This window comes from Homalodisca vitripennis, chromosome X (genome assembly GCF_021130785.1).
Source record: "Homalodisca vitripennis isolate AUS2020 chromosome X, UT_GWSS_2.1, whole genome shotgun sequence".
Lineage (NCBI taxonomy): Eukaryota > Metazoa > Arthropoda > Insecta > Hemiptera > Cicadellidae > Homalodisca > Homalodisca vitripennis.
In genome coordinates, this window is record NC_060215.1 from 82,910,527 (window position 1) to 83,154,319 (window position 243,793).

Below are 243,793 nucleotides of genomic sequence, written 5' to 3' on the forward strand. Positions count from 1 at the left end.
AAGCGGAAGGTGAAATAGAGGTTAACTCAATATTCGCATTGAATCAACTCTTCTCATCATAGCTAAGCTATGTATATAAGTTTGTTTGTAAAAACTGAGGACTTGGTTTAGTTACAGTAATAAGAAATAATGTGTGTAAACTTATTCACTATAAAATATCAGTTAAGGAAACAGGATTTTCCGGACATTTGCATTGTTTAAATTTCATGATTTTTTGTTTCACTGAACGATGGCAAATGTCCGGAAAATCCTGTTTCCTTCACAATCCTTCCATCGTCCAAAATAAACTTTGGACAAAGAACAATTCAGTTTTATTGCATGCTTCTAAAACTTTTTTTTAATGCTGTTATCGTGTATCCTTGGAAAACGCATAAGAAACCACGTACATACACTGTTAAAATGAGTATTCTAAAACTTGTTCGTTTTGGGCTATAATACGCAATAACTTAAATATATTCATTTTTGAGATATTGAATATGCACGATCTTGAAACTTAAAGAGTTATAAACGATTCTGTCCTTGCATTTTTGCAATAGCTAGTTCTTGAAGTCAACACGTCGTGTACCATCTTTACGTACGAAAAAACTATTCTTAAATTTGCTTAAAATGCCTGGAATTAAATTATTTATTTTTCAACTAACAATAAAATTACTGAGATTACTAACAATAAAGTCATCTCAGTTATGCTCCTTGGAAACTACCGATTCGCTAGTAACAGGCAAAATAGCAACTGACTAGATTATGCCATTATATAATAATGAACTACTTATATTCTTAATTTATAAGGAGAATCGTCATCAGCATTTATTGCTGGATCGACCTAAGTAAAATTTCTTAGACTGTGTAGATGTCTGTTGGACTAAATATGGGCAAGGTGGGTATTTTCTTTCAAGAAGGTCGTGACGTCCAGGACATACATACTAAGGAAACCAAAATAACTTCTCTAGAACTGAGACATACTATATCTACAAAATTTATGCCTTTTACATGTATGTACATACATTCCAATCAAAGACTGTGCATACCCTAAAGAGCTTTGATGTGGTTAATATTACTAGTTGGTTTATTATTGTCTTGCATCGTATTTAAAACGAAACTATATACAAAAATATGGGACATACAACTTATTTTTATGTCATAAACGGCTCTTCATATCCATAAGAACAATAAATGTAAAATCATCGAAAATAACAGATTAAAACTGACTTTAGTCTTCGTAGATATCAAGTTGACAATGTTTGCCACCGTTAAATAGTAAGAGACGTCCGAACATTTTGGTTTACACTTATTAACTTTTATATCATTTTTATCGAATGCTTTAGCAATAGTGTGTGTGTTAGAGGTAGTAGTATTTATGTATTGTATCAGGTTAAGAAGTTATAATGTTCGAAAACAGGCTTGTAAAAAATGTTTTTTTTTTTAAGAATTGATCATGTTCCCTTTCGGAAACAATATGATTGATGTGTATGTATATGAGTTTGTTATATATTCGTGGCACCAAATCCCAACTGCGTAGGTTACAAATGTAGAGTTAACTACCACAAACAAACGCAGCTAAAAGTTTTAGTCCCAAAATTCTAATCCTTAGCCTTTTACAATCTCCGTCAATATGAATAACTTTTAAATAAGAAATTGTTACGGATATATTCATTCTCTTCTTTGGAATCGCGTAGCAATACAAGCAAGAATTTCGTGATTGGCAAGTAAAAAGGTAACATCATTCTGTAAGGTAGATCCCTCTTCGTTCGTTTTTAAATCAATTTAGGGCGTTTCCGTTAATTACAGCCAAGTGATTTTGACAACCCCATTGCTCCATTAAAGTACGTGTTTCTTCTAATGTTACTACCTCGATCGAGTTCAGATAATTGTTTGCAGTTTTCGTTTATTTAACTTTAATATAGGTTGTTGATGAATAGTAAGAAAAAAAATTGGATTGAGAACTGATCCCTGTGAACCATGTTACAAGTTAAATGATCAAAAGATTATAAGGCGTCTCGAAACTTTTTGTTATGATATTTATTTATGAAATAATAAATGTTAGAAAAGTAAAACTTTATAGCGCTGAAAATAGTTTTCGCGCTACTATAAAAAACTTCTTCGCACTAGCAACAGGAAAGTATGTCAGCTATCACTCACTGCTTCAGTCCCTTTGTGTTTGAATGTGCCCCAGCCCAAATTCTTCGAACTCAACCGCGAGGGCCTGTCCCGTCCCGTCCCAGCTACCGCTGATGTTTACAGCCCTCATAACTTCTCTGTCTCGACAATGACAACTTGATTCTCAACCCACTTTTTGCCCTCATACATTTATTACATTCCTTTACTTAGTCCCTGTTCCAAATAACAGTTGCTCCACCCAAAGGTAAAAGCTACAACAGATGACATAATTTGTTCCTACCGATTGATCATCTGAAGGTAGAGCAGGATTTTAGACGTGTGCCATCGTCTTATGGAATAAAATTGCAGCAATGTGTAACAGTTTCAGGATATGTGAAGGAGAAGCATTGGCATCTATCCTATCCTTCAAGTATCAAAATTTAAGTCATATGGATTAGGGATTATATTAGATAACAATGCATCAGGAAAAATGGTTTAATAATGAGCATTCCCCCGGTCAAACCAAATGACTGAGTGTTTACGGGCAGACTCCATATTTTATCAAAAGGTAAAACCTTGGAAACATTTTTACAATTGGTTTAGATAGATATTTATACAATTCTTACCTGGGATGGTATGCTGGTAACTGTTTCATATGTTTCTAGGCAGACACGTCGCAGGTAGTTCTATTAGTTTTTGCCTAATCTATTCCAAACTTATATAATAATGTGAGCTTGATCAAACTTGCATCAGGAACCATATAGAACTCAGATGGGTCCCATGCCATTATAGGGTCCTCAGATATGAATTGGCATGAGTATCAGTCAGAAAGGGAGCTCATGGCAATAACTGACCAGAACCATTCTGTGTCGTCAATCGTTTGGCGATAAGAACCACAGACGAACACCGGGCAAGGGCTCACTGCAAACTATGTCGTCTATATGTCCCCTGTACATCTCTGTCAGAACTCTTGTCAGAGGTGTTACATATTCGAAATCATCCTTCATTCATTAAGCAAGGAGGAACTCAAGAGAACCGTTGGATTAGTCGCAGGTCATGCACATTCCAAAAAGAATTTGCGTAGAATGGCCTTGTCAGTACAGGTTCCTTTTACTGCCTATGCGGCTAAACAGAAGAAACAGCAAAGTATACGACTATGCAAATACAAAATTAATATCGACAGGTGGTTGGTCCTGAACTTGTGAAGGCAACCAAGATCGGTCTTTCAGTATCGATACGAGTTGTCAAACTCAGCAATCGCAACAGCCTACTGTAAGTGCAAAATTATTTACTCCCGAGTTTGAAAACTAATATGTATTTGTCCAAAACAATAGACGTATAAAAATCTGTTCAAGCCACTGTCTTATAATCTCAGTCAACGTTAGTTTATATAAGATTCAAACCATTTTCATTTCCGCTATTAATAGTTTTTATCACAGTTGGAATGGAAAAAGTACATATTTGTTTTGTTTGTTTTTGACATCAGTTTGAAACTTATTCCTCAAAAAACCGTAGTAGAATCGCATTCCAATTTTAATGTTAGAGCTGCACTTTAGACCGTGTTAAGATTTCTGATAGAGCTGTTCCGACGTATCTGTCTATATGTACGAGACCCTGACGGAATGGGTGTAAAATATCGTATCTGCAGTGTTCCATAAATACATGGAAATACGTGTCTAAGCAACGAATGTGACTAGAAGATTATTCGACCTACTGAGGTTACAAGCATCAGTTAATGGAGTTACTACAGGAATGTTTTGTGGATATACTATAATGTTTTTGGTGAGGTTGAATGGTTCTGCAAACCAGTTATGATAGAGAAAAGCATTATGAGTTATTATTTACAACGCAAATTTCAATCAATTCCTAATACATGTTAATCATACATAATCATATGCGTATCTAAGATACCGGGGGGAGGTACCACAACCGGAAGATTTGAGAATAATTGTCCATACCTCCTAGTCAACCTGCGATCACTACCCGTAATTCGTAATGCTATAATATTAAAATTGCTACTTTGAGAGGCTTTTGAGAGCGCATATATTCTTATTTTAGGCTCCTAAAACTGTTTCATCTTAAGTTAAAATTGATGGAGACCACCTGAGAACACCATGAATAAAAAACACATTATTTTAAAGGGATTTACAGAGGTTCTGACAAATGGCTGTATATTAAGGACTATGTATAAGTTACATCTTCTATTTTTACGTTGATTTTATAAAATGTGCATTATTGTAGTACATTACACTAAATTAGTTCATTACTGTACTGTATTTCTTTCTTGAAACAAATAGTATAGTAGGTTCATCTCAATTTGGGTTTCATCATAATCTCTCCACAATTTCCGCTGTTTCTTTATTCTTCCGCAAATCTGAGGCTTTGATTAAGTCAAAACTTTGGTTCTAGACAATTTAACTCTGTCTCATGAAATATAAACAGTTTTAAGTTTCATAATTTTAGGACAAAATTTGGGCTTTATCGGTCGGAATGATATATATTTACAGTTTTGGTAGAAACTTACCGAGAAGTTAACATCAACAGCAAATGAAATAACAAATGTTAAGTAGTATTATCTGCAAACTAAAGGTGCTGTTTAATTGTTTCGTTAACAATAACAGTGTCGGCACTTATTATTAACGAAAGTCACTAATACACAACGACCGCCAAGAAAAATAGGGATAAACATGATGTTAAGACTATTGTAAATTAGTAGTTCAAAGTGACGATCATTTGGCGTTCATAGCCATTACTCGCCGTCTCTCACTGTCGAAGTGCGACTGAGGCTGGTCTTTATTGTATTTCTCAAACCCTAAGGACTCTTCATTCCGAATAAAATACTAAATGCAGATATTACTATTTGTATTGTTGTACTGTCTGTCAGCTGTTACAAATAAAATATAAAAATCGAAAATTAACTATGAGGTATGGTACGACAACAAATATAATTTAAGACATATTGCCCATAAATTTTGCTAGAAATGACGTAGAGATGTTTTGTTCATGCCATTGTGTTTCTTTTGATAGCAATTTGAACATTTAAAGTTACTCCCTTCTACCCCCTTTGAAAAGGGGGATGAAATATTTTACGCTCAAACAATCCAAAAAAGTAATTTAATAAATATGGTAAAGGTTGTACATTGATATCTTAATCCGCTTAGAATATAGCCAGGCATATCAGGGCTTTTTATACGCTTACATGTTAGACATTGTTTGCCCATAACTTTTGCTAGGATCGTCGTAGAATTATATTGTTCATGTAATTTTGTTTCTTTTGAATTTACCTTTCAAATAACATGTCACATGATAGGAGTTGCAACTTGAAAATTTAAAGTGACGGTTACAACCCCTAAACCCCCTCCTTGGATACGCCTATGCACAAAATGCACATAATTGCTACGTAGCTATTAATACGTATCCAACTTATTGTGTTTTCAACGGACGATTTTGATCGTCGAGAAGGATTTTGTGAAATACTGATGCGGAACATTGATAATAATAAAATTAGAATTTCTCATATGAAGCAAGTTTATAGGCACAATGCTCGTTATTGGGCTGATGTTAACACATTGGATGAGAGTGCAACATACCCAGCTCACTGAAAAAATAAACGGATGTCCTGGCATTGTGAGTGATCAGTTTGTTGGGCCGTATTTATTGAAGGAAACCTTAAGGCCAAGGTATACCAGGAAATGTTACAAAATCAGGTTAGTCTACCTATCCAAGTAGCAACCAACATCGACAATGAAGTTTGGTTCCAGCTGGATGGAGCACCCCCACACTATAGCCTGCATGTCCCCGAGTATTTAAATAATATGTTTCAAAATAGCTGGACTTGCAGAAGAGGAAGTGTTGAGTGGCCAACAAGAGCGCCAGATCTATCTCCAATTGACTACTTTGTGCGGGGTCATACTAAAAACAACGTCTATAAAACGAAACCCAGGTGCATTAATGACCATTAGGGACAGAATATTAGCGGAAATTAAAAGAAATCTCACGTGAATCCGTACAGGTGCTGTTTCAAGTTTCTACAACAGGCTTGGACACTGTAAAACTATCTGTGATAGCAGCCTGATCATCTGCTATATAAAACCCAGATTAGTAAATTTTAGCCGTTTATTGCTTAACGTAATTGTAATTACTAATGCTACTGTAACTATACTTTTAAAAATCTTAAAGTACCTCCCAAAACGCACATTTTGGGGAAGCTTCTGTTTCCTAAAGAGGGTATTGAATTTCATTTTTTTTATCTTTGTCCATTGAAGGCTGTACAGGAATCATTCATGCTTTTAACTTAATTAAATTCAATGAGCTGCCATTTTTTACTGGGTTAAGATAGAAAGCTCTAGTTTCTACCGTTCTTCTTCTTTAATCAAGGCCTTTAAAATAAGGTCTTTAATGGGTCTTTAAATTTGAAAATTATGTGCTGTCCCTTCCCCAAAATACCATTTTGGGGAAGTGGGCAAAGTTGTGGTTTATGTGACATTGTCAGTCTCCAGAGAGGGGACATATTTTCATATATTTCCCTGATATTTTCAAAACATTCCAAATACTGTACGTAACTTATTTACAAACTAAAAACTGCACATCCATATTGTGATATGTTATTTAAGAAATTATGTGTTAAATTTCTAATATGTTTATTTTGTAACGACCCTTATTCGTCCCCGTCCTTAATGCTCGTCCCTTTCTATAGAAACCCTGTTAACCAGTTTGCCCTTGACTTTTTTTTATTTTCCGCCTTCCGCTATTACCGACGTCCCGTTGTTCCTAACCTATCTTATCTTAGCGTTCCCTCCCACGCTCCTACATCTAGCTTCATACCCTTCATTTTCTTTCCGCCAAGAAATCCTTATTTTCGCTTCACCTAATACATCTCCTCTACTCCCCTCCTATCCGTAATCAACCAGTGTCGTCCTAATTACTCCTGCGTAGTGTCCTAGTTCCACGTACCTCTTTTACCCTGACCTTTGCCCGTACCCTAGGGGTTATCCATGTTTCCGCTTACCATTATTATTTTACTCTCCTAGCGTCCAAGTCATCCACTTTGGACATCGCCTTCAGGTAGTCAGCGTCGTCCTATACACACGTCATCTTACAATTCCTTTGTCCTTCGCTTTCCGACATTACAATAAGTTATGTGCTATTTTCCCACGATCACTCCGACACCTCCGTCACTTGACCCGACCCTGAGCCACCAATGAAACTTCCCGTTACCCTACCGACTTCCGTTTCTTTCCCCTTAAACCCAACTTTTTCCTAAACACCCCTACACACCAACCTAATTACTATATCCCATACGTCATGCAGCGCCGTTTTACACGAGTCGGCACTTGTTTCCTTATGCTTACGGACCCCTAACGCCCCCACCCCCGCAATAGAGAATACGGTCGAGTCTCCGCTGCAGCGCCGCTGAAAGGTTTGTGACAGGTTTGAACAGGTAGACGACATAGCCCTACGGAGGCGTGTTGCCTGCACCGCAGCTAGAAGCAGACTGGCAATATTGGGGGTTCTGCGCATGCGCCAACCCGGCTCCTATATAAGGGAGACCATCACAGGTACAGCTCTCATTCGTTCCTAGGAGACCACCACAGGTAGAGCTCTCCTTCGTTCTTCAGAGACCGACCACGCTTCGCGACAATAAGGTAAGAAAATCACCCTGCGCAAGAGATATCCGAGCGCCTCTTTCTCTTTCTCCGCTAGAGGAGTCCAAGCGGAACCTTTCGTCCTGCACTGGAGAAATCCGAGCGCCACTTTCTCTTTCCCCGCTAGAGGAATCCAAGCGGAACCTTTCGCTCTGCGCTACAGCAATCCGAGCTTCTCTATCCCCTTGCCCGCTAGAGGAATCCAAGCGGAACCTTTCGCTCTGCGCTACAGCAATTCGAGCTTCTCTATCCCCTTGCCCGCTAGAGCAATCCAAGCGGAACGTTAGTTCTTTTCGCGAGACTAATTCCCAACGCTATTGTCTCCTCATTCCCCTTGTCTATACTCCTCCTCATACCCTACTTCTGGGCTGTGACGATACCGAGTGCTTGTATTGAGTCAACTTAGGTTGACTCTTCAATCTGAGCCTTTGGTTTATCCATTCCAACTACCTTCTCCCGACTCCTGGAATACGTTACCCCATTTCATGACTGACACTTTCTGGGTCTGTGAAACGACAAGTTCCGATACACCGTAAAAAGGTCGTTACATTCTGGCGCCCGAACAAAGATTTTGTTTTGTGAGTTAAAATAGATTTGGCTTATTTACTGTAGTGTATACTTATCATAAAATTATGGGAAAATATCAGTTTTAGAAATAGTCTTCCCTCCCAAAAGCACCGAACCCCTTATTATCCGCTCCCCGGCCATCGACGGAGACATTAACAATAATGGCTCGCTATGAGGATACATCAGATGAGGCCAGAACTACGACAACAAACAGCATCGCAGCTCCGGTGGTGACTTCAGTGATGGATTCTAATTTACCTACTACTTTGAACGTCACACTACCAGAGTTTACTCGATAATTTGTAGCTTCTCATCACTCTACCGCCTTCTCCTCCAGACCCGCCGTAGCTCCTGTAAGTTGGGTCTACAAGCTATCTAAATCAGAACTACAGGCAGAACTGGATCGTCGCAACCTAGACAGCTCTATCGGCATGCGTTAACTTCGACTTAGATTGGTGGAAAATATTTGCACTCCAATGTCACCTTCTGCCGAAGCAGGTGGAACCTAGACCAATGTGACACCGGACTTGGATATAAGTGGCTCACGGAAAACTTATGTAATTCCTATAACCTACCAACAGCCTACTACTAATGACTTACTTGAGAACGTTATGTAGATTATTGGTCTGCCTCCTAACTCTGATGTGAGTTCCTTAAGACAAATACTATTGGACCTTACGTTGGAAGAAAAACGTGTATATAGGGAACTAACCGCACAACAAAGAGTGTATATCGGTCCCGAGAACACGAATGGTTTTGATGGACGTACGCAGGACCAACAAACAGACACTCCTTTCTTAACAAACCCCAGAGGACATTCATTAGATACAGCAAATTTATGTAATTCGGTACACAAATGGAATATCCGATTTGATGGAAGAAGTGATCTCGTATCGTTCCTGGAACGGTTACATAAACTGATTGCAGCATATATAGTTACTACAAACCAAAGTTTTTAAAGAGTACACTCTGCTTTGGTGGAGGAATAATCGCGATTTATGGCAAACATTTGATGATTTTTGTCATAGTTTTTAACTCCAGGTCTTATCTCCAGGCTATTATAAAAACTTAGACAAAGAAATTCAAGACAGGACACAAGGACAGAAAGAAAGGTTTGTAGTTGCTATATCGTCTCTTCTGCGACGTCGTGGAGGCTTTCAGGATCAAACTCGTTTAGATCGAATTTATAATAATTTGAGACCTGATTAGATACGAAGAAAATACATTCGAAGTCTATCGGACCTACTTAGACGAGTCGAGGACCTAGATTTCGTCATCCTTTACCACCATCACAATCGCTTACGCCCGAAACTGCTTACTTAAAGAAAAAAGGAGGCTGGAATTTGTTGAACCAGTGCACCTGGAGACGTTACATCCTTTTCAGAAGAAAGATATACAGGATCCACAAAGATCACGTGCCAATTACGGAATGAGGCGAAAGAAAGACGCCTTAGTCCAGAGAGAACCCCTAGGAACAACACTTTGCCGAAAGCACAGCTCCTTCATCATCTCATCGGTCCGAGACCTTGTCAGCGTACGGATCAACGAAGAAAAGACCCTCTACCTCAAGATTGGTTTCTTAGAAAAGAATCGTCAATAGGAGAACGAGTTCTTTGCTATCTCCAAGATGGGCGAATCTTAAATTTGGCATCCGAGGTAACGGCTCCTAATTCTATATTCTCACTTTACAATGAAAGGAAGCCGATTTGTTGGAATTGTGAAGAAGAAGAAGGATATGTATTTCGTGAATGTCTAACACCTAAATATATACGTTGCTACTATTGCAAGAAGGAAAAACAGCTTACAACGACTCACCGGCTCTACGGACAGGAAGCCGTTTAGGTCGGTAAAAAGGAAGCCCATCACTTCCCAAGAATGGAACGATTGGATTCGTAGGGTTACAAATTTTCCATTGAATCCGGGGACCTCTTTAACAATTTCGGATCTGAGACCTTTCGTCAACATATCAATATTTGTAAAATACTTAGTGACATATTTGTAAAAGGCCCTTATAGACACGGGGGCTATGTTGACCTTTATATCATCCGAGGTAGCTAAATACCTTGATAACATAACATCCACTAAGACTTTGAAAATCCATTTGGACGATAACCGGGAAGTTGGGGTCAGAAAAAACGTATACATTTCCTTGTACTCTGCATAATAAAAAGACCGTCATAGAAGCGGTACACGTGACCAAGTTGTCAACTCTGGTGATCCTAGGAATGGATTATATTTCCAAGCTAAATTTAATAACAATGAACTTTGCGAGTTATGTAAATGAAGGATCACCTGTTGAAATCAAACCACAAGTTTCTGCTATTAAACCTTTTACACCAGATGAAGAACACAGATGAAGAAACTGCTCTTGTTTCTTAGACGAAGAATCGTCTCTTCTGGCTGAATCATCTGGGCGTACAACGTTTGTTGAACATCAGATTTGTCTGAAAACTTCCCATCAATCAAACAACACTACTATCCACGAAATCCAGCTATGCAAGACATCATGAATAAAGAAGTAGACGATATGCTCAAAGACGACGTTATAGAACCTTCCTCTAGTCCTTGGTCTTCACCTGTGGTCCTGATCAAGAAACCGTCAGGAAAATATAGATTTTGTATTGATTTTCGTCGTGCAAATGAAGTTTCTGCTAAGGGTGCTTACCCCCTGCTATGTATCAGTGGCATTCTCGATAAGTTACGAGAAGTGAACTATATCACAACCCTGGACTTAAAGAATGGATACTGGCAAGTACCTTTACACATAGAAAGCCGTCCCATAACGGCTTTTACAGTTTCAGGGCGTGGTATTTTCAGTTTAAGGTATTAACTTATGGTTTACACAGTGCACCAGCTATCTTTCAACGACTACTATATACTCTCATAGGACCCGAACTAGAACCGAAATAGTTTGCATATTTGGACGATATAATAGTACTAGGAAAGACCTTTGATGAACGCCTAGAAATTCTGAGAGAGGTATTTCTTCATCTCGTATATAAAGCTGGTCTCAAACTTAATCCAAAGAAGTGTCAGTTTGGGAAAACGGAATTACTTTACCTGGGACATCTTGTGAACCGATATCGAATTCAAACCGATCCAAATAAAGTACAAGCTATGTTGTTTCCCGTACCCACGAACGCTAGATCCGTACATAGTTTTATAGGATTAATGTCGTGGTATAGACACTTTATTCCAAATATCGCCCGCCTTAGTGCTCCTCTTACGGCACTACTAAAGAAATCATCTCGATGGGAATGGAAAGAGAAACAGCAAGAAGCTGTCGAGTCCCTTAAAGGAAAAATTGAAGTCTGCACCGATCTTGGCATGTCCTGATTTCACTCATGAATTTAGTCTACAAGTCGATGCTTAAGACTTCGGGTTGGGTGCTGCTCTCACCCAAAAGCAGGAAGGTCAAGAAACAGCAATAGCATTTGCCAGCCAACTTTTGTCTAATCAAAACAAAAGTACGACGGAGTAGGAATGTCTGACGTTAGTCTGGGCAATAAAAACATTCCGTCCCTATCTAGAGGTCTACCATGTTAAAGCCTTCACGGATCATCAGGCGCTACGTTGGTAACTCAAGGCACGAAGTACGTTCTAATCGCTCAAGACACTTTCACAAAGTGGGTTGAGATTATTTCCGTCAGAAATGCAACCGCCAGGGAAATCAAAGAAAAATTTCGAGAAAATATACTACTGAGATAATATGGCTCCCTTAACGTCATTCTTACCAATAACGGATCGCAATTTACATCACAACTCTTCAAGTCTCTTGCACGAGTGGAATATTTCTCATTCTTTTACAGCCCCCTATTCACCACAGTCTAATCCGACCGAAAGAAGTAACTGAACGCTAAAAACCGTGATTCGCCAATTCGTAAAGATAATCTTAAGCACTGGGATAAATACCTTAGTGAACTTCGTCTGGCCATGAATACTGCAGCCCATACAGGTTTGTGGGGCCTTATACGATAATCAGCAAGGAAGGGGAAAATATATTCCAACTTAAGTCGGATAGTGGACGACTAGTAAGATCTCACGTAAAAGACCGTCATCCTTACCTCTCATAGTCCTCTATTCCTTTGTTGCTTAGCTTCGACTTTAGTAAAATAAATAAGTAGTAGCATATATGCTGTTTTTAGGATTACCATTAAAATACTAATGTGTGTTAAGATTTAGTTCCTTTTTTTGATAACCCAAGTAAAGTTTTAATTTCATTTATGTGTTTCTTTTTAGTTATCAAACCAAGCTTAAATTTAAGTTCTTTGTGTATGTTAAAGTTACCATTTGATATTTAATAAGGTTCTGTTTTAGTTTTAATTAAAGCTACCTGTCTTTTTCTTTCGCTTTTCTTTTTTCTGAAAGAAAGAGGGGGATTTACATTGCTCGATTTGTCCTACCGGTATTTGATCTGAGTTTAATTTTTCTTTATCTTTGCCTTTGGCCAGCTGAGGTCCACTGACTCAAAATCAACCTCATTCTGTAAAGTCTCCTTGTAAAAAAGTGTAAATGGGTTTTCTCTGACAAACCGTATCTGCTGGGTTCTTAGCCAGTTGAATTTGCGTTTTTATTGACTGATCCTTTCGTCACAACAGCTACAAGCTCTGTAGCACAGTAGAAATCTCCAGGCTCCATTTTATTTAGGTGGAACGGGTTTTTTATTCTGCATTTTAAAATTGCCTCGTTCCATTCGTTAGGTGAAAATATAACCTGCAGCTTGTGCTTGGCGTATGATTCTATAGCTGCAAAATCTGTATCATTAGGTAAAAAGAGTGACCACTCACAATATATTTCAAGTCAATTATGTCAATAGAAGAATAAATCTGTGCCAGTTTTTGCATGGACTCCAAAATTTTGCATTCCAATTTATATTTTGGCCAGTGCACGTGTCACTGTACATGACGATATGCTTGTGATTTCTTGCTCTTGTGAGTAAGTGCTTAGTTACGCAATAACTTATTTCTTGCGAACCACGTGATGCTGTGGTTTCATCCCACGTGTATATAAAACCTAACCCATTTTGCAACTCATGACAACCTAAATAATTGTAAAGGTACATATTCCTTTTATAATAAGCCAAGCTTGTTAGCAATCTGGGAAAAGGCAAAGCTTTTTCCAAGTCAAACGTAAAGGCATAAAAGTTGGGGTCAACTTTCGATTTAGATATAGGCTATCTTCTTTTTTTGCAGACCTAGCAGCTTCGGCCTTCCTTAGATGCAATTCGTGCATTGATTTTAACTGCCGTTTCTCATCTTCATTTTGAAGGACGTTCAATTTGTTTTTGGCAGCATCACATTTTGAGCATGTATCCTTCAAAAGCGAATGGAAATGTAGGTTAAACTCATAGTTAAATGTACGGCGATATACTGCTTCACTTACAGGAGCACTTTTACCATTGCAGTATTCTAAATACGCCTTGTACATTGCAGTAATAGTCAACTCTGACGGTAAGTACTTTCTGTTAAAGTTGTGTGATCTAGTTTAGTGGGATTGATATGCTGGGAAACAAGATATATGTTCTCGAACAACGTTCATTCTATCATCAGGAATGTTGTTCACGGGAACATGACAGCCACGCTCATCGATTCCTGCAGGTTTTCCCTCTTTCATCTTTTTCAAAGCACTAGTTAAGCGTCCATGGCTTATCTGAAAGGTATCAACAAAAAACTGTCTCTTGAACCATCTCTTGACCGACGAAACCTAGGAAGTTCTTGCTTTACCAATCCACAAAGATAGACATTTTGAAGTTTGAAGGAACCGAATTTCCAAAATACAGAAAAAGCAAGTTTCCTCGTTTCTGCATCTATTTTTGTGCTACATCCTTTTTTGCATGAACTAGGGTTATTTGCGAATGTTTTTTGCAACACAGTTTTACAGTTTTTAGTTTTATTTTTTTAATTAGTCATTTAGTTAATAGAAATAAAATGAATTGAACATCACCATGAAATAGCTACCTTGAAAGAGTCAAAAATAGGCCTACTCCCGCTGTTGTCCGTTTAAAAGAGGAGTATTTTTCTGGTGTTTTCCATAAAGACACACCTTTATAATACTTTTCAAACTGTTTACAAATTTAAAAAAGGAATTTACCCCGCAGTTACAGTAAATTCTAGGCGTACATTAAGCCTCTGCTGTAGGCTGGTTTGATGTTATGTCTAATTTTGTTGCTATGTTCGTGTTAAAATAGCCCAAAAGGTATGGATGATAGTTTACATTGCAAACAACATTGTGATATAACTAGTTTGAACTATTCAAATTGTTAGTTTTACAAGTAGCAAGTTTGCTATTGAAAAAAATGTATAGGTTAGGAACAACCAATAGTTTTTTATCATTCTTACCTGAATTAAAATCATTCGAAGGTTCGTAGTCATCCGGATCCAGAATATTGCAGAATACTTGGTTCACTACTAGTATCAGATTCTTCCATTGTACCGTATACAATGATAAAAGCATAAAAACACAGCACCCACTTGGTTGTTGTTAAGATGCAAGATAGCCTGACAGGCTTGTAAACAAATCAGATTCAGGGAGAGTGGTCAAAGTCAGACTTAGACCACACTGCCGGCTGAATTAACAGCTGACTTCAGTTAGGAACATTAAGCATCTGCGATCTAGCGGATTTTGTAGGAAATACGACTTAGCTGTCTTTACCATAAAATGAAATAAGCTATTGGCAAAGTGAATATGGACTTAACTCAATTCCGGAAAACAATTGACTTAGACCACTTTGCCTTTCAGCGGCCCAAATGGTGTAACCAACCCGACTTTGTTTTATGTATTTAGATTTTGTTTAGTTATTTCTGTAGCGATCTTCTTCTGTAGTCTACTCAACAATGTTTAGCAGATATAGAGTATAGATCTGGAACATCCGTTTAAGAGCTACAGTGTGAGTACGATGATCCCTTGTCAACCCCTCGTCAAAAGAAACCCACAGGTCGGACAGTGGGTCCCGGACCCACTGTCCACCCCTTAAGAAGTAGGTAAGAAATGGTCCCGACATTTACGATGCGGACCTACAGTCCATTTACCCTCAAGTAGATCCCTACACATGTAGTAGGGGGACTGAAGAATATACAGCATCTGCTTAAGGTTTGCATCCAGCTTACGGCTATAACCCTACTGGTGGTGGCAGCCCTAGTCCAACAGTAAATATGAAATTTGGCACAGAGTTATAAATCGATAACCAAGAAACCTACTAGAAATCTGAACAACTAACGATGGTCGTACGTATGTACAGACGAAATAATTAGTCTAGGCGCGCGGCTCTGGCACTACTAGCCGTTCAACTAAGGTTCGGCTCGCTCGAGGTTCTATTTCGCTGTCACGCGCAACGTTTCACAAAACTCATTCCATTCAACACATGAAATGAGCATTTTGCCATTACTTTATCGTAATAAAAGTTATATCAAATTAAAGAACACATTCTTGTCTTTCCAACCAATACGTATAAAAAATGTCAATTCTAAAATAATGTCTAAATTAGTAAAAACCAAGTACAGTTTTAGTTTGGTTAATTTTATGACATGAAATTTTCGCTCTGCGAGGAAGTTTTTTATTATCCGGTCAGTATCAAACTTCCCGTGGAAAAGTTTTATAAAATCGATTAAACTGCATTTTTTTCTAAAAACCTTTTTTCTACGACCCCTCATTCCGGGGGAAATTAAGCGTTATCTTAATATTTATAAACACTCGGCGCGCGAGCTTCTCCCAGTCTCAGTACGGTCTTCAGTTCTTTTAGCGTGAAAGCAATGACATTTTGGCTTACCTATAAACCTCACCTAATATATTTTCTAGGATAAAATACGGATAAAAGTTCAGTTTTAACATTTTAAATCTTAAACTGTCTTTAAATGGCTTAAATATAAAGCTAGATCCTTACATAATAGAATAGAACAGAACAGTGTTGTATTCAACATTCTCCACAGTTTTTTAATGACAGAAGTAATTTAAAACATGTTAATAAATAATAATAAAATATGTACAAAGTTAATACATACGCTTCAATCCAAATCAAATGTCGCTTCAATGCCGCTCAAATCACCCAAGTCTTCAATGCCGCTCAAGTCATCTGGCTCGTTTTCACTGCTTTCACTGTCACTGCTGCCGAGTGAAATGATCATTGATTCCACGAGATTGTCGATTTGGGGCTCAGCTGAAGCATAATAATTTTCAATTTTTTTCAGGTGTTCGCACTTTCTGGCCCATTCCTCTGCACCTATAAGTGAAAACTTTTCTTCCGCTAAAGACTTAATACTTGAAAAACTGCACTGAATATTTCTACTGGCTACGTAGTTTTTCACTTCAGCCCAAATAAGTTCAATAGGGTTTAAGTCCGGGTGGTATGGTGGGAGCCGAAGCACAACATGTCCTCCACTGCTTTGCTGGTCACTAGTTCATCAAGCTCATACCTAACAAATCTCGGTTTATTTAGGAGAATAACCCTCTACAGCTCCGGGACTAGCAAATCATCCGAAAAAGGTATTTGATGTTTAGAAAGCCAATCTTTCATCAATTGTTTCTTACTTTTTGAAGTAGGTGCTTTGTCTTTTTGTGCATTGTGATAAAGGGCGTTATCAACAACAATAACTGATCTTGGTGGTATGTTAGGCAGAAGTTTTTCTCTCTTCCATTTCATCATTGATTCCGTATTCACGTTATCGTGGTAATCACCCGAATGACTCGATGCCTTCCACATTGTCAATGCATTGTGAACAAAACCAGCTTCACTTCCTGCGTGTATCATGATCAACCCCTTTCGAAATGGGAACACGCATTCCTTTAGTTGATTCGTCAGACCACGATGAACTTGACATATGACTTGTCAGTATATAAGACTCGTCTAAGTATATAATTGGACGTCCTTCATCTCTGTAACGTTTGAGTGCTCTTAAATACGAAATTCTTTTTTCTATTATTTCATTAATCTCGATCAAAAGCTTGCGGTTATTTTGTGTCCTTCTCCATCGAAAACCAAGTTCTTTAAGAATGTTGTTGAGGCTTGATTTTGATCCTTTAAAGTCGATCCGCTGTTTCAATTCTTCATGTAACAAAGATACAGTTGGTAGCTTGTTTTTTAGAAGATGGAACTCGTACACAACTCGCCTTATCAGAGCTTTGTCAAAGTCATCCAATCCTGTAGTAGGATTCCTTTTCAATTTGTTTGGGGTGAGAAAGCTACTTTCACCATTGTCATTATTAACGGTTAAATTTTTAAGCTCTTTATTAATTCTTGAGATTTCACGTTCTGAGACGCCTGTAGCTACTGCTGTTCGGACACGGGCCTTTGCCAAGGGAATACTTAAAGTTTTTTCATCAGCCTCCTTTTTCATGAATATATACATTACTGACAATTTCACGACTTTGACTGTGCAAAACTCTACCCTTCAGTTTTGATTTCACGCGGTCACACCATAGATTACAATAAAGGTCTTATTGTAATCTATGGGTCACACATATTGCTTATGAAATAAGCTTCTTACTAAAACAAAATAACACAATACAAAAACACTGAACGTAATAATTATTCACAGTTAACTGCACACAGTAAATACACACAGCTTAGAACAGCTCACTGTTAATATTGAAGTTTAACGATGCTCACTCTATGACAACAGATGTCACACTGGTATTATATTGTTTGGAGGGAAGGTTTGCTGGAGGGAAAGATGAGTCACAACTCACAAGTCAGCCAAGCCCTTCCGGCTGGCCCGACCTTGAAGTCCGCCACCGTGGCGCGGGCGTGATGTTTTCAGGAATGAGCGATTCACACACCCCTCTTCCCCCCGCGCAATTGCCTACCACCGACCGGCCGCGCGCCCAGACATATTATTCTATCTGTAGCCTGCGCAATTTTATTAGCCCGTACTAGTTAAGTGGCCAGTGACTCGCTGCGATGGTATATAGGAATACTTACGTTACTTACCAGACTGTCTGGAGATAATCCTAATAAATCTGACCAAGTAAATATTATAACCCTATAATGTATTACCACCAATGAAAAGACCGAGACTATAGTAAATAGTGTTATAGTAGTGCCGGGGTTAGCCGGCACTAGAATAGCCTAATCTGAAAACGTTTCTACAGCCAATATGCTAGTTCTAATTTGTATCTTCAATTACAAAAAAACAGGCTTACGCCTGCTACAGCATACTAAATAAACTATGGAGAACTAATTATTATCAGTCTACGAAATAGTAGCAATGAAAACTACTACAAAAGTTGGTCACAATTACTTGGTATGATCACTGTCCATGCTGCATTGATGGTCTACCTCGCTCTGTTTAAGTTGATTTCGGAATAAATAACATATTGACATTATACTATTACAGAAATTCAGTTTTTTTAGAGAAAGGGACAAAACGTTGCTTTGCATTTTGGAAACCCAGCAACTAGTGAAATCACCATAATGGTTTCTCGACCGCATGCTTGAAGGAAAATTAAATGAAGGGTGTGGTGTATACTCATCACATACTTAGAAATTGTTTCGGTACCTAATTACTTGCACAGTATCCGGATTTGACATATTGAGAGATTTCTTAGGTACCCATACTATACTGGAACAAAATGATACATAATGAAATTTTTCAGTGCGATTTCACAAGGAATATTTTACTTATAGTATGTCAGTTGGAAGAATGAGCGGCAAAAACTGAATTTTTATATGATAGAAACTAGTCAAAATACATTCGTAGCGGTTATGGGTGTCTTAGATTTGGGTACTGTTTACTTATAATAATCGAAGCAGCGGACTGACCTACAACTTTCTGGACATGACTATTTGCATCATGCCGTTGGCTTAGACTGCAATTTGTGGTTAGAAATAAGAAAATATTTCATAGTATGAAATGAACTGAAATGGTTGATGGTGTACATTCTTTTATAGTTATTTTTTATTTTACCATCATGTCTCGAAGTGGTGATAACGAACAAGATGCATTTTAGAATACTCCATAACATCGAGTTAAAAAATAAAACGTATAATATATAACCAGACTATTATGTATTCCATTTTTATCAAAATTTAGGCTGTTTGTTTTTATGAGAATCGTTAGAGGAATTTGACTTATGCCATATTGACGCTAATTTAAAATAAAACTGAAAGTTTCAAAAACATTATTAGTATCTCTGTTCAGACATTTATCGTGTGTTATATTTAAATCTGTAGTTTGCTGTGTATTCTCTAATTGCAACGCATTCTAGGTAAACAACTATCATTTCGTTTGGTAGCAGAATACATATATGTAACACTTTTAGATCAATATTTTCGTGAACGTTTTGGATTTACAGACATCAGATATCCAAAATCAAATTTTAATTTTTGGAAAGTCATTATTCTGTATTATCCCGTGTAAAGTAAAACTATTGCAGTGGTAATTACAAAATCCTCGAGCTTGTGTACGAGTAATTTTTATTGCAAGTAACAAATTGCTCTTAGGCTGTTATCTATCTAAAACGGTTAGTAGAGTTTTATTTTGTTGAAAATGATTAGTCTTTCGTCATGAGGCTTTCCCTCAATGAGTGATCTGCTTAAAGTAGTATATATTGATTATTTTTGGCAGATAATATGGTATATGCAGTATTAATTTAAACAGTTTTAACAATTGGGTATGTATATTAGTACGTTATTGAATTAACCAAGTGAAATAGTGTTTTACAACAAAATATAAAATACTCTCGTATATATAATATGTAACAACTTGTAATTCTTGATGTCTAGAGATCAAGCAATTACATTTTCGGATTATTTATACGTCAAAGTAATTTGCACTTACTTTTACTTATATGGCGTTATTTATTACTCACTATTTTAAAACAACCCTTCGTTGTGCTTAGAGATATTTCGTTGGAAAAAACACATAATACTAATGATTCTCGTGGAAATTTGTGTTTGTCTTTTTTATTCGCGTTTTAGGTTCACAAAGATTTTAAATTAATTTGAACCCATTTAATTAAGTAAAAAATATGAGTGCACAGTGCAGTGTTCAGCGTTAGAGGTACAAGTAACCGCAGAGGAAATACTTTATAACGCCTAAAAAGCAATGGAGCTAACAAAGTTTAAATTCCAACATTTTTCTTCTAATTTTCCAATGCTATCAATACCTAAAAATGACGCGGTCATCTTTTTAAATACGAAATAATACTTTTATATTTAATAGGTTAGTAATCCTTGACACACATAGTCTACTTATATCAAATGTTCAGCTAGTATTAAGAACTAGTGTTTTACTTCATACAATTTAACCGTTCATCTTAATCGTATATAAAAAATGAACAGATATATACTTACAGTAATATGTTCTCTGGGATCATTAGAAAGGATATTTTTCCAAATTTAGAATTACGCTAAAAGTATGTATTTGCTCAACACTTTCTCAGTTTGTGAATTTGGACTCAGTGTGCAGTCACCATGAACACGCTAACTAAAGTTAGAAAATCAACTTTTGTAATAAACGCAACAAGCATTTTATGTGTAAAAATGTGATAAGTAGTTAAACCAAGGATTATGTGTGTGTATTGGCAAAAAAATTATTCAAGTTTATAAGAGCAGTGTCTTGTATCAGTTACACAAGAGACCAATCACATACACGGACGAGGTATGCTGAGAGCCGAGGAATAATTTTAGTTTATTCTGGAGTACCTTGATAGAACTACGCCACGTAACTTTGATTTTTCAAATATTTGCTACCTGACCATCATCATTCCACAGATGACTTTACTAATGCAATTAATGGTTTTGTATGGGGGTGTTTAATGGTGTAGGGCAATATATATTGTATAACAAGGAACACAATCTGGTAGTTGCTGTCTTCTTATTTCGTAAGACAGGTTTTCGTATTGTTTAAAGGCTAGCTTAGAATAATTTTTCATCAGCTTTCTTTTCTTCATTTATTTATCTTTACCTTTAACAAGTTTTTACCTCAAGAACTGTGATTTGTGGTAGTACAATAAAACACAATCTAAAATTATCAACATTTTTATTGTGACTTAAAAATAAAAGACACGTTTTTTGACACAATATAAAGTCGATACCCATTCACTATAGGAAACACAAACATTTCTCAGTGAAGTCGAACTTATATTGCACCATAATTTGATTACAGTAATATAATTTACATTCCTTTCACATCACTATAATACAACAATAAAAGTCCACGGGTTATACAATGCAACTCACTTAAATTACACTGTACACTTTCTACAGCTTACCCATTCACAATGTAATGTGTAGAGTATATATTAGTACAAAATATCACACTCACAAGCGGAATTTTTAAATAGCTATATCGGGTCTGGGGAACTTAGTGAATTAATATAAATTACGAACTAAAACTCTTTAAATAATTACTCTATATCTGTTTATAAAGCTAGAAGAGACACAGTCACTTCGCTGGCTGTTTCAAGCAATGGATATTCTCAGTTTGAAAGTTGGTGTATGTTGCAGTTTTTAGTTTACATAACAGTAAAGATTTTCTGTTGTGCGATTGTTTTCAGACATAGAAGCATCGTTATTTTAAGGTCATTTCTTTGGAGACAAAACATCAAAAATTGTTATAACAACCAATATTATTTTTTATGCTTCTCTTCTTGTGTTGGGATGTGTACATTAAAAATATTTAAATGTTCTCAAAATCTTACTTTAGGTTTATTCGAGACAGGGGGGCGTTGAAAATACGATCTTGGCTACAATAGCTTGGATATTAAAAAATAGCAACAAAAGTTGAAACTGGAGATACGTACGTCAGAGAAGTTGACAACTAATTCGTAAATACACCTAAAAAATTGCCTTTAAATTTTAGTAAAAATGCCCAAATTTACTGTGCTCAACAAAACAACAACAAACAAACATGTGAATGGTAAACCTTGGTAAAACTGCCGCCATGTCAAATATGAATTCTGTCTATATTTACAGTTCGAGGACTTCAGCTGCGCGCGTGACCTTGAGTGCGTGGTGATAGGCGGGAGGGGTGGCGGGGTAGCATTAAGCGCTGCGTCCCGAAAACATTTCCTGTGACTCATGGGTAAAAACCCTCCTTTCAGGAATCGTATTGGCCCAAATAACTCATCACACTCGCTAAAATCATTCTGTTTTGTGACAGTGCTGATTGTGGTGGAATTAAATAATAAGATAATACCAAATAATAGCAATAATAGGACCAATCCTTGTTTTTCAGCTGTTATAGTGTTGTTTAACGTGTTTTTGAAAATAACGTATTAGTCAATACTAATCTGCAAATCAAAATCGTAAATTTAAAGTCGTTAGAGAGATTGTTGCGCCTTCATCTCAGCGGCTAGCACGTTAACGCAACCTGTCACACAGATAGCGTTTATTTGTTTAAAGGGTAGTATCTGGGCCCTACGAGCACAGCTAAATTCCTCCAACTGTACTCCGGAGCCTCAAGAGGTCCGGCCTCAAGAGGTCCGGAGTCATCGAACAGTGACGGCAGTTCCACGCGCTGCGCGTGTGACTGTGTGTACGCGTCGGCGTGAGAGGGTTGCCAAAATCCTATGGGGATATTGAGACTCAGGATAAACTATAATAAAAATAACGTAAGTTTGTTCACAACACAAAACTAATCACCGTAGACTGTTACTTAACTAAAAAGACATTGTATGAAAGTATAACTACGCTAAAAACATAACAGTTTCAACATAAAATATATACAAAACAAAAACTACTCTTACAATCTATTTAAAGAAATCTCATTTAAACTATTTTTATGTATTTACAAATATTACACAGGGTATCTATTCTGCACAATCCTAAGCACAGTTTAAATAACAAAATTTGAGCTTACGAGTAATACCAATAACAAAAGTAAATGTTGTTTTTAAATACCGTCAAAACTATTACAACAAAACAAAATAACATAACAAAATATAAATATGTGTGGCCATATGACTGATTTTAATAGTTTTACTATTTTCGAGCAGTAGAATATGTTTCTTAATAAAAGTGAAGACAGAATTTGAAGAGTACAGTAATGTCAAACATAGCTACTATGTTTGAACTAAAATTAAATAAACCTGCATACAAAAGAGTATACCTAAGAGGAATCAAATTAATCAGTAAAGAGTAATGAATGGTCTTACCAAGCGTCTTTTTATGTGAGATATGCTACAATACAGCGTTTACTTGTAGCATGATACTTTCAAGTGTGATGTGATGTTTAAAGCTGTCCGGTAAAGCTGAATAAATAAAATTCTGTTTGGGATTCTCTGTTCTATTTTTGAAATTGAACAAATAAACGATCTTCAATTTTTTTTAAATCAAACAGTAAAACTGTATTTTAGCAAATTAGATTTGAACTAAAATTAGTACAATCCAATAACGAGGTCGTGTGACCTCACGATCTTATATCACGTAAGATAGTATATTGTATCCAGACGAGGTCTCTGGACTAGCATTGAGGCCTAGCTCAAACCCTTTCGCTGATATCGGTCTTGTACGGTTGGAACAGCTTCTTTGGTTGTTCGGACAGGGGCTTCGAAGAAGGTAAGGGATCCGAGGTGACTAGAAGGGGGGCAGGAGGCCTTGGGGCGGGGTGTAACAACGACACGGGCGGTGCGAACTGTGCGGCCCCGGGGGCAGGAGTGACAGAATTGCCGGTGACGCAATTTATTATACCACAACGGCAGCTAGCCGAACCGTCACAGTCGTCTGGGGAGTTTTCGCGGTCCCTCTCGCGCCGCTCTGGGCTGAGCGTGCCACTGGTCTCGGAAGGGGTCGGGCTCAGGTGGCAGAATTGAGGGGAACTCTGGGGAAAAGGTGGTATCAGAGGTGTCTCCATGTCCAGCGGGAACCCCGGACCCGGTCTCGGCAGCGGGTATGGGGTGTACCGCGGCGGGTAATAGGCGGGCGGATAGGGATAGTTGGCCGCCACAGCCGCAAGCCCTCCGGCACTCGCCGCAGCAGCCTGCAGGATGCTGGCAGCGAACGCCGGGTCGGTGTACACCGCATAGGGCCACGCCATCGCCATCCGCTGACGCTTATCCTTCATCCGTCTGTTCTGGAACCATACCTGCAACATCACGCTCAGATAAGTCTGTGGTATTCATGAAAAGGGCACTTTAAACGCTCAAGAATTAATTACCAACATCATTCGTTCCCCAAATTTAAGCTCACTTTTGCTTCAATTTGTAATACGCATATTATAATATTATCAATAAAATACTGTAGTTAAATATTTATCAGAAACATTAATTAAAATTTCAAATACATAAATCACTACATTGCTGTCCACTTATTAGATATTTATACAGTTAACTGGCAAGAATTATTTGATAAATAACAATAAAATAGAAGAAAAATTGTACACAGTGTAGATTACTAAGTTAGCAGTTTGTTTTTTATATTATATTAGGACATACATTGTATGAATTTTAGGAGACTACTATTGTTACAATCCGTGCAAGTGTAACTGGGACACGTGTGAAGATTTAACTACTGAAGAGTTAGTCCCCCTCCCCACATCTTCCCATGTCCACTAGCATAGTGACACTGACACCATCCATACTTTGCAACGTAATTTAAAACGTGACGATTTGGGGTGTTCATGAAAATGGAGGGGCAATACACACTACGTGCTGTATAACATATTATCATGAAGAGGGTTTGTCCTCACAATCGTATATAGTTGAGGTTGTAGTGAGATGTATGTCTTACAGGAGTGTATAAGGACAAATTTCGCTCACATCCTTGGCTGCTTTCCTCTCCCTCAAATTGTTATTACTGGCAATTAAACAAAGAATTTGATACACGTTTTGCGGACAGCTCCATTAGTTGTCTATTTCTAATAATGGAACAAAAGAACGCGAACAAGAACAATTTTGCTTCACATGGACTATTTTGAAATGGATTTACTTTCCAAGTTTTTTGTTCTGTACATTTCGGAACAGCTCAGTAACACGTACGGCCGAGACACGGCATACGAGGACGGGCGATCTGAGCTTTGAACCACGTGCGGTTTACAGCTCAATCATCTTTTACGACACGCGGCGAATCACACACATTCTATTATCACATGCTACCGATCCCGACAGATAATGGAGCTCTATTAGCACATGCTTCTGTGGGCGCAGCGGCAGTAGCCAGGGCCGCGGCGGTGAGTGACTGTGCTGTCGGCACTTCTCTTTCCTTATCTCCGTCACCGCGCCACGTCTTATAAGCACGATTAAAAGGTTTGTTAAGATTTTTAAGAGTGTGAAAATAAAATTAAAAAGTACAAAAAATTAAAATTGTGAGCTTTGAATTGTGTACTTAAATATTTCCTATTGGTTTAAACCACTGTAATAAAGTAAAGTAAAATGTATTTCTCTCAGTAACATGGAATAAACTGATTGTACTAAAGATGTTTATAAAACCTAATATGATCACGATAGTATAATTTTGTAAAAATGGTGCTTGGCTTATGCATTGCATTAATATAGCCATGAGATTTTAATTTATTTACCTAGCAGTGAAATATATATATATATATATTTAGATTTTTCCTCAAATATATATACTGTATATATATATATATATATATATATATATATATATATAAGGAAAAATATGTATGTTATATATACATATATATGTGTGTGTGTGTGTGTTTAATTCTGACACAGTTAGGTAACCTATATCAACACACTGGCGTTACTTTCAGCGACAATTATAAGTCTTGGCACTTGTGTTTTATTTTTGAGGGGTTTAGTAGTTAATAAAAACGAAATTTCACACACTTTCAGTTTTTAACACATAATTATTCACTGAAGTTTATTTGATCGATAATTGTAAATGTTGGAACTTTTGTTGTAAATTTTAGAGGCGTTTGATAATTAAGTTAATGTTAAAGTTAAAGATGTTATATCACGCACATAAATGTTATAAATAATATAAATGGTCTGAAAAATAAATAAATAAAGTTTATTTCAAAGGATACAGTAGGCTTTACGCATTTTTCTTTATAAAACGCTGGTTTATTTAAAAAAATACACTACAAGTAGTTGTGCATTCTACCGGAAGATAACATCGGCCAAGCCCGCGAATTTCACAACACAAGCCCACAATTTGTTTGTCAAAACTCGTGCTAAAACGTTTTGTCCCGCGTCAAAAACAACCTGGACGTGGCTGCCCGTGTGGGACCTGCTAATAGGCTATCAGTGCTATCACATTATAGTAGTAATAAACATGGCACCACGCTACTCGACCTCTGAGTCACATCCCCGTCGCGGCGGAGCCGTGGGCCGGCGGCAAAAAGTATCCGGCTCGTATTTTACATCCCAATCGCAATATTTAGTCATCACATAACATCACCGAGGCGTCTGGTTCATCTCAAACTGGTCGCAGAGCTCCGGGAGTACTTCCTCCATTACCCTGCTCTCAGGCGTCCCCGTTTGTAGCTAAGTGTCTTCCACTAAGTGTCTCTGTTAGCGCTCTTCAGTACATCCTCATTCATTCCTATCTGTCTAGCCTTGTATGAGAAAATCATTCCTTATTTTTAGAAACACGTGATATCACGCTGTGATACTCACTGGTTAGAACTATGTTTCAACTCGCCATTATCATATCAGACTACTTACAAGATATGTTTTGCCAACTAACAACTGTGGTATGCACTGCAGCATGATTTCACCATACATTCATACATGGTTTAATCTAATAGTTTCATACCATAAATGAAGAAACCCATTATTATTTAGGACCCATTACCATTTCTAATGTCCCAAATGCAAGCTGGCGGATTAAAATAAAATTTACAAGCCCCACAATTCAACGAGAATCCTGCAAATATTTCCTAATTTCGTTCAAGAGTATTCATGCATAATACCTATAAAACGAGTAGTTTCGATTTCAATTATACACATTAATATTTCTGCTAAAGCGCCGTAGCTTATTTATTAAAAATCATTTACATCATCGTTGGTAAATATGTGGACGTATTTTAAAAGAAGTTCTGTAAATAAAAATTAGACCTGATGTGAGTCTCAAATTATATTTGAGACGTTAAATTACGTTTTTATCGTTAGCCTTCCTAGAAAAAATGCAATTAGAAAATGTCAATAGGATCCACTCATAATGAAGTATTCAAATGTTTGAAATAATTATGCACCATAAATCAGCAATTTTACTCACCATTTACTTTCTTAGAAATATTTAACGTTTTCATGCCGACTACAACATGCTCAAACACGTTTAACCACTAAATTATTTTTAAAATACGCTAAATATAAAATAATTACTAAACAAAACTTTTTTACATTTAAAGTGAATACATATGTTTATTCTTATAAGTTTAAATTATTGTATCAAGAAATTAACAAAGACAGTTTAACAATACGTTTATTTATTTACCTTTATGGTAGATTCCGGTAGGCTTAGTTGGACAGCCAGCTCACATCTCCTTGGTCGCGACACATAGTTCTCTTTGGTAAACTCTACCTCTAACCTCGCCAATTGTTCCCTTGTGAACGCGGTTCGATATCTGCGGATATTCTGTTCATTGTTGTTGGCACTGTTCACCTCTGGAACACGAACATTTATTGTTTAGTTCCTAGTTTAATTTACCTTTAGTTTAAACCTTTACCTTAACGTTTAGATTAATGACTAATGTTTGGACTCTAAATGTTAACTCTATTAAACCTCTACAGTCGTTCATTTGTGAATTTGGTACGTTATTTCCAGCTGCTCATTGCTACAATATTCATTCACAATATTTTAACTCTAAAACTGACTATCTACTTTACAGTCAGAGTTTAACTCGTAAACTCTATTACTAACATAAGGGCGTGCATTCTACGTAAAAATTGGGGAAATAACTTCATAAATTACATACGATACTTTATTCGAGTTGTTAAAATAAAAATAGCATATTTGGAGTTTTTACACTAATCATAAGATTAAATGTGCAATCTATTAAAACGTTGTCACTAACAAATATAATAATTTTAAAAATTAATTTTTATGCTATTATTTTTGCTAAACATTTTCTAAACTAATATTATTTTGTTCCTGTAGCAGTTATGGAAACTATAGGTAGCAATATAATATATGAATATATGTACTCGTATACTATGTATACACTGATAGAAAATAATCTATGATAAGTAAATATCTCAAATATATTAAATTCAATTGTTCTGATTCATTATACCATATCATTAATAAATAGAAAACTGTATAAACGTAGGGTACAAAGTGTTTCGCCTGTTGTATAAGGGAGATGAAAATGTAGGAATCGTGCTATACAATTTATTTAAATAACAGTAACAATTGACATTTTGTCAGTTTCATCTAATAATGGCCTGAATACTTAAAAAAACCTGTTGAATTCTTATTATGATAATTAAATCAACTGGAAATACTGGAAGTTTTAATTCGTAGCACGTGTAAGGGGCTTAGTTAGCATTGTAAAGAAAGGGCTATTATTAATTAGAAACACATATTTAGAACTGAGCCCTTTCAACTGTTTTTATATCAATCAACGACAACGAAAAATAATTTATCCAGTCAAAATTACAAGCTATTAAGGAGTGTAATACAGAATAGTGATTCTTTTTCTCTTTGCTAAATATATTTTGGTTATACAACCATGGAACAACAATAGTACATTCTTAACTTGCTAAACGCTCGGCTACCTTCAACATCTTCTATATTATGACGACAGCACAGCCATTATGTCGAGTATGAGTACATTTCTGTAGCATATCATCCTGACAGCTAAAAGAGAATATGCTTTTGGGATTTTAATAATTTAAACTTTTTTAGTACACCCAATTTGGAATACGTAAATATATAGAACGCGAGTATTACTATCGAAGAGCATGTAGTATTACTCCTTAATTCTGCCTACGAGTAAATGCAATGATTAAGCTACAGAATTAGGAAAATAAGATGTAGACTATAGCCACGTGTAGCCCCTCCCTTTGTTTACAAGATCGGAACCTGCGATTAAAACTCGAAACTGTTACGAAGAGAAACTAAGTGGCTATCGATCGTGGTGGGTTGTTCATAAGATACAAAATATTCGTTTGGGCCAGCACAAAGTAAACTGATAAAAAGGTTTCGGACCACAGCTCATTGACTTTATAAGGTATTTAGCAAGTATTGCGATAGCCTTTCCATGTTAGATTTCCTTGCAGAAACTGTTATTGTACCGAAGAATAGAGGAATCATGACAGTGTGACTTGTAACGAAAGTGAGTCAGGGGCAGACGAGTGTGAACCACTCATGAATGGGCGACAAGCCTTGAAAAATAGAGTAGTTTTGGCGAATTCGAATGAATGGGAAGAAAAACAATCCGTAAAAAACATGTGCTACTACAGCAGAACAGCAAAAGACATTAATGGACAAGAGGGTGTATCCGGGCGCCTGTCTGGTTGTTGCGCCGTCTGAAAGCACAGGAGACGGTCGAGCCCTTGTCCTAACCCAAACACGGACATATACCAAGACTACCTACTTCCGTCCACTTCCTCTTCACCTTACAGGTCGACTTGGGGGGCACTGAGGACACGTCTCCTGGGACTTTCACACGCTTGCCGCCTACGCCTAGTCCCCCAGAGACATTTCCATCCTTAGCCTACAGTCTCTCCTATACTCGTGTAATAGGGATCAAATCGTAACCCCTAGTCGGCTCTTTTTATCGCATAAATTGTATCCGTTTATTTTCAATGTAAACAAGAAAACCACAATAGAGTATCGAAACCGCTATTACGATTTCAAACTTAATACAATATTTGTTCTTATATACTAATCGTAACTTATTTCATCGATTCTGTAAATTCCAGAGGCCTTTATTAGTGAAAGGATTAGCTACTTAGCATTAATTTAATTAATACTCTTAAATTTGTACAGTTAAATTATAAAAACAAAATCAACTGAGGGCACAGTTTGGAATCAGTTGAGTGAACGTGTGCAAGACGTTTACCAGAAAATGCACAATATATATCCATATATATTGAACAATCCTATGAACAATTTAAGGAATTGTACTTTTGGTTGGATACGTCAAAGTCAAATAGGTACAAGAGCAGAAGAATATACGCCAAGAAGTGTGTTACGTACATAAAATGGTACCTGTAGTATACAGTGTTGCTTTGATATAATCTTCTATGATATGATACGCTGATGATATGCAAACAAGTTGTCTGTGTTCAGAAATGCTCTTAGAAAATTTTCTTTTATTATTCCTTCACATCAAACTTCATGTTAAGAAAACCCTTAATAAAAATATGTGTACATTCAATTGTTTATGATAGGGACACATTAAAGTACCCGTTCTCAAATTAATCAAATTTCTTTATGTTGTTTAATTTTAAATATAATGTTTACAATCAAAGATAAATGTTTTGCTATGGTACCGTTAGTTTTTAGTCAAACATAAGTACTGATTATTACAAGGAGCATTCTTTTAAATCTGATTAATTTACTCATATACATCTACTCTCCAATATTAATATTTCTTACAACCCACTTACTAACATATATTCGGGTGATCGGTGTTATGCCTTTGTCTAGAACCCAACTCCACATACCTTGCAAACTGCTGTATCCCTAACAATTGCAATACCCCTCGCCAATTACTCTGAAAGCGTCCTTATGACCCGCTATTAAAATGTTATAAATTATATAAACATATTTAACATAAAATTGTCTATATTGTAGTACTTTCACCCATGTTTCTTAGATTAAAAATACGGAATCAATATAAATTGTTGATGTTTTACTTATCTTTCAGAATTTAACTACAGTTTCGAATAAACTTACCGTAAAATCTCAATGGTTTAATAAATATGTATTTCCCGTAATAGGTGTACGTGGCAATTTATTAAAATATGACGAGGATATTTAATGTTTCAACTCAAACTAAATATAATTTTCTATTAATACTCTACTAATTATGTACTAGGTTCAGATAATATTGATTCTCCCAAATTTAGGAAACCTGCTCAGGAATCACAGTTAGGTTTTACACTGTATGTATCCTCTATCCATGAATTGGAAGTGCAAGACTCGGCTGAGCAAATAAACAGTTATTGCGTTATTTAATATTAAGTGATATTTCAGTTAATATTACAGTTGTAATAGAATTAAATTTAGAAAAATTCATAAACTAACAGAATCCATTTAGACAGGAAATATGTCATCAGATATTACGTTGGTTAATAAATCCTAAGTAATAGAAAGATGGTCTTTGAACCTAGACTCCTTCATAAATAAAACTTAGTCAAATCATAAAAAGCAATCGTGTTAGATTGAATAAGCGGTATCTCCCAAGCGTTAATATAACACATTAAGTATGACAAAATCAAGAAGAGATGAAAGCTTCTAATGCACCAAGCGTGTATCAGAAGGGAATGGATGTTGATGTTTCAGAGAACTTGATGGATCCCTCTTTGACACTTCACTCTTAATAATATGACCATTATAAGAATATATATATATATAACACTATTAATACAACAGTCAATAGATATTTTTTACGTCAGTTAAATTCTTGTAACTGAAAAAGTAATAAGAACTTATATTTCCTGTTTTTATAACCAAACAAGATTTAAAAGATTGTTTGGATTTCGTTTAAAAGTCCATATCAGAAACTATATCTTATTCAAAATTCTGTATACTGATTCTAATTTTTAATGGAGTAAAGAATATTATCTGAATTTAATTATACCTATTTAAATATGTGAAATGGAATGTTAAATATTCATAAATATTTTTCTTATTTTCAGAAATCTTCCGATTATTTAACTTGAGGACCACTAGGGGTAGTTTGCCAGTCCGCGAGCTCCAAGTATTAATCTTGTATACTTGAATTAGGTGAAGATAATTTTCGTATATTAAAAATATATGTTTACACATATATTTTTCTCCATGAAATACATATCAAGTACTTGATCAGCCTTAAAGAGGAAGTTTTAAACAAATAGAATTTAGTAGCCTGTTATTTAAAACCAAAATATAAGAAACAGATCATTTTATTGTATTTTATTATAACAGATATATACTTTTCTATGAAATTGTCGAAGAAAAAAGTAAATCCTTGAGTTACTTTAGTTGATTGCTTAAAGCACTCTAAACTACCCCCCCCCCCCTAACTAAACTAAACTAACTCCCCTTCACTTCTTGTAAACTTATATGCGATGTGAAGATTGATCACAATTTATCTTTGGCCAATTCGTAGATTCATGTACACGTTATCCAAAGCGACATACAGTAGAAACTGGTAGAGACATAGCTTCATGCCCGCTACTGCATAATACTTTGTTTGAGATTTTTAAAAAAAGATCGCCGAGAACAACATAAAAAGACAGATAAAAGCTTTTGACATCAAATCCGTATAAACATTTCTTTAGGACATATAGTTTTCCAAGTACCTTGAATCTTTAGTACATAACATTACAAAAATACGAAGTTAATCTGAATCCAGTTAATTTGAGATGATGGATTGGACCCCCCTAACTTTAATCCTGAACAAAAACCTTGATTACCCAAATCGCGAGGAAAAATACAATTGTAGTCGTTTAGATGTGAAACATACCTCACACAAAAGATGGATTAACACTTCCATTTAAATTATAGTATACGTTGTAAACATATTCTAAATTCAAACTAAGGAATAAAACCCCACAAAAAAACTGATAAAAATACAATTGTGTGACTGAAATAGCAGTTAAACATGTGCACATATTAAAAATTTAATATGTATATACGTATTTATTAGTTTATTTACTTATTTGTTAAGACGTTACTTATGTTGAACAGTATAAATAAGCCAAAACTAGGGTCACGTTTGAATTAAAATGTTCATAGCCAAGGATGACAGTTAACTTCTATAATAATTGTATAAGTAAACAACGCCACAAATTCTAAGTAGCTTAGTTTGATGGATGGGGTGTTAAATCAAGGTATCTGTGTCAAAAGATTACCTTTCTTCCAAGATTCTCCACTAAAGTTGACAATTTGAAAGGTGGAGACAACGAGCCGTGGGAATTTCTCTAAATCATCGGACTAGTCAGGCAGGTACAGGTATTAGGGTATACCTGCCCATTGTTACCCTTGCCTTTAGACCTGTTTCAAGTTCCGGGAAATCATAAAATACGAATATCGCGACAATGACATCTGTGACTGTTGGTTTGTTAGTATGACAGGAGGAGACACTGTCGGCTCCTTTGATGTTTCTGAGCTCTGACATTCTTTGTTAAGCTGACATAAATGAACAGTACGAGTTCTGGAAACATATAATTAACGGTATTAATTATATATATATATATATATATATATATATATATATATATATATACAGATTGTTACCAAGAAAACTAATTAATGCCTGGATTGTTTTATTCTTCAAATTTGTTGTATAAACTCAATTTTAAAAATTGTTATTGGCCATTAAAGCAAAAACCTGCTTTATATTCCAAATAAATGCTGGGTTCGGGTATAAAAATATGATTAATCTTTTTCAGTTGTACAATTCTGCAAGGTCAACCAACTTTTATATTTTACACTTCATATTTGCTACTAGGTTGGGACAAAATCACATTTTCCAACCGTTCACACACCGCCTTCTCTCACTTTTGTTTAAAGGCTTTTAATCGCATAATTTGAAAATTGTACTATTTTAGTCGTAACAATTAGTCCACCATGTCATTGTTGATCTATAGTATGAGTCATGTGAGTGTGCTATAGCATGGGTATTGTAATGAGAAATACAAACATGATATAAGCCGCAATCAGTGATTTATAAAAAATAACTTCTCATGAGCACCGAACCACAATATCCTACATCAGTGTTATTTAAGTTATATTAAGTCACGTTGTTTACTATGGTGCACATATTATACACTATGATCCAAATAATGTAAATAGAGTTTCTCACAGCCATGTTTCCATTTCAACTTAACGCAGAATACCCTTGTTATTAAAGGAAATGTGAGTCGTGTAAAGGTGTGAGGATAGTAAACCACAATTTAAAAATCTATGGGTTACGTTTCTAATTTAAATTAGTGAGAGTCTAAGTATACTATAGCCAGTATTCTATGAATGTATGGGATGGAAATGCGTTTCTTATAAGGAGCACTTTATCCAATATTCATTATTGTTCAAACAGAATGTATTTTATATTACATCGTCTACCACATACAACACTGTTATACAAGTTTAAAATATATGCATTTTCGGAAGACAGCTAATGCCAATAGATAGAAACAAATTATTGTACAACTACAATATTATAATATATATAACTACTAATATATATATAAAACTACAAAATTATTGTACACTATCATTATACATACAAGAACATTTTTAATTCAACCAGTTTTAAAATTAAATTAAAATTAATTAATACAGTAATTTTTGTAAACACTCGTACAATAATAAATACGATATTTATATTATAAAATTGAACTTTCGTTGCCGCACCTATGACATATTTAAATCCTCTCCACAACATACGTCAACACCCCTGAACTGAACTTTTAACAGAGAATAGCTTTGAGTTGAACGAGACCTGGACGCACTAAAGCAGAACCACAACTAATGCTATTTTGACTGGACAGAGGACTGACGTAGCGAGGGTTGACGTATCGTTGTGGTTCCATCGTCACGATTCACAATGTGGTGCTCCACCACCCGCCGTCAACTCGCCCTCTCCTTTCCTACATTACCACAATTAGCCACACTCCCACAGTGAGGACAACATAGGCTTTGAGAACAAACAAGAAATAGACGTTTGTGATGCGTATCGCCTCTACTACTTCACTGCCCGGACATTCCCATCACTATTTTTGTTTCCCACTGAAATGGACAGGTCAGCTTTCAAGACTATCTATTTCAGGTGCAACCAACCCCCTTAGATCAAATGGAACAAATAAGACAATCGTAAATCGATCACACTTTATACTTTTAACTTGATCGCTCATTTATAATTAACAGCGCATACGATTACTGTCATCTGTATTTAAAATTTGTAATGTGTTTTTTTTTAATGTGGTAGATTTTTTTAATGTGCCGTCACAAAGTTATTACAGGTGAGAAGTCACAAAACCCGCATGCCTGATGTGAATTGTGAATTTACAAAGAGTAATTTGTTGCCCCTTTAGCAGAAGTTTGTTTCTAGCGGCGGCATAGCGGCGACCGTCTCGTGAGCACAATAAGCCCTTCGAGCCCTTTCTCGTGACTGCAGCCCTGCCCGCCAGCCGCCGACTGGGGGTCATTCGTCAAGCTGTCCCTAGGTTTTGGGCATGACGGAATTATGGCCCTTTAGTCACATTTTAGAAGTGCATTCTGACTGTGTTTATAACGTATGGTTGGGGAAGAACGGAGCCTCCTAGTTACAAAGAACTACACAAATATTTAATGTTTTTAAGAATTACAGTAAATAATTGTTTCCTTGACGATAGAGTGATGAAAAATCCCAACGACACAATTAAGATTACAAATCACTACTAAGGATAATGAAGTATTATGTGAATATGTGTAATTACTGAAACTATATTTATTACTGTATAATCGTTTTTGTCGTGAACGACTGATTGATTCAGAAACTGTCACACTTAGGCTAAACTGTATGTAGCCGGGTTTACGTCTGGACCCTAGTCTTATCAGTAAAAAATGTATACGCAAATTGAAAGTATATAAGAAAATACGATTGTATAACAAATTCTGAACATTTTCTAAATATGATGTTTAACATCGATCAATTTTTTTAGATTAGAGTAAAATTTAATTATTTAGAATGAAATGAACAGTGTGTTTTAGTGGGTATCGTAAATGACACTTTCCAAACATTAAATGGAAATCTGACAAAACGTTTAACATTTTAAAAGGCCCTGAGTTTGTGCTAACGTACGTGAATAATTGCGACAGTGTAATAACTGTTGACGACGATTGCCTTCTTTTTGTAAAACGTCAAAAACCGTTTAGACGGGAATGTTTAAAAATATATTATAATTGTATACCTTATGGGAGGTTGTTGATACTTTAATATTACAGATTGTTATTCTTATACATAAATAATTATTTTATAGTTGTTTAGTTTGTATATAAAGTTGAAATTAATTAAATAATATACAGTATTCTCCTGGTCGTCTTCGTCGAAACGCTCATTTATAGTATATAAATGTAATTAATTGCTATAACATTGTATGTAAGCCATGAAATTTTAAATTATTCTACTGTGTTTTTGGAAACCTACATAAAAGTAAAACTGTTTCAATAGTTCGAGTCTAAGACTTAGTCATGTATTTAAGAGTTCACTGGTTTTGCCTTGACAGTTCTGGGCACAATGAGGCAGCCTGACGGGCTTGAACAACTAACTTTGCGCGAAAATCTCGTACGCGAAACCACTGGAAGCATTGACAGTAATATATGGTTACTTCCTAAACAAGTTTATAATATTTATATTGAATTTATTTAGAGCAAAGTATATAATAAGAGGAGAAGCTATAATACAAACTAGGCATATGCTTAGCAAATGGATAACACGCTTCGTGGTCTATTACTAAGGATATAAACATACTGAGTATAAAGTACAACTTAAACTATAATCATAGATACACTGTGACCGACCTTTAGGAGGCTCCTGAGGAGGACTCTTCCGTAAGAAAACCGCGTGTTCGGAGTCCGTAGGTGGAGGTGGAGGTTTGTGTTGGTAAGAAGGTGGTAGCAGATCCACGACCACGGATCCTGAGTGTTGAAGAGGGGCTTTACCCTGCTGTAGCATGTGTCTGGGTCCCTGATCCTGAGAGGACACTACCCGGTATGACTGCATATTCGCTCCACACTACTCGTTCTCGCCCGTCCGCAAAATGTCACTATAATCTTCTGACACCGTCAAATAATTTCTCAATAAAGACGGGTCCCCCGTCGACGACGCTCGGGGCTCGAGTCTGCGGTGGGAGGAGAGCTGCTATTGGCTCCCCTGGCCCGGCCACTCTTCCATTGGCCGCCGCCGCCGCCGCTCCGGGTCATCGATTTTTTTCTGGGCGGAGCCAAGGAGGCGCCGGGGGAGTTTTAAACGTCTTTTTCACCCCTCGTTCAGTACGCCTTTCATTGGACTTTGTCACTGGCTCGCCGACCCCCGGTCCCGACCCCTACCCCTAATCCGATAATATACGGAATAATTAATATCGTTGCCACGGCCAACCCGGTTTAATGTCCTAATAGAGGAACTGTTTATACTTTCTGCCGGATTACGACTAGCTCATCACGGCTTTATTCCTCCCTACATAATAGTGCTGGAGTGCGAGGAGAGCCAGCCCCGCGGCCGCTTCACTTCACTTACAACTAAGTTACTGTAGACCACTCTCCCAGTGTCTGCTCGCCTTTATGTGCTTCTGTTTACTGCTACACTGCCTGTGATCAACCCGAGTTTTATAATGAAAAAAAAACAGTTTTACATCTATATATAATCTATATTTAATCTTCCATAAATATTTTATAAATCAAGCATTGAAAATCGTAAGATTTCACTGTTATAATTATATCATTAATGGTATACTATTGCAAACCCTAAACATTATACCACTCACTTTATAGCCATTACTTTAAATTTAAAGCAAATTTTGACTTCGATCAGCATAGATGCAAACAGAGATGTTTTTCATCTCTATCAACTAGCTTGTTATTCCATTAGCTCGTGTCGTCCAGAAACTCAGAACCTAGACAGTTTAATGGAAAATAATAGTCTCAGACGCCGTATGTATATAGCAATAAAACTTGTAATTTGTTTAGAAATATATAATCTACCTTCATTGAATATCAGTGTTCTAATTCAAAATATATTGTGTTTTATCATAGTCTAAGATTAGGAAGATGGATATAGCTAACACATAAATCGTACTTTATAAAGCCTTTCAGAATAATGATTACATGCGGTACATTATACATCACAAGACTCATACACTACAGTACAGCATATTTTTAGAGGGGATTGAGATTTATTTGACAACATGCATTAATTATTATTATTTATCATTTCCAACGACAATGGCATTATAAACATGATCTGATTGTGACGTTCAAGTAAATATTGTATAAGATATAAATATAAATACTTAAAACAGCAATAAATAACATTAACATTAGGTACAGATAAATTAAATCAATTCCAAGAATCTTTACAATGAAACTAAAATATTGACGTATATCTCATAGACAAAACAATCAACGAATTATTACGGCTATAATTAAATAGTACATTTCTAACATTAACACGATATGGTATACATCTATGCACAAGTAGTAGAGTATCTAACAACTTAAATATAAAAACTTGTAAAAAACTGAAACATAAAGAGAAAAATAACTTAAAATAATCTAACGAATAGTTAACATTTCATAAACAATTAACAATAACACAACATAACGACTTTTAACAATTAAATGAATATTAATTTGAATATATCGTTTGTGCAACGGACTAAAACTATATAATATATATACTTCTTTGTTTGAGTAAAGCGAATAGTTTAGTAATATTAGGTGGTAGTTTGGAAAAAGGAGTTTAGGTGTTCCAAACATCAACATTTTATCGCATTTATAATAGTGCTAATCCAAAACACTTTCAAACAGCTTGACAACGAGTGAAATTTTAATAAGAATGGCTAACTCTAGAAGAGCTAATAATGTATGGAAATGAGATAATATGCCTCTTTTGTTAGATCTGTTTATCAGGTTACCAGACTAAACAAACAACAAAATAAAGAAAATTGTGCTATTCATACAGAAAAACACACTGGATATCTTTTGTTTGCTATTTTAGTGCCTTGTTCATTACATGACAGCGTCAGTCTTAAAATTGACTAAGTATCAAGATATTGTCTATAAACGTAAACTCGAATATATTTTATGTTCGCTCTTAACTATTCATCTCTAATTCTTGCGTCTCTAAGTGACAGAGAACCAATATTTCACAAATTAACTAATGTAAAGCAAAAATTTATGACATTGGTTCAGATAATTAATTTAAACTCGTTCCAAAACCTTATGCTTGGGATTTATTGGACGTTATTTTCAAACTTTCCACAATATAACTGGAATAGTGATTGCTATATTAAGGTGGAATATTTATAATTTATACAAAATTCAATCAACCTTTTGCATTGTTAGCAAGGCAACTAAAAAAAACGAAGAATATAAGATGACTTGTTTTATAATATAAATTTCATTAGCGTTTCAGTTATTTTTGACGAATCCAAAACTAATTTAAAGTATAGTATCATAATGCGATTTTCACCAACGATCGATCTCACACAACTGTTATAACTGGATATTAATGTTCAATATCATTTGCTCGTAGATTTTACAGCTCGTATTTTAAGGGGATACTTGGACCACAAAAGAATAATGGACAATTATGAACCTACCGCAGTTTTACAGCGCGTTATATCAAATTGGGGATAACATGTAAGCTATTTCTCATTTTATACCAAACTTGCTTGCAAAGATTATTCTCCTAATGAAATGTGATTTTAATGTTCAAGCAACTAGATATTATTATATATTCATCATAATAGATTATATAAAGATTCAAAGCTTTAAAAATGCTTTAATATCGTGAAACTAGCGTTGTATTTTTCTAAATTATTGGTGTGAGATTATTAATGAATGTAGACTGTTACTGATTTATATATCCTTTCTTTTTGAATATCCCCTTGAAAAACAATGACAGACTTTACAACCTGTATAAAGTATTACCTGTGCCAACTGGAACGCCTGGAGCAGAGAAGAACCATCTGTACACGTATGTCCAGCCACATACGGACTACATAGCTGTCTCAACGGATGAACAGAGGTATATCCCCATGACTCGATGCCAAGTTAATGATTGTAAAGGTAAAACCGTTAAAATGTGTGTAGGACCAAACGTAGTAAACAACTTTGCCAGTGGTCAAGACTGTTATTAGTGATCAGTGAATTTTGTCAATTTTACACGATTCTCTCATGTGGGGGTAAGAGTATTAATTCAGTGTTAGCTCCACTCTTCAATCTATTTTTATTCCCAAAACAAATCGTGGAGGTTATCATTGTAACAACATCTTCAGGGGGCACGTCTGTACCCAATATAGAGTCCGGTAAGACGCGGAGAACATTTCAGTACTTTTTTGGGCGGGTGAGATAGTGAGATCCGTCTATTTTAGGCACGCTGAAATAGTCCAACAGTTCCAACTGTTTTAGATATGAATTTGTTAGTGAAGCACCAAATGGACGAGCAGACGGTAAAGGAAGTTTGATGTAACTTGTGTTTACTGAAACCTTTAAGTGATTATAGTTTTGTAACGATTTACGATGACAAATAAATGCAAATTTGCGTTTCCTATAAACCATCCCTCAATAATTAGCATAAAAAGTAGACACTTCTATGCACTTATTTTAATTTCACGTGTCGCCTCTTAATTTTTATTATATTAATTACAGGAAACTACGTATCTAGCGTATCTGTTTATAAAGTCAGTCACCAAGCACATTATTGCATTACTTGGTACATCTGTCGCAGTATTAGGTAAAGAATCAAAAGCTTGACAAGTTGAGTGCATTGTTTAAATGCTAAAAATAGTTTATAGCTTGATTTTTAGTAAACGAATGTTTGTAACTAAATTTTATTTTCTGAATACCCAGAACCAAAATTACTAAATTTTAGTATGAAACATTGTGATAACTGGTTGAAAAGTTACGTACTTCAGTGATGATGCTTTTATATCGTTCTACCAATTTCTCAGACAAGCACAAAAATCAATGAAAAATAGTTTTACACAAACGAGTAAACATTAACTTTACTTTAAACTAAAAATTAATATAACAATACTTAATTCGAGTTAAAAAAATAAAAATTGCGATGTTTGACGACGAAATTCAGGAAGGAGCTTGAATATCAACAAATATCCATCGGTCAGTTCCTGGTATCTCCGTCCATATTGAGGTTGCTACGTAAGATAGACGAGTGTCGCACAACTCTTTGGGCGGTGTAATCTGCCTGAAGTACGCAGATTCACAGGAGTCTTGACCACTGGCAAAGTTGTTTACTACGTTTGGTCCTACACACATTTTAACGGTTTTACCTTTACAATCATTAACTTGGCATCGAGTCATGGGGATATACCTCTGTTCATCCGTTGAGACAGCTATGTAGTCCGTATGTGGCTGGACATACGTGTACAGATGGTTCTTCTCTGCTCCAGGCGTTCCAGTTGGCACAGGTAATACTTTATACAGGTTGTAAAGTCTGTCATTGTTTTTCAAGGGGATATTCAAAAAGAATCTTAACACGTGGTTATCGACTAACCATGCACTCACTCTAATTAAACTATAGTACTCATGAATGGTGTGCTCAGTGACAACAAGTGGAAGTGTGGAACCAGTTTTCAATTGCGAGTTAATATCTTTCAAGTACTTAATCAATTCATCAGGTGTAACTAAAAGTGAACTCAATTGATTGTTTCTCATTCCATCTATACCTAAGTATAAATCAGTAACTACACTGTCAATATCTTTACATATCAAATCTATTATTTGTAAAGCTCCGAGAATTCTGAAATGCAATTTCATCCGTTCGTCTATTACTTTACGCTTGGTAAGCTCCTGCAACTGTTCTAGATAGTTTTGAGTCTTAATTATTGTATCTTGATTTGTTCTAAAGCCCTTAAAAGTATGTGTTATGTCTGAAATAGCATGTCTAACTACTGTAAGCTGGTCTCTTTCTAGCTGGTAAACCCTGTGCTGATTTAAGTCCATTGTGGCAATTTTTTCATTGTAATACTCTGCGTCGTCGTTGTCCATGGTTCCAAACAAAGTCTTCATTCCAATTCCTATTGTGTTAAACAGTCCTCGTTTTCGTCTGTTTGTCGTCACAGGTTCAGTGCCTATGACTTCGTACAGTCTCTTGATATTCAGTCCGATATTCTTCATATTGTCTCTGATCTGCTGAAAATGTGCTTCCGTCCATGTAGATCCCAAGGAAGCATTCTTTAACGCCATAGTTTCATTCCATATCGCTTCCAGTTTTGTCAGTTTTTCTTCTAAGTGCTCTAAATTTGTGTCAATTGCAATGGTCCAAAATTCTGTGGCTAACAAAAAGGAAAATTCCTTCGAGAAATACAATCCTGGTCGGTCATCTAGTCCTTCAATTCGGTAGCGTTTGGTGCTCCCTCCAGGTAAGGTCAAGAGGAACACTCCCACCACCTGCAATAATAAAACTTGTTTTAGTTCCTGTCTCTGAAGTGTTTTATTCTGTTTATGTGAACTTTATATTCCTGCCTCCCTTTCTTGATAGTTACATTCACATCGCTATTTATCTCTATAATTTTGTAAGGTCCTATCCATGGCATACTTAATTTTTTGCTTCTTCCTCTCTTCACTTGTGGTGAGTGTAACAACACCAAATCATTGACTTCAAAATTCTGTTCTTTCGCCTTCTTATCGTACTGAGTCTTACTATTTACTTTAGACTTCTCTATGTGCTGGTTAGCATTGTGATAAGCTATTTGTAGTCTTCTCTTTATTTCGTTTGCGAAGTCATCTTCAGATAGATCAGGTTGAAGTTCCTCTCTCATCCAATCAGTGGGTAATCTCATTTCCCTACCGTGTTGTAAGTAATACGGAGAGTACCTTGTAGTACCATGAGGTGTGCTCCTGTATACCATCATGACATACGGTAGCCAAGTATCCCAATCCTTTTGATCCTTTTCTACAAAACATTTTAGATGTGACATAATTGATTGGTGACTTCTCTCTAATATTCCATTAGACTGTGGATGGTAAGCAGTTGTTTGGATTTTTTCTATTTTTAATAGTTTACACGTTTCCTTTAAAACTTCACTTGCGAAATTTGATCCTAAATCTGTTAAGAGTTTTTCTGGTGTACCGTGCCTGCAAATTACTTCTTCTACGAATACTCTAGCAATGGTTTCGGCTTTCTGATCTGGAATAGCAAATGCTTCTGGATATTTAGTAAAATGATCCTGAAATGTAAGTATGTACTGATTCCCTGCCTGTGTGTTTTCATTTTACATGTTGTGAACAGAGTTGTGCCAAGTGACTATTTTCAATAAACTTATTTAACCCGATGTACAGAGTCATCTCTTGAGTTCCTACTCTTCAAAGTGAACATTGTTACGGGTTATCTTGCCACTCGGGTAGCCCGCTAACCGTCGCCGCAACAAGAGCACAAGATGGTATCATCTGAAATATAGTAGATCGTATTCCAGCTAAACATTTATTTATTTCATGTTTAGTGTTTCGTCTATCAATGTTCCATCCTTTCCGTCCACTAATTTCATTTAACAAATTTAACTCAACTTTTAAATGTAGGAAATGTAGCAACAAAATTTGTTTTAGCACTTCTTTATTAAACAATTTAATATACTTCTTGAGTGTTTGTAGAAAATGTTATATTACACTAGAGTTGTTTTTCAAAATATTGCTTTTATAGTTTGTTGTATTGTTTAGTAAGATCTATGGTTCTTTACTGATCGTAAAAGCTTTCTTCTCTTAAACTCAATGGGCGTATGTCCATAATATGCCAATTTAATTTAGTGGTTATCACTCTTTCTGTAAAATCTACTTCATTGAACCTTTCAAAATCCCTCCAGTACATTTTTGCTCCATCAAACAATATATTTATATCAAACGGTGGAGGGTGACATCTAAAATTTTAAAATGCAATATACAAGCATAAAATCACTATTCTGTAAGAACTGTAATTAATGAATCCTTATGGAAGACCCTTAATGATTTTGTATGTGATTAAGAGTTGTATTGGAAAAGATGAATATTAGTGCCGCAAAAGTAGATCCATACCAATAAATAGAAAGTTAAAAGAGGTTTGTGTATTTAAAAAAATGTTAGTAACACAATTGCGCATCTACTTCTTTCTAATATCACTATGATATGATATCAATAGACGGCTCGCGGATATACAGCCGGTACGGATATAAAGTAAATGTAAATTAATCGTAAGTAAGTAATCGCTTTAAACTTGATTTTATAACATCTGGGAGTGTCATTATATTACCGTATCAAACAGTAACTAAACTTATTTTAAAGTAAAACGAACAATATACTGGAAAATAAGTTTATCAGCGAAATTTGAACGCAAACCACCGTATTGCGTGTAAAAATAGAAGACAATCAGTATTCATCTTCTTTCAAATCCAAAATCATTTAGTTTCCTCATCTGTAAAAGCCGTATGAATCTTCAAAACTGAATATGTGGAGCCCAATAATTAGATTTAGTTTTAGATTATTTATAACATTGCTAAATAGGTGTTTACACAGTAAATTCCGTCATTGCTTAAAATACCTCCACACTATAGGCGCATTCGTAATCAGAGGGAGGGTGATTTGTGGAACACTGCCCCAATTGCAATGAAACATAAAAAATGCTGTTTTGTCTATTCCAGACAAAGGTGCTGTATTCAACATGGCTTTGAATCAAGGATCTTCAAATGATTATTAATAATATTTTTCGTTAAAATATTGGACGACCCAAATGAGAAAACCAATTTCTTCTGGCATTCAACTATGTACTGTTTACGTTTTCAGAGAAAATCAACTTTAATCGACGAGAACACTAAGATTCTGCACATTAAAATTTCTATCCAATGCCTAATCTAATCGGCTGAACGTCAGCGAAGCATATTACTCGAGAGGCTGGGAAAATTTCATTTCTGTCTATATGTCTGCACGATACTAGAAAACGAAATGACCTACAGACTTTAAATGTTGCATAAAGCATAATTTATATTTGTAGGCAATATTTATGTTCGATGATGAATGTTTTTCCATGGGATTTGGCTGAGCGTTGGTGAATATTTTTCCATTTGTCTTATGGGTAATCATAATGGCAACAACAAAGCACATAAATACATTTTTAAACAAAATGAGCACAATCATATGACATTTTGACAAGTGAAATAATAACACATGGAGCTATAAGTTGAAGTTTTGTTTGCAGCCTCAGCGAAGCCTGTTACGCGACACGTGGTGTGACTTACCTACATATAAAAGATCGAAAGATTGATTATGAAGAAGCACTTGATCCAATTTCAGGATTAACAAAACGATCTAACCTGTCTCTCCTACATAAGCTATATAGCCATTGTAATATCATTAGAGTAAAATTCAGGTTTGTATATTATCTTCGATATTCAACAAAAAGGGCTAGTCATTCCTAAAGGATACTTTTATAATAGACTGCATTAAATAGTGTTCTAAACATTTTGATGCCAGATAGCATTTGATCCAGATAAGTAAATTTGAAGAAAATTAGTGTAACAATACTGGAGCTAGTACACCTTGGTTATTATAGAACATACCTTTAAACGGTCACATAAAACGTGCTCGAAAAAATGTTTCTCAACCTTCTAGAAGCCACTTTCAGCTACAATCAAGTACACATAACTTTATCTGCTTACTATTGGTTAAGCTTTTACACACAAACTTCTTTGACTATTATCAAAAGATTTCTTCCAGATAGAATTTCTTCAGTGAATTAGGTATAAATCTAATGATGGACAGGATCTTTTCTGTTTTCAATGGCATTGCGCTCTTACTTGTCCCTCAACTCATTGCCATAATGTAGGCGCTCCGAACGTTCAATCGTAGCTTTTTAGGTCATCTTTGATCTTTTATTGGCAGGTTACGACACTGGTAAACAATTGTTGTGAGTATTGATGATGCTATTTTACAATATTTGTGTTGGTTTGGTGTGTAAGTTCTGATTCTATAATTATTTAATTTACATCCATTTGTATAGTGCGTATTAAGGTAACACAAGTTATTTACATTTTTAATAAGCCAATTTATAACGAATTAGTAATAATTTATTGGTTATTTTGTTGGGCAGCTGCCAAAATCGTACCGTGTCCAAAGACTGTTTCATTTATTACCTCTACAGCCAATTTTCCGAACTTACTAAAACTCTTTTATGTTCTAAGACTGTTGTCTCAGTGCCGTGACGTCTCGACTTTAGACCCTACCTAGGCAGGGAATTCCCGGGTGCGGCGCGGGCCCATCAAAGTGCCGCCCGTCGTATATCTGACCGGCTCTGACACGGGTCGACAGCTCCTTTCTCCTTGTCCAGCCATCAACACGACTAATGCTGTTTAATTTGTTCATTGTCCACCTCCAGTTGGACTGCCTCCTGGAACACAAACAAATAGCGCCCAGAACGGCTTCTAGCCTCCGATTCAACTACCTCAGTATACCGTAACTGATACGATACTATTGAACTGTTCTTGCGTCTATTCCGCGGAGACGCAACCTTTGGAAACCACTGGTTTCCAAACATTATAGGCTTCCCATATCTTTTCTTCCTGTTTTGTAGTTACCAGGAAAACATTCAATCCGATATTTATATCATAAAACACAAAGTGGGATATTAATAATTTACTTAATACATAATTTCTGGTTTTATGAATAACCTGTTTTGATTAATTTCACGTTTATTTCAACTGTTAATCTTTAAAATATAGTTTTTTGAGGAGTGTACACGTGTTGTAATGTTGATACTTTTTAAATATTAGTATATTTAAACCTAAGACTTATAAATATTTTAATGCTAATATTGCAATAACAATTTAAACAGTTTGACATAAAGTATAATAATCATATTATTTTTACAAAAGGCTTTGTAGCGGTTGACCACATATATTTAAAATAAAATCATTATAATAGAATAACATATGAAATCACCATGTTAAGATCCAATTATAAATACGTATACCAGGCAGGCCTGTGTGTAAAGGGTGCTAACTCTGATTTGAGACATAAATTAGAGAATGTCGTATTTGTGTCATACTAGTGTCAGTACAAAATATTCTGAGTTTAGAACTGACAGATTTTATCACTCAGGTCTCAACAACTTACTTGATGATCAGAAGTGGCACATATCTATATCTATCTATATCTACTTAACTATATTCAGAGAACCAGATAGAACTAGGAACCCCTCTATCACCATTGGTCCCAGTGAGGCTAGGTGACGTCAGAGGCATGGTGCTTCAACGCGTAAGGCTATATTTATATTTATATAGAAATGATAGTAGTACCGTATATAATTCAAATGATTATGTATTTCAAGAAATTCCGGATTTTAGAAGCTTCCGGAAATCGAGATGTTTGAGAGGCTGAAGTTCCAGCAAGAAGCTGGAGGAATCCAGAGACTTATAAATGTAGATTTCCACATTTCCAAAAACAAATGGCTCTCAGACACAACGATCAACCAAGAACACAATGTTTAGAGTCACCCATATGCTCGGTGGTTTCAAGTGCGAGCCTTCACGTGGCTCTCGTACTTTCAAAAGCAACCTTTCAAATTTTGGTGGATTAAGAGAATGAATGAATAATCGCCCAATCCGCTTTCTAGAAATGTGACTCTACCAGAAGCATGAAGGTTCGAGTGTATGGTGTAGTCCTCTGGCTGTAAAAACTGCAGATTATTGTAGAAGTGATGATTCCAGTGCCTGGAAGCTTTAGGCCTTTTGGTCCGAGATGGGAGTAATTTACCTGTAGAGTGTTCCTGGAAACTATGGGGTCCCAAAATATGGGACTACCTACCTCCATGGTACCCAGGCTTCCAAAGGTCAAGTGGCAAGACCCTAATGATCATAGGACAGAGATTTCAAGTGGAGGTCTCATAGTTTTAAATGCTCTTGGTTCCTAATGGACAAGCAGTTTGAAGAATTACATACTTTCATGCTCCCGGATTCAAAAGACACCTCCTAATTTTTGTTAGGAATTCTTGACATCAAATGTTAGGTCTGCAGCAATTTTTCTCTTATATCTTTCTCTAAACGTTCTGTGGACGCTCAGAGTACGTTTGTAAAATTTGTAAATGAAGGCAAACTAATACTGGATCAGAATACCACTTCTGTCATAATTTGTAGATCATTATTGGGAGGAAATTATTTAATAAGTCCGTATAGATATATTCCTAGAGAACTCGGCCCCTAGGGACAGATGAATCTAAGGGTAGAAACTTCAAATTAAGATGAATGAAAGTGTAGTGAAAAAGCAGGACTGACAAGATGAGGAAGTTAGCTCATAGGCTGAAGGAACTTATTGTATGGGAGGAAACTCTAGGAGACCTAAGATACGAAATTAAGAAGGAGATAAAATTATTCAATTTGCAGATCGTTAAAACACAACAAAAGATAAGGTGTTACAGTAAGGGTAATGTACCCTGAAACCCGGATCTATGGGTGGGGTAACCCAGAGGTCTGGGAGACTTGTCACCGAGATAACGTAGAGGAGGAAATATTTAGAGAATGGATCGTTGGTATGCAACAATCCAGAAGGTAGGAGGCAGCACGAGGCTAAGCAAGTCACAAACACAATGGTCTAAAGGATAGAAACCCGGACATAAAGAGCACCAAACCCTATGACGTAAAGATGTAGTATGGGCCCAAAGGATTGTGAATTAGGAGCTGTAAGGTCAAAATATACATTTTTAGTTACGTCCAAGAAAGTCTCGTCTATATACAAACGTAACGCTTCATGGCGTAGAAAATTATATTCTTATTTGCTAGGCAACATGACGCACAGTGTTACAAAAGACATAAATATCTGGCTGGAATTAATTTAAGGATTAAGTATAATGCATTATACCTTTCGTAATTTGAAACACTTTCCATTCCTAACTTTATTACTCAATGAAATAATATTCATAAGTACAAAGAAAACATATCTGTATGTAACAGAAAATTGAAAATGCTAATTTACAAATCGTAATTTTTAAATCGTCTTAGACACTATTATTTGATGTTACACTCGTACTTCCAGAACTGGAAACACTACTCCTTCCTCTCGTTGACGTTTCGCTGCCAATAGTTCTTGGATTTCAATCGGTAGATCTGCCACTATTAGCATTCTTACCATAGCTTATCACAATTAGGTTAGAACATAAAGAACTAAATTACAAATATTCCGATTGATTTTCCCTCAAATAAATTGTCATGAATAAAACTATCTGCAATTAAAACAATCTGTATTTCTTGCTTTTTGGGATTCTTAGGTTAACTGACGAACTAGAAACAAAACACAAGATATAATTTCAGAAGACGTAACAACATTGACGTATTACACAAACTTATTGGGTACCTTTCAACAAAAAATCGGGAAGCCTCCAGACAGTAGCGTCTGCATTTTTGCACTAGGCAATTTCATGGGCACTAGTCACAAACAAAATTCACGAACCATCGTTATCTTTGTTATTTCTTGCGATATGCCATATTATGGCCAATAGAATCTCCAAAGAATGGCTTGGATGTATACAAAATCAGATTCCGTTTTTTACGGAATTATTTATAGCTACTAACTTTGATACCAACACACAATTCCATAACATCTATGCATTTTACTATTGGCTACTTACAAATACGAAATCTCTCTATTCTCATAAACAATTTACATCATAGTGAGTTAGAACTAATTAATTAGAATATAAAAATTTCTGGTTTTAAAATTCTAGCCAGTGTCATTTAGTTTCAAAACATCCTATTGCATCTATTTTCGTGAAGTGAGTAAAAAACATTAATAAAAATGCCTCGAATTTATATTTCAAAGCATGTTTCTTGGTATAGTCCCTAACTGCTGCCAGATAGTTGTTACATATTTTCAGGCCTTAAGAGTTGATGAGCTAGTATGATGGTACTGTGTCGACTCTCCCCCTTATTCTGTTTGATAAGATCCTCGCACAGGCCAGTGGCCCATGAGGACGGACAGAATAAGGCTTAAAACGGGATAGGTCACTCCTTTACAATAAAAAAAGAAGATTATCCCACTCACAAGATACTTAGCCATATTCTCGGTGGACATATACGGAATTGACGGAGACACCTAACCAAAGTTAATAACTACTAAATATGCACATCTGATACGTACTGGAATATACTGTTCAGATATTCTCGGTAGGCAAATACCTGAATTATAGGAGACACTGAGCCAAAGTTAATAACTATTATATATGCACGTCTGATACGTACTGGAATATACTGTTCAGATATTCTCAGTAGACAAATGTCTGAATTAACGGAGACACTTAACCAAAGTTAATAACTATTATATATGCACATCTGATACGTACTGGAATATACTGTTCAGATATTCTCAGTAGACAAGTGCCTGAATTAACGGAGATACGTAACCAAAGTTAATAACTATCATATATGCATATCTGAGAAGTACTGTGATAATATAGTGTTCAGATATTCTTGTGGGGATTTTTTTTAGAATATAATAGAGTAAATGATCCACTTCATAAATAATAATCGTCATAAAATACTATGTTTCTAGCTCTTTGCTGTTTTCTAGATTGGCGAAATTCAGATCTAAAAAATCTTTCTAAATCCTAAATTCTCCGAAGAAATTACTCTTCTAATGAAGAGACGTGTATGTTCTGTTATACTTCAGCGTCAAACTCTCCCCTCGGCCCAGATAGGCTTGGGAGTAAGTGGACGTCTCAACCTCGTTAAACTTTTCAGAAAGCTCGACTTCCGTATAATCCAAGAAACATTCAGTTGCGAATATAAAAATTGATCACCTATAAAGGCTGATCCTCTGTCAGTGCGTCTTGATATTCTTTGCTAGAAACGCTATTCGCTGAAGTATCTTTAAACGTATAGTTTATTTCAGAAACAAACTTTACAATAAGACCCTTCTCATGGGCGAACTCTCATGTTCGCTAGTGAACCATGGTTCTCATGTTCTGAGTAGAGATAATGACAGTTCCTGTGAAAATGTATCATCTGCACGCAAGAAAACAAGTTAAAATCTATTTGGAATTGTGTTTTTGTATGGTAACAAATGCTGTTCGCTTAAAAGCTGTTATAGACTACATTTCTGAAGCCGAGACACGAAACATCTTAGAGATATTGTAAAATTAACAGCAATCCTGCCTAAATTTCTGAAATTAAGAAAGCGAGATGAACTAAATTATATTTAAAGTATACCATTTATTAAATTACTTTAAAATCAACCAATGAGAAGCAGACACCAGACTTTTTGCTCGTGCAAAGGACTACTTCTTTAGTAGGTCTAATTGTGCATAGCCAAATCACGGATGTTTTTATATTAATAGTATGACATTGGAACGACTTTAAGGATATTGGATGTCATGATACACGGCAGTTACTGGTATAGGTGATGGGGTAGTGCCGTTTGGTGAGTTACTGTGAGAGTATGTTTGAGAACCACTGGGTGTTGATATCACAAAAAGTTTGCCAGCACTTTGTGTATACGCAGGATGTAGTTTGGTGCGTGTGCACTTTTGATAAGAAGTAAGGAACACGCTTTAAAAGTTATAGTAAAGCTGGAATAAGTTTTAAATATACTGCAGATACTAAACCTACATGGTATTCTATAATTAGCCCCAACTACTGTGAGTGTTTTATTTCAAAATTTTAATGAAATTAATGATAGTAGATTTAAATTCAATTCTTTCATTCCCATCAAAATTAAATCTCAATTAATTTAAAACGTATAGAAAAACTGCCATATTTATCTGTTCCTGCGTTGCGCTTGGTCGGGTCGCTTGAACATTTTGCGGGTACATCAACTTCTTGGAACACTTTGATCAATGTTCCCATAAGCGAACATGTCACAAGAAAGGTAATTGCTAATTTTAATAAAATGCCCAAACTAATTTAAATTATATTTCAGATATATTTTTCGATTTTTAGTGTTTGCAAAAAGTATTCAACCTTAATTTTTACTACGAAGTACATACGATTTTTGTAACACACTTATTGATAGTAAATATTTTTCCTATTAGAACGCTTTGATTACAATGTTTTACCTGTCGTTATAGAAAGCATAGCAGATCGCACACCACGCCACAGTTTCCTACCTATCTCAAGAGTTGTCCACTACATTGAAAGGTGCCGCCTTCGTGTTTCATGATCACTATAGTGTGCTCAATAGTAATGAAGACTAAAATTGTATCAGGTTTTCAGCACATGCTCAGTCCCTACTGGGCTCTGGACTACTTGTAGATTTCAAGTTATATTATTTATCTTGATTAATGAACCACTGAGCTTGAAAACGGGGGAAAGTATTTGTATCGGTTAAATGCTAAATCAACACTGGACTCGTTTGATTTAATCTAGCATTATAGCTTTCAAAGGTAAAAAAACCACTTTTTGCGATGGTACTATACTTCTTTCTTTTACCTGCAACTACCTGATGTAAACCTGCGGTAATTAAGTGATTTGACTATTTAAGAGTAACTCCAAGTTTTATCACGAAAGTTACGAGTTCAATATATACTCTATACGCGGCAAAATAATCACTCTAAACTACAATTATCCCATCATGACCAAACAAAGTCTAAAAATACGAATTTAATCAATAGAGAGTCACTACATAAATTAATATTTCCTATTATTAATTTAGTTGTTTAAATATTGTTTTAGTCTGTTTTATATTCTGAAGTGAAGGCTTTTTTTAGTATTCCTTCGTTAGTCTTTACTTAAATATTTAAACTACCGCTTTACAAAATGCAAGTTTTGTGTCCTATTGCTTAGTAAACAACAATTCTCTCAATAAAGTAATATTATTATCGGGGTAACTTACGGCGCTCGGTCGGACTTAGAATCCGAGTTTGAGAAAGCGCAGGTTCAAATCCTGTCTGTGACCGTTGACCTTTTCTTAGTACCATCAACCTTGTACTGCATCGACTCTTTCCCTTATTTTGTTTGATAAAATCCTCGTACAGGCAAGATGCCTATGAAGACTTAGTGCAAAATAAGGCTTAAAAGAGGATCGGTAACTCCTTAAAAAGCACTATTTTGTACAGTTGTGCAGGTCGGTTCCAACAATCTTCGCCCCGCCAACCTCGATTCTCAAATCATCCAAGTTAAATCCTCTGACCTCCGTCAGGAATCAAACTTTCACTTCAGGAGAGGAGACAGTTTTGCTATCAAGAGGGAATCAATTTTGAGCCATCGGTCAAGAAAAGCTTTCTCTTCTGGGTGGAGATAACATTAGCCTCCAGTTGAAGAACATAAAAAAATTACATTCAAGAAAGAGACTATATCCTCAACGTACTGTACCCTTTATTTCGTAACCATATTTCCCTCAGCTGAGTACTTATAGACCTAGCTAAAATTTCTTTCCGGTTGTTAATTAAATCGACCAATCTCAAAAATATTTTTGTTTAAATATAATCAACCCACTTCCATCCCCCCCATCACCTCTCCACCTCCTCACCCCCCCTCTTTATGTCCCTCATCCCCTTTATGCCCCTCACCCCTTGTTGCTTATGGTATCGTCGCACATTATTGAAAATATAATAACAATTACAATAAAGGATGACATTTGAATTCATACTGAGAATATATCGTCACTTGATATCATCTTTAAAGTTATAGAAACACTTATTATCGTTAAATATATAGGCTACCTATATATAACTTTATTTTTATTCTTATAAAAGTGCGTTAACGTATTTTACAGATTGGATGATTTTCAAAACTACTATCTATCGATAGATTTCTCATTCGATGGGTAGAAATGGATAGAACTATCCAAAATCTTGAATTGTTATAAGTCGTTGGTCCTTTTGATAATAGGACAGAGCAGTATTCTTCATTAGTCCAAAATTGTGCAAATCAGTTGTTTCTTTACCGTTAGTTTTGGAGAGTAAAGAATTTGTTTAATTTTTAATATATGAACTAAATTTTTTATAGTTATTTATAAGATTAAAATTATATTTTATGTATAGTATATATTGTCTTATTAAAGGTATTACAGTGCCACAGAGAAATTGAAGATTTAAGATGTATTGAACTAAGATCTATATTTTGAACATATTTAGGCGTGCGAAGCACGAGCGTTGGTGGGATAGGTTAACAAAAAGTGTTTTGTGTACTAATACTCCAACTCACTCTCCGCTTGTTCAGCGGCTAACAACCGACACTGTCGCAGACTTGACTCCTGAAATTCGGAGTCGGCATCTGTCTGAAGAGATCCAATAAGATCGAAAGAGTGGCACGACTCTTTTTCATCGCCTGCATATTCCTGTACCTATGAACGCATTACACTTAAAGTACATGTATTTAGGGGTGAAACCTAACCACACACTCAGCGAGTTGGTAGCCAGTTGGCGAACCAAATCGTTCAGAAACCGTAACATTCGCAACACAACGACCACTTCCGGTGTCTGTTCTGTGCAATGTTCACACTATTGGTGCACGACATTGTCTGTGACAGTGTCAGTTGTAGGCGCTGAACAAGCGGAGAGTGAATTGGAGTATTACTACAGAAAACATTTGGAGTTCGTTGTTCTCCACTTTGATTACGATGAATAATATGCTGCTAATTTATTGATAGTGTTGTGAATTAGAAATTGACTATTCATATAGTACCCATAACTTCCAAACAAACACTGATGGAATCGGTAGTAAAGTAATTATGTATTACCGTGAGTAACATTTACAATACTACTATTGCCATCGTAGGTGTTACCGCTCACTATAATATTCTGTACCTCGGAGTCTGTTTCAATGTTTTCAAGTGAGTGTAACAGGTCCTTAATCCTGACTAGTGATTCCTTTTAGTTGCGTCTCTCATGTATTAATTGATCTGTTCAATTTTAATTACCATTGTCACATTTGTAGGAAAACATTATAAAATCTTAGCCATAATTTATTTAAGGACTTTTACAATTAACTTAAAAATTTAGTTTAAGACCATAAATTTTATTTTTACTGAAAAAACAAAATTGTAAAATATTTTTGGAACCTTATGAATGAATTATTTTGCTTATTTCGAACTACTTTTGCGGGGACAAGCTAAATATTCATATCTTGACATAACTGAGTTTAAAAAACTGTACTGCTTCTAGACAATGTATTAGTGCACTGAACAGATACTTTTAGTTTGTTAAAGAGTTGGACAATATAACCCCAAGTTAAAAATGGTCGTAATTTACATACTGTATAGATCAATAAATAGAATAAAATGTGTTGTAAATGTTGCCTTCACCAGAGCAACGTCTGTTAATTATGTAATAATAAGGTGCCGATTGTTCCGCTGCCGATTCTTCACACAGATAATGAAGAATGGGCTAAATAAGGGTTATAAAATAAGATAAACTGTCAATTTGTATTATAATATGTTACAAACACACAAACACAGTGGGTCAAGAATTCAGAATTACACGCACTACTTATACCTTGATAGTGATTTGTTCGTCTTGTTTCCAGTATATGCCTTCACTGTGATATCTGCACGAGAGATGAAATTTCGAAACGCGGTACTCCCTTATTCCGCTTCTCTGTAGAGCCGTAATAAGAGGATCTTGCCTTATTGGATTACTGAGGCCGAAGTGAGCGGCTGATCTCGTCGGCCAGTGTGGCGATAAAGTCACAGAGGTTGGGTATTATTCACCTCTTCCACATCCATTTTTCAATCGACTCCCCCATAAAACGAGCGGAGTGGACCTCAAGGGACAGGGCTATGAAGGGTTCAGGGCAAGGGGCGCAGTGACGCGGCGTGGCTCCATGTAGAAACCTCGCTCAGCGCAGAAAACGATCACACAGTATCTAACTTGGAATATACTTTGTAGTCAAACAAAATATGTTTTTTGTAACAAATTTTAATACAAATAAGTAGTTCATTTACAGAATATTGCAATCCTAAGTGAATGTCTTAATTTTTCTCAGGAACTCAATATATACTTTGAGTTGAGACAGTACAGTGTACAACATCCAAGTATGGCTTCAAATTGTATTTTTTCTACTTACACCCCAATCCGATCGGGGATGAACTATTAAAAGAGTTTGAGGATCACATGTACAGCTTATTGTCTAGGTCTAGAACTTTCGAAATACTCGGTGAGGAATAGTGCACAAGTAGCGAGTAAACTTTATTGTTCGTTGATAAAATAAATTTGCAGGCATGTGTCAAAACTAAATGAGATATTTTCTTTTTCGAAGACGTATAAATAAAAAGAATAAAATAATATTTCAATTTTTAAGACGAAGATGGTTTCAATTTTAATATTCAAGACAAATTTATTTTTTAACTAAGGGTTAAGCAGTACATGATTTACATATTAACTAGCTCTGTACAACTTGCGTAGATTTTCGATAGTTATCATGTCACAAAATTGACTTAAAAGTGGTTACAAAATGAAGTATTAAAATTAGCTTAAATATTGTTCGTTATATTCAATATCAACTCCTTCTGTTTAATTAATGAAAAGTACAAAATTGGTTATATCGACATTTTAGTACATATTTGATTAATAAGTGAACAATAAATTATATTGAATGTACGATCAAACATAATTGAAAAAATATAACTTATACTAAGTACATTGAAGTGAATTTTGATAATAAATATTCAGTCAATTTTAATTTGAAGTTGATTTGTTTTAATTAATAAACATATATAACCAAACGAGTTTCATAGTTTTATGCGTGAGGATGTGGATTAAACAGTTTAATAAGTAGTAAATAATTTATATTAATTAAAGTGTTAATACATTTTGCAAACGCATTGTGTATCACGTGCAAGAAAAATAATCTATTTTTTATTTTGTATGGTTCATAATTATTATTGAATTGTCAATTTTGTGTCAAATTTCATTTAATGTCATCACTAGTTTGGTTATAAGATACAATGTTATGTATCAACACTACTCTGGTTATAGTAGACAATTTTAATACTTAGGCTCCCAATCGGCACAATGTCCAATCTTAAACTGAGCAATATTGTCAGCTTCTGTAAGTTCTGAGAGCGAATGTTTTATATATCACCACTACACTAGTTATAGTATAAAATGTTATACATCACCACTACACTGATTGTAGTATACAATGATATATATCACCACTACTCTATTATAGTATACAATGTTAACACTTTGACTCTCAAGCGGCACAGTGTCCAATGTTAAACATTGTCAGCTAACGTAAGCGAATAATTTATTAGACTTCGATTCGGTAGTGAAATTTAATTAAATCGACTGGTTACATTAAAGCTAAAATTAAAATTACAGTTATCAATAATTAGTGTTTAGATATTGATACCGTACATAACATACTGATGGATTTCCATCGTACTTCAACGATACCAAGTTTAGAAAATTATTTGCTATTATAAATGAAGGAAATAATTTCCTGTTATAAAAGCCGAATGCAATGGCAATTTCAAGTGTCAATATGTAAAATCACTAGTCACAACAATCAACTGTTTTAATATTAGCTGCTTCATTTAAACAAGTCAATAAGATCTTACGACAACTAAATTCTGAAAGAGTACTGACTTAGTATCTACTAAAGTTAATTGATTTAGCCGTTTCAGCGTCCAACAATATTATTAGTAGTGCTACTCTAAAATACGTTCACATTAATGAAATTTTAAACTGATTAAAACTGATATATTTTGATACGAAACACATTTTTAAAATCCTTCCATTCCTAAATGGCTTTATATCCCATATCCATCACCGCCTCTCCCTCTCCACCTCCGCAATACGAATCCTAATTATATGTTTTGTTTTCTCAATCAACAATCTTTACAACAGTATAAATCTATTCTAGATTGCTAGAATGCTATTTTAGTTTCTTTGACCGATTAAGAAGCATCATATGTGTTATTAAATTTTTATCGCAATATTAATTTAAATTTAAATGTGATTAAATGTTTAGAATAGTATAAAACTAATCAGGTTAATAAAATAAACATATTTTGTTCAAGCAATGAATGACGTTAATTTATAAAACTATTGTTTGCACTAACCAACGGATAGTGTTGAAGTTTAATGACAAATAGACTCAATCTTGTGTTTGTTTGTCTGCGATCCCAAGGTGAAATTTTGTTATTTTACGGAATAAAGTTGATGAAGCCATTATATTTTAATGTCCTAAATGATATTAATAAAAATTAGAAAAAAGTGCTGTGTAAAATTCAGAACGTGTAAAATTTCAAACAAATCAACTTACGTTAATTTTAGTTTATAAAGAATATAGAAAAATTACAAATATTGCTTTTTTACAAAATATGACTACTCCAAGACTTTCTACGATGTTATAACAAAAATTCATGGTTACTTCTAATTTTCCAAAAATTTTAATTTTTCACGCGTGGAATTGCTCAGATGTCCACGAGTTTGCTCATTCACGTAGTCGAGAGTTTAGTAGAGACAGATGAGAGAAGGTGGGCTGAACGTCCCGAGAGAATATAGACATTTTTAATGCGTCAAAAACAGGTCCCAATCGATCAAATTACAATTATAAACTTTAAGTTTAAAAGAAAACTTTAATGTTAAGTTTGTTTGCACATTTAAAAATGTTAAAAATGTATTTAGGAAACGGAGCTTATTGAAAACCTTGCTTACAAAACCTTATTTTATAGCTGATCAACCTTGAAATATATTTGACCATATCAGTGTTTGAAAGACACTCATTTTACAGTATCGTAACAATATACTGTAGTGTACTGTAATTATTGTAAAATGTATTGGTGTTTCATTGGCCGTAGGTGCAATATTTACTGTTAATAGTGAAAGGCAATTAATCCCTTACTTGGTAAACTAGCTAAATATTTACAGACATTCCATTTTTTTTAATTTAAAGTCGTATTATAATAATGTGTAAAACTTGATTATTTTACGATACCGATAGCATCGTATATAAATCAATTAGAATTTAAGGATTCTCCAATTCCATGAATCCAACATAAATGATTATGGACAATGCAATGCGGTTCGTCCGCTATTTGAATCATATTACTTTGTAATTAATTTATATTAAGTACCAGTAAAGATAGTTGCTCATATACAACAGTTGCATATTGTCGTACAATTGTATTTTATCATTAAAGCAACAGAAAATGTTTTGATTCAGGATTGAGTTTTTTAACAGTTGAATGACGAATGGCGAAGGTTAGCAAAGAACTATAAAACTCATATCAGAGATTTCCTCCCATGAAAAGCTCTCACGGAGACGATTCCAGAGAAGCATTAGGAGCAGATAAGAGAGACAATACGCTAAAATCTGGGACAATTATTGGGGGTAAAAGTGGTGGGTGGGGAGCGTAGTGAGGCGCGGCGGCATCGACCATCTTGGACCCCAAGGAATGATAAGCTCTCGGCGTTGGCATGGTTACACCGTTTATTGCGTTGCCATGGTTACCAAGTGATAACTCGGCCCCAACGAGGGATAATGTAATATACAAGAACCCCGCTCGCCCCGGCCCAGACCCACGGTTACAGTTGACTGCAGTCTTGTACCCGTATACGAGTAGAGTGCTGGCGTCGTACCAGATCTGCACCTGTACCTCATTATTGCAGGGCACCGATTTGCGTATTGGGCTTCAAAAAATCTCATATAACTTTATAGACCTATGATCATTGATCATCATATAATTGAATCAAATGGCCTTCAATAAACTTAAAAATCATCCATCGGCCCATTTCTTTTCAGTGTTACTACAAAAATGATTACAAAGTTGACATTTACCCCATAACAACACAATTTTACGCCCTTTGGTTGTAGAAGTATTGGAAATTTCTCGTATTGTAAGAATTAATACTCACTTAAAAAACTTGTTTGTAACATTTTGTTAATATTTACACGATACGTTTTGGGAGAGCCGGCCAAGCGGTCTGAGTTAGAGGTAGCAAAGGTTTAAATCCTGTCTGTATCCGCTCCACTTTTTATCAGTACTGTCGACCTTGGCGGTACCGAATCTTCTCCTTGTTCTATTTTTTAAGACTCGCATGACCCAGTGGCCCTAAGTACGGACAGAATAAGGCTGAAAAGGGGATCAGCCTCTTCTTAAAAAGTTAAAATTTATATTTTATTAATAACGATATAAAAATCTTTTCAAAAGGTTTGGATTCATGTTAGTAATATTAAAAATAATAAAACAAGCCCTATAATTGCACGACTAATATGGCAAAAATAGGAGTGTATTTACACTGTTCTCATGGGTTAAAATTAAAATGGCCACCGGTGCAGTTGTGTCTTAATTTGGTCTGTAATACATCGACTGTCAGGACATGGATACATCCACAACACCAGTCCATCTTTTTGGAGTTCTGTGGTATATTTATTACTGTTTTTACAGATGAAATCTTAACACTGGAACAGCATGACTCATTAATTTATTTTGCATGTATTGCTCCCCTTTTTAGCCTAATTATGCTCATCCCCATGAGTCACTGGCCTGAACGTAGTTTTATCAAAGTAGGTTAAACTATAAACTGTATCAGTCGACAGTATTTATACAAAGTTATACAGGCACAAACAGGAGTTGCACGTGCGGTAAAATTAACTTTAGTCTAATATATGATACCTTGGAAAGTGCAATCACCGGTTTTTCACCTTCTACATCCAATTGCTGAAATTGGCAGCATAGTAAAGTATGCGCAAAAAAGCTCTTTCCAATTACAGTTTTAAGTAACTAACACACAGTTACAGTTATTATTATCATAATTGTTTTATTGTTCTGTTTCTCTTTGCTAGTTGCTCCTGCATTATTTGGTATGGTTGCTATGTATTGTTATAAATTATTGCATAATGCCTTCCTTGTGTTATCTGTTATCATTATTAGTTTTGTTATGTTATTGGATTGTTGTTATCACAGTTATTAGTCATTGTATGCCATCTTGATTAGTTTATCCTTAGTTAAGTCAACTCAAATGGCGGAACCGTTGGAAATAAATAAATAAATAAATAAAACTATAAAACTAACATTGTCGGTGATGATATTTAAGTTCACCATACAAGGTGTAATAGTTCAAGTTTAATAAATACAGAGACAAGTCTGTTCATTCACAATGGTTACTGAATAAGGAAAAAAGCAAAACTACTGTATGTGTTTAATTATTTGAGCTTGTTATTGGATTTTGGTTCTGAAAAAACATAGCATTTTCCTAAAGGAATACAATTTTGAGTTAAAGTTAAGTAACTAAACATATAATATTATATTGCCGCGTCAACTGTTACAACTATTTGTGGCAGCTTCCAGAGTTGCCGTAATAAAGGAATTTGCCCGTGACACAATTTTAACATATTTGAAATAATACACATTAGAGAGCAGATCTAATATTCAGTACATACCAGATTAAAATACAACACTAGTTGAAATAAAAATCGAACGGTGGCAGGTGTTGAAAAATTATACATATAGTTACTACAAATATATAAAGTTACTTATCCCATAAATTCTTTTGGCCAATTGTGGACAGTCACTTTTTCGTCTTGTTCGAGTATAAGTAGCAGAATGTATTCATATACAGAAAAAGCTTAATCACATAGCTTATTTATTTTTCCGTGTCAACAAGTTAACTGAAAAATATTTGAGGGATAGTATCATATCTATTGCTAAATAATCGCAAGTTTAAAATTCATAATTTATGTGTTTTATGATGTTAATTATATTTTATTGCTGATAACCTGCACTTCGTAATGTTAGTCTTCGCGGATGCATCATGTGGAGTCGTAAGATGTTTTAGTTATATGAACGAACCAAAATGTCAATACTTCTCCTTGTTTATTATACTGTTTCCAACACTCAAGAAAAAATTACATAACAGATATTACGATAAATAATTACAAACACACAGTTGGAAACCCTTAGAATCTCATTATCTCAATTCTTCGAGATGTAAATAGTTTAAGTTTTCGTCATACTTAACATATTTTATTTGAATATTTTGTTTTATATCATGGCATTCTTGTGAAATAGTTGTATCTGAAAAAGTAAAATAACATAAATAAACTGAGGCTTTATGGCATTTGCCATAGTTAATGTTACAAAAATACGAGTAGATCATTACATTTTGAGGATTGGATTCTATCCTCTACTTCAGGTACCAAAATTCCTTTAGGCATAAGATTAGGAAACACAAACCTTATGCCTTAAAATTGTTTGATACGTGAAGAAGAGGAGGGACTGTAACTCTCGAAAATTAGTGTTCTATTTTTGTAACGGTAACGATGGTAAATGTCCAAAAACCTGTTAACGTATAAAATCATCCATCGTCAATGCTAAAGTTTAGACAAAGAAGTGAAATGCGTAACGAAATAGGTTCTTTATAAATACCTCACTATCAGCAATATACCTTGCCAAATATCTTTTGGCAAACATTTCAGACACATACAATTTTTTACTATGACGAAAGTCAGCGTTTATGGCGTGTGCACCACATGAACAAGAGGAAGTTAAGAAATGAATCTTTGCTTTCAAACTAAGATAAATCTGTGCGTAGTGAAGGGAAAGAAATATTGATAATGAATGTGTTTACGTCTTAAGCCATATTGGAAACATCAGTTACCTACCACAAATTTACGTAGGCCTACTCGTAAAATTCTCTTCACCTTATGTTTTTCTTTCATCCAAACAGTTTAAACAGACCAAGCTGAGACTACTCAAGGATGCGAATATGATGTTTTTTGATAATAATGTATAGACATTTGTATATTTATATTATAAACATTCTATATTATATTGGGGTTAGAGTCTCGTATTAATATATACTTGGTATTTCAAAAACAAGTTGGGTTGCTGTTATAAGAATATGTTGTTTTTAGAGCTCTAAATATGATAATTATCTTTAAAATCACATGAGTTTACTAACAAAATCTACCCCTTATGTACAAAATATATCCTCTTTACTGGGATATCATTTGAAATGTTCACATTATTTATACTCATAAAGTACGTAGGCTATTTACAACATGTTTCTTCGAAATGGAGTCAAAATTACAAGGAACTTAAGTGCCCTGGCTTTTCCATAAACATGTCGACAGACATAGTTCGGTGAGAAGTTATCAAAGTAGCATTGTATACGCGCTTTTGTTTACAGTGTTAAGCTCAGTTTTTTTTATTGAATCGGAGAAAGAGTATCTACCTGCAAATTACGAATCAGAGCTCCAATACAGGTGTTTAGTACTAAACTCATTCCATACAGGTGGTGCAACCAGTTATGGTTGGCCTCACTTTCTTCACTTTAAAGTAACACGTACGTAGTAACGAGTTAAGACACGTACCTGAACACAGGAAAAATAAACGTATGTGTTGATATCTGCACGAGGAATTATAGGGATTTAAAACAGAAACTTTGAGCAGTTTTGTAATCAAGTCTAATAAACATTGACTGACGCAAGGATGGGATTTTTAAAATATTTATATTTTACGAAAATTACACGTTTTTAATTATTAATTACTTCATATAACAACATATTGTTATTAAGTATTATTTAATTAAAATGAAAAAATTTAATAAAATTATTTAAATCGAATTAAATATTACGTAAGGACATCTCATATTTTTAAAATTTTAATTTCCTTCAGTCTCCAATGTTATAAATACTGCCATACATTTGTATCGTTATCTCAGCTGTTTTCCTGTAAACATGGCTTCAATATATCCTGCATACTATTTTAAATTGCCTAAAAATTCTGGTGAAATTATTCAAAGAATTCTTTATATTTGTTATCTTCGGAAAAGGCATTTTCTAAGACATTGATTAAAAGCTTTTTTAATGTAACCTAACTGAAATTTAATTGCATTATTTTAAAATATGTCATTATTTTTCTGCAGATATGATACGGTTCTACTCGAGGAAACCATAGTTACCAAAACCGATTGTTATATTCCAAGATAGTTGAAACAGGCTATTACGACAACTCATAAGAACAAACAACCATTAGGAACCCGTATTACTATTTTACTCATTGTTCAAAATTGTTACATAACGCTAGAACTATATTGTGTTTTAAAAACATTCTTAAACACGTTTCCCAAGATTTCTTTTAGATAAAACCCATGCTAAAACACAAATATAATGTATAAGTGTAAAACAGTTAATCATATGTTCAGTAAAACGCAATTATTACACTACTGATGTTGGCATACTTGCATTATGAGGTACGGCGCTATGACAGAAGTATAAGGGTTTGCCAAATCTGACAACGAATATTGCATTGCCAACATACTCAAGCCTATGGCACTTTAATGTATGTGTAAGAATCTAAAATGAAATTATGAGAAACAGGCGAGAATATAGGAAGAGGTTAATTAATTAATTACAGAAATCACATACGTGAAAACAACTTAATTGAGCAGGCTCATTATAGTCAGCTGGTTTATACGAGTAGCTGATTTTCAATTGTGGAGTTGAACCAGCAATATGGAATTATCCTGTTGAAGACGTTTGAATAGAACATTAATTGGTACTTGTTACATTCGTCACCGGCCGATCCCATAACTTGAGGTTAGTAATAAATCATAAACTATTTGTTTACATGTTGCTTTTGCACTCTTGTATTTAATACTCATAACATTTCATATTTAAGTTTACTAAAAAGTGACTATAATAAAAAAATATTGTTCATAAAACATTAAAAATGTTACGTTTCAGGATGATCCTACTACTTTTACACAAATTATAATGATACGATGATGTTATGGAAAGGATACTGTTAGAAAACAATTGTACTGATATAATGGTTATAAACAATTTTATACAGTGCTTGTGCACGTTTGAGCCGTATTCAGGCTACAGTTCTCATAGGCTATTTAATTACGATTTTCCTTATTAACCTATTTTAAACAAGACTTGATCGAAAAGATAATTATACTCACATATTGTGTTTCCCCTAATTCTGCCTTAAAGTTTCGTTATTTTAATAACTGCTTGGACCAACACGTTTTGGTATTTAATAATGATTGAATCCCAATAAATTCCTAAAAAAATTACTAAAACGTGCAAGAACATATTATTTAAGTAGGATATGTTGTTTCATTTATTAACCGATTATGCAAAATGCTATTCTAGGAAGGGAATACAATAATGATAACGATATGAGTTTTCCCGAAATGAACCCTTTCTCAACGTGTTTAGCTCTCTGCGATCAGCTCAAGAGTTGTTCGGCAGCCAAAACAGTTTTAAGCTCTTTGATTTAATATTGAATTTCTATTTCATGGAATTCAAATACTTCATATAGGCACAGCAGTATGTTACGCTACAGAAATTACTTTCTGCTTAATTTACGAACATAGGTCGAAGTTATTCACTTATTTAAGTTAAATTTCTCATGTTCACAAAAATATGTTACATAATTAAAATATAAATTTAAAATGTCACAAAATAAAAAAAAGAATGTTATTCTTCATGTCAATTTTACAATTTATAATATAATGAAGATAAGTAATAATTTGAGGGGAAGCTTTAGCGAAATATACATAAGAGATTAATTTATACTTTAGATTGCATGTTACGCATATTTATTGTTAGAGATAAAGAGGTCAGGAAACCCACATTAGCGGCCTGTGTTCATACACAGGCTGCCATGAACGTTAGGTCAAATATAGAATGCTTAAATGTCTATTTATAGGAATGCTGTAAAAGTTTTTTAGGAAATCTTTTCGAAAATTCGCTTGGTAACTAAATCTGTCTTTTAATTAGTGTTATGAAATAACTTGTATATTTAATGTGTTAAAATATGATTAAAACGATTAAATTTTAATGTACTATTGAAGACTAAACAATTCGACCTATCTGACTCAGTTACTGGCATCAGCTGGTGATTCCTATTTCAAATAAAAGTTCCCAAAATCAATAATAAATAGACAGGAGAACAACTTAGCACTAAGTAATGTTCTGATCACTTAAACATTACTTATTACTAAACTTGTAATGGCCCATACACGCATTACATTTCAGGGATTGCTTTCAAAACTATTATCTAAATATTATAGCACATAAAAAAAAAGTTAACCAAAATGCCAAAACCACAGGCATTTTGGAGAGCCTATGCTTTGTTTATTGTTCAAGTAAAATAAAACCACATGATTTTCAAATAAATGCAATGTTTTAAAATTAAACATCTGTTAAAAATATTATTATTGCCATCATTACAACCACAAGTTTCTTTGTTTCTAATATAATTAAATTTAAAAAAAAAATTGAAATAAATAATGGAGATAAATAAATAATTCTCCATATGCAAAGTCACGTAATTTATTACTCCCCCTACCATACTACTAATGTTACTAAACCTTAGATTGACTAACAAGTAAATTAATTTAATTCTGACAATTTAGTCGTAAATGAAAACGACTTAACGTTTTGACCCCTGACTGTTATGTACGACTATTTGCAGCATTTATTTGTATCAATATTACATATCTACATATATGAAGGCGTTCTCCAGCACGAGATTTCTACTAGTAATTTCATAATACGATTAGTGCTCTTCCAGTAATAAAATAATTTAAACTAGCAGATAACCACGACTGTGCGCTCAGTTTCCTTCCTGAATAACTGAGACACTATTCTAATTCAAATTTTCTTTATTGCAGTAGACCATTTTTTACAATGTATTGTATTGCAGCCTCTAACTTATTCTAATACAATTATTCTACAAATTGAAGTTTAAAACATAAATTTTGACCAATGTTACATTAATTAAAACTTTTTTTACAATCGACAACACAAAATTTCATTCATTTCGTCAACAGAGTTTAAAAAAATAGTTTCATCGTTCCATGCGATTTGTAATGAACTCATTAAGGGAATAAAATGCATTTGACACTAAAAGGTCTCTTAATCGAGCTTTAAAACGTTTCTTTGTTATATGGCATACCTTTTTAAACGGCACACCAAACACTCATGAGATAGGCGATGGTTACTGGAAGACACTCCAATCTCCTAATTCTTTTAACAATACTTGGACTTTAATTTTAAAAGACAGAGTTCCGGGGCCCTGAAGTCAGAGAGAGAAACTGTCTTTATCAAAACCAATGATTTAATTTTAATTTCTGTGCAACACTTCACAATATTTTATTGAATAGCTCAAATGACTTTATTAATACTTGAATATATATTTATATATATATATATATATATATATAGTATATATATATATATATATATATATATATATATATATATATATATATATATATTATATATATATGAGTAATAGTAATGAATTATATATATATATATATATATATATATATATATATATATATATATATAAATGTTTTATAAATTAAATCATTGTATAAAAATTTAAAACATTCTTGTAATAACATAGATGCTTTTGTAATAAATTATGAATGTAATTGAATTTCAATGAAATCCACATTGACTGAAGTAATACAAAGCCACAAAGTAAATTTTAACAGACTGCAAAGTTTTTCTAAATAAAGGTAAAGTGATAGGAAAGAAAGATAGGAAAAGCCTGGAAAAAGAATAATTAGGTGGATGGACTACCTAACCCCACACAGTTCTGGTATTATTAGTCTTCTTCCCTCTCTAAGCAGCTGATACATAAGGCTCGGCCTTGTGAAATCATTCACTCTGAAACGACCAGATTTTGCCAGGTCTTACGACATTAGCAATGAAAGGGTTGAGCCAATATTACTTAAACTCAACCTGAGTTCAAAACCATCAGTAGAACTGTAAAGTGCTTCAGACCACTACTTCTCTCACAGTTGTTTGTTACTCTCTACTAAATATTAATTGTTTTATACTGTCACAACTAAATGCAATTGCCCAACAAGTGGTTTACATTATATGAGTTCTTGAGAGGTCTGCCCAGAAAAAAAATAAAAATTTTAATCTTTAAATAAGCATTGTCATTGATATTTTATATAATTGATCAAGAAAATTGCTAATAATAAGACGTTTGTCATGATGAACAATTTTCCTAGTTACTTATAAACTATAAGTATATGTTTTATATGTATATGTTATATGTTATCAGTTTGTTGCCATGTGATGTTGTATGATAAAATCTGTGAAAACAGCAACAAAAATGTAAATTGGAAATTCATTATTATTCCTTCTAAAATTGTAAATAAATCTGACAACCAAATTTCACATAGGTTTTATCAATTAAAATTTGAAAAGAAATACAATAGATATCTTTGAAGTCTCTAATTCAATTATTTATATCCATGAAATAAATATTTCATGCAATAATTGAATTAATTAAATGCATTTATTAAAGCAGTAATACATTAATTACAACATACCGTAGCGTAGCCAGAAATTTCGTTCGGGGGGGGGGGGTCCGAAACCGGGGATCCGGGGGACGTTTTGTGTGTTATTTGCCATTGAGTTCACTTATAAAAGGTAAATACCAAAAATATGGAGCTTTAGTAACTACGCCATGTAGAAAGTGGAAAGATGTAATAGGTAAATTCAACTCTCACATCAACTCTAGTACCACAAATTTTCTTGTATAGCTACAGAAACCTTACGAGGTTCGATTCTGACCGAGTAGAAGACACCAAAGTGATGTTGGATTCACTGGATAAGAAAGAAAAAGAACAAAACAGAGCTTCACTCAAGCGTATAATTGACACAACTATATTCTGTGGAGAAAATGAAACACCCCTTCGGAGACATTGGGCCACTCACGGCCGAAAACCCTTTAGAAAAGGAGGGCAATTTTCGAGCGTTGCTTGGGTACAGATCAAACTAACGGTCGGAATATGCACCGGAAAAACTGTACTGATTAGAAGTTCGGCTACTTTGGATTTCACTGATTGAGGTATTTATGAATGAGTTATAATGACGATTGTTTGTATCATTACACTGTAGACGAGTATATAATTATCGGAAAAAAATCACTTTCGGTCAGAAATAAAATACACCTGAAAAACTCGAATGTTTAGAAATTCAACTACTTCGGACTTCAGTTATTGAGGTAAACGTGGTATTTTTGATTGAGTTAGGACGACGGTTTTTTGTTATCATTAAACTGTACTTGACTACCTACATAATTATCGAGAAAAAATCACTTCCGGTCGGTAAATACCGAAGAAAAGCTCTCTACAGATTCAAGTTTTGACAATTTTGGATTTCACTGGTTGAGTGGTTGAGGTAAACGTGGTACTTATAAATATGTTAGGACATTGATTTTAGGTATTAATTCAACGCCGACTACTAAATATATAATTATCGAGAAAAAAAAACAAAAATAATCACTTCCGATCGGAATATACTAAGGAAAATGAAATAATACCTCAGTCAGTGAAATCCAAAGCAGTCGGAACTTCTTATCAGTAGAGGTTTTTCCGGTGTATTATCCGACCGGAAGTGATTTTTTCAATTTTTCTTCGATAATTATATAGGTATTAGTCGACGTTCAATTGATACCTAAAATCAATGTTCTAACATAATTCTAAGTACCACTTTTATCTCAACGACTCAACCAGTGAAATCCAAAATCGTCAAAATCTGAATCAGTAGAGCTTTTCCTCGGTATTTTCCGACCGGAAGTGATTTTATTGTTTTGTTTCTCCATAATTATATATTTATTAGTCGGTGTTGAATTAATACTTAAATTCAACGTCCTAACATAATTCTAAGTACCACTTGTACCTCAACCACTCAACCGGTGAAATCCAAAATCGTCAAAACTTGAATCTGTAGAGAGCTTTTCTTTGGTATTTACCGCCCGGAAGTGATTTTTTTCACGATAATTATATAGGTACAGTGTACAGTTTAATGATAACAAAAATCGTCGTCCTAACTCAATCGAAAACACCACGTTTACCTCAATCACTGAAGTCCAAATTAGTTGAAGTTCTAATCAGTAGAGTTTTTCAAGTGTATTTTCCGACCGAAAGTGATTTTTTATATTTTTTTTTTCGATAATTATATACAAGTCTACAGTTTAATGACACCTAAAATCAACGTCGTAACTTAATTCTAAGCAGTCATTTTACGTCCCCAAGACGAATTTGAACGAAGTGGTCGCTAATTTAAACTGTTCGCCGTGTTACGGTTCGGGTTACTTTGCGACGTCACGTGACCGCGCCCTATAGAAATACCGTGATTACACCACACTATCCGAAAAGCCGAGCCCAAACGTATCGTTTGATACTTTATGGTTTAAACGAAAGGACAGTTATATTTTTAACAACGGTCACTTTAATCAATTAAATAAATCAATTTAATGTTTGTAGACAAGAGTAATGATAACTCTCCTTTTTTTCTCCTGCTCCATGCTTTATTTTTTAATATGTCTTAAAATTTCGGGGGGGGGGTCTAGACCCCCTGGATCTCCCATTCGCTACGCCACTGACAACATAGCATGAATCAAAATCAGAAATTTATTGTCACATAACGTTACATAAATGTAGTAGATAAAATCTACAATGAACAGGTGACTCGTCAATATAGTTTAAAATATACTAAACCTAATTAAAAAAAAGTTATAAACATAATTAACAATTCATTGATAAATAATCAATATTAATCGCACAAACAGTGATCCAGTATATAAAACAGTAAACTCTAATGATACAGGTACAGATTATAATTCATATTAAAATTAAATAAAGATAGATGTAGCTATTATTACACTAAAATAAAATAATTTACAAAACATAAAACACATTTAAAAATAATTAGTGATAAAATAAATACAGTGGAATTAATATATATATATATATACATCAAAATGTTTTGATACGGTTGGGGGGTAATTTAATTAATGAAGGTTGCATCATTTAGAACTTTTCTGGAGGCAAAGAGGATAGAGATATTGGAATTTTATTGTAAAATTTTAGTCCTTTGTAATAAGGGGACATTTCAAATAATTTAGTTCTATGGATTGGGTATGTAAGTCTGTCTCTCTGTCTTGTATTATAATCATGATCTTTTGTGGTGATATTATTGAGTAAGTTTTTATGGGTATACATTAAGACCTCATATATATAAAGTGACGGAATGGTCAATAAATTTAACTGTTTAAATATAGACCTACAGGATGATCTAAAATTTAATTTTGTTATGATTCTCAAAGCTCTTTTTTGCAATATAAAAATAGAAATTGCTTTGGGGGAAGAACCCCATGCCAATATACCGTATTTCATGTGAGGAAAAAAATAACCATAATACACTGTCATCATCACTTGAAAACTCACAATATTTTGTAAAACTTTTAAGGCAAAACACGCAGAGCTCAGCTTATTTTCCAATTTTTCAATATGATGTTTCCAATTAATGTTTTTGTCAATGTATAATCCTAAAAACTTTACTGTATTAGAAACACCTACACCAAAATTCATCATTGAAATTCACGGTCTGAAGAATAGATTTATTTTGGTGTGTTTTAAAATGAACAATTTCTGATTTTTTGCTGTTTAAAAATAAACCATTTAGATTGAACCAATTATTTAATTTTAAGATAAGTGATGAGATTTTACAATGCAAACTTACAGTGTTTAGATCTTTTACTATTGCTGTTTGTATCGTCAGCATACAATATTAAACCTTCATCTGTTACTTCCTGTAGGTCATTTATATAAATTAAAAATAATGTTGGGCCTAAAATGGATCCCTGAGGCACCCCCTTACTTACAGACTGCCATTCAGATTCATATTTTATGCTTCCAATTTTAATCAAAGTTTTTTGTTTCCTAGATTGGAAATAAGACCTAAACCAGTTTAATTCTCTCACACCATAAAATTCCAATTTTTTAATAAGATTGTTATGTATAACGCAATCAAAAGCGCTAGATAAATCGCAGAACACACCAGCAGTGGCCCGCGACTCATCCAAGGCTTGAGAAACCTCATTTACCAAATGAGCCAGGGCCCCTTCAGTGCCATGACCTCTCCTAAAGCCAAATTGATTTTTATGAAATAAGTCATATTGTTCCAAATATCCAGTCAACTGAGAATTTACAAACACTTTCAAAAATTTTTGAAAAAACTATGGGAACTGAAATTGGGCGATAGTTTTCAATGTGAGCTCTGTTTCCTTTTTTAAAGATAGGTGTTATCACCGAATATTTCAGTCTGTCAGGAAATTCGCTCTTCATAAAAGAGAAATTAATTAATGTACATAGTTGGGTGCAGATGTAGGGATTCACTTTTTTTATAAGGAAGGTAGGAACATCATCCCATCCTGTGGAATTTGTATTTTTTAATTTCATTATGGCTTTTGATACATCTTTGTTTTTTACAGTTAAAAATTTGAATTCATGAGGCGTTTGTTTCATATTATGAAAAAATCATATGCTTGTTATAGGGTATACTTTTGGAAGTTTGTTTAAGTTTCTCTGCAGCTAAAGCAAAATTTTCATTGAATTCTTGAACAATTCTATTTGGATCAGATATTGTATCATTGTCAATAATTAATTGTCCAAGACTTTTTTCCTTTTGACCGAATCCTAATTCAGATTTAACGACTGACCAGACAGCCTTAGATTTATTTCTTGACTTGGAAATTAGTTCGTCATTAAACATTCGTTTAGCATTGTTAACAACTTTTCTAAATATTCCTCTGTATGTTCTATAATATTTTAAAAGAAATGGTGATTTGTTTGTTTTGACTAAGCTGTGTAACTCTCTTTTTTTTATACTTGAAATTTTTATCCCCGTAGTACACCAGGAGTTTTTAGTAATTCTCGTCTTCCCACTAATGGTTTTCATTGGAAAACATTCATTAAATATTAACAAGAATTCTGACAAAAAAGCATTAAAGTTATTGTTTACATTATCAGATGGGTCCAAAGTCCAATTTAGTTTTTTTATTCTTGATTCAAAATTGAAGACATTGATTGCAGAAAAAAATCTTTTACTTATTAAAATTGATTCTCTTTTAGTTTTCTCAGGTAACTGGATAGAAACAAACAAAGAATTATGATCTGACCACCCCATGTCAAAATTTATTTTATCATTTACCATACAGTTCATACTTGAGAAAATGTTGTCTATGCATGACATTGTGAAATCAGTAATTCTGGTTGGTACCAAAAAATTAAATAAAAACCCATTTTGTGTCAGAATGTTTTTAAAAGTTTTAACATTGTTACAATTTTCATTCAACAAGTTGATATTAAAATCAGAAGCCACCAATACTCTGTTATTTTTGTGTTTGCTAACCAAATCTAACCAATTCAGTATTTTATTTAAAAAGATTTCTGTGGAGTTTGATGAACAATATATAGCTGGTGGTGGAGTTCTATAAATAGATGCTATTGTAACATTATAATCAATTAGATTTATAAAGCAACCTTCAAAATGAAAGTCACCATTAAAACATCTAAGGTTAATGTTTTCTTCAAACTTAATACCAGATTTGACTAAGATACACGATCCACCTCTAAGAGCTGTTTTTCTTACAAAGTAAGATGCAAGTTTAAACCCCTTTAATTTTTTCAAAATTTCAATATTTGATTCATTTAGCCAATGTTCATTAAAACAAATAATAGATATGTCTTTGCCTTCATGTTCAAGAAAAATTTCAATGTCATTTATTTTACACAAAAAACCTTGAGTATTATTGGTTTATACTAGAGCATGTATTCACAACATTATTTAATATAAAATATAATTTTTGCAATGCACCTAATATATAAACTGTTAATATAACAGTTACTTGTTATATATAAATAAACATAAACTTGGTTGTATACGAAAAATGTATACAGGAATAGTCATAAATGTAGTTTAAGTATACTGTAAAGAATGCATTAGAGTCAAATAAAAATGTTAAAATGGTAGCAGTTGTAATTATTAAATTTAAATATAAATAAGTTTTATACAAGAGTTTGTTTTGTGGATTGTATATCTTCTTCTTTGCGGTTCTCTGGTTTGACAAAGTAAGTTAGTTGAGTGTTGTAAAACAAGCTTTGAGTTATCAATTAATGCTTGTTTATTTGACATGGAGATAAAGGTGTGGAGTGGAAATCCGGTGGTTGGGGCACCAGAAGCGGCAGTGATAGTGCCACTGCCACTAGTAAGCCAACATTATCTTGTATAATGAGACATGACTCCATTATCTGTTGGCTTGTGAGACATGCTACTGATACACTTACTACCAGTTACTAACTTTTTAATCACGTTTCAAACATATTTTCAACAACCTTTTTATCTTGTTGTAAAAGCGTGCATAATAAACACACTTTTCGTTATTCTAAAAATAATAGCAAAAACATACAATTTTTGGACAGTCACAGTCACATAACCAGGAACACTATGCTCTCGGATTGTATGATAAAGATTAAAATCTTTTCACTTTAAGCCAAAATGTTTAGAAATGGTTAAAAACGTTTAATCACGGATATCAGTGCACACGTACAAAAATTTTTTAATTAGTTCACAGATACAAACTGCACTTTTTAAAGATTTAATAAATTGAAATATTACCTTAATATTATTGATAATTCCATAATGGTGGGTATGTGGTCAATGTTGTAGTTTTCCTATTCATGGTACAAAGTTCTTTGTTTATATAAGTTAATATATATATATATATATGGATACTATAAATACTTTGTATTTTATAAGCATTAATGCTACATTGGTAAACACAGGTGAGAGGAATACATAGAGTTAATAATTTTCAGTGAGATAAACAATAAGGTTAAATTATAAAATATTTCTAAATAAAATAATTGAATATATGTTCTGTTTAAAACAATTATCTTAATAAAAGTTATTTGAAGAAAAATTAGAACACGAGATGCAAATAAAGCTAACCATATTGAATTTTTTCACTTAAGTAAAACATGTTAGAAAAACAATGTTTAAGAAAATACTTGTAAGTAAATCTACTTACTATTATTTAAACCTACTTTAACCATCCTCCTGACATCTGAAAAGTTGCCTTAGACAAATGAGTTAAATTTATGTTTTCAGAAAGAAGCCTTGTCTTCTCATCTTGCCTAATCCAAAGCTCACTCAGTTAGCTAACTGTATGCATACCTACTTATCTTTTTAAAGGACTTCACGAGATATGAGCAATAATATGAGAAAATGAATCTGAGAGATTCTGACAAAATTCCAGCAAAATCCTATCTGGTTTTTATTGTTTGGGTATAATTACAAGGTGTAGCTTAAAAAAGTAGGGACTTCTCAGGACGTTGCCCCATACAAATCGTATGGCGAAAACTAGTTCTTTAGTACTAAATCAAAGTGTATTCTTAATTCTTATTGAGTTTTGTAAACTATACATAAACAATGGTATTCATTTATTAGACATCAGTTAAATCCACCTAATCATAAAATTGGGACAAAAATCCCTTAGATGGTTGCAATCAGTTTCACAGTAGCCCTTGTGTCAAAATCATGATTGTTATGTAAGCAATATAAAGAAGGACTAATTATGGCTCATATATTTGATTATTTGGTCAGAACCATTTTTCTTTGTATTATAAATACTGCAATAGGTGATACAAATGAAATATAAATCTGTAGATATTAAACTAGAAGATAGTTTGGGTTTGGTAGTAGTCATTTTCTTCATACTTAGTATGTCTTGCATTAGTTTCTAAATGTTATTACTTCTGGAACTTGATTTAGAGATGTTTCTAGATAGGACTGGGAAGTTTTCGTCTCAATATAGTATTATTACTATATAGTTATTGTTCATCACCTTAATCTGTGTTACTCCTTAGATAACAAAGCTAACACTTGTCGGTAAAAAATGTGTTTTTGTTTTTAAATTCCTTTAACCATTTTTGAAGTTTTAGTCTAATTTTTATCATACTTTACCTCCAATATGTAATACTAAAATATTAGAGTCTATAGTTAATCTAACTCGCTCTTATAAAATATGGGATGATAGGTTTGGGAACCTCCCAAAGAAAATATAAAATTTTAACAATCGGGCCTTCCTAAGTGCTAAGTTTGGAGTTGTATTTGTATGAGAAATTCTTAATATTTTGAGAAGGAATAGGATAGCTCAGTTGAGTTATTATTATAAATATTTTTAATAATTTTAAAAAAACTTTGAACTAATTAGATTTAAATTGTGAGCATAATATTATTAGGTGATATAAATAAATGGCCAGTCAAAATTACTGATGAAGTATGTCAAATATTTGTTAAAAGAGTTCCTTTAAAAATCACATATAGTAACTTTCCAGTTGACAAAAGATTTTAAAAGAAAGTTACAGAATGGTGAGGAAGTAAATATGAAATAAATCATCTACTTCGATTCACAGAATGTAATATTTTGCTTTTGCTACAGGCTTTTTTCTCATGAAACCATCTTTGTGTGGAACTGTGGGTTTAATGACAGTAAGGTATGCATGAAAAGTCGCCTTCTCATGTAAAGTGTTTACTAGTTGAACAAAGTTTTGAAGAGGTGTTTTTGGTTTGGTTATCTTACGATAACCATTGTATCCACTACATTACACTATGCCATTGGCAAAAATAAAATTAGTGACACTATATACAATTTCATCCTTCACACTTTACACTCAAGGTGTTCACTACCATAACATAGACAACGTCTCTGTCAAACAACCCCACCACCTTAGTCTGTACAGCAAAAAGCCACTACATCTTGGATGAAAGATGTTCCATGTTTCCAGAAGGACTGACGAACACCCCTATACAACACTGAAGAAGCAACTGAACGATGGGCTAACTACTGAAGAGAGATCCCTCTACACTGCACTTACTATCACAAAAATTTATTTACAGGGATGCTTGTTGCTATAAATATGATTATAGTACAACGATTTTTCATTTTAAATCAAGTTTGGCAGAATTTTTAGGAATTTTCTGTTTATCCAGGGGAAATGAAGAATATAAGTTAGATTTTATTTTAGAAATCCATAAAAAGGAGAAAGTTAAGAAAGAAAAAGAAATTAATTCATAAATGAAGGTGGGTGAGCAGTTCTATTATTCTTGTGCACCATTTGCTGTTACCACTGGTCATGTCATGAATTTCCAACTCAACTTTTTTGGAAATAGTGTCTCTTAGCAATTTTTGAAAGAGACCAATTAAAGAAATGTATCTTAAGTATGAGTGTTTAAAAAGAAATCTGACTCTCCTCTGCATCTAAAGCCTTTTCTTAAACTCAGAAAATCCATAAAAAAACCTTATTTAAATTTCTTATATCACTACAATCAAGTCTTCCAAAAAAAAAAAACTTTGGATAGCAAATTTTCTAATAAGAATGTTCATTTAAACGTATTGAGAAGTATATTTTTTAACTGTGGTGGGAGGACTGTAACTAACAGGGAAAGAACACGTGTTCTTACCTTCCAGTTTGTTTAGACCCATCAATTTTGAACATCCGCTACAACACTAGGATTTTTATTATTAATAACCGAAACATAAGTGTACATAGAACAGTGTGTAGCTTATCAGGAGTGGCCAAACTTGTTGCAGTGTCCATGGCTGGAGTGATATATTGTGTGAGCAATGACCCGGTGACCATGTCACCGTCAGTGATATGTGATAGGCTAATGTGTGTACTGGACTATATAACCACCTACCCTACATGCTACATACTAGACACTAACAATGGCTTCACATCACTTCTTCTACTCTTTGGCTCTGCTATGTACAGGTAACTCATCTAGATTCTGTACTATTCAAGAATGAGTGTGTACATATATAGTAATAATGACGTTTTGTATATTTGAAAGGAAAAACTTTAAGAAAAAAAATACTTAAAGATATAGAATTGGCTCAATTAATAATAATATAGTAATCAAATAAAAATATTTACTTTAAAAATTTGTAATCTTGTTACCATTAATGTAAAACAATGAACTCTTATTTCTTGACTTTTGAACTTTGTACATTATCCCTTTCAAATGAAGAGAATAAGAAATACTTTTTATCTTTCTGACAAGGTAAGAGTTTGGTAAATAGCATCAAGAGCCTATTTTCTTACAATAAAATTGCTCAACAGTCAGTGTAGTAAACTTGCTTGGCATCACAAAACATAGCATATTGATATATTTATGCTAGAGACTGTATTTTCTATTACCTTGATAAGTTAAAATACTTTCCAGTTAGTTCTTTTTTATTCAAAAGTGATTTTTCGCTTCATAATAAACAGTTGGATTTTTTTGTTGACCCATTATTTATAAAGAATTTTCAGGATATAACTATTATATGAATTTATTGTATGAATGTATGTGTACTAAATTCTTAAAGATACCTTTATTATATAATTTTGTTTTATTTTAAATGTAGTAGTTTTATTTTACTTAAATTCTATTTATTATATTAGGGTTAATTGTAAGACAGGGCCTTATAGCCCTAAATTCACCCTTTTGTATATATAATACAAATAAAGTCATTTGAATTTGAATTATATGTTTTATGTCAGTTATGAAATATATCAGAACATATATATTGGGAAAACTAAATAAAATGATAACAGTCATATTTTATATTTAAAAATTTAACTTAATTATTACAAATAAAAATTAAATAGGGTCTCTAGCCCCCTTCTCTGCACACACCAGCTCTTCTCATTGTAATATTCTTAAAACAAAAATCTACACCAGTCTCTGGTCTTGATTTCAAATAGCATATTTATTAATAAACTTATGCTATATACATGATTTTAAAAGGTAAGCTTAAAATGTAATGTGCTATAGGAAAACTTTCAAATAGATGTAATATGAAATAAAAATCATACACGTTTATTTTTAATAATAGTTAGTACAAAATAATACATTAATTAATGTATTAAAATATTAATGTAAATTTGGTTGTTTTGGAATTTATAAAAAGTATATTAAAATTTATAATGTACATTCTACATACATGAAGAAAAGAAAATAATACCCTTTTAACATCTTATTGCATATGCTCAAAACCCGTGGAGGATATTTGTTAGTTCCTTAAAGATTTTTTTTTTCATCTCTCAAAATATGGAGGGAAAGAGGAGAAAAGAGGTCCTTGACATCTCCCACCATTACAGTGGAGAGGAAGTGTTTAATTATTTCATTCTTTTAAGGAGAATAACCAAATGTTTTCAATTGCCCTTTGACACGTATAATGATTAAAAATAACTAAAACTAAATCCAGTGATGTTGTATATATTATCTATGTAAAAAAAAACCACTAGTTGCTTTAAATGTACGTATTTTACAAAAGTATTTTTTTCATATTTAACGGTTAAATTAAGAAAAATAAAACAAAAAAGCTTTGTAGTACGTTCATTATATAAATGATAGTTTGTTTTGGGTTATTTTATATTTTAACTTTTGAAATGGCAACCCTAACATGTTTATCCTTTAATCTGAAGGGCATCCAAAACTGTATTCAAAGCTGATTACAAAATATTTTATCTTGTTGTAAGAAAAAATGTCGTGTTTAAAACTGCTATGTTCTGTATTTCTTCTTATTTTTTGTTTAAAATATTAACTGCAACAACATTTTTAAATTAAATTATAAGATTTCATATGTCAAATGTTGACCATATTGTTAGACTAAATAACAGTATCTTTAAACAGGACCAAATAGTATTTTTGGGTTTTTCGTTTTATATGTTACAAGACTCTAATTGGAATTTGAACGTTTTGAGTTTGCCCATTTCCCACTTTAAGAACATACATAAATCAAATATTGCAATGCATACCATTTTTTCGGAGTTGTGTAACTGTTTTTTGGGTAGTATACAGAGGCAGTACTAGAGGAAGTTGAAGAAACATAAAAATATGATAGTAAGAGACAATACTTGAAAATATACTGTTACATTATAAATACGCCCTTTTTGTTACTATGAATATTTTATAACATACAAATAATCATAAAAACACTTTCAGTTGCCTAAGAAGTCTAATTTACATTGATGCTGTGCTGATTTGAACTGTTGAAATGCCAAAAATTGCATCAATTATACAATAAAAATAACTCGATTGAGATGGATCAAGAGTGCTAGCTTCTAAATCCCTGCCAAGTAATACAGTACAAGCAACATGCACACAAGTAAGGTTGCTATATTTCCAATGATTTAACTAAGCACAGCAGATATGCTCTGATATGTGATTAGTAGGAAATTATACTCTGCATTAATAGTAAAAAAGTATGTACAGAACTACTTGTATGTAAATAGTCTAAACACACTGAATTTGTGTTGCAGGGGTGTTGATGCAGACTCTGGCACAGGTAAATATCTTTCCTGGATCACTGCCTCAAATTAATGTGAACTTTCAAAGTTGATGATTTATTGTAGTGCTATAATTTTGCTGTTAAACTATTGACCTAGTTGATTTTTCTGGTGGTACATCGATTGAAATTGCTGATTAATTTGGAGGAAAATGTAGAGCATTCCTATTAGTGTAATGACAAGTGAACTGACTAAGTTATTACTATAGGGTTTTTACTATTATTTCAAAGAAACCAACCTGCAGTTTATTTTTAAATTAAATTTTGTTTTATCTTAATCTTAATGTTTATTGAATATTTATGCTAATTATATAGTTTTTGTTTGGGTTTTTATTATACTTCTTGCTTTTAAGACAATTTTTAATAGCAAAATTATTTTCAAACAAACAACTGTTTATATAGTCTTGTTCAGCAACTGTTGTTAATAAAAATTAACTATTAGATATTTTTATTTTAATAAAATAAAAATATAATACTAATTTAACGTACGACTCACCAAGTGTAGTTTTTCACTCACTAGCAAGGGACACAGATTTTGTTGCAACTATCCTCAATTCTGTCAGGCACAAACACACACAACTAAATATTTTACCTCAATGTTTACCTGTGAAATAATATTATAATGTAAAACAAAGTATATGCACTCATAATTTCACAAAGTAGTAAATTCACTTTCTCAACAATTTACAGCCTAGCCTTTAGCCTTATTTTGTTCACTTAAAGCAAGATGCTGAGAAACTTATCATTGCATTTAATCCTAAAAGGACTTTTATGCTTGCTTCCTGAGTGACAGAATATTCAGCATGGGCAAGTTTGGGGTAGGGACCAACTTCTGTCAAGATCCCATAAGGAAAGATAGCGGAAACTATTCTCAGTCATTTCACCTTGGTAGAAGGGAAGGCCAACTCTGTTCCAACCTCTTCACTCAAAGCGGGTAGGGGACAGTGCTCCCTCATGTTTAGGCTAGCTACAGCCTTTAACACCGAGGGGGCTCCATCCACTCCAACAGTTATTCCCCTCAGTAGACTAAACTTATCAATCCAAATTTTTGCCCCAATGTATTTATAGAAGGTGACGCATGATTGTTTGCTGTACCCAGTGTAGGTAGTTGCAAATGTGCAAAAGTTGCAACTCAGCCAGAAGTGTACCTTTTATGGGACAAGCTTTTAGTCTTACAGCCTGTTCAATAGAACAAAGTAAATAGATGCAAATAAACACTACATGAGTATTTTTAAAACTGGCATTAAAACATTGCAGTAATCTTGTAAGCAGATCAGACTGTGATTTTAGGCATAACAAAACAAAATGTTGAGAATCAGTTACGGCTAATTACAAATTTAGTATTTTTTACTTACACTGTGTACAGAGCCACAACATAAAAGGCCTGCAGAAAATGTATTGGAACAATCTACCAGTATAAATTGAAACTACTGTACTGCCAAACAATACGTCACAAATCCGAAATCAAGCTGAAATTGTGTGTCTAGACCAATGATTTAATAGGAGTAGGTGACAATTAATTCTAGACATTTGGTATGGTTCTATGAAGTAAAGCAGGCATGATACTTAAGAAAATTCTGACTAGACGGGTAACGATTGCGGATATTTTAGTGGCTGAGAGATGCTATTGAAAGCAGTATGTAGGTCTCTCTCTCTTTCTTATTATAAGTTTATGGTTCGCTAAAAGTAAGTATAAATAAGAGGTAAAAGCAGGTACGTAATCAGACAGGTTTTTTTGGACAATTTTACCGGGGCCTGGGCCTTTAGGGGACCTAGCCGGGCTGTGCCACACGTCTATTTGAAGGGACAGTGTCGATGGACAGCCCAGTGGCAGGACATGACGGAACCCAACCAAATATTTTTTCTAGGGCCTGAAGCTGAGTATGGCCCTGGGTAAATGTACAATCATGAATTTATGAAATATGTTCAAGTGACAATATTATTTACAATATAACACGATTACATATATGTAATGAAAGATTAGTTTACTTTTATGAACTGTTGTTTAGTTGTTTTTTACTGAGGTGGTTCTTATTTGATACAAAATCATGCAACATTTTTAAGTTTGTATTTTTCCCACCATGTTTTCCTCACAACTCCAGTTTTAAAAGATGCCCCTCTATGCACTGTCTGTTGGGACAGCTAATACGATTTCGTCTAGTGGATGGTTAAAATAAAGAATAAAATACAAAAACTAAAAATGATGTACTGGAGAAATATTTATTGTTACATACAAAAGTGATAATTTCATTTACCTTCTTTTTTTATTTCTATAATAACACTTGCCTCTTGATATCTTTAGATCTATTCTTATCTTTATAAAATACGAGTCCATCAAAAAACAACTATGAGTTTGAAACAAAATAAGTTACAAATGACAATGATTTACTGTCAGAATTGTCAGATTTTTACATATAGTTTGCCTTCTAGATGATTGAAATACGAACGATCATTACAGTAACTTTTTTGCATATAAAATATTAAAATTTTTCAAGATATTTAAACATAACCCTTAAAAATTAATATGGCTGTACTCCAAATATGTTTTCTCGACTTCACTGGCAATTATATACTAAACCATTTGCATGTACTCTTAGAACTATTCATTAACCCAATCATTTATATAATAGCTTTTATGCCAATAATATGTATTTCAGATAAAATGTAATGCATTGTAACACATTTATATTGCAATACTATTGAATTATTACAGGAAAATAAATATTGAAAGTAATTCAATAAAATAGTTATTTATTAATGAATTGTCTTGATTAAAAACTATTGAAAGGACTGCAACATCACTTAATATTTTCTTTGAAAACTAAAACAATGATGTATATTACTAAATAAATTATCACATTATGTAACATTACCAAGACTAATGTATTAATATGTATTATTATTATGTATTACTAAACATTTCATTGAATATCCCTAATTCAAATTAATATAATATACCGATTTAGTAAATCAAGAAAATAGGCCCATCAATAATAAATTACTTCAAAGATGAAAATAACAAAAATAATTTAAATGAAAAAAAGTCTTCAAGAACCACAAATAAATCCAAAACTTCTTTACAAATACTCATGACTCATCTCAGATCCAAATATTACTTTCATGTGAAAACCACTAAAACTAAATATTATAATTCGTTAAGGTACCGTACCAGAAAATACTCAGCTGGTACAAATATTTTGGGAACTTTTTATACTTTTTTTTTATACTCATTTCTACGAATAAAATCCATATAAGAGATATTGAAGATTATAAATTTGTTATACTAAATGATTTTGTGTAATCATTATCAATGATCAATTAATTGAACATTTTTATTTGGATAACATCTTATATTAGATTGAAAAATTGGTGTCAATATTATATTCTACGAGGAACTTCTTTTACAAGAGCGGATATTGTATTTGGACCACTCTTCTTGAGGATTAGTATGTACCTAACACCAAATTGTTTTGTGGTCTGTTAATTGATCTATAAATAATGTTTCTTATAATACATCTAGCTTTACACAATTCCATGTCATTTCAAAAGTTGATGCTTAAATATATTGTTCAACTTAAAATAGTATAGTTACATTTTGTTTTTCCAGGTCTTGATGGTATTTTTATAAGTACAATTATAAAAATTATCTAATTCTGTGCTGAGGCAAACTTTATTGATGCAAGTACCGCCTCCCCATTTTAACTTTCCCATCATATACAGTACAGGAAAGTATTGTTATGGGTCAAAAAGTTCTATTTTGATTTTTTTTTTATGTTAGTTTAATGAGATAATTTCCATTTATACAATTGTGTTGTACCTACTTTCAATTAGCGTACAGTGTGTGGTATACACATAAGCCAAATATTGAGCAAATAAACGTAACCAATTTGATAAATTTAAAATGCTAGTGAGGTCGGTACGTAGCAGTGACGTGCAGTGGTCGTGTAAGTGGGTGAAGCAGAAATACCGTCAGAGGGGGGGGGGGATCTGGGGGTTTCTCAGAGACAATTTTTCTTACTTTTAGACTAAAAACATACATTTCTACACACATTTCAATGTAATTTAAGTGTAAGAAAAGACAGAAATATCACACGTTTAGTACACCTTATGTTAAATTTATATAAAACAGTAGAATTTAAATAAAAAACTTTTTTATGAATTATTTTACATTTAAGATAACATTGCTTTTCAGTAAAGTGTGAGTTATTATTTCTGCATACTTTTCAATGTAATAAGATAGGTAAGTTGAGAACTTTATAGTGCAACTCATACAAATTTATACAAACAAGCAGCTTTTAAATGAGACTTATTTTTAATCCCATGTGGGAAGCATTTTGGCCCTTCGGCAAAACTCGGATGACACATTCGGCAGTAGTCGGGATCACTCGTATGTCTCCGTCAAGAGAAGCTAGCTTCCCTGGTCACTTGTTAACAACGACTACCGCTCGCTCCCCACAGACCTATAACCATGAACTCTATGCACTGCTATGAAGTGTAGCTTCATTAGCTACATCTCACCACACGCCACTGGTACATAAAAGGCTACTCGATTGTTTTATGAAATTTTCAATTTTGTAAGTGTATATGTTATCAGTAAACAAAATGAAACTTTAAAAACATTTCCAAACAATTGACAAAATTTGTATAACCCGTATTGCTTTGAAAAGTCTTGTTCACTAGTTATATAATATGTTATTTCAAATTATTGTTACTTATACCTTGATATTAAAGACAAAATGGAAGGTACAATATTTATAAATTGATCACGTAGGTCTAACTTTTGAATACACTTAAACCCAAGAAACTACAGCTTTAACATTTTTTCCAACAATTAATTATTTTTTAAAGGGAATCTTAAAATTCTGATACAATGTTTTTTACTTACTTTTTAACCAATGATATGCTTAAAAAACAAACCACATTCACAAGAAAGTTAAGGTTCATCATCTATAAAAGATTAAATTTGCATTTGGTTTAAATGTAATTAAAATCATCAAACACAAGAGCTTAACTGATATAGGTAATGTGATATAGGTATGTACTGGGAGATGGCACCATACATAATCATTATTTCCAAAACATATATTTATAGATGTTAAAACCCTTTGATCATGGTGTGATAAAACTTCACCAAAACCAGTGTATTCTCAATACCATTAAGAGCCAGCTGTACTGGTGGCCATCTTCATTTTCGACCAATAACCTCAAATATTTTTACAGCTCTATTTTTAGCCATACAGTTATAGGAAATGTTTCATTTTAAAGATATAATCACTATGCATCCAAATGGATTTTTCATATTTTTATTAGTTATTCAAAAAAAGAAAATTACACACTTTTTTGCACTTTTATTGTATAAATATTAAAGGTATACACTCTACAAGAAAAATATAATAAAACATTTGGAGCGTATTCCATAGTTCTATTAATAAATAAGGACAGAAAAGTGTTTGTAGTTTAAGATCAGTGTTATGGGAAAAAACAAGACCTTTTCATTACAGCCGGTTCTTTAAAGCTCTTAAGTAAAAATTATCTGTTTCAAATAGATTTATATCTAATTTAAATATAAGGGTGGTTAAGTACAGATTTCTTGCCAAAGGAAGGGGCATTGAAAATTAATTTTGTTGGTTGCAATACAAATGGTCCCAAACTGTCTAGACATATTTACTGCTTTGACTGAAGAAGTGAGAGAATGTGGTGGTTATTACTTAAGAGATGGACATGAAGCTCATAGACATCAACACTTTAAACTATATTTTCAGGCTCTAGTTTTATAAACAAAACTAAGTTTTACTTGTTCATCACTTTCTATTATTTAGCTACTTTTTCACAATTATACACTATTACTTGGAAACAAAGCTGTAGTGTAACACTAGGCCAACAACTATTAGAAAAAGAAATAATACACCGAAACACGCTTTACATTAGACGAGTCTGTTTAAGGTTCCACACAAGAGATCTGCAGAAGAGTCGTCAGCTGCATCTTCTTTCACAGACACAATCAAGGGATTCACTTCTGGAAACGTCCCTAGTTTTGGTAACAATCCCTTCTCCAGTTACATCCCTCTGAACCAAGCTTCAGGTGCCGAAGCACAGAAGACAAAGAGATCAGCAGATGATTCCTCACCTGCATCTTCCTTCACAGACACAATCAAGGGATTCACTTCTGGAAACGTCCCTAGTTTTGGTAACAATCCTTTCTCCAGTTACATCCCTCTGAACCAAGCTTCAGGTGCCGAAGCACAGAAGACAAAGAGATCAGCAGATGAGTCTTCACATGCATCTTCCTTCACAGACACAATTAAGGGATTCACTTCTGGAAACGTCCCTAGTTTTGGTAACAATCCCTTTCTCCAGTTACATCCCTCTGAACCAAGCTTCAGGTGCCGAAGCACAGAAGACAAAGAGATCAGCAGATGAGTCTACACCTGCATCTTCCTTCACAGACACAATCAAGGGATTCACTTCTGGAAACGTTCCTAGTTTTGGTAACAATCCCTTCTCCAGTTACATCCCTCTGAACCAAGCTTCAGGTGCCGAAGCACAGAAGACAAAGAGATCAGCAGATGAGTCTTCACCTGCATCTTCTTTCACAGACACAATCAAGGGATTCACTTCTGGAAACGTTCCTAGTTTTGGTAACAATCCCTTCTCCAGTTACATCCCTCTGAACCAAGCTTCAGGTGCCGAAGCGCAGAAGACAAAGAGATCAGCAGATGAGTCTTCACCTGCATCTTCTTTCACAGACACAATCAAGGGATTCACTTCTGGAAACGTCCCTAGTTTTGGTAACAATCCTTTCTCCAGTTACATCCCTCTGAACCAAGCTTCAGGCGCCGAAGCACAGAAGACAAAGAGATCAGCAGATGAGTCTTCACCTGCATCTTCTTTCACAGACACAATCAAGGGATTCACTTCTGGAAACGTTCCTAGTTTTGGTAACAATCCCTTCTCCAGTTACATCCCTCTGAACCAAGCTTCAGGTGCCGAAGCACAGAAGACAAAGAGATCAGCAGATGAGTCTTCACCTGCATCTTCTTTCACAGACACAATCAAGGGATTCACTTCTGGAAACGTTCCTAGTTTTGGTAACAATCCCTTCTCCAGTTACATCCCTCTGAACCAAGCTTCAGGTGCCGAAGCACAGAAGACAAAGAGATCAGCAGATGAGTCTTCACCTGCATCTTCTTTCACAGACACAATCAAGGGATTCACTTCTGGAAACGTTCCTAGTTTTGGTAACAATCCCTTCTCCAGTTACATCCCTCTGAACCAAGCTTCAGGCGCCGAAGCACAGAAGACAAAGAGATCAGCAGATGAGTCTTCACCTGCATCTTCTTTCACAGACACAATCAAGGGATTCACTTCTGGAAACGTTCCTAGTTTTGGTAACAATCCCTTCTCCAGTTACATCCCTCTGAACCAAGCTTCAGGTGCCGAAGCACAGAAGACAAAGAGATCAGCAGATGAGTCTTCACCTGCATCTTCTTTCACAGACACAATCAAGGGATTCACTTCTGGAAACGTTCCTAGTTTTGGTAACAATCCCTTCTCCAGTTACATCCCTCTGAACCAAGCTTCAGGTGCCGAAGCACAGAAGACAAAGAGATCAGCAGATGAGTCTTCACCTGCATCTTCTTTCACAGACACAATCAAGGGATTCACTTCTGGAAACGTTCCTAGTTTTGGTAACAATCCCTTTCTCCAGTTACATCCCTCTGAACCAAGCTTCAGGTGCCGAAGCACAGAAGACAAAGAGATCAGCAGATGAGTCTTCACCTGCATCTTCTTTCACAGACACAATCAAGGGATTCACTTCTGGAAACGTTCCTAGTTTTGGTAACAATCCCTTCTCCAGTTACATCCCTCTGAACCAAGCTTCAGGTGCCGAAGCACAGAAGACAAAGAGATCAGCAGATGAGTCTTCACCTGCATCTTCTTTCACAGACACAATCAAGGGATTCACTTCTGGAAACGTTCCTAGTTTTGGTAACAATCCCTTCTCCAGTTACATCCCTCTGAACCAAGCTTCAGGTGCCGAAGCACAGAAGACAAAGAGATCAGCAGATGAGTCTTCACCTGCATCTTCTTTCACAGACACAATCAAGGGATTCACTTCTGGAAACGTTCCTAGTTTTGGTAACAATCCTTTCTCCAGTTACATCCCTCTGAACCAAGCTTCAGGTGCCGAAGCACAGAAGACAAAGAGATCAGCAGATGAGTCTTCACCTGCATCTTCTTTCACAGACACAATCAAGGGATTCACTTCTGGAAACGTTCCTAGTTTTGGTAACAATCCCTTCTCTCCAGTTACATCCCTCTGAACCAAGCTTCAGGTGCCGAAGCACAGAAGACAAAGAGATCAGCAGATGAGTCTTCACCTGCATCTTCCTTCACAGACACAATCAAGGGATTCACTTCTGGAAACGTTCCTAGTTTTGGTAACAATCCCTTCTCCAGTTACATCCCTCTGAACCAAGCTTCAGGTGCCGAAGCACAGAAGACAAAGAGATCAGCAGATGAGTCTTCACCTGCATCTTCTTTCACAGACACAATCAAGGGATTCACTTCTGGAAACGTTCCTAGTTTTGGTAACAATCCCTTCTCCAGTTACATCCCTCTGAACCAAGGTTCAGGTGCCGAAGCACAGAAGACAAAGAGATCAGCAGATGAGTCTTCACCTGCATCTTCTTTCACAGACACAATCAAGGGATTCACTTCTGGAAACGTTCCTAGTTTTGGTAACAATCCCTTCTCCAGTTACATCCCTCTGAACCAAGCTTCAGGTGCCGAAGCACAGAAGACAAAGAGATCAGCAGATGAGTCTTCACCTGCATCTTCTTTCACAGACACAATCAAGGGATTCACTTCTGGAAACGTTCCTAGTTTTGGTAACAATCCCTTCTCCAGTTACATCCCTCTGAACCAAGCTTCAGGTGCCGAAGCACAGAAGACAAAGAGATCAGCAGATGAGTCTTCACCTGCATCTTCTTTCACAGACACAATCAAGGGATTCACTTCTGGAAACGTTCCTAGTTTTGGTAACAATCCCTTCTCCAGTTACATCCCTCTGAACCAAGCTTCAGGTGCCGAAGCGCAGAAGACAAAGAGATCAGCAGATGAGTCTTCACCTGCATCTTCCTTCACAGACACAATCAAGGGATTCACTTCTGGAAACGTTCCTAGTTTTGGTAACAATCCCTTCTCCAGTTACATCCCTCTGAACCAAGCTTCAGGTGCCGAAGCGCAGAAGACAAAGAGATCAGCAGATGAGTCTTCTCCTGCATCTTCTTTCACAGACACAATCAAGGGATTCACTTCTGGAAACGTCCCTAGTTTTGGTAACAATCCTTTCTCCAGTTATATCCCTCTGAACCAAGCTTCAGGTGCCGAAGCACAGAAGACAAAGAGATCAGCAGATGAGTCTTCACCTGCATCTTCCTTCACAGACACAATCAAGGGATTCACTTCTGGAAACGTTCCTAGTTTTGGTAACAATCCCTTCTCCAGTTACATCCCTCTGAACCAAGCTTCAGGTGCCGAAGCACAGAAGACAAGGAGATCAGCAGATGAGTCTTCACCTGCATCTTCTTTCACAGACACAATCAAGGGATTCACTTCTGGAAACGTTCCTAGTTTTGGTAACAATCCTTTCTCCAGTTATATCCCTCTGAACCAAGCTTCAGGTGCCGAAGCACAGAAGACAAAGAGATCAGCAGATGAGTCGTCACCTACATCTTCCTTCACAGACAAAATCAAGGGATTCACTTCTGGAAACGTCCCTAGTTTTAGTAACAGTCCTGTCTCCAGTTTAAATCCTCTAAACCAAGCTTCAGGCGCTGAAGCACAGAAAACTAAGAGATCAGCAGATGAGTCTTCGCCTGCATCCTCTTTCACAGATAAAATCAAGGGATTCACTTCTGGAAACGTTGCTAGTTTTGGTAACAGTCCTGTCTCTAGTTTCAACCCTCTGAACCAAGCTTCAGGTGCCGAAGCACAGAAATCTAAAAGAGATTCAAATGAACCACCAACTTCATGGACAGAAAAAATAAAAAATTTCTTTTCTGGTAGTGAAGACAATTAAAGAGGTTTTGATGGGCAAATATCTGAAAAGGATTTAGAAGAAGTACCAGTGGCATGTGCTGATAAAACGAAAATTTCTTTATATATATTGAAAACATTGTAACTACCGATACCTTCTTTTATTGCAGATACTGTGTTTTTCCAATAAAATGTGTTTTGAACATCATTGTTTTAATAAATTTTATCCATAACAATACTGATATAGCTGTGTTTTCATCAAATCTTATAGTTTTGTACGAGCCATAAAATTAAGTACCATTATTCTTTGGTTCAAATTTAAGAATTTCGAGATAAAGGCTGTACGGGAAGGGCTTGGAGATCCCTGAACTTGAACAAATACTTAACCAAAAATAATTGAGTTTCAACCCTCGAAGTACTTAAAATTGTTCCTAAATTTTATTCTTAACACTATAGCCCACTTGAAGTGTACTATGGGTTTGAATGTTTATGAACGCCAGGAATTAACAGTTTTGAACTACCTTCAGTTTGTAGGCAAAATTAAATTTTCCTACATATTGATGTTTTAATCTATCTACAGTAGTTACATTAATTTGACAATTTTTAATAAATTAAAGATCTGAATTCTCCAAATTTAATGGTAAAACAACACAAGACTTCATGGGTAAACAATAAATTAATTATGAATATTCTTAAAGAAATTGCGACCCAAAGCGGCTGGCTAAGAAATTGTCTATCGTAATTTAAAATACAAATCTTTCAAGAGAGTTTTGTTTTTATATTGTAGTGGAACTTGGATCATTCAAAGCTCACAGGATCTATTGGATTATGAACCATCTAAGATTTTAAATTATGCAGACTTTATTACACGTATAGGGATGTCAAGGAACCAAGAACAAAGTTAGACAACGTTTTGAATTAAAAGTTTTTTAACTATCCAAGTTCAACTGTATTATATGAGTAAAAGTCCCAAGGACTACATTTTGTAAATACAAGTTAGAATTCACAAGGGACGAAATTATACAGAATGGGGCTATCCAACAATCAAATAGAATAATCTATTTTTCTTTATTCAGTCGTTATTGCTATTAATTCATTTAAAAACAGAAAGTTACTAAAATAAACTTTGAATGAATTGTTTTATTCAATACTACAGCATGAAATCGTACCATTTGACTAATCAAAATGTATTTAATGAGTATTGTGGTAGTGAACAGTTCGTAAAAGTCTGTTGCTACAAATAGAAGGCAGAGTACGTCGTTGGTCATAGCGAGTTCTTCCGTGCACACGCCAGAATATTGTTGTGTTTTAATAAATTTTCTACATAATAAAAGTGAATTAGTGCTGTTTATACTACTAGATGCTTTCCGTTAAAAAAATTATTTATAACTAGCGCGTAATGCCGCTTTCCAGTTTTTAAACAACAATACAAACCACAAGTAAGTTTATAACATGTGAGCAAGGATACTTTATTCAAAATAAGCATGGTCCATCAACTTCAGATAATCAAATTCCTAATGTACACCAATTTTCATAACAAATTTTTATGCAGCTTGTTTGATCAGCTCAGAATTCCCTGTATTGAATTTCCGCCAAACCTGGGTACGATGTGATTGCAGAATGAAGCAAGTGGTTTAAATTTAAGACATTTGGCTTTGAAGGTTCAAAAATTTAGGAGAATCATGCAGGTGTCATATTTTAAGCTATAGAATCAATATAATCAAAATTAGGTTTCTGACCTTTTTAATTTTACAATTACTATTGCAACGGTACAAAATACAATGACGAAAGTTAATGAGAAGTAGTCAGCACAGTCCATCTAGTTCCTTGAATCACCTTCGCTGCGTTTTTCTTGTGATAAAACCACTTGCCTCCTCTTGCCTTGGCAAAGTCTAGACAAGGTTTTACCTAACTTGACACTCATTAAGTGAATGATACATACGATTAAACATCAATAGTGATTTACATTAAATATTCTATAGGTCTGTTAGTATTGTACTTTTAGATTTTGGGCCATGGGTCACTTAGGGCCAGTATATTTGAAAATAAGGTTAATGTTAAATAATGAACAAAGTTATTTTAGTAACAGTTGTTTTATTTTGTTATTCTTAATTCATTTTTAGGGTGAGAAGCAAATTTGATTTTAGTCTTTAAGTGATTTTCCCTGACATTGCTTCGGCAGACTACTGTTCCCCAACTAGTCTACTGTTTCAGCAGTTCTACAAACCGCCGAAAACAACCGATCAGATCCTCCTGGGGAAATTCACCACCCTTGTGCAAAGTACAAAAAGTCGCGTGTCGCTCCCTTGCTACTGCAGGGCAGACAAAGAGCACGTGTTCAGCAGTTTCCTCCTGATCGACTCACATTCTACAGAGCTGATCCTCCCGAAGGATACTGACTCTGTGAAGACGAGAAGACACCGATCTATTTAGTGAGAGAAGGTCAGACGCCAACTTTGGGGAAGGCAACTGTAAAACCATTCTGCTCATCCTCAGACCCGGATGCACCCTCCACCTTCTCTCATGTTCAGTGCGAACCCATTCCGACTCAGCCCCAAAGGATTCACACCTAGAAATGTTATAAAACTGTTGAGGTCCCATCATATTAGACGCTCAGCCCAAGTTAGCCAGCAAATCAGCTTTCGTTCCCAGAGATACCCTCATGACCAGGAACCCAACACACAGTACCATTGTTGATTCTGGTAAGGAAAGAAACGACTTCATAGCAATCCTAGACAAGTTTGGAATCAAATCCACAAGAATTCAACGCTTTCAATGCTGTCTGGATATCTGTGAAAATGCTAATCGTCTTACTCCTATACCGCAGACAAAGGTTCTCACGAGCACATTCCATAATGGCTGTGACTTCTGCCTAAAAGAATGAGGGATAAGGGCACATAGGGACCACCAGCTCCCTACATGATCTCACCCCCACAATTCCAGCGCCTGTACCACTTTTGGTTCTAGAAACCTTTTGTAAACCATTCGAGCTCCGCTGGTGGAAGATGTCTCTTTCCCTCTGACCAAGCCTCCCTAGAGGGTATTACAATCCTTATGGGTTTGTCGAATGAAAATCTTTGTGGCATCTGATCCGATATCGTGTACATAGCATTTCGCTGAATCCGGATGCTAATTCTGCATTGCCTCCTGCAGCAGCCCGAGGCCGACCAAAGCTCCACCTGCTGAAGGCGGTAGGCACTCATCCTGGCCATAGCCTGAATGACAATGACTAGGGAGGCGAGGTTGAGGTAACAGTCTAGAACTGCGCCCGGCACAGTTAGAAAAGCTCCAGTGATAGCAAGGCAAGCCAACCTTTGGATGCTAGCCAGACCAGCTACCGCCATCTTGGCCTCCGTTTTTGGCCACCAGACAATAGCCCCAAACATCAGTGTAGGTCTAACCACGGAGACATAAAGTACAAAAGCCTCGGCTTAAGTCCCCAAGACCCATCTATCACACGTCTGCATTGAATTAAACACCATTTCCCTCTGGCGATAACCATTTCCAGATGGGGTCCCCAGTTCAGGACCCTACCAAAGATTACACCCAGGTACTTAATCTCGGACTTCAACTCAATGAAAGAGCCTCTCAGTAAGAATGGACCAAAACTCTCCAGCTGACGCCTCCTAGTAAATGCAACCACGACAGCCTTGGTGGGGTTGAAGGTCCATCCCATCACACCAGTTCCCCACCATGTTAAGAGCAGCATTGGTTAGTTTCGTAACTGTTGTGTTGAACTTGCCGCTCAAAAGAATCACAATGTCATCCGAGTACCCCTGTGCAAAGACACATTAGCTAAGAATAACCTTTCCTTCCTTGGCGATGACGATAACCGATAACTAACCACTTCTACGGAATTAGGGTTTATTGATTTCTGGGAAAAATGAAATGAAATATTTCTTTATTTGAGGCGAAATTAGGGCCTCATGGCCCTTTCTTACATTTAACCACATATAGAAGCTAGAAAAAAAATATTCTTATTTTTAAATAATAATAAAACTAAATATTTACTGTAAAAATGTTCAATAAGAACAACAAAAGGTACAACTTTATTTAAGAATTTAAACTTACAAAATGTATAATGATAAAAAGGTATACAAACATATTTATAAACACATACTCACACACATAATAACATGTACTTGTCTACCTTACATGTCTGAACATGTACTGGGACTACCTTCCTTAACCCTGGAAACACCTAATTGAGCAATCCGTAGTTAATCTACAGTAGAACCCATCTGATCCGGCATAAACCGCCTAAAACAACAAAGCTGCCTGTTCGTGCTCTACTGCTTTTGGATAAAGCACCGTCACATCCATATGAGAAAGACTTAGTGAACGGGGCATAAAAGCTCACTTCCTCCCTCCAAATGTGACATCACTCATTCAACCAATAGATTAGGAGGGAGTTATCAAATGGTTAAAAAGGAGATATCGAAGAAATTACATTAGCTCAATCTTAGAATAATCTGAAGACGGTTGTTACATATCCTATGAAATCCCATAACATCGAAAATGCTATCTACACAATCGCTGCGCCATGGAATGAATTGAAACATGACACGCTGTGGAAATCATGGTGTAAGCTTTGGCCGGACGTTGAGAGTGAAAATGGCCAGACCTAAGACGAGCAAAACAACGACACACAGGAAATCGTTAAGATCTACAAACTCTAGAGCCAAACGTTCTTGCCAATGAAGTTTAAAAGTGGATAACCGAATGTGACAAAGGCAGTGAATCCTATGAACAGCTCAATGACAACCGGACTGTTTTCGCTGTTATGGAAAACTATGACAAGGAAACTGTGAGCGAGGACTCGGAAGGTGAAGAAGATGAATCCCCACCCGGATTTCACACACTGATGCCAAGCATGCTTTTGACATCGCCCTTCAGTACATAGAGCACAACCCAACCAACTCCAATGGACATTTTGTGGATCAAGAAAAAGAGGGACCTGCAGCTAAGTCTAGAATTTCATCTGCTAAACAAAAATCTATGGATATAAACTGTTTTAAGTTCACAGTAAAATAGTTTCTTTATATGATAATACTGTATGTGTACAGAGACTGCCTGTTCTGTGCGCGCTGTTTCGTGCATGAGAATACTAGGTGTAGATCAGTTAATCAATAATAAATATAAATAGTACTTGTTCAGCTCAGTATAAATTACTTGTGAATAACACATTTATTAGGCCACATATATCGTCATACAACTGCCTAGACGTTATAATAAATGTTATTGTATTTTTTTAGTTAAATGTATGTTTTATTTCTAAATTGTTTCAAAGTTAATAATTTGAGTTCGGAAATATATAGGTCACAATACACAGGGGTGTTTCAACAATAAGAGGGTCAGTAGTATTTTCTAGCAAATCTAAGTACGATTCTTCATTTAAGATTTCTTCAATAAATACAGGCCCAACAATAGTGTCACAACAGTATTCAGTGAGTAATTTTGTTGTTATTAGCAGTAGTACAATAGTTTGTAGACTAATAATGGTTGTGTAAGAAATTACATTAAAAAAAAGTAAAAAGTAAAGTAAAGAATGTCTTATTTTACCAGGCGAAGTTAGGGCTAAGAAGCCCTCTCTAACACTTAACCTGGGGACCAACGGCTTAAAGGTGACTTCCGAACCACCACCAATGGCCGGGCAGGCGGGCCGCTTGCAAGGACAGGATCGCTCAGCGGTCACCTGTCCAAGCAGCAGCCACGCTCGACGTTGCTTGATCTGGTTATCTTGCGATAACCGCCGTACCCGCTACACTGCGCCATTGGCCATTGGCGGTACACATTATTGACTGCTGCTACCAAACGGCTTGGCTGATTTAAATTTTTGTAAACAAAATACAGCATTTTTTATGAGCTTCAATTTGAGGTGTCACAAGGTATTAGTTGCAATTTAAAAATTTTGGTTTTGTGTACGGGGGGCATGGGTTTGAGCACCCCTATTTTGAAATTTTGTTGTTCCCCCAATTAGCACTATACACTCCTGTTTACATAATTTGATACTTGGGCTTTAAGTCATAATACGAGTTTGAAGTTTTCAAATGAACACCATGTATAGCGAATCGGTAGGAGGTAATGTAAACACAATAAATGAAGACACCTAACTTGGATTATTTTAGCACAGTCGAATGTCAAGAGTTTGAAAATAGTTTTCATTAAAGGTCTTTGTTCTTGGATAATTTAAATAAAGTAAGTTTTAAAATTTTCCATTTTAATATAAGAAGTTATTCCAAAAATAGTGATAATTTATTTGGAATCACTTAAGGGGGTTCGGTAGGTTAAAAATTAAAAAATTATACATTTTTTTTATTTCAATTTATTTTTCTGTGTTGTTTTCTGAACATTTTGACATAAAAATTATTTAATTCTGACAATGGGAAGTATTTAAAAAAAATATACAACATATTGTCTGCACAGCTGCAATTTTTACCAGAATTGTATCTATGGTAACGACAATACTATTATTTATTTGTTATAATAACTAGCATCCAGAAACAGTTGTTTTTCTTTCAATGGTTGGCTAACCTGAAGTATTGTGCCAATAAACAGCAGACAAGAGAAGTAAGAAAACATTGTTTGTTTACATTCATGAGTTTATTCTTTATTGTGAAAACTCAAAAGTAAATACACATTACAATTATTTTTCTAAAGTGTTGTGTCTAGTGTTTTAGAAGAATATATTATTCAAAATGCCTAGGAGTACTAGTGTTTTCAAGAAAAGGAAACGAGTATTTTGTAAGAAGACAGTAGAAACTGAAATTAGGCATAGTCCTAATGCTGATGTTTTGGAAGATATGACTAGTCTAGATGAACCAGTTAGTGCTTCAAAAGCAAAACTAGGAAATATTTCCAATAACTACCAATCTATTGTTGATGGTGAGCCTAGTCTAGCCTATGAAATAGTTGATTTGAATAGTTTGTTGAAAATAATTTCTAATATAGCAGTTTGTAAACATTGCCATGAAGCAATTGATTTCAAAGTCGGTAGGCGTGTTGGACTTTTCTTTTCAGGTGATTTTACATGTTCAGGTTGTAGTACAAAGACATTAGCTTCATATGAAAATTGCTGTACTTTACCTGATAACCCATCACACAATAAAATGTATGACCTAAATGTTAGGTTAGTGTACGGTATGCTTACTATTGGAAGGGGCCAGGTCGCTTGTGAAACTCTTTGCGGCGTGCTAAACTTGCCTAAACCTCCTACAAAGTTTAGTGAATACATTAGAGTTCTAGGGTCTACAGCTGAGGATATATGTTTTTCATTTATGAAAGAGGCTGTAGAAGAAGCAGTGAAAATAAATGATGGAAATAGGGATTTGTGTGTTGCCATCGACGGCACTTGGCAAAAGCGTGGACATACATCTCAAAATGGCGTTGTAACTGCTACAAGTGTTGATACTGGTAAAGTTGTAGATGCCGTCATACTGTCTAAGTACTGTCGTTGTAGAGGCAAGTTTACTGGCCATCATGATGATAATTGCAGTGCTAATTACCAAGGAGTAAGTGGGGGTATGGAAGTGGTAGGAGCCTGTAAAATATTTCAACGGTCCGTTCCAACTTATGATGTTCGCTATATTGAATATCTTGGAGACGGCGACTCTAAAGGGTTTGCTAGTGTATTAGAAAGCATGCCTTATGGTAATGACTGTCCAGTTACAAAATTAGAGTGCATTGGACATGTCCAAAAGCGTATGGGCACACGCCTAAGGGCATTAAAACTAAAAAAAGGTAAGGCAAAACAAGTTGATGGAAAAACCTTAGGCGGTCGCAACCGACTAACAGATGCTGCTATATTATCAATTCAGAAATACTACGGATTAGCCATACGCAGAAATATAGGTAATTTGAATGACATGAAGCAAGCTATATGGGCAGAATACTACCATTTACTATCAAGTAACTCTAATCCTCAACATGGACTTTGCCCGAAAGGAAGTGATAGTTGGTGTAAATATCAAAAATCATTGTTCCAAAATGAAAAATATGATCATGAAAAACATTTTCACCTACCACTTGCCATAATGGAGAGGCTAAAACCTATTTTCAAAGATCTTAGTGCTCCTGACCTTCTAAAAAAGTGCTTACATGGTAAATCACAGAATCCCAATGAGTCTGTGGACCAAATAATTTGGACTCGCCTACCGAAAACCGTGTTTGTAAGCATTCACACACTTCACTTAGGTGTATATGATGCAATCAATACTTTTAATAAAGGAAATATAGCAAGGTGTATGGTATTTAAGAAACTGGGATTGATTGTTGGGCAGAATTTTTGTGATGCTATGAAAAATAAAGATATATCCCGGCTAAAAAAGGCTCAGCGCATGATCTCGGAAGTTGCAAAAAGAAGCAGACAATCCCGTGAAAGTGCTAAAAGGAAGTTGGAAGATGAATGGGAAGATTTGGAGGATCCTGATGATCCCAGTTATGGAGCAGGATGCCATTAACTTCAGTTACATATTACCAAGTAAGACCAAATGTATATTTTAACTTTAACGTTGATTTCCCGGAATTTAATTTTTTTCTTACTTATGTACCTTTATCTCAGGAAGTATTAGATGGATCATTATGAAAAAAAACCACTTGTACATGCCACCAATATACACATTTTAAGCGCGTAACATTGTAAAAAAAAATCTTTAATAATTACGCAAAAAATAAATAACATAAAATTTTTTCAAAAAAAAACATGTATTTAAAAAAAAATTCTTTTTTAATGAAATTTTCTTAAAAACCAAAATGTTTTGCGCTCTATTTCATGATAAGGACCTAAAAAATAACACATAAAAATTTTACTGTAATCGAACCAGTTGTTCCTGAGAAGAAGGTACATAAAATATAGGAATATAGCATTGTAAGGATAGGGCCTACCGAACCCCCTTAACAAAGATATCGATGTTATTGTTTTAACCGAGGCCTGGGTTAGTGATGACATTATCGTGTCGTACCTCTACGGTTCGAGGTTGCAAGGACTATTAGAAAAAGAAATCGTAACGATGGTAGGCCCTAATCTTGTCTATGTGAAGAAGTCCTTGTCGTTTGTGTCCACTATGACTATGTGGACATAGCCAACGACTTTTTTCCACAGTAGGATATAACTTGGCGACTGCAATCGACTCAAGTGGCCCACCAATGTTATGTGACGAGGATTACTCAACCGAATCCACTTTTACTTTAATCACTGTAACTGAGACTGACGTTATTGAACAGGTTAACAACTTACGTGGACTGTCCGCGCCTGGGTGTGATGGTGTATCAGTCTCCCTTCTCAAAAATAACATTGCATTTTTAACCATTATTGTCTATCTTTAATTTAAGCATTATTTTAGGCAAATGTCCATCTGCTTTCAAATTGGCAAAAGTTATTCCTCTCCATAAAAGATTATTTACATAACAAAAGTAATTGCCGTATAATATCATTATTAAGCGTTTTTTTAAATACTCCAAAAAATCAATCAGTTAAGTACTTATATGAGAATGATATTTTAACCTTATGTCAGTATGGATTCAGAAGAGATAAAAACACACCAGATACGTTGTATATTCTAAAGGTATAATCAACGAAGCCATTAGTTTGAATAGGCGTTGCTTCATCAATACCTAATAGTATTTTTAGATTTGGCTAAAGCATTTGACTCCATTTCAAGGAGTAAGCTCTTACAAAAGTTACATTGTATACGTTATCGAGGTAGTATATCGATACCCTTTGAGTGCTACAGCGCCGTTAATTTTGACGGTACGGAAAGTGCATAAGTGCCAGACTCGCCAATTTTGACGTTTCGTATTTCGATAATATTTTATATAGTACAAAATTATTTTAGCCAAATAACCAGACAGCTGTATTCAATAGGTTCCAAACTATCAATAAACACGAGTTTTATGTTGTTTCTCTACTATTTTATCTGTGAAACTTATATTCGGGTACTTATCAAGAAGCCACTATTTTTGGACGAGTTTTCCTTATCGTGGACAAAATAATTTAGATTATTAAAAACAACTGACTTTATTTAATCTATTTTGGAATTTACAAGTTATTACGACAATCAATGAAATCAAAAACTATAAGAACAACGTTTCATTATTTTAAAATGTCAGGTCATTCGTGTGTCTATTTGGAGACGATTTGGAGATAGGAAGTATGACTCATCGAGTATTTTTCGATTCATTATGGAAGAAGGAACGTATAATGAAGTTTATTTTGATATCTGATATGGAAAACTCGTCCAAAAACAGTGGGCTGTGATAATACCGAAGTACCTGTGCGATGATTCTGTCTCCCAGTCACGCGACGTAGCGGACGAGTACCGTGTTGCGTAACGGCCTTTCTTGTTGTTTATGTGCCTTGTTGTTTCTTGTTGGTTATAACCAAGCATTTGAGTAAACACAAAATAAAATAGTAACTTATACAGTATTTTACTGTATTTCTTTACAAAAGTAATGTAGTGAATTTTCAGTGTGATTATTAGGGTTATTATTTAGTAAATGTAAACTTTTATGTAAATATGTTAGCAAGTATTTGTTTCTACATTTACTAATCATATTTATTTATGTTATATTGATGTTTTATTAGATTTATTGGGAAAACTACATCATTACTAAGTAATTTCTAAACTCTGACAAATGAAGTGCAGTTTATAAAATGTCGGTACCGGGCAGCATTTTGTTAATACATATAATGCCATGTTTTTAAAATTCTAGAATAAGATATTACACACGGGGTTTATTTAGAATTATATGGCCTTTATCATGGTATAAAGAAAAAAAAAACTTAAAATATTGTATACACTAAAATTAGGTCGAAACAGCTTTTTATGCAAAAGTAAAAAGCTTTTTGTATAAATACCGTACTGAAATTTTGATATTTTTATAAATCAAATTTTATTTGTAACGATATGTATCATATTCTGCATTTAATAAGAAAAAAAAAAACAACAAAATGATGGAAATCTGTTTAGTAGTTATTTTACAACAGCTTTTTTCTCAAAAGCTTACAAATGTGCGAAAAACAGCGTGGCACTTTATGCATATGCCTTCGGAAAATACCCGTGGCACTCAAAAGGTTAAAATTATCGGATAAATCACCAGTTGAGATACTTAATGTTAATTAGTTAATTAAACGTGTTAACTCAAAGGGATATACTTATGGTATGAGAGCTATCTGTCGGATAGGAAGCAATATGTATCACTCTGTGGAGCAAAGTGTAGCGAACAGCAAATCGACTACGAAGTTATCCAAGGAAGTACACTTGGTCCCATTCTTTTCTTGATTTACATTAACAACCTTGTCAATCTTCATATGCAGGATAAGTAGGCTGTCTTTGTAGATGATTCTGCTATACTATACGAAGGAAACAATTGGGGAGAAGTTAAAACTAAGTCAATACGTGGCTTATTCATTGTTAATAAAAGGGTTTAATCAAAACTTATTATCTTTAAAAGTTTCCAAAACTAAATTCTTGCCAATTTCATTACGAGTTCTTAATGATTTTGAAGACAATAATCTACAACTTTTGGGAGTTTTACGAATGAAACATGTGGTTGTGACAATATATGCCTTGTCGATTCATATAAATATCTAGGAATTATGTTTGATGAACGGATGCGTTGGGCAGTGCATATAGATCACATGAAAAACAAAAGAAGAAAATTTATTAAATTATTATTTAATAAATTTAATAGGGGGGCGCCTATAAATCCATATTAGAACCTATAAATGTTGTCCAACGGCCATTCTTAAGGCTGCCTTATTTAAAGGTAACCGTTATGCATCATCTGCACGTTTTAATCATATGGAAGTTTTGGTTGTTAGGCACCTTTATATAAAAACATTGGTTTTGCTCGTATAAGAACAATAACACAATTTTTAGACGAACTAACCATAGGTACAGAACTCTGAGTTCAGTTTCAGTAAATGTCCTAACAGACAGATTAACAAAAAGCTTCACATTAACTAATTCGTATTATATAATGCAAATTTTGATTAGAAAGGTGCTTAGACCATTAACTGATTTTAATGCGATAAAATTTGGGATGTATAACAAGCTACTGATTAACCGGCTTACGGACTTGGGAGGGGAGGCCACAGAGAACGTTTAAGAACAATTTACTTCTGAATTTAATTAAACTGTTTTCCATTTCAAAAACCATTAATCAAGTTTAATATTGTGACACAAGCAAATTTTAAAATATAACTGTCTTTACCAAGTATAGTTACCATTTAACATTAAGCTGGCATTAGTAACACACGCACGCGCGTGTGGCGTGTGGCAGTCTAGCGGTATTTACCAGTTGCTCCGTGTTCCTAACCTATATCCTTAGTTATAGAAGGATCTATAATCAAGGCATATATCCAGCATGAGTGAGTGTTTGATTTGTGCCGATCCGCTACTGTTACCTAATGAATATGCTAAGTGTATTCCAATTTACATTTTATTTGTGCTGATATTTTGGAAAGTACCTGGAATCGTATGGGACAGTTTAGGTGGTATTCGTGAAAGTGCAAGATTTTTACTGACAGGGAGAAAGTAACCAAGGATATTGGTAAGGATAAGTATAAGTAAAGAACAGATTAGTAAACTGCATGAAGAGTTTCTGACTAAAATGTAAAACGCTATAAAGCAACGGTTTGCTGAGTATGGGAAACAGTTTAATAAACAGTTGGAAGAGGTTCAAAAGTCTTTAGAATATTTTTTATGCAAAATAGATGAGTATGAAGCTACTCAAAAAGCTGTTGACACTCAAATGAAGGACTTACACGAAGTTTGCACTGATTTACAAAGGGAAGACCAACAATTAAAAAGCAACCTAACTTCTTATAAAATTCAGATGGGGAATCTGGAACAATATAACAGGAATAAAAACATTCAAATTGAGGGAATACCAGAAGTATCCGACGAGAAACTAAATGTTGTTATTAACAAACTTGCACAGGTAGCTAGTATGAACATTGACCCAAACACTGATGTGCAGGCTGTACATCGTATACCAACTAGTCGTGAAAAGGGTCCTAGGCCTATTATTTTGCAGTTTGTAAACAGGCAGGTGCGTGACAATCTATTGGCAAAGTGTAAACAACTCCGAATCAAATTGACTGATATTGTTGCGAACGTACCGGATACCAACGTGAATGTTCACTTGACACCTTTCAACAAATGGCTACTTTACCAGACGAAAAAATAAGGGATCATGGATGGAAGTGTATTTGGACTGTTGAAGGAAAAGTTTTAACAAAACAATCGGAGGATGACAGAAGAGTTCACGTTACTTCACTTGACCAAATTGAGAAACTTGTCGCAGGTGGACATAAGTAAGTTGAAGTGTATTTGATGTTTGTATTTTTCCATCAAATAATAGTAATATTAGTCAAAACCTTTGAAGGAAAATTTTGTAGCAGCATGGGTAGACGGTATTCGTTTCTACAGTTGGTATGTTCCGCCAAGTCTCTCTTTCGAGAGATTTACCGATTTCCTCGATCGGCTAACTGAGGATGCAAAGCGACACTTTCCTGTAGCAATAGCAGGTGACTTCAATTCCTGGGCAGTAGACTGGGGTAGCAAGTCCACCAATGCACGGGGAAAAGCATTACTCGAATCAATGGCCACATTAGACGTCGTCCTACACCAACGTTCACGAAGGGAGAGGCAAGCTCAGTAGTGGATCTTACGTTCTTCAGTAGTAGTCTAGCCAGAGGAAATTTTTCTTGGGTAGTTATGTACACCTATACTGCCAGCGATCATAGCGCAATCCTCTGGGAGGCATCGACTAGCCAGAACCCTCGAAGAGCAACCGGGCAAACCAACGCAGTTACACGGACGGTGAAATCCTTTGACCAAGATGTTTTGGTCGAAGCCTTAGAATTCGACTCGACTATCACAGAAAGTGCTAAAGAGCGAGCGAAGAAGCTAATGAAGAGAGTAACCCAGCCCTGCAATGTTTGTACATCCCGGAAACATGGCATGAATCGAAGACCCTCAGTGCACTGGTGGAATGATTACATTGGTACCCTTCGTAAAGTATGTCTCAGACGAAGAAGATTATCACAGCGTAGCTTCCGGCGACCTAACTATGCAAAGCTGGTGGCAGAGTACAAAAAGGCCCACCGGGAATTGAATAGTCACCAAGGATAGCAAAAGACGCTGTTGGAAGGAACTCGTTGAGGGAGAAGAGAAGGATCCATGGGGCAGTCCGTACAAGGTGGTCATGAACCACCTGAAATGCCAGCAAATGCCTTCAGCTATGTGCCCACAGATCCTGAGGAAGATTGTTCCTGCGCTGTTTCCTGGTCAACCAGTATTCACCCACCAGTCAGAGCAGCCCAACCCTGAAGACATCCCGCATATCACACAGGATAAATTGAGGTAGGCATGTAATCGCATTGAGAATACCAAGGCGCCGGGAGTGGCTGGAATCCCAAATATTGCATTAAAAACAGCCATCAAAGCAGCGCCAATTCCTAGAAACATACAATACATGTCTAAAAGAAGGAAAATTGCATAGCAGATGGAAGCAGCAAAGACTTGTACTTCTCCCTAAAGGGAAGAAGCCACCGGACGAACCATCATATTACCGTCCACTCTGCGTTCTAGATACGGCAGGTAAGATACTTAAACGCATAATACACCAACGAATAGAGGCAGTAGTCGAACCGCTACTTGCTGACAACCAGTATGGTTTTCGGAAAGGGCGGTCAACGCTGGATGCCGTCAACCTCGTCGTCAGCACAGCTAGAATGGATGGAAGAATGGTACGAAGGCATACTATCTAGTGGCTACGCTAGACATCAGAAACGCTTTAAAAACTGCCAATTGGGACTGCATTATGCAGGCCCTCGATAGAATGAACGTGCCAGGATACCTGCAAGCTACCTCACGGACAGAGTCCTGAAATACGACACGAAGAATGGTCAAAAGAAGTATGATATTACAGGAGGAGTACCCAGAGTTCTGTTCTTGGTCCGCATTTTTGGAATATCATGTATGACGGATTGCTCAGAATAGAAATACCAAGAAAGGCTAAACTTGTTTCGTATGCGGATTATGTAGCCGTAGTGATCGTTGCCAAGCATCTTGATGGGGTGAAACACCAATCAACGTCACTGTCTAGTAAATTAACTAGTGGATGAATACGGTGAACTTGGAACTAGCCAAGCACAAGACCGAGGCGGTGCTCATCACCAGCAGAACAAAAGTAGAGTCCATTAGTCTGAATAACGGGGATCAAGAAATCACATCGTAACCATTTATCCGATATTTGGGAGTTAATCAAAATGCCCGGCTCAACTTCAAGCAGCAGGTCGAACACATTAGTGCCAAGGCGGCAGTAGTGAGAGCCAGCCTAGCACGACTGATTCCCAATGTCGGAGGTCCAAAGCAAAGCAGGCTACTGATATCATTGGTAGTCACACCAGTGCTCACCTACGGGATACCCATTTGGACAGACGTACTTAAGACCCAAGCATTATGGAGAAAGGCTGGACCAATATACCGACAGAGTGCTATTAGAGTGGCCAGTGCTTACGGCACAGTATCTGAGGAAGCAGTGTGTGTCTTTTTCTGGAATTTTACCTCTCAGAGTCCTAGCTGAGGAAAGAGAAAACCTATACCAACGAAAGAGGTCAACCACACCGAGCCCTGAGGAACTCAGGACAGAAGAACGACAGAGCAGCATCGCACGATGACAAACACAGTGGGATGCCGCAGTAAAGGGAAGATGGACACACCGTCTCATACCAAAGATCGATGTTTGGCTGAACTGAAGTCACGGCGAGGTCAATTACTATCTCACACAGATATTGTCAGGGCACGGCTGCTTCCGACTGTATCTTCACCGCTTCAAGCACGATGATTCCCCGGAGCGTCCGTCCTGCCCAGGAGTCCCAGAAGATGCGGAGCACGTATTCTTTGTGTGCCCTCGCTTCAAATCTCAGCGTGACCAATTGTAGAGTGTCCTCAATCGGAAAGTCCAACCAGAGATAATAGAAGAAGTAATGCCTGGAACGCCACACGCACCTTTACTGTAGAAGTACTCAGAAACCTGTGTTCGATCGAAAGGAAAAGAGCAAAAGCCAGAAACTAGAAGAAAGTAAAAAAGGATGCATTAGAAAGAGCAGTAGCTGTATACTCTCCCCCCCCTGCGAAATAATGCCTAACGGCGGTACCGTGGGGGATCGCAGTCCAGAGAAAGGGGAAACCGGTTTTATTCGGTAGTAACTGTTAACAGTAAAGATCATATGTACTGTAAAAACAGTGATCGTATGTGAGTTGTTAACATGTTAAGTCCAAAATATCCAGGCACTGCACTTTTGAAGACGTATTGTTATGTGACACACACATATTATTATTGTCGGCGATATGAATATTTGTACTTTAAAGGATACCGGTTCTGGGCCACAATTCATATAGATTTAAAAATGATATAGATGTTCCCACAAGAGTCATAAATAATACAAGGTCATGTTTAGATCATGTTTTCATTAGAAACCCAAAGCAGACATGTTTTAAATGTAATGTATAAATATTGGGTATAACTGACCATTACGCCGTGACTGTGGATATTACAATAACTAAATTACGTGAACATGGTCAAGTTGTCAACTAAAATTTGCTGACTGGGAAAATGTGCATAACTGTAATGATGTTGATCAAAAGTGTATCAGAATTTTACAGGATATATAATAATTGTTATGATAAGTCATGTGTGCTAAAGAAAAACTAGAGGAAATTTAAGAAACAAAATCCTTGGATTAATTATGATCTAATTAATTTATTTAACAGAAAAAACTAGTTGTACATAACATGTGCTAGAAACAATCATAACTTACATGTAAAATTGCAGTACAAAACTTTGTCTAAATTAGTAACTAAGGAAATAAAAAAAGCCAAAATTAATTACTTCTCTTCTCTTGTTGAGAGAAATATAGGCAACACAAAACAATATTGGTCTATTGTTAGGAATATTATGAATAAACCAAAAAAAGTCTGTGTCTGTTATACATATGAATGGCATTAACACGGAAGTGACAAACAACATGAAAATAGTGGCAAATTATTTTAATACTTTGTAAATGTTGTGGGTGAACTAAAATACCTTTTATTTTAAGCTTTCGGTGAGGAATTGTTTTTAGACAATAAGTTAGATTTAAAGTTTAATAATGTCTTAAATAATTTGAATGTAAGTCAATCAGATATTAGTACAGTTCTTATTAATGCAAATAACAAGAAAAGTTGTGGTTTGGACAATATTAGTATTGTTAATATTAAGAAAAATAGCAATGTTTTTATTCCTGCTATACAGCATATTCAGTAAGTCGTTGAAACAAGGTAAATTTCTTAAAAGTTTTAAAGTAGGTGTGGTGGTACCGATTTTTAAAGTCAGAGATAGCAAACTTTAATGTTGTATCGTCCCATCACACTAATTAATACAATGGCTAAGCTTTTTGAGGAACCAATATGGATTTTTACAAAACAAAGGAATTGATTTAGCTGTGGAGCGGCATATGTCTATACCATTGTGTCATACATTGAAAAAAAATGTAACTCTAGCTTTATATCTGGATTTGCAGAAGGCTTTTGACGTGGAATTCATTTTCAAACCATTAAGGAGGTGAACTAGAATGTGGCAAAAGTTTTGAAGGCGCTCTCAAAAGATGACTTTCAGCACAGCTTTGGCCAGTGGAAGCAATAACACTAATAATCCCTTTCAACTTGAATATACTCGTAAAAGGCACAAACAGGTCCTGGAAATGGGAGCCTACCTTTACAAATATCAAGCCTCAAAAATCTTTTAAATCAAAGTAATGATCAATAAAATACAACAAGCAGTAACCATTATGATCAAGGAAAAGCTTTTGGAAGCTGCTAAGCTATGTGAGAAGTAGAAGTCCCACCTTCTAGACAGCAATGAGAGGCCAGATGATCGTGACACAAGAACATGGGCGAAATGAATAAGAAGTAGAATCTATTGCTTAGACAGCAATAACTATTTGTAATGTGAATAAACCAGAGTAAATTTGTATGTAGTAATAACTTATACATTATTACTACATAATTATTAATCCCTTAATTGGAAAACAAAATTTTATTTTTGTTATACTGCACTCTATTCATTAGTTTTTATCTGCTTTTAGGGCACAAAACACTATTTTATAGGTTGAGAATAAAAATATTCCCACTGTAGTCAGTAAAATTGTTTTCTGAGCTCAGTTAACCAAAAAAGTTAATACAAAATTACAGAGTTGCATATGTTCTTTTTTCAATTTTTATTTAGTTTAAGTAGTTTATAATTATTTCTTTCAACCATAATGACGTTAAAAAACGTGACATAAAAACATTTTGTCAAACTTTAATTGTTGCATTTTAAAATTCATTACAATGTAACAATACGAGCCATACATCACTCTCTTGGAAAGTTTTCTCTGAGTTTTACATTATTTCCTTGAAATACGCCCTCAGATTAAAACTATGGTTTGTAAAGTGTTATAAGTATAAAAGGTCATAATTTTCTAAGAACGTCAAACATAAACGCTATTGTTAGTTTTTAATTTTTTTGTGGTTGATTAAAATATGTTGTTTATGTTCTGAAACTTTTTCATTTTTGATGAGAACTTAGTTTTCAGCATTTTAACTCTCAACATAATTCATTAAGGTTTTCGGATTATAGTTGCAAAATTAGAAACAATTACCTAATTATATTAACTACAAAGAACAATGTCAATATAAATTATTCACATACCATAAAAGCATTGGTTCAAAATTATTTTACTCTGGCTTTAAATAAAAAAAAACAGCTTTCAGTGCAATAATACTTATTTCATATTGATATAGTATTAAACAGCAATTTCTTCATATACCATTGATTTAGTAAAAAACAGTATATTTTTTATTGTATATAACAAAAAGAAATTCTAAGCCTGGGTCTTTCTCATATAAAGTTGGGTCCTCGTTGTGGTAGTCAAATAGGTTGCATATTTATTGGGTGTAAATTATTAACATCTCAATTATTAAATTGTAACACTACATTCATCTTATTGGAACTTTGTCAAATACTGTAAAAATGTTCAAATCAAAGGCGCATAAACAGACAATCTGGTACAAACTAACTGGTGATAAGAAAGTTAAGTGTGCTCAACTACAGGCTTTAAAATTGTAAGATACAACTAGACCGAACAACTAGCTACTAATTCTTAATTTCTTAGTGAAGTTAAATGGTATCTAGCCTATCTGAAGAAATATAAGCTACAAACAACTAGGGTAGTTACTACAATTATTTTATTAATTCCTAACCTAGTAATAACAATAATTAATTGAAAAAATTGAACATTATAAACAACAACTTTTTATTCATTTCACCACATATTTTGAGCTATTAGCAAGACTATCAGTCAGAGCATTCCATAATTCAATTAATTCCCTTGTGTAAAATCTAACTTATAAAAATGGTTGATAACGCAATAGTTGTGTCACAATTGAAGTTGTTGAGAGTACGATTTAACTAGTTTACAAATTTTGTTTCAATAAATTAATAGTCTGAAAGAAGTTGATGGAGGTAGAAATCATTGGAGTCTTCTAGTACCACTACTTGGAGTTTCTGGACTTTGAGGTTAAATTATATCTCAATAATCCTTGTGAGTCATAATAATGCTTTGACTTTGACAACAAATGTAAACAACATAATTGGATTCAATTTTGGCTTGCAAGAAATAAAATGTTAACCATACAGAATTACTTGGACCGAAATTTTCATGGCTGAGAACTACTACATTCACCAATCACTATAAATGGAGCAAACAACCCTTATCAGTGACAACGAAACAATTAATGAAACAGAAAATAAACCCAAGATTACTTGTGTGGAGTAGTTATAGTACATGTAGTAGTATAGTATGGAGTAGTCTTTCATTGGCAGATAGAAGAATCCCACTAAAATTGGTGGGTACTGGCGAATGAAATAAACCAGAGTGGATCATTCTAGTGAACTGATAAAAAAATGGATGACATTTTGACAAGATCTATAGTCTTCTACAAGCGTCAGCACAAAAGCCATTCTGAGGGTACATATTGCGACTTATATACAATACCCGCTGACTTAAGACGGTCACAGTTGTTTATAGACCTTTTTTAAGATATTTTAAAAACTTATGATTTACAATGAGGTCATAAATTGGAATGTTTTTTACATCTAGTGGTTGAAGACCCTTATAAAATGCTTGAAGTTTCTCAGTTGTTTTTGATCCCATGTATTGACATAACATCTTGTTTTAACTATGTTGCCTTCAATTTCAGGATCATACATATAAAATCCACTTACTGATTTTATACAAAAATAACCGAATAAATCCAAAGAAAAGATCCAAAATCACTAATAATGAGAATCAAATTGGAAGTATGAAGAAACAACATGAAATACATTTGAACTGAACTAGCTAAACATTGTATGATTTTGAGCTAATTTATTAAGCGTTTCATCATAACTCACCAAAAATATCACATTGTTGTTACCTTTATATCTATTTTATCTTGGAAAAGGGAGAGATACTGTTTGAAATTAAATATCCTATTTTATTCCATTAACCATTTCAGTGACAAAATCAAATATTGTGTTTGGAAGTTTTCACCACATTTGTTATATCCCACTGCATGTTTAAAATGCCAGATCTGCTAATGTTAATTGTGTAGGAATTTCATTTCCATTGAAATTTAACATTTTAAACATCGAAATACTTGTTTTTAATTGGGGTCCATACTTCTTAATAAATTTACTCATACAGTGTGTCATACCAAATAATTTTTTTGACAAAAATACAACTTTGTTTTCTTTTTAGAGTTTTATTGCTGTTTTTATTACTTATTTATTTACATTTTATGCCATACGTTTGACCACTTTAGTAAATTTATGATATAAGTCTTTCCTCATCCTTTTAATTCATCAATAGAATTTTATGTATAGAAGCAGAAAACTAATTTTATTTATAATACAAAAATTACTGTACAAAAAGAAAATTTGCAGGTAGACATGTATACTTCATCAATGGAGAAAAGTATACACATCCTTGGAGTATATTAATCCCCTAAAGAGAATGCAAGGGCTGGGGTAAATGTACTGTCCACTATCCTTGACCACATACAAGCACACAATAAACATCTTGTGCTGATAGGAGACATCAACATAGACAGGACGATAACAACTACTGACAACATTTACTTTGAAGATGAACTCTCTACCCAAAGTATCAGAAGACTGCCCTTGCCTGCAACCCACATTACTCACAACATAGCCATTTCGATTGACTGCTTATTCACCAATATCGCCGAGAACAACACTGACAGCCATAATGCAAACAGAACTATCTGATCACACTACCCAAATGTGTAGTATAAGTTGGTACAAAATTAACATTCTGCCACAGATAATCTTCTAAAGATACTTCAATTCAACCAATAATCTAAAATCTATCTTATTATATAAAAACTGAGATGCTTTACGTTCTTCTTCTGACGTAGACACAGCCTACAATATACCAAGGAGTCTTACAAGTACCACTTGACATCTCTATAATGCTAACACTCGGACTACAACAAGAAACTTAAGAGCCTTATGACAAAATGCAAATGCACACTTCATTGAATCTACTAACAAAAGTAAAGTCCTATGGAGTGAAAAAAACGGACGACTAAGTTGCCATCTCAAATCTGTATTCCATCACATAATGAACTAATACAGAATACCCTAGGAAACCAAAATGACAACCTACCTAAAATATACGAGTGCTAAAATTCATTAATTTTAAACCCCAACTAATAATAAAGAAGTAAGAGTTGTCATAAACTCGCTTAAATCAAAACCATCGAGAGGAGTGGGTGAATATTCATATAACTATTTGCTGAAGAACTATTGTACCAGACAATATCAAAAGACTAAAAGGAGATGCTCTGAAGAGGAAACTCTACAACTTCTTTATAAACCAACCACTTTACACCCATCAAGAATTCCTGGAAGCATGCATGGAAGAGTGGACATTTCAAGACGCATTCTGATATTATGTATTGTCAACAATATTAATTTTCATATAATTAGTTATACTTAACAGTTATGTTTTAAACATATTACTATTTTTGAGGAATAAGTAAATAAAGAAATTTGTCTATTGTCTATCTTTAAAACTCATGAGATTAAAATATGTGGAAGAATAAAATTTGTTTAAAATTATCTAGTACTTTTAAAACACTTGATATTTTGGGTCTATACAGTAGACTCTCACTAATTCGGCAGATATCAGACCACGGTGTTGTTGGATTAGTGAAAACACCTCATTATTGGAAGGCCATCAATAATTATGCTTAACCTCTTCATGCATGACGATGTCATTTGACACCACTAAATAAATAAATATATATAAAATGTAAGATTTACTCCAAACTGTCTCTATCTCATGTAGTTCACTCAAGGGTTCATAGGTACTAGCAAAAGCCACCCTACAGCACATTGGAAGCAATACTTCATTTTCCATCCATTTTTATTCAGTCCAGCATTATTGTTATTAGTGAGAGGTTATTTTGGCAGTTTCATAATTTTTTCCTGATTAATGAGGAATTTTTATCAGTTAAGAAAAATTATGTTCTGTTTTTTAGGTATTATATACTAACATATTTACTAAATATATTTTTGAAATTGCTAATATAATAAAAATTAGCCACAAATTATTGATGAGTGGCAAATGACGCCACCATGCAATAAGTGAAACTATCCCGATGCCCATTACTGATTGGTATAGTTTCACTTATTTGATTTTTTCTTCTTCATAGGTGTAAGAAAACAGGGATACTTCTGTCTTGGATGATAGTGATATTGCCGAATACTTGGAATTACATAGTGAGAATATTATTCCATGTGGGTCAGAGGATGAGGAGTGTAGTTTCTCAGGTGATGAACTATTTGAAGTTGATGTTGCCCAACAGAATATTTCAGAAGGTATTGAAATACCAGAAGATCTTCCTGAAATTTGCACAGATTTTCAAAATTTTCAGTCAATACAGGAAAACCCAAGAAGTTATAACAATCACTCGGCCTCATGCTATATCTGAGTACACCTTCATGGGAGGAGTTGACATGGTGGACAGAATGATAGCACATTACCCTCATGGCATCAAGTCTAAGAAGTGGTACCTTAGAGTATTCTTTCACCTCTTAAATGTGTCCCTAGTGTATGCCTGGTTGTGCTACAGGAAATCAGTTGATGGAAAAATGGACTTGTCTTTCAAATCATCTGTAGCCAACACCCTCATTGCGAAAGGGTTATGTGACACGAAGAAGAGAGGAAGGCCCTCATCAATGTCTCCTAACAACACTCCAACTCTAAAAAAAAAGTAACCAGTAAACATAATTCCGGAACTGAGATACGACAAAGTTGACCACTGGCCATCGAAAGTCGAAAACGCCAGGAAGCAGCAATGCCGTTTTGAACACTGCAAGAAAAAAAACCAGATTCCAGTGTAAAACATTTGTGATTTACATGTATGTCCACACTGTATGGAAGCTTTCCATAGTAAATAGGATGTTCTTATATGGATATTTCAATAAATAAATTGATTTTGGTTTTGAAATTTAATTTTTTTTAAATAAACATTTTTTTATTTTACAAAATGTGACAATATTTAATGTTAAGAGATTCAATACATTTTTGTACATTTATAACTTAAACATAGTACTTATTTAATGCACATGTACCAGAAAATATAACAAATTATAAAAAAGGTAACATTCATTTTTAGTTTCCTTATTGCATGGTGGTGTCATATGACGTCAGGTCCGCCATTTTTTAACGAAGACGCAAAAAAATTTGAAAACATTATTTTTGTTATTAAACAAGCCTATTTAACAAGAAAAACAAGTAAACAAATTTCTATTTTTATTATTTAATAATTCATGCATGAAGAGGTTAAAATGTACAAAATTTGTGTTTTATCACACCATACACAATTCAAAATTACTATTACAGTACTCATGTACTACATTTAAATGAATGGCATTAAAACATTTTTTATTTGAAAATTCTTTTTACATATGTAATAATTGGTTTTTATCAGTACTGTACCACACTGAAGTAAACATAACCTTAATTTAAATTGCGGTAGGTCTATTGTATTAGTAAAAAAACTTACCATTTTCCTTTGTTTTTTGGCTTAAAAAGACACTTTCTCTTGAAGGCTCTTTAAAACAAGAATATCACTATCAGACACCTTATTTTCTTCTGCCAAACTAACAGAAGTTGCAAAGACATTCATCACAGCATGGTTGCTGATTTTGTGAAGAATGGACGCTTCCTCTCTCCTGCCGCCATCTTCTTCTTCTTCTCTACTTGTCATCATCTGTCATAATCTACATTATTTTCCTCTGCCAAACTAACAGAAGTTGCAAAGACATTCATCACAGCATGGTTGCTGATTTTGTGAAGACTGGACGCTTCCTCTCTCCTGCCGCCATCTTCTTCTTCTTCTCTACTTGTCATCATCTGTCATAATCTACATTATTTTATTCTGCCAAACTAACAGAAGTTGCAAAGACATTCATCACAGCATGGTTGCTGATTTTGTGAAGACTGGACGCTTCCTCTCTCCTGCCGCCATCTTCTTCTTCTTCTTCTCTACTTGTCATCATCTGTCATAATCTACATGCTTTTTTCTTCCTCACCAATTAGCCACTTGTTTACATCTTCTGTTGTCAGACTTTCGTTTTCATCAACAAGTTTTACAGCGATCGTATCTCGCAGATGGATATAATTATAAATAGTTATTATCGTGTTCACAAACTCACACATATGTAGTGTTTTTCAAATTTTATGCACACTGAAGGGATCTTGGAAAATATAAGAGATAAAGCAAAGATTAAATGGAAAAAGCTTTGTGTAATACCAAGACCAACAAATTAACAGGAATGTAAGAAACAAGGAAAATCAGCAGACTTAACTTGAAAACTTATCTTCTAGGGTCCACTGATTGAAAGAACGCATATTTTATATGTATGATTGCACTGCAATCTTTTTCAACCAGTAGAGAACATTCTAGTTGTCTGTTCACTTTGGGTTGCAGTCAATGTGGGAAACAGTGTTGCCAGCTCACTTTTTTACGGACACTGTTATCACTTTATGCCTGTTGACAATATATTATTATATTAAATATCTATAAAACTGTTAGTCTGCTGAAGGGAGTGGAGGGAGGGACTTATCTCAGGTTTAGGTTTGAAGGATTTCTTGATTGTGTTACCCATCTGTAGGCTACAGAAAAACTCATTTGCCAATTCCAATGCCAACACTGTCCTGCACAATATATAAACCTCACAACCAATAGCCTAAGAACAAGAATGAACTTAGGGCACAGACAAGATGTCAAAGTAGGCTATAAAAACAAATTTTTATTTGCACATTTATATAGAAGTTCTGTAATTTTGTTATTATAAATAAAATCAGTTTTCTGCTTCTATACATCAAATTCTATAATCTTATAATTTAAAACTCTGTGTTCAAAATTAAATTTAATTGAAAATTGATGGGAAAAAACTAAAAAATAATTTTTTCCGTTTTGGTGCTGCTCCGTGGTGGCTTATTTAAGAACTAATCCCAGCACGTTTAGCCTTAATTGATTTATCTATTTTATTTAGCCAAGTTAGTTTTTTGTTCAGTTTATTACACTTCCCCTAAATATTTGATTTTGTCAATCAATTTTAATATCATATTCCTGTTTACACAATAGTTAAAAATATTTTTACATTGCGAAACACTTTCTTTTTGGAAAAAAAGATGGCTAATAGCAAATATGGAAAATTTTAAAGTGTTATGTCTAGAACCAGAGTAAAAAAAACACATTATAAGCCAAAAATATTCAAAAAAATACACAAAGACCACTTAATCTACTTTTAGTGTGTACTCTAAATAAAAACTTATTAAATTTAATCACCATATACTATTCCTGATCAGGGCCGCATTTACAAATTCGGCACCCCTAGGCCTACAGACCAAAGAGCGCCCCCCCCCCCCCCCCCCAGAGGACTATGATTACACTGACGTAGAAATCCAGTAAATTTCTTAATTACGTAATTTTGATGAAAGATAATTACAATAGTATATATATATATATATATAGAGAGAGAGGAGTGTTTTGAATAAATAAAAGCAATGAACCAATGAATGAGTCAACGTCGCACCCCGGACCTAGTTGACCTTGGCCACCTGCCCCGCCGAGCGCCAACACCACCCGCCGCCGCAACTTTTTTCTTTTGTGTACTTTAAAATTTATGCGCCCCCTAAAATTTTGCGCCCTAGGCCTGGGCCTAGTGGGCCTATAGGGAAATGCGGCACTGAACCAAAAAACTAATAATGAAACTACAAAATTATATTAATTTATTTATATACACTATTCATAACGTGTTACTTTACACTTCCACTTGCATTTATGTTTTGGGAAGAAGATGCCACAACAGCCTCTTCAATAGTCGTGTCCAGATCGGGTTTTTTCCAACCACCACAGAATATTAGAGGAAGATTATTGGTTGAAACATAGAAAGACCAAGAAATTAAACAAAGTATGATGATGGCGAAGATTCCTCACCATGGCATTTCTTGCATATATGGCTGGTGGAAACAATTTCAGCTTTAGTTACACTGTCCCTGAGAATAAAAGATTATAAATGTACTGATAGCTGTAAATGTACTGTTATTGAACCATCAATATCTGACAATCACGCAATTGTTTTAAAAATGGATGTTAACCATAAAAAAATTTTAAAAATCAGAAAGACTATTAGGAAGCTTGATCAAAACAATTTATTGGAACTAAAAGGCAGACTAAAAAGGGAAAGTTGGACTGATTTTGACAGGGAGACAGATGTAAACAAAAAGTATGAATCATTTGTTGACACTTTTTTGTATCTCTACTATATCTCCTGTCCAATAAAAGAAGTCATTGATAGAGAAAATAAAAAAAAATAAAGTGGATAAACAATGATATAATAGGATTGAAAAATGAAATGACTGATTGCTATAGCTTGTGGAAAAGCACCAGGTCTGAAGAAAATAAAGTGGGCTACACAGCAGCTCTAAAAAAGTACAGGGAAAAATTGAAGGCAGAAAAAGCTTGGTATTATAACAATAGGATAAATGAATCAGACAACAAACCAAAAGAATCTTGGAATATAGTGAATAACTTTAGAGGAATCACCAGAAAACAATTTGAAAACATGAAAATAAAAAATTACAGTGGAAAAATAAATAATCTTATTCAAATAAGCGAGCACTTCAATACATTTTTTATTAACATTGCAAACAAAATTAAGGATGAACTTAAAATCAGTCAGGTAAATCATGTTTTTACACAAGTTGAAGATAGCATCACACTGGACAGCTTTAAATTGATTGATGAAAAATCAATACGGAAACTCTTTATTAATTTCAGTCCAAAGACTTCTGAGATTGATGGCCTTTGTATGAAGGCCCTCAAATTCTGTCGGGAGGCAATAACTCGACCACTGGTGGATCTTGTCAACAAATCGATTAGTAGATGCACCTTCCCAAATGTCTGCAAAATTGCCAGGGTTAAGCCTCTTTTTAAGAGCGGGGATGTTATGGATGTGTGTAACTATCATCCGATATCACTCCTACCAGTGGTCTCAAAATTCATTGAAAAAAACTATCTGTAACCAACTGATCGACTACCTTGAAGCAAATAAGCTTCTAGTGGAAAGACAGTATGGTTTCAGAAAATCCAAATCAACCAAACTGGCTCCGAGTGATTTTGTGAATGTTTGCATGGAAGCAGCGTAGGCGGGGGAGACTGACTATTATGGCATGTTTGCAGATCTCTCAAAAGCCTTTGACTGCGTCAATGCCAACATTCTTATTGGCAAACTTTCGGCCCTGGGCATTCAAAATTTGGCCATGGACTGGCTTGTTTCATACTTGTCAAACAGGTATCAAACAGTCAAAATTATGCACTAAACCAAATCCAAAATTAAATCTGTCCAGTCAAAGCCAGAATTGATCCTAAATGGAGTTCCACATGGATCAATTCTGGTTCCTCTTCCCTTTTTGATTTATGTTAACAATATCTCAAATCACATCCCAAAAGAAAATCTTTTTATGTTTGCGGATGATACCCAAACAGGGAGATGGTGGTACAACAAAGACTATATATATATAGCCATATAAAATACAGTGTATAACAATTAAATTATAATAACCCTGCACGTGCGAGTGCACATGGGGAATGATAAAATATTAAAAAAATGTTTGTTGAATAAAGTTTTTTTAATTGAATTGAATACTACTCTTGTCACCAAAAGTAGGGACTGTGTAACTCTAGAATTAGAACTATTTCACAAAACCAATGAATTAGTCCAGTTTTTTCCAAAAACAGCCTGAAATTGAACCCTGAGGAAACAAAATGCATTTGCATTCAAACAAAACAAATGAAAATTTTAAAAAACTTTTGGACTCCATCATTGTTCATTGGTGACACGGAAGTGGATATCTCTGATTCGGCTGAGCTGCTGGGGGTGGTATTGGACGATAGCGTGGACTGGGGTAGGCAGTTGAAAAAGTCGCAGGAAAATTGTCTAAGGGCACTTTTGTTCTTAGGTGTCTTTCAAGGCTAAACAATCAAGATCTGGTAAAAAGCGTTTACCACTGCCTTCTTGGGTCACATATTTCTTATTCGATCATCCTCTGGGGAGGGAAAACAAAAAACATTAAACAAATTTTCACTTTGCAAAAAAGGCAATCAGAGCTATGTTGGTGTACCGCCCCAAACTCACTGTAGAAATTTATTTATTGCTTTAAGCATTTTAACTGTTCCATGTATGTACATTTATGAATGTGCAGTGTACATCAAATCACAAAATCTTGAATATTGTACACTCATACAATATTAGGCACAGAAACACTTTTGCTGTATATCATAGGCTTACTCTTTTTGAGGAAAAGACCAAATTTTGCTGGCAGAAAAATTTTTCAAGCTCTGCTTATTCGTTAAAAAAATTTAAACTGTGTAAAGAAATTCAAGACTGAGCTCAAGAACTTTTTGGTTCTAAACTGCTTTTACAGTTTGGAGGATATTTTTACGCAAGCTCCCAACAAAATTAAACCAATCCTGACCCTTCCCTGGGACAGTTTGACATGCAGAAGCCTACAACTGGGCCAACTCCTGTGGAACTACAAGTATCAAGTAAGTAAGTACTAATTCCCAAGGAGTATGATTTGTTGAAGATGAGGCTAAGATTGAATAAGACTTACCTTATTAGGTGCTATGCTTGTCCTTTCTCTAGTCTACTTCCTTAAATCTACTTTTTTCATTAAAAGCATTAGTAGCTTCATATTTCTGTATACTTCTGTCAGTTTCTTTATCTAGTCAAGCCCAGTGACAAACATATCCCAAGATAGGAATTTAAACCAAAAGAAATTGAAACTTTTATATTTTTAAATTTTTATTTTAAGAAAATTTTTTTATAAAACTTAAACAAACTCGAATCAAAATTACAATACCTTGATAAATACAACCAGATTTTAAACTAAGTTTCTAAGTAGGACATAAATTTAATGAAGTTATGAATTGTATCAAGAAACAGAATAAGATAAAATTAATGCAGATGATGAACTGAATACTGAGCAAAAATTGTGTACAGCAACGGGTGAATGACGAACAATTAATCTTAGATTAAATTCATTGGATTTCGAGTAGAACCAAAAGAAATTTTCCAAATTTGTTATCAAACAGAATAATAGTGGTCTGTGAGATTCAAACAAAACCTTTCTCACTTTACAGTCTTAAGCAAATCATTATTCTCTAACGGAATGTACTTATGAGGCTATAAACCAAACATTCTTTAACTCTTGCTGGAGTTTTTAAATGATGAATTCACAATAGGGCTGGGAAAATATTAACATCAATTAACCTACATACCTAAAATTAATTACACATAACACTGGCTCAGGCCTTGAATTTTTAATCCCATTTTCAGTCTCGTTATTACAGAACTGTGTCAGAAAAATGCAACTTAAGTCATCATTTCACTGAGAAGATAAAAACTAACCTCTATTCTATACGTTATATTTCAGTAAAACCATTAATTCAAAAACATAATAACCATTGAAACACATATATCCCCTTAAAAACTAATCATATTTGTATAACTCACTAAAAGACAACTAATTGTGCACAAAGTTTATAATTGTACACAAGTAATTTTCAAGGAAGAAATATAGTTGTTTGTGTGTGTGTTAGGATAGACTCTTAAACACCAATATAAAAATGAGGTAAACAAATTTTCAGTACAAGGTTATCTAAATTCTTTTGTTCGAGATGATAAGAATATCCAGTTGTCTTACACCATTGTACTACCACAGCCTTAGTTTTTAAACGGAGTTCAGGAAAACACAAATCTTACTGCTCATAACCCACCAAATAAAATCTAACATTTATAATATTCTACAACAACAAATCCTATTACACAGTCGGACATATTAAAATCTGTCAAAAATAACACTGCAATATAAGCTACATATTGCACAACACCTAATATAACAAAAATAAAAATCAAACCATCATAAAAATCTCTAATTACAGAATCATACACTTAGTACATAAAAAGTTGAAAAGTGAATTCTGTGATTTATTCCCAGCCCTACATATGGGGATTGTTGTACAGAACCTTAACTTGAAATGTTATTAAACATCATTTAGTAAGAGGTAAAAATAAACCCCTAATTAAATATGCATTGTTCAGTTGCTGCAGCAGCTCTGGCCTAGGTTGGATTGAAGAGGTTAAACTCAGTAGACGTCTTCTCAGTAGAACTTCTTGGCTTGTGCTTCTTTGTTGTCCCTAAAAAATAAATTAATAATTTGTTACAAACAAAAAATAAGTACATTGATGAAGGTCCTGATAGTATTTTTTATAGTTTCATAATGGGTACAAGTTGGCTACGACATGTTTGTAGATCATGATTTATTTTGTGAATGAAGATTCTACTAGTATCACATTCTGTGTCCCATCCAGGATTTACGCTGTGATCGCATTTGTCTCATTTTGCAATGAAAGCGGGAAAAAATGAATAAATGTGAAACGTATATGAAATTTTGGAAATTCAGTTTACAGTGTTAAAGCTATTGTTTTCAATGATTCTAGAAAATAAAATATTAGACACCATGACACACCGCTAGCAGACGAACAGTGTCGTTGGAAAGTGCCTGCTTACTCTCGAATCAAAAAGTATAGATACCAGAGTTTGAACATTAACGGATAACTAACTAATAGAGCTAAAATTATGGGAGTTACAATAAAATTTAGCTTGTTTAATTTCACGTCTAGAAATATAAATTAAATTATTTACAAACAATAATCTAGTTTTGCGTTTAAAAGAATGAAAAAGTACCCATTTTTGACTCTTTACTGAAATTTTTAAAATTAATATAGTTATTCATTGATAAACCTGCTATAGGATGTAAAAAGCCCATTTGAGAAAAGATTATGGGAATTGTCTAATATATTAAAACAATATTTAATTCATTACGGTTTTCTTTTGCAGTTAATTACGCAAGCGGGTTACACACAATGTAGTGTGAAACAAACACCCATGCTTTGTGTCATGACAGCAGTACTGGTGCACCATGGCTGACACCCATAAAAAACGGAACAAAATTTTTACCCTTTATTATGAAACGCTCTGAAGATTTCATAATCAAGGGTATTTTTCGTTCTGACATCTGTAACTAGTACTGATTTTTTGAGGATATTTTATAGTCAGACTCTATGTATATTTTCATTTCTATGTATATTTTAACAATACATTAAACATGTTATTTTGTAATTAAATTGCTTTAATCAAACCTTTTCACAAAAATTTCATCTTTTCATTATTAAAGTTCTAAATATTTCAACAGCAGTATTTTTATTCAAATAAATATTGGTTCTGGAGGCTAAAATATTATAAAACTTCAGACTGATCTTTCAATAAGTATTATTAGAACCTCCGCTGAACACTAATGCTATTATATAAGTGCACAATATTAATAAGTGCTACAGGACAAATATTTTTTCTAAAGAGTCTGAAGAGCTTGTAGCATTTTTGCTAAGAAAATTTTCATCCCAGGTTAAACCCTGGTCCCATATGTCTGACGATCATGAATTCAAAGTAGGTGTGATATTAGCAATACATTACAAATAAAAGTTCTTGTTGACCTCGTAGAAAATCACAATACAATTTATTGTTCTGAAATAAATTTCTTGTCAAACAAGTAAAGTCAAAAAGGACTCCAATATTTAATTCAATTAACTAATAAATCTAATTGTCAGTAAATTGCTTTGAGTATAAGACTTTTTTAACTATTAAATGAGACATCATTGAAACTTCAGTGGAAATACTGTAACAGGTCTTTGAATGTTTATAAAAAAGAAACTATTAAATCTTTAATAGTTGCTGTTTAATGACTTCTTAAACAGGATAAGGTCATATACATTTTAGTCTGATACAAATTTAACTTATATGTTTCACCACAATTTACCTTAATTAGTTGTAAAACATAGTAATAAGGTCAATTTTACTAAATTTTCACACACAACTTAAAAATTTAATTTGTTTGCAGTAGTATAAATAATAATATAACTATAATTTTAGTTTAGTATTTTATTTCTATGCTGTACTAATTTTAGAAACGATAAATATTTGCCAATTATGTAGCTATGTATATTTGGTTTGTTAGTGGTTATATTTGATCATCATGGATGTAGTTTCCAATAATTTCTAATAAAATTTATACGATTATCTTAACAATCCTAAAAATATGGTTATTCTTGAGACCAGTTTTGATTTTTACCCAATCATGTTCACTCAAAAACAAGTTTGTAAAGACTATTTTTAATCACATTTTTTCTGATTGTTTTAAAAAATCTGACAATATTTAACACAAAATACTAAAAGCTTTTAAACTAATTTGTTAAAATACAATAATAACTATGATATATATTTAATAACAATATGTATTGGCAATAGCTAATATTCATAGCATATTAACGTTGTTGGATAGTATTTCAATGTATTTATTATGTTCCAATATCCAAGCCTGAAAGCTGAGGAAATAAACAGACTCAAGATATCACAATTCACTTTCACTAACGCTATGTGATAGTAATTCATTAAATGTCACATTAATATATGTTACAACTAAATTCATGTGCATTTCTGTAGTTTTCTTGTAAAAAGTTATTATATCTACTGTAATCAAGGTAGAAATAGTAGGTATAGAAATAGAGCTATAAGGGCACACCTTCTTTTTGTGCTGATTGCTGCATATACAGATACAATGTTAAATGTATTCAAAAATAATTAAAAATGAAAGTAATAACTTTATGGCTGTTTGGACTAGGCCATACTATATTTAATTCTTTATTGTTACACACATTCTAATGAATAGCATCACTACAGGACAAGTGACATTGTCAGTTTATTCATGTATATTCAACAGCATACCAAAGGCAACTGAATTAGAATTGTTCTACTGCTGTGTGATATTTGAGTCTACACTGCTGTCAAGAAAGCAATTCTTTGACTAAGTAAAATGTAATCGGAAAGAAATGTTGTTTGAAAGATTTTCTAACATTATTTTCTTCTCAAAGAACTCTGACCTTAAATGATGTTTTTTATGTACACGATAACTTTTATTTCTTGTGTAATAACTAGTTGATCTTGGTGTTAATGTTTTGTGTGTTTTTAGATGGAACCAACTTTTTCAGGCATAGCCAAAGGGCTGTTCTTAAGTTGGAAAAACCAAATAGTATTTATAATTAATATGTGAAGATATTGTTAAAATGTAGTTTTTTTTCCTTCAATGAGGTAACATTTTATAGACAAGGCATATTTGGATAATATCCAATGTTCCTTTGAACTGATTAGTCTTTTTATAACCATTAAATCAATATAAAAAACTTAACACTTAAAAGAGTAAAAAAATAGACTTACTTGTAGACTGAATAGCCAACATAACAGAGGAGTTGCACAACTGCAACGAAAATAAATATGGGTAGAGAAACGCAAGTGAGATTGGGACAGCTGCTTGGAGGAGGGGAGACCAGTTTTTGGGCAGTGGCAGCTGCGTCACGTTTCACAGAGTTGATGCCATCTCTCAGCTCGTTGACTAAGGATACCATGTCATACCCCACACTCTGAACCTGGGCGGTAGGAGCTCGTGCCTGATTGCTGATGATGTTATCTGATTTCACCATAACTTCGGACATGGAATCTCTGTTAACATGACCATACACTGATGGTGAAGTTGACTATGACTTAATTAAATTTAACTTTAGCACACAATAGTACTAATTCTGTTTGATCTATAATGTAAACCTCAATTTGAAGTATACTTTATAAAAGCTTTAGTTATAACAACATGGTGATGGAACAGAGTGGCGCAGCCAGAAATCTTCTTTGGGGGTGTCCAGTACACCGTTGATCGGAGTATGGAAACACCCCCAGACCAATAGGGGTCCGGGAGAAACTCCCCCGGGAAATCTTTGAAACATTAGCTCCTAAAATGGCTTATATTTTATAGTATTTTTTAATGAATAAAGGAGGATTGGTGTATATAAAGTTTGCAGTAAAATCACTCTACCACCAATCACCAGTAAGCTTATACTGAAATAGTTAAAGTATTCTGTAACAAATTCAGTTTATATGACGTTTGTTTAAGGGGAATCTGTTGTCTCATTAAACCAAATTAAAATTAATTTAATTAATTAGTTAAATTTTCATATATCGGTACCAGTTATTTAAAAACTACTGTTGCCAGGAAAGCTAAACCTGTTGTTGCTAAACTCTTTTAACTAGCTGTTATACCTCAAATTTAAGTTTTTTACTTTCAAAAGTTTTATATATATATATATATATATAAATTACATTATGACAAAAATTACGTTAACAACTTGAATATTTTTGGAATTAAACATTTTTAATGGTTACTATTGAGTAAATTTAGGTATATCATACAAAGGAGGTTGAAAGAGATATGTGGTGAAATTAAGCACTTTTTGAAAAAACTACCTTGAAGTAAGTGGAAATTTTGAAGTTTTTAGGAAATAAAGCCAAAAGAGGAAATATTGTGTTTATTCAGACAACATCATCAATTCCAAGCCTATAAAGCCCTTATTATACTTTCAGAGTTCCAGCTTCCTCTTCTTAGTTCTTGCTGCTACTCTGGAATTTGTAATCATCTCATCAGCTGTTTGATCGGCTTTTATTTTCCGCATTTGATCAAACGCCCACAGTTTGCACCAGCCTCACCAATGAGTTCTACACCTTTTACCCTACCTAAGTAACCAGAGCTTTAAATTACTATTAGAATCCTGTAGACCTCTGTAGATAGGCTTGATTTTGTTCATAAGTGCCAAAGAGAGTAAAGAGCAGTATATCCATAAAATATGGAGCAAAAACTCAATATTTTTAAAGTTATATTAATATAAGAATCAAAAGTGGAAAAAATCTACTTTTTATCACATAACATTGTAAATTTAATTTAGTGGCTTAGCAAATTAAAATATACTTGTTTTGTACATCAAACTATTCATAAAATAATAAAAATCAAGAAAATTAAAAAATCTATTTTTTAAAAACGCCAGACTCTCCTTAACTAAAATAAAATTTAATCATAACATTAACAAAATATTAAATGAAATAGATAAGTTTAAATCACAAATCAAGACCAAAGCTAAATCTTGATGTCTACTCTCGGATCACAAATTAATAGAGTTCCAGTAACAGGAATTATATTAAAATTTCGCTTGTTTATTTCTGTATTTCTACGTATAAAACTGTTTACTAACAATAACTTCCATGATATATCAGTGACAATGAGAAAAATTCCGTTTTTTTTGGCACTTTTCAACCATCTGCAACTTTGAACGTTCATAACTCGGAAACTTGTGATTCGATAATGATTAAATGTTTATACAAGATATATGCAACAGTAGGCTACTGTAATTTAGTATGTAATGTTTTAGAATCTTAGAATAGTATGGGAACAAAGTTGTTATCAAAATACCATCTTAACTTTTATTCTTGACTGAGTGATCCTCAAAATTCGGCAGTGGTCATATCATGGAGCTCTTAGTCATTGAGCATCTAATTTTGTAAACCACTATTAAAAATATTACAATTTTTAATATGAATTAAATTGAACACGTTCTCTTAATATATTGCAACTGGTAATCTGCTTGTTTTAACATGCAAATTGTCACGCTGCCCAGGGCAGTATTGCCTCGTAGTAAAAACGAATGACAAAGGACCAATACAGTTCAGAAGTGCTCAGAGCTTGGCAACATTCTTATTACTGTGACAACTGATCATATCGGGACTACTCCGAAAGATACTTTGTACCAAGTACTCGTCCTAGGAGTACATGTTATCACAAACCAAAAGTATCCGGTAAAGGTTACTTTTACAATACAGATACTTTACACGTTTACCACCATTCCAGTTACAAAGTACTGAGACTCGTTTAGCAGTAACAGTAACTGGAACATTTTAGGAGTACTCTGTAACATATGATTTTACATCAGTACGAGTAAATTTTACACTCAGTTAATGAAAATACAGAGTACAGGGAGAAGCCCCAAGGAATAGTAAGAACTAACCTCACTTTTGTAGTTGTGAGACATCACATTTTGAACTAAATTGAATTATATGTGTATTTCTTAAATTAAACCGTTTTAAAGTTAGAATTTATATATTAGATTATAATTGATTTCAAAGTTATAAAACAAATGTTATTTTTTAGTCCAAAATAAACTAACATGGGACTGATTTCTGAAATAAAATGCTCTTGGGAGGAACTAAACCCCCCAAGAGGGATTTATACTTAACTTCAAACACTCAAAAGTTTTAACAACACTCATCTTACACAGAAAGACAACACACCCTAATCCTGACATTTTCAAAAAAAAATCCAACCTTCAAGTTTAAGTTGTCCATTCCTAGTTAATATGTTAATGGAATAATATACAACTAAAAAACTTAAACCAACTGTAAAGTTATTGAATTAGCAGACCTGAGTTTTTCTGCCAACAGGATCAGTTTGTTCTGGTTAAGAATGATATGATCGACCTCATGTCGCCGGATTGTCTCACCGATCACTTGCTGCTGACCACCAGGCACTGGAAGAAAATTATGTGTTAAAATGTAAGTATAGATTATTACTATATTACTTAAATTACAATTAATGACAATAATATTAGGTCTATTAATCTGCCCTACTCATTCATTCTACTTTATTCTGATCCAAATATTTCCTTGTGGAAGATGGCCACCACAGATTATTGAGGAATAACATTTTTTATCATTTTAACTACTGGAATCATCAAACCAGGTTAAAAAAAACTGCTTTCTCTTTTACCACTATAACCATTAGAACCAGCCAAACCACCATGTCACTATTATTTACCTTGACTTTTGACTTATACACACTTTCAGAAATTAGCTAATAAATCAAATCAAATCAAATCAAATATTTATTTGTTGTAAACATGTTCACATGTATAACAAAGTCAACTTAAAAAGGTTACTTAACCTAACTTAAAGAGTTAACAACTTTCGTAAAAATTCTGTTACATCGTATAAGCAGGTTTGCAACTAGAAAGTTCTTTAGTTTTTTGTCTAAATCTAGTGAGTGGCAGCTCTTTAATACCTTCCGGCAAAACATTAAACATTTTTATGCCTTGGTATAGAAAACTCTTCTGAGTTGCAGAGTATCTGCATCGTTCACTTATAAGTTTATTTTTGTTTCTAGTTGCATAGTTATGGACCTCAGACATTGCAGGCAAAAGTGCCAAGTTCCTCTTAACAAACAAGAGTGTGCTAAATATATACATAGAAGGCAATGAAAGGGACACCTAACCTAATGAAGAGCTCTTTACAGTGGGCCTGCCAGTGTGCATCACAAATCAGACGGATTGCTTTTTTTTGCAGCACAAAAAAGCTTCTGTACATATCCATGGTTTGCCCAGATTGAAGTTCCATAAGAGAGGTAGATGTAAGTATGTGGCCATAGTAAACACAGAGCAGAACACCAACAGAGACACTGCCTTTAAGTGCTCTGATCATGAAAAATGCCTTTTGAAATTTTGTTCGCAAGACTGTCAATTTGCTGATGCCATTTAAGATTGCTCTGGACTGTGAACCCCAAGAATTTTGAGTGGGTTACTTCCCCCCGATTGCTAAGGCTGAAAGCAAGGTCCTGAGTTTTCCCGTCATTAAGGCTTAACTTATTTGCATTACACCAGTCAAGAATGGTTTTAGTTTTGGTGTCGATTATGTAACCCACATTTTCTGCACTGTTACCCTGGACACACACTGCCAAATCGTCAGCAAATAGAAATGATTTTACTGAATGAGCATTTAGGTTGTACGGCAGGGTCATTAACATAGAGTATGAAAAGCAAGGGTCCCAAAATGGACCCTTGTGGGACACCTTGTTTTACACACTTAACTGTTTTGAGTAAGAGCCATTTAGGAATACGGATTGCCATCGATTGTTCAAATAAAGATCTTAAGAACTGCACTACACTGTTGTCAATAGAATAAAAATACATCTTATCCAGTAAAATATGATGCGACACTGTGTCAAAGGCCTTGGACATATCAAATGATCTGAAAAGAACGTTCAGGTTGTTCTCCAGTCCTTCAAAACAATTCAAGATCAAATCCTGAGTAGCTTCAACAGTGCTATGGTTAGGTCTAAAGCCGTACTGATTCTTGGACAATAACTTATTTGATTCCAAGAAGGAGGAAAAGTTGTTCATGAATGAGACGTTCCAAGACCTTTGACAGCGTCGGAACAATGGATATTGGCCTATAGTTGGCACAATCATCCCTAGGCCCTCTTTTGTGTATTGGAATGACCTTACTTTACTTTTAGTTTGTCAGGATAAATACCCTGCTTAATACACAATTGAAAAAGATATGTTAGTACTTCACAAATAGACCTAGCTGATAACTTCAGTATTGCTGCATTGGTGCCATATATATCAAGACAAGTGCTATTATTCAGTTGGTTTATGGCTAGGTAGACTTCTTCTACTGTAAAAACTTCTAAGAGTGAATAACCCTACTGAATTGTTTCCTGTTGCACAGTTCTCACTATTGTCAAGAAAAAAACACTATGATTAGGCTTATTTACATCAGTTGGTATGCTATTACAAATTTGTTCTACACACTGGGTAAGAAAAAAACTGTTAAAAGCATCAGGCGTTAAATTAGCGTTAATATTGGGAGGCTTACTGTTAACATTTCTAAGCTGATTTATTGACAGACCATGCAGCTTTTGATTTATTGTTTGAACTGTCAATTATGTTGTTATTATGATTAAGTTTGGCTTTTTTAATTTCTGCCTTGTACGTTCTCTTAAGAGCAATATAATTTTCTTTAGACCTGTTACAGTTAGTGTTGCAGAATAAAATAGTAAGCATTGTCAAGTTGGACCTTTAATATTCTTAAAGTCCTCATTGTACCATTTGTTGTTAGATTTACTATTTCTGTTGGTTATCCCAACAGTTTTCATAGGCATTGCGCTGTTTACCGCCCATAACAACAAATCAAAGAACTTATTGAACTTATTGTTTAAGTCATCCTTACTATTATATATAGCTAACCAATTTATACTATTAAGGTAAGTTAGAAATAGCTTAGAGTTCTGAGGATTGATAGGCCTAACAAGTTTTCTTTAACTTAAGATTGTCTGAAGTCACGTTTCAGGGTCATTCCATACCAAATCAACCAATGGTCTGAACCTTGACCTCTCAGATTTGTATGATTTTTTGTTTATGTGTTCTACCCATAAGAAATAGTTAAAATCCAAAATTTCAAATTTTTTGGGCTTTTCGTTTTTGAGTTACAGGCAATTTAAAAAAAGCCAAAAAAAATACAGTTTTCAGTCAATTTACGATTATTTTAAAAATGACCTAGTTCCAAAACTATAGCACCTAGAGAGCTAAAATTTGTAGCATTCCTCTTCCTCTTGAAATTCCCTTCAATTAGATGTATCACATGACTATGTTACATACATTTACAAATTTTCAAAAAATATTCAAAAAACATTTTTTGAAATTCCTAAAATACGTTCCCTTGGATTTGATCAGGAAAAATATATGTATTGCCCATTATCATTGACTACATACATGCAAAGTTTCAGGATGGGGTGTAAATGGGTTCATATTTAAAACAATTTTTCCTACTGGAATACCTGCCGGTTATGTGTGCGTGAGCTGCTTCTGGGCTACACATACTATTCTCGGGACATATGAAACTGATATGAACCTAAATTATTTAAATAGCATACCTTTTTAAGACCCTGTTTAGTTGAACTTGGTTCTGAAAATAATTCCTTTAACAAACTTTTTAACAACATTGTAAAATATAATAAATAGCAAGTACAAAAAATGAAAAATATATAGGCTTGTACATGTAATATATATATAGTTTATAATAATATATATTATTATGAATTTGTGTATAAAACCAGCCACATGCCAAGAATGCATTCATAGAGAAACATGTGGCAACCTGAAATGACAACTTGCTTTGCAGTGCCCCAGTCAGTGGTTTTCATGTCACAACTTGATTTGCTGTGCCCAGTCAATCAGTAGTTTTTCCATGTTACAACTTGCTTTTCAGTGCACCAGACAAGCCAGTTGCCTGAATGTCTTGGTTGTGTAAACAATCTCAGCACATTTTTTAATCTTATATTATTATTTGTTCAGTCTTAGTTATAAAAGTGTACATTAATACTGTTTTAAAACTTATCTTAGTGTATATAGTTACAAAGTGATTTGGGTGTGTGTTTTTTTATTGGTGCCAATAAAATTGCAAATAATAATGTGAAGCAGGTACTTACCTCTACAAATATTTATAAATAATTTATACATACACAGCAAAATAAACACATTTAGCAAAAAACATTTTTTTAACTAAAAATTCTCTAGTTAAAAAAAATAAATTAATATTAACTTGCATTAAAAAAAAGAACTTTTTATAACTAAAATGGCATCTCAAAAGAACTGGGCAGTTATTTCTACAAAATGTTGTAACCCTTTTAAAAACTGATAAACATAAGAAAATGTGTGCAAAATCGCTACGAAATGTAACAGACTGGATGTGTTCTTTAGATTTAGGAATTATTAGTGGCATGAAAATTTGTGATACTTGTCGGAAAAAGATTTATGAATCTTACAAGACAGATGAAGAGGTTTTGCAAACTACTGGGACTTCAAATTTGGATGAATCTTTTACTGATCCACAATCCTCTTTAGATTATTTAAATAAATCACTGGAACTAATCGGCGAGTCACCCCTTAAGAAGAAAAAGTTTAATGTACCTAGCTACACAAAAAAGAAATTGGATAAAATTAAAGTTAGCTTAGAAAAGAACTTATTGCCAGAGTCAAGCCAACAGGAAGTTTGTTGAGCTTATTGAAGAGTCAGAAATAGAGATGTTGCAACAGCTTAAAGAAAAATTTGCCAGTACAAATGAAAGAAGTGAAAAAATAACAATTTTGTCTATTTTACCTAAAAGCTGGAGTTGTCAAAAAAATTGAAGAAGAATTTGAAGTTACAAACTACATGGCTAGAACAGCTAAAAAGTTGGTACAAGAAAAGGGGATTCTTTCAACCCCTAACCCAAAACCTGGAAGAACTCTTAGTGAAGTTACCGCTGAATCTGTAAAAGATTTTTATAATTCTGATGAAGTTAGCAGATTGATGCCAGGGAAAAGAAAAAAGATTACGTAACAATCAGAAATAAAGAAGGAAAAACTCCAGATACAAAAAAGATTGGTTTTGGCCAATTTGCATGAAAAATACCAGTTGTTCAAGGAAAAATTCCCAGAAAACAAAATTGGTTTCTCAAAATTTTGTGACTTAAAGCCCAAAAACTGCATTTTGGCTGGGGGAAAAGTGGGACACACACTGTATATGTGTATGTACCTTGCACCAAAACATTAAGCTGATGATGAATGGAGCAAAAATGCAAGATTTGAAATTTGATGATGAAACTACTCTAAAATCGTATCATTCCTGCCTGGCCAAGATTATGTGCAATCCACCTTCTCAGCATTGTTACATGGATGTGTGTAAAGAATGCCCTGGTATTACTAAATTAAAAGAACTATTGACTACCACATTTAATGATGAAATGATTGATGAAGTCACCTTTAAAAGGTGGGTAACTGTGGATAGGTGTTTGATGGAAACTGTAGTCAAAAGTACGGATGATTTTATTGATGATTTTTTGGAAAAACTTATGAAACTCAAAAACTCATTCATTTATAGCCAACCAACAGAAAAGAATACTACAGTGAAATAAAGGTAAATTTGACTGAAGGTCACGTGGTAGTAAATTGTGATTTTGCTGAAAAATTATTCGTTTGTTGTACAAGATGAAATACAATCCTTCCATTGGACCACATTCCCAAGCAACCTTGCACCCTTTTATCATTTATTACAAATGGGAGGGAAAATTGAAACACTTACAGTATGTTTTTATCTCAGAATGCTTAGAACATAATACAGTAGCCTTCTACGTCTTTTCAGAAAAAACTCTTAGAAATCTTAAAAGAAAGATTGCCTTTTTACGCTCAAGAATGATCACATACTTTTCTGACGGCAGCGCTGCACAGTACAAGAACAAGAAAAACTTCTACAACTTGTGTTTACACAATGCAGATTTCAATGTGGAGGCAGAGTGGCAATTCTTCGCAACATCCCATGGCAAGAGTGCATGCGACGGCCTTGGCGGAACTGTTAAGCGGCTAGCTGCTAAAGCCAGCTTACAAAGACCGTATGACCAACAAATCCCTCACACCTAAACAACTATATGATTTTGCTGTGAAAAAATATAAGAAGCATTGATTTTCAGTACTCCACGATAGAGGACTACCAGAGACCGAAGAATTGTTGCTGCCTCGATATAGTGAAGTAAAAGCAATTACAGGCACACAAAAGTTTCATTCATTTCAACCCCATACAGAAAATCAAATTAATGTCAAGCCTTACTATTTTAGCTTTGATGGATCCCTTGAATGTGTTGACAACCGTAAAGCTAATAACCCCAACTGATTTGGAAAAAATTCATGGCGGATTTGTGACTGTGGCATATGATGACTCTTGGTGGCTTGGGTGCATTGAAAAGAAAACTAATGACATTTACAAAATTAATTTTTTGCACCCAAAAGGTCCAGCATATTCTTTTTTTTATCCACAGCCAAGAGATATACTTGATGTGCCAGGAAATACGCTCTTGCAAACAGTGGACCCAACGACAGCATCCGGAAGAACATATTCTTTGACACCTGAAGAAATGAAGAAGCTCTTCTAAAGCTATGGAAATTTATCTCACAAGATTAAGAAGAATTAATGTAAAGTAGTGTTCCATATCAGTAATAAAGAGTGTAAACCGTGTACTATGTAAATACTTTCATTACATAAATATTTTAAAATTCTAAAAAATACAGGAAGTTAGTAATAACATGAATGTGTGGCCTACATAACTATTATATTGTTATTTTTAAATAAAGAAAAAATTGCAAAAGATATAACCTAGGTATTTCAGTCACAGAATAAATTGGTTCATGTTTGAGCAAAAGAAGACAAACAAACAATAGGTAAGTGGTGTTAGGCATATACATGTTTTCATTATATATATATATTTTTTTATTATTTTTGTTTTAAACCCTTTAAAAAATTTTTTTTAAAGGAATGATTTTAGCAGTTATCAAAATAAACTTTAAAAAAGTTCAACTAAACAGAGTCTTAAAAAGGTATGCTATTTAAATAATTTAGGTTCATATCAGTTTCATATGTCCCGAGAATAGTATGTGTAGCCCAGAAGCAGCTCACGCACACATAACCGACAGGTATTTCAGTAGGAAAAAATTGTTTTAAAATATGAAACCCATTTACACCCCATCCTGAAACTTTGCATGTATGTAGTCAATGATAATGGGCAATACATATATTTTTCCTGATCAAATCCAAGGGAACGTATTTTAGGAATTTCAAAAAATGTTTTTTGAATATTTTTTGAAAATTTGTAAATGTATGTAACATAGTCATGTGATACATCTAATTGAAGGGAATTTCAAGAGGAAGAGGAATGCTACAAATTTTAGCTCTCTAGTGCTATAGTTTTGGAACTAGGTCATTTTTAAATAATCGTAAATTGACTAAAAAACTGTATTTTTTTGGCTTTTTTAAATGCCTGTAACTCAAAAACGAAAAGCCCAAAAAATTTGAAAATTTTGGATTTTAACTATTTCTTGTGGGTAGAAAACATAAACAAAAAATCATACAAATCTGAGAGGTCAAGGTTCAAATCATAGTGTAGAATTGGTTGATTTCGCATGGAATGACCCTTCATTGGTGTACTGAAAATGATGGCGTTGTGATCAGACACACCTGTGTGCAAAACGGAAGCATTCCATCTATCAGGATGTAAGGATGTAACAATATTGTCCAAACAGGAGCCCCTACTTGTCGCATTTGATGATAGATTTGGCCTGGTAACATCCTTAATCGTTATGTGTAAACCAAAAAGTTTTAGTTAAGTTATACAGCTCTAAGGTATCATTATTATCGGCCAACAGATCGATATTCAAATCTCCTGCGCATATAAAGTCAAAGTTCACACCATGCACACACGAGAAAACTGCATGCAGCTTGTCAAACAAAGCGCTGGTCTTACCTGTAGGTGGTCTATAAAAGCAAACGATGATGGTATTAAAATCAACTAACTGTATTGCTGTAAGTTCAAAAATTTGTTTCTTCAACTACCAGTGATAACTTATTATATACTTGGAAACGCACATTCTCCTTCACAAAGATCACTGTACCACCATGAATCGCATTTGATCTAACAAAGTAGCTTGCAGTTTTATAATCTTTGCAGTGTCAAAAAATCAATGTCAGAGTTAAGAACCCAGTGTTCAGAAACACAGATAACATCAGCACTGTGCAGTGATGCTAAATGATTCAGATAGTCCAGCTTGTTTGTTACACCCTGCGCGTTCCAGTACAGTAGCGTTAAGTTAGACAGGGCATTATTTGTTTTTGTTGGTAATGTAGAGCTATTTAAAATGTCTTCATCATTTGATTTGTGTTCATTTAGGTGTACCAGAGAATTTTTAGGTAAGTCAACCAATGTCTACAGAAGCCTTAACCGCTAACTTTTTGTTTTTGAGTTTTGTACATTCCCCAAAAAAGAATCTTGGTCCCCATTTGTACTTATTCTTTTAAAGTTAAAGTAACTGACATAGGCTCCGGTTGGCCAGAATTCGGGAAATAAAAATTTGGTCCCATAGATTTACCCGGTACACCAACCTTAAAAGATCGGTAACCAGGAAAATTTATTCCTCATCTGGCTGACTTTATAGTTACCTTTAAGGCCATCATTAAGATAATTTTTTACTGCGTCACTGTTTACATCGGTTGAAAGTCTTGAGAGAAAGAGGTACCTGTATTTTTCCACAACTTTAAGGTCATTCCCTTTGGTAGCCGTGCCTAGAATACATCTTCCTTTATTAAGATTTTTAGTATTTTTTCTGGGACTAATGCTGTTTTAGTAACCATAGGTTATCACTAGGACCATGTTTACTTTTAGGGTTTATGTTTCAAAATAGGCCTATCATGGTTAGAATGGCTACTGTTTGAATGATCAGTACTAGGCCTAGACCTGCCCGATTGCTTTGGTGATGTTGTAGAATCTTTTTTCAACTGTGTGAAATTCTGAATGTTTTCTACAGCTTGTGGTTTGGCACACACTGGTTCCAACGTTATAGGAGGTACCCATGTACCCATGTAGTATCTGTGTGAGAATGTGATATATTTTGTACTGACCCTTGGAAGCTTTAGTATCTTGGAGGTTGTGTGAATATCACTAAACAGTATCTTAAAAAACTAACCAAAGATGAAATTAACAGTTAGACTAGCAAGAACTGCAGTACTATATGGTGGCAATCTTATCTTATGACAGCCTGCTTATCTCACCTGAAACCCCAGCAGTAAACCTCAACAAGAGATTGGTTATTCTTATAAGTTGCAAGACAAATCAGAAGATATGTACATTACAATTAAACACTTAGAAGACCTTGATGATTCAGAGACATCAATAACTTTAGCTGCTGAAGCTGATAACAGTAGCTCTAACAAGACCTTACTGTCTTTCAAGCTGATACTTGACATGAGCTTGAAAAAAAGTATCACCTGGTCCAGAATATTTATTAAAGAAATTGAAAGCCAAAATATTGCCAAAAATCCTGTGTTTAACACCACACAGACTAATTAGATCACATTTGGAAGATTCAAAAAACATACAACAGGCTTACCAAATCTTAAAAGAGTACAGGCTACCTTCTGGGACTGATACTTGATAATTGTCTTACTTGTAATCATCACTTGAACATTCTCAGGGTCAGCTTTGTTTGCCCTGAAGAGGATCAAAGCTATCACACAGCAACTACTATAAAAAACTAAATTAAATGAAAAATGTCTTTAGTATAAAGAGTAATGTTGTAAAAAAATATAAGTAATCGTGTATTTATTATTACAAGGTAAATTTCTACTACGGATATGAAAATAAAATTCTATTTGTACTGAATTTTATAAAAACTTTAAGGATTACATCCTAGTTATGAGATACTATAGAAAACATGCTTCCATTCAATCAGTTTAGGATAGATGAATAGCCTTTCCTACCTGCTGTCTAAAACCACTCTCACCTGACAAACCTTTAATCCAAGCTGTTCTAGCTAACCAGGCTACGCGAGCAGAGCAGCCTAATATACCAACCGATGTACCATTAAACATTTCCTCTTAAAAGTTTGAGAATAATCAAAGATACTGACCTTGAACGATCTGAGGAGCTGGTATACCACTCTGAATGTTGGACAGCAAGCTGAGGGTACGCTCTTGGCGACCAATCACTTCATCCAACTTTTGGCTTAACACTCGCACCTGCTCAAACACCTGACTCTGTCCTGCGAAGATCTGGCGCAACTCTCGCTGATTATCTGACTCGTACCACTCATCCAGATCCCCATCATCCTTAGCAACCTCTGGATGTTCTTTCCGATAGCTTCAAATAACAAACCAACACATTATAATAATGTAACATTTGATATAAAATAACATAAGATTTATATCTTTGTTACAGAGCTATTTAATTCTGCAACATTTTCTCTAACATGAAATGAAAAATGTCTTTATTGAATACAACAGAAAGCATACTCAATTGGTGAGGTTAGGACTATTAAGTCCTCTCGTACACCTAACCACCTAACCATAACATGTGTTGAACTCTGCAGAAAATGTAGCAGAGCAATTTCCAAGCAAATTAATAGTGAAATGATGACTGATATTTCACTATTATTAAAGGATTCCTCAAATAAGAGATCTGTAGGTATTTTCTATATAGAGGTTTTTATGGAATAATTATACAAAAACTATGCTAAAACATATTGTGTCCTGTAATCTTTAAATTTCTTTCATATTTAATAATAATAATATTTTCTTGTGTTATATTTTCAAAAACAGGAGGAAATGCTTAGTATTCTATAACAGATTTATATAGTTGAAGAAGTAAGTGTTATTGTAAAACATCCAGGTTTTGAAAAATGGTGTTACAGTAAAATAGTATATGATCACACTTTCCAAGACTGACCTGGCTGTATATTAGTATTTATACATCACTCTTCAGTCCAGTGAAGCTTCCACTGCACTTGTATAGTGTATTGTTAAGGTAGTAACCTCCGAACTCAGAACCAAGCACTTTTTTCTGAGAAGAACTTAATATATGAACAACGTGGAATAGACACAAAACTAATGAAGAAATATATTAAGTATTTAGAAGCTCTTAAAACTTTAAAAACATATCAAAGGCAAATTTCATTTCATTCTAAATTTACAATCAATTAATAACATGTCAATTTTAAAAGAACAGGACTACAACATTTAGATCCAAGAATATATTTTAACAACTTACTCCTCCTTTTGTTGGTCCAGTTTGCGCTGATAGTCTGCATATTCCTTGGCCAACTTCTCGTGGTCTTCTGGACTTACTCCCACCTGTCCAGGCACTCCCTGGCTGTGGTGTTGCTCCAGGTGGGAACAGACTGGTGGTTAGGAAATGTAAGACATCATGATCATCTGTAAGCACATCACTTGTACTCAGTTTGTAACCAACAGAAACCAATAACAAGATTGAAACATAAAAATTGTTCTGTATCAAATAATTAATATTTTCATCAGTCTTCCACTATTCTAGTAATCCAGAATAGCCAAAGACACTTAGATAAGCTTAACAAATGGGAATATAAAAAGGATTATTTTCAAACCCTCTAAAATTGTTTATTAGAATGGATATTTGTTTTATTTATAAACCATTAAGAAAATAACTAATTAAAAAACATCAAGGAAGCTATTACCACCTACTAAACAAACTAACAAGTTTGTGATCATTATTTTTTACTGGTTAGGATGTTGGATTCATATTCAAAAGATCGTTCATTTAATTCCGCCACTGATTCAATGTTGGGAAATTCTTAACAGAGTTAATTATTTCTCTGTAAAAATGAGTTATTACAAGTCTCAAAATGTTTGTAAAAAACTTGGGACTATATTGTCCTAAATTATATGTAGTAATAAGTAGTTTTCTATCATCATCATATCACTTTATTCAATATGGTACATAAGATAAACAAATGAATAACATAAAGATCACAATTACCAACATTAAATAAAAATTAGACTTTATTTTCATCTAGATTAATGCCACGATAATGAACTAATCACACTAAAATAATAACTTTTATACCTAAGTGAAGGATTCATTGAAAGAGTATAATGCCTCCTCTTCTACTAACAAATTGTTCAAATTGTTAAAGTTTATAATTTTGTATCTCATTTAGCCTGTTGGTAGATCATTAAAAATTGTAAGCACGTAAATGTTTCCTTCACAAAAAATGAATTTGTGTTTTTCAAAGCCAAGATCATTTTAATTCTGTGTGTTGTATTTGCATCATTACTCTTATGGCCCTACTTTGTATAATTTTTATGCTATCCAAATTTGTAACTGATTAGAAACATGTAATTCTATAAATGCATGATAAATTAGTATTAGCCCTAGATCTGGTGCCATACCAAAAGTTCAAAATCATCACCCTGTCTTAAGCATTGTTTAAGCCCTTTAAAAACAATTGCCAAAAAATATGCCCTGCCAAGTAATGTATAATTACAAATCATGTTTTTTCAGGAACCGTGGATTATAGTTATAATGTGAGAAATACTACACGATAATTGCACAAAAATATGGTCATGAGAAATTCATATTTGTTGGAAGTTGCATAATAAATTTCTAACTTCAACCCCCAAATTCTGTTAACATCCAATTGGATGGATGGTAAAATAAATATTTTTTAAATATCCAAAATGTAAGAAATAAGCACAATTTTATAAAAAACAAACATCTCTATTTAGTTTTGTTGTAGTGAATAGTATATTATTTGTAGGAATAGTTTAACATTAAAGTTCATAACTGAAAGTAAAGGCATATATGTTTTATTGTGATTTTTTATAAACCTGAATAACCCTTCAAACAATTTTATTGTGTAGCTATAAGTTGTTATTTTCAGAAAAATTGTTTTATTCTAATATTAGAAATTTTTATTTGAAGAAACACAATCAAAACATAATAAAAAAGATATTAAATTTCCATATAATATTGTATCAGCACACAGCTGTCAGGCCACTTTTAACTTGGTCACTGACACAGACACTGTGTCATCACTCTTAGTAATGACAACCAGCTAGATGATGTACTGCATATTCAGTTCACACAGTAATTATTCCCAGTTAAACCAATTACAGAGTTTTAATTCATATATTCATTATTTTTAAAATGACTTATAGAGGACACATCTGTGTCTTTCATAGTTTTTTAATCAACAGACTCAAGCGAACAGCCAAACCTTTACTAAAAATATTCCCTCTATTTAGTTGTTTCATTACAAATAGATAGGAAGAAAATATATGCAATAATAACACCTCGTAAACTTGTGTTTTTTACTAATAGACTGAACAGCCTATGTTTATGTTTGTCTTTGATTATGGAAGGATTGTGAAGGAAACAATATTTTTCCAGATATTTGGTATTGTTTAGAGATACAAAAAATCAGTAACAATACTTTTCCAGATCTGCGTCTGATCTCTTCCTCAGGTGGATAACTAACTTAATACATAACTATAATCTAGGTTAAAATAAACAAATCATACCAGAGCATTGTGATGCGCATAAGTCAGGAATAATAACAAACAAGTGGACACACAACCTCCACATGTGTTAGGTTAGTTATCCACCTGAGAAAGAGATCAAATTAAGATCTCAAATCATAGTATTACTGATTTCTTGTATCACTGAAAAATGGCAATGTCCAGAAAATTCAGTTTCCTTCAAATTGAAAGTTTCAGCTAAACCTCTACTAAAAATTATCTCTTTTACACAAACAATAACAGCAAACAGCCACAGCATAGCCCAAAAACTGAATTAACATTTTTTTATTCATCTGATTTACCTCTAAGCATTATTATATTGTTACAACAATATTTGATAATCATAAAACGGAGAGTTATTGCAATCTATGTTGATTAAAAGCTAGACAAACAGATGTTGTGTCCAATTACTCAGTACTGTCAAGAATTTATATGTGAGATAGTATTGGTAAAGGTCATACTTAATAATACCTGCAATTAACAATATGGGCACTTTCAGATAACCCCATCTAAACTTAAATGATACACTTTATAATTTCTCAAGAACCATTGAAGACAACATACTAGAAAAATCAAACCTTTTCCATCATAGAAGACACAATGTACACATTTTAAAACAAATACAGAATATCAACAAAATTAAAAGAGATCTTAGGTTCTCACAATATTTCACGGCTAAATTACCAACAAGAGCAGCTTCTAACACGGTTTCATCAACATGGTGGATATGCACTAAATTAAATGCTACAATAAATATCACTCATTGGTTCATCAGATCACACCGCTTACGTCTGCAAAGTTAAAATATGTAATTGAGAGTTTCAGTAATACAAATCATACAACTGTACTGAAGAAAATCTTGAATTAAAATTAAAAACAAGAAAACTGGGAAGGCATTGACTAATTGAGCTCTAACTGTTAAAGAAGCCAGTACATTGGCTGTACTGTAAAGAACAACAGTGACATTGGCTGAGATACAGCCTGCCCTAGAAAGCTAAAATTAAAAAAAATTACAGTGGAATCCTCAGACACATCACTCTACACTTTTCCCCAGGCAAGTTTTCATCCTGCTCCCCCCGTGCACCCCCAGCAGCCGTGGCGTGACGACCGTTGCCTAGCCTAGGCCATCACCCCAATCTTGTACATCTTGTGAAAGTTATAAACAATCAAAATGTATCGAAAAAGGTACTGTGTATGCGGGAAAACATTACAAGCGGGACTTTTTAAAAGGACTATAAATTAACATTATAGGCAGGAAAATGTATGCAGGGTACGTTACAAGCGGGTTCTACTGTAACTTAAACCATAACACTTTAAGGATAAAGAAGACTGCAGGCTCAAATAGAGTTTCTAACATTTCAGCATCAATATAAAACAACAGACATCCCTAATACCTAACAAAAAGCAACAGCCTTAAAAAAAATACTATGATCAATATCTAAACCTACCGAGACTACAAGCCTCCACTTAATACATGAAAATAGCTTACAACAGGCTTACATTTTGTTAACAAAAAACACTTAACAATACCCACTAACTGCAAAGCTTCTGATATATCAGAAATTTGCCTCTAATACATTTAAAACTAGCCAATTGAGAAAATCAACTGACCTGCAAGTCCCCCAGTCGCTGCAGAGAGCCCAAAATGTCCACTAGTAGGTAGAGTGATGCCTTCCACCCGCAGGCACACTTCCATGTCTGCTTCATTGTTGGTGTTGCCATTGTGAAACATTACCTGTGTGTGGAAGGAAGTTGGGTGTTGTTATTATGACAAACACATCATTATATGCCACATTTCATTGCTTTAGTAGTATTAAAAGATTTTGCCTTAGTCAAAACAGGTTTTTATTAGTTTACACAATATTAATACTTGCCTGCTGGCAAATTAATTTTCAAGTTTACTTGTACAAGGTTGTTCTTCATTTAACAATGTCTTTCATTTTGAAGTAAAATAATTATATTTACCAAAAAATTTTAGATAAAATGAGTACAACCTTTTTTAATTACTCTCTTAAATACTTATATAAACATTAAAACAATCCCTCCCAAGACATATGTAGTCCTTCAAAAAACTTTCTTTTAAATAATTCACACCAACTTTGAGTTGGTCATGAAAAAGTGTGTTTAAATTAAACTCTTTAAATATGTCTACCATTATACGATTTTTTTTGAACATTTACAAACAATTTAGGTAATAGGAAGTCATAATAAAGAGATTGTTCATATAAAATATTTTATTGGGCCATCCAACACCCTTCCACTTACTTGAGTAATAGGTGGTTATTAAAACACAAATAGTGAGATTAACCAACAATTTAAGTTAACGTTATGCTCAACTTTTTACTCATGACTTACTTTTTTAGTTTATGAATTTGCCTGTCTGTTATAAAATTAAGTCAAAATACCACACCTGAAATTCCATGAAGTCAGTCTAATTGGGTACTAAATTGACAATGGTTAATAAAAAGTGTCAATTAAATAATTACAAGAATGTATGTTTTGTAACACATAATAAAGGCATACATTTGTCATGTCAGACCAATTATACCACAAAATAGATAACAAAGCTACTTTGAACTTCAAGAACCATTTTACAGGTTTCATTTGTTTGTATAAGAAGTAATTACTTAACATTAATATTCATAGCTCCAAATACTAATCTGAGCAAATTTATAAAAAAAAGTTTGTTTATCTTTAAAATTTATCTAAGAAATGTCTTGAGTTTTTCTGTGTGTTTTTATGATTCAATAATAGACCAAAAGAAAGAAATAAAAATAACTTTGATGATTATATATCGTAAAAAATAAAGTTTTTATAACTGATTACCAGTGCACAATTTATAAAAAACGCAGCCCAAATACCTAACTATACCAGGTGATATAAATCACTACTCATGAGTATTACTTTAACATGTTCAATGCGGGTGTGGTAGATCTACTGCACGGCGCCATTGTTTAGTAACCCAGTCAGTGTGCTCTCAGCACTCATCGTGTATGGTTGTCAATTTTGCCGCTTGTGGGGACATACTTTTCCCGCGTTTTTGTGGTCGCCGTTCTCAGTTAGCGTTTTGTGGTTAGTTTTTAGACTACTTCAAATTTTACCATTTTTACTGGTGAATTCAATTAGTTGAGGTGGTTTGGAGAGACTAAAACCACTACCAATTGTTCAATACAACCATTTTATGAAAGGCGTGGACCGCAGTGACCAAATGATGTCATATTATCCTTGCGAAAGGAAAACACTGCGGTGGTACAAGAAGATTTTTGTCCACGTAATTCAGATGATGTTCGTGAATGCAAACTATCTCTATAACGAAGTTCGTACATTAAGTGGAGAAAACAAAATGCCATTGTATGAATTCCGTCTGGAGGTTATTGACAAGCTACTCCCTGACGTTCCCGAGCCTCCTCGACCTCAGAAGCGCCGCAGCATCCCCCATGTACCCTCACGGATTACAGAAAAAATGGCTTGTGGAAAGAGAAGTAAACAAAAGAGGTGCAGACTTTGCTATGCTAATGGCAGAAAGAAATACGTGATGTGGCAGTGTTTATAATGTGATGGACAGCCTGGGTTGTGTGTCCCACATCGCTTTGACCAATTCCATGACTAATGAAGCGTACCTTGGGGAGAATGGTTGGGTTTTAAATAGTAGTTTTTAGTGTTTTTTATCAATATATTTTTAGTTATACTAAGTAATTTGTTTCCAGTATTATTATAAACAATCGTTAGTGGTCTGTTTTTTCAAAAACAATAAGGAAAACGGTGCGCGCTTTGAAGATAGACTGGCCCCAGGAGCGTATGCGGTAAGATCTACTGCACGTTTTTAAAATGGCGAAATTCGGCTCTTTTGGTGTTTGATGACCTTTCTGTACCAACCCGTGTCACAACAACTAAATTGGTAAGTGAATACTAATAAAAAAATTAGCCTCTAGTAACATACATTACTTAATTTTTAGCAGCGAACGTGTTAAAAAATGCCCATATATTATAGTATACTTCATTTTGGAAACGATGCTCAAAGATAACAACTGTTATATTATATTTTATTATTATATATTATATAAAATTTTATTTCATTTATTCAACTTTTTAATATTTGAATTTTCATGAGAAGATTGACAAGCTGTAGTCTATCATATTTTCTTAGCCATAGAGTTTAGTCTGCTTGTAGAGTTTTCTTTTTTTAGAAAAATATAGTTTAATGGCTAGGATGGTATTAAAGAGGGAGCAAAGCCCTCAATCTTGTCTATCTGTGTCTGAAGAGACGAAAGAATGTCATAACAGCTTCACTAGATGGAGTTTCAATATGGGATTTTGTTATTAATTGCTTTACATATGTCCAAAATTTTGCATGATGGTACTAAAAGGTTAAATTCTACTTTCTCTTAAAATGTATCTTCCAACACTTATTTACTTTACTATTAACAGTTATTTTATCCCTCCATCTGACGAAGTGTTCATGGTGATTTATAGTCTACTCAGTCCAACTTACACTAACCAGTCCACCCACTATTCATGTTATCAAATTACACATGTATATATATTTTGCAACAAAGCATAAGAGATAAGTGAAAAGATATATCAGTTTAGTGGTATTATTCAGTCTATTTTGAAACAAAAAAGTATTATATCGTTTTATTCCGCATTAATAATTTTTGTAAATTGCATACAGTTTAAATTTAATAAATTACATAAGTACTGGTTTATCAGGCTAACATGTATATCTGACAATATACCAGACTTTTTCTGTATTTGAATTGCTTCTAAATACTACATATAGGCCAGATTACATACTAAAATTGCAAAAAATAAAATAACGATTTTATGTAACTATTCGAAGTTACAATGAAAAATCACATTCTTAGAAACGCAAATTACCCTCATTTTATTAAATCGATGATAAAGTGGCTGTTAAACATACCAATGAATGAGATAATAAAAAAATTAGTAGTTAATAAAATTATTAAAAAGGAAATAAAAAATAATAATAAATGGATTCCAATAATTAAACTCAAACCTACCTCTAAAGAAAATTAGAATATATTTGTGTGTCATTTAACCCTATAAGTTGCAAGTGCCGTCTGAGACGTATGATTCACGCCGCCGTGAAGTGGCAAGCGCCGTCACAGCCGTCGCTTCACATTTAAGGCTGTTGCTCCGCAACCATCCATTATTTTTAGGCCTAGTTTTAACTATCGTATTCTCCATGAAATTTCCTATATATATATCATATAGTATAGTGTGTATTCATGTTACTAATGTTTGCCGGGCCTAAATGAATCCAACAGTTTTCGTTTGACCTGGCGGCAGACGAGAGAACAGCTGTCTACTCGTCTCGTCACTGTTTTGTTTGGCGACTTTGCGTACTGTTATTGTTAGTATATTATTGTTTATCGCGTTGTTTGTGTTACCAGTAAATGTTTAGGTTATTCGTTCGTCATGGAAAATGTTGGGGTACTTTGGGATTATACCGACCACACCAGTATGAGGAACACAAACATATAAATTTATAGAAAAAAACATTATAGAACGAAAAAGCAACTCTTCAATTACAAACTTACAACGATTATTAATTGTTAATGGGTTTCCTGTGACGCCCAGAATGCAGCAATATCAAGGATGAGTGAGTGTAGTGGATTTCCGCCTTCAGCCGCAACTGCCGACCGCCACGAATATTTTAGATTTAGACAACTAGTCATGATCTTGTAAAAAACGAATGGTCCCCTCTTCGCTCCTGGATAAATCCCAAATTCTCATAGTGTCACCCATCACTAATCTATTACACACACAGTAAAACACAAAAGTAAAAGAATGCGGCGCACCAGCTGAACGGGCGGCAAGATTCTGTAATCACATTATCTACTAGAGCGCTCGACTTTGACCTCTGTCTGAGGATGGGGAGGGGTTTGCGATAAGACAATTCCTGTTTTATATTTACAAAATATACTGTGCTATGACAAACTAAGCCACTATTATAGGCCCTACACTACTGGGAGGAAAATACAAGCCCATTCTAGTGACTCAGAGTAAAAAAACAAAAACAAAAACAAAGAAACAGTTTGTACATAGATTTAGTTTTTCCCATCTAACTTTTTTGTTCTTGTAAATAGAAAAAAATGCATAGGAAGTAATTTGTTTAGAATAAAATTGTGTATATTCTGTGAATATGACATTATTTTGTAGCTCCAGTAGTTTCAAAGTGACGGACAGTAGAACTTAAAACTTATTTTTTCTAAAAGAAAATCTTTACACATCTACAATGATATTCATCTGAAAATAAAAATAAGGAACCAAATATCATATTTATTCTTATTCTATAGTTCATAAGGAAAACAAAAATATATAATGTTGCTAGGTTATCACTTAGACAATATTTTCTAAAAATAAGTTTAACGATCACGGCATTTTACCCGAAAACGGCCTGCCACTGAGACCACAAATGACCGCCACTTAAAGGGTTAATACCGAAATATCAAAAATGCACTAAAAGCAACCTTTAAAAATGCAATAATTTCTCTTAAGTCAAAGAACCAACAATAACAAATTTACTAAAACTGAGAAAAGAGTTTTGATGGTTTAAAACATTTTCTTAGGAAACTATAATTTAATATTAAACTAGCTACTAAAAATTGAGTGTTTTAAATTAGATAGCTATATGAGTAATATTACTAATTTGAAATAAATGAATTTTACACATTTGTACAAGGAACGCTGATCAGAAAGCAGCCTTCATGTTCATGTAGTGTGAGAGATAGTGTAGTCACTGTATTTTATACTTGTTATTCTTGTCTTACTTTTCCATTACACATGGAAGAAGAAGGTATACAGCACAGAACCTGACGCTGAAACCTACGATTTCTATTTCCAGAGTCAAAAGAGTAATTAATGCAATGCAGAGATGATACTGCCTCACTAAACAAACCAAAAATAGCTTGTTACTCTGTTATTTGGCACACCAAATGAATTTTGCTTGTGAAGTTATTACAATTTGGAATGACTACTGATTCTTAATTATTTTCATTTGGAGCAAGTCTACAACACAGTGTACTGACCAACAGTATTATGTTTTTGCACAGTTTGTAACAATTGGTGACATTTTACCCGGTAAATATGAAACAAACATGTTTCATGAGTTCAAATGAGACATTGGCCATCACCTATCATACTCATGTATGAAGTTTTTTTTTGATGATGGAAGAATTGTGAAGGAAATAAGATTTTTCCGGACATTTGCCATCGTTCGGTGATACAAAAGAGTAACACCAATAGTTTTCATACTCATGTAAACCGAACTTCTGTAAAATTATTTTAATATGTTTAAGTGCATGAAAACACTTGTAGGCTTTGACTCTGATAAATAACTTCAGGATATTTTCATTCGTTGGCTGGAATCTTGGGTGGCAGATTTTATACTGAGGGAATTTATAAACTAGTTGCAAGATATGAAAAAGGTTTAAATTTGTCAAGCAAATATGTAGAAAAATAACTGAGATTGGTAATTTTAACAACAGTAAAGTTGTTTTATCTATTTCAGCATGTGGTTTTTCCAGGTTATTTAATACATAAAAATAGCGCAAGTCACGAGCAAAGAAGCAGTTACAGAAATTTCAGCCTTTCAAAACATCAAACAAACTAAAACATTAATTTTTCAACTTACGGTCAAGGTACCCATATAATATTCTATTTTAGCTCTGGTAGGAAATGGTTTGTTACGGAAATCCCTCAAACAGCCTCCAACCATCTGAGTGCCTCCATCACTATAACACAAGAAGTTCCAATACATGTACTTTTACCATTATGATAATGAAAGTACTAATTCATCGAATTACAAATAAAACACAAAATAAACTTTATATAAACTGTCCAATTAAAAATTGCAAAGTAAAATAATCAAATAGTGTAATTTTACCTATACTAATTTACTACATGCATATGTAAACTAAGTACTGCACTCAAAGCTTTGTACAAACTAGAATTAGGCAAAACAGGCATTTGCACTTTTAACACTAATGCTCAAGTAAATTAAATTAAAATATTAGTTTACATGCTTTCACAACCAATGGAAAAATTGTGTTTCATATTTTAAAAGTAAAAAGTTTGCAGATTCTTCTTAGAAATATTAATTATAAATATTTACATATTTTAGATTTATAACTTTTAAGATACATATAAGGAAAAAGTTTTAAGAATGTTATACTTCATTAATTGAAAGTAGAATATAAATGAATTAGTATTTTGGGCAGGTACTTATAACATAAGTTTTAATATAATATCAATCTAACAAAAAATTTCATAAGAATAATTGTGAGAATGTCAAAAAAAGAACCTTCATTGCCCTTATTCAGAAAGTTAAAAATATTATCTCTGAAAATCTTTTTATTTATGCATTGAGACTGTATAACAAAAGTAAGAATGTCCTCACCTGTAACTCATAGAGATATAAACTTACAAACATATTTTACATAAAGCTATGATTTTCTTGCACATAGATTCTATAAACAAAACTCCTCATTATATAAAAAATTCAAATAGTAAACATTTTTTTACTTACAGTAAGGAATTGTTAGTATCCCTAGAAAATCTTGAAAGTCTAATGAACATTCAAGCATAAATTACACCTTTTCTTGTTCTTTTAAGAAAACAGTCCATGTTTTTGTAGTTTTATTTAATTTCACCTATGTTAATATAAGAGTACTGATTTTACTATTTTATGCAGTGATGTGTTTCCTTTTTTAATTAGACCTGAGCATAACTCATTTCAGTTACCTAATCATTAATGTTAAAAATGGAACTCCTAATGACTTAGCCTTCTCAGGTTCTAAATTTCTCATCGCTTTTTATCAGTCACTGTAAATTAAAATAGGCAATATTTTTTTGTTAGACAAAAGTCACTCATGGTACTACATATTATTTTATTTTCATTTCTATAAATCAAAATAATTTTGTTAATAATGAGTGCATGTATAAAAATCATGTTTCCATATGTTTGTTTGAAAACATTTATTTTTATTTGGAAGAGAAAATAAATATTTTTATTCTTTAAAGTTTACCTGCACATGTAAAACTTTAACCCATAACAATACCTCAAAAAACAGTAATAAGCAATGACTTTTGACCCAGAATAATATTTATTTTAAAGAAACATTTTGTATAAGGGTTTTTTTTTTCTTTTTCAAATCATCCAACTTATGAAATAATATGTTTATTAGAGTATAACTAACAATGCTTGTGCAGCGAATAACTTCATGTCAAAATTAGAATTATAAGAGTGAATTACTTGGTGTGAAATAAAGATTTAATAAAGATCCTGGGCAAATTAAAAAAATGTCTTGTCTGAAAAAGTACAATTGATTATATATGTATGGTAAGTGTAAAGATTTCAGGGATGAGATGGTGTGATTATATATGGTGTGTGTGTGCACGCGCACACGGGTGCGTGTATGTACGGTTCCACAATAGTGAGCATTGAATGCCCTCAACAGTTCTGCAAAATGTGATTAATTGTTTCTTTATATTACAATTACTTATAATCAAAAAATATTTTTCAAGAAGAGACGAGTTGATTCTGATACTTAGCAGGATCAAGATATTGGCAATTTCCAAAACCGCGGCTCTTTTCAGTTGATTCTGATACCAGTCATCAGCATATTATTACAGACGATAGCTGATCAGCATGGTACTTTGTGTATTAAAAGACGTAGATATATAACCAAATTAACCGAGTATTGTAGTTTTGTAAATAACTTTTTGATGTCAATTCAAATTTTCTATACTTATGTTCATACATTGCCAAAAGTATGGTGTGTCTGTACGTTTACATCTGCAGCTTCAATGGTGAACAGACAGATGATTGCTAATTTTTTTACCTCGTAATCTGTGTAGTTATTATGTTCATATCTAAAATGATTTCATCGTGGAAGTGGTAAAGTGTTTGGCTTGATACTTTTACTGCACATATTTACCTCCACGGTAACAAAACTAAACCATTATTTTATTCTTAGTTAAAAATATCAAGGGAATATCAAACTAGAATCAAGAATTGAGACCACAATTTTGTTATCAGTATCGGAACAGAATTTTGTTGGTATTGGCCCACCCCTAATTTTAAGCACTAGTTTATCATAATTATTATTGATCTTCATTTTAATACATCCATGAACACTTTTTTGAAGAGAGAAAAATCCAAGTTAGTTTCTTTATAGCTAGTCATGACATGATACATGACAGATAATTGGGCATTACCAAGAAAACTTATGTCCTTCAGGTTTGATGTAATAAAGAATGTAATGATCTTAAACTTTTGTAAATGAACATTTTATTCATACTTACTTGGCATGATCAAACTGGCGAGAACCATCATTGACCACGGCCATGATGTAGGGATTGTTGTGCTTGTTGTCATTGTCAAATGAGTCAAAGAAGACTCCAAGCCCTACCCATTTGTCTGAGCTTCCAAAAACTTCACCATCATAGTCCCCCTTTTCTTGGGTGAACCAGAATGCCTGAAACAATTAATTTCACCTTAAAAACTTTAAAAAAATAAAGCTTACTAAATTTTTAGCCCTAAGTATACAATTAATTCCCCAAAAGACAAGAGTAAATTCATAAATGAAAGTGTCTGTATCATAACATCTTCACTGTGTCACAAATAACCACTTACTCCTGTGGCACATGACTCAATACATTTATATACAAAATTAAAAACTCTTCATCCTTATCCTTGTGTATTTTGTATTTCAAATTTATGCTTCAATTAAAATAAAAACTGTTTTTCCAAAAAGCTAAAGTTTGAGAAATGTGTATACTGTCAAAAGTAATGGGTCACTCAAACCCCAATCAGATAGTAAGTTTTTATTTGGGTGGAGCATCCATCTGGATATTTGTTCAATTCTAGAGTGTGACAGTATAAATTGAACAACACTCATTAAGCAACAACAGAGTGGCCACTCAAAATCTCTTTTCAAATTCCCAGTTTTTTCCTGGTTTTTCCGGTCAAAAGTTTCAGATTCTCTAGTCTATTTTCAAGCCAAATTAACAACTGTAATACTGTATTTAACCCTTATGCCAAGCACAACAGTGACGGTTTATTGCAACCAGCTGTTTTTGCAAGAAATGCTGTGCTCTACCAGTTTTCATCGCTAGTGAAATGCGAGAAATTCGGTGACGATTTATCGCTATCACCTATTTTAAGCTCTTTAATTTTTATCTGTGTGTCTTTTGATATGTCGACATAACATCGTGTATACCTAATAACTTTCCTTTCTGTGATGTTTGAAAAATACATGTATCCAATATGAAAAAAAACAAAGATAACAAATAAATACCAACACAGGGCTTTCGTGGGACAGACTGCAGTCCAGCATTGCGGGTCAGAGGTTTGTTTTATTACGTGTTTGTTTTGCGAAAGATAAGTAATGTGATTTGTCTATGGAAGTAAATATTTTTAGAGCTCCATATACAGACAGAAGAAAGCGAAAAGAAACAAGCATAGAAATCTTGTCGCAAAATTTGTAACGTTACAACTCTTTTATTTAAAGATTCAGTTATGAAACCAGCTCAGTCTTGTTCTGATGACACCGCAAAAATTATTGTTCCATGCATCGGTTTGAACACGATTTAGTTGCTGCTGAACCTAAATACCATAATGATTGCTTTATTTCATTTTTAAATCTGACCACTGGAGGCCAAGTCGATCGTTCTCAAGATGAAGCATTGAATCTTGACATGGAGGAAATATTTTCATATATTGAAAGTAGTGATGACTGCCAGTTTACGTTAGATGAATTAAAACATATTTGTACAAATGTAAGTGTTGATAACAGAACAATTAAATTACGATTGAAGTTAAATTATGTTAACTGAGAAACAAGAACAATTAACATTTGTATGTTTTCTTGGTAATTATTATATTATAAATCTAGCTTGGAGTGAAAAGAAAAAACCTAAAGGCAAAGAAGAACGATTGAAGGTCCTAGCAACTGCGGCAGCAATTATTCGAGAGGATATTCAATCGGTTCAATCATATACTGTTTTACATGCTATGACTGGCTGTGATACAACATCAGCAATGTTTCGAAGGGGTTAAAAAATTAATTTTTAAATTGTATTACGTGTGCACAAGCTTTTGAAGATATCAACTCTTCACCAGAAACTCTAATCACCAACGGAATTCGCTTTCTTCTGTCTGTATATATGCAAAACAAGCATAATTCTCTCTGGTTTGATGATAGCTTAAGAAAGTTGAGGAATACATCACTTCTGCTACAAGATCTGTTAAGAATACCTAACTATAAAAATAAAATGTTACTAAAAAACTACTACATAGTTAAAAGAAAATTGTATTGATATACAATTAAAGAAGCAAAGGTCATGTACAATGAAAGCATAATACAAAATTCAAAAAACAATGCTTGGCTGCATGGCATGTAATTAAATCAGAGGCTGGTAACTACTATAAACGAGAAAATTCAATTCCACCCATTACAGCTGAAGAATTTAATAACCATTATATAAGTATTGAGGAAAAGGTAGTTCGTAGTGCTAGGACATTAAATAATAGCAATTAAAATCATATGTCCTTCCTGAGGAAAGTTGAAAGGCCTTCAGAAAACTTTCACTTGAAGTGTGTTAGTGAGTTTGAGGTTCTTAATATTATGAGATCCTTAAAGTCTTCCAGGAGTGAAGATGTTTTTTTGTTTTAGTAACAGAGTGATTAAACACATTGCTAATTGTATTGTTAGGCCCTTAACATTTTTGTATAAACATAATATTTTAAGTATTAGCCAGTTTGGATTCCGCACTGGTTGATCCCCAACAGACGCTTTGAATGAAGTTGTAACTAGTATTTTAAGTAGTTTTAAGAAGTGTGAGTATGCCAATATGACTCTTGTGGATCTAAGCAAGGCCTTTGATAGTATTCCCATCACACTCTTCTCAGTAAGCTGAAATTTTATGGTATTATCGATGAACCATTGCACTTTTTTGAAACTTATTTTTGTAGCAGAATGCACAGTCTTGGTTGCTGGTACACAGCCCACATTTCGAGAGGACCTTGTGGGGTTCCACAGAGATCTGTTCAGGGTCCGCTTTTGTTTATTTTATATATATATAAATGATCTGCCTTTCAATGTTCCATGTAAGACCACTCGTTATGCCGATGACACTTCATTTATAGTTACTGGTGAATTACTTAATGAGTTAAAAACACATAGTGATGAGGTAATGGAGGTTGCTTATTCTTGGTTTAATCGTTAACAATCTAGAAGTCAATACTGATAAAAACAGAATCAATTTGCTTAACATTGAAAAAGTTGAACATAAAAGAACACTGTTAAACCAGTTAAGTTGCTTGGAGTGGTTTTTGACCAAAGGCTTTCTTGGGAGGCTCACACCCAACACATTTATTTCAAAACTGTCTAGGGTCTGTTTTCTACTTAGAAAATTAAAATCTTGTGTTAGTGGAGATATGATGCTTATCTCCTACCTTAGTGAATTTCGCTCTCAATTGCTATATGCTGCAATGCTCTGGGGAAATAGTAAGGGTGCTAGCCAAGTTTTCACTTGGCAAAGAAAGGCAGTGAGAATCTTGGCCAATTTAGCTTATCACAATGATTTATTGTTTTATTGATTTTAATATAATGACAGTCCCTTCCATTTTTATATTTCAAAATTTAATACATGTAAAGAAAAACCAAAATGAATTTGTTTGTTTTAATGAGGTCCATGACTATTATACTCGAAGGGCACAGGATATTATTATACCTCCTTCCAGGCTACAGAAGACTATAGCTAGTCATAGAAATTTGCAAATTAAGTGTTTTAACAAACTACCACAAGTTCAGAAGTTTAGAACTTCAACCATATGCGTGTAAATTGTCACGTTGGCTTATAAGTAAGGTCTTTTATTCACTTGAGAAATTTTTTTACAACTAATATTAATCTACCTTAGAATAGGTGGATTTGTGGCAGTTTTTCACTCTCTGAGGATGGCTTTTTCTGTTTGTGCTGACCTGAATCTATTACTAGCATTCTTTCCATGTTGTATATAAGCACTTCAATGTGTCTGGATGATACAGGCCTTTGGGCAGTGTGGAATCTACCTTAGTCTTACACTTGATCATGTTTAGGCTAATTATATTATTATGTTTATTAAATTAACATAAAATATAGCATGTATGTTTTGTATAGTGTAATGTATTACACATTTATTTCTTGATGATGTCTATAGCTATGTAAAATTGACAAATGACAATAAATAAAAAAATATATAAATAAGAATAGAATCACATCATCACAATAATACAACTAGAAAGTAAATAAACGCAAGTAAAAGACTAGTTTGTCACGTGTTTGTTATATTGTAGTCATGGACTACGAAATGAGGTGACATAAAACTCCTTAAACACGTTAAACTATTTGGTTTGAACAGTTTGAATCATCCGACCAATCGTCACGTATGCGGGGAAGTCATTCAGGTAAATAGTTGATGGGAGAACTGACGGGATTTCCATCCGTCATCCAACCGATCCCGCTCTGACAAAAAAATTGACATGCATGGTTGTTCGGTACAAGTGAGAGAATTTATACAAATACTGTCGTATAATGTGAACAAGATAATCAATTTCACTCACGATAACTGTTGCAAATACTTCTGAGAGTCAATACGAAGTCTGTTCACACACGGCTATGATATCTTGGCAATGTTTATAATTGAAATTTTAATAGCGAACACTCGTTGTAACAGCACTCGCAAGAGCTAATGCGCCCGTTTAGACACGATTTTTACAGCTGGACACAAAACTTGTGCAATTTTCTGCCAGTGTAAACGAAGTTCAGTCGAGGTTTGGATGTGACCCACGATATCATAACATAACATCACTTTCTTTGTTTTAACCTATGTAATCTGAAAACCAATATAAGTGGTAAGCGGTAGGCAGTGAGCACTGGATTGAGCGGAGACTTAAAGTTTAATGTTTGTGTTGTACATATGGGGAACACTCGACACTAGCCTCTACAGACGCGAGTGGTAGGGCGGTACCACACAATGTCAGCCGCTTATCCGCCGCCAATTCTAGACAGTAAATGTTTCTCCTGCCGCTCAACCCTCAGCTCATTCTGTCATCACTGTGCAACATGTGGGACGGAAACACGCTCTTCTTGGTATTACTTTTTGTAGCTTACCAACTAATTTCTTCTCAAAAAGGTATCTTATTAGGCCTGGTAAAAATCCAAATGAAATTCTGGTATACTCAAAAAACCGGGTTGCACCTCTTATCAAACATGTTATATTATTGAACCAACCGAACTATTAACCCTGTTTATAGGGTGAATAGTGTACATTTTAGGCCTATATATCTAATACACGTCTTGTGAAAATACTATTTTCACTCAAGAATAAGATTTGGAAAACATTGTCTGAAGACCCCACTTCAAAAACTGAATAATATTGAAGTACAAAAATCCTGTTTATATTGCGGTCACTACCGCTTTATCATTTAATGCGTACTGCTCATTTAGTGTTAAAGTTCTGAACGATCAGTCGGCCGATTTTAAATTGTCCAATGCATTGTTACATGTTTTTAGGGGAAGGGGGTGGTGGCTTGCCTTGGGACAGGAGTAGAAATAACCAAAATACACCCCACTACACAGTGGAAGCAGCCCTCAAATGAACCTCGCGAACATATATCGATCTTCATTGATAATTTCACAAGCCACGTCGCGTACAATACATTTGAGAATAATCAGTTTTTGATTCAAGGAGCTGCCAAATTATGTATTGGATTTATAAGTTCTTGAAGAAGAAAAACATTTTTTGAAACTTTCCCGGCTTGATATGATTCCCGGCTTATTCCTGGTTTCTCAGTCAGGTGGCCACCCATCATATGCTTACTCATCATATGCTTCATGAGTAAAAAGTTACTCGTTACGCAACCAAATAATGTTAATGAAAATCGAATTAGGTAATCTCAAATGATCAAATGCTGTTGTGCAAGTTCATCTTCTGAGTTACACATTCAAATCAAAATCAAAACACACACATTGTTATTGAGATAAATCACAATCCTATAAAAGGACTAATTTATTTATGAACAACTCTTACCAAACCATCAGCTCCAATCCTGCCTCTTCCAGTTACTCTAAAAAGGATGTCAACTTCCCACCATTGGAAGTTCGTTTTCAATTTTGACCAGATTGCACCTACAAAAGAATACCATGTCACGAAATAGTACATTTAATAGTGTAGTTATCAAAGCACTTCTGAATAACCGGGTTTTATATATTATGCATGTTTAATGGGATTATTGAGATACTTTTGATTTAATTAGCAAATTATCATAGTATCTCGTAGGCAATAAAAAATTAAACTACTGAAACATCTCATCACTGATTCACAAAAATAAAAACCTGCTATAAAACACTTCAAACTTCTTAATTCTATGTGGCACACAAATCCTCCTACTTGGGATCCATCCAATATCAATGCTCTATTTGCAGTGTCCAGATACTGAACATATACATTGAAATAAATATACCTGTTTACCAATGAAGTTAATTTGGGAAAACTCACTACTATTCATAAATATTACTTTCCTTACTTCTATTATAGTTTTTTATGATTATTGAAAACAATTCAAATATGATTATTGTTATTGGTGTGCAAAGCTAGTAGCCTACTCAAAATAAAATAAAATTACTAAACTCAATGCTATTAAAAGTTTGAATAATGTCCACAACTGTTTATTCTTTCTTTAAAAATTGTTTTCACAATGGAAGGATTGTAAATAAAACAGGATTTTTTTGGAAATTTACCCTTGCCCAGGTATGCAAAACAACAAAATCACAATTTAGTGTTACTAATTTTTCTTTTTTTTCACTGAATGATGGCAAATGTCCAGAACAAACTGAATAAAGCTGATCGTACATGACAACAAAATAAGACTTATAGGATGAAAGACACATTAAGATAATTGTATGATATGTAAATGATATGCAGCGGTACAGAACTTGAGTTTAGGTTTACAATATGCCAAAATGGATAAACATTATGCAATTACTCAGTTGACTTGCCTACTATAACAGAATTGGTGAAAAACAAAATGCTTACATAACAAATTGCCCTTGTCATAAATAACAATCAAAAATGTGTATCATCTGCAACACCTGCTTCTCTTCAAATTAAAGCAACCATTACATTGACTAATTACTAGAATGATTGCTACGGACAGCCTCATCTGTCATGGCAAACATAAATATATTTCCTCGTGTACATAAATTGCATACAATTTAAAATTACGGATCCTCATAATTGTAAATATAAGGTATAATATGTTGTAATGTTTTATTATTTGATGTATATTCAATGATGATATATGTGTGCGAAGCAATACAGTAAGAAGATTTCATCGAGTTTATTAATGACTATATATTTGACTTGCACAATACATAAATGACAGGTTTCAAAATAAGTCACAATTTATAGAAAATTAACACTAAAATAAGTGAATATGAAAAATTAATAATAAGTATCTGTATGATTAGTATGTATATCTATAAGTAGTGTTATTATTAAGTGTCTTAATATAAGAATAAAATTCTTCAAATAAACATTGTGGCTACATCCATTTAATATTACAAAACTAGGAACAAATTAAAACAACCAATATTTAATGAAATAAAGTGCTTTTGATTATATGAAATGAATCCAAAATAGATAATTGAAGTTTCAGATTTACAAATTAAATAACCAATTTAAATTCGAGAGTCATTAAAAAAATAATGCTGTTTTAATAAATAAAAATTACACGCAACTCTTACAGATTTTTATCAAATATAATTAAAAGACAGCTCATAAAATATCTTTTAACGTTTATTGAAGCACTATTATACCTAGATGTGAGCTTTTCAATAACTATTAAATAATATTCAATCGCCACGGCACATAACCCATCACAGTAGTTGTCGCGATGGCAAAATTCTCCATTTCAAGAATTGTTTGTTCAACATCAATGTAAGAAACCAATGTTTCATCAGTAATGATTATTTTAACCTTCTTCTTGGTATTAGATAAGAAACTTCAGAGATGATCCCATTCTCTTTGTTTTGAGTTGATCAGTCAAGATTTTGGGTAGCCATTGGGCAACAAATTTGAAATATTCAAGTTTCTCTGGTCACAATGTCTTGTGCTACAGTTCTTGATATCAGTGGGAAATGTTTCAAAATATCTGTGATTATAAACTTTTAATTTTTCCTAAACTTGATTGATTTTTTCAACGTAGTCTTCATTAACCAGATGGTCAGTGAATTTAATTTTTGTCATGAACATTAGTTTGTTCATGAAACAATTGGCACCATTTTTAACTACAGTGCAGCTCATAATGCCTTTTACATTAACAGAACGCAACTAATGATGAATTTCCACTGGTTTCATTTATTTACCAAAAGAGATCTAATGATGCTATGTATATTACCTCGTACCCCATATTATCTTGGTATATATACAAACTGGTGTGTACTTTTTACCTTAGCTCCTCAAAAAATTAAAAAAAAACAACAGTGAGAATTGGAAAATGTGATAATACATCCTTAACAGGTAATTAAATGACAAATAAATTGACACAACAACCTCTAGCTTATGAAAACTGGATGACTAACATTTTAATTACTAAATGTGACTTAATTTAATTTTGTGACGTCTTTCAGTATTAAGGATTCCATCGTCAGCTACACAAATGAAAAAGCTACCAACTTCTTTCAAACAGTAATTTATTTGGCTCCAGATAATTACATAGCATGTGTAGGAATGAAAAATATACCAAATTCTTAATTTGGACGTAAAAAGTTAGAAACTAGTATATTTTTAATAACAGGTACAGTCTTACCATGAAAAACACACTGAGTGTGAGGTATTTGAGTAATACTGTAATAGATCATATTTTTCATTGAGTTCTACAAAAGTAAGTTTTATGTGAAGGCAACATTTTATAGTTAATACAGTGCAACTTGGATAATTTGGATGTTTAAAATTTAAAATCTTGGATAATTAGAGCTTTTCATTAACCCTTCAACGTGGGAATTTCCAACAGAGACATTTTGTTTAGTATTTATTGTAGTGTAAATGCTTTTTACAATTCTTTAAAGCTATCATTATGGTCATGATTCAATAATAAATGCCTTGTAGAATTTTACACAACATAAATAAAGTGGTCTTTTTTTAGTTGTAAAAATAAAAACAGAAAACGAGTGTTTGTATATGGTACACTTGGTTGTATATGGTTTTGTACGCTTATATAAGAAAATCACTTATTCTCCTCACCTTTAATCCAAGCTAACCACTGTTAATTTAAGGTGGGCCCTCCCACTGGCTTTACTACAGACGAGTGACCCTCATAAGTGTACAACAGACCGCAAAAATCGATAATGTCAGATGCAGGAATCGAATGAGAGTAACGTCTTAAACCACACAGCCAGAATTTAAGCTGCGATTGCATTTGTCGCATTTTGTGAAACGAGCCGAGAAAATACTACAAGCGAGAAAGAACTATCCGCAAAAGAGAATATCGCATTTTGAAAATCAGTTTATAGCATTAAAAATATTGTTTTTTAATGATACTATAAGATCATACATCTTTTCATCACATTTAATTTCAAGTATATAAAATATTAGACACTGTGCGGCGCCGCAGTGGTTGGAAGACACTTGCCTATTCTCAGATCAAAAAGTATAGATACCCAAGGTTGAACTTTAACCACAAACTAACTAATACAGCTTAAATTATGGGAGTTACATTAAACTTGAGATTGTTTATTTCTGCATCTAGACATATAAAGCGAATTATTTACAACCAAGTTTTGTACCTGTAAGAATGAAAGAAAAGGTACCGATTTTGGCACTTTACTACTAAACTGCGATTTTGAAAGTTAAATGATTTATTGTTAAACCTGCCATTGGAGGCCTAGAGCTCATATGAAAAAAGCTGATGGGAAATGGTCTGATATATTAAAATAATATTTAATTTATTACGACTCCTTCTTGCACTTAACCCTTTTACTGCTAAGGGGTCTGGTGCATTGCCAACCCAAGAGTGCTAAGCATTTCAGGGCATAAATGCAGAGTTTTAGTAAATTCCTTACTATTTCCTTAATTGAGGTCATATCTTGTTACTTTTTTTTTGTATTGAAGATAAATAACCGATAAACAGAAATAAATACAAAAAAGTACATTTGTACATATTTGGATTGTTATAAAAAAATTTTTCTTTATAATGTAAATAATTATTTTATTTATAATATTTGTTTTCACTTTGGTGTACAATTTTAGTATGTAAACAATTTTATATTATTTTTATGATGCTACCATCGGAAAGAGCAACTAAAACTAAACAAATTCTATATATTTTATTTTATTTTTACACAACAAATAAGAAGTGTGGGTGAAAAATATAATATGTTGTCCACGCCAAATTTTGCCCTACATGTAAGTTAATGTTTGAAAGGCTCAAGAAAAATGTAATACACTTACTATTATTAGCATAAATACTTTATTAACTTTAGTATTATTTATAAAAGAAGAAATTAATCACAGTTAACACTTTCTTTACCTAAATAATGGTTTTATTCAGTAATAAAACTATAAAAAAATGTGAAGTAACTCATCATAACCCGCAATGTTCTTATTAGACATAGTTTGTAACTTAGTAAAATATAATACACACGGAAAACACAAATGAAAAATGAAGTAATGCAATGATTTGGAATACTAATGAAGTAGTATTTCACAATTATAACACAATTTAATGGATAAAATAAGATAAAACAGAGTAAACAAAGCACAGCGTCCGTTTGCTCGCAACGTAAACATCCGAACTGACCTTCTTTTTATTTCACGTCGAAGACATATAAACAGCTGGTCGTCGGCAATCAAATATACAAATATCGTTACTCTATGGCTTTTGGATGAACTAACATCATTTGCAGCCAGTAACTTGCATAAACTGAACCAATACATATAAAAATACGCTGCGTTTACAACGTCTAGCACTTTTAGACATAAACGCACTAAAAGGGTTAAGGGCGCAAATGGACCGTGCATGATCGTCGCAACATCACCTTCGACACCTGGCGGTCCACACGTTACAACGAGCATGCCCCAGCCATGGAAAATTAACAAAATCTATTTAACGAAGTTAAAGTGATGTTAAAAACTATTGTTTTAAATTGTGTTTACAAAAATTAAATTGCCTTTAATACAAAAATAATGACAATAAGCTCAATAACCTGACCAGTGCAGAGTTTTTTTAACCGAACCAGGTTGAGAATGAAAGTTTAAATGGTTTACAAACAACTAGTTCGAAAACTAAATCCATATAATACAAAAATTCTAAAACTAAATACTTTTGTACAAATCTTGTATAAAACTTGGGTCTTAATAGGGTTACAAGTTTTCCTGGTTATGAATGTTCAAAATTGTAATTTGGTTGTAAATCACCAAATGAGGTACTATTTTCCATTCTTACCAACATATAAATTAAAATTTATTGTCTGTAAACAATTTAATTTATGTCGAGACACAAAAATAAATACGCTATATTTTAATTTAACTCCCGTAATTTTCACTGAACTAGTTAGCTTGTGACTGACGTTCAAACTAGGTTATCTATACTTTTTGATGGGAGAGTAGTATCCAACAAACTCCATGACAAACGTCCATGACTGTTGCTATGGCAGCGGTGCTGATTCGCCGTGGCCGACACATACGAACAAAAACAAACGGTGTACGCTTCTAAATGTCTTGTCTTTTCATCTGTAACTAGTACTGGAGATTTATTGAGGTTATGTTATAGTCTGATTTTATTTTGAAATGACAGACATTCGTAAAAGGTTAAGTATAACCAATTTAAACAATTTGTTCATAATCTCTATTGAAGGTAATAATAAAAAACAATCCATTTCAGTGAGGTTGAACACTGGTGTTTACAAAACAAAGAAGACTACAGATTGAATTATGTTGGTAGCGTCTAATTCATTTTTTTAAAGATAAATTGATGTCAAAAGTAATTTTTTTTAATAAAAAAACCATACTATTTAATTTAATTTAGTATTATAAATTAAGAGTAGACTTTTTGTTTTTTGTATATTTTACAAAAAAATTAAATTTTATTTTCTAACTATGCGGTTTTTAATAAAACCTTTAAAAATTGTAATTATTGAGGTTCTAAATATACAACTATATATCTCCTGCAGAATATCATTGCTAATAATAAGTGCTACAAGACAAATATGTTTGCTAAAATGTCTGAAGAGCTTGTAGCATTTGTGCTAAGAAAATTTTCATCCACGCTTAAACCCTACACACAACCATCCTGATTTGATGTCTCGAGTGTGCAATAACTCACTTAGGATACACAATTTTACTGTTCGAGTCGGCACTAAACCTTATGTTCACGTGAAACCACTGCAGTCAGTCTCTGTTGTCTCATGAAACCACATTGAAGGGTTAATGTCACGTAGTTTATTAGCAGTAGTGTCTGTGCCACTCATCTTTCAGTAATTTTCTGAAGTATGGTTTTATATCTGACACTATTAAGTTGTTATGAGAAAAGAATTCCACTGCTTCTCTTGTAGCTCTGTCGGCCAACTCGTTCCCAGTTATTCCTGCATGTCGTAGTACCCACATTAGGACAACCTTGACATTTTTTTTTTCAAATCTGTCAAAAACATTTCTAATGCTACATAAAAGGATGTTTTCGGATAGATGTGTCCGCCATGCAGGTGGAGCACTCTAACAAATAGCATACCACTCCCAGATAGTGTAATTTTGTCCTAGTGTAACCCTTTATTCTTCGTTGACATGGTATGACAAAAGTAATCAAATTACTGCTGTATATTTATAAAGTTTAACCCTCCATCAGGCGCTTAAAATTAGAAACACCATCAGGCGCTCACGGAGGTTTCCTCCAGGTTAGCGAATAATGGATATCATAGTCGTTTAAACTGTTTTTATTTGTTTAAATATTCATACTGATTTAATTACAATGTAATATATTCATTTTTAGAAATTAAATAAAAATTACTCTCTTATATAATGAATTTTCCAAATAAGAAATTCAAAATCTTAAAAAATGTTATTGTATAATAACAACATGATTTATTTTAAGGAATAATGCAATTAATTGTAAAAATGTTTAACCTATTGTAATAATATATGGAAATTAACTTAGTTTTTAACTTCTTACAAAAACAACTTACTTCAATTCTTGAGATATTATACAATTGTAATTTCAATTATTACTCTGAAATCAAAATTTATTGTTTACTAAAATTTTTTTTACACACTACACAAAGTTTCAAAACATTTTCCTTCTGGTTCTTATAACGACAATGTTCACTCCTTAAAGAGTACTGGAATGTTCCCTAGCACACTGGTACTGTACTGACAAGTCTCTCGTCTTCATTCTCCATTTCACAAAATTCAAATAAAATATATATTGTAAAACTTAAAAAGAAACCATCACAGGTCACACATTTAGGCGCACACGGATTATTACTCCATAAAAACTAAACACAATAAGGTGCTCACGGAGATTTCGTTCAAGCACTACAAACACAACATCGGGCGCTCACGGAGGAATCGTCTAGTCTCGCACGGAAGTAGACCTCATACTGATAGATTTTGACAAAGATAAGTGGGAGGCTATTGTTTCGCTTCCCCGAAAGATGCTCATGAAGTACAATGCGGGAAACGACTGCCGACATCAGAAAAGTAGTATTATTTTTAATAATAAAAAATACACGGAGGAAAACTGCGTTTAGCGCCCGATGTAGGGTTAATTCAGTAGATCACACAGGTAATACCATAATACCATGTTCACTTTTGTTTGATTCCATCCTAGATGGGTAAATATGTATTCAAAGCAAGTTAGAACTCTAGGCTCTACTCACTGTTGATGGCAGCGTTCAACATATATCATCTTGTAACACACTGAGGTCGATGAGCAGATTTAAATTTAGAATACAATTTTCACATAGTTATGGATACAATTTCTGTTTTCATATAAAAATGTTCTAAATAAATAAAACCTAAAAAGATGAAAAAAGAGACCTATTATTAAATCTTAGACACTCACCCTTTTGACTTCTAAGAGATGGTGCCACTCGCACATTCTGAGAACTAGCAATGGCATCTGGAAAACATCAATAAAGTATTATTGATATTGTACAAATAGAAACAATAATACCATAACCAGTTTATAACCTCATGGTTCATGTTCGGAATCCATGTATAGCTTTAAAAGAATGTTGTTCTGAAATATAATTGTGAACTCTGTAGAAAAATAAGCAATTAATTTAAATATAAATATGGAAAATAAAGACACAATATTTACACTTGACTATCATTTATAATAATATGATTCATTTTAAGAAATGCTCCTTAGATATTGAATATAGAGAAAGTTGTGTCAGGAGTAGGATACTACTATCAAATCAAAAGTGTAGATGTTTTAGGAGCATTTTCATTTGAGATTGAAAACAACAACTAGACAAATATTTATTGTTTGTAGTTTAAGATTTTTATAATTATAGCTATTTATTTGTCTAATTAATTAAGTTTTAATTTAAATATCAACAGTTTGATATAAATATCAATGCCAATAAATAGCAAAGGTAGAAGCATATGCTATCAATGAATTTATTACAGGATCAATTTTGCAAATGTACAGTATTATGTCTTTTAACAAACACATATAATTTAAATAAATATAGACATAGAAACTATTAAATATTGCAGTACAGAAAATTAAATTAAGATGCTTTATATAAATGAACAAATTTTTAATTCTCAAACAAATTTTTATCTTTCACTCTTGTACTTTTTAAAAATTACAAAGTATATTCCTGAAGTGAGAACCATCAACTTATATTTTAACATTTCCCGGTATTAACACATTTTCACATATGCAGAACCACTGGAATTATTATTTTGATTCATTAATCGTTAGCCAGCCATTGAATACAGATTGCAATGTTTACAATTATAAAGTTTTCCATGCTTACTATAAAGAATGTGCTATGATTACATTTTTCTGAGTAAAAGGATCTTTAGCAGTTGAAATTCATCACGAGTTGTGCTTAGTACATGAATTACAAAAGAAAGAAAGATCAACAAAGTGTTAAGACTTTAAATTTGGATGTATCTTGATGTATTAAGAAATTCTATCCAGTACCACCTAGAATTACAAGCTCAGAATCACAACCCCTCAGTCAAGCACATACGGGGTTAACCTTAGGAAATGACTTACTGGAATCTAAATATAAAGTTATGCCATATGGAATCAGTAAACGCTAACGTAAGTAATTTTTGAAAAATAAGATGATTAGGGACTGATAAGCAACGCTAAAGAAATTAGTTCTGCTCAAAGGAGGTGAAAGTTCTCACCCCCAAAAACAATAGAATCTTAAAAAATAATATAATAGATTTCATAAAGAAGGCATGCTAAACGATTTTGTCTACATGTTTTTACATTATTTCTACAAGCCAGTTATTGGCTGAGTGTTAGCGAAGCCCTAGGCCTATGACTCGTGGGGCTGGAAAATTCATATCTATCTTTGTCAGTTTGTCTATTTACACAATATCTTGAAAACAAACTGGTCCACAGACTTAAAACTGTGCATGAAGCTTCATTTCTATATGGCTTTCACATGTGACATATTCACAAGTCACATGTAGCCTAACTAATCCAGCACATGCAACACAATCCTTTGGTGACTTGGTATGTAGCTTAAAGTAAAACAAAACATTTTTACTTATATTATTTAAACACTAATAAGAAACCAAATTTAATGAAACAAAATTTGACTGCATCATGTGGCAAGATATCTCAAGAATGATTTCATAAGTAGAAATTTTACATACAACTTCTACATAGATAAAAATGAGTTCCTCTAACCATGGAATTCAGCATTGTAGAAGCCTATCACTCAATATGCTGACATAATTTATTTATTATTTGCTGGGGGATGTACAAATTTATTTGCCATATGATTGCCACTTGATATTTTGCATTGAGACCTAGCAAAGCCTATTACACAAGACATAGTGTTGCCTTGTAGGCCTAGGATTCATATAGCTTTGTTTCATAACAAAAGGAAAGACTAATACTAGTTGCTTTGAGTAAATGTATGAATAATACTACTTAAGCATGGTAAAATTCCTGAATTGTGTATGGAAGGTAAGATATACCACAGACAACTTGGATAATTATACAACACAAAACAAATGGTTAAGCTATCAAATGAATGATGATCATAGGCCAAATCTTAACCTCAAACACATTTGCACCACTTAATTTGTTATTAAATACTTACTTCCACCATACTCCCAAAAAGGTACTTTGCCATCTTTTTGAGCGAGGTAAGGAGGTTTAAAACTATACTTGTACTCGAATCTTTGAAATGCGGTATTACTTAAAAATCCACGTACTAGAAAACATAAAACTATACTGTACAGCCACCTTACTTCTGCAGCCATCTTAGATAAATACTACGAGTTCTTCGTTGAAATTAAATTTAATGTACGATATATTAATTCACAGTCAAAATAAGTTTAAGTTATGCTCACACTTCCACATGGATTACGTTTCCATATCAATTCAAAGCAAAGTAATATGCAACGACTGAAGTCTAAGCTGTGCTATCATGCGTATACGTAAACGTAGAGGCCTAGATGATGTTGACAGTGCCAACTAAACAACTTGGTTTGCTCTGATTGGTAAAACAAAAAAACTGTGTACAAATTCTGCTGTCAGCGATAAAGAGAAACCAACAGGTTTGTTAAAGTGTGTTAATTATTGTGATATGACGTGTATATTAGAATAATGACAATTCATAAATCAGATGACAAAATTGACCAATAGCTACAAGATTCTAAATTTTTGAAATTAAAAGAATTAAGACAATCACAGGACTGTTGGACAGAAGTGACTACTTCTTATAACGGGCTGTGAATGAATATCTTAAAATGTACGTTTGCTAATTATTAAATAGTTATTTTATTTAGTTTTAAAATAATTTAATACTTTAAAAATATTAAAATGTAAAAGTTTTATATTTTCTATTAACTATAGGTATACATATTTTGTACATTTCGAATGTTACAATGATCCCTGACTTCTAAATATTAAAGTAATAAATATTAATACATTTTCATTATTATCGTTTATGTTAGTTTCAATATCCGTTTTCAGACCAGATGTTTATAAAACGATTTATTTACATTTCATTAAGGTACCATTCTACTTAGAAAGGATGTGGAAGATACAATTACACATTTAAAATTATACAATATACAGGTTGAACCTGTTAAGTGTTAATTTGTTTTTTTATAAAACATTATCTTGTTGTTCATACAGTTACCAGATGTCATAAGGCACATTTGTGTGTACTAATAAGCCTGGTGAATGTAAAGCTACAAATTTGCTGTTGTGTTACATCTCGACCAGCATCAAAGTAAAAAAAAATGCTCATATAATACCAGGTAGCTCACAGGGCGCTTTGGACGACGCGACGATTAGATTTTTTAGTGTAGGTCGGTGGGGTAAACTTTATTATCACATACAAATATACAAATCCGTGCGACACCATTGCAGTGTGTTCCCAAGCTGATTCTCACATGAGTGATCCAGGTTAGACACAAAGTACGATTTTATGTGGAATTTACATATAGGTATAAAGTGTTGGAATGGTGTTAAAGCTAACACTGCTCGTTTTTATGGACCTACACTGTTTCGTTAATGCAGGTACATTCGTACTATTGAACAAATGAGAGTCGAATAAATGCTATGCATGATTTAGTTCAAAACTTGTAGACAGGTTACCAAAGAGGTGTTTAAAACCAATGTGAAATATTTTAAAGCCTCTTCTGAATTAAAACCACAAAACGATAAGATATAAATAAGTGGTTTAGAAGCTAAAACATGTATTTAAAATCAAAAGCTTGATTGGTCCATAGTTGTGAATACTCTTTGTTTGAGAAACGGGTCATCATAAGATGACCAAAGTGGTAATATTTTTTCATTATTCTGTATGGTAATTAGCTACGTTCCAACACAGCTGAGATCTCCGGAAGTCATTGTTTCCCTTGTAGTGAAGTCAACTTATGTTTTCTCTCACAGACATTACTTTCCTTAAGTAAACTATTCGTTTCCGAAGTAAACATCTTTTTCCATGTATAAATAATTGAAATTCTCAGTTTAGCCACCAACAGCACTAATGATTTTTTTTTGTAAAATGATGAGAGAAAGCAGCAAATTTTGTTAATTTAAAATTTTAATTAACTAATTGTGTGATGATTTTTTTAAACATAGTTGTTGCTGGATTATGTTAGATAATATTTTAAAAGATTTCTTGTGATCTTTTGTAACGTAATGAAAAGCATCGGCCAATACTCGTATGGAACGTTTTATTGCGGGGCTCGATAGCATCTCCCACGAGAGGTAACTTTTGAGACTAGTATTGAAATGTACTATATTTTCAGCCTATAAAAGTGGTGAAGTATGTTCAGCCTATGTTCTTTAAAAGTAGATGTAATAACTATTGAATAAAGCGTAATATTAAGGAAGGAAATTTAATTTTCTAACAAAGGGAATAAACAAGAGTTAGTAGTGGAAAAGCAAAGATTTATTTTAATTTAGTTTTGAGCTATTGGTAAATCTGATATTTGAAAAAAAAAAAAAAAAAAATTCGTTGTATCTCAACCTTAAAATGTAACTTTCACGTAGATTGTTCTCTAGTAGAAGTAACTACTTAGTAGATTCTACTTTTGTCCCGGGCTGACTTGAAACTAGCTCTTGTTTATTTACTTGACAAATAGTTATTTCTAAGCCTAAACACTAGATTTTACTGAGCAGAATCTACTTTTTATTCAATTCACCCAATATGACAAAAAAGTAAATTTTTAACTCCAAGATTCCTAAAAATGTGTATTTGATGTATATTTTCTAAGCGAGAGCCTCTAGATTCTTGATTACCCGCAGGATGAGTAATCAATACCCCCTAGTCTCCCCGGTAGTAACATAAATAATAGTGATGGTGAATCCACTCTTGAATTAAATATTATACATAATTGGCTGGTACTTTACCCTTATATGCTTGATTTGAATACTTAATACTGTTGAATCATTTCAACGCACTACATTTAAAAGCCGAACTCAGGAAGTTCTTTGGGATGGAATGTAAAGTAAACTTTAAACTGGAAAACCCTTTCCTTTTAACATATAACCTTAAAGAAAATTATATAAGTATTTTGAGAGAGTTAGTACTATACGTTAAACACATTAACTTATACAACATCCTTGAGAAAATATAAAACACACACACACACAAACACAATTTCAATAAACATTGAATCACAAAAAGTACTTGCTCCGCCGGGACTTTTTGAATAGCAAGTACTTTTTTGGTGATTCAATGTTTATTGAAATTAAATTAGGCTACTGCCATTTATACCAATTTCATGAAACTTATATATATATATATATATATATATATATATATATATATATATATATATATATATATATATATATATATATATATATATATATACACACACACACACACACAATTAGTTCCAGTCTTAGCACTTAAAAACAAGCAACACTATAGGTAGGAACACCTGAACTGACACGAATCAAATATTTTAGTTAATGTATTTATTACTTACAAAATATATACAACCTAATTGATAGGGCCTGTTTAATATTTTTTTAAATCATTTCATTGTTTTAATTGATCATTAACTACAATGTGCACTAACAGTCTATTGTATCATTCAAATAGCCTGTTGAAGGAATTTATGATTGTTAAAAGTTCCAAAGTGCCCTCTAAGCAAGAAGACAGTAAAGTAAGTTAAGTATTAACTTTATTAGTAAGTAAAGTAAAGACAGTAAAGTACATGAATTTACCAACAATTGTTTAATTCCCTACAAAATTTGTGTAAATTTTTCATGCGTGACTTCGTCTCAGAACATACAGAAATTCACTAAAGTTTAAATTTAAAGATATTTAATACCATATGATTTTGAATTGTAGTACCATCACTTAACCATCCAAATACCGGTTTATTTCCCAGACATTTCCGCCCGCTCTGTAACGGTTATAATTTGTGATTACCAATGAGAAGCGTTCCCGCTATTTCACTTTTGTGGACCATTCAGGCAATCACTTCTTGACCATTATCATTCTGTAGTTCAGTTCGTGGATGTGTAGGGTTTCCTTTTCTTTTCTTTCTGATTGTATCCGTTGTTCCTTAAATTAACTACAATTGTGGCGATTAAGTAATTGTATAATTTGTAATTTCATAAACGTTTTACAATTGACTTAAATTACCTTAATTACTTTAATTTCTACTAAACCTTTATAAAATGAGTGATTTAGAGCCGGAGGTTTGTGAATATGAACTCCTACGGCTAAAAAATGTCGAAGAAAATTTGAAGAAGGTAAGTAATCTCTATCTAAGATATTGTCTATAACTTGTCCTTAATTTTCAACTTTGACATACTATATCACACACGCACAACCTGTTGAGTGCTATAACACATTGGCTATGTAATAAAAAGTTAAATAATTAGACTATGAAATTTGATGTAATGTACAATTTTAAACGAAATTGAAGTAAGCTAGGCTAAATTAATTAAATATTACCTAGAAAAATGTTGCTTTCCATACTTTCAGCTCTATGGTAGGAATGACAATAACAGCTGAAGCGGCAATCATCTTTTGACTATCCTTATCAAAAGTATTTGCATAAAATGAAATGGTAACAATCTGCTGCTACTAGAAGTTTGCATAAGAAACCACAATCTCTTCACCATGTATTTTGGGGATTATAACATTCATTATAGTTATTTTTTCTTTGTCATGAAATCAGTGATTTGTCCATCATTGTTGTAAAGGCTTTTTACATTGGTGTCCGTGAACAAGAAAGGAAAAACATCGAGTAGAATTTATTGTAATAAAGTAATTCGGTATTTTTGAGTTAAAGGCCGACCTGACAAATGACGAATTTGACATTATTAACGTATTCTGCTCATCCTCTTGAAGCAAAATATATATGGTCTTAGGTGGTGCAAATGAAAAATTAGATGATTATAGGAGGTATATTCATAAATAGTAAAGTTTTTAATGTACTGTTTGTGTGCTGTGTCTGGATATCTGTTTACTTACTATTTCCGGCTGGGACTGATAGCTTATCTTTTATCTGGGTGCCCTGGGGCTGAAGTCAGTGCTTCACAAGATATTTATGTGATAAATCTTAAGATCAGCGACTACCGCTCCGATCGCCGTAATTTTTTTCATATTAACACAGGTTAACGTAATTTCACCGAAAAAAAAAATAGTCCTGATTGTCGCCGTGGCCGTTTATCCCCCGCTGATGGCCGGAGGCACTCGTCTCAACTCGATAACAAGTAATTAATTTGTAGCTTGTCTTCGTTGGAAGCGCGTTGTGTGCACAAAACACGTTAATAACACGCTTTTCATCAAACAAACATGCTTCGAAGAATAGCGTGTGACAAAAACCATCGCACGCCATGTCAACAACTTCACTAATTATTCCTTGTCCATGTGGGTATGTTTGTTGATGTCTGGCGGTCAATCGAAGCCGTCCTATAGGTCACGTGATCTGCCCGGCCAATCGGAAACTTTCCTGTTTGTCACGTGACTACTGTTAACTCATCAAAACGACCATGGTCGGCCATTGTTTTTAGTTTGATAGTCAAAAATCTTGTTATATGTGTTTTGTATTGCCAACATTGTACTGCTGAAAAACGGGTTTTTATATGTTGAGCGACAATCAGGACTATTTTTTTTTTTTTTTCAGTGAAATTACGTTAACCTGTGTTAGTATGCAAAAAATTACAGCGATCAGAGCGGTAGTCGCTGATCTTAATATTTACCTATTATGTACTGTAGTGCAGATCGAGTAAGTCGATCATGGATCAACCATTAGTTTGACGAATCATAGTGAATTGTATGTGTCTGAGTGTTTTGTCGGACACAAATGTTAAGAGTTTACGTTTTGACTGAAACAAGATTATTTCCTTTTTAATATAACATGAAATTTTTAATAATGAGTGTATTTGTTTGTTATTCGGTTACGTATTGTTTTAAACCAGGAGACTTTCGTAAAAGTGGTAAAAATAAAATTTTAAAAATCTGTTTGGGCAGGTTCCTTTTTTGGAAAGAACACGCTAAGACATATTTTGGTTTGGTGACCACTTGTTGCATTTGAAGCCACCAAGACAACGCTATATTTCGTTGGAGTTTGGTGTTTCTGCACATTCTGTGGTGGACTGGTATTCTTTCTGACACGATGTATATTTCCATCACATTTCAACAACGTCAAAGAAAATTAGTGTGGTCCTCTGACAGTCGTTGAAATTGATGAGTCCAAATTTGGAAGGAGAAAACACAATCGCAGCAGAAGAATTCAGGGACAGTGGGTTTTTGGGGGAATCGAAAAGCAAAGCAGTGATTCCTTCCTTGTTCATGTTGAACAGCGTGACAGGGACACCCTCCTTGACATAATTAAAGAATGGGTTCTGCCAGGTACAACAATTATTAGCGACTGTTGGAAGACCTACAACTGTCTTGGTGACGAGGGATTCAGGCACTTCTCTGTCAATCATTCAATTAATTTTATTGATCTTGATACTGGTGCACATACAAACACCATTGAAAGACACTGGCAAACATCCATTGTTATGGTGTCCGGGGTGAGCATTTTGTCGGGTACCTGGCAGAATACCTTTTCAAGGCCAAATACCCTTACCCACATACCAGGCTCCAGAACTTTTTTGTTGCTGCCGCTCAACTCTATGCGCCAACATACTAATGGTAAGTGTTCTCTATTAGCGTACATTTGTATTAGGGTTTTTCATGATTTATTAAGTATTTTACATAATTGCCTTTGCATTACGTTTCAATTTATATTTATGATCAGCCCCTCTAGAATTTGATGTTTTACTAATAAGTACTGTCTTGAGGGATGTTTTTCTTTCGTTGACATCAGTGCGGGCTGCGGCAGCACCTTTGATTGTCAGTGAAGGCAGCGGAGAGGACGAAGAGCAAGTAAATACAGCTGGGCCCTCTCATAATTATATAATATATGGTCAAAAAGAAGGATTTGAGTAAAAAGTTAAATGTTATCTTATCAGGGTACATAAATTGGAGTGGGAATTATTGGAAGATTTTTAAGTTTACCGTTTTCTGAATTCATTCCTTGTGTATTGTATGGTTTCCTTAGTTCTGAGAGTTGCTGATATTTATTGACAAACGAAATTCAAAATTGTGGTAAAATATTAATTTGTCGAGTGAGTGGGAAAGTTCAATTGTTTTAGTTTGGAGAACATAAAGTAGATAATCAGATCATGTATAGGCAATATATCAACTATTACTGTCTCAAGTATTGTGGGGTTGTATGATCTGATTAAAATTACGGGATGTTAATTAATAATATGAAAGTTGGGTTGTGAAGTTCTTGCTTGGTGATGGTTAGTGTAGTTGTTTGTGTGTATTAATTGCATGGGTTTTTCATTTCAGGATTAGTGATTAGGAGTCTAGACATGGAGCATATGATGAGTTTTGAGAAGACTTTTATTGGTTATTGTATGGCGGTACTATTTGTTAAAGAACGGGAAATAACAAAGTTAAAATCATTTAACATTTCGTTGTCATATTTGATTTATACTCGAACCAAATTAATTGCGACAAAATATTGCTATCTCTTCACAAGAGCTAAATAGATCAAAACAAGCCCTTTCTCTTTTACGAGGAATGCTGAATCAAATTGCTTTATTAATGGTTCAAGATGAAAGAGATAGTTTGGCAGTTGAAAGGAGTACAAAAGGAGGGAGTTAGTTGATTCAGTTGGGTCAGGTCTAAAATACCTACTTATTTGAAAATTTTTATGATGAAGACTTTATTTTGTTGACTCGGAAAATTAGTATATTGGCAAAATAGAGGAAGATACGGTTAATTTAAATGGGGAATTGCTGACTTATGATGAGATATGTAAAATAGTATAAGAATATCACAACATGATGAACATTTCATTTCATTGTGCTTGAACAAAATTATCAACAGTATTACTAGTGCACAAGACGATGTTATTGGACTAAATCATACAATTATTTTTCAAAATGAATTTGACTCTGTAATCAAGATAATGTAAAATTTGTTATCCCAAATTATACTTGGAATTAATTAAATCCAAGGGAATTAGATGAGAATCGATATAAATTCACTAAATTATTATTGGATGTAGAGGGTTATATCAAAATGGTAAATCTGTTTTATGCCCTTTGCAAGGGATTTGTCATTTCATGTAGGGATGGCATGAGAATGTGCCGTGTTTACGGTGTAAACAGTGTGAGTGATACTTTTGTGCATGAATTGTGTCAGAAGTTTAAAGATGGGCAATTGTCAAATTCGAGAAATGTCTAAGCTGAAGCTATATGACGATTTTTGTGGGTGTCAGTCAACATTATTAGCTTTCTACACTACTCATTACCAACATCATTTATTATTTCTCCGTAAACATGGCACTTTCTTTGATGGATTTCTGCTGCATGAAACAAATACAACTCCTTAATTTAATTTACACTTAGTGGGAGAATCAATAGAGGCAGCCATGTTTATGTGACTGTAGCTCAACCCAAGCGGACTATTTGAACTGGACAGTGACAAATGTTGTAGCGGGGAAAATGTGCGATCGACTACTGCAGAACTGCCACATGTCTGGCTGTCATGGTGTGAAATCAAAGGTTGTGAAAAAAAAAAACTGAGCTTGTACAAAACTGTTTAGTATCTCTTCTGAGCAGATATTAGATCCCCTATTGAACACACACAAATTTGAGTCTTGTGTCATACTCATACTTTCCACTTGTCCATAATTTATCTTTAAAGCTAAGCACCAGGATGGGGACTATGTATTAAAATCTTTCTTTTGCATCCTTGCTGATACTTAATGTTCTATTGCTTTTATTTGTACTTCGATCAATAATAAAATGATATAAGTCTATATAATGTAATACAATATAAATACACCATTATTATACAATTTTGTACAAAGCAATGCAAAATATTACACTTCTTTTAAATCTATATTACTTGTCTTCTAAGGTGGTTTTGGTCAGGCTATTACTGGCCGGCTCAATAAATTTGCTTGTACTGGTTGCCTCGACTCAGCCAAATGAGCAGATCGTGGCTATCACGCAGTGGGCCATTGGATCCATTGTTTTACCTATATTCTTAGAGATTAAATTTTTTCTTATACATTGGGGACATTGTTTTCCCTTGTTAGTAAAATACCCTATAAGGGTATGAGTACGGGGATAATATAAATATTGAAATATTAATTCATTGAAGAATTGAAAAATTATTTAATATTATGAATCATTATTTTTATAAAATGGCATTAAATTATAGTATTGATGACAAAAATATATACAATCAAGAAATAAGGGAGGTTAAAGTAGTATTTAAAACCGGATAACCAATAGGAAATTGTTGTATTATATAAATTACTGTTTCAAGAGGATTTAGTTATACAAATAAAGGAGTTTGAAGTTTTTAAAATTGCCTTAAATTGAATTTGAAGTTGGATCTAAGAGATGAATAAGTGGAGACGATGCATTATCTCCCAATGCTGTATGGCGAATGGTCAGATGTACGCTCATTACTGTGGTATACTTCGCAGTAGAATCCCATATAACGTAATTTATATGAAATACTGTCTCCGGGTATAAGACGAAAACGTGGCCGACTACTACACCAAAGCATCAATTCGCACAGCACAAACCCGTGGTAGTGCAGTTGCAGAATCGCAGTGAGAATAGTCAGGTGAAATAACATGTAGTTAAGAGAGCAAAACCGTGTGGAAGTGCTAACAGAAAACTAGATAAGAGTAATGGCATGATAAATTGCTCCTGCTAGAGGCAACTTACGTACATAGAGCACAGCTCAATGTATTTAATAATAACAGATTTAAATTATGCCTAGAAAATTAAGCCACAAAACAAAACAAATTTTAATCAATTATTGAATATAAAAAAATTTTACATCAATTTAATTTTACTTTAAATGCATATGCATGTTAATTGATTTTATTCCTTTATAAATTCCTTTTAGTAAATTAATAAAACCTCGTGTGTAATGATTGCAATTAGCATTAAGTAATGAAATATGAGATGCTGTATATATAGGTCCTTAAAATAGATTTAAGATAGGAAAAATGTAAATGTAAAATTTCATGCAGTATGACACCATTTGAGCAAACAAAATTGTGGTTGATAACATTAATAGAGGCCATGTTAGGTCTTTAAGAAGTATTTCTTTGGAAACCGGCTGCAGCCTAAGGTGACAGCAGACTTCCAATACCAGACATGACGGCTGAGATCCTGCCTAGTTACTGGTTATTATTTGTTCTAACCCTATATAGGAACGAGTGTTGTATGTTGAAGAGCTAAATACTTTCACTGTCAGAAATATTCCCACGATGACGAGTTGGCAAAATTATTCCAAACATGGTTGGCCTTAAAATTTGCAAAGCATTACCAATCATCCCTCATGATGGATCAGTAGAATATTTTACTAGATAGATTAATTGCTCATTTGTTTGTATTAATGTAACAAGATCTGTATTTAAAGCAAATGTAATTTCTGTTAACTGGTAAAAAGAGATATGTATCATCCACACTAATTGCTCATGTATCATCCACACTAATTGCTCATTGCTTACCTTATTGCCATCCTGACACTAGGTAGTATATGTGTCTGAGCAAGGCCAAATTAGATCCCAGATGGTAGTGTAGCCCGGCCGCTCGACATGGTTTGTCACAAAGCCAGGCAGGTGGTCCAGACACAGCTCAGCTGACTGGTGATGCAACCTGCACCCTTAAATATAAATACAATATGTAAAGATAAAGTAGTTAGTTACATACATAAAGTCATTTGTTTTTAAAATAATTTTGTATGTTATTTTATTCACATTCTTTATTATATATATATATATATATATATATATATATATATATATATATATAAAACAGAGCATAAGTTTAGCAATAAGCCTATAACAAACGTTCATTGTTTCATGTTAAAAATTAACCCAATTAAGTGGCCAATAATCGTGATAACAATAGTGTTAACGAGATGGAACCAAGTGAGAGGCAGGATTTAAAATACCCTGCTGTAGTCTGAGCGTTGTTGCTACCGGCCTTCGCTGTGGTGTCACAGATTGAGCAGCACAGTCTGAGAATCTAGAGGCTCCACGTTTAATTGTTTGATATATAACTAACTATTTCAGCTCTAGTCACAACACAGTGAAAATAGAGAAGGGCACTGTAAAGCAACACTGTCTGTAGCGGTCGGTCTATGGTTGCGACTGGCTAGTTGACCTGAACAGAGGCATATACTTATCACTTGCTACCCCAATAATAGAATGAGTGACAGAGACGATAGTACTGTACTGTACTTCTTTACTGGGTAGTACCCCTTGCTCCACAGAAGCGGTCGAAGTGCTCATGTTTGCTTAACCTCTATTTATAGCATTGGATAGGTTATCTCTTGTATAACTAATTTAATTAATGGTTTAAAACCTTCTGGTATCAAATTAAGGATACATGACGTAAGGATTGTAAACCCCAGAACGTTATCTATCTTACATCCTATTATCCACCAACCTTATCCAATATCAATTATTGAAAACTTGTAACACTGTGACTTGATATTTTTGGACCCCTCAAGGAAGTAAGTGAAGGCCAACATTTTGACAACATTTGTTGAATGGTTAAAAGAAAAGGTTATCCACATGGCAGAGTAATACACAAGATGCTGGTGGCAAGGGTAGTCGATAGGTCTTGTCTAACTAACGATAGCTCAAGGATGACTGTTGGATTTGGTGGGGCTTTGTAAGTTTTTAAGGCAGTTGTTAGCTTAGCCATAAGGGTATGTTAATCCTGCCTGCTTTGACTGGAGAGGCTGGTACAGAGCTAGCCTCCCCTTCCTAGATGATACGGCAGATATAATACTCATTATCCTTCCTTATGGATCTCGATAGGAAGCGGCCCCTACCCTCAACGTAATCTTTGTTTAACTATTATTGATCTTAAATGAAAAACTTATTTAGAAATCAGAAATCAGAAACCATTTATTAGTCATATTCCTTGAGAACAGATTCAAAGTCAAAAAATAGTGTTTGTGTTATAATGGTGTAAGTGTTGTGTTTGTGATACTTAGTTTCTGGCATGATTTTAGTCAGTCCACGGTTGAGGGTCCCTCCTCCAGTTTTTGAATTCTTTCACTGTGTAGTAGGGACGGTCGAGGAGCCAGCGTGAGATCATTTTCAGCGTCTTTCCTTTCTTCACTTCTTCAGGTAGGATGTTCCAGAAATTAGAGCCTACATATGTGGGTTGCTTTTCAAACATTGCTAGTCGATGTATTGGCAAGGTAAAGTTATTTGCTGTTCTTGTGTTGTGATTGTGAGTTTCATTACCTCTTGTTGGGTTTTGCCGCACAGCAAAGAATATTGTTTCCAGTATACTTATATAAGTCTATTACAGTGAGGATTTTCTGTTCCTTGAAGGCCTCTCGGCAGGAGTCTCTGGGTCCCAGACCAGTGAGGATGCGAACAGCTCTTTTCTGGAGCACTAGGACTCTCTGGAGGTTTGCCTTGGAGGTTCCTCCCCAAACCACAAGCCCATACCTGAGGTGCGACTCGAAGATGGCATAATAAGCAGTCTTCGCCATGTCTTGATTGCAGACGTGAGTGAGTCTCCTCAGTACATATAGGGCAGAGCTAAGTTTGCTGCATAGGTTTTTTATATGGTCAGTCCATGTTAATTTGTCGTCAATTGTGACCCCAAGGTACTTAACTTTTCCAATTTGTTCTAGGTCTGGTAGCACGCATACCTCTTCTTTTGCTCTTCCAATGATTAGCTGCTGGCTCTTTTTTTTCATTTAATATTAGGTCATTTCTCTCACAGTATTGTTGTGCCATATTGACAGCAATGTATGACCCAATCTCAATGTGTGCAGGTGTTCTGTTTTTCAGTAAAAGCACTGTATCATCCGCATACATTAGTGTTGAGCAGAGATTATTTAGGTAGTCTCGGAGGTCATTGACAAAGATGATGTAGAGAACAGGTCCCAGGACTGATCCTTGTGGGACTCCTCTCTGTATGGGCAATGGTTTTGACTTGATTTTCTTTTTTACACCATCTGCAGTTCTAGTTATTTCAACTGTTTGGTTCCTTCCTTGTAGGTAGCTTTTGAACCATTTGGCAGTTAGGCCTCTGACTCCCAGTTTATTCAGTTTACTTAGTAACATCTCATGGTTGATACAGTCAAAAGCCTTACTGTAGTCTAGGAAAATTGCTGATGTTGAGTTTCCTTCTTCAGTAGCTTGGATAATGAATTCAACGAGGCTGGCAATCGCGGAGGTTGTGGAGTGCCCCGCTGTAAAACCATGTTGTCCCTTCATGTGAATGTTGTTTATGGTGAAGTGATGTAGAAGTCTGGTCAATACAATTTTCTCTAAGATCTTAGAGAAAGTAGATAGTAAGGATATTGGTCTGTAGTTCCCCTGATCGGTAGGATCTCCATTTTTGAGTTTCGGGTACACTCTGGCTAGCTTGAGTTTTGCGGGGAAAATACCTTGCTCTAGCGATTTGTTCATTATGTTAACTAGTGGCTGTACCAATTCTTCCTCACATGTTTTCACTATTGCTGGAGATATCTCGTCTGGACCAGCGGAGTGTTTTGTTTTCATTGTCTTTATTATCTTGCTCACTTCCTGGTTGTCAGTTGGCCAGAAGAAGAGGCTACCAAGTATTGAGTCATCTAGTGTGTGTGGTACTTCTACGTCAGGTCTTTCAATATTTGCCAAGGTATCGTTGGCTATATTCACAAAGAATGAGTTCAAATGGTCAGTGATCGTAGCTGGGTTTTCTATTGTTCTCCCATTAACATGTAGTTTGTACAGTTCATTTCCACAGCTGTTATTTGACCTTTCTTTATTGATTAATTTCCACATAGCTTTAGATTTGTTGTCTGAGTCTTTAATAAAATCTGCTGCTCTTTGTTTTCTTACATTTTTTAGGTGGAGATCGTATTCTTTTTTCCTTGTATTAGCGTCGGTCTTATTTTGCTCGCTCCCCGTAAGAGTATAGGTTTCTTTGGCTTTGAGGAAGCTGTCTCTCTTCTGCTTTAGTTCATAGTCATGTATCTGAGGCTTTAGTTTTTGTGAGATTTGTTTTCTGATATTGGGGCATGCTATATTTAAGTTATATGTGAGGGTTTCTATGAAACAGTCGTAAGAGGATTCAACAGACTCTTGTCCGTTTACATCTTCCCAGGTTTCCTTTTGTAGGAGGTGTTTCAGCAGCAGTATATTCCTGTTACTGAATTGTCTTCCCTCTATTACTGTTGTGGGTGGTTGAGACTTATCTTTATCATAGATGCTGCATAGCTGGCCTGTGTGATCTGAGACATAAGCTTGTATTACTGTAGCTCTTATTTTTAATTTGGTATTGTCCGGAGGCCACTCTGTCTTTATGTACTATTTGATAATAGGTTATAAGTAGGTATATACATGCTTACGCATTATAAATAGAGAAAGTTTATGCTAACATTTACAAATGCTCACATGATTTGAGCCTGAATTTTGGTACAATAATAAAAAAAATTCATCTTTTGAGATATCGAGAGGTATGCTAGAAGTACGTTGCCTCCAAAGCCCATACTTCAGGCAAAAGAAGAAAAACTTCCTTCAAGATAGTACCCGATTTCAAGATCATCACATGAACGCTCGTAAAGGTTAACTTTAACTTTGGTATTACTAATAACATATTTACGATAACCTATTCTAAACCTACTTATATCATGTAATAAGAAGTAGTAGATAGAGACAGAGTGGCCACCAGATAATACCAAAGTACTATTCTTTTTGTATGATAGATTATGAAAACTTAATTTTAAGTTTAGATTTGCCGATCAGACCATGAAAAAACTGCTGGAAAGTAATTGATCCCGAAACCCGACTGTGCGCCTGCCTCCGACCACATGCTCAGAAAGCAAAGTTTTATCACTGTAAGATATTTCATATATACATGAGTGGCTACACGCAGCTTGTCTTTTTCCGCAGGCTTGAAAAAAAATAATCACATGTGTCAGACAAATGCAAATGGCTCATTGTATTGTCAGCAGTTTTCCAATATCATTCCTGAATCTTTGGACATAGAAAAAGGTTTAAATTGGGTAACAATGAATAGTACGAGTAAGCTGATTCTTATGAAATACGGGTTTGTATCGGTCAAAAATATGCCTGAATGAAAGTCAGTTTACAAAAGTTTATGTTTTTGTAAATTCTACAGTGCTGATGATATCTTTCAAAATTCACAGTTGTTTTATTTCATAGCTAAAGCACATAACATATAATTTAGCCTTACCCATGCCATGGTCCAATATATCTGATCGTAGCAGACTAATGTAAGTGGCCACTGTGTAATATTTAAGACAGCTTGCTATATTATTCTTCTTTGATTAATTGATTAGATGATTTATTTGATGATGCTATGCATGTAAAAATGTTAAAATAAATTAAAAATTTGTTTAACATTTTATTTCTCACCATCCAAATGGTCTGAAATGAAATGAAACAACTCAGTGCTAATTATGTGACACGGAAAAAAATGCTTTTGTGGTCTTTACATTTTGTATAAACTTTATTGGTATCATACAAACCTGTATGTATAAGTCTGAACAATAAGCCTAAATGTCCTCTACATACTTCAAGGTATTTGCATGCAGATTAAAAAACTTCATATTGACATTTTAAACAAAGGCCATCTGTGTTTTTCTTACACATATATGAATAAGAAACTTTTAGATGTATAAATGTATAATGCCTCATATGTTCTATTGTTATTGTTGGAAGGTCTAATAAATTTCCTGTGAAATGTTCATTAAGAACTCTTTGACTCACATATTATAATTTATGTGAGACTAGGTTTCATAAAAATTCTTATATAAAATTGTTTGTTTTACAATTTTAGTGCTCATATTATAATTGCTAGTCATGAAACATTTATTTTTTCGCCAATTTAAATGGCTACTATACTATTTTAAATGTTTTGTAAATGGTACGCAAAAAACCTGCAAAGCAGTAAAATTAACAGCTGTGTATGCTTTTTGCCAATAGAAGAGAATTCACAGAGAGAATGATCTACCATCTCGAATTAGAAGTTTGTAAAGCACTATGTAGATAGTCCATTTAAAGCACCTCTTTTGTACTGTGGACCTTTCTTGGATATTGTTTGTATTTATAGAATACAATCAAATCTGCAAATCTGACTGCCCATTTTGAATGTTGTGTGCTAGAACGTTCTGCTCAATTCACTCTTCTGATAACTTTTATTAAATACACCCAATTAAATAGGTATACAATCTGCCAGAGAATCTAGGAGGGAAGGGGGAGGGGAGTGGAACAACTGTCTACTACCAAGCCAATGATACAGTGTTAAAAAATACAGCAATGTGTATAGTCAGTATTCCTTCCATATCACAGTAGTTGTACAGACACACCCAACCTCACACAATAACTTCTTTATTCTGTGATATAACCATAACCTGTACAGTACAGTGTTCATTTTGGTAAGTGAAAATAAACTTAATATTTTTCATATGTAGTGCAAGAGATTGTGGTTTCACTCCAGAAGATGAGATATATCACAAACATATTGTATATTCTGCATGATATTTGTAAATGGATTGGTTTTGGTTGGTTTTAATATTTTTCATACTTTATATAAGGGTTTGTTTTTTCACTCCAAAGATTGATAAATGTTACATTATTGTATATTGTGCATGCTATTTGGAAATTAGTTGGTTAGGTTTAATATTTTTCATACTTCAATATTTTTCATATTTTGTACAAGAATTTGTGGTTTCACTCTATAAGTTGATAGATGTCACAATGTTTTGTATACAGGGTGAATAAAAAGTCAGGACACCCTACCTCTATTCTGTTGTTTTGTAGTTTGTCTAAGTTTATACACGGAGACATCCTTTGGGTATTGGTACAATGTGGAAAGGAAGTTTGATGATTTTGAACATTTTTTGTAACAATAAATGCTCTCCTATTATTTGGCAGTGAGAAAACACAGAGTGAGCTTCTCTTTCATGTTTTGAAAAGCCTGATGTAGTATTTGATTGCAGGCTTCAACAATCATGTTTCTTAAATCTTCAACATTTTCTACTGGTGTTTTGTATATCTAGGTTTAAAGACTTCATTAAAATTTAGATGACACTATTATTTTGCGTGGGAAAGAATTACCGATCTCTGGTTTTCACCATTCTTAAAGTTTGTTTATGCTCTTCAAAATGAGAGATCACTTGAGAGGGGTTTAAAATTGAAATTATTTAGTTGCCTCCAAAATCCCGCATTTTTTGGAAGCACAAAACTAATAAAATAAAATGGAATAATAGGTTTTAGTTTTTATTTTCTATAGCTAATGACAAAAATGTTTTCGACAGAGTATGAGTCTTTTGTACTATTTTATTTTCGATTACAGTACAGCTTTAAACAGTACATTACATTATTGTTCGGTAAAGTTCACATATAATAAAATATTTATCATGACAAATAAAACTTTAAGAATATTTGTGTGTGTGGACTTTGACAAAGAATCTCTCACTAATAGACATGAATTATAAATGTATTTAATTTTACTTATTTATGTAGATCACAATTAATAATTTGTTAATTTTATGATAGCCTACATAAATATATAAAATAAGATAGATACAAATAATGAGTACTTACTGGTGAAAAGACATTTTGCTGCCTTTTGTGCATTTTGAAGTTCAATTATAAGCTGCATGACCATTAACGATTTGCCATAAAATAAATCAGTATTACAAAGAGAGCTTGTGTTGCTCAGATCATAGGTCCAGTCCAACTGATAAGTGAGAAGGAATAATGATTTTATTTAGCATTTAACTTTGTATGTCAAAATGTAAATAGAAGAACACTGTATCTTCACATTATGCCGCAGAGTTCTTGTCTTTTCTTGCTTGCTGGTTCCGGATACAGCCCTGCCTTCCATAGCTATGTGTGACTGGGAAATTATAAACAGACTTTATGGGCATGTGTGCTCCAGTAGTGTATATTAATGAAAGATACATACTGTTTTAAATATATAACAAAATAATAATAAGAATATGAATATACATCATTGGGTATATAAAACAGATAGTAGGAAAGGGGTAGCTTAGAGTTGTTCACACACACACCATTTATAGAGAAACATTAAACTTGTCAATATAAAATGAAATGTAAATGTTAAAGAGCTCGTACACTATTTTTAATCTCAAGAGTTTTAAAAGTAGTATACTGAGTATGAAAGAGAGAGTAAAGTCAGTACAAAAAATAATAATGTTTTTATTTGAATACCGTGTTGAGTTTTACTAAACTCTGTATTAAGGGGAGGCGGTACCCCAGAAAAATATTTTTTTCCACATTTTTTTTTTATTTTTTTAAAATGTTAAGCGGGCTTTTTCTGCACACAATGATATATAATACATGTATATTTGAAAATTGTAAACCTACAGAAAAAAAGTTTTAAAATATGCTTACATCATGTTTCAGGAAGAAATTTGTGACAGCGCTTGCGTTTATTCACACATGTACTATTATACCATATGACCTTTTATTTTTGTGTGCTATAATTTGCTTTTGTTGTGTTGGCAGGCCTGAACTAACTTCTATTTCATCAGCTTTGAGTTCTGCTTCTGACTTTATACTGTTTTGTTTATTGTTTTTGCTTAGTGTTTTGGTGCTTTGTGAAGTGATATAGTGAGTGTTAGTTAGTAATTTATATTTATTATTGCTAACAAGATTGTTTATGTATAAATATGCCTCGTGTTAAAAGTAGTTATGCTAAACCCCGTAAAGGAGTTGGTGGTAGGAAAAGAAAACCAGCCAGTCCTAACCCTAATGAGATGTCAAAAGATGAGTCTACCCTAGGCCTGAAATGTCAACACAATCTCAGTCAAGCTCTTCAAAGAAAATAAACATAGATAAGTATGAGATGTTTAATTGTGATGAAAACTATGACAATGAAATTATTAACATGCAAATTTTATCAGATCAACTTTTTAGTTCATCACTTTGTAAAAATTGCAAGGAAAAGTGGTTTACAAGTGCGTGCTGCTCAACATTTTGGCCTGGCTTTTTGAGATGGAGATTTATTGTTGCCATTGTAAATATGTACATAAATTTAATAGTTCTAGGAATATTAATTTAGAAAAAAAGACTCTATTTGATGTAAATATTAGACTAGTGTATGGACTGAGGTCTATCGGGAAAGGTATGGCTGCAGGCAAAATGTTATGTGGCGTAATGAATCTTCCGCAACCTCCAACAAAACCGTTTCGATATAATAAATTTTTAAAAGACAAGGCTAAACAGGTAATGGATGAATCCATGAAAACTGCTGTGGATGAGGCTGTTGAGGAAAATAAAACCTTAGGTAAGAACGAACGCGACTTAAAAGTAGGTATATGAATGGCACTTGGCAACGGCGTGGCTTTAGCTCTCTAAACGGAATTGTTACTTGTACAAGTGTTGACACAGGAAAAGTTATGGACATAGAAGTGTTATCTAAATTTTGTAATTGTTTGGACAAACAACAACATGAGGCTATTTGTTCGGCAAATTATCAAGGCTCGAGCGAGGTATGGAGTCAGCTGGAAGCCTTAGCTATTTTTCACACGATCAGTAAATAAGTATAATGTTAGGTACTTAGAGTATTTAGGTGATGGAGATACAAATAGTTTCAAAACTATTGCAGACAGTAAACCTTATGGTGAAGTGGAAATACAGAAACTGGAGTGTATAGGCCATATTCAAAAGAGAATGGGGTCTAGGCTAAGGAAACTAAAAGAGACTCAAAAGGCGTAACACTTTCTGATGGCGGCAAACTAGGTGGAAAGAATAGACTAACAGATGGCATAATTGATCAATTGCAAACCTATTATGGAAATGCTATTAGGAAAAAATACTGATAACCTACAGAACATGAAGGCAGCGGTTTGGGCCATATATTTTCATAAACTTTCGACGGACGACAATCCTCAGCATGGCCTTTGCCCGTCAGGAGAAAATACATGGTGTAAATACAACAAGGCAAAGCACACTAAAGAGCCATATTCTCATAAGAACAGCATTCCTTCAGCTATAATGTTAGCCTTGAAACCAATCTTTCAGGCTTTTAGCAAATCCTGACCTTCTTCGAAAATGTTTAACACGGTAAGACGCAGAATGTCAATGAAAGCATCAATAATGTCATCTGGTCTAGAGTGCCAAAAAAAGATTTTGTGACATTGAACACACTTGAGTTTGGTGCTTATGATGCTATTTTCTACTTTTAATGATGGCAACATAGCAAAATGCAAAATGCTTAGAGCAGTAGGCATTGAACCTTGCAAGAGGACAATTGACGCAATGAAAAGTTTTGACTACGAGCGAGTGCGACGAGCAATTGTGCGATAAGTGACTTTCAAAGACAAGCAATGGAGACAAACCAGGAATTTTAAAAAGAAGGATTGAGGAGGATTTTGAAGAGGAGCCTGCATATGATACCAGGAATGCACTAATGCTACGGTAAATAAATTGCATGTTTTTTTCTATAATTTTTGTTATTGTTTACTCTATTTGTGGCTGGGTATAAGTTCTATTTCATAATTTTCTCTGTTATTTCTCTTATAAATGTATTCTAAACTCAAAAATGTTTGAAATAATATAGCCTAATTAATTTTTTTTTGTATTTATCTTTCACTCCGTTATGACTATAGGCCTAACCCGCATCGCGTTACTTTTTGATATACAAATTTTCCAATATAGATAATTCTAAATATTAAAAGCATATAAAAAATAGCCTATTCTATTAATAAAAGATCACATTTAATTATAAAAACCAATTACATATCATATATAGGTAAAAATATTATATATAACATAGCTAAATAGGTCATCTTATAGATTCGTTTTTTTTGCGATTTCCCCCCAAATTTACTTTTTTACAGTTTTTGCACACAAAGTACACTACACGTTTCTCAAGAAACTACTTGGACAATCAACTTGAAACTTTTACACACATTTATATAGGTATTTTGGCACCTACTGAGTTTTTTTTGAGATGCCTCCTCTAGTACCTAAAAATTCATAATCTCAAATACTTCCAACTTGAACAATATTTTGAAAAATCATAAAAAATTTATTTTTAAGATATCAAGCACCAAAAATACACAGTAGTAATCAGAAATACCTATATATGTTTTTTAAGATATACAAGCACCAAAAAAACTCAGTATTGCTTAAATACCTATATATGTTTGTATAAAAAAAATTTAGGTTGATTGGTCCATTAGTTTCTGAGATAATGGTACCTATGTTAACATTACAAAGATAGGGGTACCGCCTCCCCTTAAGCTTATATCAAGAAGCTACTCAACCTGTGCACTGAATATGGATAACTTTGAATCATTTAATTATGTTGTTCTTTTTTAATAACAATGCTAATTGTGTTTATGTATTATATTTTTTCAGGAAAAAAGGAGTAGAAAGAAAAATAAATTTGTTAAGTATTTTTATTTAATATTATTATTCTCTTCTTTCGCTGTCATTTCAATGGGTTTTCCTTATTTTCTATTTCTATTATACTCTCAAATGTAAAGTAATATTTCCTCTATATTTTACTTCTTAATTTGCTATATGCATGAACGTATATGTAAGTAACAAAGCATGTATTTTTTTTGAACAGTGATTATATTTTTTCAGGAAATCCAGAATATAATAAAAACAAAATTTGTTAAGTATTTTTATTTTAATATTATTATTCTCTTCTTTCGCTGTCATTTCAATGGGTTTTCCTTATTTTCTATTTCTATTATACTCTCAAATGTAAAATAATACTTCCTTTATATTTTACTTCTTAATTTGCTATAGGCTATGCATGAACGCATGTAAGTTACAAAGCATGCATATATTTTGAACAGTGATAGAAATGAAATATTAAATTCTTAGAGTAAGTAATTCAAACTGTGCTATTTAGGGAAAAAGTTTGGAATTTAAATCAGAGCTAAAATGGTATATATTTGTGTTTTATGAGAATACAACTTAGTTTTTTGTAAAATTGATTGCAGAATTTCCTATAGACCTAAATTTCCTAGCAGGGACTGCAACTAAGTTAAATTTTCCACTTAAAATAATCAATACATTTTTGAAGTCTAGAACTTAGAAATTGAAGTTTTAAAATGTAGATAACATTTAATAGTTTAAAATAACAAAGTTCTAGAAATTTTTTTAAAACTTCAAGCTGCAGAACTGCAGTTTTAGTGATGACATTTTAAGCATTAACTCGTCAGGAAAAACTTTTTACCTAAATTCTTATATTAAATGTATCATTTTTGTGATTGGTTAAGAAAATATATACAACTATCAGCAAAAATAAATTACAGATTTAGCATAAAAATGTATATTAATATGCAACATCACTCCTTAGATGCTATCTATGAAAAATCCCACACAGTGAATTTAGTATACTAACAACAAAAAGAACTAACTCGACAAGCTATAGAGTAACAGGCATCCTGTTTCAAGCGTGTCAGTAATACTCCTACCATCCCCAAGTTGGACGAAGCGAGGAAGAATTGTACATGCTGTATTGTTTTTATCTGTCTAGAATCTTTTAACACAATATAAAATAAATAAATCGTTATTATCATCAACTCTCTCACTGTTGCTTCAAATGTTTCCTTTGCAATTTTAAGCCACGAGCATATACTCTAAAGAAATTACATAATATTCCTTATGTTTATTTACAGTGGTAATATTTTTTTTAATTTTTATACCAGGGCACATAGTATTTAATTAAAGAAACTTGTATAAAGATAGATAAAATAAATGCGGAATTAAATTGACATATACTTCACTGAGATTTAGTTCTATTTATGATTTAACTGATATTTCTTCTTTCAAATTGAAATCTATAAGCTAAAATTGGCGATATTTGTCACAAATTGTTCAAACCATGCCAAGAGCTAACGTATCTGTGGCAAACAAACACTACAGTGAAATCTACATGTATTTTTGAAAGAAATTGTGGATAAATTCTGTTTTAAATCAGTATGACTGGTTTCAGATGAAATTCTTTGTTTTAATCGAACATGGTGTGTTGAGTCATGGCAAGCAGGTTATTATTTGTTATCCATAGTAATATAGTTTCGGCACTGTAATTCTGTGTAATCTAGCCTTGTAGAGCAAAGTAGCTAATTATAGTTAATCTAGAGCTTCGGGCAAGGGCCTTTATTTAGCATTCAGAACGCTTCCAAACATTGTTATTTTGAAATTTTTAATAATTTCCTCTCAAAGAAATACAATTTAATGGGAAAATGTATGGTTCATTATATTGTATATCTTAGTAAATAATGAACTTTTTAAATGTTAAAAAATAAATCTTCAGTGTGTATCTGAATTTGTATTTTCAAATTGCACATTTTGTTGGGTTAGTGATAGCGGTATCAAACCGTTAATTGAAGGACCATCATCTATGTACTGTCCCTCATCTGGGAGTCCCTTGATTGGCTGGCTTTTGGGAAGGTTGATGTGAAAGTTCACTTTACAAGTGTCTTAATACTTAAATAATAATTTCAGATGCGAGAACTGGGTTTGATTTCTGTTCAAGAAAAGAAGCCAAGAGAGCCAAGACTGAAAGGAAGGAGAGTGAAAAGGAAAGAACTTCCGAGAAGGAGGTCTGCTCGTATCTTTATAGCCTCCTTCAGTAGAGAGTAAGTTGATTTTTTATTTTTCTCATTTTAAAATTAACATTACAAGGCTGATATTTAGCACACTTAGCAAAGCATTTGACTAAATACCTTAAGCTTAGATGCCAGTCAAAATGTAACATTGCCATTAACCTAAGCCAAATTAGTCATTTTTTGTTTTCATAAAATACCATATATGTTAAAATAGAATACAACCTTCACCTACAAAAAGTTAGCAATTCTTTTTATATTAATCTTTTTTTGGAATTCCACACACTTAATACAACACACCTGCCATTTTTGAAAGCAGTTGGAAGGTTTATTTCTGAATAGACTTTAGTTGAACCATTGACATGTTACAAGGTAACAGGGAGGGGTTCTATAGTATCCTTGTATACCTAATTAGATATTGAACAGCTTTTTAGTCGATAATTCACTTGCTACTACAATTGAGAAATGATGGAGAGATATTAAAACTATATTTGATCATAAATCTGTTTATTCAATATATTTTTTATTTCAATAACAAATATAAGAAACGGGGTACTATTTGTAATTAAAAATTCAACTATTCTTTTAAGTTATTTGCCATTCAAACAATGATCACATGACCACCAATTAAAAAAAGTTCCCATGGCAAGAATTATCAAAATTTAAATAACGTTCTTTAAAATAAAATTTTAGAAGCAGAATTTAAAAACAAACTTATTTTATTTTATTGAAAATCTCAAACTGAAAACACAAAATTGGGCCAAATAAAACACTGTTTTAAAGTTTGTTTCTAAACTAAAAATATCACATGTATAAAAATAAAATAAATACTTTTTCTAGATTTGAATCTCTACCACTGTCATCAAATGTCAATGTACGAGGTCCAATCAAAAAGTATCCTACCTTTTGGTGCAACGTAAAACTGAAGTTACCTGAAAAAAGCTGGCGTTAATTTTCTTCAAAATAAGCACCCTGAGAAGCAACACAACGATTCCAGCGACGTTTCCACTTCTGGAAGCAGTCTTGAAAATCACTTTTCGGCATCGCCATGAGATCAGCCGTCGTTTTTTTCATAATTGCTTCTCGACTTTCAAATCTGGTGCCTTTCAATGGTTTTTTGAGGTGGGGGAAGAGCCAAAAATCGCATGGAGCCATATCTGGAGAGTACGGAGGCTGAGGAACTTGCGGAGTGCCGTGTTTCGCCAAAAAAGTTTGAATGAGCTGGGAAGAATGAGCTGGCGCATTGTCGTGGTGTAGCCGTAACCGTCATCTTCACAGTTAGAGAAAACCGATACGCGCACTTGACTTATCAGTACATACTGACCCGTCTCCGGCGAACCAGTCGGGGGATCAAGATAAGACTTTGTACCTTTCCTTATCATAGTAGGAACTATTGTCGCAACAAATCTTATCTCATTATTGGCAGCAGAAGCCGCGATACACGACGAGGTCGGATACTTTTTGATTGGACCTCGTATATCCTCTATACTATATATCATAACTTTTAAAATGTTCACGAGTATGTCAATATAATTTTCTAGTATATTTAAATTGATATAATATAAAAGTAATCTATTAAAGGATACCAGTACTTAAAATAATAAAAGTTTAATATTTAATTTTTCAAAACTTGTCACTTTTAGATACAACAAGAAAATAAACCTTGCAGGTTTCTTTTGATCATTCACTTGAAATTATGTTTAACTGGTACTATATTTTAAATTTATGAATCAACTTCACTCAGATTTAAAACAAATTTATATATGTATAAAATTGAATTATTGAAGAAAACCCCCTGTAAAAACAAATTATATGAGCAAGAGAACCCTAATCCTAAATTTACAAAACAAATCCAAATAGAATGTTACCCAAACATCACTCACGCCCATGATTTTCCAAACTCACTCTAACTTGCCTCACTTAAACACACTGTAAAATTGGCAGAAACGATCCTATTGCTGGAACAATAAAAACCCCCCCTTTTAATTTTCTAGACTATTTCATTTATGAGTCCTCTGATCTAGCATTCCCCCTTCCCTGTCCTTCTGATCTAAAAGGTTCTCTCACTCATGACAATTGTTGATAAACCAAAAGTATGATAGAAGATGGAGACAAAATGTTCAGCTACAGTAGAGCGTTGATTATCTGAAACAATTGTTACAAGGAGGTTTTTGGATAATCGAACATCACCGTAAAAAGTATAGTTTTTTTTTAGGGTAGGAGAATGGGTGGGACAGCAAAAAGAAACACATTTTGAAACTAGAATACTAGATATCGTAAAAACAAAAACAGTACAAAATTAACCTAAAAGAAAAAGTTAAACATGTTTGTTTGCTTAAGCTTTGACACCCGTTTTTTGCCGCTAAGTCTCGTAAGTGTTTTAAAGACAACAACTGCACAGCATCACATTCATCTTTGTTCCAACCATTTAATACCAGTCTCTAAGCACTGGAAGACTTCTTCATTGGTCAAACCTTTTTCAACCGAGACGTCATCATATTAATTATCGTCTTCATCAATGTCATCTTTAGGATCTTGTATCTGCGCTAATATGTTGTCGTCTGTCAACAGTTCATAGCCAGGATTATCCGCATCACACTCTAGCCACTCATTAATGTTTTGGTCACATTCTTCAATTCCTGAAGACTTTCAACAGCTCAACCACTTCTGAAACAAAGGTATAATTTCTTGGTTCTTCAAGTGTAGGCCTAGTTTCAGAGTCAAATGTTGGGCAAAGCTTGTTCCAGGCTTTTTTAGGGTAGTCTCTTTGACATTAGCCCACGATTCTGCAGCCATGTAAACAGCATCCTTTAAGTTAATATCTTTGTAGATTTCAAGGATTGTTTTATTTTCTTCTTTGTCAATTAGTACACTACGAATCAATACTTTTCTGTAGTAATACTTGAAGGTCTCAATCACTCTCTGGTCCATGGGTGGAAGGATTGAGATAACATTTGGTGGCAAAAAAATCACCTTAAACTTTCCATCTTCTCTCTCAAGTGAAAGGTTTAAGGAATAAGCTTTTTTTTCTTCCTGTGGAAAAAGGAGAGTTTGACCCCGTGCTTAGTCCTAAAAGGACCTTTGCACCTCCCTTACTTTAATTTTGTGTCCTCAAAGACCGAGGCTTTTGCAAAAACCGATCAGATTTGAGGGTTCCTGTTCTCTGATATCCTTGGGGCTGAGGAGATGTGCTCCCAGGAATCTTTTTAGAATTTTTGAAATGGCTGGACAATTTATCCAAATATGCTCCGCTGATTCCTCCTCTTTTTCGCAGTCTACATTCATCAGTCTATGAGGTCCACCCTTATAAGGTGTTTTCTTAAGGGGCCATGTCCTGTCAACATCCCTAATATCAGTCTTATATCCTCCTTACTCTGATCTAGAGGCCCTTTACCTTAAGGAGAGATAAACATTTTAGATTGTCTTAATCCTGAGGCTCTACTCCAATTATGTTTCTTATCCTCTTTTCCCAAACTTTTACAAGAGCTTTACTGTTGGAGAAAGATATCCTGCAACCTGGCTCAGGCCCCACCATTATGGACTCCGCTCCCTTTTTGGCGAGGATGTCTGCTTTTTCATTACCATGAATGCCTTCATGACCCGGTACCCAACCTAGTGTTACTCTGTTATTCGTTGCCAGCTCAGCTAGAGCATTCTTACATTCCCAGACTACTTTCGAATCAAACAAACAGGTATCAAGTGCCTTTACTGCAGCTTGACTACCAAAAAGTATCAAGTATTTTAATCCTTTTGTCCTCATTTGTATATGGCTTCTGGAACATGAGTCTATTGCCATGACCTCCACCTGAAAAACCGTGGCATGTCTTCCCAGAGGCACAGCCAGGCAACTTCTGGTCCGTGTATTCCGTATGGAGAGGAGACATAACTCCCCCCTGGGGGCAGCCTCTTTGGGCCGTGATCACGGCAGATTCGTCTCTGTACTTTGCTTTTACTTGTCTGCTTTTTAGGAGGGCTACTATCCATTTGACTACATCTGGGGGAACTCCAAAATGTTCCATAGCAGTCTCCATGGATTGATATGCAACTGTGTCGAAAGCTCCTTCAATGTCCATTAAGTCGCTGACTAGGGCTTCATTTTCTTCGAAAGTGTTCTCCACCTCTCCCACTAAGCTGTGGAGAGTGGTGGTAGTTGATTTACCTTCTATGTAAGCGTGTTGAGTGGGACTATGTGGGTGGTCTAGTAATATTACATCCCTAATGTGTCTGTTTATTATTTTGTCCATAGTTTTCACCATGAAGGAGGTTAAACTTACGGGTGTGTACGAGTTGGGTTGAGTCGGATCCCTGTCTTTTTTCTGTACGAACACTACCAATGCTGTCCTCCAGTTTTTTTGTATATACCCTAATGTGCAACTGCTTTTAAAAAGAATGATAAGAGTATTTAATAAGATGTCCAGCTTTTCTTAAAAACTCCATCCGCCCCAGGAGATTTAAATGGCTTGAACGATCTTATTGTCCATTTAATTCTTTTGTGTGTAAATAGTCTGTTAGACCGCTGTCTGGCTCTTGCAATCTCTCGGCTGGATCCCTCGATTAGAGAATAAATATCCTTATTTCTCGAGTCAAGTGACCCCCCCGGAAAGTGCGTCTCCAGAAGCAGTTCTAAAATCTCCTTCCTGTTTACTGTAAGGTCACCGTTGGCCTTTACTAAGGTCGCCATTGGGTTAGTGTGATCAGTTTGGAGAGTTTTTTCAAGCCTGGCAGCCTCAGGTAGGTTAATGTTTTTGCAAAAGTTTCTCCAGGTTCTTTTTTTGTTCTTCCTAAGTTCTCTTTTATATTCATTTTGGGTGTGTAGATAAAGGAATCAATAGTCTGTCCTTTTTGCCCTTTTTAGAAATTTTATAGTTTTATTTTTTAGTGTCTCTAACCTCCCAGTCCACCACGGCAAATCTTTCTTCAGCCTGTTTTATCTGAGAGGGCAGTTTTTCTCGTAGGCCTTTGTTATAGCTTGTTCTACTAATTGTGCAGATCTTTCTAAGTCAAATTCATTTTTCTGGAAGGGTTCTATTTCTTCCAACTCTTCGGCTAGAGACACTCTGTATCCCCTCCAGTTGGTAGATTTAGGAACCCTATGTCCTCTATGTTGAACCTAATAGGGCAGTGGTCCGATAGTGAGGCCTCCTCTGAGACGTGCCACCGTACAATGTTTATGTTTTTGAGTCCTGTGGATAGGGTTATGTCTAGGACTTCTTTTCTAGTTCTAGTAATAAAGGTTGGATTTGAACCTCTGTTTTCTAAAACTAAATCATTACTGAACATAAACTGTAGAAGTTCCTCACCTCTTGGGTTTATGTTTGTTCTTCCTCAGTAGGTATGGTGAACATTGCAGTCGCAGCCGAGAATGAGGGCCGAACCTCTAACGCAGCAGTTCTGCAATAGTCTTTCTATTTCTTTTTGTGACCAGCTTGTTGACGGGTTGGGGAAGTAAGCAGAGGCTATAGTAACCTCTTTCATCCCTCGCTGTGATGCTACTATCACAGTAGCCGCCACAAGATCTCTCGTTATTAGATCTGTAATAGGAAAGGCTGTTATTTGTTTTGAAATTAGAATACATGTTCGGGGGTTTTCAATTGATTGATCGTATATGATTACCTACTTGAGTCGTCAATCCTTTGATGCAACCTCTATTGATCCAAGGTTCCTGGATTAGGGTGATATCCAGGCCTGTTGAGATAAACCTCGTACCTAAGATGTCGAATGCGTCCTTAGCATGGTGAAGGTTTATCTGTATTTGGTGTATACTTACACCTTTTTCCACCTCCCCCTGGTGGTCCATCCCCGTCCTTCCTTTTGGAGTGTTTGTAGACGCTGTCCCCTTTTCTTCCTCGGACTGAGACCGATGGTCCTTTCAGAGAGGGTTCCCTCTTCAAAAATAGAGAACAGGTTGGTTTTTCATTTTCGACCGCTGCACTGGCTTGTGGAGTAGACCTTTCAGGTAAGGTATGTACAGATTGCTCTGACACCTTCGTGGTCTCCTCCACTTCCATCTCTTCAGCAGTGCTTTTTTCCGTAGTGACTGTCTCAGATTTCTCCGAAGTCTCCTCTACCTTTGTAGGTTTTTCCATGTTTCTTTTACAGTCTGAGCTGAATTTTTCCAAACTTGTAGCCGATTCATGGTCCTGCTTTCTCAAGTTTGTTTGCTGTGGCACAGTCGACTGCCAGGGTAAGTAGTACTGACTTTCTGGAGGACATTCCATTCTCCTATAGATAACTCTTTGTTTTTTACTTTCAAGAACTTCATAATCTTGTCGGTGGTTTCATGTATACTTTTAGGAAGATAGACAGTCACAATTCTTGCACGTGGAATTTCTTCCTCTGGTACAATCCTCAGACTGGCCCCTTCCCAAGGCTTAAGGGAATCTTGCTTTCCCATAAGCCATTCAGCGGTATTGGTGTTTTCACAGGTGAAGATCAGAACTCCTTGTTTCCTGTTGACACCGTAGAATCTTGGAGAGTAGGGACCCTCCTGTTCCTCCACGATTGCTTCCAGGATGAAGTTCTGGATCTCGTCTATCTTTTGTTGTGAGTAGGGTCTCAGGAAAGTTGGAGTGTAGAATCCCCACCCTTATACCTTCTACTGCTTGTTTATATGAAAGTTTCTGAGGTTGTGCAGATTGCTCCTTGTGTTCCCCCTGCCTTCCTTGGTTTTTTTGTTTTCTTTCTCCGATGATCTTCCGGTATGGAGCCATCAAAGAGGTCTTTTTGATTTCCCCCCTCCTTTTGTTTGATCGAAAATTTATTTTTTTCTTCTGGAATTAGTTTTTAGGCCAATTCCCTAGCTTCTTCCTGAGAATAACCTCTTTTCCGAAACCAGGCAAAATGTTTCCTGGTGGCTCCACCTAGTTTAGGCAGTTCTGGGAGTGGCCTTTCGGTTTTTGCTCTCTCTTCCTTTTGGTGTTCGCCCTCCAGTATGGCGTCTTCTTCATCAGTGTCAGCTCCAGCTGAGTCGGAGGTTTGAGGACTTCTACTAGGAAGTCTGTCTGTTTTTTTAGTTTGTTCGTGGTCAGAACGCACAACCAGTCCCTATATTTTTTTGTGGGTTTTCATCCACTTTTTGAGTGCTACAAGAGCTTTCTGGTATGTTTTAATTTTTTGTATTTCTATACTCATTTTGTTCCCACGAGTAGCTGAGATCTAAAGGTCACCCAAGCATTGTCCCACTCTACTTGGGGAAGGCTAAGTTTAAACTGGAGGTCGCCAGGTATCCAGAGTTCGCATGTTAATGACCAAGCACTCCCTTGATCATACAGCCCTTGGCATATTCTGTTCCATCTTGGCTTCGGTACAGAAGGAAATTTAGGTTTAGTATAGTTATAGCAAGATTTTTGGAAGTTTACCCAACAGTTGAGAGTAGTACGAAACGAAAAATGAATGCTAGGGGGATAGTCTGAAAGAAGCCTGCCAGATCAGCTCAGTCTGATCGGAATAATCAAAGAAGACAAGATTTGGATCAGGCAGTTCCCAGGTGCGCGCGCATCAAAATACAGCACTTGAGAAGAGAGAACATAGCTGTGCGTGTGCTTCATAGACGCTCTGGCTTGGCACATGTGTTGGGGTATGAAGACCCCACCACTTCCGCACTCTAAAAGATGAGTTTGAGCGTTATCAATTACCAAAAGCACATTTCCAGTATCCCCAGTTTTCATGTGATGTTTTTAAATCTCTGGGATGAATTCACTGTCATACCACTCTATACATTTTTTTAGTATCCATCCACATGTTTTTTTGGTTTTTATAGATAAGCCGAAGTTTTTTATTCCTTTAATGTATTGTGGATTCATAGATTTTTGCTGCCAATGAGCAGCAAAGGTAGCCTATGTGCACCCGTGTTGTTTCCGCATACCATAGCTGTTATGCGGGACTTGCTTGCTTTAAATCCAGGTGCTGCCATTTCTTTTTTAGAAACAAGGGATTTGGTTGGCATTTTCTTTCAATATAACCCAGTTTCGTTTGCATTGTAGATGTTACTGTCCTTATATCCCTTGTCTACAAGGAAACAATTAAAAAATTCTTTGAACTTTGAAACTGCAGCAGCATCAGTGACAGCTGACAGTTTTCCCCCCTGAATGTCTATCTCTCTAATTTCATGTCTAGATTTAAATCGCTTCAGCCAACCATTGGAAGTTTTAAAATCGTTACTACCCCCTAGTTTGTTTTTCATTTCCAATGCTTTTTCGCAAATCAAAAGACCACTTATGAGTTGGCCTTGGCCTCTTACCTGCATAAACCATGTGTAAACTGCAGTGTCCAAGTCCTGATTTTCTGCTGTTTAATAGCTGTTTTCTAAGCAAGCTGCCATCTTCACTGCCTAGTACAAATGCAAACTTTTTGGTAGATTCACTGTTCTTTTTGATGTCAGTTATTGTTGAATTCCCAACGCCAAACTCCTGAGTCAATCTTGATCCACTTGCACCTTTTTTTAAATCAATATGAAATTTTAAGTTTGTCAGATAATCTGAGAAGAACACGTTGAAGTTTTGCCGACATTGCTAGAAGTTACACAGGTTAAAACAACACCGATTTCAATGGCACAAAGTGAGGCTAGGTGAACGTGGAACAGTACTGTACATAACAGTCGAAGAATGGTGGATTGTGTCGATCGCGCACAGCGCTACACTGCATGCATTCCTGCTGGCTGGTTCCCTTACTACTGTGTGCTTTTTTTGTTGATTTTCAACAATACAACCGATGCCAACGATGTGAAGGAACAAGTGGTAGGCATGCACAAGAGCTCACTACACCATCTAGGATGAGGCGACAATAAGAGCCTTCATAATCATAAAATACGATCCTAGTCGGATAGGGTTGACCAATCTTAAAATTTCAGCGGGATGTGGCTTTCGGTTAACCGACATTTCGGATAAACGACGCTCTACTGTATTCAGTGTCGCAGAAGCAATTTCAAATTTATAAAATTATTTAATTTGAAATAAACAATGTAGGTGAATGCTAAATATTCAATGCTGTTGCACAAGATTTCTGCATAAGGAAAACAAACAACTTACAAACATTATCACAGATACATTTTCTAAAAGTGCTATTTTTGTATTTAGTTCTGGCCACACATGTCTGTAAGAACACATAAGTTATTAGAACATTAATCTTATGCAATATCTGATGTTTTAATATCTACCTGCTATTTTGTATCTGTACTGATTGAACTGTATTAGAAGTTCCTTAATCAAGTCATTAAAAGGAATTCATGAATTCGGTTGTTAAATCATACAGAGTAAGTGAGTGATAATATTTATCAAACCAGGGCAAGTTGAGGGTTGGGCATTCCACTAAAGTGTTGAGAAATACATTTGTGTTGACTGTTACAAGGAGAGATGACCAGTTTTTAGATTACAAATGTGTACAATAATTTGCCAATGAGAAAATGTTTTAAAATGGGGCCATTGGGATATTTATTGTAAAGTTATAAGTAGACTGTCAGTTATTAGCTGTAAACTGCTCTGGTTAGGGAAGTGAACATTTTATGTACATAGTAGGATATCAACCAACAGTTTATACCAATTGTGAGTTTAATCGGAAACATTTCAAACTATAAGATACAATTATTTAAATCAGTTTTACATACTTATAGATTTTTCAGCCGGCTGTATTAGAGATTAAAACATTTTTATAAAATAATAGCATATTTGTATTCTCCCTTGATCATAATTATTTATTATTAATACTAGAAGCATTTATTTATTAGTAATTCTTTATAATCTTAATATTTTCCAGTCTGGCACGATGAATAATAAAATGCATTCTATTTAGCATGATTTTTGTGTGTAAATGAATAAACACCAGATGTTTATACATGGATATCAGGATTATATATGTATATATATATATATATATATATATATATATATATATATATATATATATATATATATATACATATACATATAGTTTAATGTAAAAAAATACACTGATGAGCTCTTTGATTTTAACTTTCCTAACCCAAAACGGTTTACAATTAATTTTTGCTGTAGAATAATAAGTTTCATTATTTGCAATGATTTAGTCATTAGAAGATTAATACTTACAGAGAGCCTTTTCACAACAAATGCTCTTCTGAGATTTTCTTCTGACTCCTAGCGGGCCGCCCCCCTGAGGAAGTAGCGGATCACTGAATATGTGATAAAATAGATTTTTATGTCCAGTAACTTTGTGTAAGGTTTTGTAGCTCTACTTTAAATATTAAGAAAAATATTTAACCAACCCGGGACTTTTTGGACACTCTGTACATATATGCGCATGAATTTCTACTTCTATCCCCTGGTAAAACACAATTAGTGAAGATGTTTACCAGTGAACAGGTATCTTTTTATGTTTCACAGTTCTCAAAGACAGTTACAATTCAAAATGTTTTCTGGATAATTCTATTGTAATCCTCTGAATGATTATATCAGTTGATGGTATCATCAGTTTGAAAAGACCAGATTTTTTTTGTAAACGGAAGAATATGGGATTACCAAATGACTGAAGAATGGTGGAAAGGTTTCATGCATAACCGTTCAAAAAATTGATTTCTTTTCTTTTATTAAAAAAAATTATTTAACCAAAATATTTACATATTTGCAATCCGCTTGAAACTGCAAAATCCATACAAGGCTTGTCTGCGGTCTTAAATAACATAGACTAGCACAATAAAAAATATAAAGTTAAGTCAAAAAACAGCACTGATTCTCAGTTTTAATGTTGATAACATAGACATAGTGATCACTTATTTTAGTCTACATGATATGTGATTGTACCTTGGTCCTCTTTGTTCTTAAGAATACATGGCTTTACATGTATGACTCAATTTTCCTGCACATACTTCTTCTACTGTAAGAATTTAAATCACATGCAGCCATCACACTTTTATACTCTTGAACCTGTTTATTTTTTGTGTCTTTGATCCATATTTATATCCCCTATTACAAGCGAATTTCCACTGATGTCATTGATAAATTTATCTAATTCTTTTATGAAACCTATTTCACTACTGGATGGTTGTCTGTAGACAGCAAAAATATTCATCTCACAATACTGCTCTTTTTCCACTAATTAAAATACTTTCAAAATTTCCACTGTTGGTTTTTAAATTCATTCACTATCAATTTTTCACTAGTAAATATAATGGAGTCATTGGTTAGTGATTTCAAGATATTTGTTTGGAGACTTTAATGGATATTCCGATTGATAAATCCTTATCATTTTCAGTTTCAAGCTCTACAGCCTATCAGTAGCGCATATAGAAAATTATTTTGGAGGGCTGACACACTGTGAGGTTTATGGGGCATAATATAACCCCTAAAACAAAGGCTTGGGGATCTTTCCTGTGAAAATTTGTTGGTCTTTAAGAATTCATATCTTATCACTTCCAAATTTATACATTCTGAAAACCCTACTAACAGTAGAATAAAACTGAAAGCTTATCACGTTTTAACTCTTAATCATTACAATACAAGGTTTAAAGCCAATTTTCAATATCCCATACATTGACTGTGCCTTGTAGAAAAAAACTACAATAAGTAGCCTTTAAAATATAAACATTTAATCAATTCAAACATATTTATAAGCTAACTAACAGATATTTTGTTGGACAAAATTGTTATAGTATTGATGAGTATTTGATGGATCCTGAATTTTAAAATTGTATTTTAGCATAGATTACATCAAGTTTGTTATGCTAGCTTGACCTCTTTTTTTATATATCATTATTACATTATATCATGACAATGAAAAAAAAAATGAAATGAAAATTCGTTTATTTAAACAGGCAAAGTTAGGGCCTCATGGCCCTTCCTTACACTTAACCTGTCTGAATAATAATTATTAATTTAATTAATATGACCAATATGACAATGTTACCTGTTTCTATAGCAATGCTATGTATAAACATTTATATAAAAATAAAAACTTATTCCGATTCTGAATTGATGCACAATTCATTTTTAACTTCTTCGTCACAGACCTTTTTGTATCCCTTCAGGTGTGGACCCCAGATTCCAGAAGCCGAGTCTGATAGTGTTATATTTCAGACGCAGCATTGGATGTATACACAGATTATTTTTAGTTGATTATTATTAACTGAATATTTGTTCTCATTGAAATTCTTTGAAGGGTTCACTCACCTAAATTTGTGCTTTCTTACAGAGTCGCCTTTTGTGCTTTGGGAGATGAAATCGACCCAACAGGCGTTTCAGTTACATGGGTAATACTCTCATTTTACTGTTACATTCTACTTTTAGTATAAACTGTATTATCTTATATAATGTTTTCTTATAGTAGGTTTTCTATACCACAATTTAAAAACTATGCAAATTCTAAATAAGTATTTGTTTATTGAAATACTGGGTGTCCCAAGAAGAGGTTTAAACGTTTGATTTTATATTACTTGCCCATGTATGCACTGAACATTTTCAAACTCTACACAATTCATTAAATAGGTCGTACAAATAGTCTGTGAAGATTTCAACTCTCTAGCAATTGTTAAAATAAAATGGTGTATTTTGAAAACCTATACTTAAAAAAACAGTATTTTTGGTTTTGTAAAATTATTTATTATGATTCTAGAAAAATAAAGCATTTCAATCAGAAAATTAAAATATAACCTATTAAAAAACCTACAATTATTCAAACTAATCCATCTACAATGACATAATAACAGCGCTTAACAATTTAATCGTAAGCTCTTAAATTCTACGTTATCCGGAGAAGTTCCTCTTCAATTGATTGTTTAATTCCTCATCATTATTGAAGCTACAAGTATAAAGTTGTTCCTTCAAGTAACCACATAGAAATCACACACAGTTAAATCTGGAGATCGGGGTGGTCAATCTAAAAACTCAATTCCACGACCAATCCAATGGCGATGAAGGTTGTCATTTAGTAATCGCTTGACAGGCATCATCTTGTCGGAAGATTGCTTGATCCATTTCTGGAAATGTAAAATGAGGCAAGACTTGTTCATTTAAAACCTGTTCATACCTATTCCCAGTCATTGTACTGTCTGAAATGTCGTAAGATAGCACCCCATTACAACTGACAGCTGCCCAAACAGTAATTAATTTTGATTTGAGTAGAGTCTGTTCAAGAATGTGTGGATTACCGGTGTTGTAATAATTACAATTATGCCTGACAACAGCACCATTGGGGTAGAAAGTGGACTCGTCTGAAAAAAACAATTTGAGTATGCCAATTGGGATCTAGCTCATGAAACTCAATACGAGAACAAAATTACACTCTCCTGTCCAGATCATCTTCAAGAAGATATGAACTAGGGGACTATTGTCAAATTTAATTTTGTTTTTCTTAATTATTCTCTGTACTGATGACTTTGGAACACCAGTTTCAAGTTCAACTTTCCTTACTGATTTCGGTTTACTTGAAGAGCAGAGCATTGATGCGCATACTGGTACTTCTCTTTCCTCCTTTGATCCTCTAGAGTACTTTTTTACGACACTTCCAGTTTCTACTTGGATTTTTCCACTTATTATTGCTTAGCTAGATTGCTAGGTGGTTCAACTCCTGGGTAGGCAACCTGAAATTGTCTAATTGCTTCTGTATGTTGCCAAAAGCAATATCCCACGCACAACAATTTACTTTTTGCTCAACATTAAAAGCCATTTCTCAAACTTCAGTATCAGTAAAACTGTAATGGAGGAGGCAATATTCTTCAATCAATCAGCTGTTATTTAAAACTGCAACGCAGTAATCAAATCAGGTAATTCAAGAAATGACTTTTTATAGGAAGCAAAATGGTAACATTTTGTATATGTCACCATTTTTTTACTATAATATTGTTAAGGAGCTTTAATTTTAACAGAATATTTTTAAAACCTACTTTATTGTAGGGGAGCCTGGGATGCTAAATTTGCAATGACTAAAGCGTCATGAGGGCCTATAGGATTGTGAAGATTAAGTCTTAAAACGAAAAAAGTTTATGTTAAGTTTTTTATTTCAGTGTGGGGGAAAGCGTGGACAAATTTTCAAAAATGTAAAAAAAAAACATTCACATGGAAATACTTCAGCGTGTCAGACATTCATAATGTATACGCGCTATGTCTTTCTGATAACCGAGCGATATTAATCTGACGAGTAATTAGTGGACGGTGGCCATAAAAAGGGATAGAAAAAAAAAGTTATTCGAGCGTGTCAGATATTTAGAGGGAATGTTAAGTAAACTCAAAAAAGTATCCTATTTAAATGGCTGACGATTTGGACGTGATCGAAAGTCATGACAGATTTGTGAAAATGTAAAAAAAAAAATGCGGTCTTGAAATACTCGAGCGTGTCAGATATTTATACGGGTGGTTCAATGTCCTGACCGTTCTAAATGATAATCTGAGAATAATGTGGAGGAATATTGTTCATCTGACCATTAAAAAAAAAAAAAAAATATTATTTATTGATGTACAAGTAAATTAAACAAATCAAACAAATAAATAAAAACATACTTCTACAAAAACACGTTATTGTGATCAGCTGAATTGGCATTATGGCGGCAGATGGTAGTGTGCGGATGGTGCGAGAGAGTGAAAGACAGAGAAAGAGTGAGAAGGAGAGAGAGGCACGGAGTGGGAAATATACAGTTCTCAGCAGCTGTACGCTCCACCCTTTATTTATGGTTTTAGCTACCTCACCCCATGAAAATGTCAGATTATATTTTTTCTGTAATCCTTAAAAGATTTCCTTCAAAATAAAAAAAAGTTCAATCGCGCTTGAGTATTTCGAGGTAACGTATTTTTTTCACCTTTGTGACTTGTCTATTTCCTTATACCACGCTTAAATTGTCAGATTATTGAAATCTACACTGTTATACATGTACTTAACTTACCTTGTATTTATCTGACGCGCAAGAGTTTTTCTGAGGATCGATATTTTATACTAGTCTGACGGTCTGCCCTCAACGCAGACCCCTATATTAAAGGTTCATATGTGCTAGGGGTACATCACAGGGTACGACATTTCTCCCCATATAATTTTCTGACGCGCTCTAGTAACGAGAAAAATCCCCGCTTGAGCTCCCCTACTATTATTAATTGTGTAGAGTTTGAACATGTTCAGTACATAAATGGGCAAGTAATATAAAATCAAACATTTAAATCTCTTCGTGGGACACTCTCTATATAATAATACAAAAATACATTAGAAATAAAAATTGCAACAATTTACCTTAAAATAATTAAAAACAAGATATTCATTTTAACTGTCAATTGTAAATGTTCTCTAACAGTAACATTATAAAACTGTTGTCTAGGTTAGTAGTAAGTTACCTTTTCTGCATTGTAGCCACTTGAAAACGAACATTTTAGTTTTTAAATTATGAATCTTAATATTGGTTCATGAATGATTAATAGAAGAATGTTACCTATCTAGTAATGATTCCTGTATTATTCAGTGTAAAATTAGTTATTACCACTTTCATGTCTTAAGTATATGTCTTGTGATTCTTTTGTTAAAAAAAACAATATACATTTCTGATTCTTCATGAACCTGTATATAACCTATTGTTATGCCAATAGCCCAACAGCGCAAGCCTATGTCTGATACTTTGATTTTGTTACTCATTAATGATAGCTATACATAATACTTCTAAACTCATGTCATGGTTAGGACAAGATATTAGTTTGCAAAAACTTATTCTTGTAAACACAAAGTTGATGTCTATTGTTATGTTCACATTATCTCAAATTCATCAATGTAACCACCATCATATCAAGGACTTTTGGTTATGATGAGATTGGTCATGGCAGTGGTGAGGGAGGTTCTGTTGTGACTAGATACAGGCGTCTTCCCTGAACATGGGTGTATCTCCAAACTAAATTATTGTAAAAGAATTATAAAAATCCTCTTTTTTTAAAAATTGCCAAAAAAAGTAATATCAAAATTCATCAGAAACAAACAACAAATGTGAGTCTTATTGACATGAGTTGGTCTGTATTGTAACTGAGAGATACTTAAAAAACAAAAAAATTATATTTCTTTGACTACGATACTTATTGTTTTAAATATTGTCTCAGAGAATAACAATTCTTTTTTCACACTATAGAAAAGCAACAGAACAGAACGGTTTACAATAGAAAGCACAGTCTAAATGTAAAACAATACATTCTTGTAACAATTTAAAAATTATTCCTACTACAAAAACAATTGGTGTAATCAAGACATGGGTATCACGAGAGCCTCGCAGAGACTGTAGAAAGTCTTTCCGATCAATTAAGCTTTTATATAACTTTTAAAACCTCTACATTTGGAAGTGAATTGTAGACCAAATTGTTTAGGACCAAAATACAAAATTGAGTTTTTGAAAAGGTTTAGTCTGAAATTAGATAATTTCTATGCCGTTTTTTATGATCATTATTTAAATGCGGAAAATGATTTTTATTTGAAAACCAAACATTATCGAATGAAAAATGAAAAGGGTGGCCAAGGTTAGGATCACACTAGATCAGAAACGTTCTCTACAGCTCTCATATCTGGTCTCATTTTCAGAGAGAGAACTGTACAGACCAGTTCAGTTGGCTGGGTTTGCCAGTGTGGAAATGATTTATAAAACTATGTATCGCATTTGGTGTTCCTAGTTGGATGATGATCTGTTGGTACCAGCTTTAAACTAGATCGGCAGAACTATAAAAATCATCCAACCTTCCTGTAAAATCCCAAAGAAGTTTTTCTCCAGAGCAAACAGTAATTAATAATAATAGCATGGTAAGCTATTACAAGCCCAAACAAAGCCTAAAACACACTGTATGCAAAGTCATGTAAATTTGAGCAAGTTACAACAGGTCTATGCAAGTCGTAACACTGATTAGTAAAATTTAAAAGTTAAATTGAATACTTTTACAGATTGTGCTAATCAAAAAGGGGTCAGACAAGCTCAAACAGACAAAACAAAAATTTAGAATTGGGATAAATTAATTTTAATAAATAATTACATTTTTACAAATCTAATGATATACACAGTTAAGTCAGAACTTAGCTTCAGCGGCCAACACACCAACCTCTTCCATTCCTCTTTCTGCAGCAGCAGGACAGTACACGGCAGACCTCATGTGAATTCTCTGCTTCTGTCACTCTCCTCTTCCCATCACCAGGCTCATCCTGCATTGTGGGGGGGTTTCTGCTCGTACTTGCCTCATTCTGCCTATCCTGGGTGCTTGTTGTACCTCCCTTTCAAATTTTACCCATTACAAAATAATAAATGAAATGAAATGAAACGTTTGAAATGAAACGTTTATTCTCTCTTCACAATCAATTAATTGTAACAAAACAACAACAATATTATACTTCTATACCTAGTGTTTGATCAAATAACGTGTTAACTAATTAGGGTGTGTTTTTCTATTATTGAAAACAAATGTTATAATAGAAATTATTAAACAAAACAGAAATATAAGCTGATGCAGAACTGCTGAGAGAATAAATACACACGCAAGAGAAGATAAACTCTTCTGATTTTGCGTGGGAGTTACCAGTATTTTATATTTTCAATTTGGAATTTTACTGTTGTCTCCTGTTAACCAAACACACACACACACACACACACACACACACACAAAACACACATATCCACACATCCAATATGAAAACAAGCTATCACATGTAATATCATTACTGTATCTTTTATCTGTCTTGAGGCAACTACTGTACATTTGAGGCAAAAATAATTTACGCAAAAGTAAATTTGTTTATAACTTTATTTTTTTAAATAGATTTTTTACTTATTCTTTAGAGGGATATATTATCTTACCTGTTTGGTTATTATATTATTGTTTAAGAAAAGTGTAGTTATTAACTAGTTTAATACAGCAAACAATTGTTCCAATTGATTAGTATCATGATTCAAGAGCCAATCCTTGACACGGATTTTTAAGGTATTCATTGTGGGTGAGTTTTTAATATAAACAGGTAAACTGTTGTAAAACTTGGGTCCGAGGTATATAAAAGACTTCTGTAGCAAAGAGCTATTAACTCTCGGTGGCCTGATCATGCCGATCTGCCTGGTAATATAACCTCCAAGAGTTGTTTGCAGATCAACAGTGACTCCTGGATTACCACTAATTTGGAAAAATAACCATAGCACTTTAAAAACATATAGATGCCGCAGTGGAAGCATTCTTAGCCTAAAAAACAATGGAAAAGCATGTTCACGTCTATTTTTCCGAAAAATAATTTTCGGATTTTTGAATACTTGTAATTTTCTTTAAATGTGATTTAAATGTACTGCCCCAGCATGACAGACCATAGTTTAATTTAGAATGAACAAATGCAAAATACATTTTTATTAATACATTGTCATGACAAAGTTGTCTAATAAAATAAAACTTTCTAAGAAATACAAGTAAATATGTTCTAATTGTTTTTATATGTACCTTCCAAAGAAGGTTTTCATCAATGTGGAGTCCCAAGTACTTCACAGTGTTGCCCTGAGTAAGGGTGACACAATCACATTGATTCTGTTGACAACTCAAATTATGGTACTTCAAAGGTTCATCATAATTGAGTTTGAGTTAATGAAAAATTTATATATAGTGATTTCTGAGCATTTAATGCAAGTCCATTGTTACTAAACCATAATCGAAGATAGTATAGATCTTGTTGTATATAATTCCATAGAAGTAGTTCAGTTGGGGCACTATAAGATAAAGCTGTATCATCAGCGAACCCAGTCAGTTTACCATAAAAGGGGCCTCTATAAAGATCATTAATAAAAATTAAAAATAATATGGGACCCAAAGCAGATCCTTGTGGCACACCGCACATAATTGTGCTAGTCGAGCTTTCATAGCCACCAATACAAACAAACTGTTTCCGCTCACGGAGGTATGATCTGAACCACTCATGAGCTACACCACGCACTCCCGCCCTATCCAGCTTTTTTAGTAACAGCTCATGGTTGACTGTGTCAAAGGCCTTGCTGATATCCAAAAACAAACCCGATGCTTTGGAACTTTTTGGATTATTCAAATTTAATTGAATTTGCTATATAAAATTTTGTAGAGCCATTTCAGTGTTCATTCTCTCTCTAAAACCAAATTGTGTTGAAGCTATAAAGTTATAATGGTCTAAAAATGGCATAAGTCTTGATTTAACGATTTTTTCTAATAATTTTGAGAAAACTGAAAGTAATGATATTGGCCTATAGTTTTCGATGGACGTACTTTGTCCTTTCTTAAACACAGGCACAATTTTGGCAATTTTTAGTTTTTCAGGAAACACCCCCTCACTCAAACTCTTATTAAAAATATATGTTAGAACTGGAACTATATGTGATGAGATATTTTTTACTATGAAACTAGAGATAGAATCAGCACCAGGCGCCTTATTTCCAGATATCGAGTTTATCAATTTTACTAATTCATTTTCTGCTACAGGAAGCCAGAAAATGGAATGAGGAGGCGAGTAAGTCCTGAACAACCTCTCATGATCAAGTCTTTGGTGCTCATTTGGTTGCTCAAGTGAGGCAGCTAGATCAATAGGTCCACTAATAAAAAATTTGTTAAATTCATCCACAATTTGTTGCTGATTACTCGTCAATTCATTGCCTATCTCTAGTGTTAATGTTTTGTCAACACATTTCATCGCTGGGACTAGACCACTCAATTTGTTAATTATATTCCACTGCTGACGTGGGTTATTTGAACATTTATCAAACAACCCCTCGTAATATCGCTTTTTAGCGTCTTTGATCCACTTTTCAATTTTCCTTCTAAAAATGTCAAATTTAATTTTTAATCGCTCATTGGTTGGCTGGCGTTTTAATAATTTAAGCAGTCTATCCCGATTAGCCATAGCTCTGAGAAGACCATTTGTCATCCATGGTTTCAATTTTTTAGATTTATTTACGTTGAATTTATTTTTTATCTCAATTTTAGAGAAGGCGATCGCCTCGTTTATAATATCAATAAACTTATTAAACGAGCTGTTTACATCACTGCTCATAAATACACTATCCCAAGATTCAAGCTCTAACAGATTGTTTAGCAGTTTCAAGTCAGTGGAATATCTACGCTTATTAAGCAAATTATTTTTTTCAGTATTGTCTACACATACAGACAGGCAGATAGTGCGATGATCCGTAATTAACGAGTCTATGACAGCTGGAATAGCCACGGTAGGCCGCTGAGTTCTAAACAGGACGTGATCTATACAGCTAGTGGTAGTGTCAGTAACCCTAGTATCGACGTCAATTAACTGCTCAAACCCGAAACTACTCACAATCTCTACATAGTTATCAATATGATTGTTATCAAGTTTAGTATTAATGTTCATATCTCCCAGACAAAAAAACATTACTTCCGCCTATTGCATCTAAACATATCTTAAAATGTTCTAAAAAATTAGATATTGACATTTCATGCCACCTATAGATTGCTAAGATAAAAAATGTATAATTATTACTAAGGGTAAAACTTGCCAACAACGAATCAGCTCCTCGCAAACTAACTTCTCGGCGCTGACATCTTATGTTAGATTTATAATAAACTATTATTCCGCCACATCTGTTTGTACTGCCAACAGCTATCATATTGTATCCGTCAAGTGAAAACACTGAGGCGTCATTCTCAGTGGATAGCCATGCTTCAGTCAATATAATGATATCAGGCTGGACAGTAAACCCATTGGCGACCGCCGCAAACAAATCAAAGTTCTTTCTTACACTTCTAATGTTCTGATGAAGCACGAATAAATTTTGTTGTTGATTAAAGTCGGCATTAAATGATTCTACACTAGAGTAAACTTTTGTTTTTTGAGACATGGCATTGAGGTAAGATTCAACGTTATTCTTATTTAAAAGGTTAATTGCTTGTCAATGTCAATACACTATCCCCTATCAACACTCAATTAATTACCTGCTAGTTAATAAATTTTCTCATCTCATGTTTGCTTATAAATTTAGAACTTCGCGCCTAATTTCTAAGATATCAAAATAATCATGACAAACAGTTAATAAAACACGGCCAATAAGAGATAATCGAGAAAATAACTAATGTGAATAAATTAAACTGAAACATTTACACAGAGCACCCAGACAATCAGACACAAAACATACCAGAAAAAAAAAAACAAGAATTCATACACATGAGACAACCAAGATGGTCATATATAATGGATAATTAGTTTGTTTTTGTATCCAATATGTTTTACCTTCTTTTAGCATTGTAAAAAATTTAAATCTGAATATTCCAGCTAATCTATTATTAATATTAAAGAAGTTGTGTTTTAATATCTGCCAACTCACATAATTTAGTCGTTATACAGATTTTATATTTCTCAGCATTTCTCTTACATAAATGAACAGATCCAACACTGTAACAAAACATGTATATTACAGTAATCTAAATATGTTGACGTACTTCAGTGGGTGATATAAAACTAACAAATAACAATTATGAGTATAGATTTCTAAACATTACTGATGAAAACTAACATTTACTACTGCCAGAATACTAAAAAAATGTAGTAACAGATCCTTCACACTCAAAAATAACAATACCAAAAGTTTAATCCATTTATCAATATATATTTACAATGGCTGTACATTTATTAAACACATACAGACAGACGCATATCTACACATGCGTATGAATGTGTCATATTCTGCCACACGTACCAGACTAGTATTAATTAAAAGGCTGAGATTAACTATTATAATGTTTTATATAATAATATTTTCTATATTTACTAATATTTTACTCTTGTAATAATACCAAAGATATGTTAGGCTATTACGATACCCAAAAGTAATAAACAGTTCCACTGGCATTTAACTTTTGCCTGAATATAAAATAAAACATTCATTCTTCGAAAAAGTTGACAAGGAAAATAAAATTTATAAAATAAACACCAAATTATTCCACCAAGAGTATTATAACTAATCAATCTATCACAATATACCCACGGATATTTTATTGTTTTATGGTTCCCATTATTAAATAAACTCTCCCACTGATACTTTACGTTTAACTGATTATAAAAACAAATATAAATTTCTTTAAAACAGTTAATATACTTACTGAATGCATTCAACTTTTTCAGGGTGAAGGGTATGGTGATGATGATGATGATGTTGTACTACAACACCATGCCAAAAGCATAGAAACTATTATCGATTCAGATGATGAGGTAATAAAGTGCATATTTATAAGTATATTCTTGTAATGGCATTAATTAAGTTGTGTATGTTTGTAAGTAGTGTATCATGTAAAAAAATGCTTTTATTTGGAAAACAATTTTGCTTTATACGTAAGGTTTTCTTTGATTTTCTCAATATGTTACTGTTAATAAGCAACATACATTGTTTGTGTAAAGTAATAAGACTGGATCTGATAATAAATTATCGACAAGGTGGCGTAAATGTCTAGTTTCCCTAGAAGAGAAATTTAAAGGCGTTATAGTTTAATTGAATAAAACACTTTTAGGCAAGAAAACAAATTCATTATATGAAATTTTTTACATATTACCTACAGTGTTATAGCAGTTGTTTGAAATGTCAACCTTGATTTTGTATACATTTATACAACAACTGAGAACAGAATAACAAATTTTCAGCAATAAAGGTTTATATCGTTATTAACAAGTTCAAATGCATTTCTAATTAGGTTTTGAGTTTGTCAAGATTTTACTTGGCTAAGCACAATAAACCAATTAGAATTTATCACCAACTCTGTGAAGCTTATGGGAACATTGTGATTATTGAAGGTGGAGTGTGTCGGTAGTGTATTAAGGTTTAAAAATGTGCGAACTAATGTGCTCGATGACGAATGAAGTGGACGGCCAAGTATTATGACCGATGAAATTATCTCTAAAGTTGGTGAGAAGATTTAAGAAGACAGCCAATTCACAATACCAGAACTTAGTTTTCCTCAAAATTTCAGGAGTTTGTTGCACGAAATTGTTACACAGAAGTTAGGTTACCATCAATTTTGTGCAAGATGGGTAGCAACCACAGGCGGAAAATAGACTCCAGAAGTTTTGGATGCTTTTAAGTGGGAGGTGTTTCCACAATTATCTTACAGTCCCCACCTTGCACCCAGCAACTACCACCTGTTTCCAGCAATGAAGACTCCTTGCTTGCAACGCAGTGCTTTGATGACAACATGGAAACCCTTGGAGTGTGTAATTACCTGGTTGAAGTCTCAGGCGGCAGAATTTTATAACACTGGTATTTCAAAACTAGTTTGCCGCTAAGTGCCTACATTTGTATTATGACTATGTAGAAAAATAGTCATTTTCAAATTTATATAATACAATTTTTTGTGCTTTGTTTTTTTGTTTATATCAAAACATAATTTATTTTCTTGACAGCCCTCGTATTGCAGTATTTTTTTAAATATATTCAAATTTGCTTCATCTTTTGTAATAAAGCTTGTTTTTTTAAAAATTGTGACGGGTTGTGATTATGTTTCTTTTATTTTTACTACTGTAGGGGTGAGATTGGCAATTTCACCTGATAAGACCTGAATAATTTGCTTGTCCCAATTTAAGTGTTGATCAATTGTTAAGACCAAAATTTTTATATTAGTTTTACTTTCAATTTCCTAAGAGTGGTAAGTAATTAATGTTTCAGCCAATTATTTATTCTGATGTGTTTTAAATCTCACATAATCAGTTTTTTTGTGTATTCAGCAATAAATTTTGCTCTTCTAAGAAACCTCCAATATTTTCAATTTCAATAAAACTAATAATTTCTACTTGCTCAACACTATTTGCTGATAATTTTAAAGTTCAGCATAAAGACATAAGTTACTTTGTTGCATATATGTAAGGGAGGTTGGTATCTAACATAAAAAGAGAAGAGGTCTCAATATCGATCCTTGAGGGACACCGTACTTAATATTCTGAGTTTCGGATACGATTTAAAAAAATAAGTATCTTGTATTGTATGAGTAATTTCAAAAACTTGGCATCAATTGTTAAGATAAAATTGAAACCATTTTAATTGCATTTTGTAAAAGTTTTACTGATTTTAATTTCTCAATCAGAACAGGATGATATCAGACTATCATATGCTTTTGATAGGTCCATGAAAAATCATGTTGTGTATTTATCTTTATCAACTGATTCAATTACAGTTTCTATGAATGAGACTGCAGCAGTTAGTATGAATTTTCCAGGTCTAAAACCATGTTAAATATTACTGAGTAGCTTAAAGTTTTCTCAAAAAGTTTTGATACTATGGGAAGAATGGAAATAGGTAGGTAATTTTATGTGGTCTTCGTATAATTTTTCTTATTTATTGGTATAATTTTTTTATATTTTTAATTGGTCTGGGAAAATTCGTGAAACAAAGGATGAATTAATTAAATGGCATAACACTTATTTAAATGCTTTTTGTCATATTTAATTGATTTTATCGTGATTTCATCATAGCCAACAGAATTTTTTTTCTCAGTGAAGTAATAATTTTTTACACGTCCTCTGTGTCAACGTACATAAAATTAAAATTTTTATACAAGGGATCCTTATCCCTGTCCGCAAGCGTTATTACATTACTTTTATTTTCAGAAGGGCTAACATTATTTGTAGTTATATATAGATAGATATTGTGTATATATTCTATGTGGTGGTGATTTCTGCCAGTGCTATGTTTGAACAGTTTTTTAATGGAACTACTTTTAGTGGTGACTATAAAATTTTGTCATATTCATAACAGAAGTACTGTAAAAAAAACTGTTACTATTAGCACAAGTTTTTATAACTGGATTTTTTTATGACCTATGCTGTAACCACATTTGACAACCATAACCTTAAATGTTCAAGTAATTTTAATTTAAAAAAAAATAAACTTGAAACATTATTAGAAGAAAACAATACAAAAGAAACTAAATGTAAAAAGTTTGAACATCTATACTCAGAATTAATTATTAACCACAGAAATCTAATCGAGATAACAAAACTACTAGAAGATAACTAAAGTCTCTGTCTAGTACCCAGATAGAACCTCACTTCAGGAAATCAAGAAAATCCCTTAGTGAAGTATCTGGAAAAAGTAAATATTATCACAAGTCGTTAAAGTAAGTCCTTTAGGTAAGTTAAACCCAAAAAACTTTTGTCAAAAGATTTTATATTTTTATTTAGTTCTATCTGATTTTTTTTTAATGCAAGGCAATTAAAGGTCTAAAGGTTATATTTATAAAATTTTTAGAGATTATGTGTTCAGAGATTTTGTATAGTTTTGAGTAGTCTACTGTGCATCAGCTGCCACACTTGTTATACAAGTATTTCTACAAAGTTATTACTGTGTGATATCTTGTTTTGGGTTTTCATCAGTGCATTGCAGATACAATTGAACATCTGTAACAGACTACAGTTGAGCTTTCTGCAAGCTTTTGTTTTATGGTTATGTTTAGCAATTTTGTTATAGCTGCATTTTCGTGTTTTCATGTGGTGTTTGTCTTGTGAATTATACTCTTTGTGAAGTGCTTATTATCATGACGAAACACTGGTTCGTCGTGAGTTTTTTTTTTTAAAGAAGGAAATACAAGGGGAACCAGCATTTTGGGACCAATGCTTCAGGTCAAGGTGAGAGAAGTAGATCTACTGTTACTGGCCTAGGTCTAGGTCTGATAATTCCACTCAATCTAGACCTAGTGCTTTAAAATCAAAACTATGAAAGTGTGAGTGACTTCACACAGTACATTAGAGATGAAACTAATATTATAGTTGCTCTATATCTACTGAATACAGCCTGGAACAAGTATGTTGTCTGCAAATCTTGTGGCAGAGAAGTTATTTTAGATTAAATGAAAGAGAGAAGAAATGGTTTAGCTTATAAGTTATCACTGTCATGTTTGCAATGCCATGAAGAAAACCAGTTCTGGACCTGTGATAAAAGTAATAAGTCCAATTTATACAACATCAGTCTAAGAATATTGTATGGTCTTAGATTTATCAGCAAAAGCGGTGAGGTCGGAAAGCTGTTGTGCGCATTACTCAATTTGCTGAAGCCGAACTCAGGGCATACAAGATATACAAAATGTTGTAAAAGAGTGTTTTTGATATTGCTGAAAAATCCATGCAAAAGGTAACATGTAAAAGAAGCGGTTTTACATAATGAATCAGATGAAAATAATCTCAGAAACCTGACAGTGGCATTTGATGGAATCTGGCAGAAGAGAGGAACAACTCTAAAAAATGGAATGTGCACTCTGACAAGTCTCAACACTGGTTAGTTGATCATTTTAATAAAACTCCAATGTATGTATGTCAACTTAAATTATTGTAAATTGTTTATGCCATCCTTTTCTGTTTATGTCCGTGTAATATAATTATATATATGTATATATATATATATATATATATTTTGAAACGATAGTAGTAGAACTAATTGGCTGTTTTACTCTTTATTTATACTCCGATCAATATGTTGTATACAAAATGCACTTTTAATTTATGCTACTAGATAGCCAATGTAAAAAGCTATAAAACAGAAAAGAAATCATTTAATTTAAATAAAAACTAAAGGCAGTACAGAGCGAAATGTAAAACCTACTAAAGTGTAAAAATAGGCTTTGGCGGTTTTGGGAAGAACCGGCTTTTCAGACACTGGCAGTCATAGGTAGTGCAGCAGGCTCTGGTGTCCAAAGTGTTAAGGAGCACTTGGTAGAGTTAGTATTAATACATTTTTATATGTGGTAGATGTATTTATTGTCATGAGCAGACGATTTGTGGTGTGAAATTCCATTCTCCAAATTAATCTGGTATTTTTGGAATCAATTTTATTAAAACTGTTGGTAAGAATGTTATCAATTCAGGTTTTGGATATTTCAAAAGTTTTTGTTGGGAAAATTAAATTAGAAAAAACTAAAGGTTGTTATTACACTTATATCCTTTTGCCCCTGTGCTTTGGTATTTTCTGATATATTAGTATTAAGTCTTTTAGTAAATAAATGTTAAAACTATTTTATGTACCAGAGTCGATAAACATTCAAATACGGATATGGAAAAATGATAGTAGTTTCAGCAGAGGCCCGATAAATTGAGACAGGTTTAATATTCAGATAAACTAACTCAACACAATAAGCCTCGTAACATAATACTTGTATAAGTAGAATTTGTACTCATAACATTGTTTGAAATGTCTCATTGACTAAGGAAATTAAAAGGTTTAATAAAAGGAGAGAATTTTAAAGTTTTAATAAAATCATATATAGGATAGGAACAACTGATAACAATTTGAAATAAGACAATAATTAGAACTAAATACGAGATTTTACATATAGTAAGTAGAAACTATGAAAGTGTTCAGTCCTGCGATATTCTAAATGTTTCAGTTGGTCATTGAATCACATTGAGTTTAATATGTGTGGTCCATTTTAGACCATTGTCAATTGTAACACCTAGGTATCATCCACAGCTTCGATGTTTGGCAGCAATCTCACCCCATCTTTCTTCCCTCCCATGACTAGCTGCTTGGATTTAGTCTCATTCACAATGAGATTGTTGTTATGACAGTACTGAACAGCCATCTCTGTAGCAATGTGAGCTGAGACTTCCAGGGTTTGAGGAATATTTTACTTGTATAATCAGGATATTTTGAATAATGTGGATCTTGACTTACACTTGAGGATTTTCAATGAATACTGGTGGATTTCATCATCACATAAAGTTCTGATATTGATGTTCCAAGTTTTACTGTTTTGAGTGAGTGTAAAACTTTGGCTGTCCCACATTTTTGTATTATGTGTTGCTACATTCTCACATTAATACCTGTTTTTAGAGTCAAGCAACTAAACGAAATTCATTTTATGGTGGCTATCTCTCTGATGATGAGTCACATGAAAGTAAAAGAAGGAAAAGGAATGTCAAACAAGGTGTTGAAGAACGAGAAGTGCCTTCTGTTGAGGACATAACAGATGAGCATTTAGAAAATATTGCAAATTTTGTAAAAGACAAAATATACTCACCTGATGGTACTACCTGCCACCAGTGCAGGTAAGTGTAACAAACATCTTGGTGATTTTTATTTAGTTCCCATGGGTTTAGTTAGATACATAGAATGTGTCTTATTACCTTGTCTTGCTGTCCTGTCTAGTGAACGTAGAATTTGTCTTATTACCTTGTCTTGCTGTCCTGTCTAGTGAACGTTGAATTTGTCTTATTGCCTTGTCTTGCTGTCCTGTCTAGTGAACGTTGAATTTGTCTTATTGCCTTGTCTTGCTGTCCTGTCCAGTGATATCATGTTAAAAATATTATTGAGCTATAGAAAAGGTGTTTATTTTGTTGTCACATTCCCATGTGCTGTTGGAAAGTTAATTTTGACTCAATAATTCAAACTAAATCAGTGATTTCAACTAAAAGTAAATATTTTATTAAATCTGTGCAAAGTTTGTTTAAATGTTTTATATTTCTACAATAAAGTTGATAAAATGTAAATAACTGTTTGTTTTAGTGTTTTGGTAAAAATCTCTACACTGTAAAGTATATGAAATATACTTATTCAAAAAACTAAAATAACAAATTTATAGATGCAATATTTGTTACTGGAAAAATTAAGTAAAGCCTGATATCAGTTTCCTTTTTTTACTTTTTCTTTAGTTTAACATAATATTTATTATGCAGTGTGAGTCAAAAGTATGGATGCACTCTGTTTAGATTTTGATAGATAAATATGGAGGGATGAAACTCGGAACAACTTTCTAGGAAATAGAAGTGAACTTTTTAGTCACTGTTACAACTTTCTTTCTCTTTTATCAAGCCTTTTCAAATGAGGGTCCTTACATTTAAAAATGTTGAGCCTCACCCCCCAAAATCCCATTTCTGAGAAATATGCACTTAAAAGTGACTAAAAAGGTAACTTCTATTTGATAGAAAAAATGTCCTGAATTTCATCCCTCTATCTTTATCCATCAAAAACTAACCAGAGTGTATCCATACTTTTAACCCATTGGCCTAGTAGTTTTTCTGGTGCTGCATGGACCTGAACTAGCAATTAATTTTGCTGAAAGTGTAAAGGTTTCGTATAATTTTTATAACCTAACTAATTAAGTTATTACCATGGTTATTTTACCATCACGTTTCTAAGAAACTAGGCTACATTTTACAACTATAGAATTAATTTTTATTTAGTTTTAAATTTACTAATAATGTTAGTTATAACAAAAATGTTGGGTTTTTTATGTAAAAAACTTTAGTTTTAATTTTTTTTTTCACTATTAAAATTATTTGCTATCTAAAAACTGAATATATATTATTGTTCAGTAACTCTTTGTCATGAAAAATAAATTATGTTCAAATTTTTATTTGAACATTTATTATTTAAAAAATTTATATTTGAGTACTCATCAAGTGCAGTTTTTCCATCAGTTTGCACGGGTCGCAGATTTTGTAGCATTCATACATAATTTGCATATAAAAACACAGAACTACACTAAAAAAAAATACACTGTAAAAATAAAATAAATAAAATAAAAGTATAAAACTTCACAGACAAATGATGTTATTCTATTTTGCAGGTTAGCCTTTAGCCTTGAAAAAAACAAAATTTTACTGAATATCACAAATAAATATTTAAATTGATTTTATAAAACTACTGTAATAAACTTTCTATAATATTGTCAGAAGTGCTAGCGGTAACATAATCCTAGTATCAACACAAAATAAGCACTGGTAATAGATTACAATTATTGAAAAAAGTACTATTTTTCTGCCATAGTTGGCACACCTGAAATCACTAACAACTCAAAAGGTATGCAGAAAGCGTATTGGCATACCATATAATGGGAAAAAACTATAAATACTTTAAATAGTACATCGCAACGTCACCAGATCGTGCTGCGCACGTGCGTTCAGGTTTGGTCCGTGCATCACTGCACGTGTTATATACGTGAGTGTAGGCCAATGGGTTAACTCACATTGTATATTTAATCATTTATTTCAGTCAGGCTTTATGATTAATTTATTTGGTAAAATATTGTAAAATCTTGAAATAAAGGCAAAAACATTACATTAATATAATAGCTTATATAAAAATTTATTTTAATATTGAAATAGTCTTCAAAGGTGAATAACAAGAATAAATTTCTAATTTGGTATATTATCGAAATTAAAATACCTCAAATTACCAAATAGTGTCTTTACGTCTTCTCCAATTAGAATGTGATATTCTCTTTCAAGTCGTGAGTCTTCAAAGTTGCTGAAAACATTATTCAAATCTATAATCTAGAAACTTTAGTTAGCTAGTTTTTCTTAGTTTAGAAAAATTATTATTGAGAGGACCTAGGCATATCGATTGGCTATTGCCATTCGATTTTAATCGATAATTTGGGCATGAGACGGATCACCGCAAAATTCGTACCAAAATTTCGATCTAAAATAGCATCGCTTGAACATTGCTAATGAGATGTTAGAATCTGTCCGCGACGACCCGAATTTGCTCCAGAGGGTCATAACTGGTGACGAACCGTGGGTTTATGGTTATGATGTGGAAACCTAAGCTCAATCATCTCAATGGAAGCTGCCGCACGAACCAAGACCGAAAAAGCACGCCAAGTTCAGTCGAATGTGAAAGTTTTGCTTACAGTTTTCTTCGATTGCAGGGGCGTGGTGCATCATGAGTTCTTGCCATAAGGTAGAACGGTGAATAAGGAATATTACCTGCAAGTTATGCGCAATTTGCGCGAAGCAATCTGCCAGAAACGACCGAATTTGTGGAAAAACAAAAATTGGCTTTTGCACCACGATAACGCCCCTGCTCACACATCGCTGCTTGTGCGCGACTTCTTGGCCAGAAACAACACACTAATGATACCGCAGCCACCATATTCCCCAGATCTGGCCCCCTGTGAAGTTTTCTTGTTCCCGAAACTAAAGAGGCCCATGAAAGGATGACGCTATGCCACGATTGACGAGATAGGGACGGCATCGAAGGAGGAGCTGAACAAGATACAAAAAAATGATTTTTTGAAGTGCTTCAAAGATTGGAAAAAACGTTGGCACAAGTGTATAATATCCCAGGGGGATTACTTTGAAGGGGACAAAATAGATATTCACGAATAAATAAATAATTTTTTTAAATACACAAAATTCGCTATACTTTTTGAACACACCTCGTATAACACTGGGAACTAGCAAAGAGATCATCTGTTTGTTATTAACTTACTTGTAAATAGTGTAAAGAATGTTTAATGAATATTATTGTGCCACTTATTATATTAATGATGTCCAAGTGTAGCAATGGACATCACATTTATATTTTTACTCGTTCAACACAAAACTGAAAAGTGAATTTAATGCCCTGTAGAAAGTAGAACTTTCACGCATTAAACCAATACTGATTTGGCTTTAAGAAAAGTCATCTACAAACTATAATTAACTTAATAAATATCGCTCTAAAAAAAAAAACCTGTAGATTCCAATACTTTTTAGTAAAAACATCCTCTTGTATTTTAAAATATTGTATCCAGTTATGAAGTGTAATCTTTCTGTGATCTTCAAATTCAAAAATTCATATTCAAATTTTCTTCAAATTACAGTAGTCAATTTTTTACAATTGTATTGCATGCGTCTAACTTATTCTAATACAATTATTCTATAAATATAAGTTTAAAACATTAATTTTGACCAATGTTAAAACATTTTTTTACAATTTTCAACACAAAAATGTTATTAATTTCGACAACAGAGTTAACAAAATAGTTTTATCATTCCCAGCGATTTGTAATGAACTCATCAAGGGAATAAAACGCATTCGACATTGAAATTGAACAAGATGTCAAATTGTTAGCGTAAATCAAAAAGAGAACGGGGCCAAGAACGGATCCCTGAGGGACCCCACTGTCCATTCTTATTTTAGATGAGATTGAGTTTTCAATTTGGACACACTGATATCTGCCTTCAAGAAAAGACTTAATCCACATGTGTGGCAGCTCCCTAATACCGCAATGTTCAAGCTCAGACAGTAGTGTAGCATGTTGGACGCAATCGAAGGCCTTGGACAGATCCAAGAAGACACTGAGTGATTTTTTTTTTCCTTCCTGAGGGAAAAGGACAGTTTGTCCCCGCGCTTAGTCCTAAAAGGACCTTTGCGCCTCCCTTACTTTAATTTTGTGTCCTCAAAGTCCGAGGCTTTTGCGAAAACCGATCAGATTTGAGCACTCCTGTTTTCTGATATCCTTGGGACTGAGGAGATATGCTCCCAGGATTCTTTTCCGAGTTTCTAAGATGGCAGGACAATCTAACCAAATATGCTCTGCTGATTCCTCCTCTTCTCCACAGAGTCTAAATTCGTCAGTCTGGCTAAGGCCCACCCTCATAAGATGTTTCCTTAGGGGGCCATGTCCTGTCAACATTCTTAATATTAGTCTTATATCCTCCTTATTTTGATCTAAGATAGCTGTCCACCCTTTAACATAAGGAGAGATAAACGATTTGGATAGTCTTAATCTTGAGGCTCTACTCCAATTATTGTGTCTTATCCTCTTTTCCCAATCTTTGACCAGAGCTTTAATGTTGGAGAAGGCTATCCCATAACCTGGCTCAGGCACCACCATTGTGGATTCCGCTCCCTTTTTGGCGAGAATGTCTGCTTTTTCATTCCCATGAATGCCTTCTTCATGACCCGGTACCCAACCAAGTGTTACTCTGTTATTCATTGCCAGCTCTGCTAGAGCATTTTTACATTCCCAGACCGCTTCCGAATCAAACGAACAGCTACCAAGTGCCTTCAGTGCAGCCTGACTATCAGAAAGTATTAAGTATTTTAATCCTTTTGTCCTCATTTGTATTTTTTTTTTTTTTTACATGGGGGAATGCATTTGCGCACAGAGTGTGGGACTCCCTTGCGGACTACCCACTAAACCCCCTACGGGCCACGGAGGGCCCAGGCCGGAACCCTTTCGGATGACATCTTGCCTGGTCCGTGTGTCTTATGTCCCATCCAGGACAAAACTACTTGTTTCGGAAGCTAGGAGTCAGCCAGGCATCCGTCTTCACGCTTCTGATGAAGGATCGCATGTACATGATGTATTAGTCTTCTGGAACATGAGTGTATTGCCATGACCTCCGCCTGAAAAACCGTGGCATGTCTTCCTAGAGGCACAGCCATGTCGACTCCAGGTCCGTGTATTCCGTATCCTGCCCTAGAGTCAAGGCGTGAACCATCTGTGTAAAACTTCTCCTTTTGTAGGGTAGGCCTCCTTTTTAATCCATTTCCCCCTACTTCCGATAGAGACCATATATAGTTTGTCAAAGGAGTATTTCTTAACCATTGCATCTGACACTTTGGTTAGCATTTCAGCCTCAGGAAATTTTTGCAATATCTTGCATGTGGCCTTCTAAGGAGGTAGCATTTATTGCCTTTGTTCCTAGAAGCTTCATTGCACTTAGAGTGGCTGTTCTCACCACCTCCTCCCCAGAGGAGTGTATCCCAGGACCGCTTCAATTGCTAGTGTTGGACAGGAGCTCATCGCTCCCGTGATGCTTAAGCAAACTAGCCTTTGAAGACTCTGTAGTCTTTTAGCAGCTGTTGTTTGTTCTACCTTCGGCCACCACACTAAGGCAGCATATGTGACCATTGGTTTTATTATGGTTACATATACCCAATATATCAATTTGGGTTTAAGTACCCATTTAAATCCAAAAAGTCTCTTACAGGCCCCAAGGGCCATTGTTGCTTTGGATATCCTGTTTTCAATATGGGAGTTCCAAGTGAGCTTTTCATCCAGGATTAAACCCAGGTATTTCACTTCTTTTGTTTCATTGATGCTGATTCTCTCCAGAACAGGTTGTGTTAGCTGGAACTTTCTTTTCCTGGTAAAGGTAATCATATTTGTTTTAGATGGGTTGATCCGAATACCTTCCCCATGACACCAGTTGCTTATGAGGTTTAATTCTTTTTGTATTAGGTGTTCCAGCATGCCTTTGTTTTTTCCTTTAATCATAAGCACTAGGTCGTCCGCATAACATACTAGCCTAGTTCCCCTCTTCTCTGCTTTGCTTAGAAGATCATCCACCACCATCGTCCACAGGAGAGGAGACAAAATCCCCCCTGGGGGCAGCCATTCTGGGGCGTGATTGCGGCAGATTCGTCTCAGTACTTTGCTTTTACTTGTCTGCTTTTTAGGAGGGCTACTATCTATTTGGCTACATCTGGGGGAATTCCAAAACCTTCCATCGCAGTCTCCATGGATTGATATGCTACTCGGTCAAAAGCTCCTTCAATGTCCATAAAGACGCTGACTAGGGCTTCCTTTTTTTCAAAGGTTTTCTTCACCTCTCCCACTAAGTTGTGGAGAGCGTTGTAGTTGATTTACCTTCTATTAGCGTGTTGTGTGGGACTAAGTGGGTGATCTGGTAATATTACGTCCCTTATGTGTCTGTTTATTATTTTTTCCATAGTTTTCACCATGATGGAGGTTAAGCTTATTGGTCTGAACGAGTTGGGTTGAGTCGGATCCCTGTCTTTTCCGTACGAACACCACCAATGCTGTCCTCCAGTATTTTTGTATATACCCTAAGGTGCAACTGCTTTTAAAATGAATGATAAGAATATTTAATAAGATGTCCAGCCCCTCTTTAAGAAGGGCCGGGAAAACTCCATCTGCCCCAGGAGATTTAAATGGCTTGAACGATCTTATAGCCCATTTAATTCTTTCATGTATAAATAGTCTGTTAGACCGCTGTCTGGCTTTAGCAACCTTCCGGCTGGATCCCCCCTTGATTAGAGAATAATTATTCTCATTTCGAGTCAAGTGACCCCCCGGGAAGTGAGTCTCCAGAAGCAGTTCTAAGGTCTCCTTCCTGTTCGCTGTTAGGTCTCCATTGGCCTTTACTAGGGTCCCCACTGGGTTAGTGTGATGAGTTTGGAGAGTTTTTTTAAGCCTGGTAGCCTCAGGAAGGCTGTTAATGTTTTTACAAAAATTTCTCCAGGTTCTTCTTTTATTCATTCTAAGTTCTTTCTTATATTCGTTTTGGGCGTGTAGATAAGGGAGCCAATCGTCTGTCCTTTTTGCCCATTTTAATAGTTTGCTAGTTTTATTTCTCAATGTCTCCAACCTCCCAGCCCATCACGGCACATCTTTCTTCAGCCTGTTTTGCCTGGGAGGGCAGTTTTTCTCGTAGGCCCTTATTATAGCTTGTTCTACTATTTGTGCAGACCTAAGTAAATTTCATTTTTCTGGAAGGGATCTATTTCTTCCAACTCTTCTGCTAGGGACACTCGGTATCCCTTCCAGTTGGTAGATTTAGGAACCCTGTGGATCACGTTTTTTCCCCCCCATCTCCTCCATGTCGAACCTAATAGGGCAGTGGTCCGATAGTGAGGCCTCCTTTGAGATGTGCCACCTTACAATGTTTATGTTTTTGAATCCTGTGGATAGGATTATGTCTATGACTTCTTTCCTAGTTCTAGTAATAAAAGGTTGGACTTGACCCTCTATTTTCTAAAACTAAATCATTGCTAAACATAAATTGTGGAAGTTCCTCACCTCTTTGGTTTATGTTTGTTCTTCCCCAGTAGGTATGGTGAGCATTGCAGTCGCAACTGAGAATGAGGGCCGAACCTTTATCTCTGCAATAGTCTTTCTATCTCTTTTGGTGGGCAGTTTGTTGACGCGTTTGGGAAATAGGCTGAGGCTATAGTAACCTCTCTCACCCCTTGCAGTGATGCCACTTTCACTGTAGCCGCCACCAGATCTCTTGTTATTAGATCTGTAATAGGAAAGGCTGTTAATTGTTTTGAAATTAGAATACATTTTCTAGGGTTTTCAATTGATCGATCATATATGAGATTACCTACCTGAGTCGTCAATCCTCTGCTGCAACTTCTATTTATCCAAGGCTCCTGGATTAGGGTGATATCCAGGTTTGTTGAGATAAAACTCCTTCCCAAGATGTCGCTTGCGCCCTTAGCATGGTGAAGGTTTATCTGTATTAGGCACATACTTACGCCTTTTTTCCACCTCCCCCTGGTGGTCCATCCCCGTCCCTCCATTTGGATTGTTTGGAGACGCTGTCCACTTTTCTTCCTTGGGCTGAGACGGATGGACCTTTTAGAGAGGGTTCCCTCTTCAAAAAGAGAGAGAACAGGTTGATTTTTCATTTTCGACCGCTGCACTGGCTTGTGGAGTAGACCTTTCAGGTAAGGTATGTACAGATTGCTCTGACATTTTCGTGGTCTCCTCCATCGGTCCTGTTGATACCGTAGAATCTTGGAGAGTAGGGACGCTCCTGTTCCTCCACAATAGCTTCCAGGATGAAGCTCTGGATCTCCTCCAGTCGTGAGTAGGGTCTCGGGAAAATTGGAGTGTAGAACCCCCACCCTTATACCTTCTACTGCTTGTTTATATGAAGGTTTCTGGGGTTGTGCGGATTGCTCCTTATGTTCTCCCTGTTTCCTTCGTTTTTTGTTTTCTTTCTCCGATGACGTTCCGGTGTGGATCCATCAGAGTGAGGTCTTTTTGATTTTTTTTTTCCTCCTTTTGTTTGTTCAGATGCTTATTTTCTTCTGCTGGAATTGGTTTTAAGGCCAATTCCTTGGCTTCTTCCTGAGAATAACCTCTTTTCCGAAACCAGATCATACGTTTCCTGGCGGCTCCACATAGTTTAGGCAGTACTGGGAGCAGGCTTTCAGCTTTTCCTCCCTCTTCCTCTTGGTGTTCGCCCTCCAGTATTGCGCCTTCTTCATCTGTGTCGACTCTGGCCGAGTCGGAGGTTTGAGGACTTCTATTAGGAAGTCCGCCTGTTTTTTTGGGTTTGTTCAGGATTGCTAGGGTCGGAACCCATCGTCAATCCCTCTATGTTTTGTAAATTTTCATCCACTTTTTGAGTGCTACAAGAGCTCTCTGGTTTGTTTTCATTGTTTTTTGTTTGTGTACTCATTTTGTTCCCACAAGTACCGGAGATCTAAAGGTCACCCCAAGCATTGTCCCGCTCTACTTGGGGAAGGCTAAGTTTAAATTGGAGGTCGCCAGGTATCCAGAGTTCGCATATAAACGACCAAGCACTTCCTTGATCACTCAGCCCTCGGCATATGCTGTTCCACCTTGGCTTGGAAGCAGAAGGAAATTTAGATTTAGGATGGTTATAGATAGATTTTTGGGAATTTTACCCGACAGGTGAGAGTAGTAAAAAAAGAAAAATGAATGCGAGGATAGTCTGAAAGAAGCCTGCCAGATCAGCTCAGCCTGACCGGAATAATCAAAGAAGACAAGGTTTGGATCAGGCAGTTCCCAGGTGCACGCGCACGAAAAGTACAGCACAGAGAGAAGATGTCTGTGCGTGTGCTTCCTGGACGCTCTGTCTTGGCACATGTGTTGGAGTATGAAGACCCCGCCACTTCCGCACCCACACTGAGTGATTACTCTTGTCTATCAGATCCACAAGTTTGTTTATTGCATCAATTGTGAAAACATTTTTTCAGAAGCCAAACTGGCTAGGTGAAAATATATTAAACTGATCCACAGTTTAAAAATCTCTTCAGAAACAATTTTTCAAACACTTTATTGAATATAGGCAAGATTGAAATTAGTCGATAATTGCTGGTCAGGCAAGGATCTCTCTTTTTGAATACTGGAATTACCTTTGAGAGCTTTAGATCTGTCAGAAAAATTCCCATCTCAAAGGATAAATTAACCAGTTTTGTTAGTGGTTCTAAAAAGTGCATATAGCAACGTTCGATCAACCACATTGAAAAGCCATTAATGTCATCCAACCTCGCAAGTCACAGGAGTCAGCGCCATGGTTGTCAGCGGTGCTTTGGATGGCACGTTTTGATCCCTGATATTGAAAACCAGGAGAGGTAACTCCAATAGAGGAAAAAAACTGTTGAACTGTTCAGCAATGTCTGAGGTCTCAGTAATTACTGTCTCGTTAACCTTTATTTAATTTATTTTTCTCATTTTACTTTTAATTGTGGGTTTTGATTTGTTAATAATACGTCAAGAATTTTGTTGAAAAATGTTCGGTGTTTTTAAACTTTGAATCTAAATCTGCCGCCCTTATGATTTTTTTTTTGTACTTTTTGTAAAAAGTTTTGAAATTTTCATTGTCAGATTGGCGATATATTGAATGAAAAAATTTTAATTTTTCTTGCAATGCAAGAATTCTGCGGGTAGTCCAAGAACTTTTGTGTATCTTCGCTTTTACTTTTGAAGTATTAAAAGGACATGTATAATCTTAAGTGATACAAGAGACATTTATGAAAAGCTTTAAACATGTCATTGAATGAATTGCAATTAGTAAAAAAAATCCAAGATTCATTTTCAAGCCTTTTATTCAGTTCTCTAATGTTGTGGGGTAGAAATGTTCTGTTATAAACAAGTCTGGGCCTGTCTACCAACGGGTCACATCCCAAGACGACTACCTCCTGTGCAAAATGGTCAGAGGTAGAGGAGTCAAATATGGATACGCGATAATATTTTATATTCGTAATCACATTATCAATGGCGGTGCTCGATGTTTTGGTTACCCTAGTTGTTGAGTTCACTGACCATTTCAAATTATGTGAATCAAGTACGTCGTGGAATCGTGAGGTCATTGGGTTGGTGAGATTCAGTACATTGATGTTAAAATCTCCAATTAGTCAGAATTTATGATGCTGAAGAGAATTTAGAAGTAAATTTCTAGGAAATTGTATCTAGGAATATACTAGGAATTTATATTTATCTAGGAATATACTAAAACACCCACTTGGAGATCTATACAATCCAATAACAACCAAAGTTTCAGATACGTTTAAAGAAAAACTGACACCCTCAACTTCAAAGTCAATTTCCGAACTATAGTAGACTTTGAAGGGCTTGATTTTGAATTATTTTGCCTCACATATATAGCTACACACCCTCCTTTAAATTGTTCACGGTGAAAAGAGTTTGCCAATTTGAAATTGTTTAGTTCAAAAATGCCAATGGTTTCTTTGGTGAATTCATGTTCAGATTCAACCAAAATATCGGGTTGTAATTCATCACAAAGCAATGCAAATTCTTCTACTTTATGTATGGCACTTTACACATTTTGATGAATAATTTTGAATTCTAAATTTAGGATTTGTAATGAGTTTTAGATTTCATTAGAGCTAACTCTGCTGCTAAAAGACAGGGTTTTCTTCTAAAAAATCAGGTCCGCTAACAATATTTCCCTCATTCCTTCTTCCTGTTAACTTCACAGCATCTGCGTAGATGTCATGTGAGAGCGGTGTCGCAGCCAGTGTCCCAGAAGACCCATCCTGCGCTGACGGAGGGGAGCGTCTACAGCTAGCCTTGTCAGCCCTCTCGTGATGTTCATGGTCCACCTTATACAGAGTCTCCGCTATCAATTAGACTAGGAGCCATTTGCCTTTCATCTTTAAATGCAAGCCATGTCTCGTGAAGTACCTCTGGTTGATTTTATTAAAGTCAAGGACTTGGATGTTGTGCTTGATAGCCAGTTCTTCTATATAGTAATTCACAAGGACGACTTCTTCGTCGATGGTATAGTTGGTGGGGGCAGATCATGGCGGTGTGGAAGGGTGACGACAATCAGTCTGCCTTCCAAGGGTTTATATACAATTCACTCCTGCAGGTGGCGATATATATTGCGCTGTTCCCAGGCTGCAACGTCATTAGTCCCGGCAAGCAGCACAAGGCATTCAGATGGTGGAGAATTGGTTGCCGTCACCTCAAGAAATTTAGCTCTTGGTTTGCAAAATTCTCTGACGATTGTGGCCGGACCAACCTATTTTGCTAGCAGACCAGCAATGTACCTAGCATGGTTATCACCTATTGTTACCGACTTTACTATGAATAAATTATTGGGTGTACTTGAGGGATGCTGACACGTATTTTTTGGTTTTTCATATTTTTGTTTTTGTTTCTTGTTCCATAAGTCTTTCCTATATTAAAGTTATTGAGTTGGTTGAAACTTTTAGTTTGCTTCTGGTTTTGTTTTGTTTTTAAATTTCTGCTTTTATTTCTTTCTTTCCCTTTTACTTCTACCCATGGCTTCTCCTTTTCGCTTCTGAAATTTATTGGTTTCAGTTTGCCACTCAAACATTGAACTACTGCCTCTAAAACCTCGACTGTAGTTCTCAGGCCGCAGATAAGTTCATGTTTCCTATGCCAATCCCGTTAAAAAATTGCATTGTACAGAAAAATCGCTCTTTTCCACTGTGCAAACAGTAGAATTAATGAGGTCAGGAGTCAATGCACACTGTACGGAAAAATTAGCGAAAGTGCATCTCAATTCGTCAGTAATAGATTATGCAGCTGATTTAGAAACATTAGCGAGAAATATCTGATCAGTATACTGGAGGAGTCGAGTGTCAGACTGAATTAAATGGTTCAACAAGTTACTGCGCTCAGTTTTAAGCTGGGTAATTTCCTACTTTAAACTTGCATTCTCAACGATCAGTTCTCTCATCAGTGGAATCAAGGCTGTAGGGATGGAGTCCATGTCATTGGTCACAATGATGGCGTATCAGATTAGGCTGAAGGTGACAAGACAGGTGATGAGGCGGCCATTGTTACATCCAGTGACAATATTGCGGACACTAAAGATGACAAAGGGGTTCCCTGAGCGAGGGGCATTGCCACAAGTGGCGAGACAGTGACAGTCGAGACTGTTGACGTCGGGGTAGAAGACAAGTTGGTGGGCGTACTGGCAGGTGACGAACACTGCAAAGACAGGCGCCTCATGGTGACCGGGTGTGGGCCTGTATGTCTTCCACTACTCACAATCACGGACCTGATGTTGGGATCAGTTTTTATGGAAGCACCACAATTTCTCCCAAGGCAGCGCCAGGAAATATGCCTGTTTTTCAGAATTCTATATTGTCTGTATTTTTAGTCATAAAGGATAAAGGGCTTCCCAGTTTTTGTCAATTCCATTGCAGCTAGCTCGTATATGCTATAATACAGTTAAAACCTTAATTAAACCAATCTATTAAAAATAAATAAATAATATTAAAATTGTTAAAATATCAATAATTTAGCTAACATAAATAATTTACAGTAACAATAATAAAACATTAAACAGTTTAACAAAGAATAATATTTTATAAAAACATATACTCTAACGTATATTTTGTAATACGATTAAAATTTTTTTATAGCAAATAAATAAGATTTAAATTGTTAAAATAATAATAACTTTAGCCAAAATAAATAGCTCGATAACATTAACCCTCCATCGGGCGCTTAAAATTAGAAACACCATCAGGCGCTCACGGAGGTTTCCTCCAGGTTGGCGAATAATGGATATCATAGTCGTTTAAACTGTTTTTATTTGTTTAAATATTCATACTGATTTAATTACAATGTAATATATTCATTTTTAGAAATTTAATAAAAATTACACTCTTATGTAATGAATTTTCCAAATAAGAAATTCAAAATCTTAAAAAATGTTATTGTATAATAACAACATGATTAATTTTAAGGAATAATGCAATTAATTGTAAAAATGTTTAATCTACTGTAAATATGTATGGAAATTAACTTAGTTTTTAACTTCTTACAAAAACAACTTACTTCAATTCTTGAGATATACAATTGTAATGTCAATTATTGCTCTGAAATAAAAATTTATTCTTTACTAAAATTTTTTTTACACACTGCACAAAATTTCAAAACATTTTCCTTCTGGTTGTTATAGCGACAATGTTCACTCCATAGTCATTACTGAAATGTTCCCTAGCACACTGGTACTGTACTAACAAGTCTCTCGTCTTCATTCTCCATTTCACAAAATTCAAATAAAATATATAGTAAAATTTAAAAAGAAACCATCACAGGTCACACATTTAGGCGCACACGGATTATTACAACATAAAAACTAAACACAATAAGGCGCTCACGGTGATTTCGTCCAAGCACTACAAACACACCATCGGGCGCTCACGGAGGAATCGTCCAGTCACGCACGGAAGTAGACCTCATACTGACACATTTTGATAAATAAAAGCGGGAGGCTATTGTTTCGTTTCCCCGAAAGATGCTCGTGAAGTACACTGCGGGAAACGACTGCCGACATCAGAAAAGTAGTACTATTTTTAATAATAAAACATACACGGAGGAAAACTCCGTTTAGCGCCCGATGGAGGGTTAACATTAAACAAAGTTTCAGTTAAAAAATTTACAATCAGTGAGTTTATTGATAGTCGATTATTAATTATTAAACTCGTACTTTCATATATCGATCAGCAAAATATGTAGTTATGGTAGCATGAAATTAAACACGTGAACTGCCGCTTATCAGTTCGGTACTTTAGCCACTAGACTGACAGAGCGATGTTGATAAGATAACACAATGTACATATAATAAATGTTCTGCAGAGTGATGAAGCGAAGGGGCATGCATGTTCACTTGGTTTAGCCAGTTGATTAGTTCTGTTGTTAGGTTAGGCTACGAACATATGTCATACCACAAAAGCATCTCCTTTTGCTTTAAACTAAATGTCAACTAGTCATCACGGTTTCAAACTTATTATGCACAGAATAAATTAAACACAACAAATTTTATATAAAACTATTTAAAAAACGTGAATAAAATAGAAGACGTATTGAAAATGACACATTACATGCTAGCGCCCCCTCCACCTTAGTGTTCTAATCAACGTACTCAGTTACATCATATTATGAACTCAATGAACTATTATATTTTGTAATTTTACTAGTTGAAAATATTTTATACCTTGTTTTAGGCAGAAAACGCTGGATCAAAAAACTGTATGCCGATCAGCAGCGTGTTTTGGTGTGAGGGGTCAATTTTGTGGCCCTTGCCTCAAAAATAGATATGGAGAAGAGGTTGCTGCTGCTCTAAAAAGTGCTGTAAGTAGAGTTACTTTTTATTATTTGCATACAGTCATCAATATAATATGGCATACTGTGTTTGTGTTTTATTATATTATTGGAACAATCTTTGTGTGTAATAGATTATTACCTTATTGATATAGTTTAGTATCGTTATAATTTATGAAATGTAGTAATTATACAATAACAGTTATCTTCACGATTCAAATCATTTTGAATTTCTCAGTCATTACAAGATAACAATTAACACTTTGACTGTTGGTCATGAACTAAATGGCTTGTTACAGAACATCAATATCATGGTCACATCCAAACCTTGACTGAGATAATTGCATTGTGCAATTTTGTGTCCCTCACTAAAAGTTGCTAGTCTAAACAGGTGCAAGATCTCTCGCAATCGCTATCACAACCAGTGTTACACAGTTGTTTGCAAGAACTGGAGAGCAATGTTGACCATTAACATTTCAATTATACGCATTTCAATTCTACAACACTGTCGTGTGTGAACAGACTTTGTATTGACACTTCCGCAACAACCAGCGATAAAGCTGTAGGAAGTACTTATCTTATTCACACTATACAACAGTAGATGCGTAAATTCTTTTGCGACTTTACAGTATAAACGCAAGTAATATATTAATGTTTTCATCAGTCTGCAGATGACCAGCCGGTCAAATCTATCACGCACATCAGTTTTCATCATTAGAGTGGCATTGGCTGGATGACAGCTAATGGAAATCGCATCATGTACATAAAGTAAAGCCCAAGCCCAACCTAAAAATAAGAATGTATATCTTACATTACACTTAAAATGATGTACTATACATCTTGTCTATGCTTACATAGACAAATGATTACGTTAAATGATTTTGTCGAACTCCCTGTAGACCATCCTCCATTGGATGTGAAGAGTCACTAAACTACCTTAAAAACTATTTCTTAAGTCCAGTATTCATTTACTAAGTTTAACTTTCACAACTGGAGCCAAGGCAAGAATATTAAACCATCTAAAACAGGACCTACATTGTAAATGTTTCAAACTCTACACCAGCGTATTTTCTTAAAGAGTGAACCCTTTTAGGTCAGATTTGTGGTATTGTACTCTACCAATAAAGACTTTTAATTTGATATACTACTAGATCTATGCTCTCATTTAAGATTTTCTTTAACTAAGCTATGGAGAGCAGTGGTAGTTGATTTTTCTTCTATATAACCATGTTGTGATAGACTGAGTGGGTGTTCTAGTAAGGTTTCATCCCTAATGTGTCTATTGATTATTTTTTCCATAGTTTTGACCATAAAAGAGGTTAGACATATGGGTCTGTATGAGTTTGATCGCTATCTTTTTTCCGCACGAACACCACTAGTACCGTTCTCCAGTTTTTTGGAATATATCCTAAGACGTATCTGCTTCTAAATAGAATAATTAGAGTATTAATAAGATGTCCAACCTTTCTTGAACAAGGCTGGAAAAACTCCATCCGCCCCAGGAGATTATTAAATGGCTTAAAGGATCTTATTGCCCATTTAATTCTTTCATATGTGAATAATCTTTTAGACCGCTGTCTGACCTTGGCTACTTCCCAACTGGATCTCTCCTCTACTAGATAATAAGTATCCTCATTTCGAGTCAAGTGACCCCCCGGAAAGTGCATTTCCAAGAGTAGTTCTATGGTCTCCTTCCTTTTCTCTGTAAGGTCACCATTTGCCTTTACTAAGGACCCCATTGGGTTAGAGTAATCGGATTGGAGATTTTTTTGAAGCCTGGCAGCCTCTGGTAGGCTGTTTATATTTTTACAAAAATTTCTCCGGGTTCTTCTTTTACTTTTCTTCATTACTTTTTTATATTCATTTTGGGTGTGTAGATAAGGGATTCAGTCATCTGTCTTTTTTGCCTATTTTAATAATTTCCACGCTTTGTTTCTAAGTGTGTCTAACCTCCCAGTCCACCAAGGCATATCTTTCTTTAGCCTGTTTTGTCTGAGAGGACAGTTTTTCTCGTAGGCCTTTGTTATAGCTTGTTCAACTAATTGAGCAGACTTTTATAAATCAAGTTAGTTTTTCTTGTAGGGTTCTATTTCCTCGAACTCTTCGGCTAGGGACACTCTTTATCCTCTCCAGTTGGTAGATTTAGGGACCCTGTGGGTCACGTTTATCTCCCCTATCGCCTCTATGTCGAACCTAAAGGAGCAGTGGTCTGAAAGTGAGGCCTCCTGTGAAACGTGCCATCTTACTATGTTTATATTTTTGAGTCCAGTGAATAAGGTTATATCCAGGACTTTTTGTCCTGTTCTAGTAATAAAAGTGGGACTGGACCCTCTATTTTCTAGTACTAGATCATTACAGAACATAAATTGCAGGAGTTCCTCACCTCTTACGTTTATGTTTGTGCTTCCCCAGAAGGTGTGATGAGCATTGCAGTGACAGCCAAGAATGAGGGCTGAGCTTCTCTCTCTCTGCAGCGCTGTAGTAGTCTTTCTACTTCAATGGTGGACAGGTTGAAGGGTTGGGGAAGTAGGCTGAGGCTATGGTACCTCTTTTACCCCTTGCTGTGATGCCACTTTCACAGTGACCGCCACCAATTCTTTTGAAATTAGGTCTGTAACAGGAAAAGCTGTTATATATTTTGAAATTAGAACATATGCTCTTGGATTATCAATTGAACGATCATATGAGATTAGCAACCTGTGTCGTCAATCCTCTGATGTAACCTGATGTTGATCCAAGGTTCCTGGATTAGGGCGATATCTAGGCCTGTTGCGATAAACCTCCTGCCCAATATGTCGGTTGTGCCCTTGACATGATATAGGTTTATCTGTATGAGGCGCATATTTACGCTTTTCACCTCCCCCTGGTGGTCCATTCCCGTCTGTCCTCTTAGAGTATTTGGGGACACGGTCCCCTTTTTTCCCCTAGCCGAGACTGATTGTCCTTTCAGAGAGGGTCCCTTCTTTAGGAAGAGGGAGCAAGTTGGTTTATCTTTTTGGACTGCCACACTGGCTACAGAAGTAGACCTCTCAGGTAAGGTATGTTCAGATTGCTCTGACACCTTTTGGGTCTCTTCCACTTCCATCTCCTCATTGGTGCTTTTTTCCTTGGTGACAGTCTGAGATTTTTTTGAAGTCTCCTCCACCTTTTTTGGTTCCTTAGTGTTCCCCTGATGTTTTTTCTTCAGTCTTAACTTAATTTTTCCAAACTTGTAGCTGTTCCATGGACCCTCTTTTTCCAGTTTGCTTGCTGTGGCGCAGTCAACTGCCCAGGCAAGCAGCACTGACTTTTCCTCATTACTTCTACGCAGGACATTCCATTCCCCAACAGATAGCTCTTTGTTTTGTGTTTTTAAAAACTTCATAATCTTATTGGTGGTTTCATTTGTGCTATTTGGAAAATAGGCAGTCACGATTCTTGCAAGTGAAATTTCTCTCTCTGATACAATCCTCAGACTGTCCCCTTCCCAAGGCTTTTAAGGGATCTTGCTTTCCTTTCAACCATTCAGCGGTATTGTTGTTTTTACAAGTGAAGATCAGAACTCCTTGTCTTCTGTTGATCCCGTTGTTCCTCCAGGATGAAGTATTGGATCTCTTACATCTGTTCCGATGAGAGTAGGGTTTAGGAAAAGTTAGAGTGTAATATCCCCACTTTTATGCCATCTACAGTTTGTGTTTAGGAAGGTTTTTAGAGTAGTGCAGAATGCTCCTTTTGTGCCCCCCTGTCTCACTTCGTTCTTAGTTTTCTTTCTCTGATGAGCTTCCGGAGTGAAGCCATCAGAGTGAGGTCTTTTTGGTTTTCCCTCTCTTTGTTTCTTTAGAAATTTATTTTGATTTTCTGGAATTGGTTTTAAGGCCAAATCCCTGGCTTCTTCTTGAGAGTAACCACTTTTACGAAACCAAGCCATTCGTTTCCTGGCAGCTCCACTCAACATTTTTAGGCAATTCTGTGAGCAGCCTTTCGGCTTTTGCTCCCTCTGTCTTTTGGTGGCCATCCTTCAGTATTGTGTCTTCCTCAGATTTATCGACTCTGGCTGAGTCGGCGGTTTGATGACTTGTACTAGGAAGTCCGCCTGTCCTTGTTGTTTGTTCAGGACAGCTAGGGTTAGAACCCATTTCCAGTCCCTCTATTTTTGTGGATTTTCATCCACATTTTGAGTGCTACTAGAGCTCTCTGGTTTGTTTAGATTTGTTTTTGTTCTTTCATTACTCATTGTGTTCCCATGAGTAGCGGAGATCTAAAAGTCACCCCAAGCATTGTCCCGCTCTACTTGGGGAAGGCTATATTTAAACTGCAGGTCACCAGGTATCCTGAGTTCGCATATTAACGATCAAGCGCTTCTTTGATCACATAGCCCTCGGCATATGCTGTTAGGTTTTAGTTATAGTAGAAGCTAGATTTTTAGGAACTTTTCCCGATAGGTGAGGGCAGAACAAAAAGAAAGGTGAGTGTGGTAAGGATAGCCAAAAGAAGCCCACCAGTTCAGCTCAGCCTGATCGGATTTACCAAAGAAGACAAGATTTGGATCAGGCAGTTCCCGCATGCGCACGAAAATACAGCACTTAAGAGAGAGATAAGATGGCTGTGCATGTGCTTCATGGACGCTCTGGCTTGGCACATGTGTTGGGTTATTAAGACCCCGCCACTTCCGCACCCTGGCGTAAGGGTGAAATACAATATTAGTCGTTTATTTGGCTTGAAAATAGTCTAGAGAATTGGAAATTTTTGAACGGGAACACCAGGAATTTGAAAAGAGGTTTTTCAGTGGCCACCTAGTTGTAGTTCTTTGTGTATACAAACTATTTAGAAACACTCAGTAACAAAGTAATGTGATATATGAATAATATTTAATTGAAGTTCGTAGTTTTTTATCTATATTTGTCAATGTCAGCTTGGTTCTATGTGCAGACATTAGCTGCTCGGCGGTAGATAGATGATCGTTAATTTTTATTTAATGTGTAATTCATACTTTGTGTAGTTGTTCATAAATAGATTCACTATAAATATACATCCATACATTTTTACGGTTAAATATGTATATAATTTAAAAACTGAAGGTTAAGGATATGACTTTAGTTTTAAAAATATTTTCATTTCCCTAAATCCCTGCAGATTCCTTTGAAGTAGCGAGATATTCTTAGGATTGTTTTCCTAAAATGCCAAACAAGTTAAAAGAAACCGACCTTGTGTACTGGCAAACCCCGAAAGATTGTACACCGCCAACATCGACTTGCAATGATAAATAAATAAATAAAAATGCCTTTATTTCTTAACCGTTTCTCAGTAAATAACTGTTTTTCAGAATAACTTGTGTCAAATGGCATATGCCTAATCTTGACTTATCAACTTATCAACTAAATAACAATGACATGCATTACAACACACAAACTATAACAAAGATTACAAAAACAGTTAAAACGCTATAAATTAAATATTTGAAGGCAAGTCAAATACAGATATGAATATTATGAAAATAAAATATACTGAAGTTCTAAAACCTACAAACTAATATAACACAATCATTACTTAATATGCAAATCCTTTATTAACATCTAAGTTGCTGCTGTTGTATAATATTTTCATTTTCTTTTTAAACATGCTAACAGCATAAGACTTAATGGTGTCTGGGGGGTCATTATACAAGGTTAGGCCAAAGTAGGTGGAACTTCTCTTCCTCAAGCCGCACTTGAGGAAAGTGAAGCTTTCTGTCTTGGTGGATGCTCCTGCTTGGTGAGTGATCTCTTCCCGATACGACAGTTTGTGTCCAAGATACCGAGGTTCTCTAAGATATAGGACTTGTGAATCATTCAGTTTGTCAGGACCCTGCATACGTCTTCCATTGGGGCCATCCTGACTTTCTCTCCAAGAATAAAAGGACTCACAGCTTTTAACATATATATTGAAATACCATAATACCGTACTAGATTTTATCTCATTCATTGCGAACTTAATTGTCCGTCACAGTTTTAAATTGGAATTCTATGTCAATATTATCCATTTTAGTTGTCATGTACAAATCCATGGTTTCTTTGCTGCCTTAACTATTATTCCCCAGATTGAGAAATATATTAAACTAAATGATAATTATATGAAAAATAAGGCAATACCTGTACTAAAATCAATGTAAGCTTTCAAAGAATATTCTTTTCTTTTAATCTGGTAACTTTACTTTTTAGATAATTCCAATGCTATTTCATACATAAGAAATCAAAATAAATACTACTTTTTGGTAGCAGAGGTGTAAAAAATAACTTTAACTACTTGCACTAGTAAATCAAAAGTTTTTATATCCACTTGTGTTGTATCTGCTGGTTTTTTATCTATCTATCACTTTCACAAACATCTCATAACAGTTTTACTCTGGTTTAAAGTTAAATATTTTAATATTTATTTGTGTTTTTACAATTATTTAGTAAAAACACAGAATCTGCTAATAAAACCATTGTAGTTAAGGTTTAAATCGTAAGTTACAATATATCTAAGATCTCTGCTCTGATATTTATGTATTTCTGTGTGCAAATTACTATCGTTTACATGTTGGACAAGCATAGATAGTGAACTTATCACTCTGGGCTTAATGCCATTTATGGTGACCAAAGATGTAACTCATAAGTTATGTGAAGTTAAAAAATAAATATATATATAAAACAAAATAAAAAATATAATTTATAAACGTTATTACAAAGGCATTACTTCTCATTCATTGCTGTTGTCAAACAGGCCAGTACTAAAAGTAGTCATGGTATGTCTACTTGTCTACTATGTATGACTTGTCTGTCTTAATATACACACAATATAATGATTTGGGCTATTTTTGGAGTTAATTAACTTAATTTATGGTTAATTTGCAATAGTAGGAATATGTCCTGGTAGAGTTGACTGTTCCAAATAACTTTCATTGTTTATGTTGTAATTCTGAAAATTGTATTTAACCCTTTTAACCCCGACGTCCGTACTATACGGACGTCGTAAAAATGGCGTCAACTCCCGACGTCCGTATAGTGCGGACGTGTACTTTTTATTACTTTACTGGCCACCTATTTCACCAAATGCTTTGAAATTTCACAGACTTGTGCACAAAGATATTTTGCATCGAAATATGTTAGTTTTGTAATGGTTTGACTTCGTATTTTGTCAGTCTGTGACTGAGCAATTGCAGTTCGTCTCGACTGACTGCTCACGCTTGTTGCAGACAGCTGTATATCACGTATATCAGCTGTTCTTCACAGTTTTAGGTTAAAGCAGTGTAAAGTACGGCAGTTAAAGTTTAGTTTATTATTTGTTTGATTTAAAAATGAGTAAAAGACATCGTTCAAAGTCTCCCGTAAGTGAAAATACACTAATTAGTAACCTAGTTGCAAATGGTGTGGATGTGATTAGTGACGACGATTTGAGTGATGGATATCTTGAAAAATTTACATTTTGTAGTGATATAAATATTGTTTTAAAACTTTTTTTAAATTTATATTATGAACAGTTTTAGTTATTTTGTCAGAAATAACTTTGGTTTTATGTTTATTTTAAGTACAGTGAATTTTAAATGTCTTGTTACGTTGCCTTGCCCAAAAATGGCAAAAAGAAAAATTTACACGGCTTTACAAAAATTGATGTTACTCCACTTGTAAATCAGGTAGGCCTATAATTTTTGTTTCCTTTTATTAAGGATTAAATATATCATAAAGTAAATTGGTATTTTTGTGTCAAATATTTTTTTATCTATATGGTTTTCCATGATCAAACTTGAAATTTTTTCATTTTTATTTATTTTTTATATATTCATATGTATGTAAAAAAAATTACTTTCAAAATAATAATTTTATTTGTATATTTCTGTAAGCTAAATGTATAAAGAAGTAAAACAAAAAAAGAATTACCTAAATATCTTAAAAAATAACTGAGTTATGAATTTTTTACAAAACCCTTACATTTTGTCTGAAAATGGCTTGGGATTTCTGGCACATCACTTGATTTAATGGCCGGGGTTAAAAGGGTTAATTCCTTTGTTCGATATCTTGTGCTCTGTATCACAATTGACATATTTAAAAAAAATGCCAAAATCAATAATCTGTTCCCATTTTATGGTTTCAGTCAGCTTATTGTGATTTCTTTAATAATTCTTACCTTTCTGATAGATGTCAGCAGTGCTCGATTTCTAAAACTAGAGGTGACTGAATTGTAATTTCTCAAGGGATGTAATAAGTATGGAATTCTTCTAAGAGAAAAATGGAAATATATATATATATACATATATATATATATATATATATATATATATATATATATATATATATATAAAATCTGTATTTCAACAATGAACAGGTTGATTAGATTAGATTAAAATAATTTTTTTTATTGGATAACTTATAAATCAGACTCATAAATAAAATTAGAAATATTTCAAGATGTAATCAAAGATATGGATAAACAGCACGGATTGTATGTTTTTCTCTTATTTTTGTTGTAAGTCTTACATCCTTCATCGTTATTAGCTGGTGTTTTGTAAGTTACGTTAAAATGTAGTAAGAGCATATTATTTTCCTGTGTTTAGTTTTTAACTAGTCAGTATGAATGATAAAAGCTGTCTTAATTATCAACAGTACAAGTTCTTATGTTACTAAATACAAAATCAGCACCAAACATAATCACAGTCTTAAAGCTTTGAAAAATCAACAAAACGGATAAATTTCTTGATAACATTAGAACCATATCGTTGTTAAGTCTTTTCTAAATTAATATAACAAGAGTGAAGCTTTATAATTATTTTTCAAAACAAATTGTATTTGATATTCTGAATAAACAGCAAATTGTACCAATTAGTGTCTACACAAGTGAAAGTAGGAGATATGTTTTCTTAGATAAAGGCTTAGTTCAGAACACAGTGTTTCAAGGATGACGTCAAACTGTAGGCTTGCTTAAACAGTTGGCTGAAGTTGCAGGCAGAGTGGGATTAAAAAGTTAATTCGGTATTATTAAAAGTGTCTGAATTTTCTAGAGACTGCACAGAACAGCAGCTTATTAATATGATTTTTAAATTTAAATAATAAAATTTAGTAATACTGTTGATATTTTAAATTTCTAATTTTAAGTTACTTTCTTTATGAATCTTGTATTTAAAGCTCTTAACATTCATTATTAACTATCTGATAATACATAAGAGAAAACTTCCTCATGGTTAGAATTACAGAGTGTGGTTCCTTACAATTTATATTAAGTTTATTTTTTTGAACTAATTAATTTAACTAAATTGTCAGATGACTTGTTTGATCTTACTATTCTTGTACAATGGGAGGGGTGTGTGGGATGTTAGCCACAGCAGGTATCAAATTTGAAGCATTCATTCTATTGTACAGCTGCAGTGTCATAGTTAATGAGTATGTTAATATTACATTACAGGTTAACCCAGATTTGTCAGTTTCCTGAATATAGATGAATTAGTGGGATAGTGTATAGCAACAAGTAAAACTATAAGACATTACCATTAAGCATTATATGAAATCCTGTTCCATTTTAATAATTTTCCCTTTAGAATTTTCAGGACAGCTGATCATTAATAATTTCAATAAACTGTATGTGGCTGACACCGAAATGTGACCAGTAGTGCTGGTCATCTGACATAGGTAGACAACTCTTAAAACACCATTATGAGGTGTGAAGGGTTAAAGGAAAGAACAGTCTGACAATGGATCATACATTTGTATGAAGATGTTATCAAATAAAGTAATTAGAAGAATCTGTACAATAGAATGTTATTAATACTGATATATAATATAAAGTGCTATGATCATATGAGAATGATTTGAATGTGCACTATCTTCTTCTGTTATTTTTCACCAAAGATATTTATTTCTTCTACAGATGAAAGAATAATCACTCTATGTTTCAGTCCTGGACATGCCCACCTTGCAGAGAAATATGTAATTGTTCCATATGTCGAACTCAGAAGGGTAAGGCTCCTACAGGACAGCTGACATATGCTGCGCAGCAAAACGGCTATTGCTCAGTACGCCAATATTTAGAGGAAAAATTTGATGTCTAAAACACTGTTACTAAAATATGCAAAAAGATCAATTGCAATAGTTTCACATTTAAATGTTACAAGTTAAATTCAATGTTGTTTTACTGATTTTTTAAATTCTTAAATGTAGGATCTTAAATTTTGTATGTTGATATAGTCATATATGACAGTGTTTTATTCAATCATATAAAACACGAGGAAGTCTAAGTTATTGCCAAACCCACACGCCACTTAGTGAACTTGTGACATACTGTGGGCAGTGTTGTTTCAAAGTGATTGTTTATATTTTTTGACATTATACAATTATATGTGTGACCAGTTGAATAATACTTAATATGTATAGTTATAGGATAGTGATCAAGTTTGTCTTCTTTCCCACACCACACAATAATTTTTGAACAAATTAACATTTTCAAATGCCGTTCTTGGATTGGTAATTTATTTATTTTTCCTTTCATATTTTTAGAATGGTAGAGGAGTTACAGCAACTGTAAAACTTAATATCCCTAACAAAGCTATTGCATAAATGGAACTGAGAAAGTGATTTTAACCACCTTATTTATTTAAGTTAAAAAAACTCATAATTAAAATATCTATCTGGAAAAGGGAACAAATAAAAATAAGTCATTCGTTAATTTAATGATACGA

The 243,793-nt window shown here is 34.1% G+C and overlaps 3 protein-coding genes across 3 annotated transcripts; 1 reads left to right on the top strand and 2 right to left on the bottom strand.

Annotated features, from left to right (window-relative positions):
- Positions 1-23,703: 23,703 nt before the first annotated feature.
- LOC124369494 (segmentation protein even-skipped-like) lies at positions 23,704-37,018 on the bottom strand. The gene is made up of 4 exons (XM_046827507.1): positions 36,865-37,018; positions 27,643-27,818; positions 24,108-24,325; positions 23,704-24,002 (listed from the first exon to the last, which is right to left on the bottom strand). Exons 1-4 carry the CDS (start codon positions 37,016-37,018, stop codon positions 23,723-23,725), a joined length of 828 nt encoding a protein of 275 aa, XP_046683463.1. The 3' UTR covers positions 23,704-23,722.
- Positions 37,019-119,652: 82,634 nt separating this feature from the next.
- On the bottom strand, positions 119,653-167,284 carry LOC124369273 (protein ERGIC-53). The gene is given in 12 exon segments (XM_046827185.1): positions 119,653-121,065; positions 124,199-124,480; positions 127,278-127,383; positions 137,119-137,348; positions 138,255-138,352; positions 138,354-138,418; positions 142,151-142,274; positions 148,197-148,296; positions 150,869-151,041; positions 156,639-156,736; positions 164,662-164,718; positions 166,901-167,284. Coding segments are annotated over 12 exon segments (1,533 nt in total). The 5' UTR covers positions 167,064-167,284; the 3' UTR covers positions 119,653-121,028.
- Positions 167,285-170,738: 3,454 nt separating this feature from the next.
- Positions 170,739-243,566, top strand: LOC124369274 (cell division cycle-associated protein 7-like). The gene is made up of 7 exons (XM_046827187.1): positions 170,739-171,030; positions 190,308-190,441; positions 202,568-202,625; positions 212,456-212,542; positions 218,139-218,353; positions 233,034-233,160; positions 243,014-243,566. Exons 1-7 carry the CDS (start codon positions 170,956-170,958, stop codon positions 243,164-243,166), a joined length of 849 nt encoding a protein of 282 aa, XP_046683143.1. The 5' UTR covers positions 170,739-170,955; the 3' UTR covers positions 243,167-243,566.
- Positions 243,567-243,793: the final 227 nt, after the last annotated feature.

Excerpts from the sequence above, each read along its gene's own strand:
- LOC124369494 (XM_046827507.1), bottom strand. The coding sequence starts at position 37,018 with ATGCTACAGCAGGGTAAAGCCCCTCTTCAACACTCAGGATCCGTGGTC. Across the intron at positions 27,819-36,864 it reads TCCTCAGGAGCCTCCTAAAG|TTCCAGAGGTGAACAGTGCC; the intron begins GTCGGTCACAGT and ends TAAATGTTCGTG. Across the intron at positions 24,003-24,107 it reads CTGCCGAGACCGGGTCCGGG|CCCAGAGCGGCGCGAGAGGG; the intron begins GTTCCCGCTGGA and ends TGGCACGCTCAG.
- LOC124369274 (XM_046827187.1), top strand. The coding sequence starts at position 170,956 with ATGAGTGATTTAGAGCCGGAGGTTTGTGAATATGAACTCCTACGGCTA. Across the intron at positions 171,031-190,307 it reads TCGAAGAAAATTTGAAGAAG|ATGCGAGAACTGGGTTTGAT; the intron begins GTAAGTAATCTC and ends TAATAATTTCAG. Across the intron at positions 190,442-202,567 it reads ATAGCCTCCTTCAGTAGAGA|AGTCGCCTTTTGTGCTTTGG; the intron begins GTAAGTTGATTT and ends GCTTTCTTACAG.